Genomic DNA, 288,358 nt, shown 5'->3' with positions numbered 1-288,358 from the left:
TGGCCTCAAACTCAGAGATCTACTTGTCTCTGCCTCCCAAGTGCTAGGATTAAAGGCATGTGCCACCACTGTCCAGGGTTTGTTTTTTTTTTGTTTGTTTGTTTGTTTGTTTTTTGTAAGTTTGTAGTTTTGCTTTTCCCTTTGCTTTTTGTTTTTTCCTGTTTGTTTGTTTGTTTGTTTGTTTTTGAAAAAGAGAGAGAGAAAGAAAGAACACAAAGTTGGGTGAGGAGAAAGGTGGGAGAATTTGGGCAGAGGGGAGAGAAAAATATTAGAATATATTGCATGAAAAAAATGTAAATAAAAATGTCTTGGGGATGGGGAGATGGATCAGCAGTTAAGACCTGGAGGGGACAGGAGCTCCACAAGGAGAGCAACAGAACGAAGAAATCTGAGCACAGGGGTCTTTTCTGAGACTGATACTCCAAATAAGGACGATGCATGGAGATAACCTAGAACCCCTGCACAGATGTAGCGCATGGCAGCTCAGTCTCCAAGTGGGTTCCATAGTAATGGAAACAGGGACTGTCTCTGACATGAGCTGGCTCTTTGATCACCTCCCCCTGAGAGGGACCTCCCTATCACTGGACTGGGGGAGGGGTATAGGAGAAGAAGAGGGAGGATGGGATTGAGAGAGCATGAGGGAGGGGGCTACAGCTGGGATACAAAGTGAATAAATTGTAATAAGTAAATAAATAAAATTTTAAAAAAAGAACATCTCTGCTCTTCCAGAGGACCTGGGTTCAATTCCCAGCACCCACATGGCAGCTCACACCCTGTCTGTAACTCCTGTTCCAGGGGCTCCACCACCCTTAAAGCACCCTTATAGAGACAAAAATGCAGGGGCAACACCAATATACATAAAAAAATAATAAATTATTTTTAAAATATCTTAAATGCAGCTTTAAATCTCCTTTGAGATATTTTAACAGCTATGTGATGGGGCTTACAGAGCAGGAAATGGGGAAATAGAAGATTGTACAGATACAGAAAGATAAATCTACCTCTAAAGAAATTATAACATCATGGGTAAAAGAAATGGGCTCGGAGACACAGTTCAGTGTCTCACGTACATGTGGAAGACCCTGAGCTCAACTCCTGGCACTGCAAGAAAGGACAAGAAAACAGAAAATGTTAAAAGTCGTCAGAGGGCAAAACTAAGCCAACAACAGAGCAACAGGAAAACTGACAGGAAGCTTTCTATCAGCCAGAGTGAGAGCCAGAGAAAATAAGAAGCATCTTTGAGAAGACTTCGGGGGAAACAGACCATTTAGAATTTGTACATGTGAGAATAGAAAAGGACTTTTATGCCAAAAGACCAAGAGGCTTTTTCACCTGAGACACTCATTAAAACACATCCTAATCAAAAGCAACTTGGGGATAAAAAGAGTTTATTTCATCTTATGGCTTATGTTTACAGTCCATCATGAAGGAAGTCAGTGAAAGAACCAGAAGGCAGGAACTGAAGCAGAGACCATGGAGAAATGCCGCTCACTAACCAGCTTGCTCAACTTGCTTTCTTACAGAACTCAGGACCACCTGCCTAGGGTGTGATCTGGACTCTCCCACGTCAATTATTAATCAAGAAAACGTCCCACAGAGTTGCCTTTAGGCCATCCTGATGGAAGCATTTGCTCAATTGAGGTTCCTTCTTCCTAGATGAGCCCCAGTTTGGGTCAAGTTGACAAAAACTAAGCATCACAGATAACTAACAGTTGTTTGAACCAAGTTTGGTAAGACAGATAGAGAAATGACTGTCACCAGAGGATGTCTGTTATCCTCTGACCCTTAGAAGTGGGAGGCAGGCCAGGCCAGTCTTTCTGACATTGGGAAGCACTATGAGTAGGGGCAGAGGGATGGGGTGAGCAGAGGCCTTTGTGGTTTCACAAGAAGGAACAAGGGGCTTAGGGTAGGTTCCTGTGAATGGTTGTGACAGGCATGGAAGAGTTACGGGGTATAGAGGTTGTTCTAGCCTTTCTGCTTGGCAGAGGGGGCTTAGATGACATGGCTGGGGTATATGACTGGTTTATAAGCAGAAAGCCAGGCCTCTAGCTGTATTTACTTAACTAAAGATTGGATAAACACATGGGAAGATGATGTGTCAGACTCCAAAACTTACAAATAACTCTTAAAACTCCATATGAAAAATAACAGAATTTCAAATAGAATTTGTTATACTTCGTATTCTTAAAATAAATGTAAACATGTGTACATATGGGCAACCGTCAGAAGTGGGTGCGTGTGTGATAGAAGAAAGGGCCATGAATTTCAGGGGAGGGTAGAGGGAAAGCTCCAGAGTTTTAAATGATGCAAATAGTGTGTATTCACATATGAAATGATCAAAAAATTTATATATCAAAAGACTAAAAATGGAAAAAAAAATAGCAGAGCATGGTGGCACATGCCCTTAATCTCAGCACTCAGGGAGGCAGAGACAGGCAGATCTTTGTGAGTTTGAGGCCAGCCTGGTCCACAAAGTGAGTCCAGGACAACCACAGCTACACAGAAAAACCTTGACTTGAAAAACAATAACAGCATTAAAAAAAAGAAGAAGAAGAAAAGAAATAAAGCAAGAAATCAAAGATTTGATTAAGTGGTCCATAGGATTACTGTGTCTGTTCCTGTTGCCTCCTTTCTGTATACTCAAAATGTTTTTTTCACCTAAAAGTCAGAATGAGTCATAAATGGTGTAGCAGATTCAAATGTATACCTAGTCAACTACTGTCTACCTTGACCATCAGCACAGACAGGAAGTGTTCACAGTCCCCTTCCCATCATGGGCTGCTTTCTGAGACCCACTAGGCATGGATGGTGAAAGAGAGATGCCCTGTGGAGCTGGCTTCACTCATCAAAGACCTTGGCCACCCACTGCAAGGGGTCCCTTTCTTACCAGAGTTCAGAGGCACTGAGGACTCCCCATGGTGGCAGATGTGGTCCTGAAGCTGGCTTCACTCTGGGGAATCCAGACACCCACATAGCGCATGGCAGCCCAGAATCATGGGCCGCTGCACGAGGCTCACAGAGTGTGGGGGAAGGTCCAGGCTATCATTTCTGCAGCAGAAACCCCATTACCATAACCTCTTCAGTACTGTTCTCTTCTCATCTCAGAACAACAACAACAACAAACAATTCTGTTCTACAGTTAGCTGGAAGCCCCCACCCTACACTCTTAAGGGAATTTAAAGACCAAAGATACAAAAATTTTAAGACAACTAGGAAGCAGACAGGTATTCTAGCTCATTTTATGTCCAACTTGATACAAGCTAGATTCATTTAAGAGGAAGAACTCTGGACAGAGAAAATGCCTCCGTAAGATTGGCTGGGAGTTGACTCCGTTAGTGCATTTTCTTAATTAATAATTAATGTGTGAGGGCCCAACCTACTGTGGAAGGTGTCACCTCTGGGCTGCTGGTCCTGGGTGTTGTAAGAAAGCAGGCTAATGAAGCCGCGAAGAGCAAACCTGTAAGCAGCACTCTTCACGGCCTCTGCCTCAGTTCCTGCCTCCAGGCTTCTGCCTTGAGTTCCTGCCCTGATGTCCATCAGCGAGGGACATTGACTTGAGAACTGTAAGATGAAATGATGCCCTCCAAGCTGCTTTACTACAGTAATAAAAACCCTAAGACTGCTTTAGTACAGTTAAGACAACCAGTAGCCCCAATGTAAAGCTGAAAACATTTCCATACAATCAGTGTTCAATGAAACCCTCAGCCTCACTGCATATAATGAACTCATCTCCTGGAAATGAAGGGCCTCTCAGAGGTAAGGGCATATTGCTGAATGGGGAGAGGCGTGTAATCTCCAAAGGCGGCATAGGGGATGATTCCATTGATAAAATGACAAGCCCACATGGCTGGAAGTGGATTAATGGTTGCTGGAGTCACGCATAGTAGGTAGTGAGTAAAGTCAATGGTGGTGCGTACAGGGAGATCTTTGGTGACGTATGGTTCTGACTTATCTGTGCAGTAGCAGTCACTCGAGTCAATATGTGAGTGGGGTGCTAAAAGTCATCTATTTTTTATTGTTATTAGTAGTAGTAATAGTAGTAGTGGCTGTTAGCTGTTAGCCACCATGTGCTGGGAATTCAAGCTGTGTCCTCTAGAAGAGCAGCTAGTGCTCTTAACTGCCGAGCTGTATCTCTAGACCTGGACTCTGGTTTTTAATCCTATCTGCCAGTTGATGTCTTTTGGTTGGAAAGCTGAGGTCATTAATTGTCCGTTATTACTGAAAGGTGTTTTTTTTTTTTTTTTCTCCCAACCTCAAACTTCTAGAATAATGACTCATGAGACTCAAGGTAGTTTTACAGATATTTGGGCCATATAGCTAGGCTGTTCTCTGACTTGCTCATAACTTAAAATAACCCATTTATACTAATCTACATTCTGCCACATGACTGGTTACCTCTACCCAGGTACCATGTCTCTGTCCTCCTTGTAACTTCCCAGAATTTCCTGCACCTGCTCTATCCCAGAATCCAAGCCTGCCAATGTCCCACCTTGTGTTTCCTGCCTCCGTCATAGGCCATTAGCTTTTTATTGACAGGTGATGCTTCCATAAAGACATGAGATTCCTTCTACAGAAAGGTGTGGTTGATTTCTGTCCTTTTGAGAATGTGATAGTTTTTTTAAAATTATTTTTAATTTATTTAGTTACTGTCCTAGCAGGTGAATGAAATCAGGATATGACCAATCCAAGGTACAAAGTATAAGGTTGAGGATTTTATGGTAGATATGAGGGAGATACAGCCAGAGGCATCTGGAAGAGAAAATAGTAGACTAAACATGACCAGTAGCAAACTGATTTGGACATGGGTGTGGGTCAGGGGGACTGTTAGGTAGCAGAGAGAGAGAGAGAGAGAGAGAGAGAGAGAGAGAGAGAGAGATCAAAGAAGACAGAGAAAGAGGAACACACACACACACACACACGATACAACAAGGGAGCAAAAGAGTGGAAGGCCAAGAGGAGCAGAGAACCAATGGAACAAAAGAGAGTGCATGGCTGAGATGGCAGAGTTATATAGGAACAAGAAGCTGGGGGAAGGGAAGGGAAAGGAAGGAAAGGAAAGAAGAAAAGAAGGGGGTATAGAACATACATGTATTCTGGCCTGCTTCCTGATTCCAATCTTGACTCTCTTGGTATTCCTTCTTCAGCTCTTAGATGCTGTCACACCCTTGTTGAATGGTCCTTTGCCAGGATGTTCACATATGCTCATCTCACCAGCGGGCCATCTTCTACAGGCCAGTTGCTGATGCTGGTCACACCTGCAGGTGGTCCTTCAGTGATAGACTTGCAAATACAGTTCCTGCCTCTGGATGTTCCTGCTCTAAACCTGGGTCACAGACCTGGTTCCATCAATGGGCATGCCTTCCTTGGTCATGTTGCAGACACTGGCCACACCTCAGGAATGTGGCTGTAAGGGCTGGCTCCAATCCTGAGAGTTTTTTTTTTGGGAGTGAGCGATGTCCTGAGACAGTATATGCTGTTGATGTGAAAGCACGTATGTTTAAATACACCTGCTTAAATGTCTCAGCCCTAAAAGAGAGGCAAAGCCTTCTCCCTGGAGTGAGACTCAGATAGCAATGACAAAGCCTTCCTTCCAATGGTCCAAGGGTGAATGTTGATTGTGTGTGTGGAAAATGTTCACCATAACTTCTGCCCCTGTGATATTTACATCCTCAAGACTGCTTTCCCATAGAGGCTGCTCCCATGGAGATTAGCTAAACCTGCCTCCTTGACTTGGCTGTATCCCCTGAACCGGGTGACTTTGATATACCTGTGAGAATTAAGCCCTCCTCTATATTCAACTGTATGTAATAAACATGCTGAGTCTCCAGGGTGCTGCAGCCTCTCCATCAGAGACCCAAGTCCACCTTATTCCAGCTTTTCTCTTTAGTCATCTGTGTATTTGTCATTTCTTCATTTTCTCACTGTCCCAGTGAAGTCAGTCCCTAGAGCCGTGCAAGGACGTGGCAGTGGTTCTTTGTGGAACTATAGCTGCTGGCCTTGTCACCAAAAGTCAAAATTTTTATCATGGATGCTGGATTTTGTCAAAGGCCCTTTCTGCATCTATTGAGATGTTTATGCCATTTCCTATCCTTGAGATCTGTATTAGTCAAGGTACTCTAGAGGAACAGAACTGACAGAATGAGCATGAAGGTATGAATGTGTGTATATGATGTATTAGATATTCATATATTACACACACACACACATATAAATCATATACATGCTTTATTAGAGTGGCTTATGGTCTGTGGTCTGGCTAGTATCTGGTAGTTCTTCAGCCCAAGAAGCTGGATGTCTGTGTTGAAATCCTGAAGAAGCAGGCGCTACCACCAGCAAAGGAATGTCTCAGCTGCAGGACAGATGAACTTGCAGCAAAAGTGGGGGCAAGCAGGCAAAAAGCAAAAAGCTTCTTCCATCTTTCATTTCCTTTTATGTGCGCTGCCCCCAGAAGGTGTGGCCCAGATTTAGGGTGAGCCTTCCCGCCTCAGATGATCCAATCAAGAAAGCTCCCCACAGGTGTGCCCGGATGCTTGGGTGTTAGTTGATTCCAGTGTAGTCAAGCTTTCAACCCATGACCATTTATGTGATAAATTACATTTACTGATTTAGTTATGTCGAACATCCCTGTATGTCTGGAATGAAACCATCATGATGAATGATCTTTTTGATGTGTTCTTCAATTAGGTTTGTAAATATTTTGTTGAGAATTTCTGCATCTATGTCCATATGAGGAGATCAGCCTATAATTTTCTTTATTTGCCTAGGTAGCAGGTAAATAAGGGCTTCATAAGAAGGATTTGGAAATGGTCCCTTTCTGTTTACAGAATAACCCAGGAAGTATTGTAGTCATACAAAGTGGTAGAATTTTGCACTCAGCTCTCAGATGACCTACGAAGGGGAGGAAGCTCTGGGCAATGTGTATGGTTGACAGGCATGGTCGTATCAAAAACCCCAATAACTCTGACCTGTGGGAATGGCAAGGCGTCTCCCAGGTGAGGCTCACAGGCATAGCAAAGCCTTCCTCTGCTCCAAGCGCAAAGTTGACAGTGTGTATAGAAACAGTCATCCACTGCTTCCTCCTCCAGGATGACGCCACCTGAAACTGCTCCTCTCCTGCTTGCCTAGCCCCACCTCCTCACTCAGCTGCTTCCCATAACCCCACCTCCTCACTCAGCTGCCTACCGTAATCCCACCTCCTTGATTCAGTTGTGTAAAATCAATGCTCTGTGATTCCGGATTGCTCCTCCAGTTGGTGCCCTCTATAAGAGCACAGCACACACCACCCATCCCAGCTTTTCTGTGGGTCTGTCCTGTCTTCATTACTTTCCCCCTCGTTAGGTCAATCACTGAATCCGTGCATCCTGTTGCTAGACACTTGAAGTATTTTTTTCCTTCTACCTTGTTGCTTGTTACACATCTATTTTAATGATGGGCTTCATCTTGCTTTGGTAGATCAGAATCATTTAGAAATTCAGGTTTCTTTTTGTTTTCTAGTTTACTTGGTGGAATATAAAACTTTAAGATATGTCCAAGTCTCTGGGTTTCCTTAACGCCTCCCTGTTCATCTATGATTGCATTAATCTGGGTCTTTCTTTTTGGCTAATTCACCAATCTTGTTCATCTCTCTAAGAACCAATTACTTACTTTGTTGATTCACTGTACCTTTTTTTTTCATTCCTATTTTATTAACTTATCCTCTGATCTTCATTTTATCCACCTCCATTTCTCTGGGAAAGTTCTTGCTTTTCCAGTGCCTTAAGATGCATCATGAGAGTTATTTGTCTTTGTTTTTTGAGATAGGATTCTTTCTTGTAGACCAAGTTGTCCTGGAACTCACTCTGTAGAGCAGGCTGGCCTCGAACTAGGAGATTGCTTGCCAATCTGTCTCTCAACTACTGGATCAAGTGCCACCAGTACCTGGTTTTTAGTTTTTGTTTTATGTAGGTTCTTATGAGTTATAAGCTTCCCCTGGCCTTCACTGTAGCCCATAAATTTTTTATACACTGTGTTCTTTTTCATTCAATTCTAGGGCTTTCATTTCTTTACTTGTTTTCAATGACATGTATCATTTAACAGTATGTTGTTTGTAATTCCATGAGTTTGTAATTCTCTATAGTTTCTCTTCCTGTTTTTTGTTTGTTTGTTTTTTAATGGCTTTGCCACACTATGGTCAGAAAGAATGCAGAATTTTCCTACACTTGTTGAGACTTGTTTTGTGTCCTAACACATGGTCTATTTTAGACAGTTCCATGTGCTGGTATCTTTGGTGGCTGGGTGGAATATTCTGTAGATGTCTGTTAAGTCCATTTGATCTATGATATAATTTGATTCTAATGTTTCTATATTCATTTTTGTTCAGTTACCTAATAAGCATTGTATTAGTGTTAGGATTAATTTGTGACATTAAATCTCACGGCACTTGTTTTATGAAACTGTATTAGCCTGTGTTTGATGAGTATGTATTAGAATTCTAATTTCCTCCTGATGGATTATTTCTTTGATCAGTATGAAGTGTCTCTATCTCTTCTGACAAGTCTATTTTGTCAGAAATTAGAAGAGCAATGCTACCTGTTCCTGGTTCGATTTGCATGGAATATCTTTCTCCATCATTTTTATACTGTGACAGTGTTTATCTCTGATAGTGAGATGTATTTCCTGGAAGCACAAATTTTAAAATCCTATTTTCTAATCCAATATACTATTTTCTCATCTTTTGATGAGGGAATCAAAGTAAGTTAATATTCAGTTGTTACTGAAAAGTGTATATTGACTCCTATGTTTGTCGATTTGCAGCATTCGGGTGTTTTTTTTGTTCTCTCCTGCTGCACATCACTTTTCTTATCCCTCTTGTAGCCTCTTGGGTATGTTTGCCTCTCTTTCAGTCTTAGGTATTCCCTCCAGCATATTCTGTGGGAAAGACTCGGTAGTCATGAATTCCTTTAGACTGCTTTTATCACGGAAACTTACAACAGTTTTGCTGAGTATATTAGGTTTTGTTACCAGCTGTGATCTTTCAGAATCTAAAATACATCATTCTAAATATCTAGGTCATTTTATCCATCATTCGAAATGCTTGGTCATTTTAAACAAGTCTGATAAATAGTATGTAACTATTTAATAGTACTATTATTCTCCATACCCTCTAAAGTAGCCACAGACCATCTTTAAAATATATATATATATATATATATATATTTCCCAGTCAACTTTTACTAGGGAGAGTGGGAACCCTTGCTTCGTGCAGTTTTCCCCCACTTAGTGGTCTCTGCATAGAAGGCACCTCCAGCTTGCTCGCACCCTTCTGTGTAGTCTTGTGGTAGAAGCAGAAGCGTGCCCAGCAAGCTAAATTTATGGCTCATGGCACTTTACCCTCCCCAGTGCAACCCCGGGCTTGTTTCTCAAGGATGTTCCCAATGGAATGACACAGTTTCCCTTGGGCCTATTCCAGGTGAGATCTTCTCTTATTCCTATAGGACTTCTCCTCCTTCAAACAGGGAGCGTTCCCCAACACCGGCAGCACCTCCACTCTCCTCCAACAGGACTCATAACGCAGAAAACTAAACCATTGCCATGGGCTGGAAATAGACTTCCGGGGCAAAATGAGTGCTCAGCACATATAAGGCTTGGATGTGCACTGGGAGGAAACCATATTAGCTTACAGGATTAAGAATGGAGTTAATACTGCTCAGGTTTGTGCTGTGAAGTTGTTAAAAATAATATAATGGGGTCCCAATTATTTGGGTGATATCCAGGTTAAGAAAGAAACTGAGAAACACAGTTTTATAAGAATAACCGTAACAAACAAAAAACAAGAAAGAAAGAAAAAACATATACACTCTCACTAGATTTAGGGCAGGCCTCAGTCCTCAACTGTATACCCTCCAAGTCCACAAGGCTCCAATGGACAGCTCCTGACCCAGTCAGAAGTAGCTCTAGTTAATCCTGATGAAGCACCAAACAAAACAAATATGTATGAACTTGAGGGAGGAATTTGTGAGGATGGAGAAAAGAGGAGGCACAGAGATGGCAGCTGAGCGCGGCCAGCGTGCCAGGCATGCATATGTGAAACTGCAAAAGCCATAATAAATACAAAACAAACATGGCTCCAGGTGTCACTCAGTGGTAGTCATGCCAGCAAGTGCCAGACCTTAGATTACGGAAGAGAGGGGACAGGAGATAACACAGGGAACCACATGTGTATCTCCCAAACAGGACCGCAAGTCTAAAGACCTGGCAGGAAGTTGCAACCTTGCAGTGGGAGGCCCTGGCATTGAATCCCTAGGAGGCACTCTGGAAAGAGGACATATGTGCCACAGCTGCCACAGCTGCCCGGCATCTCAGCAGGTGCAAATTCAGCAAGGGAGAATGTAGAAGTCAAAGAGAGGCAAGAAACCCGTGCCTGTGGCTCAAGGGAAAATCTGTTCTGGATACTGAGATAATCTTTCTCTCCCTCCTCATTCTCCTTCCCCCACCCCCCAAGCCATCCCTCCCCCCGGGTGCAGAGCATGAAAAGAGAACACATCTCTCTGAAGCGTATCTTTATTCCTCTTCTCTTTGGTTTCCTACTTTGGTTTACACGTTTGTGCTACATCTCACTGCATCTCGCAGAGCGAGTGAGCTGAAATCTCTGCTTCCAAGATCACGAAGGAGGGGATCACGGAGGAGGGGATCACAGAGGAGGGGATCACGGAGGAGGGCATCTCTGAATCTGCACATGAAGACAATGGGGTGAATAGCAACTGAGTCTGCCAGGATGGGAGCGCTGGTACACAGCTCCTGTGGCTGTTCTGGAACAAGACCAGAGCAGCTAAGAAAAGCACCACCCCCACCCCCACCCCCACCCCCCCAAAATTGAGAAAGGTCAGCAGGGCTGGTGCAACAGAATACAGCCGCATCCCCTGCCCCTAAGGGGTGCTAAGTCTTGGTCCTGACAAACTCTGAAATAACAGAGATCAAAACCAGCAGTGCTACTCTGTGGTCCTAACTGCTACACGAGTGTGGCTCATCTGGGGGCCCCAGAGTTTCCTGAAAGCCTCCCTCAGCAAGACCTGAGCATCCTTGGCCTCGGTCTAAAATGTCTTGCCCTCAAAGGCTTTCAGATTGAAGGCAGTATCCAGAAACTTCCTCAGTGACACCAAGTGAGCATTCTTGTTTCCAGTGGCTGGTGCGGCTGCCGGTTCCCGGCCAACATACCTAGAGGGGGAGAGTCAGATGAAGGAAGGGCTGGGTTTAGCTGCACAGTATTTCTACAATTGTAGGGTCACACACAGGAGGAAGACTGCCTGCCTGGGCAGTCCTCTCAATGCACCGTGGGCCTACAAGCTCAGCGACCCAGCAGCAAGACAGGGAGAAGCTGCAGGCTCCATGACCATGAAGACAGCAATTGTGCCACACCCTAGAGACTTTGGGAGCAAACACCCTTTTGGCTTTTCTACATTTTTTTTACCCCAGCCCCATCTTCTCAAAGACAAAGATGCTCACCCAGAGTACCAGTGGTTGCCACCTCAGGTACCTCAGGAGGCTGGCCTGCACACACAGCTAATACTATCATTTTCTGGCAGCATCAAGGCTAGGGACTAAGATTAAAGGTGGGAGATTTGAGTCACACAACAGGGTCTGAAATTTGATCCTGGCCACAGAACACTTAGGCTTACTATCCTTGAAGGTCACACTGGCAACATCTCCAACCCTGATATGCTAACCTGGAGACCGAGCTCAGAGCCTATAGGGACTTACACACTTGCCTGAGGAGGGCAGGGGCTAGTTCTGGGTGGCACCAATGAGGCAGGATCAGCCAGTATGGGACTGCCAGGTTTAAGAGCCAAGGAGAGGTGGGAGGTAGAGGTGAGCTGTCTAGCCCAGTACCATATGGGCCGGGAGCGGCCAAGGAGAGTCATGAAGCGCGGACTGATGTAGTCGTAGTAGCCCATGTTCTTATGTTCTTCCTGACACCACACCAGCTCAGCACCGGAGTACTTCTCTGCCTCCCGCATGATTAGGTCAAAAGGGAATGGAGAGATCTGAGGAGGTGGAGATACGAAGGCACGGTTAAGGAGGGACAGCGTGTGCAGGGCCTCAGCAGTCACGCCCCACACTGCCCAGCGCCAGGGCCTGGTGAATTGACCTGTCCAGCTCTACCAGCGCTCAGTGCCCAGCAAACCTGCTCCAGGCGTGTGATAGCCACTTGCTGCTCCAGGCCCTGGCTGTTGCGCTCCTTCACCAGGTCATAGTACACCTTTCCTGTGCAGAAGATGAGCCGCTGGACCTGCTCGGGAGCCCCTGCCGCAGGGCCGGCTTCAGGAATCATCCGCTGGAAGCTTGTTCCTACGGGATGGACCAGGTACCTCAGGGCTATGAGCACCCAGAAGGGCAATGGGACACTGAGCACCCCAACCCTCCCTGAGTTCTTCCGGGCTACTGAGCCGATTCAGGTCAGGCCATTTACATTAGACAGTGTTTGACCCCCAAGATGGACTAAAGGACAGATGATACCCTAAGCTGTCACAGGGAGAGAGCAGAGACAGGTCTGTGTACAAGAGCAGAGCCCTGGGAACACAAACATGCAAGGTGTGGGCTACAGGAATGGCGAGGACAGGAAGGACAAAGAAGATAACATGAGGAACCCATGACAGTGCCATTCTGCTCCAGAGATGATCCCACTCTGCCCACACCACGCATGGCACTCAGCCCCCATGTGCCGGGGTGAGAAGCTATTGAGAGGCCACAGTACAGTCGTCCTCCTCCAACCCTGCAGCAGAGCCTCCACCTCCCAGCCTTGGCCATTGCTCCCTCCTGAAGTCAGCACGCTGCGCAGCTCCCCAGGAAGCTGCTGCGATGCGCCTGTATCGCCATGTCCTGAGGACACTGGAGCGCAGAGGGCCACTGCTGCCAGGTGCAGGGACAGAGCTGCTGTCCCCCGGGCCCAGCCACACTGGGAGAGCTCTGACAGCCCACTCACTCTAGCCGCCTTCCCACAGTGGACACACACAGATGAAAACAAAACAAAAACAACAAAGCCCACAACTATCCACGCTGCTGAGGCCCTGACTGGCTAAACCCTGTCTCAACTACTCAGGACTCAGCCAACCCAGATCTGCTCTGTTGGCTATGGGGTTTCATTCTTGTGCCTTCATGGCTCCCTTCCAGGGCACATTTCAAGTCTTCATGTGCTTTACCTGGCCCTGATTTTCAGGTCAATGAAGCTGAGTGCTTTGGGAGAGGGCAACCAGGTTCCCAGTAATGTCTATTTGGCTCATGTGTGAAAATAAGATAGATGATGGATGGATGGATGGATGGATGGATGGATGGATGGATGGATGGGCAGGTGGATGGACAAATGGATGGATTAGATGATAGAGATGATGGATGGGTGGTTAGATGGATAGACAGACAGGCAAACAGGCAGGCAGACAGATATAGATCCAGAGACAGATATAGATAGATGATAGATGGAGATGATAGAGACAAATGATAGATAGATAGATAGATAGATAGATAGATAGATAGATAAATAGATAGATAGATAGATAGATAGATAGATAGATAGATAGACAGATAGACAGATAGATAGGCAGAGATAGTAACCCTTAGAACTCAGCAAGTCAGACACCGCTCTATGATTGTCTTGTCTCTTTGCAGCCCTCACTGTTAGTTAAGAGCCTGTCAATTCCTTGGACCCCTGGAACTTATTCCAAGTGATCTGACCTAGCCAAGGTACCAATCTCCCAACACTGTGGCAGGTAAAAACCAGGACAGGAGCTGCTAAAGGGCCAATGAAGACAGAGCTGGGAAGACAAAGAAGCTCCAGGGACAGAAACCACACATCATCCACTAGATCTCACAGGTCACCACCCCTATAAAAGAGGCCCAACAGACCCAGATCTGGCACATACCGGACACCATCTGGTCAAAGCTGGACTTGGCATCCGGGTGCCTCAGCAGGGACTTGGGTGTGAAGACAATGAGCTGGAAGGTAAAAAGCCGGCTGCCGGTAGCCCCCGCCTACCTATGGCTCCCCACCCCAACCCCTGCACTGCCGTGGTGCTAAGAGGCTGGGGGCAGCTCACTGGCTTGCGGAAGGGCAGCAGGATCTGTCGGCGCAGCACGTGGAAGTAGCTGGCTGGCGTGGAGCAGTTCACCACAATCCAGTTGCAGTCATAGAGCTGGCTCACCTCGAAGTCTTCAGTGAACACCTGCAGGGGACACTGGTGGCTAGGAGGGACACTCCACACCCAGGCTCCAGGCCCCGCCTGGGGACATCAGGAAGCACTCACTGGGTACGCATCTGAGTCGTCATTGCTCATCTGCAGGAATCTTTCTGGCCTTGCTGAGGAGTGCTCCGGACCCTGAAAACACGTAAGTGGCCCAGACTGAGCCTGCAGAGGCCTCAGGCTTGGGCTGCCTAGATGGCCTCAAGGGGCAGGTTAACCCTGTCTATGCATGTTCCCGGCTTGTCCGCAAGTCTGGCTCACAAGTCCCAGGGGTCTAAAGAGCTCTTCAAGGGGTCAAGGGGCGGCCCCACCCCTCTCAGGCTAGGCCTGCAAGGGCCTCCAGCCCTCACCATGCCCTCCATGCCATGGGGCAGCAGGAGGACGATGCCATTGTGCCGCACCCACTTGGCCTGGCCGGTGCTGATAAACTGGTCGATGATGCACTGGGCTGTGTTGTGGAAGTCACCAAACTGAGCTTCCCAGAGGACCAGGGCGTTGGGGCTGGCCATGGCGTAGCCCAGCTCAAAGCCTAGGCAAAGGACACCAAGACAGAGCTCAGTGCAAGGTCACCAAGGAGCAGTGGCTCCTGTTAAACCCAGCCTTTCCTCCCTATGCTACCAGTCCCAACCATGTCTTCCTGGACGTGGAAACATGCTTCTCGTACACTGTACGTTGCCATGTTCAGCCTGATGTGGTCCAGGAATCTATCCCAAAGACAACCTGTGGACACTACATAGACCATCAACCGGAAAGACCCCTGAAAATTCGTGCAAAGCTCCTGAGAAAGGGCGGGCACAAGCCCAGAGGCAACTCCCCGTATGTGGGCCTGAACCAGGAAGAGGAAGTGAAGGAGGTAAGCATGTCCCTGTGGAGTCACAGCCGAACCTCAACACAGGGTTCCTGGGGTACAGCCAGGCTTCGTGCCAGGTGGTCAGTGGCTACGTACTGCTATGGACTCCACTAGACTCTGTCCAGACTGTCTGAGGCTGGGCTCCAGAGGAAAGAGTTTAGGTGTCATATAAGACACAAAGCAAACAGCCCTTCCCTGAGATGCCTGTTGGACCACGAGGGACACGACCTCATCTTCCAAATGTCTCTAGAAAGAAATGGTCCCACCACAGTTCCTCAGGGCCATCCTGGTATCTCTGTCCTCTTTCCCGATCTCTGAGGTTCCCTGCCCTCCCAGACCCTGAGGCACCCCACCCACCTAGAACCCCATACTCCGAGAGGGAGCTATTGCACACGGTGTAGGGGGCCTGGTCAGGCCACAGGTGATTCATTGGGACACATGTCCTCCGGTCAACTTCCTGGTCGTGAAGAACATGGTGTCGGTGGCTGGGGAGAGAGAAATCAGGATAGGGACAAGAGCAGGTAGGTTGTCACCTACTCCAGACAGGGGCAGCAGCAGATAGGCAGGTCTTGTTACTGTCCCAGAAAAACCTGTAAGGACCTAAGGAATGGTCACACCAAGAAGGCTGCCATAGCAACATGCCCCTTCTCCACCGCTGTCTCACCAGCACTGCCTCCTGCCTGCCAGCCGCCCATCCAGAAAAATGAGGGTGCCGGACCTAGATCTGCCAGTTAGAGCACCTCCTGTCTCAGCTGCTCAACCACAGAGGGAACCAGCGAGACCCGCCCAGAAGCGAGGTGGTGCTTGAGACCCCAAGCTGGCTGCCTGGATCCCAAGCTGAAAAAAGGCTGGCAGAAACGAGCTTGGGGAATAGAAAAATGGCCTGTGGTCCTGGAAGCCAATGAGCATGATACTGAGTGAAGACTCTGAAGATTTAGGGCACCAACTTGAAAGAAATATGAGTCCTCACTCAAGAAGCGAAGCAGGAAGCGCGGGGTTAACAGTGGTCACCAAATTAGAAATAAAGGCTCCTGAGGGCCACAAATGACCACCAGCTTGGGCCAACCAGAAAGGGACCCAGTAGCCATCTAAAAACCTGGCCAGGGCTGTGGATGTAGCCAGACAACTCTCCTCCCAGGGGTTCCCCGAAGAGACCGAGCCAGGTCTACCTCGAATCTCTGGCACTAACCCTGGGATGCTGTGTTTTGCCGAGTGTCCAGGGGAGCAGGGCCCAGGCTGCCTCAGCCTCACCTGAATGTACCCCTCTCCACATCTTGGCCGCTGAGCCGCACATGGATGCCCTCCTTCAGCAGGGAACCAAAAGCCATGTACTCTGCCAATGCCCAGTCCACTGTGCGCTTCTTGGTCATGTCTGCACGGCCACGCAGGATTCGAGAGAGGCCTGTCAGAAGGGGACCCAGGGAGCATGGTTCAGCCATAGGCCTGGACCCTGGGGCGAGTGCTCAGAGAGAAAGCGGAGGCTGTAGGCGGTCCCTACTGAGTCTCCTCCCCTCCCCTGCTGCCAGATCATGGCTGATCTAGGCTTCCTCTCCAAAGGAGGAAGCAGTAACAACTCCTGGAGGACGGTCCCTGCTCTCCAGCAGAGGAGACTGAGGCTAATGAATGCCTCGGCAAGACCCCTGCAATACGCGCAGACTGCAGAAGTCTGGATGCCTGCAGTGGGGGCCTCACGCACACTGTGAGAGAACTGTGCCCACAGAAGCTCTCCAGAGGAGACACAAACTTGCCACTCTAGCCACGAGGCTCCAAGCTTCTCAAACAGAAACTCCAGTGGCCACAGCTAAGGGGCTACAGTCAGTGACCATCTACTAGCCGGGCTCAAAAGACATACCTCTGGCATACGCCTGAGCTAGTGGCACAGCCATGTTCTCGTTGCCAGCAGAATTCTAACTACATTCCAGGTTCTCCCCTACACCCTCACACAGGCCCCTGCTTCCCTGTTTTCCTACATGTCTCTGATCTCCTACATCGCCCAGGGCTACCCTAGGAACTGCAGATTCAAGGTACCAATCTAGGACCTCACCCTGGCACCCAGCTGGGATGTGGTGTCCACAAATGCCTAACTCTCCACATCCTGGCAGAGAAGCTGGTAAGATGGAAAGGGCCCACATGAAGCTTTGAGAACCGAATGAGGACACCAAGAGGCTACGTAGGAGCGTGCCACAAGCCCTGTCTCCCTTGGGATCCCAAACCTCCCCACAGGACAGTGTCAGCTCTGAGAGTGACCGTGTGGGAGCTTAAACAGCAGCCTTACCTGTGTGGATCTTAAAGTCCTCCAGGGGCACAGAACTGGCCACGTTGCCAATGTGGGTCAGCATGTCCTCGGGGATGCCCGTGGTTGGGCACGTCATGCTCTTGGGCTCGCCATCCACGTTGAAGAAGCCTGAGGGGACAGACTCCATTGTTCATACCCTCGTGGTGATGGGACTCCCAACAGCCCCAGGCAGTTTTGGGTCCAGGGATAGAACAGCTGAGATGGCTTACCCCCAGAGGCATCAACGCATGCCCTTGGGGCCCAACACAGATGAAGAGCCACAGCCATAGCTCCTACACCTGGCCCAGCACTCCCCTGGACGCTGAGGTCATAGCTGACGCAGCCTGGCAAGGCACAGGTGGCCACACCGCTCTAATGCCACCTCCTCCACACTTGCCTGTCTCTACCTGCAGGAGCAGCTCACACCTGCATGTCAGGGACAAGCCTCAGCTTCTAGGTCTGCGGTGGCTGCTCTCCAGAGCCACCGCAGCCCTGTTCCTCCACAAATGCTCACAAGGGATGGCTGAGGTGTGCATGCCTCACTCACCAGGCCAGGGGGAATCCAGCCAGTGTTTTATATGCAGGATCTTTTTATCCTTGGACCTGCCATATGCCTCTTCACAGATTCGGTCATATTTGGCAATTTCTTCCTAGAGTTGAGAGGAAGGTGTGGACAGACAGACAGATCAGGCATCCAAGTGCATCAGTCAGCCCAGACCTAAAGCCCCAGTCTCCATCCCGAAGTTCTAGAACTCTCTATTCCTTGGTTCATAGGTCAGATGCATGGTCAGAGGCCTCAACCTCAGAGTTCAGAGCGGCCCTGGGCAGATACTCCAAAGCCTGATGAGGCTGGCATGTGCCCCAGAAGGAGAGCCAGGGAGACAGAGGAGAGACTCAGACCTTGTTCTCAGAGGCTCTAACATGTCCACAGACAATTTCGGGCATGATCCCAATGTAAGCATAACCTCTTAGGGGACGCTTACAGGACATCCCTAAGAAAGACCCTTTTCCGGTCTGAAACTGGTCTTCTCCCACTTCACAGCGCACGCCTAGCTATAACCATGCCCTTAATCCTGTGCCCTGTTAAAACCTGGGACTTCTGGAGACAAGGAACATCAGCTACTACTTTAAATCTTCAATGTCTAGCACCAGGCTGATGTCACCTGCAGCCATCCCACGTTCCTACTCTAAGGACACAGAGGACATTTGTCCCAGTGCCCAGAAGTCCTGCCTGCTCACCTCAAACTCCTGTAGCGTGACCGTGCCCTCAGCGATGAGCTTGTCCGCATACTTCTTCAGCACGGGCACCTGCTTGTGGATCTGCTTGTACATGAGCGGCTGCGTGAACATGGGCTCATCCATCTCATTGTGGCCACGCCGGCGGTAACAGACCTGTCCGGGTGGCCAGGGGGTTCAGTCCCTACTACGGGCACATGCAGGCAGGCCCCAACCTGAAGCATCCCAAAGGACCCGTTCTCACCTGTCTCTGAATGAATGCTCTGTGCCCCAGCCTTTGCACAGGTGGCTGGTTCTTGGTTGACACTAGCTCTCAGTCTAAAAGCACTTCTAGCCCTTAGTGCTGAAGCTCTAACCAGCTTGGCACACCAGCATGGCTCTAGAACCAGCACCCTCAAACACACCTGACTTTCTTGGCAAGGCAGGAATTGACTACTCATCCCACCCTGGCTCCAGCACCCCCAAATACCATCATACCCAGCAGAGCAGGAATAAGCCACCTACCCCAGCCCTGCGTTGGCCTCAGTCAGGACCCCAGACCTACCAGGTCTACAACGACGTCTTTGTTGAAGGTGTTCCTCCACTCGGCTGCCACGCTGCACACATACATCACGGCCTCTGGGTCGTCTGCGTTCACGTGGAAGATGGGTGCATTGACCACCCGCGCCACGTCAGTGGGGTAAGGTGAGGAGCGGGCCATTCGGGGATCTGTGGTAAAGCCAATCTGCAAGAGCAGGAGAAGCCAGATGTGCCCCTATGTGCGTCCTTTTTTGAGAGAGGGTTTCACTAGGTCCGGGCTCCAGTAATCCTACTATCTTAGCCTCTAGAGTAGCTGGAACTACTGGCATAAACCACTGTGCCCAGATCCCTGCCTACTTTGGGCTAGACAGATGGTGACAGACAGGTCAAGGAGTTGGGGAGGGGCTGTGCCAGGGTGCCTAGGACACACAGGAGACATGAAGGGGTGCGTGACAGCAGCTGGCTTTGAGGCAGCTGTGGCAGCAGCAGGGAGGCTATGCTGAGCTTCTACCAGTCCCTTTGCTGTGCGGGTACCTAGGCCTGGGCATTCGATCCACCAAAGTGACGTGGAGCTCTGGGCAAGATGTTTCGGTTCCCAACCTCAGTGCATCTATAAGGAAGTCTTATTAAAGTCCTGCCTCGGAGCAAAACTCAAGAAAGATTAAATGCTGCCGCAAATGAGGCAGAGAACACGGGGTTTCTAACTGGTATTAACCTCAGCTGCCTGGAAGGAGAAGAACATGACTGCCAACCCAGACCAATGTGCTCAGGGGAGCTCAAGGTGACCTACAGGCCCCGTGCTGTGTCCCTTCCATCCTGGCCACATCCTCTATGCTGCTAAATACGGGTGTCTCCAAGTGCCTGTGAGAGTATTTCTCAGGAACACCCCCCCCCCCCGGCTCAGATACAGAATTCTACAGTATATGCATACAAGCTATATCTGTCACTATACCTTTAGTCACACACCTAGTATAATGTAAACAGTCACTATACTATAGAGAAAAAGGGGGGAAAAAGCCTATCCATGTTTTGTACAGAATTAGTGGCTTTTTTTCTGATTACTTTTGTGTGTATGATTTTGGGGTCCAAACCCAAGGCCTGCATGTGCTAGACAAGCCTTCTCCTTGGATTTTCTGAGACAGAGCTCACTATATAGTTCAAACTGTCCATGTATTCTCTATGAAGCCCAGTGCTGGAATGACAGGCAGGTAGCAACACACATGGTCTGAAATAGTCAACTGAGCCTATGGATGTACTGAACCTCAGGTACAGTGGTTATAAAACTGTTATAAGCTGGGTGCGGTGGGGCACAACTGAGGCAAGCGAAATTCTGAGTTCGAGGCCAGCCTGGTCTACAAAGTGAGTCCAAGAAACCCTGTCCCGAAAAAAAAAAAAAACTATCTATAAATGTATGTGTGTACAACACATATATGTACGTGTTATGCCTCTATCAATTTCTCAGACAGGACACGGGGCTGGGGCCTAGGGTTGGGTTCCCGGCCTGGGGTTCCATGCTGGGCTAGGGATTGGTTCTCTACCTGAAGTCGTGTGCGTTGGGAAGTTGCAGGACGGTGGGATAAACATCAGGGCTGCCTCACCTTTCCCACCGACCCACAGGCTGGACTTCAATGAATGCAACCTGGCATGGAGCCCACACTCTTACCTGGTTGTTGACCACAACATGCACTGTGCCGTTGGTGGTATAGGAAGGCAGGTCACTCAGATGGAAGGTTTCATAGACAACACCCTGGCCAGCGAAGGCGGCATCTCCATGGACCAGGATGGACATGACCTAAATGGCAGGGGATAAGCCAGCAGGATCCTGTATGAAGTCTACGAAGCCTGCCCTATTCCATTCAGGATCCATGCCCTCAGTGTCTAGTCCCTCAGAGCCCTACTCCCAAAGGCTAACCTTCAGGCGCCACCCTATGGACCAGACAAGCTCACCTTCCTGCCCTGAGCATCGCCGCGGTAGAACTGCTCTGCCTTCGTCTTCCCCTGTACCACAGGGTCCACAGCTTCCAGATGGGAAGGGTTGGCTACCAGCGACAGCGTGATGTTCCTGTTGGTGACACGGTTGATCCTCTCGTGGTACATGCCCAGATGGTATTTGACATCACCAGAGCCCTGAGGGTGAAGATGGGATATGATGAACCTGCCACCTCCCATGGGGGAAGACAGGCAGCCCATGATCATGCTGAGCCAACTTGCCAGGCTTCTTGGAGCGTACCAGAGCTCAATGGCCACCTTACTCCTCACACCAATGAGTTCAGAGGCACAGAAGTGCTGGAGGGTATTTTAGGATCTGGGAGCAGAGAAAGCTTAGGTCCTAAACAACATATAAAGTTCCAATGCAGAAAGACAGCTAAGCCGGGACCAATCTTCCATTGGCAAAGGGAAGAAAATCCAGACACAGTACCAAGGGGGAAAACAAGCTGATCCGTCAAATGCAGGGGAAGAGCTAATTGCTCTCAATACACAAAGTGGCTTTGGAAATTAGTAAAGTCCCAAGAAAAGTGAACAAATGTTCGGGAACGCACATGTGTAATCCCAGCACTCGGGGAAGCAGAGGCAGGGGCTACAAAGCGAGTCCAGGACAGCCGAGGCTACACAGAGAATGAACAAAAGCTATGAAGGGGACTTTACAGAACAAGAACCACTGAGCGTCAAAATACTCAGTTCATTCATATCAAAAAAAAAATATGTTAAAAACACAATTTTGCACCTATCCTACTGGCAAAGGACATGCAGAGATGGGAACAGCTGTGGGAGGCGCATGGGGGAGGGCCCAGGGGAGGCTCCGTGGTGTCCGCTCCAGCACTTCTCAGACACCTCCTAACAGCAACAGTCATGTGCTCGCACGTGCTCGTGACAGCAGGCAGGGCCCCGACACAGAACACGCAGCTGCGAGACGCCAACAAAGCGAGCCCATTCCGTGCTGGGACAGTGACAACTTGGCGAGTGAAACAGCCAGGTACCCACAGTGCCCCGAGCTGTTCTCATGGCTCCTGGACAAACACATGTGTCTGCAGAGAACACACCTCACCACAAATGCAGGCAAGCACACACGGACACGCCGCAGGAAGGAAGTATCACAGAGAAAATCACTTCATTGCATCAAATTTTCTTTAAATAATGTTCAATTTCTTTTCTAATTTCTATTTTTCCTTCTAACAATATTTACATTTTTTTTTTAAAAAAAGGTAGATTTTAAAAAGTGCCCATCAGCCAAAAAGTTCAGTTTTGTTCCCCCGAAAGCTCTCTTCTGTTCCTCACTCTGGGGCAGGTGTCTTTGTGACGATTCTATGGAGGAGCAAACAGTGTGAAGGCGGCCAAGTGACATGAACAAGATACAGGAAGAGCCTGCTAGAAGGCAGCCATGTGGGCCCAGGGCCATGTGTCAGCTCTGAACCAGCTACTCTAACCAGCCTGTGCTGGGTGGTAAGGCCTTGGAGACAAAGGTCCTCCCCTCGCTCTTGAAAGGAAAACAGATGCACACGTAGACACGGATGAATACATGGGGTTACAGTGCATGCGCACGCACACACACATACCACACACACAAAGATACACACACACACACAGAGATATACACAGACACACGCCACACACACATTCACACAAACACACACCAGGGGAAGGGGTGTGTATGAAAAAGGCCAGAAAAGAGACAAAGCGAAGAAACCAGATGAGGGAATGAAAGACAGATCAGGAAATTCAGATCCAGCCTTGAACAAGACAATGGAGAGAAGGAGGGCAGGAAGGCCGAGGGCTTGGCATGGCCAAGAGCCTCATTGGCATGCAAGCCACAGGGTGGGAGCAAGAAAGCATGTCCTTGGCTGCTGGACCAAGGACACGGGAAGCTATCGGTCCACCCATGCCTCTCTGGAGCCAACAAGCCATTTGAGGCTGATCAAAGGACTGTGTGCCCAGAGTCTCAGCAACAGAATCTCAAGGCAGGAGCTTCTGAGAGGCCCCTGCCCTTCTCTGGGAAGCAGTTTCTCTAGCTGGAAACAGTACGGTGGGCCTGGATTATCCAATGCGGCACCTACTCCCTAAAGCTTCAGGGACCTTCCGTAAGCATCCCAGCCTGGGACTCTTTCCATGTCTGCCAGCCTGGGGAGCTCAGGTCCCAAACTCTCCCAGCCTACCTCCCAAACCCCAGGCCCTCTCGGGACCCAGGACCAGCGTGTGGCACCCACCTCATCTGCTGCTTCCAGCTTGGGATCAAACTGACAGAAGATCTGCTCCAGGTCCTTGCGGATCACGTTGGCCAACACATTCAGCCTGCCCCTAAGATCAAAATGTCCTGGGCCGTCACCTGACGCCATGGTCACCCTCCTACATAGTTCCCTACCTGCCATGGGACCTATCAGAACCCTTCCTGCTGGCCTAACCATATAAGGCCCAACCCTCCCATCCTGACTCAATACACCAGGGGCATGAATAGTTCCAGTCGGCCAGCTTCCTTCAGGCAGACTCCCTGAACATTAATTCAGAAAGCCTTCTGGGGAAGGGGCAGGAAGCCACCTAGGATGTCCCCACTCATTCTCCCAGAAAAAAACAAAACAAAACAACAACAACAAAACTGACCCAAGCCATTACCCTGGCACACACACACACACACACACACACACACACACACCTCAACACACACATAGAACTTAGTAGACTCAGACTTTTCAGAGCTGCTCACACGTCCCTCCAGCCAGCCAGCAACAGCTTTGAGCAGGACAGGGCAGAGAGCACTCAGATCAGGGGAGAACACTGAAGAAACAATAGGCAGCCATGGAGGGGATTCTTCAGCCCAGCCTGAAGTTCCCATCCAAGGTAGTTACTTCAGGGTGGACACCAGCCTCACAAGAATACAAGAGACTCAAAAAACTGTCCTCGGAGCCCATTAGCTCAGGGCAACAGTGACCCTAAGCCTGACTCCCAGTTCCACACAAGAAGGGAGAGCCTCCTCCTGGTCAGTTTCCTGACCTCTGCCCGCCCCACCTCCAACTCCAATACACACACACACATACACACACACACACAGACACACACAGGTCCAAAGAACATTCCTCAAGTGCTCTGGGCAAAGCCCTCCACAGCCCCAGTTTAACATTCACAGCGTGGAGGCCTGAACTGGCCCAGGAGGGCCCCTCTGATCAGAGTGCCCTCCAGGCAAATGCCCACCCAGCAGGTGTCTTAGCCACCTCCATCTCCCTTGCCCCCTTCCCCTGATCTTTAATAGCCTGAGGCATGAGGCCATGTGACCCATGCCACTGTGACTACTGGGACAGCTCTGCCTAACCTCCCACCAGACACCGAGCATTTCCTGACCCCTCAAAGGACCATGACAGATGAACCTCAGACTCCTGGCTGGCCTGCAGAGACAGAAAATGTCCACACCATGTGTCTAGAGTCTCTTAGGCACTACAGTCCTATGCTAGGCCAACCACATGCAGATTTCTAGATCACAGCAGAGCTTTCTCCTATAGCTTTGCTGGTGAACGAAACTCTGAAGACTTCATCAAGGGGGACATAGAGTCACCTGACAGCTGGGACAGACCCTCCACCCATCTCTACAGACTATGTCCAAGGGATGACAACTCAGGGCCATCCACCCTCACAGCTCTAAGCACATGCCCTTGACAACGTTTATCCACAGGACTTTGAAGTAGGTGTCCCAACAGCCCGAGGTCCTGCCCATCCTGGAGAAAGCAGCAACATGACCAGAGCACCTGACTGGGCCCTGGCCACGTGAGGCTTTGGCCAAACATCTGGCTCTTGCTGTAAAGAACAGCCCAGACAAGGGCCCTAACACATTCTGCTTTTTGCCTCAAGCCTCACCAATGCCCCTCACCCGGACTTCCACCTCCTCTCCTTCCTCAAAGCAAGCATGGGTGGCAAGGGGGAAATCAGACACCCTACCTGTGTGGCATCCCCAGGATGACATTTTCAATCCCCATCTCACTGGATTTGTCGATAATGGTCTTGAGAGCAGGAATCATGACCTCACAGCCTTCCAGGCCAAACCGCTTCTCCGAAGACCACTTCCTGGCCAGGAAGTCTTCAAACCTGTGTGAGGAAAGGGAGAAGAGAAGGGAAGGGTTAGAAAGGGATGAATCTGGGGTTCCTGGGGGCTTTTCACAAGCCATGGAAGCTGAATGCCCAGGACACAGGAAGCACAAAGTCACTTCCCTCCTGTACAGTCCAGGACCCGTCCTGGACACCATGTCACACTCACCCAACAACAACAAAAAAAAAAAAAAAAGAAAGAAAGAAAGAAAACACACACACACACACACACACACACACACACACACACACAGCAAGACATCCTGGGAGTCCTCCCAAAGCCTTAGCTGGCACCCATTCCCTGATAACACTCTCTCTTCTTCACAGCAAACTTCACCAAGAGACAATCCTTCAGGAGGATGCCCCACCACCCTCCCACAAGCCTGAACACCTCTACTGTGAAAATGCCTAAGTTGAGCCCACACCCCGCTGCTCAGAAAATCACTTAGCAGCCAGCAGCTGAGCCAGGTGAGCCTCCAGCCCCCTGTAGCTCTAAGGGCCCCTTTTGCCAAAGCATCAGTAGGCAGCATTCCTCTGCCCCTGCCAGGGTACCATCACACTCACCCATGGCAGGGACAGTACAGGGACAGTATTCTGTCATTGGCATTCCCACAGCCACACTTACTTCTTCCCATGCTCCGTGTGACCCCCGCTGCAGTCCCACCCAAGTCCACCCAGGAGGCTCTGGCCGCTCACATTAACATACAGTCCCGATGTTTTGCCTAAGGGCTTCTGCAGGCCCCCTGTGGTGGGAGCAAGTCGGCCTGACCTTCCTTGCTAGGCCCTGCTGGTTTGCCAGCCAGGGGTACCAGGCATGGCCCTCCAGCCAGGCAGGCTATCCATCAGGTGGTGCTGACCTCATGGAGCGCACCAGCCTGGCCAGCAGGGTCCGCTTCTCCTCGCTGGAAAACTTCATCACACCAGGAGTCTCGAATTTCTGTCGGATCCACTGGCACTGCTCCACGTCATTAATAAACATGAACTCCAGGCCGATGTGCTGGCAGTAGGTGCTCTGAGAGGGACAGGTGGAAAGTCTGTGAGGAGCCGGCCAGAGGGGTGGCAGTCCCCGAGCCTGAGACTGAAAAGAAAGCACCCTCCTCCCCTCCCCAAATGGTCAAGAGCTGCAGAGCTAAGCCGGACACGCCTTCCCGGGCTCACCTCCAGGCGACGGATGATCTCTCGCAGGGAGAGCGTGCTCTCCGAGCCCCCAATGAAAGTAGTGGTGGGCAGCTGGAACTCCTTGTCCAGGTCAGCCTCCTGCAGGTCATAGAAGGCTGGAAGCAGAGGAAGAAGGAATGAGGTTGGGCTCGCAGATGGAGAGTAGTGTCCCAGCAGTCCCCACGGCACCCACCCCGCAGGCCTATCTGGAGCCCTAACCTTGGTCAGTGAGAAGAGGAAGGGAGGACCCACCGTGAGAGTGGATTTGGACAAGTGGTGAACCCTAGTGCAGGTGGGAACACATCCCTCTTGGGCTCACTGTAAGTAGTAGCTGGACCCACGCAGAAGGAGTCACACAGACCCAGAGGTACACTGGGCTCAAGCTAGGCTCCAGGCCCCAAAAGCTCCTCACTGGGCCACAGGCACCAGCTGGCATGGCATTGCCAGGGTGACAGGGAACACTCCCAACTCGTACCCAGTTTATCAATGGTTGTGATCAAGTCTGAGGGTACAAAGGAGTCCAGGTCTGCATCCAGGATGCCCAAGGGGTCCAGCTGGGCCACATGGTGGCCTCGGATCTAGAAAGAGGGAAAATTATGAGGCTGGACAGATCTTTATTCCAAGGCTCAGAGCTCACCCCACTTCCAGCTACGGACTTCCAAGCCATCACACACCCTACTGGGCTGTCGCCTGTAAATCCCCCGATGGCAGACGGATAGTTCAAAGATACAACACGAGGCTGGCAAAAATAAACAAAGACCTATACGTGAAGCTATATACTATACACTGTCAGTAAGTGTGAATTTCCAGAAACTTCCAAAGCGTCTGGCATAACCAGGAAAATGTACACAAGAGTGAGGAAAATTTCCATCTGCTACTGTGAAACTGATTCCACAATCTCCCATACAAGCCCTCGTGCATGCACATAAACAGCAGTAATTTAAAAAATTGTAATTAAAAGGTTGAGTAGAGGGTTTTAAAAATTAATACGTATAGGCATTAGAAGAAATCATAAACTAAAAAGAAACCAGAAAGTATGAAAAATGATGGTACTCGGATATGGGACAATATAGGAATTGTAAAAATTGGATTGAAAGAATAAGATTTCAAAGAATCAGGCTCTTAAGAATTTCTTATTTTGAGGATTTGACTTTGGAACTTTATAAATATTTTAATTATAAAACTAAATTAAGATTTAACACTAGTATAAGGTGTAACAAACAGTAATACATCCACAGCAGCACAGCTATGCAGAGAAGAATGATTGTGTTTGACCAATGGAATATTCCCTAAGGACAAACAGGGAGAAATTCATAAACTCTCCTATTGCCAATCAGTAGCAACAGAGGGGAATTGTTATTCAAAGCCTGTTGCATGCGGGCTATGGAAACATCACATAAGCCATGGCACTGGCATCTCTGAGAACATCTATTGTTGGCATCTTTGAAAGGAGATGGTGGCATAAGATGGATGAGGTCAGACCCTTAGTCCTGCATTTGAAGTATACAGCTGAATCAGAATAAATCCATAATGCATGTTATCTTTCTAAAAAGCAAATACTTCCCAGCTCTGATCACTGCAACTACGAGACTGATAAAAAACATTCTCAGAACTCCCGGGAAGCTAGATGGTTCTGGAAGGGGAGAATATACAAGACTGTTCAAGTTATTTTTCCATTGCTATAATAAAACACTGACCAAAAGCAACTTGGGGAGGAAAGAGCTATTTGGCTTACACATCCATCAAGAAACCAGGAATTCAGGGCAAGAACCTGGAGGCAGGAACTGAAAAGGACCAGGGGAGAAGGCTCAATGCTTGCTGGCTTGCTCAGCTATCTTTCTTGGATAACTGAGACCCACTGCCCACTGTGCACTGTAGGCTGGGCCCTCTTATATCACTCAGCAATCAAGAAAATCCTCCACAGACATGGCCACACGCCATCCTGATCAGGGCAATTGCTCAGCTGAGGTTCTCTCTTCCCAGACGTGTCAAGTAGACAAGGGAAGCTAACTCTGACAAAGACTGAGTTGGAAACTGGCATGGTGGCACATGCCTTTAATCCCAGCACTTGGGAGTTAGAGGCAGGTGGATCTCTGTGAGTTTGAGGCCAGCTTAGTTTACAAAGGGAGTCCAGGACAGCCAGGGCTACACAGAGAGAAACCCTGTATTGAAAAACAAACAACAACAACAAGATTGACTTGGAGCATATTAGACCAGAGAGCAGAGGGGTCTAACCATTGCCAGGGCTGAGAATGAGGACACACAGTAAGCAGTGTGTATATGTACACAATTTTCAACAGCCCGGAATTCTTCTGATACGCTTAAGAGTGTTCATTCATATGAAACTATGAAAAGAAGAAAGCTGGGTATGGTGACGCAGGCTCGTAATCTTAGTAATCAGAAGGTTGAGGCAGGAGGATCGAGAACTCAAAGCCAGCCTACTCGGCAGAGGGAGAGACAGGGGGGAGAGAGGGAGGGATAAGAGAGGGAGGGGGGAGAGAGATGGTGAAGAGAAAGGGGGGAAAGAGAGGAGGAGGAGGATGGTGACAGCCTTCACTGGTTACTTATGAAGGATGCACAGAACAACATCGTGTTTTTGAAAGTCAGTTAATAGGAGGAAAGATAAAGATAAAATGCACACAGAAGCACTATGCTGGGATAAGGCCAGATAAAGGCCATCAAGCAGCACACCGGATGTTAACCTCAGTACAATATAGTTCTAGTTTGGCTTTCCTTGTTTCCTTCTTCCTTGTTGAGGGCCATCATGAGATCACTCTGCCTCTTTCTCCCAGTCAAGAAAACACAATGAACTGGAAGGTCCCTTCTTGGAAACACTTGGGACCAGCAGCATTTGGCATTTCACACTCTTCTTGATTTGGGGACATTTACAGACATAATAAGATCTGTTGCAGACAGCACTCAAGTCTAAATGTGAAGTTCATTTGTTTCACCAGCACCTTCTATGCAGAGCTGAAATGTGCTTTTGTACCAATGTTCCTAGGACGCCTGTGTTCTGAATATGACCCATCCCATGAGATTAGGTGTGGAGTTTTCCCCTTAGGACACTGATCTTCAAAAAGTCTTAGATTTTGGAGTTGTTCGGGTGGGGTTTTTGTTTGTTTGTTTATTTGGGTGCTCAACTGGTACAACAGTTACTGTGCTGCCCGTAGCCCGCTGCCCATGGGTCCTCCGGCCAGGGAGAGGCCGCTATCATCCTTGAGCACCCGGTGCCCAGGGAGCTCACTCCACACTCCCACACAGAAGGTGCCTAGTGGAAGATAGCACGTTGTTTCCATTTGATCATGCCATGGTACTCCCAGGCCCATGTAGCAGCTTGCCGTTCCCTCGCACCAAGTCTCTTCAAGGGCCCGGGACCCCTGGGGTTACCCTCTGTGTGGAACCTTTCCCTTGTGAAATGCCTTCTGCTACCAGTTCCCACAGAGCTCCTCAAGGATTGTACCCGTATCAGCGCCGACACCAGCACAGCCCTCCAATTAGTGCTGTTCAGAGAACATGGACCATCACCAAGACACATTGCCAAAGACCGGGCCCAGCCTAGGGACTCAGTGTGAGCGAGCCCAAGCCTCCAGAATGAGCAGCTGGCGGGGGAGCTGCATCTGGTACATCATTAATTCACGCCATCTTCGGGAATGAAGCTCCTGCTGCAGACAGCCCCATTCTTGGAACACCCAGACTAGAGACTGGCTATAGAGGGTCAGAGCGCCCCATAGTCACTTAACGCTAAATGCGGCTGATCACCTACTAAGTGTTCCTGTAGGTCCATAGGGCGTCTCATGCAGGATGGACAAACAGCAGGAAGAAACAGACAGGCCAGCAAAACAACATACTCAAAAGCTCTCCACGGCATGTAACAAAGGCTGGTTCCCAGTTGAAGTGCCATTAGAGCTCGGACTCCCTGCCCCTCCCGCTTCCTCCTCGCTCTCACCTGGTAGGCACGGATCAGGGACTGCACTGCCAGGTGGTCCTCTACCAGCTTGCTGGTCTTGGTACAACTTGAGACGGATGGCCTGCTGTCTTGGATGACAGCTGGGGGCTGCAGCTGAGCGGGACCCAGAGAGGCCTCCTTCCTTGCTCTCTGGAAGAAGCTGTCCCAGGACTGAGCAGGGAAGAAAGAACCCAGTCAGGTCAGGACGTGAAGAGCTGGGATCCCCAGAGCATTCAGTGTCGGTGGGAACCACAGTGCTAAGGGACTTTTCCAGAGCCTCAATTCAGGGGGCCCTCTCTGCTAGCCCAGGCCCTTTATACTGCCCAGCTCTCCTCAGGATGTGGGTTCAGTTATGACAGGTGTTTGCCCTGGTGAAACACCTGTGACAGGCACAAATCACAAGATCTATGCATAATTTTTTTTGAGACGGTAATCCCACGACTGGTAATTTATCCACAAATGTCCTTATACAAGCGTGTCCAGATGCTCCCTTCAGGCTTATTCATAAAAACAGTGATGTCCAGACAACTGGCTATCTAAATGAATGAAGAACCTGAAAACTATGCAGTCTTCTGGGAAAGGGCATGTTATGTTAGGGTAGATATAGCACGCTACCCACAAGTGCTGCAAGGGGGGCAGGGCTGGAGAGAAAGTGTGGACCTGCTGCCTCACAGAGATGCAAGATCAGGCATGCACACACCCAGATACTCCTGTCCTAGGACAGCAGAGTGACAGCGCTGTCCTGGGTGAGGCTGCTGCCCGGGCTCCTGGGAGAAGCCTGTCTCCACTGTATGAGGGTTCAGGTCTCAATGGCCTGGCTCCCATTCTCAGCACCACAGCAGTGGGGTGGGGGTGGGGAGACTGCTTCCCTCTGCTCACTTCCATGTGATACTGGTGGGAAAACTAGTTAACAATCCTCGTGGAAAGCAATTTAAGAAAACATATCAAAACTGTACCCACACATATCTCAGACGTTGGAAAAGTCTTCCTACAGTCAGCTGCACACACACACACACACACACACACACACACGTGTGTACTCTGCTGCACTGTTCACAGCAATGGAGAGAGCTGGTGGATCAGAAGTCTATTCCTGGGGACAAGGTGACTTCCATGTGATAGAATACTACAGAGAAACAAACAGACAATGGGCCTCTTCATGTTCTGACACGAAAAGAGCTGAAAGAGGCAAGTGAAAGCCAAAATCAAAAACAAAACAACAACAAAACAGGACTGTTACCTGTCACTCTGATGGAAACAGAGGAGAAATTCTTTTACGTTTGCAAAAGTTTACAGAAAAGGAAATCTCAGAAAGAGAAGAAACTGAAAATAAATCCTGTGCTGAGCTGAGAGGAACCTCTTGATTTTTCATACTTCCTGCATCTGGATCATGTGACTGTTCACTTTTCTCCCATTTCACTTTTAGTTCTCAAGGGGCATTAGCTTATCAGATGATACATCTATTGGCATTTATTTTCTTAATTTTATCCTAGGAGCCATCTGGAGAGAACTCTGTACAGCCAAGCAGGGCAGGTCTCTGGCATGTTGGGCGGGGCATCTTCATGGTCCATCAGGTGGGACCACCTCCCACCAGAGTTTCATCAGCAAGAAAGCAAGAAGCTTCTCCCTTCCCCCCCAACCCCCGACACAAAAACACGGGGACTGAGATCTTGGCTGCTTCTCGGCAATCCCTCCCTCCTCCTCCCCGCCACCCACCCCAGAAGCTTCCCTCCCATAAAATGCAGAATGCAGATGCCAACCTTGTGAACACTCTGTGGGTTCTCCAACCAGGCAAAGTACATCTCCTCCACGTAACTGGAGCTGACTCTGCTTCTACTCCTTGGGATGGTAGTCGGTGGCCCAGAGGACCTGCTGCGCCCACTGAACGCTGGGATATCCTGTGTGCCTAGGAGCTTTGTGGCCTGTGGCCCCAACCTGAATGGCAGCAGCCTCAGCTGACTCATTCTGAACAGGGATGATGAGGAAGAAGCATAAATCACGGTCAAGAGGAAGCTCAGGTATGTGCTCGTCCCACTGAACGGTGGCCCCAGACTAAGCCACAGTGAGACTCAGATGACAAACTCCCGTTTCTTCCAGCCTCCTTTCCTACAGTAACCTTCTCCCAAAGACTCCGAAACTCTGCTCCTGGGCCCCTCCCTCCAGCCTAGGTTCCCTCTCCGCTGGCCCCAGGATCCCGCTACCCCCATACAAAACAACCCTGCTTCAGAGGGTACCTAGCTCAGGCCCTGGAGCCCACACAGAGATCACAGGACATGTGTGGGCAGTAACCCTCAAGAAGCAGAGGGGCACAGAGTCTACCACCTGGGAAATGGGGCAGGGAGCCTCCAGGCACTGGGTTGGCTGTACACGGTCAGAAAAGGCAGGAAGAGGGTACTGGGGAGCAAAGGCTCAGAAAGATGAGAGGGACAAGAGACACCATCTCTGGAGTCTCTCTCTAATCACTGGCCAGAAGGAACCCTGTGAGTGCAATACTAGGTCAGGGTAGCCTTCCTCCATGGCAAAGGCAAAAGGTCAGGAACACAGGCCTCAACAACAGCCCCACCTCACAGAAGTGAGGACTGAGGGTCCCCTGTGGTGGCAGCAGATGAAAGGCAGCCCAACAGCTGCAGCTGCCTTCTCTGGCTCCCCAACACTGCCTGCAACTCCCACTCTGGACAAACACCACCCGAGGCAGCTGTCAGCCCAGGGTACTTAGAGGCCGGAGGCCACCCAGGTCAAGGAAAGACAATACTGGGTTCCTTTCGCTTGTCAAATTACCTGCCCTTTCCTGAGGAAGAAGCCTGAATGATGGGCAGGCTTTCAGTGGAGAGACATCCTCAGCGACCTCTCCCTGTTCAGACCCACTGAGGCCCCCACTGCCCCAGGGTCCTGCCACCACATGTAAAGTGGGACCTCTGTTGTCCTGCCCCACCCCATGGCTTTGACCAAGAAGTCCTCTCCTGCCCTGCCCTGCCCTGCCCAGCCTCAGCCTGGCACTGATCAGACCTTCCTACTAACACTGACTAATGTTCTCCTGCCTGAGTAGCTCAAGCTTCAAAGCTGAGTACAACCCTGGAACCAGTCATGAGAGTCCAGAAGCCCATGGCCCCTCACATGGCTCATTAACCCAGAACACGCATGCTCTAGGGTATAACTGGCTTCCAGGTCCTGCTTAGGAACTGGCCCTGAGTCAATGCTCCTAGGTGTGTTTGGCCAACTGTCCACCAATTGCACCACTCCATCCTACCCTTACCACCAGCTAAACCAAGTCAGGACTCCGCTGGCTGGAGTTCCACCAAAGGAGAGGTCTGGCTCTCCTGGACTGCCTCCCCTCACCCAGGCAGACTCACTTGAGCCAGAGCGACAGGTGAGTTCCTCAGTCAAGGAAGGATGGTCTCCTGAGGTGACCTGCACCGAGTCTGAACAGAGGAAAATTAATAACTCGAAAATACATTCTACTGCAAGGATGCGGGGGGCGGGAGGCTGGCAGAACTCCGATCCCCGGGTGACCCAGGATGCCCTCCCACACACTTCAATCCCTGAGCTAGTGTAGCCAGGCCCACAGTGAGCCACCTGAACCTGTCCTGGACCTCCTGGGACAGCAGCTTTCTAAAACACTGAGCGTCAGCCCTAGGGTCAGAGAGCTGGGGTCACATCAAGAGAACCCAAATAACCATGGGGCTTCAGCATCCGCATTCTGCACAGCGAGGGAAATGGATTGTACTAAAAGTAAGGCCATGCAGTCACGTGGTGGAGTCAAGGTGCCCAACGTCCTGAGAGGGGCACAGAGGTGGGAGGCTGCCCTGGAGAGGGACCAGCTGTCTGTCCCAAGGTCTGACAGCTCACTATCTCCTTGGGGCAATGCCCCAGCTGCCAGCCTTACCCACACAGAGGGATGGGCCGGTTCAGGCCAGATAGGGACAATGCCTGGCTGTATCCAGCCTGGCCCACTGTAGGAACACTGTGTTTTACAAACACAGAACAGTCTGGGCAGCCAGACACTGCTATGGCCTTCACCCAACCCAGCAGGGGAGGCCAGCCATTCCTACCGCCATGCCAGCTGAGTGTGAGGACCCCAGAGCTTTGCTGGGCTCTAAATCTACAGCCAGGGCCCTAGTCAGCCCTGCTAAGTCCTGCCCATAGAGAGCACGATGGCAACAAGGACCCCCCAAATGTGCCCTGTGTAACTTTCTAGTGGGCAGATCTCGGGGGCACCTTTCTGGAACAATGTCATCCGGCAGTCCCAACCCAACCCCAGAACCAGGGCAGGCAACCAGCCACGAAGCCTCCCACAGTGGTGCTCAGGAGAGGGCTGCTCCATAATGGATCTCTCAGGAAAATCAATTAGCAGAGGTCAGTGTAGGAAAGGCCCCTCCCAAGACCTCAGGCAGCAGCAGAGCCTGACTGGAGAAGGCAGAGCTCCAAAGAGCTAGGCAGGAGGGTGGGATCGGGGTTGGGGTCCTGGCGAGGAAAGGCCAAACTAAAGCCCAGAACTGGGAAAAGTACAAAGGTGGGGGTGGGTGGGGCGTTTGAAGGCTACTGGTGGCTATGTGGAGAGGAGCAGCACAGACCGGTTTGGCCTTGGACCCTCTGGGGCTGTGGGTTTCAGAGCTGGGTCTTTGCAGAGCATAGCCCTTGGGGTCATTCAGGTAAGGCCTCTTAGGGCTTCAGGGCTGCTCATCCTGAGAAGCACCTTCCATGAGCAGACTGCTTGAGCAAGGAATCTGGCCAGCCTCAAGTTGGACCGGAGACAGCAGTTAAAAACGTGTGGGGCCTGACCTGGGACTTGGAAGCTGCTTGCCCGTCCCGCCAGATGCTACCGTGTATCTCCTCAACCTCAGTGCCGCCCTGGGCAAGGCCCCTCTCCCCGGAAGAGTACCAGGCAGGCTCCTCTCCAGGCCACTGTGGCGGGTGGGAGGGGGTCTGTAGCCTTCGGGCCAGGAGCCCCACTGTCAGCAAGTCACTCCTTCCCACGAAATCTGCACTGGCCTGCTGAAACGCGCAAAGGACTGGGGGTTCTAAGGAGCGCCGCACAAAGTCAAGGGTGAGACCAAGGTCGCGTCCCCCCTGCCCCACCCCCTCCCCAGGAGCCCGGCTGAAGGCAGCAGGCAGCGCTGCCCCCGGACCTCGGATCGAGGCGCAGAGGGGCCGGCTGGCAGGACCGGGGGTCGCGCCGCCGCGCTCACCGGCTGGCCGAGATTCCGGGCCACGCGGTCCGGGGGTGGGGGGGCTGGAGGTCCGAGGACTGCGCCGAGTGGGGCGAGCAGCGAGCTGTATCAATTACCTAGGTCACGTGACACGGCCGCTGTGAGCGCGCACCCCCGGGATTCCGCGCGTCGTGACGTCTCGGTGGACGCCCCGCCCTGTCTGCGGCCTGCGCTGTCCGAGGTGCTGAGCCCCCCCCCCCAGATCCCAGACTAGATGTGGGACCCCAAAGAGCCAGGCTCCTCCAGATAGCCAGCAAGAGCCCAGGCCTACCCTGGCTGAGTGACTGGAGACACGGCTGGGCCCAGGAACCCCAGTGTCCTCAACTGGAAAACTAAGGAGAATGTACCAGAATAAAGCAGACGTGTATATGTGTTTGCGGGGGAAGATGGTTCTTCTCAATAGCCTGTAAATAGGAACGCTATTAAAAGTTCTGCTGTCTTCAGGCTGTTTTGAAGAAAGAATGAAGGAGTTTGTAAAAACATTTATCACACTACCCATTCACTTTCTAAGGGACTGTGGCCTGGTACTCCCTCGACTCAGAGCACCATTGCCACAAACAATTACATTTCCCTGCAATTTATATGGTCCGGGTGGGGGACTCACGTGGCCAGTGGTGCAAGTGCGTGCTTTCTCAAGCCAACAAAACCGTGTCCCCTCTGCAGGATTTTTTTACTCCCGCTGACCGTACAAGAGGGTTCTTAAGTCCCTGTACCTCAGTGTTGCCAGAGTAGCAAATGTGATATTTTATTATTGCTTTAATCTTCACTTTTTTTTTTATTAGTGATTTGTTGTTTGTCAGTTGGCAGTTTTTCTGTTGTACGTCTGCCTGTTTGGGTTTTGTGGCTTTGCTTATGTTTTTGGGTTCTGGGTTCTGCTTCATTTGTAAGCAAGTAGCCCTAATACAGTATATACCCCATAGCCTTTAACACACTACACCCATGGCTGGAAATGCAGCAGCGGTCCTTCACAGGGTTCCTGTAACAGCCCTGGCTGGCTTCTGCACTTGCATCTCTGAATCCTAATCCAGCATAGCAGCCAGAGATTCCCTTGCAGGTACAACTTCACGTCACGACCCTATACAGTCACCTTCCCACAAAGCCGTTTGAGACTCGATGATCCTAAGCAAACTATGGCTACTTGACCCTGTGTTTTTGAGTGTCCAATCTGAAGGCTCCTACTTTACCTAAAACCATAATCAAATGAAATGTTTCTGTTTTTCTCTTACTCACCTGTCCTTGGTTATGGGGATTCTCTGCGTCCTTTGTGAGGAGAAGAAAGGAGATCACCCCTTTTTTCTTCCCTACAAGGTAATAAATACTTACAATTCCAGCACTGTGGAGACGTGGGCAGGATAAGGCCAGCCTGGAATACACATTGAGAACTTGTCTCAAAACAACAGATTCTGTCCAGGAGGCCCTGGGCAGCTCTGAGCCTCAAGTTTGCATCTTTGAAGTCTTTCTCTGGCGACTTGGAGAAGACAAGGGGTGAAATGTAAGAATGAGCATTGCCTGCATGGGAGGCAATTACGCACTGCTAGGATGAAGCAGGGACTCTGGGAGACGGGTGGGTGTGGCAGGGTAGCTGACAAGATGTGAGTAACGTAGACTTCTAGCTTTCTTGACTGGAGCTCCTTGAGCAGGGAAACGGGTTGAGAGGCACAGCAGAGAAGAGAGCCGATAATGAATGACGACCACAGCAGGCAGGAACAATGCCCTAGCAAGTCCAAAGGCTTCAGAACCTGTTCGTTCACAGCCCTCTGCAAAGTCAGTAAGTGGGACAAAGAGAGAATCACATCCCGGAGGGAAGGTGAGTCACTCATAGAACAGGACAGGGAAGAGGCTGCTGAGGACAGGACCCGCTGCCCAGGAAGCCTGCTGGTAGACCAGCCTCCCAGCCTAATTGTTGCTCTGCTAATTACAGCGATTGAAGCAATTCTTTGGGAGCAATCAAGGCTCCCATGAAGGTGGCGGCCATTCTTAGGAGCCTGAGAGGACTTGAGGCAGGGCCTAGAGCTCAGCAAAAATCTTGACAAAGCAGAGAAGGGGATCATGGCACCTGCCTGTAATTCCAGCACAGGCATGGAATTATATGGGGAGGCAGAAGCAGGTGGATCTCTGAGTTCAAGGCCAGCCTGGTGTACAAAGCAAGTCCAGGACAGCCTGGAACACAGAGAAACCCTGTCTCAAAAAACCAAAACAAACCAACCAACAAACAAAAGACAATCTTGGCAGCAGATACCTGTCTTTTCTTCCTTGGGTATAGGGGAACAGACATACACACTTACTTATTCTGGTGTATGGACTAGTTCATTCAGAGGTATGAAGCACAAGATATGAAAGAAAGCCTTCCTTTTTCTGGTGCTGACCTTGATTTCCCTTCCAGAGACACCGCTGGCTGGTTTGGGGAACATCTTCACTAAACATTTCATATATTTGCATACATGTACATATATACATATGCATATACATATACATAGCACAATTATCACACTAGAACATGGTTCAGCAATGTCTTAGTTCGGGTTTCTATTGCTGTGACAAAACAGCAGGATGGAAAAGCAAGTTGGGAAGGAAAGGGCTTATTTGGCTTACACCTCTACATTGCTGTTATCATGAAGGGAGTTAGGACAGGAACTCAAACAGGGCAGGATCCCGGAGCTGATGCAGAGGCCGTGGAGGGGCGCTGCTTACTGGCTTGTCCCCCATGGCTTGCTCAGCCTGCTCTCTTATAGAGCCCGAGACCAGCAGCCCAGAGATGGCACCACCCACAATGGGCTGGGCCCTCCCCCACTGATCACTAATTGAGAAAATGCCTTACAGCTAAAGCTCATGGAAGCTTTTTTTCAGCTGAGGCTCCTTCCTCTTTGATGACTTTAGCTTGTGTCAACTTGACACACAAAACCTGTCTCCCATGCCCTTTTTGAGGATCTTTATTTTAATCTTAATGTAGGTAGGCTGAGCCCTTATTTCTAGTGGATATTGGAGTCATTGCATATCGACTGCATTTTGCGTCTCTTGGACTGCACACTTTCTTTTGCTACCTTTACTGGTATGGTAGGGACACAGCTAGCAAGAGAAGACGTAACATGACGCAGAAGTCTCACGTCCTCACACCTTCACCCTCACTGCATATGAGCCACCTCTTTGTTTGTTTAGCTGGTTAGTCTGTCTGGAGACACGTTGTTCCTTTGTGGCCCAAGCTGACCTAGAGCTAACTATAGTGTCCAGGCTATCCTCAAACTTGCAGCAATCCTCCTGACTCAGCCTCCCAAATGCCACCACCACACCCACCTGCTTTTTTTTTTTTTAACCAATAGAGAGGTTAAGATAAAAAAAAAAAAAAGGACTCATTTTACTTTTGTTTACATAAAATGATGAAGTTGGGGGTAAGGAGATGGCTCAGAGGTTAAGAGCACTGGCTAGTCTTTCAAAGGTCCTGAGTTCAAATCCCAGGAGCCACATGGTGGTTCACAACCATCTATAATGAGTGCCCTATAATGGTGCCCTCTTCTGGCATACAAGCACACACGCAGGCAGAACACTATATAAATAATAAATCTTTTAAAAAATTTAAAAAATAAAATGATGAAGTTAAGAATCTTTGTGTGTGTGTTGTTTTGGATTATTTTCAAGGTTTCTTTGTGTAGCCCTATCCTGGAACTTGCTCTGTAGACCAGGCTACCCTAGAACTCACAGAGATCTGCCTGCCTCTGCCTCCTGAGTGCTGAGATTAAGTGTGTACCATGACTACCTGGCATTTTGAATTATTTTTTAATTGCAGATTGATCCTCTGCCATTTTTCTAAAGGATTTTTTATTACATTTTCCTTGTAGATCAGTATGAACTCCACATATTCTGGACAACTGTGCCTTGCGTGTGGCATGCATTATTCCCAGCTATCACTTGTCTTTAACTCGGTTTGTGGATGCTTTGGCCAAGTATGAATTTACATCCTACTTTGCTTTCCGTTGCTGTAATAAACTCTGCCCAAAAGCAACTTGGGGGAGGAAAGGTTTATTTGGGTCACACTTCTGAGTCACAGTTTACTGCTGAGTGGAGAAATGGAAGCAGTGGAGACAGTGAAACAGAGATGGTGGAGGAATGCTTCTTACTGGCTCGCTCTCCTGTCTTTCTCGGCTGCCTTTCTTACACAACCCAGGCCCACCTGCCCACTGCCACAATGGGCTAATCCCACACCAATTAGCATTCAAGAAAATGCCCACAGGCCTGTCTGATGAAGGCAATTTTTCCATTGAGGGTCCTACTTCCCAGTTGACTCGAGTCTGTATCAAGTTGGCAAGCACAAATCGTTAACTCCTCAAATTTAAACTGTCTGCAGTTGGCAAAGAGCTCCTCTCAGAGCCTGCAAGAGGCAAATCGTGTGCCGATATGGACTATCTGAATCGGTCCCACATCCCACATGTGGGACCAAAACAAAAACATGTTTATATCCACAACAGTCCCTTTGTCCAGTGCTTGACCTGCAATAGCCAGAATGTTAGATCTCCACTCAGGCCAGAGAGATATCTGTAAGGGCATTTATTGCTGCTCTTACATTCTTTCATCAGAAGAGTAACCTTTAAATCATTCAGGATCCAGATCAGGGATCAGAGCTCCAAACACTTCCGGCATCTCTGGCCTCTGACTCACTTTTGTTTTTTAAGTAGAGTTTACATAAAGAATAGAAGTGCTTTCCATAACAGAATAATGTAAACACTTTCCCATGCTATTAAATATTAAATAGCCAGGTATGTAATGACTGAACATGCATCATTCTATGAACAGTTCCTTTGGCAGAGGTTTCCACAACACATTCCAGTGTGAGCCACTGGCCTGCGGTGCCCGAAGTCACGTTGTGTTGGTTTTATCACCTGTGACTCCCACTCCTACCATGGTGCGATGGCACCCCCAGAGCACAGAGCGGGTTGCAGTATTTAAATCTTTGTTATATCTAAGAGACAGGAAACTGACACATGCAAGCACAGTAGCACTCTGGAAACAGCAGGGAAAGGTGGGCTGAGCTCTGGGCTCCCAGCGCTGGCCCAATACTCTCAAGGGGCTGCTGGATTCTGGTCAGCCCTTCACAGTGTCACCTGCTTGCATCCCACGTCACCTCCAACTGCTGTCATTCAAGAATAGCCTACACAAATAATCTTGTAGTGAGGTGGGGCATGGCGAGTGTATTTGAGGTCCACGACGCCTTTCTTCTCCTCAGGTGAAGGGCAAGTCAGTCCATTATGGAAAAATCATTCTGGAAGTTGCTTACAGACAAATAGGAGGCCTGATGGAGGCCAGCAAGGGGCTTTCCTAAAGGAAGAACTTCTTCACTTTCCTAAAGTGAAGAAAGGCTTTACCAGTGGAGGAGGGAGGGAGGAATGGAAAAAGGTGTTACACTGGTGAGGGTGGTGAAGCTTCGAGCATTTAGGTGGTGGGTGCTGAGAGCATAAGAGTCAACATACCTTCTTGGGGCCTAGAGGTGCCCCCAATCCTGCCATCCCTGTGGGGGTTCAGGGCTAAGTTCTAGCATGTATTTAAGATCAAAGAAACTATTCTCTCAGGACTCATGGAGTACAACTCAAGGACTTACCCAGGGTCCCTTGCTCTGGAGACAGGTTCTGGTTGTAGCTCACTTCTAGCTACTCCCACAAGAGCTGTAGGCCCTGGAGAGGCAGGGTGACAGGGCAGACACCCCGGAAGAGACCTTAAGGAATGCTAAAGTGGCCAGCAAAGCAGGCAGGAGCAGGAACTCTTCAATGAGCTGGTTCTAGTGTCAAGATTTTCTTTTTTATTGAAACATCAAGACTTGCTTGTTACAAAAGTTCAAAAGCACAGGAAAATATAAAAGAAAAAAATTATCCAAACTCAGCTGAGTTTATAATGTAATATTTTCTTTTGTCTTTGTTATGGTTTTCAAATGTTTGACAAAGCTGTAAATGTTATTTTTACAATTTCAGTCTCTCTTTATTTAAAATGACCAGAAGGCAAGCTTGACACGGTGGTGCATGCCTGTAAATTCAGCGCTTGGGAAGGCAGAGACAGGCAGATGTCTGTGAGTTCAAAGCCAGTTTGGTTGTTACAAAGCAAGTCTAGGATAGCCAAGGCTACACAGAGAAACCCTGTCTCAAAAAACCAAACCACCCCCACCTCCAAATTAAATAAATACATAAATTAAATAAAATGACCAGAAGGCATTCTCACCATGTAATGAATGCCCAGGTCAGCTAAACATCAGCACTGAACGGGTCACTTCCAGGTTTAAGGTATAGGTCCTGAGCCCCAAATTCCAGAGAATCTACAAATCATAAATGCAAGTACCCCCTGGTGCACTTGCTGGCTGCCTCACACTTAATAGCCCTATTCTCTCCTGCAAACTCTGTAGGCAATTGTAAGCAGAGTAACTTAGAAACCCCAGCAGCATAATTAACTTCCAGTGGAAGCAAGGAGGAAGTGTGGGCTGCTAGTTAATAAGACAGGGCTAGGCTCCCGTAGTATATGAAGTGTGTGGGCTAGAGAGGAGGGCCTTAGGGAATAATCAATGCCATTGTTGCTTTAGCTTGGATTGATTTCATAAACAAGAACTAAGCTACTGAAATATTAGATAGAGACAGTGCCTTGCTACTTAAACTGAGAAAGGACTGCGATGCATTCTCTGTGGTTGTTCCAGAAGAGGTAAGGACATATCTGTCATCATTCACATTGTGATGACAGCAAGAAAGAAGGTCTTTGAGGACCCCTCAGGAAACAGCTCCCATGCTTCTGCCCAGGAGATTGAGGAGTGGATTGTTCAGCATCTTCCACAAGTTCAGCTTCATCACTGCCTGAGCGCTGGCTACTGAGGGTATGGTCCAGAGGCCTGGTACCCTGGCATCACTTGGAAACCTGTTAGTATCACGGGATCTCAGTCTAGACTTACCAAAGCAGAGTCCACATTTCTCTAGTATTCCCATTAATTACACATTTTATTAGACTCCAGAGGCACTGCTCTCAATAATCCAAGAGCCCTGCAGCAGAAGAACTAAGCCTGGCAGCAAAGGGACTCTTCAGGGTAATCTGCTTGGTGGCATAACAGTCAATGGGGTTATCTTCACATTCAAGAATTCCAGATGAGGGGACTTCTTCCCTTCTGCTCCTTCCCAGCAGGCAATCATTTCTCTCCAAGTTACTACTGTGTAGCATTTTCTCTTATGGCTTTTATGGAAAACCACAAGACTATGAGCTGTGATGGTCTTGCCTATGTGTGATTCTCAGACAAGCCATTTCTTCATTCAAGTTTGTACTCAAACGGTTATAGATTTTAATTTAAAACGAAGCTTTATATATAGCTACCCACATGTGTACAAGCTATCCTGAGAGCCACAGAGGTGGCTTTAAGTTTAAGAGTCCTGAAGCCTTACAGATTACATGGCAATTCACCTAGAGATTAATATGAGCAACGGCATCTGCTCACTGGCTTCTGGCTGTACAGGGGAGAGTGTAAAGCCAGGAGCAAGAGTTTCTCGCTCTAAGAAGAATAGCAGTAAAACACAACGTTCCTGGATTAAAGAGATACAACTTAGAAAGAACAAAATAAGAAGAAAACCTCTATATTTTACCAACTCCATGATCTTCAGATAGGTACAACTGGCTGGTATCAATCTCAAGATCACCTGTCATTGTATCCACTTGGGCCTACTGTTTAACAGCCCTGTGGCTGAGCTAATGACTGTTTACAATGTCACGTGTGTTGGACTCTTGAGCATCTACTTCCTTCCCACTTGCAGCCTGGGGAATTCTGACCATTCAGTGATTCCCAGAAGCCTCCAGGTGGAGTTGTCCATGATGCGATTCTACTGGGTGCACTCCTCAGGGCTGGAAGACCACATTTCCTGAAGTGAGAAGCCTGCCCCTGTATCTGGGAATGCCTACTCTCAGTGTTGTGGCCACTGAGGACAAGCCCGTGGCGGTGGCCATTTTCCTCCACCAACTCCCTTTACCTTTAACAAATGTATTGTATGTGTTGTTTTCATGTTTGTGGTTGGCATATGTTCAGTGGACTAGTGATGGGTTCCATAAAGGCACTTGCATTCAAGATTGCTATGCATTCTGACGACATTCACCCTGTATCTCCCCTTTCTCCTCCTCCCCTCCCTCAGTCTCCCTTCTACTTTCATGTACATCATAGATTTGTGATCTCTACATTTAAAGGCACGGTTTTAAAGGTCTCTAGTTTAATCTATAGCTAGATATTCTTTCTCTTTGGCTTCTTGACATCTTTTCATGGTCATATTATGGAAAAGACCTTGACTCAGAGAAAAGGGCCAGGCTGGGCTCACAGGTGGGCAAGCCCCTGTTTGAGGGCACTGCCAAAGAACTAAACCCCTGGGGATAGGGTGACTGATGTGCTCTCATTTCCTAAAGGTAGCTTTGGCCATAGCTGCTGAAGGAAGTAGGATCTGGAAGAAAGAAAGGGGAAGAGAGGCTGGTGTGCTTGTTTAGAGCTGGGTGATGGACAACCAGAAGGCTTCTGGCCTCTCAGTCCTTGGCCAGCTAGGTGACCTGGAAGCGTCTTCCGCTACCTGCACAATTCCTGACTCTGGATTTATAGATCTACACCACCACATGCTGTTGCGAGCCGCGTGATGGTCTCGCCAGCAAGAACGCACACGGACAACAGGATCCTTCTGCAGCAAGTTTTATTACAGTCAAACGATGAAAGGAGGAAGACCCCAAGCCCCAAAATGGTGCTGCTTAAATACACCCTAGGGCAGCGTGTACTCCGCTGATTGGCTGCTTGCTCATTGCCCCATATGACGCCCCGGGCTGGGCAGTGACTTGGCGCGCTTTCACAACTTGCACATGCGCTCTATTACTTGTTTACTAGGGCTGAGGCCAGATGTCGGCGCCATCTTGTAATGGCGATTGCATTCTCTCGGCTCTCCACAACATGCTACCCCTTTGTGGCTTGAAAATGGTTTATTCCATCTGATTCACACAGGACACTGATCACCATTGTAAGGGTGCTGGGGGAGGGGCTTTAAAAAGGGATTAGTGGTTAAAGGGAATGGATGTCTTTCTTTCTGGAGTGGGTTTGTTCACACAAAAGCGGGTTCCTGTAAACAAGGCTGCCTCCTGTGATTTACCCTTTGACCTATGCAGACTTGCCCTTCTGCTTTCCACCAGAAGCAGCGTGGGCCCACCCTGGAAGCTGCTATCATGTTCCTAGACTTCCCAGGTTTCAGAATTATGATACAAAATTTTTTCTTCCATTTATAAGTTACTTAGTCTTAGGTATTCTGTTACAGCAAAAAAAAAAAAAAAAAAAAAAAAACCAGACCAATAGAGTGATATAAAATTCTCAAGATTCTCATAACTTCAAGATTTATTTTTAAAAAAACTTAACTGATCTGGGCAGTGGAGGTGCACACTTATAATCCCAGCACTCAGGGGGCAGAGGCAGGTGGATTTCTGTGAGTCTGAGGCCAGCCTGGTCTACAGAGCAAGTTCCAGGATGGCCAAACTACATAGAGAAACCCTATGTTAGGGGGGAAAAAGCGAACTGATGTGTAGCCAGTGATGAAGTTGCTAAACAGTCTAACAGTGACCTAACAGGCACCCCAAGGTACTAACAGGTACTCCTTAGGGCATTGCACTACAGGAACACTGGTCACAACTGGTTTTAAATAGAGAAAACTCAAAATGTTCATCATGGTACAGGATCCTCAGGAAATCTAACCCAATGAACCAAGCTTTGAGTGATGAGAGGGTTTAATTCCAGTCTGACTTCACGACAGGCTTTAGTTTTAACTTTACCTGACTAGGCTTGAGTTTCGGTTTCGGTTTCTAGGAACGTGTGTGTGTGTGTGTGTGTGTGTGTGTGTGTGTGTGTGTGTGTGTGATGGGCAGCCAATCAGCATTGGCCCTGACAGCTGGTTTGGGTCAGAGAGAGTTTCTTAATAATTGCTCCAGAAGGTCCCTAAGCTCCTGATCAATCCTGATTGGCCCCATATCCCTTGGCTAGTTGCTCACCAATCAAAGGTCACCTAATCATTCCTGGAATTCCCCTAACTGACTGTCTATAAATAGGGCCTGTGCACCTGCTTCTGGGTCACAGCCATTTTGTGAAGGTAGTGACCCCAGCATGCTGGAATTCTTTGCAGAATAAACACTCTTTGGCTTTGCATACCATCTGAATCTGGGGTCTTTCTTCCATGACTCACCGACCCTAACAAGAGACAGTTACTGCAGCTCTAACCTGGAAATAACCTCAAAGTCTAGTAGCCAAATATTAAAAGTGAATAACCCATGCCACCTTGTTTTCTTACCGCTGAGGAATCTGTTCATATTTCCAGGAGCACCAGAGCGCCACTCTTCAAAATCAGAATTGCTTGGAAATGTTAACTGATGTTAGAAAATGCTCCTGGCTGGGTGCACAGCTTTAGTCTCAGCACCTGGGGACCCAGAGGCAGTCAGGTCTCTGAGTTTGACACCAGCCTGGTCTACAGAGCAAATTCCAGCACTGCCAGGGCTATTATACAGAGAAACCCTGTCTGAACTCTCCATCTCTCCCAAAAAGAAAGTGCTTCTGACAGAGTGGCCTAGAGTCAGTGATCACTAAGAATGCACAGTGCCCCCGGGCACTCTATGAAGTATGACATAACTCATTTGATTCTCCTAGGAACCTGCAACGGTTTGGATGGGCAATGTTATTAAAGGCTTGGTCCAGCTCCTGGCATACCGTAGGTGGCCTCTTTAGGAAGTAGATTCTACTGGGAGGAAGTGAGGTCATCTGAGGGCATGCCCTTGAAGGGAGTAGCGAAGGCTTGATCTGCCTCCCCTCCCTCCAGTACGTGGCTCCCCTCAACTCTGTACACACCCTACTTATGCCTAGCCTTCTGCACACTTCAAGTCATCTCTAGACAACTTATGGTGATTCATGCAAATGTTATGCAAGTAGCTATTATACTGTGTCTAGGGAATAGTGACAAAAATCTTTTGTAGCAATGCAACACAGTATCTTCTCTCTAAAAAAGATTTATTTTTACTTTTGTGTATAAGTACATGCCTATATGCACATCATGTATATACGGTGCCCATGGAGGCCAGAACAGGGTGTTGGAGCCTCTGGAAATAGGAGTTAGAGATGGCTGTGAGCTGCCATGTGCATATCCCACTATGGCATGGGATAAAGTTGTCTAACTCTCCTACCGGCCACTGTTTTCAGTCACTAAGATCTGGTCACTTCTGCTATGAGTGGGTGGCAGATGGACCATATGGGTGCTGGAAACTGAGCTCAGGTCCTCTGCAAGAACAGCAAGAATTCATAAGCCTAAATCTATCTCTCCAGATTCCACAATCTCTCCTCCTCCTCCTCCTCCTCCTCCTCCTCCTCCTTCTTCTATTTCATCTCCTCCTCCTTTTTCTTCTCTTCTTCTTCTTGAGGTTTCTCTGTATAGGCTTGGCTGTCCTGGACTTGGCTTTGTAGACCAGGCTAGCCTCAAACTCACAAAGAGCTGCCTGCCTCTGCTTCCCCGGGTATACAATCACTTCTTTAATGATTATTTTCTAACCACATTTGGGTTGAAGCCACTAATGTTGAGCCCATGGGCATAGACAAGCTCTTGTGTTTGGCTCCCCCAAGGCCATGTCCTGTTTGTAATGTGAGTTGTTACTTGTTGGCAGCAGCTTCTTCTCACCGTGTGTCGTGATGACTTATAGAAGTGAACAACTTTGTTTTCACCCTTTCTACTCTAGTTGGAATTCTGGTTCTTTCATATTATAGCGTATATCTATTACACTGTAGTATGAGTCATGAGCTAGGTTTTATAGCATGATACATACTGCCAAAAAGCTTTCTGAGGGTGCTTGTGCTAATTTACAATTTGTATTCTGCTTCTTCGTTTGTATAAATTTCCTGTTCGCTTCTTTAAGTGTGTGTGTGTGTGTGTGTGTGTGTGTGTGAATGTGTAAACAAAGGAGTGAAAAGCAGAACCATATTTAACCCATTATCCAGAAAGCAGGTCCCTGGACTTCCTCATTTGTCTCACAAAAGAAGGATGGAGGAGGCCCTCAGCTACACGACGCTCCGCTACACAAAGCCATCCGTAGTGAGACTATCCTGAACTTGTACCTTTAAACTGTTGTATGCCCACAACCAACTAGTGCCACACTCTTTACTACAGAAAGGAACCAGGATACAAGAGACGGTTCAGGGGTGAACTCTAATCCTCCGATCTGTCACAGGGTCACTCTGGTGAGTAAATCATGGAATAAGCCCCATCAGAACTATGTGCTGTGACTAGGAGTGGGAGAGAGGTGTGTAACTGTCCCACAAGCCACTGTTTTCAGTCACTAGGATCTGATCACTTCTGCCATGAGTGGTTGGCGCATGCACAGTGGCTTTTGTTTTGATGAATTGTGCTTCTCCCTGCCATTTCTGAGACTAGTGTAGTGTCACGGAGTCTGAACGCCAGCAACAATTTACGAGACATATGACTCATCCTGGGAGAGACACAGAGGAAGAGCAGGGCCTAATAAAGTCACCTCTGGGTCACAAGTCCAACAGCACTCAAAGGGATGAGCTAAGCCTGCAATGACTGCCAAGCAGTCTGGATGCAAATGTGTATGCCACCCAGACATCAAAGGCTCTGCTTGTCCTGACAGGCTGATCCCGACTCTGCTGAGACTGTGTGACAACGCTCCGCCGAGGAGACGGTGCCTGCAGTTAAGAGTCTCGTGGTCAGCCAGGCGTGGTGGTGCACACCTGTAATCCCAGCGCTCAGGAAGGCAGAGGCAGGCGGGTCTCCGTATGTTCAAGGCCAGCCTGGTCTACAAAGTGAGTCCGAGACAACCAAGGCTACACAGAGAAACCTTGTTTCAAAAAAAAAAAAAAAAGTCTCAGGGTCTGTATAATAGAGACAGGTAAGTAAAGGAAAAGCAAGGCTCAAGTTGATGTCAGGTCTGATGGCAAGTGCAGGGCGCAGGGCCTGAGAAACAAGAATTCCACCACCTGTCATCAAAACCCAGAGTGTCAGCCAAGAGAAGGAAGAAGAGCACTTGGACTTCAGAGAAATTAGTAATGATGCACTTGGAACAATAAAATGACTCAACCACTTCAGGCTGGAGTTGTAAATCAGTGGTAGAATGATTAACTAGCATGCAAGGACCTGGGCTCCATCCCCAGCAGTGGAAAAAAAGAAACTTTCACAAGCCAAAGACATCAGAAATGTACTGGGAGGGGCTGGTTCTTAAATTCTAAGTTGAAAAGCCTTTCCACAAGCAAGGACCGGCTTCTGATCCCAGTTTAGTTGCTCTCTCTGCTTGTGCGGTCCCTGCAGGCTAGATGGTATTTTTGGGACCTGTGTCCGTACCTAAGATAGAGGTGGCGGGTGTGGAAGGCTGCCTCGTAGGTAACGAGTGCACGCTGTTCTTGCAGAGGTCTGGAGTTTGATTCCCAGCACTCACACCAGATTTGATGGCCAGTAACACTAGCTCCAGGGGATTTGGCGCCCTCTTCCAGCCCCCAAGAGCACTTGCACACACTCGTACATGTATGCACACACGCACACAACATTTTTTTAAAAATCCTTAAAAACAAAAAGAGCTAGGATCTCTGCAAGCTCACCTCAAAGTGAGCTTACCTCCTCAAAGCGGGTCTGAGCTTCCTCCTGTCAAATGCTCACGCAAGTCAGCTCCTCTGCACGAGGTTTATCACCTTCTAACATGCAGTCTGCTCTCTGTATCCTGGGTTCTGCATGTGCAGGCTTACCAACTTTTAATCGGAAGCATTGAGAAGAGCATTGTTGTTGGCTCTGTGGGCGGTGCTGGGCGTCAGAGACTGGAAGTCGGTCGCTGTTTCCATTGAAGGACACAGGTGAGAGGAGCAGCGGGCTTCATTTCACCACCCAAATACAGCAGTGGCAGAAGTTCCTTATGCGGGAGATTGGTAGCAATGAAGCCCAAGGCTTAAGGTGACAACCCGCCTTTTGTGTTCTAGAACATCACTCCATGTGGTGCAGGGCTGTGGAGAGCATGGGCTTGGCAGAAAGCCGTCCTTCTGCTGTCGGGGAAGGCGTCCCCAGGGAACGCCTGGATAGTCTCGTAAATTGCCTGGAAACTGCCTGGTTTTAGACAGGGAGAAAGGAAATCCTAAGCCGAGGAAGGAGCTGGATGAAATGGTAGAATACAGAAGAAGAGTTGGGTTTAGAAGCTGTCCATCTACAATGTTAAAGACTTTAACTTTTCTTTCCTTCTCTGAGCACAGGTCAGGCAGTGCATAACAGATGTGCCAGACACCTTGTTCAGAGTGAGATTATGTTTTCAAGAGGAAAAAAAAAATTCAGTAAAGGACAGTGTCCTTCAGGTTTGTTCTAGAGGATGGGAAGAGCCGTGACTTTGAAGGGAAATACATAAATACACAAAGTGCCACACGAGGCAAGGAAAATGACAAAGGTATAAATATTATGACAAAATGTGGAAGTGATTTCTCTTGGAGGTGAAGCAGCAGCTGCTCCATCCTCATCAAGGACTGTGAAAAGCAAAGCAGATGGAGAAGGCCTGCCTTGCATCAGCTGGGAATCAGGTCTGCTGTGGGATTCCGGGTATGCTGGGGCATGATGTGTCAGGCAGATGGCCTGCACCCTGGGTCCTGTCTGGGTGTGAACTGCCTCCCTGTGCCTGCCCAGGACACCCTTCATTCCCTAGCTGGACAAATCCTCTCACTGTTGAGCTGGAGGAAGCCAGGGGCTTTTGAAGAAGGCCATTGGACATCAGTAATGTTCTGCTGTTATAGATAGCGTTATTGATTTCCTAAGCAGTGGAATAACCCAGCCTTCCAGGCCAGCACAGGGAACCCAGAGACTCCTACCCTGAGAGATTAACGCCCAGCATCCGGATGGGTCTTGCCGCACACAGCCTTGTCCAACTGAGAAAAGCCTGCGTAAGCCCTCAAGATGTAACAGCTTCACCTGCTCTTGGCTACTTGTTTTTCGTTGGCATTGTAAGCCATCCGTTTATGGGGTAGATTAATACCTCTGAGCTGGGAGGATGGAAATGAAGACTGATTGCAAATGCAGAGAGCCCCGACTCCTTCCTATCTCCAGTCACCTTTCCCACCCCTCAGCCCATGAGGCGCCCCAAACTCCTTCCTTATGGGAGTGAATTCTCCTTGTAAAAAAAATTCTGTTCTTCAAAACTGGTCATGACAGTGATTTGGCATGCTATATAGCAGGCAAAATTCAGGTTTCTCAGGAACATGTCAGCCCTTGGGAGTGTTAACTAGGAGCAGCAGCGTGTATGGACTAAAAAGTGAAGCATTTGGCATTAGATGAAAGAACAGAGAGAACCTGTTAGACACTGGCCCCTCTGGGTCCTCTCCAAGGTCAGTGCCTGCTAGTCCCTGCCCCCTCCCCCAGGCTTTCATTAATGCCGGTACATGTCGATGCTGGCCCTTTAAGGCCCTTTTTGTCCAGGGTGCAGGGCTGGCTGGCATGGTGGCCTTTCTCGTTGATGTGAGGGCTGAGCAATGCTATGCCATTCTACGGAAGGGATGCATGGATCGGCAGGGATCTAGGAGGCCGTTTGGCTCTGTATGGCTGTGGACCAAACGGGAAGAACAAAGCTTCTTTAGCATACATTTAAAACAATTAACTACGAGGAATAGAGGCCAGAGTGACGGCTGCAACATCCGGAGTTCCAGGAAGGGAACGTTCTGCTGTAGATGAATTAGTGAAGCACCTGGGTCAGGAAACCTAAAGCATTCAAAACAGACCAGAAGGAAGCCAGCCAGACACTGCAGAGCCACAGGAGCCGGCTTCTTCAGAGCAGGAAAGACCAATGCTGCTATACCCAGGAGTTTGACTTCTTAAGCATTTACTCTTATGAAAACATACTTTTCTGGGCCTGGATGATACATTGTTTCCCGGTTCACTCTACTCCCTGCTCCGTTTTCCCTTCCATTATTAACTCCTTGTTTCAGTGTGGCACATTTGTAACTGATGAGCCAGTCTCGATACATTTTTATTTGACAAATGCTTATGTTATGAATCTATTATTATAAACCCACATAGAATTATAGTCTTATAAATCGAAAAGCCCCATGATCCAGTTATTTTAAACTTTACTCCTTGCTTCACTCCACCCTAAATCTGTAATGTCTATCTATCATCTATTATAAGTTACCTATCCATTTTTTAATCTCTATATTTCACCATTTCCAGAAGTCATATAATTTGAATCACGTAGTATGAGTCTTCTCAGACTTGCTTCTTTCACTTAGCAATAAGCACTTTAGATTCTTTCATGGCTTTTTTCTTCCTTCCTTCCTTCTCTCTCTCTCTCTCTCTCTCTCTCTCTCTCTCTCTCTCTCTCTTTTGTTTGTTTTTCGAGGCAGGGTTTCTTTGTGTAGCCTTGGCTGTCTCAGACTTGCTTTGTAGACCAGGCTGCCCTCAAACTCAGTGATCTGCCTGCCTCTGCCTCCCAAGTGCTGGGATTACAAGCATGTACCTCCACACCTGGCTTACTGAGCCATCTTCTCAGCCCATGAACATGTTATTTTTAAAATTTTAGATTAATGTGTATGACTGTTTTGCCTGTATGTGGGCCACCTGTGTGCCTGGTGCTGAAATCAGAATAGGGCACCTACTGTATTCTCTGAGAGCAGCGTGTGCTCTTAACTGCTGAGTCATCTCTCTAGACACCTAAACATGTCATTTTAAAGCAGTTTTATTTGTTTTCTTTTATTCTTATGCAGTTGCTAGACCTCCAGTACTGAAATAAAACATATTTGTCTTTTTGATCATAGCAAAAAGGCTTTTAGTCTCTCCCACTGAATATGATGTAACACCTTTTGTAAATGCCACCAAGGTAGGAAGTTCCCTGTCTAGTTCTAGTTTTCTAAAGAGTTTGCTTGTTTGTTTGTTTGTTTGGTTTTCGAGACAGAGTTTCTCTGTGTAGCCTTGGCTGTCCTGGAACTCACTCTGTAGACCAAGCTGTCCTCCAGCACAGAGACCCTCCTGCCACTGCTTCCCAAGTGCTGGGTTTAAAGGCATGTGCCACCACTGTAAGACCTGGGGTCTCACAGCTCAGGAGTTCAATTGTGCCCTTCCCAGAAACTCCCCCAGACCAAGTCTCGTTGCAAAAGCAAGAGGTTTATTAACCATTGTACAACGGGGTCACCCCTGCCAGTCAGCAAAGAGTGGCACCGGGAGACAAAGGCCTTTAGGTTTTTAAAAGAAAAATTGCGGGAAATTTGAAGTTGCAGTTTTGGCAATTTAGGATTGGATGAGGAAGTTATAAAGTAAGATAATTGGTTAGTCTTAGGTGCTCAAGCTTGGCCAGTCCTGCCAAGTGTGGATGCAGCTGCAATTGAAGGTGGGGTGGTTAGCTCATCCTTGAAGATTAGGGCTACAGACTTTTGGCTGGAGGTCAAAAGCTACTTAGAAGAAGTCTAGGTTCGTTGCTAAGAAACGCTATCTCAAGGACAAGGGTCTGGTCCTTCTTTTGCTGAGTGAAGGTCATTGCTTGCTTGCCCTTTTTTTATATCTGTCCTCACTGATAGGGTCACATTCCTTCACTCTCTGGAAAGGTACTAAGAGGCTTTAGCTTAACCTGGACCTAAAACTCAAAACTACAGGCTTTAGAAGACATATAGGTTACAAAGTTAGCCTACCCCTTTCACCACCACCTGGCCGCCAACAGTTTTAAATTGTAATAAAAACAGGATTTTACTGAATGACTTTTCTGTATCTATGTGATTATGTTACCTTTCATCTTCCTGGAAATGCTGTGGACCAGCCCAGGGCCTTGAATATAAAAGGCAAGCCTTTCCCATGAGGCTATGCCCCTAATCCCTATGTTATTTAGCCTGTTAATATGATAGATTGATTATATAAGTTATGGTGTTGGATTGAAATAGCTAATACCCTGCTCAAGACTCTTACATCCAAGTCGAGAGATACTGGTCCATAATTTTCTTTATTTCTTTTTTGTTTTTGTCTTTTGAGACAGGGTTTCTCTGTGTAGCCTTGGCTGTCCTGGATTTTGTAGACCAGGCTGGCCTCAAACTCACAGAGGTCTGTCTGCCTCTGCCTTCCCAAGTGCTGGGTTTACAGGCATGGGCCACGATGCCTGGCATGCAATTTTTTTTTTTTTTTGTAAAGGGTTTGCCTAGTTCTGTTGTCGATGGTCGTGTTTACCTTACAGCATGAGGTAGTAGGTGCATCCCCTTTTCTTCTACCCGCTGAAACAGGCTGTGGATAATTGCTTTAAGTCCTTCCTTCAGTTCACAAGATTCATTAGCAATCATATAGGGTGGACGCTTTCTGTTTGGAAGGTCATTAGCTACTGATTTCTTTATTAAATAGGCCTATTTAGAGTCTTTCTATAATTTGTGGCAGATGTTTTAAATATAATTGTTCTATTCCTTTTAGTATATAAAATTTGTGAGCACTAGGTTCATAATACTCAATTATTATCTGTTATGTCTTAGGATATGTAATGATTCCCTTTTCATTTCTGAGATTAGTAACATAAATTTGCCTTTTTTTCTTAGCTGGAATAAAGGCTTACTTGTTCTATTGATCATTTTGAACATTGACTTTTATTTGTTTCGTTTTCTGACATGCTTTTTTCTGCCTTCTTATAGGTTAATTCAGCATTTCTCATTACAGGTATATCTCTTCTAGTGGTTGCTGTATCTATGCCAACTATGCCACCCACAGCTTGTTACAGTGTACCAATATTGCATTTTACCAGTGTGTGTGATATGGAAGCTTTATATCTCTTTGTGCTTTCTATCTTCAAATATTTCTATCTGAGCCATTGCTTCATTTTCTCTACATACAATAGTCCCCCACGCCCACCTCTCCCTCCTTTTGTTTTTTGGTTTTTTCAAGACAGGGTTCCTCTGTGTAGTCCTGGCTGTCCTGGAACACACTCTGTAAACCAGGCTGACCTTAAACTTCTAGAGATCCACCTCCCTTTGCCTCCTAAATGCTGGGCTTAAAGGTGTGTGCCACCATTGATGGCCTCAATTAAAACCAGTTTTAACTTTAAGAAACATTTGGAAACCTTGAGTTTTGTCATACTAACCCATATTTCAACTTTCTATCCCAATATTTTTTTCAGAAATCAATTTCCTTTCTTTTGTGGGCTCCAACCAGGCTATTAGTCAGGTCTCCTGGCAACAAGTTCTCTTGGCTTTCCTACACCTGAGACTGTCCTGATGGCCTCTATCCCTGAACGATGTTTTTGTTGAATTCTTTCCCTTTGGCATCTGTGCAGTGTGGAGCACTCCCTACCAACCTTCATGAATTCTGATAATCCACCCATTTGAACCGTTTGTCTTAGAATGTGTCCTTGCTCATTACCTTCAATATTTTCCCTGGATTTTCAGAATTTTTATTTATGCATTTCAGGGCTTTTTCATAAGCTTATGTCATTGGCCAATTTGGGAAACTTGTAGAAATTATTTCTCTGAATAAATTTTTTTCCTTCAAGACAGAGTTTCCCTGGCTGTCCTGGAGTTCTTTTGGTAGACCAAGCTGGTCTCAAACTCAGAGATCTGCCTGCTTCTGCCTGAGTGCTGGGATTAAAGAGGTGTGCCACCACACCCAGCTCTCCGAATAGTTTTAAACTGCATCTTCTTTTTCATCTCCTTCTGCATTCAGCATTGCCAGTTGTTGGCGCTCCCAATGAGAGCATGGACTTTACGAAGCAACAGGAAAATCTACAGGACCCCCTGTGTTGTTGACTCCCAGAGTTCCGAGCTAGTCTCCCCCTCTCCTTCCATCTTGCAGTCTTTTTTGCGGGGAGGGGAGTTGAGACAGAGTTTCTTTGTGTAGTCTTGGCTGTCCTGGACTCACTTTGTAGACCAGGCTAGCTTCAAACTCACAGTGATTTGCCTGACTCCATCTTTCAGTCTTGCTGTACATAATGCAGCCCATGGGTTTTCTCTGTACTTAACAGAAACAATGAAAAGTATGTTTACTGCTCTTTTTGAATTAGAAGTCCTTCTGGAGACTAGAGAGACGGTCAGCAATGAAGGGTAATGACTGCTCTTCCAAAAGGTCTGAGTTCAATTCCAAGTACCCACATGGCAGCTCATGGCTGTCTGAAACTTCAGTTCCGGGGTATCTGACACCCTCACGCAGACATACATGCAGGTAAACCACCAATGCACACAAAATAAAAATAATCATTTTAGAAGTTCTTTTGTATTATTTTGATGCATGTATGTGATATTGTGGGCACATCTTTTTAAGATGCACTGATTAGATGAAATGACTTCAATGAACTTCATAATTAAGAGATAAGTAATGAGTAGGAATACAGTGAAGGTAAAATGAAGTCTATTGCTGAAAACGGGAGTGGACATACTGAAGTTCGTTTTTCTAGTTTTTGTGTATGTGTAAAATTCTTTAAAAAAAACAAACAAAAAATTCCTGATTACCAATTCTAAGTAACATGACAAGTCTTTATGAGACTAGTGAGCATCTATATTCTTTCTAGAGTATAACCTTGATGACAAGGGCTCCATTTGTTAATTACAACTATAGTACCAGAGATTAATAGTGACTGGCATATAGTTACCACTAAGATTACCACGGTTCTTCAAGTATAAGATTCCTTGGATTATAAAATGTACTTTAATCTTGTGTAACATTAAGAAAAAATATTCTAAAATTTTAGAACTTTTCTGATATTAGAGATACTAGAATGTGAATAAAAGTTCACTGGTTTCTGTGGAATGAATTCTGAAGGCTTACAAAGCCAAAGTTATGGTTGCTGTCTTCACATATGTTCAAGACCAGAGCTGGAGTATAGCTTTGAGGCTGCCAATTCTAGTACCAGGCCTTCATCAGCACACTGAACGTATACATTCCAAACCTTAATGGAAAACAAGAACTTGCTTCACAGGTCTATCTAGTCAAGGACACTCTAATATTTTTCATCCCTCAGGGACCCCACAATTTAAACACAATTTAAACACTAAATGAAATTCATCTGTTTTCACCTTTTATTGGTTAAACCGTACTGTTTGGACTGACTGAGGTGATATAAATCTAGCTAAAGTGAAAGAAACTTCCCTTTATCCGGGTCACATGGACTCACTCCAGGGAAGTAAGCATTTCCAACATGAAACTTTTAAAATGTAATTAGCATACAAAGTATTAGGTTTCATTATGGCATTTTTTAAAAACGAAACCTTTTGTTCCTTTTCCTCCCCTATTCTTGTATATTTCCCCGACACCCTTGGACCCTTCCACTCACAGTAGGGACCTTTCCACCTCATGCCACCTCATGTTGTCCTCGACACCTCTGTCTTAGCTGCTTCCTTGGAGTTCAGGGCCTACTGACACCAGGATGTGAGCACGGCAAGGCTTTTGGACATGATGTGTTAGGTCACTTGCTATACAGCTCCTCCAAGTAGAGTGTCTACAATGTTCATCTCTGGTGAATGGACAGAGTGCAGGCTCCTATTCAGTTTTCATCTGATAGCAAAGAGATCCAACGGGTTTCTCTGGGTTAAACTGGAACAAGGCAGGTCATCCAACCTCGTGATGTGTCTCAATTTAGAGATGAGTACAGAGGACAAGTCACTCATCTTTGCTTCTTGAGCAGAGTACAATGGCTGGCCCCAAGAAAGTTGTTAGAACTTATGAATTTGGGAATGACCCAGGTCACGGTCCTCAGAATGGTCACCGTATCTACTTTGCCCCTGACTCAAATTTTCTTATAGGTACGAAAATTAAAATGCCAGGCAATATGACTCCAAAAGCCAAGCATGGAAAACAAAACAAACAAATAAAAAACCAAATTCACCCAGAAGGCTGGTAATGCTTGACAGCTCCTTGTGCTGGTGGCTGTCTATGTTCCTAACACACATAGAATGACAAATCTACAAGCAAAATGTTCACCAAATTCCCAAGACATACTAATTGTCTTAAATGAAACATGCACACAAAATCTCAAACAGTAAATAATTGAGGGGAAAAGAAGGCCGTGATGAATGGGGTTGGAATTTCTTACTCTGTCCCTTTAAGACTCCTAAGACCTCTCCTTATCCTTAAACTTAGAATCTTCACAACACATTAACTGTACATGCAAATGTACATGTTAAACAGGCAGAAAAATGAAGTTATTAGATATAAAAATGCAATTATATTCTTCTGACCAATTAAAAAACCTGCCACTTGATGGCTTCGCAGATTCCTGTAGCATCTAGGGAACAGGGACTTCGGCACTCTTCTATTGGGCAGTGCAGAGTGGTGGGCAGTGGTCTAAGCAGTTTGGTCTGTTGAGGCTCACAGTGGAATGCCTTTCCAAAAGGCATGGGATTATTGTGATAATTATTATCCTGTTCCAGCAATGACTGTACTGGACTTGTCCTTTCCTCCTTGCAAGCAAAGGAGTGATGTTGTCTATAGGCTTCAGAGTTCAAGCCTTTTCGAGCTTTCTCTTTCAGAGAAAAGCCCCAAGAGTGAAGTTACAGGTACTGGAGAAGGGAGAAGGGAGCAGGTAAGCATCTACACAGATAAGGTTTCAAGAAACCCCCAGCTCTAACACAGGCCGCCTAAAAGCATATTCTAGAGGACGAGCCAACACTTGCTTTCCAGAACATTACCTATTAGAAAGAAATATCTGGTACTGTAAACACAGGTTTATTACATCTCCTTTCTAAGCTTACCTTTGAAGGCAGATGTCACTGCTGCCAGCAAGGACAGAGAAAATTCTCTGAATGTACCCCAGTGTAAATACTCACCATGGCAAAGTATAACTATTCAGCTTTAGTGTAAACTGGTCCCAAATCAAAAGTTTACGGACACAAACAGGATGCTAGAAGTGAAAAATCCCACATCTGAAGTGACTAAGCCCTAATCAAAATGGAGGCACACTGAAACCACGTCATAAAAAGAGCCTTGGGCATGTGGGCGGGGACAGAATGAAACACAAATACGCTTCGTTGTTAGACGTGGATTGCACCTGTAGAGCTCAGTGTTAGAGGCTTTTTGATCCTGATATTTCGAACTGTAAAAATCTGTTTCTAATTGTGGTAGGCTTTAATTGTAATGCTGTTTACTGTAGACAAGTACTTGCGGTGTGGCCCAGCCCTACCACACACCTTTAATCCAACAATTAAATAAAATTAACCCTCTGTCATGAGAAGCAAGCAGTTGATAGGAAATAAACATAGGAAAAAAAAAAAAACAAACATAGAGAGTAGAGGAAGTCCAGAGGACGGAGAGATGCACAAAAAGTATAAGGAGGGACATGGAGTTAAAAGGTATTTAAGACAGTATGGAGAAGGGGAAAGAGGCCTTTTCCTTCTGGGATGTGAGCTGAGTAGGAAGGGCTTTTTTCCTTCTGGGATGTCAGTTGAATAGACTGTCAGCTGAGTGCTTGCTCTGCCTAAGACAGCAGGTTTCAACCTACCATCGGGCTCCTCCATTGGTAAAAATCAAAGTACTGGGATTTTCTTTCATTATAACAACAGTACCAGGTACACAGTTCAGTGCTAGAGCAAACACAATGCCCTGAGTTCCAACCTCTGTAGCGGTGATTGAATAGGTCCTCTTTATAAGGAGTGGAGAAAAAGGAAATACTTAGTTCAACCTCCAAATGACAAGAGCAAACCTTTATTGGTTTGAGAGGCTGATGCTTCCAAATTCTGTGACTTGGTATTGAAGGGTGCGGAACATGGCATGCACAGTGTGAGAACAGTTTTTGTAGTGCTTAGGGAGGGGGAGGGCATGGCTTCGTTAGACCTGGAAACTGTTTTATGAAACTGCAGGGTGGGAGAAAAGTCAGACTGCCTGTTTTTGTGACTTCCGGGCTCCAGAGCATGAGCCGAGGTTGGTTGCTTTCTGGAATTCCATGGGCATCATATTTCTTGAAGCCACGGGCTTATTTTATGGCCCTGAATTTGGGGTGGGAATCCTTTAGCCTTTCATAATGAACTAGAGGTAGAAGTGGCATCACATATGCTGGCCACTGGGCATCCACTAGCTCACTAGAAGAATGGCTATACAGTGTAGGACAACTAGTGGACAGGAGAATACTCAACTGCTGGTTTTATGCTTATTTCCCAGTAGGTGCTTCTAGTTTTTTACTAGCTCAGTGAGGTAAGGGAGTCTGAGACACATTTAAAATATTAACTAGGATACGGCTACTATTTAAACTAAAATTTCCTGATTTAATGCCTTATCTGTTACTGTATATTACTTTTTTAAGTGGGTGAGTTAGACAGAAATGAAAATGATCTTTATTAAAAACTCAAGATTTCTAAATTCGGTAAATTAAAGGAGGAAGGAGTAAACAACATGAAATAAAACAACAAATGCCACCTGAAAGGATACAAATGTGCTGTTAAACAGAATGAATGTGAACGTTAATTACACCCCCTTCGTGCAGAGGCTCCTCAAAGACAAAGTAATAGTGTTCTCTGTGTGATCCTTCCTTAGTCTGCTCAGCTTCATTAACCTGTGCTCATCAGGGCGCACTGATAGACACTCATCAGGCTTCATTCTTGGCATCTACACAAGAGGCAGCTAGTAGATGGCCACATCACTAAGCCTGCACCGCACGAAGAACTGGGTCTAAGCTTTCGTGCTCTGGAATATCAGGCGAGGGAGTCTTTTAGCCTAGATCTATAGTTTTTGTTAGAATCATGCTTCATCATTTGACTGCCTAAGACAGAAAGGTGTGGGAATGGAAAAAGGAAATGAAATACATCCATAAATCCCCCAGCAAAGCACAGAACAGTTGGAAGGGAAAGAGATTTTAGTATCAGTGGGGATAAGGCCTGACGCCTCTAATTTTGGGATCTGATCAAAAAAGTCTAAGTGGCTGCAGTGAAGAAGCTTCATGAATGACAAGTGGTGGCCTTCACGTCAAAGCCCACTATTGTCCCGATGTCTATACAAAAGGGAAGAGCTTAGACTCTGATCCAGGCCCTGTCTTCCTCCCAATGATGGCCAAGGAGCTTAGACTGTCTAACAAACGCTCCTTCATAATAGGATGACTTTTACTGGGTTTTCCTGACAGCTAGACTGCAAACCAGACTACTTTGGAAATTTGAAGAAGTATTTTGTGATTAAATTCTAATCAGTTAATTTAAGATTGACTTTGGTTTTCAGGATTAACCTCAAAGACATCAATTACCATTTACCTTATTGGTAGCTTTAAAAATACAAATGTGAATAACAGATTTTAAACAGAGCTCTGATAAAGGCCAAACCTAATTATTCCCCACCTCAGTTGGATTTTCTGTGCTCCTGCAGAACAATTAAAAAGCATGTTTATATGTATAAATAAAATATAAGTGATATGGGAGTTTCTGACAAATGATTTATTAAAGAAAATTTATTAACTCTAAGATTTGTTGCCAGAGAAACTTCAATATGTACAAATCAGTGTGAAGTTTCCAGTCCCCAATCTTTGGTGACATGAATATGCCTTAAATATCACAGAACAAACATTGATCCTAACTGCAAAAGAAAAACAAGTCTCAAGAAACAAAGAAAAACCCCAACTCTCTTAAACCTGGTTTCTTTATACCATATAAAGAAAATCCTTTTATTCTACATTTTCTAAAATAATGCCAACAGAAATGGATCTGGAGAAAAGGATGAAAAAAACCGTTGCTTATAGAAATGATGTTTCAAAAGAGTAACTGAAAATCAGTTTGTCTTAAATAGAAAAAAGTTTTAGCCTAAGACACTGGCATTAAGTAACATAAGAAAAACTTCAACTCTTAATTTTCAAAATTCAAAGTGTAGAGAAGGCAAGCCTAACAAGGGCTGGGAGTGACAGGCTCACAGGACATCTGTAGCAAAACCCCACTTCAGAGTTCTGGATGTTGCCTTCCTCCAGGCTCATTGGCATCTGGTGGCCATCACAGCAGTCTGGATGATTCACTGACAGGAAGAAAGAGACCTAAAAGCTGAGTGTAACCTTTCATGGGGTCTCCCAAGAAATCTGACTGGCAAAATAAAGAAGAGAAAAAAAAATCAAAGAATAAAGACTGAAGGAGAAGAAAAGTGGAAGAAATCATGCCCATGTCAATCAGGATGAAAGGAGCTCAGATGTACAAACGACAGCTGCATATATAGAAGAGACTGCATCTTGATTACAAATGTGGATTATATACACATTTATATCTGATTAAGTGAGTTCATAGGTCAAGGAGGATGTCTCTCAGAGGTGAGAGGAAGTCCTAGTCACTTGGTTCCTCAGGTCCCTGTTTTTTGTCCTGGCTGGTCGTTGGTCTGTGCACTTGACTCCACAGCATGGTATATGAATGGATAAAGCTTGATGTCTGGGCCAGGGGTGGAACAGTTTCTGCATTCTTCATTGTAGTATCGTAGCAACAACTTAAATACTTTTCCTGGAGAGTAAAAGCCAGAACAATTTGTACATTAAGTTATGTTGATGAAAAAAAAACTTCAAAACAAAAACCAAACCTGCTATTTTAATTTAAATAGTGTTAAGCACAGATTGGGCTTCTGAAAGCACAGTATGAGTTTCTAATGGCTAGCCTTTCCTGACATAAACTTCAACACTTTTATGTAGGCTATGATTACAATCGGCCGTCCATGATCCACTGTCCATGTCTTCTCCATTGAGTTCGCTGCAACCAGGCTGCACACCCAGTTCCCAGGGGAGCAACACACTTGACGAGCACACTGCATTCTCATAAATTTAACAGACTGAATGCTTGAGGACTGTCACGTTTGAATTTATCGTCTTCTCCCCTCCGTCCCTCTCCCCTCCTTTCACATGTGTTTGAAATGTACACTCTGCATACCCTCACACTCTCTTTATATTTCCATATAAAGAAAAGTAAAAATGGTTATTAATTCCAGCTCCTTACTTTTCTTTTTTCTTTTTTTTTTTTGTAATTTTTGAGACAGGCTCACTACTATCCCAGGCTAGCCTTGGACTGATGACCCTCCCAACTGGCTGGGATTATTTGTACATACCACCATGCCTAGCCAGAGACCTCACTCTAAGATGACAAACTTAAGTCGATATCATGACTGAAACTCTGCCAGAAAACAAAAACCAGATCTGTAGAAACTGCCTGCTTAAGTGCTCTGTCACTCCCCTGGCCCAGCTAAGCCTTTCTTACTGTGATCCATTGGGACTTAGTGCTCCTCCTGGATGGTGCACATCCATCTAGATACCAAGTGTCAAGACGATCCCCTACTCACCAACATTCAGTTTCCTCTCAGTAAGGAAAGTGTGCATGCTGTAAATGTCTCTCATCAATTCTGAGTCCCCAAAGGTGAAATAAACCACATCGCGTTCAGCTGCAGCAGCTGCCAGTATCTGTATTAAGGCTGCAACAAAGAGAACAAGCAGTTATATCAGGGCAAGTCCTACCAATACACCGTTAGCTCTCCCAACCAGCTACAGCAGCTGGTATGCCACAGCTCTCTCCTACACCAAGGATTTACAAATCCAATGCATATGTGATTAGGTATGGTGAACACAGATGACATAAATTATCTAGTTTATGGCATGTCAGGGATGCTTTGGAGAATAACATTCAACTGCAGCAGTCTTTTCAGTTACCTTCTCTGGACCACACAAAAAAGAAAGTTCGCTTGAAGCAGCAAAACAAGGCATAAAGGTAGTACATATAATTACTTTTATTAATCTTCAATTATTCTTATGTTTGCTTGATTTATTAATTGTTGTCTTATTACATACTCACTGGGCTTGTGTACCACAGCCCTGTTTGGAACTTCTGATGTTATCTATCACTGACTTGGACAAGCATTCCCCACATAAGCAGTTAAGCATATCTGCACCCCTCTGGCTCACACCTATCTGTCCCTGCCACATGGAGTCAGCATTACTGAAGATGCCAAGTGAGTAACTCCCTGGTATACTAGAACAAAAAACAAAACAAAACAAAAAAACAACCAAGAACCACTGTCTCCAATCAAAGCTACTAATTTCTGAACCTGAAGTGCGTTTCTAGAAATTGTTTCTTTTTAACCCCTATCTCAACCAATAAATTTATTTTGGATATGAGCAAAGCTGAACTTGGAAACAACAAATGCCCTTATGCTAGTTATGTACGTTTTAGTTCGTAAAAGAGAAGGTGGAATATAATTGAAACATTATGAAGGATATCTTTCTATAGTTATGATTTTTTTAAGCATACATGAGTATTTTACATATTCAAGCAAATACAATTCCAAGCATTAATGTATGGGTACTACCTCTAGAGGAAGTTCTGTTTTGCAGTGTCTTCTCACGATCCATTAAAGGCTAACGAAGAGGGACAGACCTCGGTAAGTATACACTGGAGTCACTGGGCAATACCTTCACTGGGTGATCATAATGAAGACCATCAATGGTGTCCAATGCTCTCAAGCGCCTCCAGACAGTCCCACTGCTGCGGTCCCAGACTCAATAAACACTGTCTACTTCAAGCCTGTCAGTGTTGTAAAACACTTTGGAAATACTCCAGACTCAAATACGTTAAGACACATAACTAAATGGTACATCTGGTCCTGGATGCTAGCTGGAGAGAAAAGGCTAGATTTATTATCTATGAGGTTATCTGGCATAATGGGGACACAGAGGAAAGGAAAGAGAAACAACCAAGCAGGTTCAGGCTGGCCTTGAACTCACAATCTTCCTGCCTCAGTGACTTTCTTGAATACTGGGATTAGAAGAGTATACTACCATGCCTATCTATTATTATTTTTGATAATGCATGCAAGATTCTAAAATACTATCGAAGTCCCGTCTTGCTGTTTAAGCCATATTTACTGAGTATCTACAATTTGGGAGAAACCATGACTAGGTCTCATTAATCTTAGAAGGTTGAAAGTAATTACTTTCAAAACAAAGGTGAGTTTTAATTAAAATTGCTCAACCAACTTATGCATAAAGCTTCAGAACACCTAGTTTAAAAAGGTTCCTAATTAACCTTAAAGTGCATTTAAAAACAGAAACTAATGAATTGTCATTTTCCTCTACCAAAACATATCATATTCTACTTTTTAGAGAGAATGAAAAGTTGGCTCTAAATGCTAGGAAAGGCCCCGTCAGTTGCTCTTGTTTCACGCAAGGCTCCCTTCTGGTGACTGCACTCCACAGGCATATGCTGGACCAGTGAGTATACAGAGGCAGGGATCAAGTCAGTCCCCAGCCTCTGCTAGCTACATCCAGCCACTTGCTTAGCTCAACTGGTCTTATTTTCTCTCAATTACACAACAGAACTGAACCAGATGATCCTTAGAAACTCTGTTACGATTCCATAATCACTGTTAGAATTTTTCTACTTGTATCAGATGTTAAGACTGTAACTATTGTAAATGAAATTTGCAGGAAAATAAATTAATCTTGACTTTAAATCCATCATTAAATCATTGACAAAGTATTTTATTTTCAGTTTATGTGCTTTGGTGTTTTGCCTACATGTATATCTGTGTGAGGGTGTTGGATCCCCTGGAACAAAGGTTACAGACAGCGGTGAACTGCCATGTGGGTGCTGGGGATTAAACCCAGGTCCCTTGAAAGACTAGCTAGTGCTCTTAACCACTAAGCCATCTCTCCAGTAGTTTAAATGACAATATCTATAGCACCTACTATCTATGACATTTCCAAGGGTCTTTGCAAACCTATAGAATGAAGCTTCATGTTGTAAGTGAACTCTCGCAACATAAGTCAGATGAGAATAAATGTAATGGGCTATATGGAAAGATGCCAAGTCTGATATAAAAGCATACAATTCTAGCTCAGACATACACAGGTGCCAAAATAATCACTTAAATTAACCTGTAGGGAGCTTGGTTTTAATTTTCTTTTTGGCAACCATGTTACACCATAAAGAAAACAAACAAATATGAATAACCTGAAAACACAATTTACTGTGCCCTGTTACAGAAAATGGGCCAAGCAAATATGGGTAAGATGGCACTGGGTGTGGTGGCACATGCTGTTAACCTTAGCACTAGGGAGAACCTGATGTGTCTCTGTAGGTTCAAGACCAGCCTGGTCTACATATCGAGTTCTTAGAGAGCCAGTGCTACACAGAGACCCTGTCTCACCAAAATGGGTGTCAGATAATAAAATCTCATAACACAGGTGGTGCCTGAGGCCATTAACATGTAATATTAGTAGTACCTGCTAACACAGAGCTTGAACTCTAAGGATAAGCTAGTTTAATTTTATAACACAAGAACAAGATAATTAACATTATTGCCATTTTGAGAAGGGTTAATTAACAGTCCAAGGATTCCTAGTCAGAATGCAGTAGAGCTGAGATTTGAACCTTCTCTTCTGACTCAAAAGCCCCACGCTCTTACCCATTTCATTGCTTCTAAGCTGCAATGCAAAATAATGCTGCATAAGGCCAGGCAGACTTTATCACAGGACAGACACCAGATTTCCTTAAGTTGTTTATTCACATTATTTGAGTGTATTCTGGCAAGAAGGCTCAAACAGGATAGATGTGAAAGCACTGCCCATGCCTTCCTGGTGAACTCAGTCTTCTTAAGTGCTCATATACCCCTGGTTGCTCTGGCAGTCTCCAGCTCTGCTTGTAAATGCCAAGGTACACAGATAGATGGTGTCTGCACCAAAAAGTACTCTCCTAGGTCAACTCTTGTATTAGTGAGCATTCTGTCCCCTGGCTTCCATCTTGATAGTCTATTTATCTGTTTTAAATAGTCGTTCTTCAAGCCCACCACTCCACCTGCAATGTTGTATGACTTCCTCACTGCTGTAATAAAATACCCAACAAAGCCAAGGACACAAAGGTTTCTTTGGCTTACAGTTTGAGAGTACAGTAGCCCATCAGAGTAGGAAAGCTGTGGCAGCTAAAGCATGGAGCAGCTGCTCACATTGGTCTCTCAGTCAGGAAGCAGAAAGAGATGAATGCTGGTGCTCAGTTGCTTTCCTTTTTATTCAGCCCAGTACTCAGACCACTGGACAGTACTGTCCATATTTAGGGTGAGTCTTCCCATTTTAACCTAAACTAGAAACCCCATCACAGACATGCCCAGGTTTGTTTTCATGGTAAGCCTGGAGCCCATCAAATTGACAATATTGATTAACCATCACTAGTGTTGGCTTTCATATCTAGACTCAGATCCAATACAGTGCACTCACTGGCCTCAAACCTGGTTTGAATCTGGAACTGGCAAATTGATAGCTGTATGATCTCGGGCTGGGTACCCACTCTCTATGCCTCAGTATGTCACCTAGAAAAACAAAAAGGACTTCCTACTAGGTTACTCTGTGCCTATACAACAAGTAACTTTAACTTGATGCGACACCTGATGGCCCTTTAGGACCATCTCCTAGAACCAGAACACACTGAACATATTCTTAGCTCACAAGAGGAAACATAATGGTAATGAGCATCTGGTACTTTTGGAGGAAGACAGGCCAACTTCGGTTCTGACACTTACATGCTGTATTCCTTTGTGAGTCTGTAAACCTCGGCTTCCCAGTCTCACTAAACGAAGAGTAGCTACACAAATAAAAATAGAAAAAGCAATGACCCTGACACCTGACTGATTAGCATCAAGCTGCAGACTATGAAACAAGTGTGCACGCCATTTCCCACACCCAGAAATTCAGCAGCATCTTGTGGGTACTGACAACAAACACTCCTTACATCCTTGACTTTACAGCATCTTACAAAACACAGGGCCACAAAAAGAACAATGCAGAATTGTTCTGTGTATTCTTACTCAGGGGAAACAGAGAGAGAAAGGGAAGTGTGGTCTGCTCCCATTGAGGAAGCAAAGTATCAAAAACCTGAGGTGACTTGTCCATCTCTTTTCAGGGGTTCACCTCCCGATGCTTACAACCATAATTTAAAGGGTGACCAGGTCAAGTCAACCACAGCATGGGAGAAAATGACTCTCTGCACTACTCCATTACCATTGCTGATTAATGATTTTTCTGGAGTTTTTTTTTTCCCCCCTCCTTTTGTTTATGAGACAATGTCTCCTATGTAGCCTTGGTTTGCTGATTCACATGTCACAGCTGCTAGAATACTGGGATTAAGATGTATATATCCCTTCATGCCTGGCTTGAGATTGGCTATCTTGATTCTAAAATAGCAAAGAAATTAGTAAAGACATTATTTAGGTTTGATTTAAATAGACATAATGATGGCCAAATAAAAAATAAATGTAGATCAAGTTTCTGTATCTCATCAGCCCTTCACTTAGTATGTCAAGCAACCCATTGGAAACCTCAAGATATATACCTAACATTTAGTGGCTATATTCATTTGGTCTCATGTATGGAAGAGCATCCATATTGGTCTAACTAGAGTATTTCTATGAGATTTTTTTGTTTGTTTTGTTTTGTTTTCTAAGACATGGTTTCTCTGTGTAGTCCTGGCTATCCTAAAACTCACTCTATAGGTCAGGCTGGTGCTTAATCTATGGAGTCCTTTTAAAATCTTGGGCCAATGCCAAGTGGTATTGTCACTTGCCTTTGAATCCCAGCTTTCGGAAGGCAGAGGCAGGTGGATCTCTGTGAGTTCAAGGCCAGCCTTGTCTATAGAGTACTGTTCTAGGACAGCCAGGGCTACACAGAGAAACCTCGTCTCAACAAACAAACAAACAAACAAACAGAAAAACAAATAAAATCTTGGCCATTCAGCTGCACTGCTTGTTAGGCCTGTAACTGTGTGGTTCTGGTTCCCGCCACCTTGATGAAAGGAGATGCGGCTGCCACACTGAGTAGCCCCCAGAAGGAAACCAATGTATATATTGCAGAGATGGAGAAGCTGATTCCAGGGTCATCTATAAGGCCAGTTTCATGAGGCCCTCCTCAGACACATTAATAACCCCTTCTGGGTGAAAAGAGAGGTCACACACTCAAACAGAAAGATCTTTCCTTCCTTCCTGGTGGAAAGGATAACCACATTAGAGTCAAGCTTTTCTTCTTCTTTCTACTGCTTATCCCGTGCCCACAAAGACCCATCATATAGAGCTGGCGCAGGGGATAGGGATCCTCTGGAGCAGATAACATTCAAGTGGAGCCTGAGAAGGTGAAAGGGACTAGTCAGGTACAGATACAGTTAGAAAAGAGTGCACAGAGCCTCCAGGGCATGCAGAGGCCAGTGAATAACAAACAGCTGTGTGGAAATGCTGCACACATCTTGTTTGTGAATCCCTTGTGAGGAAAGGCTCAAGGATAGGAAAAAAAAAAAAAAAACAAAAAACTGCACCAGACTATGACATCAAGATACTCTGTCGTATACTAAGCTAGCAATGTAATATTCTCTTATAAGGCAAGTAAATACTTTATGGAGATAGTAAAAGATACATAAGGAAACATAAGGAGACACTGACAAAAAACCCAAAAACAGATTCTTCATGAAGCAAGCAGAAAAAAAAAATCAGAAAGATGAGGCTTCACTGACAGAATCTTTCAGACGTGGAGTAAGAGCTACACTCTTAGGAGACACCTTTTCACGTGCCAATATGTCTGCAGTAATTAAGCCACACAGAGAAATGAAGATAAACGCTTAAGGCAGAAACAGTATCTTTATTCTTTGATTCTAATGTAGTAAGCCTAAAAAGAAAGGAACTTATCTTTATTTAAAAACACCTCATGGAGCCCAGGATTGGTGAACACATCACACACTCCATTTCTCTCCCAGCCTTCCCTAAGTAAGAATACTCCAACGTTCCTGCAATGGTCTTTTTGTAGCCCTCATGCTTAGATGAAATTGTAAATGACAATGTATATTCAGGGATGTTTGGAGTATTTGTTATCAGAAGTCTCAAATTCTGTTCTGGTGGGATGTTTAAAAAAAAAAAAAAACAGCAACAACAGCAGGCACTGTGGCACACACCTGTAATACCAACACTGGGGGAGGCAAAGGCGGGCGGATCTTTGTGAGTTTGAGGCCCACCTGGTCTACAAAGTGAGTCCAGGGCAGCCAGGGCAACACAGAGAAACCTTGTCTCAAAAACAAACAAACAAAACAAAAAACCAACCCCCCCCAAAAAAACAGCAATAACAAAAAACACACCAAAAAAAAAAAAAAAAAAAAAAGCAAAAAGAGCACACCCAGCAGAGGCAAGCGGATCTCTGTGAGTTCCGGGCTAGTGAGAACTGATCTGCATATTGAGTTCCAGGTCAGCTAGGGCTTATATAATGAGACCTTACCTCAAAACAAAAACAATCATAAAAAAGTTTATAAAGCAAACAAAGCTGCTTCTACTCAAGAAGACTAAATAATCTACAAAATTATAAAGTGCGACCAGATATGCCAAAGAGACAAAACAGTTTTACCTTTGAAAAAGTTATGGCAAAAGTCAGGGTCACCATACAAGTGGGGACAAATAAATCACTTAAGACTTTAACAAAAGTTTAACAGCTAAGTGGGAACTCCAAGGTGAAGGGCACTTTAGGGTATTGACTGTTCCACACTTTGGACAGCCCACATCTCAATAAACTCATTTCTACTGGAAACATCCTAAAATGCACTTCATCATCTAGCCTACTCAACATCCTAGCCTAGAATCACATCACTGTGGAGGGCTAGCTGTGTGCCTCCCTGCTCATGACAGCAGGGTACCTGACAGCTGCGGCTTACTGCTGTTGTCTAGTATCATGAGAGTGATACAGATCACAAATCACCTGTTTGGGAAAAGATTAAGTTCAAGATTTGAAGCAAGTTTCCTATCAAATGTGTAAAGAAACACTGTGAGGAAGGTATCCCAGGAGGAAAATTCAGAATCAAAGGCACTTTCTCGTGTCTTCCAGGCAGGAGGCCAGAAGGCCTCACTGGGGTCCAGCACAAAGGCTCTTGTTCTCCTAGTTCTAAGGCCACTGGATGCCTGGGGCAGCAGTTGGAATAAATGACAGTGGATGAATTAAGAGATGAAAACATTCTTTTTAAAGCTGGGCATGGAGATGCACGCCTTTAATACCAGCACTCAGGGGGTAGAGGCAGGCAAATCGCTGTGAGGTCAAGGCCAGCCTGGTCGACAAAGTCCAGGACAGCCACGGCTACACAGAGAAACCCTGTCTCAAAAACAAACAAACAAAAACCAAACAAACAATAAAACATAAGGAAAAAACTGAAAATATTCTCTTTATATTTTTTTTCACAATAGATCAGATGTGGTGGCACATGTCTGTTAATAACAGCACTTGGGAAGCTGAGGCAAGATCATGAGTTCAAGACCTGCCTGGATCAAAGTCTGCTGCTAGGATATATAGGGAAACCCTACCAAAAAAAAAAAAAAAAAATCCCAATTGATTAAACAACAAAATGATTCTACTAATGTACAACTAGAGAAACTAACAGTGGATTGTTGTAAACTGTGAAACTTGTGTATTATGAGACAACACATACCTCAGAAACACTTTTGTCTACTTTTAATTAAGAAAATACAAGCTTAAGGAGTTGTAGATGCTTGTGTTCTCCATGAAATGCCTGGTAAGTTTTTGTTGTTGTTACAAAAATAATACATAAAACAACAACAACAACAACAACAGAAAAAAACCTCCACATATTAAAAAGAAAATGTTGTATCTCTATTACCCACCTAGAGAAAATTGTGGTTAATTTTTGCACACACACAGATAAACATAAAAACGCTCAAATATGTATATGTATTGTTTTACATTCATAATTTAATTTTTAAAAATGATGCACATGATATGTTAGTTCATTTTCTCTCTAAGCAGGAATAATACAAAGACATTTTTCCATTTCAACAGATTTCTGTAGTGGTTTAACGTGCAATCTTTTATTTCATAAATGCCCCACATATTTTTCTGTATTAGAAAATCAAAGCATAAGCAGTGGTATAGGACTTCCTAATATGCAAAAGTCCCTAGGTTTGACCCCCAGCACAGTAAGAAAACAACACTGAACAAAATCATGGTGTAGGTAACCATACCTCACTGAGGACACGGAGACTAGTAGTCGGCTGACTGTTCAAGCAAGTGCAGGGGAGGGAGCTGGAGCAACTCCTGAGTCTAAATCTCAATAATGAGAACATGATTCACACAATCCTGATGGTGCAAGCAAGGCTTCAGTGAGAAAGTATTTTTAAGCCACAAAGAAAAGGAAACAAATGAACACATTTATAAAACTTTCTCACTGTCCAGCACAAATGACCACAGTCTGTGGCAGACCAGCTTTCTGGATTGATGACATGAATCTAGTCATTTGTTTTACTTAAGAGAAAAACAGAAAAAGAAGTATCTGTCATAAGATCAATAAGTCTAGAGTGAAAAACAGGTTTCCTCAAACAAATTCAAGACGATAAAGAATTTCATAAAATAAATCTCACAAATTCTTTTGTTGACTTTTAAACATCAAAAAATATGTACTAAGCAATTTTTGTTTTGAACCTGAAGGAAATACAGTGATCTTTAAAATGGGGGGGAAGGGATGACAGGAAAGGTTATTTTAAAGACGTCACAAAAACATGGACACATAAAAATTAACTTAACATGGGATTTAACCAAAAAGCTGAAATAAGTGGAAAACACAAGCAAAAACCAAACCTGAGAAAAATGCCTGTTACACAGGCAGGCTATGCAAAAAACATGAAAACTGCTAATATCAGAATGACTGGAGACTGATATATTTCACCTTCCTAAGGCTCATCCTACAGAGCTTCAGGGGACAATCTACATCAAGTATCAAAAGACAAAGGACACATATTCAAGGAGCTAATCTTACTTGAGGAAATTTATCCTAAGAAGGTAATTATATACACCTTAAAGCAAAGTAGCAAACAAATCGGTTGAACGGAGTAGAGACTCTCTGAACTGGTGTGTATGTATGCAGAACAGAATAATACATAGCCATTGTAATTGCTGGCAATAAGCTTAGTTTATTATTATTATTATTATTTTTTTGGTGCTGAGTATTATCAGAGTGTAAGTTTTATAAAGGGGGCTATGAGATGGAATTATGGTATGAAAGCATCACGTCAAATGGCTACACAGAATTTTTTCACAAAGCTATTTAAATGGACGGCCACCAAGATGTTGACAGTGAATTTAGGTGATGCTTACATACTTGATGGTATTTTTCTGGGATTCAGAACAGCGAATGTGTCACTTTTCTGAGAATAACAAACTTTTTACTGTGGGGATACTGTGGCAGACCTACCTGTTTTATTCTAATAAGCTGGGTTCTACCTATGCCTAGCTTAACTGTCAAGGTTAGTTACTTGCTTTTTTGCTGTGACTGCTCTTACTGTGCCCTGGCAACTCAGTACCGAGTTCAGGAGGGAGCACTGAGACACTTGGAACTGCTTTAGCCTTAGTCTTTGTTGTACTAATGAGGTGATTCAGATAACCTCAACTGTCTTGATTATTTTGTTGGAAACTTGACACAAGCTAGAGTCAACAGAAGAGGGAACCCTTCTTTAAGAAAATACCCCCAACAACATGGGCAAGTCTGTGGGGTTTAAAAAAAAAAATAACCGATGTGGGAAGGCTCAGTGCACTGCGGACAGTGCCACTCCTTAAGAAATTAGGCTGAGCAAACTATTAGAAGCAAGTCAGGAAGCAGCGTTCCTTCATGGCCTCTGCATCAGTTTCTTCCTCCAGGTTCTTGCTGTGAGTTTCCACCCTGACTTTCTTCAACAATGGACTGTGATGTGGGAAGTAAGTATAAGCTGAAATCTTTTTCGCCCCAAGTTGCTTTTGGTCACAGTGTTTTAGCACAGCAACAGAAAGTTTAACTAAGACAATGACCTCTAGGGACACTGAGTTCAGTCATATGGGTAATGATTTAATCAGCTTGCCTATGTCATGAAAACCCAACCTGAGCATCAAAAATGAGCAGAATTTTCTGGTTGAACACACTGGCATATAAGAACAGAGAGGTGATTTGACACTATTGGGAGAAGTTGTCAAAGCTCCCATTTGTCTTACGGACCCTACCCTAAGTGTATCCTGTCTGCTCAAAGTATGGAAGTTAAGAATTCTGAGAGTGGGGTTACAGCTGAGATACAAAGTAAATTAACTGTAATTACTATTAAAAAAAGAATTCTGAGCGTTATTTTAGTGAATTTTTGAGCTTGAAGGGATCAGGAGGAAAAATGCAGGTGGCCTGGGGACCCCTCAGCCCTGTGGCTATAACCCAATGTACAGGCAGTCATGCTGAAAACCACCCCTTCACTTGTACTCATTTCAGGAGGTTAAGTATCAGAACTGTACCATGTCAGAGCAGCTGGGATGAAATGGAGCAGTGGTCATCCTTTGCTAAAGACAGTGCTACTTTCTACATTTAATGACTTCAAAGCAAGCAGATGCTGCAACGGTAAAGGACTAATAGCTTCGCCAATAGGCTTTGTAATGTCTCATTCTTCTTGGGTATCTAAATGCCTCCTGGTCTGTGCCACCTGTGAAGCTCCCCCAGGTCATGCTCCCCCAGCACTGTATTTATCAGAGCATCAGCCAACATGTGCTGCATTTGCCTATGCCTTTCTTTCATAACTTGGTTATGACTGTCAAGATAGGGACCACAACTCAGTTGCCATGTATTCTCAGTAGCCATAGCAGAGCAGATGGTCCATCTGTTTAACGAGTGGATAAAGTTCAGTGAATAGCACTGCCCATTAACGACACTCCAGTGAGCAAAGTGCTGGGTGGGCACTTTAGTTTGAAACATCAGAGTTGGTTTTACAGTTTTCTTCCCCGTGACCTTTCTCCATTTAGCTGAACACTGTGGGAACTAGTTAATCAAAGAGAAAAGCAACACCTGCATGTTAATAGTAACTGAAGCTAAGAATTCCTGCAAACAAAGCAAGAAAAAGGAGGACAGTGTCAAGTGTTTTTTCATCCTTAGATCTTTATTATCTCATATCAAAACACTAGAAATTATGATGTAAGACTAACTCCTCTGTCCAACTCTCCCATCCTCAGCCAGCAAGCTATTACCTTTCCCTCTGACTTACCTTTTAATCTAGCATCACCTCCAAAGGCACCACAGCCCCAGTTTCCTGTGGCCACTGCAGAAAGATTCTCAGAAGGAACTCCAGGACGGAGAAACCCACAGTAAGCCTGCAGGATGAAAGAGATACCACAGCACATGAGTGAGAGACACGAACAGCACCCACTGTCAAGGTTTTGTTCTCATTTTCATTTTTTAGAGCCAAAATAGAATGAAAAATGGAGAAAAGGAGTAAGATATGGGATAGAGTAAGAACTGAAAAATTCCAGATTTGTTCGGATGTTACTGCTTTGATGTTGGGCAAATCAAATCCCTCAGACCAATACACCTCTTAGTTTCTCTATTCAGATGAAACCAACAGAAATAATACTACTAGCTAGATTTCAGAGCCCTGTGGCAAAGTACCAGGAGTTACAACTATCGTGTGTAGACTTGTGATCAGTGTCTCCTACTTCCATGGTGTCAAGGTTTTTCTAGAGCGTCACTGGGCTTGAAGAGTCAGAGTCAGTTTTGTATGCAGTACCTTACTACTACCTAACCCCTGACCTTACTACATTCAGCCAAAGGAGACACAGGGGTTAGACTAAGAACTACAGCTTTAAAAAGGACTCTTATACTCTATAACAAAATCTTAGTGCAGACTACTGTCATTAAACCCCACCCCCCTCACCCCCAATCCTCCTGTGTCTGGCTCCTGAGGGCAGAGATCAAAATGACCTTTAAGACTTCTCAGTCCTAGTTTCCAATTTTACAGCTCTGTTCTAACCTAGAACATTTAAGCATTTGCTAGTAACCCCAGAAAAGAACCATATATCCTAAATATGCTGGCTAGATAGGCAGTAAATGAAAAGCTGATTTTGGATGCAAGAAAGCCCTAGTTTAAGGTCTTGAAGTTTCTGATTTTTATTTCTTTGCTATTAGCCAAGTCACTCTTCCTGCCTTTTAAGGATTCTTAGCTTTGTGAAACTATCAGACTACTTACAGAGGCTTAATGTCAAGCAAATCTCCTCTATGTTGTCTCAGGCATCAAACAAAGACAAAAATATAGTCTACAAGGCCAGGCATGGTGGTGCACGCCTGTAATCCTAGAACTTGGGGAGGCAGAGACAGGAGATCGCTGTGAGTCCGAGGCCAACCTGGTCTACAAAGTGAGTCCAGGCTACACAGAGGAACCCTGTCTCAAAAAAACAGAAAAAAAAAATTACACATTCTGTAATACTAAGCCAATCTAAAAGGATGAAAATCCCTAGAGAAAAAGCAAGGGCAAAGAAAGATACTTTTATGAAGCCCCACATGTAGAAATATAGTAAGTTGTTCTCTAAAGTCTCCATATAGAGACTTTAGACTCCATATAAAGACTCCATATAGAGATAGAAAATTATATTTTATATACTGTCTGGATGGATTAACAAGGCTATTTTTCTACCTCATTTTAAACTGTAAATCCTGATAGATATTAATTATATGTTGTTGCTGAACCATTGTTCAATATCAGGGTACAGAGCTTATATAAGAACTGACAAATTACCTGCATAGTCAGATGCACTGAGCTTCTGAAAATCCCTTTCAGGTCAACAACATTGGGGAGCTCCATTTGTTTTTTGGCAGGTTCTTGAAAGATGAAGAATCTGACATTCATTATATGAACACGAGGGAGAGCAACCCTCTGTCAGAATAAACACAACTCTGCCACTCCGTTTCCTGTCACTTTTTCCTAACATGCTTAAACAAAGAGTTCTTAGACTCCCAAGTTTATGGTTTTGCCTTATATTATCTGAATATTTTCCTCTCCACTACTGTAATCATTCTGGCAGGAGAGACAACACTGTAAAGACAGACACCTGTCTGTCATTAGAATACTGAAACAATGGACCCCAAAGACTTAAAACTTTCCCAGAAATCTCTTGCAAGACGAAGGGAAAGGCTGAAGCCCTGCTATCCCTAAAGGTGAACTTGCCTCCCAAAAGGAAACTCACACAATTCTGACAGGTCACTGGACAACTCTGCAGGACAGATGTGCTAGGACAATAATGGGCCAATGATGGGTGGGACCAGGAATGCTTGCTTATACTCAGTCCCCACCCTTTAACGCTACATCTCATATTAGGACCTTTATTTGTTTCTCTTCCCAGCAAGGTCACACTGAACACATCTCCTTTTTTCTGTTTCTCTCTATGACCTGTCTCTTTAGAGTACTGGAGATGGATGGCTGAACCTAGCGTGTCTGGACTAGCAGACCTTAGAAGCTCTAAAACAGTTTCTAAATAACTGGGAGTTAAGTCACTGCAATGACCATAGTGATCATAGTGATCATAGTTAATGATGGACAATTTGAAACATTCAAATTATTAAAACTAACAGCTAACATAAAGGATCACACGTTTTTTTGAAAAGCGATCTTGAAAAAATGGCCAAACAAAAACTCTTGAAATGGAAACTATACATTTAGTGGCTTTTATCAAATATTATCAGATAAAACTACAAATAAATAATTTAGAATAGAATTACACAGTAGTATATACAAAGGACTGGTTAGAATGACTAAATGTAAAATGCTTTCATTCTGGTAAAGTCAAGCAGATTCAGAAGTACAGTAGTTGCCCAGTATCCTTTAGGGGAGTATTTCAGGATACCACTATGGATACCAAGATCTACTGGTATTCTTATCACTTCCATAAGACAGCACACAAGCCTATACAACCCTGCTGTATACTTTAAAGAGCTTAACTCATGTCTAGCTTTGCAAATAGTTGCTACATGTATTAATCAGCAAGTAATAAGAAAAAAACCTATACATGTTCAGAATGAAGTAAAACATGTTTTCAATGTGCATTTCATTGAATCTATAGATGCAGAACCCAAAAGACATGACGGGCCAACCAAATTTAGCTGCCTGAACCCCTTAGGGGGTCTTCCCAGGGACAGCCATTCTTCAGGTCAGGAGAGTGTTTCTTCTTTCACAGCGGAAACCGAACTTACATTGGTGGCCGAGAGATAAGAAAAGGAAGCAATCTCAGAAGTTTTATCAAGTCTTCACTCCATAAAGTTGTTAGGAGTGCTCTAGAGTGCTTTACTGCTGAATACTTTACTTTTCCCCCACCACAGCTGCAGTGTTTGAGGAAACTGGCAGGAGAAAAAAAAACTTGAGCTCTGGCCATACAATGACTGTTTGTCTCCAGATATGCTATAACATAGTAATTTATTCACCCTAATAAATAAGTCAAAAAGAGGAAAGTATTCATACCCCCAAAAGAATAAGGAGATCTACTACAGCTGGGATACAAAGTGAATAAATTGTAATTTAAAAAAAGAATAAGGAGATTAATGAACACCTATATGCTAGAATGAGATCTGATGAAAAGGGAAGAGAGAGGGGAGAAGAGAAAGGTAACCTTGGATTACTGACAGTTGCAAAGGGGAGTACTGAAAACAAAAACAAAAGAAAAATACTGCCATCTAGAATTAAAAACTAGAGACCAACCAGGAAATAGTAAAGACAATGTAAAGACAAGAGTAAAGACAAATGTTTTACTATCATGTAAATATATACTTTCCCCCAGATTAGTAATTATTTTTCCTGGAGAATTGCTTATTCATATGAACTCAACCTATCATACTTGTTCAATCTAAACTAATACACAGTTAATACAAAAGTTTCTGATATTCTGTGATTTCTTAAAAAGACACTTAATTTTTTTTTTTTGGAAAAGAGAATAAAGTTTTATTACTAGAGAGTCTTAAAATTATCCTATGCTCAATCATAATACATTCTATAAACTCCCAACTTATCCTTGTATAGTGGGACACTTGACACATGTCTTATGCCTCACAGAAAAGACTGTGGAATCAGTAAACATTTACAACCAGGATAGTCATTAAGTAAGGACTTATCAATCCAATTATAAACACAAGAGAGCCCAATACCGTCTGATAAAATAGATGATAAAATATATAATTATAGGTTACCTTTAGGTACATTTATATGACTAAATTTTATGTGGAAAGACCTACAAAAACATGCTTTTGAAAGGGAGAATTACAATGGCTTTTTTTGTCCTTGAAATCGTTACATACTAGCACAGTTTTATCCTATTTCCTATTTATTTTGTCTGTAACATACATGCCAGTGAGCACCAAGTTATTCCTGTGGAGGTCGGAGGACAACTGGAGAGAGTTCAGTTCTCTTCTTCAATGTGGATTCTAGGGACCCAAGTCAGGCCATCAGAATTGGTGGCAATTGTCTTTAGCTTTTGAGCTACCTCACCAGTCTGATTTCTGCTATTTTTAAATGAGTGTAAAATGAAAGCAGTCAGCTGAGTTGAGTTTTCTTATTTGTAAAATAATTAAAAAAAAAATGGGTCAGATATCTTCATGGCTTCCTGGTTCTATGTATTGAGAAAGTTTATGAAAAACTTAGGAATGATACATTTTGCACTAATACTCCAAAATAAAAGAAGGTGACACATATTTTAAGATTATAAAAGGCCAGATATTGAACTTAAAAATATCAGAAGAAAACACCAATTGGTTTTGCCATTAAGCTTTGGTTTAGTAGTTGTAACCCTACTCCAAACTTGGATCTCCACAAAAAAACCAGAAAGAAAAGAAACAGCTCCAATACACTTTGTTCAATTTCTACCCGGAAGGCTCCAGGAAATGCAATCACAGTGTGGGCTCACTAGACAAGTCGAAGAGCACAGACAGTAGCTCACTGGCACCTCATGCTTCCTTTGCAGAGGTACCTGCCACTTGACAAGCTGGAATCACAAATCTTTCCAACACCAGTGTCCAAAATGTCACCCAGCTGATCTCTCCCAGAGTTAAAAATAGCTTTGCAGTGTCTGTTGGATCAAGTGAGACTGATTCCTGCTTTTTTCAGATCAGCTCTACTTGCGGGTCCTGATGCAGGTCTAACAGGATAGGTGGCGCCTACACAGAGTGACCTATGTAATCTAGAGGATTTCTACTTCAGTTCTCCTCTCCTCAGGAATGTCAGTGGCAAAGAGGATGCTGGAGCTGAGATACACACACTGTGTTATGGTTTCATTTAGAAAAAAAAAAAAAAACTATCACTTTCCTACCTACCTTCCATTTGGTATGTAAAAATTTTATGTACGTTATTACTAGTATGATCTAACATGTTTTGTTTTAAAACATTTACATAACATTTTTATGCATATAAAACATAATGAAATATAAGAATTATTTCCTTCAACTATTATTTCTCTTTTATGTGATTCTTCATCCTTGTCCCAAAATTTATATATCTGTTCAATAGATAAGTATAATTAATAAGGAACAAAATTTAATTTAGGAAGCCCAAAGTTATTTGAATTCATTTTTATTAAGTGTGTGTGTATGTGTGTGTGCGTGAGAAAGATGGGGGGAGGGAGAGAATGTATAGAGGCCTGAGGTGCTGCTAGGTGAACTCCTCTATTGCTCCACCTTATTTTTTGAGACAGGGTATTTCACTGACCACAGAGCTTGCTGTTTCAGCTACAACAGTGGGCCAGTAATCACCAGGGACCCATTTGTCTCTGCCTCCCCACTGCTAAAGTTATAGGCACATGTCAGTTTTTATTTAGGTTTTATGTAGGTACTAGGGATCTAAACTCAGGCCTCATGCTTACAAGCACTTTGCCCACAGAAACACCTCCCTGGTCCCTGAATTAGTTTTTAAGATTAAGATGATGGGCTGGTGAGGTGGCTCAGTGGATAAAGATGCTTGCTATCAAGCCTGACAATTGGAGCTCAATCCCTGGACTCTCTATGTTGGGAGGAGAGAACTGACTCTTGTAAGCTCTCCCATGACCTCTGTAAGTATATGTGGCACACACGTCCTACCACACAAATATAAATCTAACAATTTTTTAAATATTAAGACGACAAATGACATTTACCAAAATTATTTGCTGCTTTTTTCTTTTTTTTTTTCAGCAAGAGTTAGAAAACAATTCTTTGCTGGAATAATACGTTTTATGAATATAGCAGTGAGTGAAAGAACATGTATCTAACTCAGGTATGGTGGCACAAGCCTGTACTTTCAGCACTCAGAAGGCAAAGGCAGAAGAGTTATGAGTTCAAGGCCAGTCTGAACTATATAATAAAATCCTGTCAGGGTCACTGTACTTAAAAGGCACTATATCTGTTCCATTTGTTATCTTTTTTGCTCCAGTGCTGGACTTACAAAGCTTTATTTAATATTGAAAAGTATCTATGAAGTAATTAATTTGTAATGTTCTGAGATTATGAACTTTTATAATTTCTTAAATATTTTAATTTATGCTTAATCATTGACCAAGTCATCTGAAAAATTCTGAGATACTTCCATAAGCCAAGCAGTTCCCCAGCCATGACTGACCTGAATGAAATAAAATCCCCCCTCTTGCCAGGTTATTTCAAGATTCATTCTTTGTATATAAAGTGTATAAGTACTCTATATTCTATAGCAGTGGTTCTTAACCTGTGGGTTGCGACCCTTTGAAGGTCATGTGACGCTTCCACAGAGGTCACATACCAGATATTCTGCATATTGGATATTTACATTACAATTCATAGCAGTAGCAAAATTACAGTTATGAAGTAGCAACAAAATTATTTTATGGTTGGGGTCACCACAACATGAGAAACTGTATTAAAAGGTCGCAGCATTAGGAAGATTGAGAACAACTGTTGCACAAAAATGTTTTCAGTGTTGGAGATACATATCACCAGCCTATTCATCTATATATACTAATACCACACATGTTTACATATACGTATACATGTACACACATATAGCCCTCGTATCTATAACATTTCTAATGTCTTTGGGAACAATAAACTAAAGGTTAGTGAATAAGTACATGTAGAAAACATCAATTAACCGTAAGGATTTTAGAAACTTGTTTATGACCATAGATTGAATAAAAATGTAATTATGGATCAATTTCTTTTTAAAAACTGGCATTTATCTCCCTCCTGCCACGTGTGTATGTGTGTATCAGCGCATGAGTGCCATGCTGTATGTGTAGAGGGTGAAGGGTTGTTTTTCTTTTTCTACCACGTAGGTCCTAGGTCCTGGACATCACATTTACGTGATTGGGCTTGGTGTAAGTACCTTTACTCACTTGCTGGCCTTAATAATTTCTTTTAAAAGTGAATGTTCCAGTCCCCTGTAGGAAGGTGTATATAAGAATATAAGCTTCAGCCATAAAAATTTGAATCTTTTAATTTATGTTAATGTTATACAACTATGACTAAGCACATTTATTTTACCTTTCTTTTACATATTATTTCAAAATGCCTGCTTAAACTAGTATCTTTCAGTTTCAAAAACCATGTAACAAGGTCCCACAGAAATAATTATGCAAGGAACACCTGACCAAAGCTTGAAGATAATGTTGATTTGTCTTGATACGTTCTGTCATAAAACATCTTGGACTTGAAGGCATTGAAAATTTAGAACAGTGTAACCAAGTTATAAATCTGACCTTTTCTTTCTTTCCTTGTTTTGTTTTGTTTTGAGTACAGAGAATATAACCCAGGGCCTCACGTATGCTAGGTAAGTACTGTACCATCAAGTTACATCACCAGCCCAGAGCAGCCCAGAGCATCTAAAATGTCCACAACTACTTATAAAATAAATTTGTCAGTGGCAGCCTGGCCCCCAGTGTCAGGAATGAGCAGTGGAGAAGGCTAACACACAGAAGAACAGGCTTTGAGGACAGCTGAGGAACTACTTTAAACAAATCTCAAAAAGAAAAAAAAAATCTGTTATACAGGTCCAACTTTGGTGACAGCAGATTATTGAAGTACTTTATGAAATTCACTTAAGAACACTAAACATTAAAATAGCCTAATAAATTATATATTAGAAAACAAGTTTATCAATGGATTAGTTGCTCAAATGGTCTAGGAAATAATATTATCTTTAAATACCTACTAAACTCTAAGAGCTGAAAAAAACCTTTGCGGTTTGCTTGTCTCTACCCAGGCTACTGTCACTGCCAGAAGTTTCTTTGTAGGTATCTGCACGTGTAGCCAGGCAAAACCACAAAACTTGTTACCTTAATAAAAAAATATCCTAACCAACTCCTACGCCGGCAGGAATTAAAAATGGTTTGCAGAACCAAATTAATTTTCTTGGTTATGAGAGTGATCTGGAGAAGATCACTTCAGCTGCTTTGCTAAGGCTCCAAATTCACATTATAGAATCAGCACTTTATTTCATAAAGGAGTATATTCATTATAGCCCACAGTAGTGAGGATTTGAATAAACAAGAGGAATATCACTTTTTATTGTTGAGATAGCAAAAGAAAGAAAATGATTAGGCAGAACTATGCATCACAGACTATCAGAGTTTTCACCATATACATGTCAGATTACTAAATCAATAAATAACAGGTTTCTCGTTCAATAATGGAACATAATTAGTGTTTTTAAAAAATATTCAATACCAATATCTTCACACCTTATAGAGAAAATGTCATGTGCCAGATTCATACTCACTCCTCCAAAAGTGCCCATAGCTCATTACTTTTTATACAGTTTTACAAAATGATAATGTTCCAAAGCCATTAAAATACCTGAGGAGATAAATGCATGTGTGGGGTTAACATCAAGCAACAGTCTATCTGGCAGCAGTGGCCAGTAATCAAACAATTACAGAATGGAAAGCACATCTTGTACAAGCTGACAGAACCGTTAAATCAGGGGAGCTATGAGCAGATGACACTGTAAGAATTACCAGAAAGCATTAATTTCAGCATTAATAAAATGGCAGTAAATAGATGACAGCTGCCAGATGAACTCAGAAATAAGGTTACTGGCCTTGTTGAGCTCACGTCTCATCTTCTCAGGCACAAACTGGTCGAGGTAGCGTCGGAAGTGAAGTGCATCAATGGCAACAATCTCCGTACAGCGTCGCTGCCAATCATCCCTGTGATGGAACAGAAAGGGAAGAAAGATATGGAACAGGTGGAAGCCTTAGAGTAAGACCCTTGCTGGAGCCAGCCTGTCGACATTTGGCAGCATTCAGATATTAAAAACAAACAAACCATAACGACAGGGCCCAGCAAAAGGAGGGCAGGCAATCATTACAGTTTTAGATTCAGAGGTATGCATATTGTAGACCGCTGAGTAGTAAAATGAAAAAAAAATAAATCAAGAGACAACATGAGATGACATTGTGAACAAGTACATCACTTATAGTGCACCTCCGAGGTTAAAAGATTTGGGAGTAAACAAATTTGGTCTTGGTTTTCCTCTAATACCATGGCATTTACTGTATCTTTGTTTTCAGAGATCTGTTCTAAATCATTGGTTTATAACATTATCCCATATTGTACAGGAAACAATCCCAAGGATCAAGTGTTACAAAAAAACATATAACATTCAGTCCAACCTTCTACTTACTGTGTGACTGTCAGCTACAAAAACTATCTTCAAAATGATCTAGACAAGAAAGCAGACAAGATACACTACCTATAGAAATACGAAGGACTACCTGAGGTATGAGTTTGGAAACCCATAAAATTCCAAACATTTCATCTATTAATAAGCTTGCATGTATACTAAAGACAAAAAAAACTCCATGCTAGTCTGGATAATTATGGGGAATACGTATCCACATAGATAACTGTTTCATAACAGGCACATGTGTCATAGTTCAGTTGTCAACTTGACACAACTGAGAAGAGGGAACTTCCCCAATGGATTGGTTAGGGACATGTCTGTGGGACATTTTTTAAATTGCCCAGCTCACTGTAAGCAATGTCAACCCTGAGCAGTTGGTCCTGAGTTGTATAAGGAAGGTAGTTGAACAATCCAGTAAACAGAACTGCTCCATGCTCTTTTAGCTACTTTGGCTCTTGCCTCAAGTTCTGGCCTTTGGTTCTCATGATGATGGACTGTAAACTGTAAGACAAATAAATAAGCCCTTCCTTCCCCAAGTTTGTTTGGTCATGGTTTTTTAACATCAACAGAATCCAAACAGGAACAACATATTTTATAAAATAAAAAGAAATCATAATCTGAACTTGACATTACAAATAGTAAGACTGTAATATAGATAGAGCTGACTCCTTTTGCCAGAATGCCCTTTTCATTAAAAAATGAAACACAAAGTGATTTCCCTCCCCATCTAGCAAAGTAAGATTTTATATCATTTAGTGAGTAAGCAAAGATGTTATTTCAAGAAGAAAGTGGACAGCAGCGGCAATATTCACTTCAGGCTTTGCTGTCAACTAGTATGTGGCACCAGGCAAATTGTCCCAACATATATTCCCCCATGTATCTGATAACATGGAAAAGTTACGAATAGCTAAATAAGACAGTCAAAGGCTCTAAACTCTAATTAGAACTCATTCTAAGTTTGGGCTTAGAAGCTGACCTCTATAGCTTAGAGACAAAGAGCTGCAGAACTATGCCCTGATCATTTTTGCCTTAGACTTGGAATTTTCATTCTTCTCTTTGGTGTGAGACATAGCAATATTGTTCTGCCTCCCAAAAATCTGAGATACTGAATTTAAAAATAATTTCAATGGAGTTATCACATAATGGGGGAGACAATGCCCCAACTAGACATCTTATGCCAACAAGTAAAACCTCCAGTGCCGAGAATGGGTTAGAGCTTGTGGAGTCGCTGATCAAAGGGGTCCCATAGATTCCCCCCAAACACTACAGGCTATTGCTGAGGCTACAGATTACTCTCCACAAGCTGATGGTATGGCCCTATTGCTGAAGACAACACTTACTTATGTCATCGAACATGGAGAAATCGAGCTGGTGCCCAACTAGAAGCTTCACCCTTACTGACTAGCGATCATGGTGCTGGCAGGCACTCTGCACACTACCGGAGGAGAAAAGTAATCATCAATATCACCCAGCTACAAACCCTGTGACCTACAACAGCAACCTGCCTGCAAGAGCTATTGGTTTAACAGTGGCACAAATATTTTGGAAGCAATCAACCACTTTCTGATTGGCTTTAAGGCCCGCTCCATCAGACAGAATCTATACTTAACATTGCTAAGGTAGCCAAGAACCTGAGACTAGATCAGGTTAGATAGGTCACAGGCCCAGGGTAAAACCTAATATTACTATTCTGCTAAAGGAAGATAGCAATAAATGACTCTGATGACATATTTATTACTATACCCATTGATCAGTGCACTGTTCGACCCTTATCAGAGAAGCTGCTTCTTTCAGTGCTTGGCAATTAACACAGAAAACCAAAACTGGATAATGTGCAGTGAGTAAGAGACTTTGGAACACTCGGTCTCAAATGGGAAGTCTTCATTAAATCCCTGTCAAGTCTCATGGATCTATATGGAAGAGGACACAGAAAAATTCTAAGAGCCAGAGGTGATAAATAATTCCAAGGAAACAGTGTTTTTCCAAACACAAAAGGATTGATATACACATAAACTCAGACTGGGACAACATGCACCAGACATGCACAAGGTCAAACCAGACAAAATCCCAGCAGTGAGAAGGGAAGAGAGACACAAAGTTCTATCCCTACTCAAGAAGCTCTTTGCAAGTGATGTCTGTTGGGAAAGGGTAAATAATTTTTCTCCAATGGAGTGTTACCAGGTATATCAGCCACACTCCAAGACAAGCTCTATGGCTCTATGCCCATTAGGAGCTGACAAACAGAAAATGGACCTCATGAGTTTTTTCCTGTTTTTTTGTGGGCTTCATGTTGCCAGGGGCAGGGTGGATATGCTGAACATGAAGTTGGATGGGTAGGGAGGCATGGAGGATCTAGGATTTGGGAAAGGGGAAAGAACATGATCAAAATATACTGTACAAAGGAAAAAAAAATCATTTCTGGAAGGGGCAGAGTGTACCAGAGTCAAGCACATACTTCTTTAGTTTCAGCCACACAATACTAAAACCGGAAACACTCACTTTTCACTCCCATCTTCATGGCTCCGGGCCCAACGATAAGTTTCAGCATAGCCAGTGTATTCACTGTACTGTTCAGTTCCTGAAACAAAAAGCCCATTATTAACATCATTTACTTCAGACTCAATGGTGAAAGCATTGTACCTAAGGTGATCAATAAGGTGAGAGTATCATTCTATTCTTTTCTTTCTTTCCTTTCTTCTTCCTTTTTTTTTTTTTTTTTTTTTTCTTTCTTAAGACAGAATTGCTCTATCTAGCCCTGACTGTCCTGGAACTTACTATGTAGACCAGGCTGGAGACTATGGTTCTTATTACTTCTATTCAGCACAGTACATGAGGGATAAGGTAGGTTTACTTGCTGATCACCCCAATCCCTGCTGCCACCAGTGCAATAACCCAAGAAAGGAAATAAAAGGCATACAGAATGGAAGAAGATAACTAGGGCTGGAGAAGTAGTAGCTCCATGGCAGAGCATCAACATGGCCCTGAGCTTGACCCCAACACAAAATAAGATTAAAATAAAATAAAATGAAATAATATAAAATATAAAACTGTTTTGCAGATGCCATCATTATTTATATAGTAAGTCCCAAAGAACTGCTGAAAGTGGGGCAAGGATAAGAAAAAAATCATTAAAAAAAGTTAAATCAAAGATGTCTCTTTATAATAGCAGCAGACAAGAAAACAAAATACTAAATATCCATTAAACATAGTGATAAAAACATAAATTACCCCTAACAGACATAGAAGACTGAAAGACGAAAAGACCCAAACAAATAGAGAAATAGAGCATTCTTTTAAAGTAGAAAACTCAGCATTATTACAAGGTTAGTTCTTGAGCTATATATTCATCTCAATGCTAACATCAATCTCAATTCTGGACAGCCACACCAACCCCCGACTCCCACCCCCATTCCAGACCCAGACTGACTTAAACTCATGGGGTCAAGTGATCCTTACACATCAGCCTCTAAAGCAGCTGGGACTACAGGTATAGCAGCACATATTTTAAACATAGTAATTAAACTGGGTGTGTTTGTGCCATGACTGCCTGGCCAGCAAAAAAGGAAGGAGAACAACAAAACAAAACAAAATCTGAGGTGCTCAACTCTCTTAATTCAACAATTAGTGGATCTTGGCCTAAGAAAAGATGCTTTCAGGAAAGACCTATGAAACAAAATAGAGGCCACAGGCCAACTAACTGTTAATAAAGGGCACAATAATAAGATCTACAGGAAAAGATAGTTTTCCCCAAATATTGTTGAAACAAAAAGATAACTCATAGAAAATACAGACCTCGAAAGCTACCTCACGAATAAACGTTTTGAGATAGAGAATAGACATAAAACTACAAAACTTCCAATCAGGAGAGTCATTCCTAATCTCAGTACTTGGAAGGTGGAGGCTAGAAGATCAGGAGTTCAAACTGGGCAAAGAGAGACCCTATCTCAAAAACAAACTCAAAACAGCAACACAAAAACCTACATATAACAGCTTCTGACCACAAAACTTATAAATGAAACAAAAGCTACACTGGATCAAAATTCAAGTTACTGTTAATAAAAACATCTTTAGGAAAATCAGGCTAAAGAAAAGACACTCACATCACATGACAAGAATCTGACAAAGGACTTGTGTTCAGAACATTTGAAGTCTCAAACATTAATAATAAAAACAAGCAGGGGATAAGAATGTAGAGTTTAGAACAGAGCCCTTTCCGGCATGTGTAAAGCCCTGTGTTTAGAACCCAGATCAGCAAAACAAACATGAAATGAGTAGAAATACAACCCAATTTAGAAAAAAGACAGAAATCCTGAACACACACCTCATATAGAAAGCACACACTGTGCTAACAATCTCATGAAATAATGCTTAACATTATTATCAACCACATTAAAACCAAGTCACTAGCAATCACATTAAAATCGAAGTGAGTTAAGTTACTGTAATAAATCTCAATGTATAGCTAAAATAAAAATGGCCACAGGAAGGACCAGGTGTGGTGGCATATTTTTTTAATTTTATTTTTATTAATTAGTTTATTCACTTTGTATCCCAGCTGTAACCCCTCCCTTATCCCCTCCCAATCTCACCCTCCCTCACTCTTCATCTCTTGTGTCCCTCCCCTAGTCTAATGATAGGGGAGGTCCTCCTCCCCTTCCATCTAACACTGATCTATCAGGTCTCATCAGGATTGGCTGCATTGTCTTCCTCTGTGGACTGGTAAGGCTGCTCCCCCCTCAGGTGGAGATGATCAAAGAGCCAGCCCATGAGTTCATATCAGAGACAGTCCCTGTTCCTATTACTGGGTAACCCTGTTGCACACTGAGCTGTCATGGGCTACATCTGTGCAGGTGTTCTAGGTTATCACCATACATGGTCCTTGGTTGGACCTGTGCCCACAGCAGATCCCTGTGCCCATATTTTTTGGTTCTATTGCCCTCCTTGTGGAGCCCCTATCCCTTCCTGGTCTTTCTATCTTTCATAAGATTCTCTACACTCTGCCCAAAGTTTGGCTATGACTCTCAACATATGTTTTGATAGCCTGATGGGTAGAGTCTTTCAGAGGCCCTCTGTAATAAGCTCCTGTCCTGTTCCCTGTTTTCTCCCTCTTCCGATATCCATCCCGTTTGCCTTTCTGAATGAAGATTGAGCATCTTACCCAGGGTCCTCCTACTTGATTAGCTTCCTTAGGTGTACAGATTTTAGTATGATTATCCTATATTACATATCTAATATCTACTTATCAGTGAATATATACCATGTGTGTCTTTCTGCTTCTGGGGTACCTCACTCAGGATCTCTTTTCTAGTTCCCACCATTTACCTGCAAATTTCATGATTTCCTTGTTTTTAATTGCTGAGTAATATTCTATTGTGTAAATGTACCACAATTTCTGTATCCATTCCTCCATTGACGGACATCTGGATTGTTTCCAGCTACTGGCTATTACAAATAAAGCTGCTATGAACATGGTTGAGCAAATGTCCTCGTATACTTGAGCATCTTTTGGATATATGTCTAGGAGTGGTATAGCTGGATCTTGAGGAAGCACTATTTTAATTGTCTGAGAAAGCACCAGATTGATTTCCAAAGTGGTTGTACAAGTTTACATTTCTATTTTTTTTATGGACCTATTTGTATTTTTCTTTTTTTATTTTTTATTTTTCTTTATTAATTACACTTTATTCACTTTGTATCTCCCCCCCCCCCCGTGGTTCCCTCCCTCCTCCTGTCCCAATCCCTCCCTTCTTCCACCCTCTGCATGCATGCCCCTCCCCAAGTCCACCGATAGGGGAGGTCTTCTTTTCTTTCCTTCTGATCCTAGTCAATTAGGTCTCATCAGGAGTGGCTGAGTTGTCTTCTTCTGTGGCCTGGTAATGCTGCTTCCCCCTCAGGGGGAGGTAATTAAAGAGCAGGCCAATCAGTTCATGTCAGAGACAGTCCCTGTTCCTATTACAATAGAACCCACTTGGATACTGAACTGCCATGGGCTACATCTGTGCAGGGGTCTTAGGTTATTTCCATGAATAGTCCTTGGTTGGAATAGCAGTCTCAGGAAAGACCCCTGTGCTCAGATTTTTTGATTCTGTTGCTCTCCTTGTGGAGTTCCTGTCCTCTCCAGATCTTACTGTTTCCCATTTCTTTCCTAAGATTCCCTACACTCTGCCCAAAGGTTGCCCGTAAGTCTCAGCATCTACATTGATAGTCTGCAGGGCAGAGCTTTTTAGAGGTCCTCTGTGTCAGCCTACAGATTTGGAAAAGATCTTCACCAATTCTATATCTGACAGAGGGCTAATATCCAGTATATATAAAGAACTAAAGAAGTTAAACAGCAAAAAACCAAGTAATCCAATTAAAAAATGGGGTACAAAGCTAAACAGAGAATTCTCTGCAGAGGAATATCAACTGGCAGAGAAACACTTAAAGAAATGCTCAATCTCATTAACCATCAGGGAAATGCAAATCAAAACGACCCTAAGATTTCACCTTACACCCATCAGAATGGCTAAGATCAAAAACTCAAGAGACAACACATGCTGTAGAGGATGTGGAGAAAGGGGAGCCCTCCTCCACTGCTGGTGGGAATGTAAACTTGTACAACCACTCTAGAAAGCAATCTGGCGCTTTCTCAGACAACTAGGAATAGCGCTTCCTCAAGATCCAGCTATACCACTCCTAGGCAAATATCCAAAAGATTCTCAAGTACACAATAAGGACATTTGCTCAACAATGTTTGTAGCAGCCTTGTTTGTAATAGCCAGAAGCTGGAAACAGCCCAGATGCCCCTCAGTGGAGGAATGGATGCACAAATTGTGGTATACCTACACAATGGAATATTACTCAGCAATAAAAAACAAGAAAATCATGAAATTTGCAGGTAAATGGTGGGATCTGGAAAAGACCATCCTGAGTGAGCTATCCCAGAAGCAGAAAGATGTACACGGTATATACTCACTCATACAGACATATAATATAGGATAAACCTACTAAAATCTATACACCTAAAGAAACAAATTAAGAGGACTCTTGCTAAAATGCTCAATTCCTATCCAGAAAGGCAAAGAGGCTGGACATCAGAAGAAGGAGAAAAGAGGGAACAAGTCATAAGTTTACATTTCTACCAGCAATAGAGTAGGGTTCCTCTTTCTGCACATCCTCTCTAGCATGTGTTGTCACTTGAGATTTTGATCTTAGCCATTCTGATGGCTGGAAATCTCAGGGTTGTTTTAATTTGCATTTCCCTGATGACTAAGGATGCTGAGCATTTCTTTAAGTGTTTCTCTGCCATTCCATGCACTTGGAAGGCTGAGGGAGGTGGGACTTGGTGAGTTCCAGGCCAGCCAGGCTTATAGGGTAAGACTCTGTCTCAAACAACATAAAAACCCAGCCAAACACAACGAACTGAGCAAACAACAACAAGCCGTACAAAGGGCTGACAAGGAAACAGAAGTAGAGATCACATATATCGCTGGCGAAACAACATGGCACAGTAATTCTGAAATACAGTTGGACAATCTCTTTTTCTTTTTCAGTCACAAGAAAAGAATGAGTATTTTTATTTGTAACAAATGTATCTGAGGGGGAAGAGACAAGTTTTATATCAGCAAATAGCTATAAAAAGAACATGAGCTAGTTGAAAGTGACAGTTTCAACTGTATGAAGGAAATATAAAAAGAAATTATAAACTCAAGATTTCAGCGTAACGAAATTCTTCTGATGAGTATATGTGAGTACCTCAGACTGTATATACATGATAGTAATGGCTTTTAAATTCTTGTAATACATACTATATTTATTGTTCTGAATTAGCTATATGCATGGAGTAGTATAAATTTTGTAATGGCTCTATGGGTTTGAAACATGCTGAAAACCATTTAGGACTTTCTTTCCAGCTTAACTATAATTTATGCCATTTCATTTAAAATAGGGTTGAAACATCTGGAAAGAAGTCTGCAATATAGCATTGAAATATTTCAGCGTTATGTAATACTACGGTAGCACAATTACTATACTAGGGAAGATTTATTTATTTATTTTTATTCTTTTTTTAAAAAAATATTTTGAGAGGACCCTGACTAAAATGCTCAATCCCCATCCCGAAAGGCGAAGAGGAAGGACATCAGAAAAAGAAGGAAACAAGAAACAAGCTAGAAACCCGCCACGGAGGGCCTCTGAAAGGCTCTGCCTTGCAGACTATCAAAGCAGATGCTGAGACTTATGGCCAACTGTTGGGCTGTGTGCATGGAATCTTATGTAAGGAGTGGGAAATAGTAGGGTCTGGAGAGGACGGGAACCACACAAGGAGAGCAACAGAACCAGAAAATTTGAACACAGGGAACTTCCCAGAGACTCATACTCCAACCAAGTACCATGCATGGAGATAACCTAGAACCCCTGCACAGATGTAGCCCATGGCAGTTCAGTATCCAAGTGGGTTACATAGTAATGGGAAGAGGGACTGACTGACATAATTTGATTGGCCTGCTCTTTAATTACCTCCCCCTGATGGGGGAGCAGCCTTACCAGGCCACAGAAGATGACAGTGCAGCCAGTCCTGATGAGATCTGATAGACTCAGATCAGAAGGAAGGAGAGGAGGACCTCCCCTATCAGTGGACTTGGGAAGGGGCATTCGTGAAGAAGGGGGTGGGAGGGTAGGATCGGGAGGGGAGGAGGGAGGAGCTTATGGGGGATACAAAGTAAATAAAGTGTAATTATTCTTTTACCGATTTCCATTCTCTCCCAGTCCTCCTCCTTACCACCCCTGCTACCCTTCCCACACCTGAGCCCTACCTCCATTACCCTCCCCACACCCTCATCCACCCAGTTCCCTCCTAGTTTGACAACTTCTTATAAAATTAATCATCAACAGTTTGATCTGAAAATGACATTTGTAGGCATGTAGCAATAGAAAACAAAAAATGTGTACCAATAAAAAATTATACAGAAGGGATCAGAGAGACAGCTCTTCAGTGGTTCTTCCAGAGGAAGATTTAATTCCTAACACCTACATGGCATCTCAAAACCAGCTATAACTTCAGTTCTAGGGGATCCAGTGCCCTCTCCTGGCATCTTCAGGCATCAAGAATAAAGTGGTACACAGAGATGTGGGCAAAACACCCAAAGACATGAAATAAAAATAATCTAAAAGAAAAATTGTTCAGAAGAATGCTCATAGCAGGTTTACTCACAACAGCTACATATCAGTCATAGGCCAACCACAGAATCAGAAGAATGAGATTCATATAAAAGAATTTACTGGAAGGGCTTGGCTCACACAACTGTGGAAACTAAATAAGCAGGTTTAACAAGCAGGCTGGGGCTCTCAGACATGGGCAGCAGCGGCTGTCCACCAGTGGATTTCTTCTGGGTAGCCTGTCTTTTAACTGACTGAACTAGACACTCACAGATAAAGGCAAATAATCACCCTTCTTAAGTGTTAACTACTGTGGACTTTTAATCACATCTATAGATTATCTTTACAGCAACACATGAATTCAGTTTTTGAAATCACAGAGGGTGTGGCTGAGCTAACACAAACCTGTACTAAACTTAAAAATAAGCCTGGCAAAGAGTCTCATGTGGAGGTTACAGTACCACCACAGGTTTGAGTTACCTAGACTACAGAATGAGAGTCTTTTGGAAGACAAACAAACAAAGGGGGGAGGTCCCAAAGTATAAACAGTCCCAAAGGAAATTAACAGGAAGATACAAAGCCAGTGGGGCTTAACACAGAACATGGTACTCGTAGATGTAGATGTTAACACAGTAGATGGTACTCGTAAAAAGCACAGAGCCAGGGAGCTCGCCCAGAGGGATGGACGCTACTTAACATGAAGCAGAGCCGCTACACACCCCAAAACATGACAAACCCAAGCAGGCGGACTCACTAAGCTTCAGGAAATACAGATGAAGCGTTTTGGGAGTGAAAGGGTGCACGGTGGTTGGGTGTCTTCACCATCTTCTTAAATATGTGAGAAAAAGAAAATGGAGAAGAAAAGAGGTATGCTGGTAAACCTTGACAAAGAGTATGGAAAGCTGGGTGTGGTGGCATGAACCTGGAATCCCAACTCAGGAAGCTGAGGCATGAGGATCATGACTTCAAGGACAGCCTGAGTTACAAAGACACCTCCTCCCCCAATGAAAATTTAATACATTCTTTTGGTGCTTGCTGAATAAGTTTGAAGTTTCTTTTAAATACACTATATACATGTAAAAGAGACATTTATATTTATGCAACATTATGAAAACACTGTTTTTGGTGTATGATTTATAATTTCCTACAATAAAGGCTAAATGCTAATTTCTAATTTACTGTATAGTATATCACCTCTTAAAATAATTTATTAAAATAATTAAATAATACTTTAATTCCATAAATTTACTTAGAATTTTTTTTTTTTATGCTACAAACCAAGAAACCAATTCTAATGTCCTTGCTGTTTCTTGTGCAGAGCTTCCTGGATCTGCAGGTATAGCTGGGTGCTCTTGTGTGCATAGCATCCACAGCGCATAAATACCACAAGTGAGATGGGAAGCCCTGTATTAGCTGAAGTTACAGCAGTAGGTTGAGAAGTACTCTACAGGGATTACATAATGGACTCTTTAGAGGCTCACATTCTCAGCAAGGCAGTAGCTCAGGAGACAAGCAAAGACACCACTGGGTCTTTGACAGCAGCCTATATGACACTGTGAGACAATGTCTCAGAAAAGAAAACTAGTCTTCAAAGACAGAATAGTGTGGTGAAAAAGCACCACACTGACATTAGGAAACACGGGACCCCCAGGTGAAGCTTCACTGGTCATGTGACCTTGACTAACCAACATCACCTGAAACTCAAGGTTTTTAATAGCACTCATCTCTCTCACCTCACAGGATCACTTAGAAAACAAAGACAAATTAAAATTAAAACTTCTTCAAAACCATGTCAATGAACTTAACTCTGCAAAGCAGCAGAGGAAACAAAGCTCCATTATCCGACTCTTATCTTAAAATGTTCTAGTCCACTGGCCTAAATGTAACAAAGAGAGCCAGCCAGGGATTGATTATGTTTTCTGTCTTCTGCCCAGCAGTAGACAAGTCTCACTTTTCCTATTCATAACAACAGCAACAAATGATGTCTACTTTGATCTTGCAATTATACAAAAACCCATTTCATTTTTTAAAAGTGAGATAGTTGAAAACTATAAAATAGCAATTGTTATGTTTCTACCTCAAGGGATGACAGTGTCAGTCTTCTTTTCCAAGAGAACTAAGGGTAGATATACTTCGTTTGCATCAGGGAAATTAATGCAGCCTGTTTTCTGAGCAAATTAAACCTTGGGTTTTCTAAGTAGGCAAGTTTTATGCTTCTATCACTCTCATTTGAAAAAAAATGAATGCTTTTAATGTATTTCAATAAGCCATGATGGAAATATAAAAGCCAACAGTGGGAAGAGTCATGAAGACAGAGCTTCTGAATTAGTGGGATAGTCTGCCTCGTGATAGACTATCAGGCCAAACAGACTTTCACTTACGGGAAAATTTTATCTAAAGTTCATGGCAGCATTATGAACTGTACACTTAGCAAGAAATATTTCTAGTTTCTCTTACTGTTAATAAAAGTTTAAGCTGTGTGTTTGTTGCACACCTGTAATCCCAGCAGTCTGGGAGGCAGAGGTAGCTGGATCGCTGTGAGCTCAAGACCAGCCTGGTCTACAAAGAACTTTAGCATGAACTGGGGAAAATATTAGGAAATTAACAAATTCTCCTTGTCAGTGGGTTGTGCCCTGGGACAGGCAGTTTATATGAAACCCATCTACCCCAACCTGTTTAGCATCACTCATCTAGTGGTGATCATGGAGTAGATTGCAACACTCTTGTCTTCAGTCTTCACAGTTAGTAAATATTTTGTACAGATAAACAGCATAAAAACATCTGATCTCTGAATCCTCTGGAAAACTCCAATAAACCTGGATGTCTCCCAACAGTCTGGAGTCACTTAGCCATGGGATATTTCTGTAGCAATGCCACCCCTCACTTTCTGTCTCACAAAGATGGCATGGAGTCCTGAGCCATCATGGTCTACTTCTGGTCAGCCTATCACTGCCACTGACCAAAGACATCCACTCATGCAGACAGTCCCGATGACCTGACTCACTGCTAGGCAGCCTTTACATATCAACTATTCCTCTGCTCATGAAGTTTCATCTCTAGTTATATGTAAACAGCTGATTTATGTGCTCACCGAGCAGAAGACGATAACCCCGTGGAGCCCCTTAACAACTGACACCAGAGCTGTATTCCAGATGCTTAATTCTTTTACTCCATTCATACTTCAACTCATAGCTACTATAGGGGGAATCACAGCAAACAGAAATAACACTGTCTGAACAAAAATATTTGCCTGTTTGCATGACCTGTTTCATATTCATTTACAAGTCTGATAGCAACCAGATGTCCCACAATGATGACAAATTTAATTTATTTCCAATTTTTCAAAACTCTTCTACAGATTCAGGCAGCACAGTCACAGTCATTAGGTCACTGAGCTTAGCTGCATCATTGAAGGAATGGAATTGATCAGGCAGATAAATTGCAGTGCATGGGTAAGAGCCTCCTAAGAAGGAAGATGGCAGAAATCCAGATACCAAATAAATGATGAAATGGTCATTTCCATTAAGGGAACATCACATCATGGATATTAATTAGGAAGCACTGTAATAAAGTTAAGTGCATGTGGGAAAAAGTGCTGAGTTAAAAGTCACCCCAAATGTCCTTAGCTTGAGGTAATCACAAATCTGAAGGAAAGTCACAAATCTACAATTTTACATTCATTTTACAATAGCTGCAGATAAGTCAGAGATCCCTGATAATTGCAGAGTGACCCTTTTTTGGGTTGGGGACAAGTGATCTTAAGCAGGAGAGGGATGGATGCAAGAGACAGAGACAGAAAGACACACACTGATGTTTTCCTTCTAATATTCCCAGGGAAAGTGACATCCCTTACTTACTATAAGAGAATTAAAGTAAACGAAAGAAACTACCTTTGTATTTAAATGTTCAGTATTTTACCAAGGTTTATTAATCTATTTTTTTTAGAGGACGTAAATTCTTCTTGAAAATTGATGGGATATTTTGTTGTTAAGTTTTTAACTCAATTCCTCTAAAAATTAAAAATCTTTAAAAATGACCATCGACATGTCAGTGACGGGAGCAGTAAAAACCTCGACTCCCAGAGTTCATGAACAGAGCAAGGCAAATGTTCAGAACCTTGAGATTACAACAGGCACTCAGCAGTCCTTCCCTCACCTTTCCTTCTGTAATCTATATGCTTTCACCTACCCCAATAACTTCCCAATCTCATCCATTTTATGTACGTACCTACGTGGTAATCAACAATTATAGACAGACATGCAATACAAGAGCTGAAACAATGGTGAGAGTAAAGAGGTGTATCTTTCCAATTCAATACAATTTTGGAAACAACTTCAGAATTCTAGAAGAAATTATTCATTTTATTAACTTAAAGTAAGAAACTAAGACTCTAAGAAATTCCTTTGCTGAGGTTCTAATCATAAGTTCCCATGTACGCAAAATAAATTTTGTTGTTTGTCTTACCTCACTGAACCATCAGATCATGTGATGTGAAGCCATTCTAAAAAGCAGCAAAATAACTTTAAAACCATAACTACCATGGAAACCAGCAGCCCAGCAGCTGCCAGAGAATATGCAAGAGTATTGACTTTCCTTCAAAGTCATATTTTCTAAGAATGATCATTAGACCTTTCCTCTGGGCAGATCTTATGCAAAATGCTGTCTTGACTTTACAAACCTGGAGTTTGCCCAGTGTGAAAAGCTTAGTCTCCAAGAGTTGAATGAGGACAGCATGGAGACTGCCTTAAGTGGTTACCACATAGGGCAAGTAATAAACTAACCAAAACGTCCAAGGAAAGCTAATAACAAGATGTCAACAGAGAGCTTAGTGCTAGTGCATTTCCTGGGAATGCAGAATACTATGTGATACAAACACCCAGAAAAACCTGAGAAAGCCTTCAGCTTTCTTCACTGCCCAATCGTGAAGCTTCACAAAGACAGAAGTTCAGGCTAAGCAGCATCTTAGCTGTGACCTGATGGAAGGTTGATGGTGTCAGCATGTACACAGAGCACTTCAGCAAAGCAGGAAGCTTACTGATCCCAGTCATTTAAGAAATCCACACAATCACTAGCTAACTGCTAATAAACTGAACTGAATCCTTAGTGATGACACTGAACAAACAGTACAGACTCCACAGAATCTGTGTAGAGAAGAAATGAGATAAACAATAAAAGCTAGTAACAGTAACTCTGATAAGGAAGAATCTAATTTTTAGGGTTGCTGTATTATTTAAAATGTTCAGATCCCATCATCAACTACAACACAGAATCCTAGACATGTGTAAAGAATAAGATAGGAAAAAAAAAAAAAAAGATAGGATTGATGGCCCACAGCCAGGAATAGAGTAGTCAACCGTAAACCAGTACAAGTCAGTTCTTTTAAATATGTTGAAAGAACTGAAAAAAAAAAAACAAAAACAAAAACAAAAACAAAAAAAAAAAAAAAAAAAAACAAACAACTAGTGCACCCTCAAGTGCACCAACATATATACTAGTTGGAAAGGAAAGAAGGGGCCTGGGGCTGGCGAGAAGAGCTTGCTACAAAGAAATTCTGAGTAAAACCCAAGTGAAAAAGGAGGTATGGTGGCACATGCCTGCAATCCCAGTGCTGAGAAGGCACAGGCAAGTGGATCTCAGAGGGTTACTGCCAGGCAGCATAGCCTATGCTGGAAAAGAGGTGGACAGTGTTAGCATCTGAGGACAGCATCTGAGGACAGCATCTGAGGGTGTCCTCCAGCCTCCATGAACATACAAGCACATGTAAATATCATTTTATAGCTGTATGGGTACATAATCACACACACATACATTAAGGCCACAATTTAATAAATTTGACGACAAAACTAAATCTAAGCATTTCAGAAACTCAATAAATTCCAAGTAAAATAAAAAAGATTCATACCCAAAGAAATCATAATAAAATTGTTAATAGACAAAGACACCTGAGAGCAAATCAAAGAAGAAAATTAGATACTCTCCTAAAGGTTGCCTGCAAATTCTGAGGCCAAGAGTGTGGCATCAAGACTGGAGCTCAGTCCTGACTTTATCACGCACCTCTCTGCATGGAATTCAGTTTTATGTACATCTGATATAAGTCATGGTAGACTTTTTTTTATAACAATAATCCAAATTTTTCCATTCAAGGAACTACAGTTTCCTATACTAATCTCAAAACAACTAAAGAAAACAAAATTCAGTTCTATAGGCTTAAAAAAAAAAATCAGTGACTGATTAAATGTTTTGGCTTCCTGTAGATATGTTCTTTTAGTTACTCAAATGAAAAGTGTCACTTAGATATGACAAAAAAAATTTTTTTAATGGGAGATAAAATGTATTACTACTCAAGACATTTTTAAGAAAACAACTTTGAACAATAAATTTCAACTATTAGGTCTAGGGCCAGCAAGATGGCTCAATGAATAGAGAAGTTTGCCATTGAGACTGATGACCCCAATTCAATTCCTGGAACCCAAATTTTAGAAGAAGAGAACTAACATCCCCAAGTTGTCCTATGACCTTCACATGAGCTGTGGCATGAAGCCAACCCCCTCACACCAATAAATAAATAAACTGTAATAAAAATTAAATACTGAGTCTAATGGTCACAGAAAAGAAATGCCTTGTCTGGCAGCTTTTAATCTTCATTGCAGGGATTCAATATGACAACACTGTGCAGACAGACAGACAGACACACACATACACATACACACTAACCTGTGATAATAAGACACTCATTGTGATCCAGCACCTCTGTGAAGAGCCGTGAAACAATCAACTCAGGATTGATTAAAAAGCGGATTTCTTCCTGTACAAGTCCTGCACCAGTCACACCACCTCCAACAAAACGATTTGCAAAATCCACCTAGTGGAGAAAAATGTAGTATCTAAACAGTATTTAAGACACCTACAGACATGACAAAGACACACACACACTCTATTAATGAAAACCAGTGCCCACATCTTCTTAAGGCATGACTACAATAGCTTACTCCTTCCATCTCAGGACTGCTAACATCTCTGTAGATTTCTTTAGGTTCCCAAACTTACTAAGGGACCAGGAAAATGAAGTCTTTAGATAAAATATTAAATAAAAACCTTGTCTATCTCGAGGTCATTGTCTTAGCGTACTTTGAGGTTTCAAGGTCATTTCCCTACATCTATTATTCATCCTCCCTTTGTCTATTTTAAGTGACTTCAAGAAATCAAACCCTTTATTTTCAGCAGCTGTTTTTGTTCTGTGGAAGAAAAAGTGACAGTTTGTTTGGTGTTGTTTTTAAAATTATTATTAATTACACAATTTATTCACTTTGTATCCCAGCTGTAGCTCCTTTCCCCATCCCCTCCCAATCCTGCCTTCCCTCCCTCTTCTTCTCCTATGCCCCTCCCCAAGTCCAATGAGAAGGGAGGTTCTCCTCCCCTTCCATCTGACCCTAGTCCATCAGGACTGGCTTCTTTGTCTTCCTCTGTGGACTCGTAAGGCTGCTCCCCCATTTTGTTTTTGTTTTAGTTTTGTTTTTTTAAGGTTGTTCGAGACAGGGTTTCTTTGTGTTGACCTGGCTGTCCTGGAACTCACTGAGTAGACCCTGGCCTCAAACTCAGAGATCCATCTGCCTCTGCCTGCTGACTGCTGGGATTAGAGGTGTACACCACTGTGGCCCAGCAAGAGATAAAATTTTTCTTCCAAATTAAACCCCAAGCCAAGCTGCATGAATACTACCAACTACTTTAAAACTATATCTAATAAAGGCGAAAATAAAATCCAGTATAAGAAAAAATATAATTTTATTAATATATGTAATTCAGTCTTTATGTCTACATTGGCATGTCTGTTCCTGTTTCAGGATGTAGGCAAGCGTTCTACAGAATGAAAGCCCAATTAGCTCCTGAAGATTCATGATCCTCAAAGGAATGCAAAGTCAACCTGCTGTATTACTTCAGTTTTAGGCTGATTATTTAGATTACTTAGACTGTTTAGATTATTTTCAAGAGTTAGAATATATATAATATAAATATATATAATCATACACAGGTAAAACAACTTATCATGAACTGTAAGAAGTTTTTCAACTACTATAAAATATAAGATCTCTCAAAACTATTCATATTTTCTAAAACAGTGAAATGAAAACATGAAGCCAATTTTATAGAAGAGTAGAGCAAGAATACAAATCTTCAGCAAAAAATATGAAAAGTCAGGGATTAACAAAGAACAATATATTTTTATATATTATATATTTCACCTTATATACTTTCATATTATATATATTTGTTTTGTTTTTTATACATAAGATCTTAGAAAACCCTGACAAATCCTGACAAATTACTGAAATGAGTATATAGAAAACCACGTATTTGGGATTGTACTCCAGAATACTAAAACTGAAAATAAAAACCCAGAATACTTATTCATCTTACAAAGAAAAAAAAACAAAAAACCGATTTTGGTAAAACTAGTCTATTGACTAATTACCTACCTACATATGAGTTTTCTGGAAGTGAATGATGTGTCTTAAATATTTATTAAGCATTATACTGGGAACCAGTGGGATACACAAGTCATGTAGGTCCTAGGACTGGAAGTAGTACTGGACTGTGCAGCTAGCCGTGAAACAGTACTTGTCTGCATGTGCAAGGATCTGAGTTTTATCCCCATTGCCACAAAAAGAAATTCAAAAGTATGTGGCCTCTGGCCTCAAAGGATTTGCAATCTAGATGGAGTTCAAGTACACAAGCAGAGAGATTATATAATTACTAATGAAGCTCTGAGGATGTATACTATGCTTTCTCAATAATGGAATGAAGTATAATCTGAGCACAAAGAGAATAATGCAGCTTTATAAAAGGAAGCAGCATTCAATTCTGAGATGGCTGACAGGCTGAGGGGAAATAAAATACTGTGTGAACAACTGCTGGAGAAGACTGTAAACAGCTTCCCCATCATTCCTAAAATGTAGAGGGTATCACACACGGGGATAGAGATGATGATAAGGTGGTTTGGAGTATACAGAAGTTTTTAGTCAAATTTTGAGGTTCTGGGAAGGATTCATTTAGCAACTTAGACCAGTATTTTATTAAGATAACTTGGCACAGTCTTAGTTTCAAAAATATACTGGAAGGATGTAAAATTAATTATATAGCTACTGAATAACTGCGAGGGTCTCAAATAGGTCTGTGGTAGAATATAGGAAAGAGAAGAAACCTAGCAATTTCAAAAATAAAATGGATAGCATTTGAGAAATGCTAACTAACTACCAGCTACATGACCATCATTATGTTTCTACGAATATAAATGGGGTCTGATATCAATATAACTTGATTTTTACTGGAATCAGGCACATAATTGAAATAAGAAGATATGACCTATTAAATTTACACACTATGTGATAATTATGAAAACATACCACGTGATATTATTGTTTACTCTTTGACAAAAAAGACCAAAGACAGTCATTATATGAAAGGTGGACATATAACTACACTATTAAAGAAGAAACAGAAACCTAAGCTTCTAGTACTTACAATGTTTTTAATAAAGGGCTCTCTGTAACAGGTGAGAAACCTGCTCCAGTACATGAATAAAACCACATGAGTTTTTCTTAATGTTTAGCCAGTCATTTTCTAAGTCTTACTTTAAAGGTACTTGTTCAGATTACTCAGCTGCATTGTGACTTGATGAAAAGAGAGAAATGATAACACTCCTTACAGAGGTTTTGTTATTACCATTCAACATAATATAATTTATACACTGCATAACAAGCTTTTGGAGCACTGCAATACAATATTCCCTGTTCTCCTGGGGAGATGTAGCATGGGTAGAAAGAGCAATTAATAGTGCCAGAAGCCTTTATAGTAGTCTTTTAACCTACCAAGGCCCCACATTTCACCTACAATATATTGCAGGCAGGTGGGGAGAATCTCAACCCTGACTGTTGGCAAATGATTTCTTGTCGAATTGTTCTGTAACAAGAGGTCAACATTCCTGTGGTGCTAACTAGCATTAGCATTGCTTAGTTCTTAGGTACATTATACCTCCCTCATTTTATCCAGGACTTTAATGTAGGAAAGGACTGCAAAAAGAAGGAAATGCAGCAAAAAGTGATATTCACTGGAACAATTTTTAAGCATGCTGAAAATTTATTTTTCAAGAAGAAGAAAAATTATGATTGGTTTTTTTTTAACCATGAAGAATAGGTGTGTGTGTGTGTGTGTGTGTGTGTGTGTGTGTGTACATGCACATGTGGTGCTTGTTTGAGGCAGGGCCCTGCTATATAGCTCAAGCAGATCTTGAACATGCTTTGTTTTGAACTTGTAACAATCCTCCTAAATACAGGCATTACAGACATGTGTCACCACATCCACCTGAAACAAACTATAACTGGATAATATAAAAAATGCCTATAATCCTGGTACTCAGAAGACAACGGCAGGAGGGTCATAGGGTTAAGAATACCATGGATTATAGAGTGAGTCTAATATTAGTCTGAGCAACACAGTGAGAACCTGTCTTACAAAAACTAAAATAAACAGCAAAGAGAGCATGCTTCTTTTCAGATGTTATATATTAATATGCTACAGGAAAATTTGTTCTAGAAACTATACAAATTTTTAGTTACTTTGGAACATATGTCTTTGATCTCATTAGGCTTCTGTCTCAGACCATCAAATGTTAAAATTTGAGGCCTAGCTTTTTAATCATCATTTATTTTCGGGTTTTGGGGAAGAGATGATAGTAACAACTTCATAACAAAGGTTAAGGAATACTTAGGATTACCTGATTTTCCACAGGGAAAAGACAGTACAAATAGCTACATCTGTACTTTCAAAGTGTTCTATTTGGGAAAGAAGTCTGTTCTACCAGTCAGTCTTAGTTGTCTGCCTCCTACAACCAAACAAGGCTTTTGGTGGGATACAAATATCTCTAAGTAGTCATGATTTAGGGCAAAAACAAGCCTGTAAAGGAAAAGAACAAAACTGCCTACTGACAGCTTGTCAAGACCATACCCTGGGAATTTCATCTTCTGTCAACCCACAATCAATGTCTGAACCAAGAGGACTGATGTTGTCCAGATCTTGGGATTTTCTGTCAAAAGCTTTTATAAGAGGCACATGAGCATACATGGGCAAACAGCAGCTGTCAAAAGTGATCTGTTTTGTGGTTTTCTCCTTACCTTTTTGCATTAAATCAATTTAGGAGACAAACAGGAGGAGTCTTAAATGTATACATTCTTCTGCTATTTACCTACCTGTAGCATGCCTCGGCCATTGCCTTCTATGGTACCCTCGTAAGTGACATGTAATCGTGTCAGAGGTTTTTCACATCTACAATGTAGAAGGTATTTTCTTAAGGTAAGTAATTCACAACACATAAGTCTGAAAATACAAATGACTATGAACAAGCAAACAAACGAAACAACCCTGAACCTAAAGCCAGAAATAAATGTTAACATTCCCAGTATGGATCCTCCTATTTTTTTTTCTCACTAAAATATGCACATTTGCATTAAAATGGGACACAATGTTATTTTCCCCTACATAATATTAAGAGTTAAAAAACTGTCTCAAGTTACCAAAATGAAAATATATAAAATTTTATTATTATGCTTGAGTTTGCAATCTAATATGAAAAATTTGACAATTACCTGCATGGTTCTTAGATAGGCCCTATTTTCACTAGTTTAATAACTAGTGTATAGAAAGGGGGGCGAGTGGGATTCTGGTCTATAGAATTTCTACATTAAATTTTTATATTAAACCTTAGCATGTATAAGTAAGTAACTCAGAAAGCACAATTATTTTCTTTTTCTTTCATGAACTATAGTTACTGAGATATTGGCCTGTATTATATCAAGTTGTAATTTTATTGCAGTAACAACATTTGAAGATGTTATTTTTTTCGGGGTGGATTCCAATCACTCCTCCAATTGCTTACTGAATAAAAAACTTAAGCTATATTAGGATATAACAGAGATGAGACTCAAGCTAACTTAAATAGTATTCTTAGAATGTTTTTGGAATAGGTGGTGAATAAACACACAAACACACTCTCATTCATACACACCCACAGTAACACACACCCTCACACACAATTTAGAAGTACTAGTTATTGCTAAGACTTACTAACATTTTAATTTTGAGCCCATAAATATTTGTGGCCAAACTCTACTATAAAGGACAAATAAGTTTAACATATTTAACACAACTTCTGTTCTAAAACTTTTATTTGAATTAACTCAGTTAATTATCAGAATAACCTCCACTGTATAGATGGAAAAGAAAAATACAGAAAGCATTTAACTGATTTACTCAAGCTAATAAATAAAAAGCAGTAGAGAGTTGCCTCTCATTGATCAAAACTGTTACTAGTATATTACGGTTTTAGAAAAGATCATATAATCTTTTGAAGAAAGTCTGTAGGTTTGGATTTATAATAACTATTATATTTTTGTTTCTTTGTTTTGTTTTCATATGTATATGTGGATGGGTGCCTGAGTGCCACAATACTTACGTACAGGTCAGAGTACAACTTGTGGGAGTTGGTTCTCTACCTTACTCATGTGGGTTCTGGGAATGGGGGCATGATCCGGAAATCTGTGAGCTCTCAATGAGGAGTACTATGGTTGGCAGTATTTCTCCAAAACTGAAGCTGGCAACTATGTGTACCAGTTCCCACTGTAACTAGGGAATGGCTACATAAATGGCGTGGTTTGTTTGAAAATTCCTTTAACTTCCTAGTAGCTCTCCACTTTGGTCTCTACAAATACTCTACACTCTTGAGCCAAGAACCAAAGACACAGACTATGGCTTTCTGTGATTAACCAAGTCTAGGAAAAGTATATGCTAATAATCGAGTCAAATGTTCAGTTCTAGGCACCACATTTTAAGAGAAATCAATGAAATCAAGATATGTCAAAGGTAAGTTTATGTTTCAAAATAAGTTAATATAGACTTCTGTCAATATAAGAAGTAGAAGAAAGCACTTTTAAGATATTTTTTAAAAAAGTTCAAATGTTGAAGAACTTTACAAATCAGAATCACTAGTTGTAGTGCCAGAAAAAAAAAATAATAACCTAATGGGGTAAGGGACTTACTTAAGCCATGATTTTGGTGAAATACAATGTTAGGTACTAAGTAGCTAACAATGGATGGACTGAGTTAAAATAGTGAATTTCCCTTCAATGAGCCCATATGGGCTCCACCTACCGAAAGGACAACAGAGTCACTGGCATCTATTGGGCTCCCCAGGCCCCTTTCATCTCTAACTGCCAGGGTTCCACGTAGATTTCTTTCCTGGCTTATGATCTCTCCATGTTCATGTTGTTTACTTCTATCTACTTCTCTCTAGTAAGAATCATTCCAATCATGCACTTAAGTCTTTTGAAGTTCTTCTTTCATCTCATAAATAAACATGTCTGATGACCAAAGTATCACCTAAGCAGACTGGTCCTTTCAAATTAACTACCATAAGAGCCATTCTCCCCATCACTAATTCTGAACAAAATTACAAACTATGAAAAAACAAAAACAACAACAAAAATGAAAGACACTCTCTTCCCCTCGTTCTCCTTGTTTGTTTGTTTTTCAAGACAGTTTCTCTGTGTAGCCCTGGCTGCCCTGGAACTCACTCTGTAGATCAGGCGGGCCTTGAACTCAAGAGATCCACCTACCTCTGTTTTTCAAGTGCTAAGATTAAAGGCCAAAACATATTTCTTAACATGAAACATATACCTAAACTGCACACAGTGTAAGTTTTCTTATATATATATATTTTTTTGTATTTAAAAAGCTGGCCCATTTTCTTTAATCATTAGAGATTTGCTTTGGATTAGGAAATGTATTAACTATTTCAGAGTATTGAAGTTTTACAAATGTGGATTAACTGAGACTGGCTATCACTCTGTTCAGAATTTCCAGATAAAACATATGAAGAAAACTATAATTAGTGAGGAATCCACAAAATCTGTCAATTTTGCACATAGAAAATCAAACCTCAAAATTCCTGACATGCCAATTCTAAAACATAGTAAATGCAATGTTTCTCTGTATTGTCCTCCAGGAAGAAAATCTATTACAATATAAACACTGACTGCAAAAGGGTGTCAACATGGATGTTCCACTTAATAGCAGCATCTTCACATATAAAACCCCTCAATTCTAAACAAAACATGTTCCAGAAGGCTAACCAAGTCATGCATGAGCATTTTATTAAAGGGCACGTTAATAATAATAATAACCATAGAAGAATCATTGTTTGGGAAGAAATTCCTTGTATGTTGGGCAATCAAAAATTGAAAATGCATCTTCCCAGGCTAGAGAGATGGTTCAGAGGTTAAGAGCACTGGCTGTTCTTCCAAAGGTCCCGAGTTCAATTCCTAGCAACCACATAACCATCTAAAGTGAGATCTTGTGCCCTCTTCTGGCGTGCATGCATACATGCAGACAGAACATTGTATAAATAATAAATAAATAAATCTGAAAGAAAGTGAGAAGGAAGGGAGGGAGGAAGGGAGGAAGAAAGGAAGGAGGAAGGGAGAGAGGGAGGGAAGGGGGAGGGAGGGAGGGAGGGAGGGAGGGAGGAAGGAAGGAAGGAAGGAAGGAAGGAAGGAAGGAAGGAAGGACAAAAAACAAAAAACATCTTTCCAAGAGCTGTAAAAGAGAATCTCATGCTCAAACAGACCCTGCAATTCTAAAGTTGACGGTTCATTATTACCTTTCCCATTCTGGAAAATCCTCAAGACTCTGTCTTGTAAATGTCACCAATCCAGTAGGTTCTACAGAAGTAATAAAAGACACACACACACACACAAAGTATTAATTTCTAATTTAAATATACTTAACCAAAGAATATGACTACCAACACCTTTAAAAGCAGGCATAGTGGTGTGTGTCTACGATCACAGCACGGGGGGAGGGGTGGAAGCAGGAAGGTCAGAAGTCCATATTCATTTCCAGATGATGCTCATTCTATGATCCACTAAACCTGTAGATGGTGAGTCCTTGGATACAGAAGATCAGTTATACAGCAAAGTAACAATGAAAAATATCTAAGACTTAGAAGCTAACTTCTGGGTGTACCCTTTTAGACCATGTCACTGGGCTTAGATGTTAGGCAATAGCTCTGCTCAGATACATAGGCATTTTACCAGAAGGAGGAACTTTCGTGTTCTAAGAATTTAGGAAAAAAAGATAATCTGTTTTCAAAAAAACCAATATATTTAAAAGAATAAAAATTAAATATTACTAATGTAAATAATTTTGGAGAAAAAAAATGTTGGATTACTGGGTTTTGTTTGTTTGTTTGTGTTGTTTTGCCAGTCAAAAGCAAAAAATTAATCAGCTGGCCAGAAGTAATTTGTCTGCTTCAGATTAAAGAAGAACAAATTAAAAGGCTGATGCCACGTTTGCTTTCTTCTGGGGAAAAAGGGGCCCTTAAGCAAAAGAAGGAGATGTCAGAAACTATTAGTGGTTTTGGTTTTGAGTCCAGTGAAAGCTTAGCAATAATTTCATTCTTTCATTCCTGCGGACAATTCTGCATTTCTCTACTCCTAGTAAAATACAGAACAACTCAAATATTATAGAGGCCAGTGGTATTAGAACTAGGACTTTTTATTAATAAAGATCTTAAAATAAAATAATCCTTAGATTATTTAAGACAACTGCACAGCATACTTAAAGCTCACAAGAAATTAAGTAATCCAAACACCGGAGAAGCAATAATATATACATATATATTTATATATACACATACATATACATATGAAACTAAAGTCTATCTTATCATTCAATTCTTCAGCAGAGAAATGGGATCGTTAAATATGGTTTACACATAAGAGAGACTTAAAAAAATGCAGACAAAGCAAGTGAAGGAGAGAATGACATGGCTCTCCAGACAGAACTAGAAATATGTCTTCAGAGCATGTCTGAGTTTTCAAGTTTTAAATATTTAACCTGTAAGATTCTTTATTTCTAAACGATATAAAATAATTTAATTACAGCTTATACTCCTGAAGTCCTCATCATGAATATTAAATACATATGTTTAACCAAATTGAGAAGTAGGTCCTGTTAGAATTATGTCTTATCCATTCTAAAGCTAGGTTTTATTTTGTTTTCTTCCACCTTGATGAAACTAGCGCACTATTTTACAGTGGAGCTCCCAAGGCAGTGGTCTAGATTAAAACGAAACTTTCCCCCAAAAGGTTGGTGTGCAGCATTGACTTGAGATTGGATCAAATCCTGTTGCAGGTCTATGCAGAACACACTAGTAGGATTCCAGGCCTGGCACTTGTAGTTTATAGATAATTCTCAGAGATTCTCCTGTTACTCTACCAAGAGTCACAGCTGAGATGTGTAATTTTCCACTGTCTCCTTTCTGCACAGCCAGGTTGATTTCTCATTTATACTTGACCAAGAGCACAGATGTGCCAGTTTTCTATGTCAGCTCACCTATGACAGACTCCTATTTTTGAGTGTCTTCTCCTTAGAGACACACAATGTGATAAAAATTTCTACTATAGATGAATTTGGAGTTTAATGCACTATGGTACTTTAATCCAACTTCTGAAGTGTATGTACAGTAAACTCCAAACTCTACTACAAGCTTTTCATTCCCTTCAGCCATTGGAGTTACATCAACACCTAGAATAACACACACCGTTACCTCTGCAAAGAAGTTAATTACTATGCACAGAGGGAAAGGGGAAGAAAGGAAGCATTTACTTATCTAATTTTTGTTTTGTTTTGTTTCAAGACAAGGTTTCTCTACATAGCCTTGGCTGTCCTGGAACTACAGAGATCCACCTGCTTCTGCCTCCCAGAGTGCTCGGATTACAGGCATACAACACTACACCCGACTAAATTTACACATTTATATATGATTTATTTCTTCAATCCAAGTCCCAAGGCTTATAAGTGTTTATATATTTCTAGTTAAACAAACAAAAGCTTCTAGATTTTTTTCCTCAAATTAAATGACATCTTAAACTTAAAGAAGATAGCTAAGTAAGTTAGCTTTTAGAAAAGGAATAGATGATTTGATCCTCAGAATAGAAAAGACAGCTTTCAATTACGTATTTATATCTAAAGCATGTTAATAAAAATAACTAGCAGTTAAAAAAAATAATAACTAGCAGCTTGACACTACATTGAACCACATAATTGTAATTCTAAAAATTAAAGGTGGGGATAGAAGGACTCTGAGTTCAAGGCCAGCTACACAGTGAAAATTCTCTCTCTGTGTGCATATGCACACGTGTGTTTATTTAGCTTCATCTGTTTGTGTGTGTAAGCCAGAGAACATATGGTATTCCTTAGGCAATGCCAACTTCTATGCATTTGCTCGTTTGTTCATTTGCCCGTTCGTTCGTTCAAGACAGGGTCTCTCGCTGGCCTAGTAAGCTAGGTTGGTAGCTTGTCAGGTATGCTCGGTTGGCTGGCCAGAGAACACAGGGGATAGCCTGTCTCATTCCACTGCAGGGATTACATGTGTCTACCACCACTCTGGCTTTTTTTCACATGGACACTAGGGAATCAGCTAAGATCTTTACCAAAACTTTATAAACTCCCCAGACCATAGGTCACATTTTAAACAAACCATTACAAATTCTAATTTAGTTGTGTATTTTAATAAGCCTGAACAATCCTGCATTTTTCTTAATATTTCTTTCAGTACAGGGTGCAAAACTAAGTAAGCTATAAACACTATTTTGTTAAGAAAAAATACGGTTTTCCCTTTAAATACCAAAATCTTCTTCACCAGACTTCGTTCTACAAATCTGACCAACATTTAGCAACACTGTATTTAAAGGGGTAAATGACCTTAAAATGACTTCAAGATGTGATTCAAGACAATCCCACAAGCTGGAGGACTAGAAAGGAAGAAAGCTAATTTCATTTGTCCAGAAGAGACCTGACTCTTTCAGCAAATCTTCTGGTTTTCTTGTACCTTGTAAGAAAGTCTACCTACTGGTAATAGTTAACATAGTAAGCATGTATCTTCTTGCTTAATAGCTGTATCTACCTAAGTAGTTATAATTCTATCTCATAGATTATAATCTGCTTCAGGAAAAGTGAAACAGTAAGGCCCACAGAGGAAGACAGACATGTGTACCCTAAGTGCAACTCAGCGGCAGAAGCACTGTGAGCAGGGCTTAAGTGAATATGCTGACATAAACTAGAGACAAGCTGGAAGAAGGAATTTCAGTTGGGGAATTCTCCAGATCCAACTGGTCTGTGGCCATGTCTGTGGGCGACTACCTTGCTTGATGATTGACTGGTAGAGTCTGGCCTACTTTGGGCAGTACCTGGGCAGGTGAACCTAGGCTATAGAAGGAACTGAGCCAGTAAGCAGTGATCCACCATGGCTTCTATTTCAGTTTCTGCTTGAACTCCCTTAGTGATGAACTGTGACCCGAAGTGTAAGCTAAAGCAACCCTCTTCCCCAGGCTGCTATGTTTATCACAGTTACAGATATCAAACTAGGACAGTGGGATAGGAAAGAGAGGAATGAGAGGAAAAATGAATGACTTGACCTATGAAAATTAAGCTAGCTAATGCTTCTTTAAATAAAAAGCATCCTAAGTGTATTTTCCAGTCATTTTACTTTCCTTTGAAAGTCATTTTGAGTCACAACAACCGTTGGGTGTATATTTCAAAGTACACAGGTCTAATTTCAGATATCACAGTACACATTTATGTCTACATATAAACATCCTGTAAAATCTAGGATATCACATTAAATCATCACTGTCTAAATATCTTTGAGCAATTATACTGTAAAATACAAATTTCTTAGGTTATCTGATTTGACTTTTCACCATCAGCAAGAAAAATTATAGTAATGAATGAAAGGAATTTACTTTTCTCTGTGACTCTTCGAAAGTAGCAGAAGAGCGTTTTCAGCTTCTCTGGTTTTCGTGATGAGCGTCCTTCAAACAACCTGAAAGTATCCACGAGTAAAGGGTTAAGACGTTTTTGTGATTCATAAACACCAAATCTCTATTCTCAATCAAACACTAAAAACAAATTCTTCCAGAAGGCAGTCCTGGAACTTTGGAGAGCCAGAAAACTGATGTGGATTCAAAAGGCACCTAGGAAAAAATTAACCTGGCTGCAAACAGCTCCTTCAGAGCAGCTGAGTTCACAGTGGTGCTCTTCTTCCACCTTCTCCTCCAGGAATAAGGCACTGTCACATCCCCAGTGTCAATTAGGGCCAGGCAGTTAATGTCTTCATGGCACGTGCTTTTTATAATGCACAATATTACTAAGAAGTTATGCGACTAAAAAAAAAAAAAATGGCATCTCAGAAAAATCCTTATCCTGAGTATTTATAATAAAGTGAGGAAGTATGAAAGTCAAGACACAGATGGCTATGACAAGACACTGGGAACTGAATGAGCAGTCTTTGGTAATTAAACAGATTCTGTTCTAAATTGGGTGTTTCTGTCTTCCTAATATTCCGAATGTATTGAATACAAAATTCCCAACAAAGTTCTATTTGGAGATAAGGCCTGTGAGGCAGTGGAAAAGGCTAACTGAGATGAGATGAGAAGAGTCTAAATCCTGTAGGATTAGGGCCCTTATAAAAAGAAGAGGCAGCAGGTGAGACTGGGAGATGGCATGGTCTACAAGACACGAGGAAACCTCACCTCAAACTCAATCACCAGCATCTTGATCGGGGATGTCTAAGCCCCCTAAACTGTCAAAAAATAAATTCTGTTGTTTGAGCCAAACAGAGTTTGTTTTAGCATTCTGAGTTAATACAGATCCTTTGCTTGGTAGCAAAACCCAAGCCTTCTCTGTACTGCCCAGTATTCAGCAACCCGGATTTGCACTGTTTAATTCTGTTTTCTTTGTCATGGCATGGCACTGTTATTGTTAACATGTAATTCAATTTATCCGGAGGAAAGAAATGCAGGGCTTTGGAAGCATATGACCTGAGTAAGTAGTTTCATTATAAGCCTTCACACAAAAGCACATTTTGGGGCATAAGACCTAGCTTTCCAAAGGCATTTAAAAAGCATGTGAAGATTCAGTGGCTATAAATAATGAAGATTCTCTGCCCCTAGTCATATATTCTGCTTTTAAATCCAGAAAGCCTTCAAGTAAAAATCTTCTCTAGTAAGTGGTCAAATGGGTACCATTTTTCATGATTAGAAGAACAATCTTATGTAAGAATTAGAAAGGGGCAAGGCAATTCACAGAAAATGCAAGAAAATGGAAAGGAAATACAGAAAAGGAGTCTACACAGAAGGATCTGAATTCAGAGTCAACTTCTGGAGAAATAATTTGTATGATCATTACCTAAAAGGGATGCCAATACTGTACAGTATTTTACCTAACATACGGTCTGCTCTAAAAAATAATTTAACAGTACATATAAGATACCTTTCATTCATTTCAGATTTGTTGTTCTAAACTACTTACTATAAACACGCTTATATCTAACCGGCAGCTAAAAGGAGACTGTAAAAGTGAAGATTTCAGCCTGACCTCTTCTGCACTACTCCAACTGCACAGTCTGTTTAAATAAAAATGACAGTGGAGATGAAGAAGTCACAAACATCCTACATCCATAAACGTGTTTATAAATTAATACCTTGGTTTCGATACAAAATCCCTTTCTAAAATTACTACTTAATAGAAGAAAGGAGCATGTATATACAGCCGCTTTTTTTTTTTAAGGGACAAACAGATACACTATTCAATTCAACTAAGGGGAGAAGTTCTTTTATACGACTATTACAGAAAGAGGAGAAAATGACTACTGCCCTTAATGAACAATTTCCCCAAAAGGAAAAATGTCCCATATAGTGTCAGGTTCTTATAAAATCACATAAAAGCTCTCACATTTCATTAGCATAATTGTAAATTATTAACCTTAGTAGTTCCCTGGGATCACAGACTTATTATCCTGGCAATATGAACTTTTCTAGAACATTATATGGCTATTATTACCAGTACAAACAAATGTAACATTTTATTTTACAAACCTAAATCTTAAAGGTACAGAGTAGGGCATGGTTGTACATGGCAGATCATGCCAGCACTTGGGATTGCATGAAGATCTAGAGTTTTGTGAGTTCAAGGCTAGCCTGAGCTACATGACAATGTCTCAAAAGAACCAATTAGCCAGCCAACCACCCAACCAAAATAACCTCAAATTCTAAGTTTCAGTAGTATAAATCAAGCAGTATTTGAATGTATTACATTTACTCACTATTCCAAGCCCAATTCAAATTACTGTGTAACCAATAAGCTTTCTCATATTCTTTTTATGTAAATGCCAGTTTTCTTTCTAAAAACTTATTCTTATGTGTGTGTACACATGTGTACAACTGCACAAATGTCACAGTGTACAGAGGTTAGAAGACAACTTTGGAAGCCGGTTCTTCCCTTCTACTATGGGATTGGGGCAACTAACTCAGATATCAGGATTGTATGCCAAATACCTTTCTTACTGAGCCACCTCAGTCATCATGGTCCTCCTCCTCCTTCATATATAGCCCTGGCTGGCCTGGAACTTGCTACATAGACCAGGCTGGCCTCAAAAAATAAAAAAGATCCATTTGCCTTAATAAAAAAGATCCATTTGCCTTATTCATTAATATCTGCCTCAGAGTGCTGATATTAAAACGTGCACCATCATATCCTGCATTTCTCATTTTCTCACAGGGCTAAGAAGGTTCTCTCTCTCACACACTTTCTCTCTGTGTGTGTGTCTCTCTCTCTCTCTGTGCATAAGTATAGTCAATCAGGAGAAATAGGTTTAAAATCTTTGTTGACAATTCTCCAGTTTGCTTCCACTCTGCATAACCACTCAAATAAAATGAATTACTCTACTTTTGCATCGTGGAAAAATAGCAGAATTTATAGGAAATAGACATGAAAAATGTTATCATAAGAATGATATACAATGGCTGGAGAGATGGCTCAGAGGTTAAGAACACTCATTCTTTCAAAGGTCCTGTGTTCAATTCCCAGCAACTACATGCTGGCTCATAACCATCTATAGTAAGATCTGGTGTGCAGGCAGAATGTTGTATAAATAATAAATAAATCTAAAAAACAAACAAACAAAAAAAAAAAAAAACAAAGGAATGATATACAAGCCTGACAGACATGGGCCTGGGAATTGAGAGGATATGAGACAGATGCAAGGACAGAAAGATATTAAGGAGAAAGAGAAAGAGGGGGTCACTAACAGTTTTCAAGTTTAAACTTCCCAACCCCTTTTTGTCTAATGTAGATATTTCAAAGTTCTGAGGATATATATCTGAAGTGCATTTTTCAGTGAGAAATATATATGCAAGTTTGTACATAAGCCAGGCCATAATAATCCTTGGCCATGCAGGATACACATTTACACATCTCGTTACATGATAATTACAGATTAAGTTTTTAAAAGCCAACAGAAAAAAGCTAGTCAGGCAACCTAACTTTGTTCTAAACAAACAAAAAAGAAACATTTTGCATTGTCAAGGGAAGAAGTCAGCAAAGGGTCAGATAGTTATTAATGTGTGTCTTTCCTTCCATACTTATATAGAAACATGGTTAAATGAAACCTTCCCATGAGTGGAAATACTGAAAAACATTACGGGAATTAGATTTCACACACACACACACACACACACACACACACACACACACATCCTCTCTCTCTCTCTCTCTCTCTCTCTCTCTCTCTCTCTCCTTCTCTCACTCTCTCACAGACACACACCTTTAAATTAAGAATCAATGCCATTGGTATATAGTAAATCAAGTCGAAAGTACTATAACCTCCACTTTAAAGCACAAGCAAATGATACTATGGGATCTAGCCAGAAAGTTTCCTGGCTCCTTTATGAGGCACTCTGCCATATGGCCCCAGCAGCATTTCAATTCAGGGAAGTGGCAGATGTAAAAGCCTCCTGGGCTGCCCACTGCTGAGACTCACAATTTATCTCTGACCATCTAGTTTCCATGTGATTTCAGAAGCATCAATGCTAATCACATTGGAAGCCTTTATATAAACGTTCAGGCTGAAAAAGGCAAGCAGGGGAAAAGGTCAGAGGTATTTAACATAACTAAGCAGGCCTGGAAAAACACAACAATAAATAAAAGAAAGAAGGCTTATTCAATTTATTGACGTCAGCCACCCACTACATACTTTGACCATTTTTCTTATTCAATCAAGTGGCTAGCCATATCTCACTTAGGACAGAATATACACACACACACACACACACACACTTCTGAACTGCCATAAATTATAAAGTATATACAAACCAGCACTCAAGGGAGGAAGAAAGGAGCGATGGAGGGAGGAAAGAAAGAAGGCGGGGAGTGAAGGAGAAAGGAAGGGAAAGGAGAGTAATACATAATTGGTTTATCATACTTGATCTTCTAGAAGCATAGGGAAAAGGGACTTTGTTTTGTCTTTCATTTCTTGAGCATTCTCAGAGCACTCTGCTTTTGTAAGATGTGAGCAGAATACAGTATTCAAATCACTCAAAAATACTCGTTCTTTCCACCCTTCATGAGGTCCTCTCTGAAAACATACCGATTGAAGTTAATGTCTGGGTAAGTAGAATACTCTGATTTCATCTTGGCATTCCGTCGGGGGAACGTGCAAAAGAAAGCGTTAGCTAAAAGACTGGCAATTTGTTCCTGCGACATTGTAATAGAATGATTCATCTTCTGTTTCAGAAGTGGTAGTGGCTGATGAAGGAAAACAAAATACAGATGAGAAAAGCAATAATTAGTTTAGCAATTCTGAAGACAGAGGTACCAAATTGCATTTTCTAAATTAAGGCAGGAATAATTTCAAGGCACTCTTGAGTCCTTAAATCAGCAATACTGTTAAAGTCAAGGGCTGATTATCAGAGATGATTGGGAAAATGTACTCATTCAACAAGGTTCAGTTTTTTAATCAATAATGATGCTGAAGAGGACACAAAACATTACTTACCATTGAAAACTAAGACTGCCTCAGAAAATAAACATTAACAAATTACCCTTGTAATGAAAATTAAAACAAGATGGAAAAAAAATGGAACAGTGCATTTCACTATTAAAATGAGTTACATTCTTATATTAAAAATGGTGGGATGAAGTACGTTTTCTTAGTCCTAGATAAAACAACTAATGTGATCGAATAAATAAGTCGTTTCCCTATTATAAATCAAACTGCCTATTATTAATTTCTTTATGAGAACCAAATCTAATTTTACCAAAGCATTTAACAGAACATGTGAAATCTGCCACACAGAACTCTATGTAACTTGTAAAACCAAAGGCATTTTTAATGTAATAAAACACCCCAAGTCAAGGATGATGCAGGACATTTTCCTTCAGTCTTGACTCTAGTGTCTTCTTGTGCCAACCCATACATCATGCACGACCTGTAAGCATAGGACCTGAGCATTGTTGTCAATGTGTTGTGTTCTAATTTAAGTGCTAAAACTGTGGCTTTACCGACATGCTGGTAAAATGAAAGACTATCATCTACCAGCTTCCCAGAAGTTGTTAAGTTTAAAATAGTGCCCTTAATGTTGTAGAGATCTTTCCTTCTCCCAGTCAGCAGTACACAAATCTCAAGCCAGCTGCCTCAAGTGAACCATCCTGATCACACCCTAGGCACCACCGCCTAACTAGGACAGCAGAGCTACATTCTCCTAAGCAACAGGAAAAAACACACTGGCACAAGAACAAGTTTGGTGGCAAGAAGAAAAAGTTAGATTTACAATTCAATTCCAAAAAAATCCAAAGGTAAGCAAACAAAGGAAAAGTAAAGAAATTACTTTTACACACCAGGCTGTAGTTGTCATCTCTTACAAGGCAGAGGAATCACAAAGTTCACACTGACCTCTACTTTCTCTCCAAAACATTTATTTACAACCTAGGTTTGAGGTCAGGCAAGACAACAGAATATAAATGGCATAAAACATACTCATGATTGTTTCTAACTTTTAACTATAATTTACCAAGTTATCCATGAAAATAATGTTTTAGGCTTAACTGACTTGACACACAAATATTTTTCATCTCCTCTATCAAATAGATTTTTTTTAAAGAGTAAGTAATTTCTGTTCTCTTGGTGAGAAGAGATGCACCAAAGCTCACACTTAGTGAAATGAGAGCAGAAATTTTACCGCCAAGCCCTAGCTAGAAGACGTTAAGAGGCTAACTACTATAAACCAAGAAATTTCAAAAGCCCCAAACTTTGATCCCTTTGATTTTCTTTTTAGGAATCTAAGATTTATCTTTTAAATTTGGCATGTAGTGTGTTAATGTGGCAAATCACTAAATACAAGCATATGCAATTTAACTTCAAAAACATATTTCTCCCTTAAAGTGAAATGTTAATTTATCATAACAGAGAATGACTTTTCTCTAAAGAACAGAGCATGTAAATTAAAACTTTCTCCTTATCAGTATAATAATGGAAGAATGAAGGTATTTTAAGCCAGGATAAAAAGCTAGGATAAAAAAAAGGATAAAACCAGGATTAAACCAGGATAAAAAGATATTATTTGATGTAACTTTACTTAGCAACTTATTATAGCTTATTAATTTAAATTAAGGAATAAACAGTTCATAAAATAAGACATGGAAACCTCTCCTACAGCATATAAGAATGCAGCAAAGGAGTGCACCATCCATGTCTAAAAAGTAGGCACTGTCTTTATGAGCCAAACATTGGATTAAAAGAGCATTTAACTAAATAAGCTTCACATAAAACTCAGTGACACAAAGAGGATCTCCCTTCCAGGAGAACATAACCTATTGGAAGAAAACAGGAAAAGTCCTGAATCAAAGCAATGTGGGAAATGTGAGTTGAATACTACAAGATTAGTCAGTTTCACTGGGAAAAGCAAGGAAGGCATTCAGAAAAAATGGCAAAAGACAGCTGGAAAGTAGGTAGAGCGTCAACAGGCAAGAAGAATAAGGGAAAAGGATGCAGAAGGAATATCAGCAAGCAACTTCTAAGACAAAAAAAAGCGGTTTAAAAATAAATTTCTCTATCTAATAACCATAAACTTAATTTCAGACACAATGCATTGCTGAGGTGACACCAAAGTTAGGCAGCCTTGGAAACCGCACAGTAAAATGCTAATAAGCATGGCATAATGACAAACACTCACTGGCTCTTGACTGAAGAGAACACGGCCTAAACATTGGACATGTTTAGGCTATCTGAGCTATCCCCAAAGACTGTGCTTATAGTTTTAGGTGTGCAATGATTATCATCCCATACATCCAAAAATATCCACAAGGACCCCAGGGAGCAAGTGTTAGTAGACTCCTGGCTAGCATCAAAGTACAAGGGAGCCAGCCCTAGAAATAGAAGACAAAGATAAAAACCAGGCCACTGTGGTGAAGAAAACACATGGGGGGGAAAAAAACTATGAAGAGTAAAACTGCAGCCTTTTCTAAGTTTAAAAGTATGTTCACAAGTTCCTTAATACTGCTCCTTTAAGAAGTCTCCAATGGACACTCCACACCCATATATACATATGCAGCACTAATTAGACTTAGTGGATTATAAAAAAGAAAAAAATAATAATTATATGATGTTGGGAGGGCAACAGGGAGGTTATCAGAAAGGTAGCTGTTGGGAAAATGACAGTATGATTAAAATACATGTATAAAATTAAAAAAATAAAGATTACATTTTTTAAAAAACTGGAGGAGTCTATTTCCCTTCCCCTTGAGTATGGTCTAGACTAAATGAATAGCTCCAACAGGCAGAAAAATAGAAGTGACACAGGACGGGATTTGGCCCTAGAAGGCACTGCAGCTTCCCTCCACTCTCATGTGCACTGAGGAAGTCAGCTACCAAACATTGAAGCATATGGAAAGGCCCAAGGGAAGCCTCCTGCAAAGGGTTAACTGATCCCCAGCCAAGCCTGTAGATGGCCACAAGCCTCGCTGACACCCTGACTACAACCACAAGACAGACTATGAGCTACAACTTACTCAACAAGTTGCTCTTAATTTCGTGACCAACAGAAACTAAGATGGTGCATAACTATTATTTTAAGTCACTGAGTGTTGAGGTTATCAGTTAGGGAGCAATGTGTAATTAATGCATTCCAAACAAAATGATGTAATGTATTTTTTTCTCTTAGTTTTAAATGTTTAAAAAGTGCCATGAGTTCAACTGTTAAGAGTAATATTATCACTTTTGTAGGAATGTGAGGGAAATGTAGGTAGTATTAAACATCTTGAAAAAACATATACCAAACCAGTAGTTTGTTTTAAATAATGATTTTTAAAAGACATTGTTTAAACAAATGGAGGAAAAGGAGTCCAGGTAAACAAACGGCAACAGCAACAGAGGAAGCTCTAAATTGAATGCTGCATCTTTAATGGTTTTCTGCAGTGTCCTCTCTAGCCTCTAACCTTTCCATGACACATTCTTTAGCATAATCTTCTTTCCCACCTCAGCCATCTGAGTTCAAAGAAAGCACTGAGAAGTTACATTTACTAACCTGGGTGCAAATATTTGGCAGACAGAGTGCAATTTTCACCATGTCAGGTAAAATGGACTGATACAAATGTTGAGCCTCTGCTTCTTCAAGAACCTGAAAACCAATGAAATACATTGTATGAATTAATAGTAGTGAAGAGTAAGCAACGAACATACATTTACATTAATTCTGAATTCCCACTGTAAGGTACGGCGTCATGACCAACAAACACATGTAGAAATATACCAACAGGTCAGGTCCACCAATAAATTTACAAATTCATATCATTTACGTAAATGTCTTCCAAAACCAAAACATCCCCAAATCAAGTCTCTCTCATATCAACAACATTCAACAATAAATGTAGTATTTATAAAACCAGCAGGCTGGTTTAGAAGGGAAAGGCACGTGCCACTAAGCCTAATGACCTGTGTTTATTCCCTAGACTCTATATAGTAGGAGAGAACTGATTCCCACAAGATATCTTCTGACCTCCTTATGCACATACATGTGTGCACAGACACAAACAAACAAACAAAAAGGATATTTTAATGTAATACTTGTAAATAAAAAATAGCACACTCTACCTTGGCTGTGTCAGCTGAAAACTGAACACCAAGGCCTCTTTCAGAAACTCTAAAGGACCCACTTAATATTAACAGTCATTAACATAAAAAAAGTCATAATTATTCTGAAACATACTGTCTGTACCTGAACTAACCCACTGGTTTTAATAATGTTGCTCATTATGAAGAAATAATGAGGCTCCTTATGATCTTAAGAGTTTTCCCTTGCTAGGGACATTTGGGAAGGCAAAACCACATTTCATGTATCACACCTGAATACATGAAATACATAGATGACTCATATGGTCCAGGTGCATCTACTTTTCAACTCTACAGCAAGGAACACAGGATGGTAATTAATTGATTCTAAGGGAAACGACAAGTTGCAAAAAACAAAAGTGCTATTTATTAGCACTCACTGTAAAAACAGGACTGATGAAGCTAAAAGGAACCTGACAACTACGGCAGTACAATGGGGAAGCAGTAAGAAGGCTTCCGTTAGTGGTGGTGGGGGAATCTGAACAAAAGCCAAGTCCTAACTTCCCACAGAAAAGAAAGTCAGTACACTCAAATGGCCAGGACTGCCTGAAATCCCAGCACTCCAGAGGTTGAGGCAGGAGGACCATTACAAGTATTACGCCAGCCTGGGCTACAGAGTAAAATTCTGTCCAGTTTGGAACAGTTAAGTGGCTACATCCTTAGAATAAGCCTCTTTTATGCCTGCTAAAAATAAAAATTAATATTAAAAGGTATTCATCCTTTATTGCTTCATAGCCTTGTTTTTCTATATCTAAAAATGTTAAAAGCATATTAATGCATTTGTTTACAACATTCAGACACTTCTAGTTCATAATTCCTTTATGCTCTGTAAATCTTTTCATTTTGAAGAAATTAAATACTGACAGGATGTCATAAAAAATAGCATGCCAAAGTTCATTATACCTTTTATACATTTCCCCACAATAATCACATTTTATATGCCCTATACTACATTTTTAAAACCAGTATATTAATAATGTTAAAAGTGTATGTGTGTGTCAAGGACCAAATATACCAGGGCACAGGGGTCTTTTCTGAGACTGTTTCTCCAACCAAGGACCATGCATGGATATAACCTAGAACCCTGCTCAGATGTAGCCCAATGCAGCTCAGTATCCAAGTGGGTTCCCTAGTAAGGGGAACAGGACTGTCTCTGACATGAACTCATCGACTGGCTCTTTGACTTCCCCCCTTCCCCACCCCAAGGGAGAAACAGCCTTGCTAGACCACAGAGGAAGACATTGCAGCCAGTCCTGGTGAGACCTGATAAGCTAGGGTCAGATGGAAGGGGAGGAGGACCTCCCCTATCAGTGGACTTAGAGATAGGCAGGGAGGAGATGAAGAAGGGAGAATGGGAGGGTGGGACTGGGAGGGAATAAAGGAGGGGACTACAGCTGGGATACAAAGTAAATAAACTGTAACTAATATAAAAAATAAAAATTTAAATTAACAAAGTGTGTGTGTGTGTGCCATTTTACATCATTTAATCACACATATATACCTGTAACCAACATCAAACAAGACAGAAATGTTCATTACAAAAACTTTCACTATCCATTTATAGTCACCCCTTATCCTCACTGACTCTAACACTAGCAATTACTATTTCCCAATCCACAACTTTAAGTCATGTGGACAGACCCATACAGTCTGTGTTCTTTCAGGTTGACTTTTCATTAAAAATTTTAAAAAGTCTCAAAAGTCCCAGGAGGTTGTTGTAGGTCCACACTTTCTCATGACTGTTACTAAGTGCTATTATGTGACATAACATACCATCAAGGAACATTTTGCTTTTCCAGTTTTGGGTGCTATAAACTGCTGTGATTTGACTGCATCCTTCATCGGTTCGTGTGCTGGGAGACTGGTCCTCAGGGTGGCACAGACGGGAGGTTATTTACAACCACGAGGTGACTAATCCTATTAGAAGGTCACTGTGAATCCTGTTCTTAGAGACATTAATGTAGTTCTCCTGGGTCCTTAGCTGATACTCAGAAGAGGGTTGTTAAACAAAAACCCTTTCTATGTTTCTCTGGTCTCCTGTCTCACCATGTGGTATCTCTCTGACTCTCCATTCCATGATGCCATTTTCAGAAAGGCTAAGAGATCCTTGAAACCTCCAAAACTGTGGGCTAAACAAATGTCTTTTCTTCATAAAAAGTCCCATTCATTTCTAATTTTATCTGTTTCCTTTCCCCTTCTTATGGGTTATTTAAAAACAGTAGAGAATTTCATTTGTGTATCAAAACCAAAAAACTTCCGACTGCATCTTTTTAAATAGAAAAATTAAGATAACTATACACAGAACATTCAAATGCATACTGCTCAGTTTCTATATTAATCTTTTATTATTGGCCTCTGTCTCATATCTATCTATCTATCTATCTATCTATCTCTCTATCTATCTATCCAAAAATCCACTTTTAAATGGATTTTTAAGTTACACCATTACATTTCTGTCTGTTTAATCATAAGTGTAATTCTTGCAGAATTACAAGACATTCAGCAAATAACAGGCATGATTATAAACAGGCACAATAACAGGCACAAATAAACAGACACTCCCTGCCTTGTTTAACAGTTTACATCTACTGCCACTAGTTAAACTTTAAGAATTTGTTCTCATCTCTCTGTGATGTTTTCTCCTACTTGTTTAATGGGTCCTTCCTCCATGACTGTATAGCTCAACTCACATACAAGTAAGAGCAGTTATTACAGTTTATAATTATTTCATTAGTTTTTTCCCCCTTGCCTCAAATGTACAAAACATTGAACATATAAGGATTGTGTTGTAAACATCTCAAATCCCCACTACCAAGCACAGTACATAATACTCATCATTTGCTGAGGAAGAATGGGCTGACAATGAAAAAGCTGGGATGTAGCTCAGTGGTTGAGGCATTGCTTAGCATGTACGAGGCCACTGATTTGTTCTCCAATATCAGTACACACAGTAAAAATTAGTGGAGCTTGAGAATCACTATAGCCCCGTGGGTGAAGTACACACTGTACTCATGGGAACTGAGTTGGATTCGCAGCAATCATGCTGTAAAAAAAGGATATCAAAAGTAGTGCAGGAGAGGAAGAGTCAGGTGTCAGGTGGATCCTTGGGGTTTGCAAGCCAGCGAGACAAGCCTAGCTAGCAAGTCCCAGGTCCCTGTGAGAGACCCTGTCTCAACAAACCAAAACGAAACAACAAACAAAGCAACTAAGCTACTAATCTGTAGCTCTAAATAAGACTGTCCAAACATTTTATTTTATATCATCAAAAGAGGTATAAAATAAGTGCAAAAAGCAGATGATGCTCCTGAGGAATGGCACCTGAGTTTGACCTCTGGCCCTGTGTACACACATGCACATATGGGTGCACAGACACAGAGAGCCCAAACCAAACAGAAGCTCATACACAGCTGGTGGTAATGAAAGCAATTTGCCCCAAAGAGCCCTGAACGATACAAAGTACAAGAACACTCAGAGGAATTAAAGCTTAAAGGTAAAACAGTTGTCTTACACTCAAAAACTGAGTGGTGGACTAAGTTTGGATGCCAGGGATTTTCTCTTAGACTACAATGAAGGGCATTTTAGAGAATGGAGTGCTGGCCAAGAAACTGGAAAACTAGTTATAGAGCCAGATGCGCATATATTCTCTCAATATAGAAAAGCCCTTACCCATAACATGGACACTCCTATGACTCTGCTTAATTCTTGGTTCTGAAGGTTCTAATACAATGGTTTTGACACCGTAACTCCATACACAAATGCAAAGTATATTAAGTAATGGGCCAGTAATTCAGTGGTCTGAAGCCTTCCTCTTAAAAAACAAAACAAAAACAACATGTCAGTAAACCACCAAGTCCTACTGACTGATCCAGCAGGTCCACCAGAATTCATTACCCTCTCTTAACCACTAAGCTATGCTGACTCAGACCTTCATCCACTCTTACCATTCCTTGTCCTTTACTACGTGATCTAACTGTGTCCTGCTGCTCAATCCCCTTTCGTTTCTGCCAAAGTACATCCTTGTGTTTCCCTGCTCTGCTAGAAAGCTTCCAAAACCTTTTCAATATAGTACAAACTCCATGAATTAAGATATGTGTGTACCTACATAATATTAAATATTGATATTAGATAATTAAGCTGTAGATGTCTACCTAAATATTAAGATATTTAGCCTATCTTGACCCAGATACTTATCTGGTCTTATTTAGCATATAACAAAAACTGATATCCACACAGACACATACACACCCTCCTGTATATTTACATACTTGGCAGCTCAATTATTTAAGTCTTCTACAGCACTTACTTCTACTTCCTCAGATACAATTTGTTCCATGACTGTAATGTCTTTCCTTCACTCCTAAACTAATGTAATTTTCTTGCTACCTTGTTCAAATAATAATTGTTTCAAAGTCCATCCATTTTTTCCTTTCTAGTTCTCTCTTGCAAATTTTCTGTGTTTTAAAAGTAGGATCCTTAAACTTTTCTGCTTTATGCTGTTATTTATGGACATGCTTTCTAGCACTTACTAGAAGTTTCTTTAATACAAGATTAATGGCTGATTCACCATGTCTAAAACAGTGACATTCATGTGTAACAGTGTTAATAAAAATACCTTACCAGTCATCTATCTCACTTAGTTTATTTCACAAAGCTCATCCTCCTTTCCATTGCCTTCCAGAGTCTCTACTGCTTCAAAAAATTACTACGGTAGGTTCTTAAAATGTGACTGAACTGTAAAGGGGCTCAGTTTTCTATAATGTATCTTAGGCTTACTGGAAATTTCACTAGCATATCACAAGTCCCTTCAGGAGGCAAGTTCCTATTTCAAAAACTAAAACAAAGGCAAAATTATTAAGCTCTTTAACATCAACTTATTCTTTAGGCATGTTTCAGAGTACAGAAAAATTAAGCATTAGAGGAAAAAGAAAAATTATATCACTAAATTATGTAAGAGTAAAAAAAATTAGCTAGAGAAAGCGAATGTTTCTAACATTTATCTGTGTACAACTCAGGCTGACACTTTGAAGAGAGGAATGTGACAGCTTACAAGAAAACAAACTCACTCATTCTCCTTAATTTCTGAAAGCTCATGAAAGTCTGACAGGCCAGCCATAGGGTGATCTCTCATGTGTATCACCCATCACAATTATGGCTTCAATAACAACGTTCTCTAAATTTTAATACAGTACAACTGGTTTTCAGGAAATACCCAGCCTAATATTTTCATATTTAAGAAGGCATGCTTCACAAATTAGCAGCTAACTAATCTGTAGCTCTAAATAAGACTGTCCAGACATTTTATTTTATAGCATCAAAAGAGGTATAAAATAGTGCAAAAAGCAGACGATGTGAAGGCCAAATGACTTCAGGGGTCTGAAAGACAAAGACAAAGCAAATGCTATCTACAGAGCCACTCCAACTCTGTGATCCTTTTTTTTTTTTAAACTAGGTATACAGGGTTTCCCTATCATAACTCAAATCTGGGAAATACTGATAAAAATCGTAACTCATTAAAGCATGAGTATGCTCTAAGGATAAAAGAGAATCTTTAAGGTATTTGTCTTTTAACTCATATTGGACAGAATCTACACCTATCCTTAGATTGATTTGATAGTTATCTGCTCAGAGAGTGTTCTTTCTTCCTAGCTGGAGGGTGGAGAATGAGGGCATAGCAGGCAACGGAACCTTTATTTTTAATTGGCAAATTCTTTATTATTTTTCTTAGTACAATTACAATCATTACTATCATATGACTTACTTTGTGCCTTAGGACAGTTATTTACTAGATATTGTGTAAGTTAAACTCTGAAAACTAGATAAAGGCTGGCTAGTTTCAACTAGACACAAGTTGAAAGAAGGGAACCTTAACTGAGAAAATGCCTCCATAATATCTGGCTCCAAGATATTTTCTTAATTAGTGGTTGACGGGAGGGCCCAGTCCACTGGGGATGGTGCCATCCCTGGGCTGGTGTTTCTGGTTTCTATGAGAAAGCAAGCTGCAAAAGCTATAGAGAGCAAACCAGTTAAGTCGCACTCCTCTGTGGCTTCTGCGTCAGCGCCTGCCTCCAGGCTCCTTCACTGTCTGAGTTCTTACCTGGTCTCCTTCAGAGATGGACTGAGATATGGGAGCATAAGCCAATTAAACCCTTTCTACCCCAAGTTGCTTTGGTCACAGTTTTTCATCATAGCAAAAGACTCTAACTTGGACAGGATTACATGAAGAGAAGAGCAAGAAACTCTAGGGAGAGCATGAGATCTTGACAACCTCATCAGCAAGACAACAATAACTATAGAAAATCAGCAGCCCAATCAGATATAACTCACATACCAGCCTCTCCAAGAGGGTTTCAAAAATACACATTCAAACACAACTATGCACTGGATTTAAAAAAGAAAAAGAAGGGGGGGGGGGCGAGAAGCATGAGATAGCTCAGCAGTTAAGAGTACTCGCTGCTCTTCCAGAGGACCCAGGTTCAATTCCCAGCACCCACATGGCAGCTCACACCTGTCTCTAACTCCAGTTCCAGGGCTTCTGACATCTCACAGACACAGACATACATGCAGGCAAAACACCAATGAACATAAAATAAAAATAAATTATATTAAAAAAGCATGAAAGACCCAACTTAGCACACACAGTATAAAGACACAATGGGGTGGGGGTCAAAGAAAGCATCATTTGGACACGGCCATCCTTTAAGGACAAATTCATACTTAGATGGCTGTGTTGCTCTGGGACATAAAAACATAGGCAGTTCTTCCATAAATTTCATCAGAAGGTGGCTTCTTACTGCTGGGCTCAAGCAATCTCTTAACTGTATGAATACTACTCAATTTCATTCCATACTCCTAGAGGAAATGAAATGTAGACAGAATATTAAGGATTTTCTTTCCTAAAGCAGGATGGATGGTTTGTGGTTGAATTATGTCTGCAAGATTCAGCTGACTAACAAAGTTTTGTCCATGGTCCCTAAAATCTTTTTTAAATACACACACACAAAGAATCATAGGCTTCCGGCCAGTTTTTAAGAAAGAGCAAGTGATAAACAGCTCCAACAGATGCAGTGCCCTCTACACACAGGTCAACTGGGGTTCCTGCCTTCAGCTCTTGCCAAACAAGTGGTGATTTCTACTGTGTAGTGGAGATGCTTTGGGGTCTTTAAATATTAACTTTATCCTGTCGATTTCAACCATGTGCTTTCTGTAACAGCAGGTAGCTATCCGCCTACAAGTGTTGCACCTATTCTTCTGCTCCCGGAGTCTTCCTTAAACTATTCCACTGGCATCTCATACCCAGCTCATGAATTCCATGTGGCCTCTTCTGCATGGAAATTCAGATGGCTGAGCTTGGGCCTTATTGTTGTTTACACACACACACACACACACACACACACACACACACACACACACAAAATCCCAACCATTCTGTTTTACCAATAAAGACTGAGGAGCCAGATGCTGGGGTAAAAATCTCCTAGCTCAGAGAGGCAGAGAAAGCACTCAGCTGATATTCCTTCTCAGCTCAGGCCCAGATGAAAAAAAAACAAAAGACTCACTAGCTCAGCTGACAGCCCAGAAGGAAAAGGCCAAAAAACCCAAGGACTAAGCTAAAGCCAAAGACCTAAAGCCCCAAAGAGCCAGCTCAAAAAGCCCCTTCTTTTCCATGCTATCTTAGATACCCCTCAACTCAATGTCCCTACTACTTTTTAATCCCTGTTAGCTGGTTTCTTGCTCCCCCTCTTGACCTAGAATTAACTTTATGAAATCATGTGTACAGAGAGCTCTTGGATTAAAGCTGTGTCCTAGGGCTGGGTGAACCACACCACAATCACCTGTTTACAATAAACAGAAAATTCCTGGATCAAACCACACCAAACAAAAAACAGTATCTTCATGAATTTGCGGTTCACAATGGAATCAAGCATCCTGCAATACCTTATAACCACAATGGCACTTCTGACTTTTTAGAGTCTACTCTGAGAGCCCATTTTGCAGGGAAGCCCATTAAATTAAGAAAGTAAAGAACTGAATAACTTCAGTGAGTCCCTGCAACTCATAAGAATGAGTAGGCCCCTCTCTCCCTAAACTGATAGAAACAGAAGGAACTGCTGAGAGAATATTCTCTCAGAGAAGCCTGACTGCCTAGGGTTGACAGACTGTATGAATTGCCTAGAAGAGACACTTACCAACCTGCTCCACTGCCTCTAAGTTGGGAAGTGTGCTCCAGGTCCCCAACTTTAGTGAACTGTCTGTCACCCATGCCAAGGTAGACTTTTGGTGATGTACCTGTTTTTAAATCACTTCTGTTCCTATAAGTAACCCCAATAAAACCCACTGGTTCACTGAGTTAGACTTCGATGGTACTTTACTTTTGGGTCCCCCTCTGGGGTGAGTAGATATACAAGTCTCACCAAGTGTCATACAACACTTAAGTTGCTTCACAAGCACTCAACATGCAACAAGATTTAGACCAGCCTCCATTCACATCGACAAATTGTCATCAGCCAAGACAAAGAGGAAGGAGAAATAAGAGGAGAAAAATTTGCTTCCAGACCTCACTAAGGCCCTCTTTACAACTGCTCCTAAATACAGCTGCTTCTAATGAGTTTTCCATTCACATTAATTTCTCACTTTAGAAAATAAGCCATCAGGGGCCTACAGTTCTTAAAATTCAAGATTTCTGTGGATGGGATGAATTTAACCATTATGTATCCTAATTTAAAATAATTAACAACCAACTTAGGAACATTCTTAGTAAAAAAAAAAAAAAAAAACAACCCTCTACCCCAGTTCTTGAGACAAAATACGACTCTAATCAAAAAGTCTCACTATTTCTAAGACTCAATTCATTACACAGGAAGACCTTTGAAGTTTCATAAAACATGAAGGTCTTCCCCACACAGTATTTACTGTTAATAATAAACTGCATAGTTTGTGCTTAAAAAAAGTTTTTGCACTCTAAGAAATACTTTGAAAGTACATTTTAAACTTTTAATTTTCAAGAGAATTCAATGACAGCTTATCAAACTTATGATACAATAAATAATTCCATACAAACCAAGAACTGTACATACATACTGAGAGTGCTTCATTCTTGATAACCTAGTTTTAATTAAACTACAAAATAAAATTTACTTTAATTAAAGTTAAACAAACCTAATTCTCAAAAGGTTTGAGGGCACCCCCTGGTGGCAGATTCTTTGGAAGAAGAAAAAAACAAAAATTCATTAGCAATTAAGACAAGCACTACTACAATGAAAATTCTTTTTTGTTTTTTTCAAGACACAGTTTCTCTGTGTAGCTCTAGCTGTCTTGGACTCACTTTTTAGACCAGGCTATCCTCAAACTCACAAAGATCTGCCTGCCTCTGTCTCCCTGAATGCTGGGATTATTGGTGTGCACCATCATGGCAGGCTATAAAAATATTTTTAATTCATAAAATTCTACTTAGAAACTCAATTATTTCAAGTAATATACAGTATAGAAAAAACTTCAAGCTGTGATAAAAAGTGCTGAGAAGTTTCAGTGTGGGAGGGTATGACCGGTCAGCAGCTTCTCCCTAAGCAGCACCCTCATATCAGGAAGTGGGTCCTAACCAGATCTAATGCAAACAGCCCATTCCAAAAGGTTACTAAATGATGTCCTATAACAGCTATTCAAATGCCAAGGAAACTTAGAGATACCCTAGTACAGTGTTCTCAAATGAAACTGCAGTAATAAAGCGATCCGTATCAGCTCTCAACCCAGCATCTGAAATTTGGATTTGAATGTAAATGAGAACTTTTAAATTTTACCTCATTTTATGTAGTTACAAGTGGCAACTGGCTACTGTTTGGGCAACAGGAATGTGTTCCACTTGCCAAACAACTGTGAAGAAATAGTTGTCAAAGTATACAGGAATGAATTGAGAGGTTCTCAGCCAAACGTGTAGTTATATATAAACCATATAAATTAAATCATAGCTTTGTGCTTAAGTTTTTAGAATTTAGTTGCATCAGGTTTAAATCATTGTTGAGTTTGAAAATGGTCAAATATTTCTCCTAAAAATAGTTATGGCTTTATAGCCCACATAAGATTGAAGATGAGAAGACTGGGGTAATACTTCTCTGTTCAAGTAAACCTGATAAAGAGTGCTTAGGTCCAACCTCTCATCTCGGGCATTTATTCTTTTTCTGCATGTTGGGAATTCAAGAAGTAAATATGCCCTAAGTGGGTTTGCTGAGCTCAGGCACCTAAGAGAGCAAAAGGCTCCTTCCACTTAAGTCTAGTCACAAGTTGCTATGTCTAAACCATCAATTTGAGCTTTCTGAAGAATAAATTCTGCAAAGTCCTTTCCTCTTTTAGCATAAAACATGTATTCAACAATCATAAGAGTCACATCTACTGACTCTCCCTCTTCTCTCTTCTCGCTGTCGATCTGAGCTTAACTGTTGTCTGACACAATTATTCTGCAGTGTCTCAAAGATTGTGGCTCAAAGCTCATACTTTCATTGCTGGAGCCATGAATTAGAGGTCAGTGTGAGAGAAGTGTTGTTTCAGGGAAAACATAGGTATTTTATATGGAACATGAGAAACAAAGCAAGTGCAGAGATGAGAAGACAGTACTGTAAGGACAAAGAACTTTCAGAAGAGGCTGAAATGACAGAAGAGACCAAACCTAAGCTAAGCTTTAAGGATGGAAAGAAGGAAGCAAACAGTATGCCAGAGAACCACAATGAGGGTTTTAGACTGTGAAGTTAGAAATAGGAAATGATGCTACAGAGGTGCTCAAAGGTAACATAAAAAATTTCATAAATATCAACCAAGAGAACTGAAAATAGATGAGTGCCATGGAATGTTTCAGAATATTGCTTCAGATAGCTTACTCTGTAACCATGGAAGATGGGCTTGAAGAGAACAGCACACAGCACAGTACAGAGCACAGAGGAGACAGTGCAGTAAAAACAAAGGTGAGCCCCATGAAGCTCAAGAAGAAACATTATAGCGTCTGATGAGGGGATGTACAGTTGTCAGCAAGTAGTGGCTGATGGCAGCGAAAATGATTAACAAATTCTAAGTCTGTATAGCTTCAATTCTCTAAGCCAGGCATGGTGGTACATGCCTTTAATTCCAATATTTGGGACGCAGAAGTAGACAGATCTCTATGAGTTTAAGGCCAGTCTGGTCTAGTGAGTTCTAGGCTAGCCAGGGTTACACACTGTGACCCTGCCTTTAAAAACAAAATGAAACCACCACTACCAATGCCCTGGTTTCCAGTCCTTCACTTGTAAACCAGAAATGCTTTAACAACACCTAGCTATGGGGTGGTTGTGAGAATTAGAAGAAGAAAAGGGCACTGCTTACACTGTACAAAGTAAAGCTCTCAAAAACACGGGCACCACTTGTCTCCATCAGATAGTAGCAGCGGAGGCTCCAGCAAAGAAAGAAAATATAAGGAATATCTATCTTGCATAGAAGCAAATCTTGGAAGAGACTGAGCTAAGACTAAAGCTGGAATGTTCTGTAATTTCTATGCAAGAGGCATGAAAGACAGAAAAGCTCTCTTAGAGGAAGACAGGGTTCTATGTGACAAGAGACTGAGCAGCTTCAGTGCTCCACTGCCAGAGGAAGGTGCCTTCTGCTTATCTTTAAACTGTTATTCCCTCAGCTCTGAAAATATTCCATATTTTACTATGCTGGAAATGGTTCATATTTAAGAAAATGTCTTTTTATAATAAAATTCTTATAATCAAAGAACATCGCGGGCAACCTGGTACCATGACATTCCACTTACAGAAAAAGAATATGCAAGATTTATTAATGGGTTGTAACATATAATATTAAATGCAAATTTTTTTTCCTGCCCCCTTTTTTGGTTTTTCAAGACATGGTTTCATTGTGTAGCCTTGGCTATTCTGGACTCACTTTGTAAACCAGGCTGACTTTGAACTTACAAACACCCACCTGCCTCTGCTTCCCCAAGTGCTAAGATTAAAAGCATGCACCACCATGCCAGGCACAAATTAATTTAATAGGAATTAAGGCATCATATCAAACTGAATGGCAAAAAAAAAAATTTAAAGTAACATAGTTCATAAACAGAGATAAAAGTCAAGAGGGAGATTAAAGCACGGAATCATCACCCTTCTAACAGAGTAGGAATATGAACAATGAAGTCAATACCAAAGCCCTATTTAAAATGAATAACTACTTACTATTTAATTCAAATAAATAAATGAAAGGTTAGCTGCTAGAATAAATTAATACACTAGATTAATTTCATTGTTAGAATACAGAACAAAGTCTACTGAATCGATTTCCACTTTTGAGTATTCCTAACATCTGACATCCTTGCATGCCAAGTGATAAATACAATCTGGAATTTCATAATCACAAGTTAACTCTAACTTTATCAATGACATAGCACATGTAGGCTCCACTAGGAAGAAGCTTCTGAAATAACTTTCAAAGCCTCATTCCAACTGTAGCAATGTGTCCTGTGAGATATAAACTACATTTAGAAAAAACATGAATATAAATCTTAAACATATGCACCAATACAATAATTTAGCACATAAACCCAATGTGCAAGTGATGATGGAACATGACATGTTTCATATAAACCTAAGAGTACAATTTATCTGTTTTAATATTTTAGTGACTCTGATTAGATGCCTTTTGGCTTCTATAGTTCTCTGAATTAAATTAGCTTGTGCTGTAAAGTAATGCAGACCTTATTGATTCCAGAGACTCTGAGTCACCAAGGGAAGAAGTCCAAAAAGGTTAAACTTCCACTGAACTCCAAGTCAGAGGCCTGAAAGCTACAGAGATAGAGGCATTAGCTGTAGTCTTATGAAACATCCAAGGCTGCTTTCATTTGATTAGGGATTTGCTACAGGCTCATGACAAATACAAAGACATTTACAATTTCTAAGTGTTCAAGACAGACCCAGAAAATAGATTACCTATTAATAATTATAAATCAGAAGCTACAAAGTACACATTCATTAGCAAAAACATACTTATACAGTACCAAAAAGGAGAAGGAAGAAAAGGAAAAAAGAGAAAGGAGAGGAGAGGAAGGAGAGGAGGGATGAAAAGAAAAACCCATAATACCAAAGGGCTACACTGGAGGAAGGAAGCCAACATCCTTATTGATTATTGGATACAAAAGCCTGCTTAGGTTTGAAACAATGGTCACCACAACTACTTGCCTTAGATTAGTTTTTCTCAAACTACTCCAAAGAACAATTAACATTCAGTAAAATGTTTCTAGAAAATCAACCACACTGGGTGGTGTTGGCGCATGCCTTTAATCTCAGCCCTTGGGAGGCAGAGGCAGGTGGATCTCTGTGAGTTCAAGGCCAGCCTGGTCGACAAAAATGAGTTCCAGGAGAGCCAAGGCTACACAGAGAAACCCTGTCTCAAAAAGCAAAACAAACACAAACAAGAAAAAAATCAACTCAGAGGAAGGGCAAATATCTTCAATACAGAAAACTTACGACGCATTTTTGATATGGTTACAATTACGACATAACCCACAAACAATAGTACTTCTATTCTGGAAGGCTAGGCGGTCTACAGTATACCCCTGTGATGCATAAGTCTACTGAGGCTTAAGTGATACACATGCTCACACTTCTGTCTTTCATGCTATTTAACGATGACTGATTTATGCTGTTTTGCCAAATCATATCACATAACACAGATATTAATCAAAATTAAGGCTGGTAGAAGATGCCCAGATGCCCAGAGGCCCATCTGTCACATGGCCCACCCATAGCCAGTGGGAGTCACTACTATATGCAAATATGTGGTGGAGAGACAGGAGAGAAAAGGAAGCTGAATGATTTGAGGACTATGAAGAGAGGCCAACTGAGATGTGAGGGTGGAGGAACAGCCTGATGAGTTGCCTGCCCTGCCCACCTGAAGCTATGATGAAGTCCTTGCCCATGCTGTCACTGAGGGCCATGCCCGGGACTGTGGCCATGCAGCAACAGGGCAGATGTTTGTGGCCCATGTAACCACCAAAGGCCATGTGAGTGTCTCTGGTCTGGGTTGCTGCTGGGCACCATATTGCTGTCCAAGGATTGTGTAGCGCTAGGCCTGCCCCTCAATGGCTGTGGCACTTGGGAACGCAGGCACCCCAGTAGAGCTAACCCTGGCATAGGGGGTGTGCCTGAGGATGTGAGAGCTGGCCCCGCCCTGCCCCTTGCCAGCTGTGGCATGGGGTGAGCCATCTGGGGCAATGCTTTTGCACCCTAATGGTGTGGGTGCAGAAGAACTGGAGGGCTGACCAAGTCAGCTACCACCCAGGCCTAGATCCAGGGCTTTGAATTGGCCCACCCCAGTATCAATTCCATCTATGATATGCTGGAGCTCGTGAAGGGACCAGTCCTGCAGATCCAAAACTGCAGGATCTCCATGATAGGGCAACAACAGGATAATCAAGAGGCAGCAATGTGAGGATCTAGTATTGATTGTGTAGCAGAAACCAAAGGTCTTGAAACAAACTAATGACTCATTGCAATAAACATTTACAAGGAAAGATGTGTGTGGACAAAAGGGTCTATGTGGTAACACTCTGACACATTGCACCTTCCACAATGATTTTTTTTTATTTTTATTTTTTATTTTCTTTTGGGGGAGAGGCTGCAAGGGTGAAGGGCAGATTTGAACGGGCAGGGAAACGAATGGGATTGGAGTGCATGTTGTGAAATTCACAAAGAATCAATAAAAAGTTTTTTAAAACCCTTAATTTGCCCATGTGAGAATTTTGTTAAACTATTTTAATACAAGTTATGTTGATTTTCTGGGTTTATACTCATGCTCTGCTAGTACATCATAATTTTAAGCTTCTCAACAATCACAAAACTTAAGAATCTTATTTTATTTAAGTATAGGTATAAACAATACATATTTCATCCCATGAAACAATAAATTATGCTGGACCTGTTTTGGAATTTTAAAATAACACATCAAGAACTCTGAAGAAATGGATACACTAAGCATAAAATTTATTCCATTAATTTGCATAAGTATAAGTGTTCTCTACCTTTTAAAATAACCGGCATATAAATACAAATGCTAGCTTATTATTGATAGGTCTCCAGTCTTTCTTACAGGGAAGGATGCTCTAAGTGACCCTTCACCAACAAACACAGGACAACAGCCAACTGTATAACATATGCTTGGTATTTTTAGAACTATAGGAAAAACAAAGAAACAAAAAAAGATACACAACTTCTTTTTTTTTTTTTTTTAAGATTTAACGTGTGTTTGCATGTGTCTGTGTGTGTGCATGCACATGCATGCAGGTGCTCAGCGGCCAGAGGAGGATATCAGAGTTCCTTAGTTCTATAGTGATAGGTAGCTGTGACCTGCTGGCAACAGATAAGAGCAGCAAATGCTCTTATTTGCTGAGCCAGCTATCCAGTCCTCCAAATACACATAATTTCTAAGTTGCAATAAAGACAATTTTACACGTTTACTCTGAAGCACAGATTTTGCTATGTTAACTAAAGAAAAAATACAGTTTCCAAAAGAGAATATATCACAAGTCTACCCAAAACCTGTCTGCTTTAAGGTTTTACTTTCTTTTCTTAAATGTTCCCTTATTGCTCTACACCTAACTATTAACCACCACAGATGCAAAACCCAAACTAAAAAACAACATCTGTTGCTTATTACAGCCTTTATGGGCAAATCAATAAAAGAAAAAATGAGAAAAATGCAAATACATCTTTTTTATCTCAAGCATAAAATAAAAGATGAAGTGGAAAATAAACCACTTACTAAAATCTTTAGGTTTACTTTGAACAACTAACCCCAGTTGCTAAAAAAAGTTTGAAAAATAAATCAATTTTAGGCTCTTTATTAAATATTTTGTACATGTCATGAAATATATACACTCATAAAATTTATGTGTAACAAAACAAACCCCATGGGGTTTTTTTTTTTAATTTTGTTTTCATTCTGCATTTTTTGTTGTTAGCTTTGCTTGTTTGTTTTGAATTTTGTGTTTGTTTTGGAGAAAAAAGAGAAAACACATCAAGTTGGTGAAGTAGTGGTGAGGCAGATGTTGGAGGAGTTGGAGGAGAGGAAAACATGATCAAAATATATTGTATGAAATATTTAAACTGAAAAATACACATGTGTTGGCTGTGATGACACATGCCTTTAATCCTAGCACTCCGAAGTCTCTGTGAGTTCAAGGCCAGGCCTGGTCTACAAAGCAAGTCCAGGATAGCTAGGGCTCTGTTACACAGAGAAACCTTGTCTTAACAATAAAAATATGTGCATAGGTTAGTGAATAACTGTAAAGCAAATAGTTTACACCTTTACATCTAGCATCCACTCTTCTCAAACATACAGCCCACGCTCCTCCTCAGTCTCTGGCTTTAATGTGTAACATAAGCCTCAGGTTCACTCATTAAGAATTAAATGAAACAATGCCACAGGTACTAAATGATGGAAATATTTAATCTCTTTCATAAGGCATTAAAATAAGAGACCCTTCACTAATATAGGACATTTCATTAAGATTTCCAGTGAAATTGCCAAGAGTAAGAATATCGATCCATTTGGAATATAAATTATTGAAGTGCTTGGATTTAATTTTGTGGAATGCCACACAGGAGGACCATAAAAAAACATGATTTGTTCCTAACGCTTGTAACAGCTGGCAGTAAGGAAGGCCAACACTAGCACTCAAGATGCAAAACCATCAAATAACTGCAATTTCAACATGGTGTACCTAATACAAGTAACTATAAATTACAAATTAATAGATTGATCTGTGATTTTTTGCTGGCTCTTGACAAAATAATGATGGCTTCAGCAACACTTCTACTTCTATTCCAAAACAGGATGCTTGAGTCATGACTGGAACTATGAGTCCCATGATTCTTACAGAGACAGAAGTCTGCAGGAAAATAACAGTAATGTGGAATCCTGCTTTATTAGTAGTGTTAATATGATGTTAAATTTCACTGGATATTTTCTCTTTAATAAAGCATGACACTCAGCATTCAAGGTGATATTTACGTGAAGCAAGTTTTATGCAGTAAACTTTGTGTAGCAAGATGACCAAAATATAACAATAATGTAGTGTATACTTTTAAAGTTGTAAGTAAGGATCTTTAATGTTTTCTCTATGAAGAAATGATAACTGTTTTAGGAAATCACTGTGTTTAACTTAATGTAAATGTTATATAGAATAAACAATGTATTGAAATATCACACTGGTGTCTACAGTCTTCCAGTTTTATTTCTTATAAATTTAAAAATTAAGAAACAAACTAATTCTAAATCCTTTACATAAGCAATATTTACGAACTCTTTAGCTTGAAAAGCATCTCTACTCTAGAATGTACATACAGTTTAACACAAAACCACAGAACAACCATAATTCATTTATTACTTCAAACCCAGCCAAACAATTATTCCCCTTGCAGTAAAGCACTCCTTTTCTATTACCACTGCCATTTGTAATCTCTGACACTCAGCATTGTCCCTGGGGACTATGACTTGATAAAGTTCTACATTAATCTTCTAAGATGTGACAGACAAGAAAACACACAAATGCATTAAATATCTAAAATTTTTTGTTTAACTACAATAACAACGATAGAATAGCCATTCTATCAGAGCTGAGAAAATTCCCTAAATCTCTGGATATGCTTTACACTGATATTCTCAAATCTCTAATATTGTAATGGCTGAGAAAATTATGTCAATTTGAAGAACTATTATGCAATCATTAAGACTAAGAACTATAAAGCTGTGACAGAAAATTTTGTAACACAATAAAACATTCTAAGCATATATTTAGATGGAGATATAATAAGCTAAGACAAATATAAATATTTAAGACATTATACACACACACAAAGACTTAAATGCAGTAAGAAAGTAAGCATTTGATCTGGTTTTAAGTTCCTTTAACCCTCTGCATGTTGACAAAGTAAATAAAAACGGAAATGAATTCTTTCCCTAAAGAACTATAAAACTATCATCAGCACCTTGGTAATCACCTTATATTTACGATCTACACTAAACCTATACAAACTTGCTATATTTATGCATCACCCTGACCCTTTTGTGAACACTAGGGGCAAGATCTCCAGATAAAGAAGGAAGTCCTAGCTGAGCATTCTGATTAAGAGAGGAAGGGGGAAAAAAAAAGAAGACTGAAAGGATGAAATAATTACTACCCAGCAAGGCCAAAGAGGTACCAATGGGAATTTTTTTTTTTTTTTTTTTTTTTTTTTTTTACTGACATGTCAAGGTATCAAATTTAGTATTACTTTAAGGAAGTTAAACACTATATCTACTTAGAGCCAAAAAAAATTACAAAACACAAATGTTACTTTCAATAACTTAAGTGACAAAGACAAATACTGTATCAGTATGATTAACTTCAATGCTTCAGAAATTAAATCTCTCTAAGAACCAGTCTGGTTAATTAAGATTCAAGGATACTGAGATATCCAATTTCCTGTCAGAGGAATAGATAAGGAATCTATTACTTTATGGCTGTCATAGGTCAAAAGCTCAATAAAGTAACCCTGAAACTACTGGCATTTACCAAAAGGCACAATTAATTTGGATTCTAACATGATTATAAAAACTGGCCCCTGAAGCTTGCTTTTTGCATAAATTAACAACCTAATCCTCAAATTCATATCCAAATGTAAAGATTCAACAAAGCTAAATAAACAGCAGAAAGAACCAAGTTAGAAGATGCATGCTTTCTGACTGTGAAACTTACTACAAAGGTACAGTAATCAAGACTGAAGCCTAGGATAAACTTCCACACATATTGGAACTTGGGATTTTGAGAAGAGAACCAAAACAACATGCTTCTAACAAATGATGTTTGGCCAACTGACTAATAATGAAAATAATGAAACAGGACTTCTACTTCTTATAATACATGAGAATTAACTTGAAATTGATGTTCACATAGAAAATAATAAACTGAAGGCTAGAAAAACAGCTTAGCAAATAAAGAAACTTCAAAAGCCTGATAACCTGGGCTCCATTCTCAGAACCTACAAGATGGAAGAAGAGAACTGACTCGGAAAAGCTTTTCTCTGGCCTCCACATTCTATGTGTTTGTAGATGTGTTGCTGCACACTCACACAGCACAGTAAATATTTTTTATTTAGAGAATAATAAAACTGAGGCCATAATTCATACTATATGCAAAATTTAATGTAAAATGGATAATATAAAGCCTAGTATGGTAGTGCATGCCATTAATCCCAGTACTCAGGTAGAAGCAAGCAGAACTGTGAGTTGGAGGCCATCCTGGACTACATAGTGAGTTCCAAGACATCTAGCACTACACTGTGAGACACTGTTTCAAGCAAACACATTAAAAAATGAGTAACGTACATAAGTATATGTACAAATAAACAAAATTCTAAGAAAAGGACTGAAGAGACAACGCGGTAGTTAAGAGCTCTTGCTGCTCTCACAGAGAACCTGTACTTGGTTCCTAGCACCCACAATCCTTTCTAACACTAGTTCCAAAGGAATCGGATACCCTCCTCTGGCTTGCAAGACTTCTACCTTGCCACTCGCTGCCTGGCCTCAGGAGCTCTTTAAAACTGTGGCACAGAATAACTCTATGAACCTCAGCCTCCACGCCCCCAATCTTATATATTTCATGCTTAGAAAACTAGTCCTGGGCTGGAGAGATGGCTCAGAGGTTAAGAGCACTCGCTGTTCTTCCAAAGGTCCTAAGTTCAATTCCCAGTAATCACATGGTGGCTCATAACCATCTATAGTAAGATCTGTGGGTAGGCAGAATGTTGTATAAATAATAAATAAATCTCTAAAAAAAAAAAAAAGCCCTGAGAAGACAATGCTACCAAGTTCCGTTGCTATCTTGGAAGGAAGCCTGGCCCACTGAAGCACTGTTGCAGTAGCTCTTGCGTGTTGACTCTGGGGAAATACTTCCCTATGTAGTTTTTTCCTTTATTTTAATTTCTTTCTTTTCTTTTCTTTAAATCCAGTAACTTTAGCAACAATGCATTTCTATTGTTCCTGGGACATTTCCCATAGTCCCAGGGTCTTTTTTTTTTTTTTATAAGATAGTTTTTCTGTGTAGCCTTGATTGTCCTGGACTCGCTTTGTAGACCAGACTGGCCTCAAACTCACAGTGATCCACTTGCTTCTACCTCCCTGAGTGCTAGGATTATAAGAGTGTGCCACTATGCCCAACTTTTCTTATCTTTCTGAACCACTTTTTACTTTCTCACAGATTTGAACAAGAATAACCTGAAGGCTATCCTGTCTTCAAATTTTCTTTGCAAACAAACTAGCCCACTGCCTTTAAATTGAGCCTCACTCGACCTCTTGGGATTCAGGAAGCTCACAGTCCAATTCCTTATTAGAACACCCACTGCTCCCTAACCCAGTTCGTATAGTCTTTGCTCCATGCTGAAGCTTCATGAGAAAACCCTCCAGCTCTCCACCCAGCACCAGAGGTCATATGACATGAGCGTGCCCCTTTAGCTCTGATGCCCTGTGGCTTCTCTGGTAGGTGGTTCCACTTGTAATGTCTTCCAGGGCACTGAGAATAAACGTATTCTACAAAGATAGGTATCCAACTCTTTGGATATTAAACTACTGACAATATGACTCACAAGGAATTGAAAATTTGCAAGGAATATCATGGTAGGGGAAAGAAAGAAGAAGAAGAAAAAAGCCTGGTGTTGTCTGGAAGGAACTTGTCACCCAGATTTCAGCTCTGACTTATGGAACTACCTTGTAAGAGCTTCTGGAGCCTACGGAGTGATGGGTCAGTGGTGGATGGCACCACACCTCGAACCAGACTGCTTAATTATGCATACCTCTGTACATCTGCTTAAACCTAAACTTCATAGCAGGACTCTGAAGATGTTCTTAAGGGGCAAAAGGTCACTGAATTTCAATTAGTTTCTCTTCCTGATGTGGTTATACTGAATATACCTCCTTTTTTTTTGCTGTTTATTATTTCTATTCTCTGTAAGATTGGTGTGGTTTGTCAATACTACCAGGGCCCAGGCTTTGAATCTAACAACTCTGGAATCACACTCAATGCCATAGCTTTCCTAAATGGATGTCCCACATTCCTGACATCAACAACATACCTCCACTTGGGCTTTACTTTACAGCTTTACATGAAGACTGTTCAGGGCCTCCATACAGAAAATCTGAAGCTTCTTGCTGCTGGCTCAATAGGCTTTCTGGAACCTTCATATATCTCACCACGACCCTCTACCTTTTGCATCCTGCATGCTTTGCAAAAGCAGCTCCATGTAGAAAACACTAAGTTATGCTACTAGCTAAAAATGTAGCCTGGCCCCTTCTACCACAAGCTGCAGAGGCATCTGAATGTTTCCCTGAGTGAACCTGGGGAAATAAGGCGCTGAGGAGTCCTGCTCAAGTAGGAAGCCCAGAAACTTCTCTTTGTTTGAAAATTCTCCTTAGAAATGACTTTGTACTTTTATAAGATGAAGCATCAACAGTTGGCCTTTAAGGCATCTTTCCTATTGTCCCAGTACGAACTCTCCTTAATTATACCAATGCTTTAATAACACAGACTCTACCATTATTCCATTTTCTACAACTTTAACCCAATTCACTTTTTCCCTATATATTTTAAAACATCTTTCTGCTGCATGTTTTGCTTTGAATTTTCATCAGGAATCTCACTAAACACATTGAACAATATAGTCATACCACAACCTGAAATGGCTATGCTGTCTCAAAACTTCTTTAGTCCACTACTTTTGAATTTCTTCACTCGGTTTTCAGGAAACAACAGAATCTGGTCAAATGCTTTGCCTCAATCTAACAAAAATGCCTTCAGCCCAGTTCCCACATGCGTCCTGTTTACCCCTATAACCTCATTAACAGTTTTTCCTGTCTGCACTTCTACCAGAATTCTGGTCTTTCACACTACCACTAGAATGTCCCATTAGAGCAGTTTTATAGCACACTAGGGCTTCTCTAATGCACAACTTCAAATTCTTTTTCATTTCTCCTAGAAATGATTCCAAAGGCCTATGAACCCCACAGTCTGGTTTATAGCAGCAATGATACTTTTTCAACACTGCATTCAAACACTAACAAGCTAAAACTTAAGAGATTTAATTTGGCTTGTGGTTTCAGAGGGTATTGTCTATCATGGCAGGGAATAAATGGCTAAGATAGGCTCACAGTTCTAGCACTAGAGACATAAAACATGACATTATCCTCTCCATGCCTGTAAGCCCCACCTCAATGACCCTATATCTGCCAGGCAGGCTCCACACCCAAAAGGTTCCACAACCTCTCAAAGTCACCAGCTAGAAACCAAGTGTTCAAAATGAGTCTGTGCAGCCATTTTACATTTAATTATAATATACTTTGATTCAGAAATTATATTGCTTGGAAATCTATTCTGTGAAAAAAGCCAGTGATGCAAAGTTTAGAAACCAACATACTCATTTGTTCATTTTTAAGTATGAACATTAAAAATCCTTATTAAGGACTGGAGAGATGGCTCAGCAGTTAAGAGCACTGTCTTCTCTTCCAGAGGTCCTGAGTTCAATTCCCAGCAACCACACGGTAGCCCCCAACCATCTATACTGGAATCTGATGCCCTCTTCAGGTATACATGCAGATAGAGCACTCACATACATAAAAAAATAAATAAATATTTTTTTTTGAAAAAAAAAAATCCTCAATGTGCCTAGAACATAATCATTTTTCAGAAAGAACACTAAATTGGCATTCTACAACCTGAAGAGTGACTTCAGATAGAATGCTTGGTTTAGATCCTTAAAACATTCCTATACAGTAATAAAAGTGGCTATTTGACCTCTTGCACACAAAAGAGCCTGTGGTACAAGCATGCAGTTTAAGTCCTCAGCTAACTCTCTACAGTGGAACGATGGGGAGAGCAGTGGGCTGCAGCTCTAACAAGGCTCCCATGATCCAGATACACAATAAATCTGAAAGCACTATTGTGTAACATGCAATCTTACAAATAATGTTTGTGACCATTAAACACTTCTGGGAAAAAAAAAAAAAGAGATAGCAGCGCAATGTCTATCCTGTCTATTGCATTTTCATATTTTAGTCCTCTATCCAATCAATAAACAATATTAACAAGAAGTAAATGAACTGACAGAAGGTAAGAAATGTCACTAGCTCAGAGGTATTTGAGGGTGCTCTGTGTTTTGGAGAGAGACTGATGACAGAAATCACCAACATCTCACTCTTTGCTAACTTAAACATCTTTCATCTAGTATTTGCCTATACTGATAAATCTGAAAACCAACCTGACTACTTGGTCATAGCTGAGGTCAAGACCATAAATATTTAGAGTGCCTGACAGATCTATATGGCATTACACCAAGAGCTGCTGGAGACACAAAGCTCAAGATGTTCAAGTCTCTATCAGGAATGATTTAAATTGCTAGATGATGCCAAAATAAAGTTAAGAGAGTTCCAAAAGACAAATTAAGTACCTGTCATAAAAAATACAAAGAAGTGTGTGTGGGGGGGGTGACATCTCAGCTTGGAGAGGTATGCAGGAAAATCTAAGTCTAAAGACAGAATTTTAAAAGAAAGGTGGAAGGGACCTTATCAGTTGCTTAGAAAATGAGGCAGGAGCAAGCTATATACAGAGGAAAATTACATGTGACTGAGCTAGCCTATTCCCAGCTCGGACAAACTATGTCACCTTGGACCAAGAAGCCCATCTCAAAATCACAGCTACTAACTTGTGAAATGAAACAATAAAAATGATCTTAATTACCTCAAAATTATTTACCTAGCCAGGTGGTGGTGGTGCATGCCTTAATACCAGCATTCGGGAGGCAGAGGCAAGCAGATCTCTGTGAGTTTGAGACCTGCCTGCTTTACAGAGTAATTCCAGGACATTCAGGGCTACACACAGAAAAACTAGAAAGAAAAAAAAACAAATTACCTGAAAGACAGCTAGTGAGGAAAAGGCTCTAATATGAAGAAACAACACAGCTCATGGTCAACAGTTCAACAACTATTCTCTTACATAATCAAAACTATGGAATGTTAAAGATACTTTATAATGTTTTAAGAACAATTTTCTTTCTACTATTAGCAAACGAAGCATAATCGAGAGATTCAAAATAACATGAGAAATGCAAACAACTCAAATTATGTATAATTTTTAAAAGATTATATACAAAAGTATCTAGTCTTGAGCAGAAATTTAATTACCTAGCAAAAGTATATTGCCATTTGTGGGGGTAGCCTTTCTGGTTAGTAGTTTATACTTAAAAACATCTTAGCAAATGAACTTCAGAATATTTACCTCAAAGTAACAAAAACTCACGTTCATGCAGAAGTGAGTACAAAGTTCAAAGCAACTTTAATTAAAATTAAATGAAGAAAACCATGCAAACATCTTAAACAAATTCTGGTGCACTATTGCATAGCTCAGGTTCAACTAGACTCTTTAAATACAGGCTGGTCCTAACTGTGCAATCCCCTGGCCTCAGCCTCTACAGTGTTAGGGTGGTAAACATGCCCCACCGTACCCCACTCTAAAATACAATGTTAAAAGAAAGCTCCTGCCATTTTTTACAAAGGGAGATGCTGCTGTTCTCAAGTGGTGCTCTTACCTCACTGAGTAGAAGGAGGCTACAGCTGTGGAAAATTACTTTACAGCACATATACACAGTAGCAAGAGCTACATGGTTCATGGCTTTTCATCTAAACATCTAATTTCTGGAGTTACCTAAAGAAACAACCTGAACTATGGGAATATATACATAGACATGTACACACAATATGTTACTACTATGTAACTACACATACACACATTATATAGTATAGATAAAAAAGATAAAATTTAGCAAGCTACATATTTTCATAATAATGATTTTATATATCAAGTCATGGTGCCTGTTGGCAGCTCATATTTTTAATCCCAGCATTCAGGAAACTAGGCAGAGCTGTTGGTAGTTTGAGGAAAGCCTAGGCTAAAACGTGAGACTGTCTGAAAATCCAAAAGGGGAGGGAAAAAAAACAAATCTAGTCATGGAAAAGACATATCCATTCACAATGATGATAACAGTATGAAGAATATAAGAAAAAATTAGTATAACAAGGGAATTAAACAAAATTCAATTTTAGTCCCAAATTACCTACCTAAAACAAGCATTTGAAAAATTGTTAAAATAAAACATTATTGGTAATGAAAACGTCTATGCACTTTTCTCAAACCCTTTTAAAAAGTAGTATATCATTTTACAACCGAAGAAGCACACTTTTACCTTATCCCAGAAATCAACCAAAGCTGTAAAGTCCCATTTCTTAGAATATGCCACATTGTATTTCAGAATAGCATCCTATAGAAAAAAACAGAAACAAATCTCATGACATACACATGTAAGTTATCTTTTGCAAACTACTTCCAATAAATTTCTTAATACAAAGCAAGCTTCGTCCTGACATTAGCTATTCCACATTAGTAGCTTTGGACAAACAGAATAAACACTAATTATTATTCACATAAGAAAAACTAGATTAGAGATGTTAAGCAACAGGAGAAAAACATAATTACCCTAAAGCATGCATTCTAAATGGGGACAATGTACTCCAACTGGACAAAAATCAGACCTTAGGGGATAAAAAAAATAAAGAAATTACAATGGTTTGTGGTTGACATCATATGTTGTATGTATATATATTGTATTGTCTGTCTCTCTGTGTGTGCACACACATACATTTATAAGATCACTACACTTACACAGTTATATATACTTTATACATTTAAGTATTCTCACACACAAGAGACATAGCTACTTGTAGCACTAAAATGTCATTAGGGAGTGAATAAGGGAAGAAAATGTTTAAAAGAAAAAAAATTGAAGAATACTGACTTAGAGTAAAAATAGTATTTCCCCCTCACTTTTAGCTATGTGTGCGTAAGTGTGTACAAACTTGTACACATTTGTATGTTCTTGTGGGTGAGTGTATAAGTATATGCATATCAGCGTAGAGGCCAGGTCCACATTTAGCGTCTTTTTCAATTGTTCTTCACCTTATTTTTTGATACAGGGCCTTTCATTGATGCACAACTCTCTGACTGACTAGACTAGCTGGCCAAAGAGCTCTAGGGATCCTCCTGTCTCCATCTCTCTAAGCTCTGGAGTTAAAGATACACTCGGCTTTTTTACATGGGTCCTCACGTTTGCAAGGCAAATAGTTTACTGACTGATCCATCTCTCTAGGCCCTACTATCAACTATTTATAAACTATAAAATATTACCTTGTTAGTACAGAAAATCTATGTATACTTTTCTCAAAACTTCCTACACAGCGGAAATATTTTACAGCCAAAGAAGTCAGCATACTATTACTTTATCCCATAAATCAACTACAACTGAAAAAGAAAATCTTTGTATGGTGGCACAAAGTCTAGTAGTTCACACAGGTGACACCAATTATATATTCATATAGAATGGCAAGTCAAACTATGCCATCTACTGGTGTAAGTTTTAACAATCCAAGTAAATAACACTCTACACTGGGTTTCCAGTTAATTATGCATAAAGCAATCCATTAGTTGTGCAGAAGAAACTATTATTTATAATTAGCTCTTATATAATTTTTAAAATATCTACCCTGTTCATATCTTATATCACTAATAAATTAATAAGTAAAATTTATAAACAACTATATTGATAATTTATTTTTTTTCTAAAGGAATATAGTAAGCCTGAAAACCACTGTTAGTTATTACTATAAAGGTTCCAAACTGCTTTATCACAAAAAAACTTATAAAAAGCTTCCTAAAAATACTTTGTCACACAATGAATAAGTATCTCCATTAAAGCCTGAGCCTACAAAAATTGTATTTATTTAGAATCTAGGTATAGAAGTAAAAGCTTTTATTTTTCTCTCACAAGCCATTTTTTGTTAAGAATTAAAATGTTAAAGAATTATTTCTAATCCTTAGTAGCCTGTTTCAAAATGATACAATAAATAGCAATGACTACAAATAAATAAACGGCCAAATGATGTATGCATATATTTAATCACAAAGGTAACTCTCAAAAATCTTCATTTAAATCAAATACTACAGCACACATATTATGAGACTCCTCTCAAGTAAATTATAAGCTGATCTATAATGGAAAAAGGAGCAGTTTTTTTTTCCCCCCTTGAGGCCAGAGAAGAACATAAAAGCAATTATAAAGGGGCAAGGATAATCTTTGGGCATGTAAGAAATGGCAAGTGTCTTGACTGTGGGAGACTTCAACAGTAGATACAAATATCAAAACCCATCAAACTAAACACAAAAGAGTACTTTTATATGATTCCTCAAAGCAGAAAAACATTTTAAGCACTACTTATTTCCTAATTCCTTCATCACATTTTATAATTAGATTAACCCAACAAAGTAATTGCATGATATCTGTGCAAGAGGGCTCAAGCCCTCTTCAGGGTACCAAAATCTGAGTATGCGCAACTCTTATATAAGTGGCCTAGTATATGCCCATAATTAGGCACACCCTCCTTTATACTTAGGTTACTTACAATTCCTAAATCAATGTAAACAATATGTAGTTACACTTTATTGTTTAAAGAATAACTGCAAGAAAAAAGGCTGAACATGTTTAATTATTGTCACAATTTTTTTTCTTTCTTTTTCTAGAGGCAGTCTCCTACTATAGTTGAGGATATCCTGAAAGTCATTATGCAGCCCACACTAGTCTCAAACTCACAGCAAATGGCATATCATACTTGATTGCTGGGATAAAGCCACACAGCAAGGCTGCCATGCCTGACTCAGGGAAGTTATTTTAAACTGGTCAGATTCAAATATGAGGAACTTAGATACATGGGTATCTTTCCATTTGGAATGCTAATAAGTGGGCTAACTAGATTTACTTGTCCTCTAGTATTCAAATCTCAAGAGCAGTTTACCACGAGTTCTTTAGTAGGAAAGCTGGGTGTTGGTTTGTACTTAGCTATCAACTACTCAAGTTCTTTGTAGCTCACAATAATAAATATAAGGACCTTTCTGTACAAATTCTCCAGCATACTATTAACAGAAATAGTACTGAAGATACTGTTTCTCTTTTAAACTCTGAATATCTGATCTCCCCAAATTTATCTCTGAATGAACAAGTAGCAGAAAGATTATAGCAATCGTAAGGCTTAATATTTATTTATTTATTTCACATATCATTCATTGAACAAAGAAATTACTATAAGCTGAAATAAGGAATTCTGACAGATTACCCTGTTCTGATGATAAAAACAAAACAAAACAAACAAAGAAACCAAAAGACAAACCAAAACAAAAATCTTATTTGAAAGAAATAAAATGTTCAAAATACATACTTGTACACAAATCAATGTTTTTCATGTAAAGAAAATAGGAAAAAAATACCACAGAAACTTTAACAAGCTTAAAATTAGATTGGTAAAAAAACATGAAACCCAAGAAAGTGGCCATAAGTAGTCAAGCCCCTGAAAGGAAATTAACTCCATTTCCATAAAGCATAAATGGCTATGCCACTTTACATAAGCATTGTGCTTTTTGGCTATTTAATTCTCTAAAAAAATATGCATGTTCATGCATATTGTAGACATTAGGGGGAAAAAAATCTAATGATTACCCTATACTCTTAAGTAAAAACTTAAATTACTGTTCATATGTAATATTAATAAATAATTAAACTCCTAAAGTAATAAGAGCAATAAAAATAGAATATTTAATATGTATTCTAATCATTGGCAGGCTTAGTTTCCCTTAGGCAAAAAGCGTTGCGATCATAATTCTTTCTTGATGTTAAACATATTGCAAAAGCACGATCGTTTTAAAATAAAAAAAGAGGCCTAAACTGAAGGAAACTGGACAAAGAACCAAGAAACTGAAGTCCTATTGCTGTTTCATCAAATTATTCTATGTGGCTCTGGGCAAGTCATTTACAATTCTCAATTTTTCTACTCTATTACTAGTGACACTATGGAAACCAAGAATTTTCCTAAAGAGCCTTCATAAGTGACTGGAAACAAACACTGCATATGAAGATTGTTTTCACCCAGCTCTAACCTATTATGATCAAAAATGCCTTTGAGGGAGAAAAAAAAAGACCTACCTCTAAGAGATATATATAGATAGGATTGAAAAAAACATACCTTCAGGTTCTGGGGTCGTGTGAATTTGTTGAGAAGTGCAGTCTGAATGAGCTCCCACCTACTCCCTGCAGTTCGCTCACCATTCTTACAGGGGGAGAAAAAAAGGCCAGATCAAAGCATTTTAAGTTGTTTTGCATCATAGACTCAAAAAGCCAAATGTGCTAAACCAACCCAGGAACTAAAATGCTTCCAGTTTAATATTTACCTCATCTTCCACAGGGTACAAGTTTTGTTCAGAACAAGGCATTTTAACATGCTTGTTATCCCACAAATCTTTATAATGTGTTGGAAAAGGTTTTGGAACATCTCCTCCTCGCAGAAGGTCTACCTAAAATACAATGTAAATAGAAAAACAGTAAGCCATAAAAATGAAGCATTCCTTCCACAAAACAATACAAATAAAGCAGCCCAAGAAAATGCTATAAAGATGGAGCCCAGCTCCCAAGCAAGAAGCCTCCCCAATCCCTCTGCAACTGCTGCCACCTCACCTCTAGCAATCACACATCTTGTGAATTTTTACCTGCATTCTGAGACCTTGACACCTCCTCACTGTTTGTCTAAACTTCCACCGACAGCTTCCTATCTCCCTCTTCCTAACTCCTTCAACCCCAGATCCTGACACCCTGTAAAACTCCTCTCCATATTTTGGAATAACATCATCTCTAAAAATAGCCCCAGTTTTAGAATATTTGGCTAAGCTCTTAACAAAATGCCATTCATTTTTATACAAGTCAGAAAACTCACAAGTCCAGAAAGAGCAAATTCCTTCATATCATAGCTATATGCTTGTATATAAACTGTCTCTCTCTTGTCATAGTTAACAGCAGTTATCATCTCCTTACTTTATCGATTTAAATCTGAATTCATCTTCACAGCTAGGCTTTGTTTTCTTCATCACTGTGATGACTTTAGGAACTTTTAAACAAGCAGTTAATATAGTTGTTTCATAGACTACTACAATACTCAACAACTCTTGTTTTTCTTTTTGGTGTGTGTGTGTCTGTATTTGTTCACGTGTACAGATTGCATGTGGAGGTACGTACACATGCATGTAAAAGCCAGAGGCCATAGACCAATATTAAGTGCCTTCCTCTATTGCTATCTACCTTACTTTAAAACGTTACTAATTATTTGTGTGTGTGTTATATGATATGGGCACATATGTGCCAAAGTGAGTGTAGAAATGTTGATTCTGAGGTTCAAAGTCACATTGTCAGGCTTGCAGGGCAAGCACCTTCACCTGCTAAGCCAATTCACAGGCCATCCACCACATTTATTTATGTGCATATGTCTGTGTCTACATGCCACATACATAAGAGTGTCAGATGCTCCAGACCTGGAGTTGTAAGTAGTTGTAAGCTGCCCCGTGTGGTTTCTAGGAACCAAATTGAGGTCATCTAAAGGGCAGCAAATGTTTTTACTTGCTGAGCTATCTCTCTAGCTCTCACCTGGTTTTTATGTGAGTGTTGGAGATCCTCATGCTTAGGTGAAGCACTTTACACACTGTGCCATCTCCCTAGCCCCAATACAGGTTTTACCTTTCTTCACTAAAATTAAATTTCCTGAGAAATAATTATTTAAATTTTTTCACCAGAAAATTTAAGATAGAACCTGACATACACATACATGTGTATATATGTGCCCATGTAAACATACACAAAGCTATTACAATAAGCATTAAGCAAATCTTTGATGAAAGCATAAGGTTTTCATTTTATCTATTCTAGGTATTTCAAGTAAATGGAAGCATACAACATGTAGGTTTTTGCGTCTATTGCCTTCACTCATCAGAATGTTTTCAAGGTTCTCCCAAATGGTGTCACGTATCATAGTTCAGTGCAGAAAACTGATGATATGATTTTTAAGTATAATATGCTATAAATAAGAGGTATGTGGTATTAGACAGACCTGTTCTGGAAAGATTCAATCAAGTGAGCTGAGAAAGACTTCCAGAAGCATAACTGAACTCAAGGAAGAAAGAGAAGTTAACTGGGATGGAAGGACAAAAGTCACATAGTATTTCTGTTCATTGTAATCTGGAGCAGCACCCAAAAAGACATGTATTAGAGGCTTAGCACCCAGGGCCTGGTACTATGGAAGGTGGAGGAACCTTTCAGACCAGTCCTAGTTAGCGGAAGGAAGTGTATGACCTCTTCCTTTCTCCTCCTTGCTTTCTGGCTGCCAAGAAATGAAGAAATCTCTTCCATCATGCTCTCTTGCTGTAATGTACTATATAGCCATAGGCCAAGAGTGAAAGACAAAAACAATCATTGTCTCCAAACCCTGAGCCAAAATAAGTCTTGCTTCCCATGAGTTTATTATCTCAAGTATTTTGTCACAGTCACAGAAATCTGACCATTACAAAAAAAAAAAAAAAATGGTATCAAGAAGTAGACTACGCGGTACCTCATGATATGGTTGAGAAACTTTTGGGACTGGTTTATGGGCAGTTTGGAGAAGCAAACTAGAGAAAATTTAGAATGCTATAAACAGGGCTTAGTGGGTGATGCTGCTAGTTCAGAACACCAGAATGCTGACAGGAATGTGGACAATACAGGCTGTGTTGATGAGGTTTCGGATTATCTGAAAGTAAGGATTCTACTGTGAACCAGACTAGAAGCCATCTGGGTTTCATTCTGGCAAATGACTTGTCTATATTTTATCCATGTTAAGTCTTTCTCTGAATTTGAGTTTTAAAATGACAAGACTAATTTATCAAATGATAAAAGAAGTTTTAAGGCAACAGAAAAATAAGGCTACAGCATGAGTACTGCTGGTTTCTTTTAACCAGATTTATAGTAAGAATAAAGAACAAAAAGACCTGAAAAGCTAATAGTTTAGGGGGGAAAGGCACATATAAGGTTGGGGAAAGTATTGCTAAAATGAGTATCAGCACTAAAAAAAGGCCAAGTACTTTGTACATGGACAATAAGAAAGATACTTTTGAGGGCTTATCAAAAACTGTTAGGCCTTACCCAGCTAAGATCTCACCTACCACAGGCTCAAAGATTAATGAAAATAAAATATAGAAGGTTTAGTTGAAAGATTTTCCAAGACAGTCAGTGGAGAAGAGAGCTGAAGTTGTTGCCTGCACAAGGTTACCAGGAAACTGTTTTCCCATATTGTCAGAGGATTCAAAGCCACTTTAATTCAGGACTCCCATACAGCTCTCACCTGCAACAGACTTCAACACTGTCCATGATTTTGACTTTACATGCCATGTACCATGAAAGTTTTAGTATCATGGTGGAGGTTTCTCCTGAGATTTCAAAGCAGAAGGTAGAAGGCCAAGCAGTATGCGACAAGATCAGAACCCCTGCAAGCTTCCTCTGACAGGTGGTGCATAAAGACAATGAAGCCGAAGCTGCAGAGAAGACCCGAGGAAACCAAAGGTGCAGGTATGGGGGGGGGGGGTGTGTCATGAGATGGAGTGTTTAGAGCTACGGAAAGCAGAGAATGAAGAGATATTGCTTTAGAGACATAGAATTTCCAGTTGGGAAGATGAAAAAGTCTGGAAATGGATATGGTTGATGGTTGTTCAATATTGTCAATACACTTACTGTCACTAAATCACATACAGAAAAAATGGTTGTAGTGGTAAACTTTGTTTTTTTTTTCAATTTTTTTTTTTTTTTTACTTTTTATTATTTATTATAATTTATTCACTTTGTATCCTGGCTGTATTACCCTCCCTCCCCTACTCCACTGATAGCGGAGGTCCTTCTCCCCGTAATCCAACCCTAGCCTATCAGGTCTCATCAGGAATGGCTGCATTGTCTTCCTATGTGGCCTGGTAAGGCTGCACACCTGTCCCAAAGGGGAGGTGATCAAAGAGCCAGCCACTGAGTTTATATCAGAAACAGGCCCTGTTTCTCTTACTAGGAAACCCACTTGGACATTGAGCTGCCATGGGCTACATCTGAGCAGGGGTTCTATGTCATCTCCATGCATGATCCTTGGTTGGAATATTGGTCTCTGCAAAGTCTCCTGGGCCCAGAATTTTTGGTTCTGCTGCTCTCCTTGTGGAGCTCCTGTCCCGTCCAGGTCTTTTGTCTCCCCCTTCTTTCATAAGATTCGCTTCAATCTGCCCAAAGTTTGGCTATGAGTCTCAGCATCTGCTTTGATAGCCTGATCAGTAGAATCTTTCAGAGGCCCTCTGTGGTAGGCTCCTGTCCCGTTCCCTGTCTTCTCCTGTTTCCAATGTCTATCCCATTTGCCCTTCTGAATGAGGATTGAACATCATCCCTAGGGTCCTCCTTGTTTTTTTAACTTAGTATATTTATTCTATTGTATATGTCTAATGTCCACTTATAAGTGAGTATATACCATGTGTGTCTTTCTGCTTCTGAGTTACCTTACTCAGAATGATCTTTTCTAGTTCCATCCATTTGCCTGCAAATTTCATGATTTCCTTGCTTTTAATTGCTGAGTAGTATTCTATTGTGTAAATGTACTACAACTTCTGTATCCATTCCTTAGTTGAGGAACATCTGGATTTTTTCCACAGTCTGGCTTTGAATATTTTACCACAACTTAACAAAAAATGAGCTTGTAGCTGGGCATTTCGACACAAGCCTTTAATCTCTGCACTCAGGAGGCATAGGCAGGCAAAGCTTTTTGAGTTTAAGGGCCTGGTCTACAGATCAAGTTCCAGGACAGCCAGGGCTACAGAGAGAAATCCTGTCTTGAAAAAGCAAAACAAAACAAAAGGAACACTGGTTTTAGATGTGCTGAGTCTGAATACCTGTGAGGTGGTAATGAAAAATAACCAGAAGGATCTAAGAAAAAAAGCAAAGCTAGAGAATGTACTCACTCTTAAAACAACTTTGAACTCTTTATCTTACAAAATAACAATACCTAACATGTAGTAGGTAGTTAAAAAATACAATTAACTGGAAAGAAAAAAAATAAAAAGAAAAACTTTTGTTCCTGGGTAAGAGGTAATAGTTACCCGAATAGTTACTGTGTGATTTGCAGATGGTCTTAAGAGAGGCAAATGGGTCCCACACCAAGGCATTTTCCTCATTTCCTCAATAGGTGTTCCCAGCCACTTCTTATCTGGAGGAAGGTTAGGCGGAACGTATTTAGGAATCTTCCTTTCTGTTCTTTGATGTCTGACTTCACACTGTTCTTTTCTAAGGTCAAGACAAATATATTCAGTCACAAACTATTTACTGTTTTTCTTAGATACATATATACAAAACTTCTGAAGAATGTTACTGTCTAAAGTGCACCAAGCTTGCATGCTTTATAGGGAAGATTTAAAAAGCTTATATTAAAATGCCAGAGCTGGTTTCTAATAGCTTAGAGAAGAAACTTCTAAACATATAAATAACCTTTGAAAACAGAAACAAGTCACAGACCGCTGAGTCAGTAAACTTAGGATCATAAGCTACAAAACATATTTTAGAACGCTGAGCAGGGTTTAAAATTACTTACAGAATAACAGCAAAAGCACAAGGCTTATATTTTAAATACACAGGAAAAGATCCTCGTAGTAGCACCCACAGTTATAGGGTTTCAGTGACATTTCTAACCCAGATCTCAGTTTTCTCATTTATGAAATATAGTATTAACTGTTTGCCCATTGGAAATAGTGTTGTATAAAAAAGCCTACATAGATGGTAAATAACAGCTACAGTTGACCAAATATTTTCATTTTCTAAAAATGTTGATAAACTCCGTAAGAAAGTCCATGAAACTAAAACTGACAGCCAATACACATCACCCCTTGTTTTCTGCTTTCAGCCTTTTAGAATTTATACTTTGAAATCTAGACTTAATTTTAGGTTGGCATAAATAGTTAATAAAAATATAACTAATTTACTATAAATAATTACCTTCTTAATTCCCCCTACAAAATTAAAAAAACAATTTTTATGCTAGGGAGGGATACTCCTAATTAGGAGGTGAGAGGGTTACCTTCTGTCCTCTGACCTGGGAATTCTCATGAAATGATCTGTGATTTTAGAATCCTTTTTTCCATGCTGCTTGGAACTTCTACATTCTACATTAAAGCTAGCAGTGTTTCCAGGTGGCTTGGTGTTTAAATCACTGGTCCCAGCATTGCTCGCTCCTTCAAATTGGAAATGCAATCTAATTTCACTTCCCTTTGTCAAATACCGTTTTCTAAGATCGCTGTCAGCTTCTCTTGCTTGGCAACTTGGAAGTTTATTTGCTGTTTGGGAGGAAGTATCTTCTTGTTCATCAAAGCCTGGACTTGTTTCTTCATCTGCTTCTGAATCTTGACAACTGTTTTTGGAATTGTCTACATCCATTGGTGACTCCGGTTCACTTTCTTTCTCAAATGGAGGCGAATCACCTAGGCTACTTTCTTGTCTAGTCAATTTGTTGTCACTTTTTGGTCCAATTCCAATGTCCTCAGCACCAACATCTGATAAAGGACTCTCTGGTACCACATCCGCCTCCTCCTGTGGACAACCTGTACAGTCTTTCATGGCATGGCAAGACCCGCTACACTTACAGTAGCTTCTGGACTGCTCATCTCTCACTGTTTGCTTTGTGTTTGCAACCTTTGTAGGTGTAAGAAAATGTTGATTGTCTCTATCTTCTTCATTATCTGTGTCACTGTGGTCATCAGTTTCAGTTGATTGATCAATGTTAGCATTACTAAGCAGCTTTGGTACCTGAGTCATCGTTGGAGGCTCACTTGCCAAAAGCTGTTCTACATGCTTCCCTTCATTTTGACACTTGCGTGTACTTGCAGTCTGCTGTTGGTTCAAATACTGTGTGTTCCTTTCAATGGGTGATTTATCAAGATTTAGCTGAGAAACATTTTCTAATTTTTCCACCTTATGTTGGAAAAAGTTATCTTTGTGCACAGAACTCATTGTGGCGTCTATCCTTATGTTGTTGTTTTCTTTACTGCAAAAGAACAGAAAGAACTAAAACCAATTTATTATAAAAAATTATAGTGATTAAACTATTGAACAAGAGTCTCCTCTTGTGATACCCTGAACACACAGTGGACTGTTCCACTGCCCTGCACTTGTGCACTTGCACCCAAAATGCATTTCCTATTGTGTGCCTGGTAAACACCTACCTTTCCTTCAAATCTTAAGGTTGTCGGGTGGCAGCGGCACACATCTTTAATCCTAGCACTCGGAAGGCAAAGGCAGGTGTATCTCTTTGAGAGTTCAAAGCCAGACTAGTCTACAGCATGAGCTCCAGGTCAGCCAGGGCTACACAGAGAGACCCTGTCTCAAAAAAACAAAAAAGCAAAACAAAACACAACAACAACAAAAACCCTTAAGGTTACCTGTCTCATACTTTCGTCCTTCAAGACTCAGGCAAAGCCGGTGACTTGTTCCCTCCGTATGCTAGTCAGCAGTCATACCTGTACTTGCTCATGGCTTCACTGATAGATTTATCTCACAAAGTAGTAATAAGTTTTGTGTTTGTAACCACTACTGTACATGAGTAGCTTAAAGTCAGAAAGTACTTCTTTCTCATCTCTTTATCTCACAAATAAATGAAGGTCTCTCTATATAAAAAAACTAAAAAAATTATTAACTTAAAAGAGTTAAATGTTAAAAAGTTAATTAAGGTAGATAGAAAAAAAAGACAGAAAGAAATTTAAAACAAAAAAGAAGCAAGATAAAACAACCCCACCAATGTGTTATTCATTTCTCCATATAGAAATGTCTTTATACCTTTCTGATTCAGCTTTCTTGGTTCCTTTAGCGTCCATCCAGGTGGTAATAGACTTTTGTTTGAAAACTGTAAAAAAAATTTTAAATTAAAAAGTAAATATATATACATATAAATTCTTTCAAATAGAAAACATACATAGCCCATAAACATATAAGGTCTTTGTTAAAAAAAGAATAGCTACTCTTTCCAACTTCAAGTATTAAAAGATAAGACAGGTACAATGAGTATATACAGTATAGGGTTGAAAGTGGCTCCCTAAAGAGTTGTAAGAGCACAGGCTCCAGACTCAGAACATCTGTACTGAAATCCTGTCCACTTCAGTGGCTTTCTTTGTGACGGTGTAAAAGAACACTTTTCTCTGACTCATACTCCTCACCTACAAAGTATGTACATTACCAGCACCTTTCATGGGGTTAATGGGAAGTTTACATGATCAATAACTGAGATAAGGGACTGGGACACTCTATAGTAGATGCTCAGAAAAGACTAGTCCTCAATTATTATTAAAATGGGTTTTGATCAGGAACTAGGGTATTTCCTGGGAAAAAAAATTACTTTAAGAAAAGAAAGCCTAGTAATAATCAGCTAAGATTTCTTGAAAGAGGTAGTGCTAGAACTTTGTCTTGAAAACTCAAATAGTCAGTGACCTAAAAGGACAATCGTAAGCAAGGTACCAAAGGCAAAGAAATACTTAGAATAAGAGTAAAAAATATATAATTCAAAGGTCATCTAAGTACATATTATACAGAGTATCTTGAATGACCCATAGAAGTATAAAAAGGTCAGAAGTCACACCTAGAGCCATGATTTCAGAATTCAAAGCTCAGAAGACCATAGTCATTATGATGGATAACCTGGAGGCAAGCTAAGTGCTTACCAACAGAAACCAGTAAAAACCTACTGGTCTAGGTCAGTTCTCAACCACCTGGATCACAAGAAGGCTAGCAATAAATGAATCCCAGGACCATGCCCACACCTACTAATTCACGATCTTTTTTTTTTTTTTAATGTATACAATGTTGTGTCTGCCTGTACACCTGCACTCCAGAAGAGAGCCCGAGATCTCATTATAGATGGTTGTGAGCCACCGTGTGGTTGCTAGGAATTGAACTCAGGACTTCTGGAAGAGCAGACAGTGCTCTTAACCTCTGAGCCATCTCTCCAGCCCATAATTTAGAATCTTCAAATATATATAAATTATATTATACATATATATATATATAATTTCAGCTCCTGCCATTTTTCAATATATTATACATATTATATATAACATATTAGATTTAAGAATTACTGACTGAGGCACAAAATAACTCCTTATGAGATGAGTAAAATTGAGTACAGTCATTACAGATTTCAAGCTTGAAGCTTGAAAGACCTGAATGATCATAATAACACTTAGCAGAAATATGGGAAATAGGAGATTTAGGTATGGGGGAAAATATGATTAGGTTGATTCTGCATATACTAAATTTGAGATGTAAGGAATTGACTGAATGCATATGACCAGCAACAAACATAAAAATGATTAGCTCAGTAGTGGATGATGCAATGCAAATAAATGCAAGTCACATTTTATAACCATTAAAATATATACACTTGCAATTCTTGATATACTGGACATGAATTAAATGTATCCATTGTAGTATTAAATCTTAAACATTGCCAACTATTCTCTAAGTAGCAATATTAAGAATATTAAGGCCACAGTGGACTAGGGAAACTAGATGCAAGGTTAGCATCCAAAACCCCTGAGGCCATGCAGACCACAAAAAAACCAGGGAGATACCTTACAGTACCTGAAGACTTGCTAGTCACCAGAACCCCAGGCCACTCAGGCTAGAAGACAGACAGAAAACAGAAACCTAGCAGAAAAAACATCCATTCAACAAATATAAACTCAGAGATCAGCACCTAAACCCATAATAACCACAAAACCCAGCTGTCTAAAAGCCAGTTTAAGAACACCATCAAGAAAATGCAGGGCAGTATGGCACCAGCAGAGCCTATCTAGTCTACTACAACAAGCTCTGGATATCCTAACACAGCTGAAGCACATAAAAATAACCTTAAATCCAATCTTAGGAAGATGATAGAGGCCTTGAAAGAGGAAATTAATAAAACCCTTAAAAAATACAGGAAAATTTAATCAAATAGGTGAAGGCAATGAATAAAACTGTTCAAGACCTGAAAATGAAAATAGAATCAATAAAGAAAACACAACTGAGGAAATTCTGGAGATGGAAAACCTAAGGAAGAGAACAGAAAATATAGACCCAAGCATCACCAACAGAATACAAGAAATAGAAGAAAGAACTTCAGGCACAGAAGATACAAGAAACTGATACATCCGTCAAAGAAATGTTAAATCTAAAAAGTTTCTGACACAAACATTCAAAAAATTTCTGACACTATGAAAAGACCAAACTTAAGAATAATAAGAACAGAAGAACAAGAGCTCAAAGGCCCAGAAAATATTTTCAACAAAATCATAGAAGGAAATTTCCCTAACCTAAAGAAAGAGATGACTATACACATACAAAAAGCTTTCAGAACATCAAATAAATTGAACCAAAAAAGAAAATCCTCCTACTACATAATAATCGAAACATTAAGGGTACAAAGAAGGAATATTAAAAGCTGTAAGGGAAAAAGGCCAAATAACACATAAGGGCACACCTATTAGAATTATACCTGACTTAACAGAAACTCTAAAAGCCAGAAGGGCCTGGGAAGATGTCTTGCAGTCTCCAAGAGACCACAGATGCCAGCCCAGACTACTATAACCAGCAAAACTTAAAATCACTGTACATGAAGTAAACAAGATATTCCATGACAAATCTAAATTTAAACAATATATATCCACAAATCCAGCCCTACAGAAGATACTAGAAGAAAAACTCCAACCCAAGGAGGTTAACTACACACAAGAAAACACAGAAAATTAAAAAAAAAAAAACTCACAACAGCAAAACCAAAAGAAGTGTGCACATGCACGCACACACAAATACACACACTACCACAACCATAAAAATAAAAGGAATTAACAATAACTGGTCTTTAATATCTCTCAACATCAAAGGACTCAATTCCCCAATAAAAAGACAGAAACTATCTGAAAGGACACGAAAACAGGGTCTGCTACATACAAGAAACACACCTCAGCAACAAAGATAGACATTACCTCAAAGTAAAGACCTGAAAAAAAGATTTTCCAAGCAAACAGATCCAAGAAGGAAGTTGGAGTAGCCATTCTAATACCTAAAAAATAGACTTATAAAACAAAATTAATAAAGAGATGAAGGACACTTCATACTCATCAAAGGAAAAGGCCATCAAGATGAGCTCTCAATTCTGAGCATCTATGCTCCACATTCATAAAGAAGCATTACTAAAGATTAAATCACATATCAAACCCCACACATTTAATAGCATGTCCACGCACACAAATGGACAGGTCATTCAAACAGAAACTAAACAAAGAAATAGAATTAACAGATGTTATGGCTCAAATGGACTTAACAGTTATCTACAGAACATTTCACCCAAACACAAAAGAATACACCTTCTTCTCAGCATCTCATGGAACTTTCTCCAAAACTGACTATATACTCAGTCACAAAGCAAGCTTCAACAGATACAAGAAAACTGAAATAACCCCCTGTACCTTATCAGACCACCACAGATTAAAGATGGACTTCAACAAAAACAGAGGGGAAAAAAAAAAACCAAAACCGGAAAGCCTACAAACATTCATGGAAACTGAACAATTCTCTACTCAATGACTACTGGGTCAAAAAAGAAATAAAGAAAAAAATTAAAGACCTTCTAGAATTCAACGAAAATGAATGCACAACATACCCAAACTTATGAGACACAACAAAAGCAGTGCTAAGAGGAAAGTTCACAGGACTATGTACCTTTATAAAGAAATTAGTGAGATCTCATACTTAACAACACATTTGCAAGCTCCAGAACAAAAAGAACCAAACACACCCAAGAGGAGTAGATGGCAAGAAATAATCAAACTCAGAGCTGAAATCAGTAAAATAGAAACAAAGAGAACGCAGGAATCAATGAAACAAAGAGTTGGTTCCTTGAGAAAAATCAACAAGATAGACAAACCCTTAGCCAAACTAACTAAAGGCAGAGAGAGAATATCCAATTTAACAAAATCAAAATTGTAATGGGAGACATAACAAGAGACACTGAAGAAACCCCAAAAGTTATTAGGTCTTACTTCAAAAATGTGTATTCCACAAAACTGGAAAATCTAAATAGAATGGATGATTTTCTTGATATACACAACTTACCAAAGACAAATCAAGATCAATAGTCTAAATAGAACTATAATCCCTAAGGAACTAGAAGTAGTCTCCCAACCGAAAAATACACCAAGGGCTAGATAGTTTTAGTGCATAATTCTACAAGACCTTCAAGGAAGAGTTAATACCAATAATCCTCAAATTATTACACAAAATACAGAAGGAACACTGCCAAAATCATTTTCAGTCTGCTTACCCTGATGATACCTAAAACACTACAAAGATTCAATAAAGAAAGAGAATTTCCGACCCATCTTCCTTATGAATATTGATGCAAAAATAATAAAATACTTGGAAACTGATGTTGCAGAATATTTGATCCCATTGTGAATCCCGAAATTGTGAACTGTAAATCCCTGTTTTATGTTTGGTGTGGTTGAGTCCTAGCACACACCTTTAATCCAAGAACTTTTTATTATAAACAGGTGATTATGGTGTGGTTCACCCAGCCCTAGCAAACACCTTTAATCTAAGAGTTTTCTGTAAACAGGATTTGATAAAAGTTAAACCTCGGTCAAGGGGGAGAGCAAAAAGCAGCTGACAGGGATTAAAAATGGACTTTAAGTTGAGGGGTATTTAAGAAACATGGAGAAGAAAGGGCTTTTAGCTTAAGCTCTGGCTTTAGCTTTGGCCTCAGCTCCTCAGCTCCCTGACTTTTGGGGCTTTGAGCTAGCAAGCCTTTGGCCTTGGGTTTTTTGGCCTTTTCCTCCTGGACTGTCAGTTGAGCAAGTGAGCCTTTTGGGTTTTTTCCATCCAGACCTGAGCTGAGAAGAAAGGTCAGCTGGGTGCTTTCTTTGCCTCTCTGAGATAGCAGGTTTTCACCCCAACAGTTAGTTAGGATTTTCATTTAAAAACAAACAAACAAGCAAAAAAAAAAAAAAAAAAACCAAATCCAAGTACACATCAAAAACATCATCCACCATCTTAATCACAGAGATGAAGGGATGGCCCAACATACAAAAATCTGTCAATATAACCCAACATATAAACAAAAACAAACTTTAAGAAAAAAAAACAAAAACACATGATCATCTCATTAGATTCTGAAAAAAGGATTTGACAAAATCCAACATTTCTTTATGACAAAAGTCTTGGAGGGATCAGGGACACAGAAACATACCTAAACACAATAAAGGCAATATACAGCAAGCTGATAGCCAACATCAAATTACATGGAGAGAAACTCAAAGCAATTCCATTAAAATCAGGGACAAGACAAGGCTACCCACTCTCTCTGCATCTATTCAATATAGTACTTGAATTTCAACTGCAGCAATAAGACAACTAAAGGAGATCAAGGAGATTCACATTGGAAAGGAAGAAGTACCACTATTCTCAAATTATATGATAATATAAATAAGCGACCCCCAAAAATTCTACCACAAAACTCCTACAGGTGACAAATACCTTCAGCAAAATGGTTGGATGCAAGTTAACTCATGAAAATCAGTAGCCTTCCTATATACAAATGATAAATGGCTGAGAAAGAAATCAGGGAGACAACACCCTTCACAATAGCCACAAATAGTCTAAAATATCTTGGTGTAACTCTAACCAAGCAAATGAAAGACCTGTATGACAAGAACTTTAAGACTCTAAATAAAGAAATTGAAGAAAATGTCAGAAGATGGAAAGATCTCCCATGCTCATAGATTGGTAGGATTAACAGTAAAAATGGCCACCTTACCAAAAGCAATCTACAGATTCAATGCAATTCCCATCAAAATTCCGACATGATTCTATATAAATCTTGAAAGAACAATACTCAACTTCATATGGAAAAACAAAAACCCAGGATAGCTAAAACAATCCTGCACAAAATAAAAGAACTTCCAGAGGTATCACCATCCCTGGTTCCAAGCTTTATTACAGAGCAATAGTAATAAAAACAGCATGGTATTGACATAAAAACAGACAGGTTGGTCAATGGAATTGAATCAATGACCCAGAAGTAAATCCACGCACCTATGGACACCTCATTTTTGACAAAGGAGAAAAAATTATACAATGGAAAAAAGAAAGCAACTTCAACAAACATGCTGGTCTAACTGGATATTGGCATGTACAGGAATGCAAATAGATTCATACCTATTATCTTACACAAAACTCAAGTCCCAAGTGGATCAAAGACTTCAACATAAAACCAGGTACACTAAATCTAATAGAACAGAAAGTAGGGAATAGCCTTGAATGCATTGGCACAGGAGACAACTGCCTGAATAGAAACAGCTAAGGCAATAAGATCAAAAAATTAACAAATGGAACTTCATGAAACTGCAGAGCTTCTGTAAGGCAAAGGACACTGTCAATAGGACAAAATGGCAACCTACAGAATCCAACTCCACATCTGACAGAGAGCTGATATCCAAAATAAAGAACTCAAGAAGCTAGATAGACATCAACAAATAACCCAATTTAAAAATGGAGTGCAGATCTAAACAGGGAATAATGGACAGAGGAATCTCTAATGGCTGAGAAGCACTTAAAGAAATGTACAACATCCTTAGCCATCAGGGAAGTGGAAATCAAAATGACTCTGAGATTCCATCTTCTACCTATCAGAATAGCTAAGATCAAAAACTCAAGCAACAGCACATGTTGGTGAGGTCGTGGAGCAAGGGGAACAGTTCTCCATTGCTGGTGAGACTGCAAACTTATACAACCACTTTGGAAATCAATTTGGTGGTTTCTTAGAAAATTGGGAAGAGATCTACCTCAAGACCCAGCTATACCACTCCTAGGCATATATCCAAAGGATGCTCTACCATACCACAATAACACTTGCTCAAAATAACAGTTTTATTCATACTAGCCCAAAACTGGAAACAACCTAGATGTCCCTCAACTGAAAAATGGATAAAGAAAATATGGAATAACTGCACATTAGAATACTACTGAGCTATTAAAAATGAGGATGTCAGGTGTGTTACCACAGCACTCCAGGAGGCAGGGGCAGGCGGACCTCTGTGAGTTCGAGGCTAGCCTTGTTTACAAAGCAAGTCCAAGACAGCCATGGCTACACAAAGAAACCCTGTCTCAAAAAAAAAAAAAGCCAAAAAAAAAAACAACGACATCATGAAATTTGCAGGCAAGTGGATAAAACTAGAAAAGATTATCCTGAGTGTATTAAGCCAGACCCAGAAAGAAAACTGTAGTATGTACTTAGTTATAAGTCATAATGTTCCTTTCCATGTCCCACCATTTACCTGCAAAATTCATGATTTCCTTGTTTTTCACTGCTGAGTAATACTCCTTGTTTTTAATTGCTGAGTGTAGATGTACCACAATTTCTGTATCCATTCTTCAGTTGAGGGGCATCTGGGTTGTTTCCAGCTTCTGGCTATTACAAACAAGGCTGCTACAAACATGGTTGAGCAAATGTCCTTATTGTGTACTTGAGCCTCTTTTGGATATTTGCCTAGGAGTGGTATGGCTGGATCTTGAGGAAGTGCTATTCCTAGTTGTCTGAGAAAGTGCCAGATTGATTTCCAGAGTGTTTGTACAAGTTTACATTCCCACCAGCAGTGGAGGAGGGTTCCCTTTCTCCACATCCTCTCCAGCATGTGTTGTCACTTGAGTTTTTGATCTTGGCCATTCTGATGGGTGTAAGGTGAAATCTCAAGAGTCGTTTTGATTTTCATTTCCCTGATGGCTAATAATGTTGAGCATTTAAGTGTTTCTCTGCCATTCGATATAGGATCGCTCATCCTGAGTGAGCTATCCCAGAAGCAGAAAGATGCACACGGTATATACTATATACACACTCATATAGACATGTAATATAGGATAAACCTATTAAAATCTGTACACCTAAAGAAATTAGAGGGAGGACTCTGGCTAAAATGCTCAATCCCCATCCCAAAAGGCAAAGAGGATGGACATCAGAAGAAGAAAACAGGAAACAAGTTAGGAGCCTGCCACAGAGGGCCTCTGAAAGGCTCTGCCCTGCAGACTATCAAAGCAGATGTTGAGACTTATGGCCAAACTTTGGGCAGAATGCAGGGAATCTTATGAAAGAAGTAGGAAATAGTAAGATCTAGAGAGGACAGAAGGTCCACAAGGAGAGCAACAGAACTAAAAACTTTGAACACAGTCTCTTTCCTGAGACTCATACTCCAACCAAGTACCATGCATGGAGATAACTTAGAACCCCTGCACAGATACAGTCCATGGCAGTTCAGTGTCCAAGTGGGTTCCATAGTAATGGGAATAGAGACTGCTTCTGACATGAACTGATTGGCCTGCTCTTTGATCACCTCCCTGAGGGGGGAGCACCATTACCAGGCCACAGAGGAAGACAATGCAGCCACTCCTGATGAGACCTAACAGACTAGGATCAAAACGAAGAAAAAGAAACGCTCCCCTACCAGGACATGGGGAGAGGCATGCGTGGAAAAAGGGGGGGAAGGGACAGGTTGGGAAGGAAGGAGGGAGGAAACTAGAGGAGGGATACAAAGTAAATAAAGTGTAATTAAAAATAAAATTAAAATTAAAACAAGTAAGTCATAACGTACAGAATAACCATGTACAAAACACAGAAGCTATGTAAAAAGGAGGGCCCCACTGGGTGGGGTAGGGAACACACTTGAATTTCACTAAGAAGGGAAAATAGATCAGACACGAGGGAGTGGTTAGAGGGAGGGCATTGTGTTGGGGGTTGGTCTGATGCTTGTATATTAATGGTTTATACCGATAATAGTTACTGATCCTTAAGATCTGGTTACTGCCCAGATACACCTACCCTTGTTGTATAAACCTGCCTAAGACATTATGCCTGATGGTTGATTAAACGGCCTGTACCTGAGCAGGGCAGAATGGGGTAGGCAGGCTTAAGGTTCCCCAGCTTCAGGTTCAAGAAAATCTTGGGAAATAGACGGATGGGAACAGAGGAAGGAAGAGGATGCCATGATGGGTTAACACAGAGAAGAAATCACATGGGCCAGGAGGAAGGACTCTGAGGATGGCGTGGATGGAGAAAACGCCAAGACGAAAATATAAGCAAGTGTTTATAAAATTATGGATGGTAGGTAGCTCTGATAAGGATGGTTAAGACAGATGGCACTGGATGGGGGCTGGGAGGTGAATGGTGAGGTTACTGAGACAGCACAGCCCAAGATGATAAGGCAATTATAAAATCTAGCAGGTGTCTGTGTCTTATTAATTGTGATAGTGGATTAAATAATACCACCAAAATAATTACAGGGATAAAAATAAATAATAACATATAGCCAACCATACCCTCATTTTTAATTACTACAACAGGACTGTGTGGCAGAGGAGTTGGGGATGGGAATAATGGAGGGAGAGAGTACTGGGAGAGGCAACCAGATTGGGAGAGAGCATCTCTGGTAAGAGTTAGAAACCTAGGACAATGGAAACTCCCAGGAGCTACGAGGGTGACCCTAGCTAAGACTCCTAACAATGGGGGATATGGGGCCTGAACTGGGCATCTTCTGTAGCCAGGCAAGACTTGAAATGGAGGGATTGGGACACCAACCCAGCCACAAAACCTTACACCCACAATATGTCCCACCTATTGGTTGATATCCATAGGAGGCCTCCCCTTTTCTGAAGAGAGGGGATGAGGGGTAGGCGGCAGGGGAGGTAAGAGGGAGGGACCAGGAGGAGGGAGGGAAAGTTGTGACTGAGATACAAAGTAAATAAATAACTTAAAAAGAAAAAATAGACACTGAACATTCTGCTCACTGGTGCTCTGTGGCAGGTAAACAAAAAACACCAGCAATGTGAATATTTCATGATTTCTCTTTTGCAGAAAACTTAGGATCCAACTAATGAGAAAAGGTTAGTATTCCCAACTGTTCCCAGCAATTATGCAAATAAAGTTAGTAGGACCACAGGTTATCTAGTAACAGAATTCAGAGACATTATCTGTAGTTCAGTTCCTACTCCTTTATAGCAAGTTCTCTGAAATCCACATCCTAAATTTAACATCCATCCCTTCCTTATATCCTTAAGTGCTTTACTTATTGGGTAGCTGTTCTGTATTTCCTGAAAGTGGTTTCTCTGGACTTTATTTGATCCAACGTTTTATAAACTAAAAACAATAAGCAGTTTTTTAAAAACAAAAGACTAGATAATATAAGAATGTATTAACATATTATACATAGTAAGAATGTTATTCCATGAAATTTTTCAGTCATAAATATGGCATATGTAAAAAATTACAGATATTACTATAAACTTACAGAAAAATATGTACACAGTGGCCTAAAGTTTAAAAAGTCTTAACCCATTTTTCCAAAACATTAAAGTATTCTTTTGCTTTGCTTAAAAGCTTCTAGGAGGCCCATTAACTACAGAATACAGTTTGAATTCCTTTACATGGCACTTAAGTTTGTCCACAGTAACACTCGCCTAAGTCTTCTGTAACCCCATGTCCCAGACATGCTGCTCCTTCCACCTACATTAATATACCCACCCCCTTTATTTACACTGCACATCCTATTATTTCAAGACCTGGGACAAGCCAGAGGCAGGATTGTACCTGATTAAGTACCTTTGATTTTTGTATTTATGAGGCAGAGGCAGGCAGAGCTCCAGACTAGCCAGAACTTTTTTTTCCTTGTCTCAAAAGGAAACAGAAAAAAGAAAAAGAAAAAGCAGAAGCAGAAGCAGAAAAAGAACTTGCTTCAAGTCTGTTCCCAGAGGTCCCAAGACAGACTAGCATACACCATTTGCCCTAATCTGCCCAGCCTCTTACACTGTGGAGCAATTAATTCTCTTGGCAATGATCTTGGCCCTGGGTGAAAAAACACATGCTAGGCTTTCCTCATACTCACTGAGCATTTTTCTCAGACCTCCTTTAAAATGCTGGTGTTCCTAAAGGCTCTGTCCTTGATCATTTTACTTTCTCTAAATACTTGCACACTCTAAACCACACTTACTGCTTCCATAATAATAACGGGGGGGGGGGGGTGTTTAAAGACAGGGTTTCTCTGTGCAACAAAAGTCCTGGCTATCCTGGGCTCAGTTTGTAGACAGGGATGGCCTCAAACTCATAGAGATCTGCCTGCCTCTGCCTCCAAGTGCTGGGATCAAAGGTATGTACCACCATTGCCTGGCTTGCATTATTATTTTTATGCCAAGATCTTCTCAAATAATTTCTCTAGCATAGATGTACTTCTTCTGAGGTACAAAAGGACAGCATTCTCTCTAGAATCCATCCACTTCTGTTTCCTACTGCCTGCATCAGAATCTAAGTGCAAATCATCTCCCATCGAGACCTTTAGTCCTGGGGTTTCAATCAGTTTTTCTTTTCCATTTTCTACACACCAACCAACCACACAGATGGTTCAAAAAACAAGTTTAAGTCATGTCATCCTTCCTCCACCACACACACACACACACACACACACACACACACACTAAACATCCTTTTTATTTTTTTAAGCATGCACCACTCTCTTTTTAAAAGATTTAGTTATGTAGACATATGTGAGTGTTCTATCTGCATATACACCTGCAGGCCAGAAGAGGGCATCACATTCCTAGTGTAGATGGTTGTTAACAACCATGTGGTTGCTGGGAATTGAACTCGGGACCTCTGGAAGAGCAGACAGTGCTCTTAACCTCTGAGCCATCTCTCCAGCCCCACACTGAACATCCTTTAATGGCCTCTCACAGCCCTGAAAACATAAAGTTCAAAATCTTTAGTAACGTCCACAGCACTGTCTATACTTCAGTGCAGTAGGTTGACTTTTTCCCATTTCTCTGCAACCCATCTCTCACTATTCCACCATTTATTCTATGCACCAGCTGCACTTCTGAAACTCCTCTTTCTCGTTCTTCTCCAGTACCATAGTAAGTACCAAATCTTCTGGAGTACTATCTTTGATCTCATAACTAGGTTAAGTACACTTAACCCCTACCAAAACAAGGTCTCCTTCACGAACAAGAAAATCCATTACTCTTGGTGACACAGGTTTGTTTGACTTGGGCTGTTGTTTATCTCCCCGTAGAAATTCCAAAGTATGAAGGCAGAGACCAAGTGTTCAACATTGTATGCCAGGACAAGTACAATGCCAGCAAGATAAGACTAACAGCTCTGCACTCTAGGAAGCCAGCACCTGGCTGGGTAAAGTCCAACACCTTTGTTTACATCTTCTGGAAAGTGAAACGCCCTTCTGCTTCATATACACAACTAGACTTCCTAAATAAGACAATTTCTATCCAAGCTGAGGACACTGAACAGGTGAGATCCACCCAGTTAGCAACTGTCCATCAGCTTTCCACACCACACATGCCACTAGAAAAACTGCAGCCTCTCTCTCCGACGAATGACATCTAGTGACTAAACAAGGGGGCATCAGAGTGGTGGAGACGAGATCAGACAGAAGTGACTGAAGTCCGAAGGTCCTCAGACTGTAACAAGGACAAAAATTTTTATTTTCCCACGTACCAAACGAGGTGGCGCTGCCTCTGTGCGGTCCCGCCCGCCCCGGGACGCAGGCTGGCGAGGACGATGGGACCCTGAACTGTACGGGAGCGTCCTTGGGGTCGAGAACGCGCCTCTGCCTGCCGGGGAAGCTCCGAGAGTCCGAGGCAGCCGGCGCAGAAGTTCCAGCGGCACCCCAGCGGGGCCGCTTGGTGCAGGGCTCACAGCCGGGGCCCGCACTCATGCTGGGACCCGCAGGGCGCAGTCCCCGGGCCGGCCCGGGCGGAGAGCCTCATTCACTAACCCTGACAGGGACGGACTGCGCCTCCTTCTCGGCGACCCCCGCACCATTCCCTTTCTGCGGCGGCCCGCTCTTGAGGCTGCTGCTCCGCGGGACTCCGAGCCAGACCCTCCCTGCGCAGCCGCTTGCCTCCGCTCGGCCGCAGGGAGCCCACCTGCCCCAGACGCGCCACTTCCACTCACGCTCCGGCTCCGACTCCGGCTCACTTTCCCACCACCGGAAAGCAGCCGTCCCGCGCTTCCGACTTCCGGGCCGTACACGGCCGCAAAGCGGAAGTGTGGTGCTTAACGGGAGCCGGCGCCCGGAAGGTCAGCGTGTGAAGGTGGCAGTAGCAACGCGGGTCTTCCCGCTGTTGCTGTGGGGGCCACGGCCGAGCGCACGACCTCGGCCTGAGGTGGTGGTGGGGAGCCCACCGCGGTTTGCTGCGACGGCATGGAGGGTGGCGGAGGAGGCGGCAACAAAACCACCGGCGGGTTAGCTGGCTTCTTCGGAGCGGGAGGAGCGGGTTACTCGCACGCTGATTTGGCCGGCGTCCCGCGTGAGTATCGGGCCTAGCTTGCTCCCCATTCTTACTGCTTCCCGGGACAGCTAGAAATGTGAGCGTCCTCTGTCTCTTTTCCTGCTCGCCTTCACAATGTTCGACGCCAGTTTCAAGACTGAACGAACTTTGGGGGCCGTAGATCGCCGGGAAGCCAGTTAATGACCCAATTTCGGAAGGAAACACAAAATGTCTTCCTTGAGTACCCCATCCCTTCTTTTCTCTCACACACTTTCCTCTGCGCTTGACCCTGGATTAGGAGGCCCTAGTTCTGGAAATAAACATTCCAAATAACAAGCCCGTTGATTTTTTTTTTCCCCCCCACGGGGTCTTTAAATTTTTCTAAATTCTAATTGTCGGTTAGGCGAAACCATTTTTTTGAGACAAGAAACCAGAAGGAGCTGGAAAATGAGCTAAAACTTTAAGAGATTTCTAAACAAAAAAGTCAAACAAATTTTGAAAGGGAAATAAACATACCCGAGGTTACGGAGGCATGAATATGCTGTCTTTTGGCACTCAATCAGGCTTTTAAGGTTTGGTAATTATGGATATTCATCTGGATAAGTAGAACTTGGGCTTAAAGATAATAAGGAATTGATAGTGAGTAGCCCTTGCTAAAGTCAGTGTTTCTTCTTGATAACCCTTGTGGTATTTCTCGAAACTCTTTATACTTAAGAACATAAAGAAAGCTCTTCGATGACCCTAATGTCTGTTGTCAAAACTGAATCCAGAACACAGTTTGTGTGCATCTTAGGAGTTCTCAGTTGCATGAAATGAAGGGCACTACTTACTGTGACAAAGTTTAGTGCCTTTATGGTGTATACATACTAGTGAGTGAGCCAAATAACATTAACAACATTGCAGTTAGTGATAGATGTCATGAAGGAAATAACAATGACCCTGAGATGATGGAGGTAGAAACTACTTGAGAACAGATCAGGGAAAACAACTTGAGAGTTGACATTTGACCAGAATTTAGCAACAAATGTTTGAGAGACAGAACGAACTTGACATGTTTTTTGAATAGCTATTGGGTCTGTGTGTCTTTAGAGTTGCAAGAGAGTGGACTGATAAAAGATTATAATAGCAGAGAGGTAGGAAACAGCAGCAAGTACAAGCTTTTATAAGCAAGGGTAAGGGGTTTGGCTTTGATCTAAGAGTAGATGGAAGCCATTAGGGCTGATTTCCTAGTTTCTACAGAGAAAGCAAATTAGTGAGAGACCATGATATGGGATGTCTGCACTAGGTTGCTGGGTTTAACAATTGAAAAACTGAAATAACAGGACTTAGAATTGATGAACTTGAGTCATGCTTAGTTCATACATTTGTGAACAATCAACTGAGATACAGAAGGACCCAAGTCTTTGACAATTTTTCTTGCTAGATTATTTTGTTTTCAAAGTTGGTAGATTTAAAGTTTAACCTGAAAGGTTGTATGTTCTTTTCCATTAAGTTTCATCCCTGTGGTTAAAAACGAGGATTCTCCTTGTGATAATAAAGAGATTCTGTTAGCAAAATTGTCAGCATTGTGATTTGAAGGAACTACTTTGATTTACTTTTCCACAGTCAAAGGCCCAGCCCAAACCATTGTTCTCCTTGAAAGACTGTCTATTCTTACAGTTTGCTTGCTTGTCATGCTAGTTAAAGAAACTGCTTCTATATATGGTCTGGTAGAGTTGGTGGGTATGAGCACTTTCTGCCAAGCCTGCTGACATGTTGGATCCCTAGAACCAGACTGTTAAATGGAATGGGCTCCAGTGGGATCTCCACATGCACATGAGCGTGCACAGACACACAAACTCATGAGTAAATAAATAAATGTTTAAAAAAATTGAAGCTGGGCTTGGTGGTGCATGTCTGTTATTCCTGCACTGGGGAGGCAAAGGCAGGCAGATTGAGGCCAGCCTGGTCTACAAAGCAAGTCCAGGGCAGGCTACACAGAAAAACCCTGTCTTGAAAAAAGCCAAAAAATAATAAAAATAAACCAAAACAGAAATAACTAGCCTGAGCTAATTTTCTGGGGGTTTCATGATTTAGTCTGTTAGTGCCAGTCTCTTATGCAAATGTAGGGCATCAGTACAAGACCTAGTTCCTAAAGAAAATTTACCTTTGAATTTCATGCTTAGTCTTGAAGTAGCTCAAGAAATTTTGTTGCAATGTGACTTTTTTTTTTTTTTAATCTAGTAACTGGTATGAACCCCCTGTCTCCATATTTAAATGTGGATCCACGCTATCTCATTCAGGTAAGTAAGATAAGTGTAAAGAAAAGAATCACAGTAAAGGTAATCTTTGTTTTAAAACTAATAATTGTCAAAACTTGAAAAACCGCTGTTTGGATATTTAAAGGAAATGAAGTTGATTTAACATCTAAAACTAAATATTTTATAGCATTTCTATGTATAATAAAGCAGGAAAGGAAAAATACAGGATAGAAGCCATATGATTACCTCAGTAGATAGAGAAAAAAAGTATTTGGTTAAGTCGCAACAGAATTGAACTTTGCTTTTTATTAACTGACATCTACAGAATATCCATGGCTAATAAAAGACTAAATAGACTCCTCGAGATCAGGAGCAGTAAAGGTATTTCCACTCTCTTTACTTCTCAGACAGTTTAGCCAGCGTAACAAAAGAATAAAGACTTAGTGTTGTGTGCCTTTAAGTTCAGTACTTATGAGGCAGGTAGAACTCTTGAGTTTGAGGCCACATAATAAGACACTCTTTTAAAAAGAGAGGGAGCTACACATTGGTGACACACACCTTTGATCCCGGCACAAGGGAGGTAGAAACAGGCCACTTTTGAGTTGAGGCCAGCCTGGTCTGCAGAGCAAGTTTCAGGACAGCCAGGACTGTACAGAGAAACCCTGTCTGGAAAAGGGTAAAGGGGGGGGGGGGAGAAATGGTATCTAGATTGAAAAAGAATTTAAAATGTTTGCCAATGATGCAATAATCTTAACTACAGTAATTTGAAGAAAAGCAAACCTGTTAAAATTAATAAATGAATTTAGCAGAGTTGTAGAATGTAAGACCTACAGACATAAATTAGTCTTGTTTCTTTACAGTAGCAATTAGGGAAATAGTTTGGGGGGGTTGTTTTTGGTGTTTTGTGGGGTTTTTTTGTTTGTTTACAGTTAGCATAAAAAGTTCCAGGACAGCCAGAACTATTAAAGACCCTGTCTTAAAAAAAATTAATAAATAATAGACATTCCATCATTTTGGAGAGTTTAGCATTGGTAAAATGGCTATACTTTCCAAACTGACCTACGTTTGATAGTGCAGTTCCTATCAAAATCCGAAGGGTATTGGGAGGAGTTGAAATTGTTCGTTCCCAGAATTCATGTAGTAGTTCAAAACAGATAGAACTGATAGTTTTGAAAAGAAATGAATCCGATGATTTCTCAGCTGAGAACTTACTACTACCTCTACTTTCTAAGAAATGTGTGAATCAGTGCAATAAAATTGAGACCAGAAATCAGCTGTCACTTTAGTTACAGTTAGTTTTTCAACAGGGAAGCCAAGGCAGTTAAGACAGGAAAATAGTTCTTTTTCCAGATTATATTGGACAACTAGAGTGAATATGCAAAAGAGTTAAGTTGTACCCAATTTCACACCATATGCAGTGTTAACTCAGATCAAACAGATGACGTTGTAAGCCTCTTGAATAAATCATAGGTATCAACAGTTGTGATTAAGTTAGAAACTGGGTCTTAGATGGCCTGCTAAAAGTACAAGTAATAAAAAGAAAAAATGACAGTTGAATTTAGTAAAATTTTTTTTTTTTTTGGTATGTACTTAGGACAGTATCATCAAGAAAGGGACAAGAGGCAGGTATAGTGTTGCATGCCTTTAATCCAAGCACGGAATAGGCAAAAGTAGGTGGATCTCTGTGAGTGCGAGGCCAGCCTGGACTACAAAATTTAGTCCAGGACAGCTGGAGCTATACAGAGAAACCCTGTTGGTGGGGAAAGAATCGGTTAGAAAATTGCATTGAATCTGAATAGACATGTCTTCATGAAATCATACAAATGTCCAATAATCATATTAATTAAATGTAAGCACAAATGAGGTGCCACTTCACATACACCAAAATATAGATACTATATTGGGAGACTAGCCAGTTGCTAGTAAGAATGTCAAATGATACATGTGCTAAGCCAGGTATGTGGTGCACACCTGTAATCCTAGTACTCAGAAAGTGGGGATCCAGGGGACCCTTAGCCGCATAGTCATCTTGAGAGTGATGAGCTTGAGATTTCTTTTTTGGACGTGGAGTGAGGTCTCACTGTGTAGATCAGGCTGGCATTGAATTCACAGAGATATTCCTGCTTGTGTCTTCCAAGTGCTGGGATTAAAAATGTTTGCCACCATTCCTGGCTGAGCTTTAGATTCTTGAGAATTGTCCTGTCTCAGAAAAGGAAAAAGAGAGAGAACTGCTTCAAAAGGTCTGGCATTTTCTAACACTATGAGAAACAGTTATGACCTGGTAGTTTTAAATACAAATTCAACTTGAAGATTATAGGCATCTTAAACCTATCTTTATATGAGGCATCATTTGTAGTTTCTCTTACTAGTCACTTTTCATTCTAGGTTTCATTTCTCTTCTGTCAGCAACACAAGATTAAGACCATCTCAGAATATCTCCCCTGTATGCAGTTTGTTAATCTTGTTTGTATGTGAATTACTGTACACTGTCCTCAACCCATGTGGTGTTTACTGTGGTTGATACTGCTGAAGAGTGAGTGAGTTGGTGCTCTTGCTTGTCTTTTTTATTTCCAATTTTTAATTAGTGGTCTATTTCTGAATTCCAGAGTAATTATTTACCTTTTCTGGCCAAATCGGACATTTCTAAAAACAAGAGGTTAGAAGTAATTTAAAAATTAGGTCATGAGTTGAAAAGTCAGGAAGCATCACTGATATACAAAACTATCAAATAGAATTTTTTATTGTCTATCAGACTTTTTTTTTTTTTTTTTGTAGTGAGACTATGTGGTAGTTTGATCGAAAATGGCCCCATAAGCTCATAAGGAGTGACACTGATAGGTGATACGGCCTTGTTGGAGGAAGTGTGTCACTAGAGGTGGGTTTTGAGGTCTCAGATGCACAAACCAGACCTCATGTACTTTCCTCCTGCTGTGTACCAATCCAGATGTAGAACTCTTAGCTATTTCACTAGCACCATGTGGGCGGTGCTTCCTGTCATGACAATGATGGACTAAACCTCTGAACTGTAAGCTAGCCCCAGTTGAATGTTTTCCTTTATAAGAGTTGCCATGTTCATGGTGTCTCTTCACAGCAGGGAAATCCTAACTAACATATTAGTTGGTACTAGGGACTGGGGTATTGCTCTGATAGGCCTGACTGTGCTTTTGTTTGGAGGAATGTAGATCTTGGGACTTTGGGTTAGGAAAGCAATGCAGTACTGAAAGCATGGCTTAATATGCTATACTAGTGAGAGAATGAGAGACAGTAGTGCTGAGAGTGAATTGAATTGTGGAGGTCCAGCTCAAACGGTTTCACAGACAGCATTAGAATGTGGCCTAGAGGCTGTTACTGTGATATTTTGGCAAAGAATATGGTTACTTTATGCCCTTTCCCAAAATACCTGCCTGAAGCTAAGTTGAAAATTTATGGATTAACAGCTTTGGCAGAGGAAATTTCCAGACAGATTAGTATTGACTGTGTTGCTTGATTATTAGTGACCATGCTTACACAGATTTACAGTGAAAAGGAGCAAGGAAACTTTTCAAAATGTACCATTTGAGGAGAAAAGGGTACCAGAAAGTGGAGCTAAGTCCTGTGTTCATGGAGATAAAGAGATTAAAGACTATCCTGATGTTAAATGGAATAAAGGAAATGGTTACCTCAGGATAAGATCCCACACAGCTAAGCTTGTACCTTGTGAAAGGAGTTTAAAAGTTTAAAGCCAATGTAGTGATACATGCCTTTAATCCCAGCACTCTGGAGACAGAGGCAAGTGAATCACTGAGTCCAAGGCTGTCCTGGTCTAAGGGAGTTCAGAAACAGCAAAGACAATAAAAGGAACCATCAAAAACAGAAAGTCGGTGAGGATGTAGTTAAACAAGGTGCTATGTTCCAGCCCCAGCAAGCAGCCAAACTTGACAGCTTTGGCCATGTGATTTGGGCTTAGAGTCAAGGATAGAAGAAAGGGGTTATGGAACCTCCCTTGACTGAGGAAAGCCACTGAGGCCAGGTATGTGTCAGGAGTGTCCCTTCATAGAAGCACAGAGAAGACATATCATAAAGATGAAGCCTGGATTGCCTTGGATACTACAAAATGTTGGAGTTGCCAGAACTGTGGGATACCTGCTGAGGAAAGCTGCTAACAGGGAGTGAAATCAGCCCGAGAAAGAAGTGTGTTGCAGTCAACAAAGCTGAAAGGAGTTAGAGATCTGAAGAGCATTTTGACATCAGACATTGAAATGCAGAGTTTGGAGTTTGCCTACCTGGTTTTTGGCCTTGCTTTGGTTCAGTATTTCTCTGTGCTGCCTTTTAGAATTTTAATGTATATCCTGTTTCATTGTATGTTAGAAGTATGTGATCTGCTTTTTCATTTTGATTTTACAGGGAATTACAGTTAAGAGATTGCTTGAATCTCAGAACTTTGGACTTTTAAGCAATGTTGAGGCTGTTAATGACTATAGGGACTTTCCAAGTGGGACTAAATGCATTTTGTATCACATTATACCTATGTGGGGCCCAGGGAGTATAATAGTTTGAATGAAAATGGCTCCATAGGCTCATAGGTAGTAGCACTGCTAGGAGGTGTGGCCTTGTTGGAGGAAGTGTGTCACTAGAGGCAGGCTTTGAGGTCTAAAATGCTCAAACTGGGCCTATTGTAACTTTTTTTCCCTCTGTCTGCCAATCCAGATGTAGAACTCTCAGCTACTTCTCTGGCACCATGTCTGCCTATGTTCCACCTTGCTTATAAAAGAAAGCATTTAATTGGGAACTTTCCTACGGTTTCAGGGGTTTTTAGTCTGTTATCATGGCAGGAAGCATACAGACATAGCATTGGAGCTGTAGCTGAGAGTTGTACATCTTGATCCATAGACAGCAGGCACAGAAAAAGATATTGGGCCTGGTGTGGACTTTCTGAACTATCAAAGCCCACTCCAGCTACTCCAACAAGGTTATGCATCATAATCCTTCCAAACAGTTCCACTGGGAGCTAAGCACGCAAATATATGAGCTTATGGGGATCATTTTCGTTGAAATCTCATTTGGCAGAAATAAAAAGTGTTCTTCATAAACGTATATTGGTTTCATCATTTGCTTCCTAGAAACTGTTGGGGTTTCTAAAAATAATTTCTTTAGGGACTGGAGAGGTGGCTCAGCAAAAAAAGAGTGCTGACATTCTGTTATTGCAGAGGACTTGGGTACCATTCCCAGAACCCACATGGTGTCTCACAGCTGTCTGTAACTCCAGTTTCAGGGAATCGAAATCCGTCTTCTGGTATCCTTGAACACAGGCATCCGTGTGCTTCACATACATACATACATACATTCAGACAAAACACTCATACACATAAAATAAATCTAAGGGAGAAAGTATATTAGCTCTTTAAAAGTGAACATTTTAAAGTGGTTGAGGTACATTCGGAATTTGTGTATGCATGCATTTGCTAGAAGTTCTACAGCTGTCTGAAGTTAATCAAAGAAGTTACATACCTCTGTGCAGTTTGGAGTTATTGGTTGGAAGGACTAGAGTACTTACAAAGCCTTGAGTTTTGAAGAACTGAGAACAAACAAGAAGATCCTACAAGTTGTAATCTGTGCACTTGGCACATGGATACACAACAATCAGGAGTTCAAGATCCAGCTACATAGCAAGTTCAGGACTACTTGAGGTCCTGTCTGTAAAAGAGAGGGAAGTTACTGAGGGGGTAATTTGTACTTGTATAATCTAAGCTGTTCTTTATTTGCTTCCAGACAAATAGTCAACTAGTTCACATTAGTTTTCAGTATTTCTTTCTTTGGGGTCAATGTTTCTAAATACTGGTACTGTTGCTTAAAGTTTATCATTAAAGCAGATTATATACAACCCTGTCATATTTACACTATGAAAAAAGTAAAGTTCTGAATGAGAATTCAGTATGTTATATTCATGTCACTCTCTCTGGCTTCCTAGAGAAACAGAATTTATAGGGTAGGGTGAATCTACATGTGTATATATATATATATATATAAAGGTAATTTATTAGAATGGCATACAGGCTGTGGTCTAGCTCATCCAACAATGGCTCTCTACCAATAAAAGGTACAAGAAGAATCCAGTAGTTGTTCAGTCCACAAGGCTGGATGTCTCAGCTGGTCTTAAATATGTGCCAAAATATCGAAGAAGGATATAATGCCAGTGAAGGAATGGGCTTGTTAGGAAAAGCAAGTTTCCTTCCATACCCTTTATATAGGCTGCCAGAAGGTGTGACAGATTAAAGGTGAATCTTCTCACTTCTAAAAATCCAAATTAAAAATTACTCTTCCCACTTCAAATGATTTAATTTGAAAGAAAAAATTCCTCACAAGGGTGGCCAGCATCTTGGGTTAGTTCCACATATAGTCAAGCTGACACCAAGAATAGTCATCATGTCACTTTTGATTTATGAGCTAGCTATTAATGCAGATAATTTAATTTTTGTTTGAATAAGATAGCTGAGTTTGCATTAATTTGATTGTTTGCTTATTTCAAAACTACTTTGAAAAGTTGAAGGAACCTGTAATCCAAGCACTTGAGAGGCTAAGGCAGGATAATTTTGAGTTCCAGGCCAGCCTAGGCTACATAATGGGGCCCTGTCTCATAAACTAAAAGAGGAAGAAAGTGATAGCTGTCCAAGTACTGTGTCTTCAGGTAACACTCATCTTGGTTTTCCTTTTTGCTCTTTAGGATACTGATGAGTTTATTTTGCCAACTGGAGCTAATAAAACCCGAGGCAGATTTGAACTAGCTTTCTTTACCATTGGAGGATGTTGCATGACAGGTGGGCAGTTTTTTGTTTTTGTTTTTTAAATCAAAGTAGTTTATGGTGTTTAAAGTGAAAAAATATCTGGAATATTGTTTTCAATTTTTAAAACATATCACATTTTTATTATATAAAAAAGAAAAAAGCAAACAAGAAGTATTTTTAACGTAATTCTGTTGTTGTTGTTGTTGTTGTTGTTGTTGTTGTTGTTGTTGAATTGTTATTCACCACCACCAGGAGCTGCATTTGGGGCAATGAATGGTCTTCGTCTAGGACTGAAGGAAACCCAGAGCATGGCCTGGTCCAAACCAAGAAATGTACAGTAAGTATGCTGTGATGTTTGCACATTAACTGTTTTTGGTGATTACCACCTTATGGTAATAACATGTTTAAATAATTAACATTACCTCCCCCCAATCTTTTTTTCTCCTTCTTTAATATTTGGTTTGAACTGTCTTTCTAAAACATGAGGAACTAGGTTAGTGTGTCTTTGCAGATGGAGTAGCGTTACCGAGGAGTAAATTTTGGGTTGGTGTCCTCATTCAGCTGATACTACCCCAACCTGATTTCTTGGCTTAAGTGTTCTGTTCTCCACACTTACATGACATGCTTTTTAAACTGCTGAGATGCTAATGGGGAATTTCAGTTGTTTGGAGACCTGTAGCATTAGCGTGCTTGGTGATGAGTTAGGTTTATCAGCTTCTTGCTGGCATGCTTCAATTAAGTGGGGAGGGACAGAAACTCTTAAATAAGACTTCTAGAACTCAAAGATCATTATTGTGTATGTGTGTACATGTGTGCAGGTGTCCACATGTGTGGGGATGGGTACATATGAAGGCCAAAAGTCAGCCCTACAGTGTCTTTCTCAGGAGCTGGTGGCCTTACCAATTGAGCCTTCTGCTCAGTCCCTGGTGGTGAGCACACTGAGCTCTGAACTGCGAGTGTATTGTTCCGCCAGAAGGTGGCAGCAGACATGCTGGATAGACTTAGAAAACCTTCGAGCCTGGCCAGTGCTTTCCTGTTACTACATGCATTCTTGTACTAACAATTCAATATCTATAGTATGAGAAGCTAAAATAGTGTAAAAAATACCTGTGAACCCTAACTCTTCTACAACAACCATCAGCCATGGCCAGTCATACTCAGTTTCTCCTCTTGCATTATTTTGAAACAAATCCCCAAACAATATTAAATATGAATTTACAAGTAGAAAATCTCTTAGAAAAGATACTATACTTCATTTTTGAAAACAATAGCAATATAATCTTTCCAGTTTTTTCATATTGGAAAGCAGCATTTAGTAATAGAAAAAGGTGGAATCTATTTATGGTTGTGAGCCTAGCCTTTAACGGCTGAGCCATCTCTCCAGCCCAAAAGGTGGAATCTATAACTAAACACATTCTGTATAGCTTCATAATCCCAGTTTAATTATTTAATATTTTGTGATCTTGAGTAAGCTTTCTCTACTTTCTGCCTTGCAGAGTTGTGAAAGGTGATAAAAAGTGAGAAGTAGGGTCTGGAGAGATGGCTCATAGGTTAAGGACACTGGCTGCTCTTGCAGAGGTCCTGAGTATTCCCAGCAACCACAAGGTGGCTCACAATCATATGTAAAAGATCTGGTGCCCTCTTCTTATATGCAGGTGTACATGCAGAGAGAACATTGTATACATGATAAATAAATAAACCTTTAACAAAAACATTTTTTAAAAAGTGAGAAGTAAATAAAGGTTCACAAAATGGAAGTATGCAGCCAGATTGTATTCCAAAGAGTTTTACCATTTTTTAGTTGTATCACCAATGTAATAATGAAAATTATAACAAGTTTGGAAGCTTGTAATAAGATTTTAAAATCATGTGCTAAGTTGATGTGTTAGTAAATATATAACATAACTAATCAGAAAATATTTTTCCATAGCCATTACTAGCTTTTTAAACAACATTTGAAAAGCAAACACTTTTTTGTTGCTATGGATCTTTAAGTTGTTATTGTTTGCGATTGTATTTTGTATTTCCAGTAGTAGTCAGCCATCCCAGACACATTCCTGTGATGGTGTTACACTGCTGGGAGAGTAACGTGTGGTCTTCACCTGGTTGCCTTGTCACTGTTTTGGTGGCTGTGACTCTGGTGGAAGATGGAACTTTGCTTCCTTGAGAGTGTGCTAAGCATTCACTTTGACTGCTTAGTTCTAGTGTGGGAGCAGACAGTGCTTTCTCCATGGGCTCCAGTCATGAAGGTGCTCCTTTCTCTTCGGTTCTGCCCTGCATTCTGTACCCCCAAGGCCTTTCATAGATTCTACTTAAGGTTCTGAAAGTAATCAAAGCAATTTGTCACAGTTACAGTGACATTGTTTTATACAGGTCAATTTGTAAAATACATTTCAGGCTGCTCTTCAAGGTCTTTGTGTGTTTAATCTGTCTTGAATGATTTTATGTTTATTAAAGACTTTTCTGCAGTAGTTGCCCACGGTGTTGGAAATTTTTATCGTAACCCTCATTTATATAAAGTAACAACCATATTTTTTTAAATATGGGGTAAAGCTACAAAAAACATTGAGGCTTGGATCTAGGTGTTTTATATAGCTACTATTATGGCTTATAAGACTACTAGAGAAATGGTGGATCCTAAATACATTTTTTTTCTCATTTTTCCCTGGTAGGATTTTGAATATGGTGACTAGGCAAGGGGCACTTTGGGCTAATACTCTAGGTTCTCTGGGTAAGTATAAATCTTGTTCCATGAATCTTCTCTATTTTTGAGACAAGGTGTCATCTAGCTCAGTCTGGTCTCAAACTTGTTATGTAGTTGAGGAGAAACTTGGAATTCTGATCCTCCTGGTCCCACCTTCCAAGTTATGAAATTACAGTGTGCACTGGGGAACAAACTTCAGGGCTTCAGGCATGCTGGGTGAACATTTCTCCATTGGGCCACATTCCTACTGGTAAGTCATTCATGCAAAAAAAGAATGTATCATGAACAATTTGGTCAACCAAGATTCTGGTTTTAGGCTAAACAATTAACATTTAAATCTACTCTGCTAAGTATTGTAAGCCGTCATCTGTGAAAAGACTTGTAAATGCTACCTTACTTGTCCAAATAGTATGCCAAGTAAAATCCTGTTTTAAACTAAATGATGTCCAAGGCATTGGGCTGTAAATGCTAAGGAAGGTTCAAAGTCCTATAGTGAGACGTGACAGCTCAGGGCAGACCTTTTACTTTGTGTTCCCAATAGCCTGTTGAGTAGTCAGTCCATCAGTAGGTGTCCAGGACCTGAATGGCGGGGCTACAGTAGGTCTTTGTAGATAAAGAAAGCATTTACAGTTACAGACCACGGCTAACTTAATGGTGCTTAGTCAGAACCCGGTGCTTTCATGACATACTGTCATGAGTAGTTTGTTCTTTTAATTGTTATTGATTTTTAACTACTTGTACATATACCTTACCTTCTGAGGTTTGCATAATTTGGAGACAAGCTGAACTTCTACTTCTTTTTTTCTGTTTGTAACAGATTGAGTAAGGAAAAATAGAGACAAACTTAAAAAGACAAAAGGCCTTTATTGTAACTTAGTAAAAGTCCTACCTTGCTGTGAAATTTGTAAGCAGTACACAGTACATTTTCAAACCAGAAAGCCAAATTCACAATTTGTATTCTGACAAATGGCGGCTTTGATGTTCTATGTCTTCAATGTGGAAGCAGCCCCTACAGAAGTTATGTTTTTCTGTTAATTGCTTATTATACCCAGGAAACTCCACAATCTCTGCCTACCTTTTAATTTACTTAATTGTTAGCCCTGAAAAACCACTCTGGTGGGTACCATGTTTTTTCATTGTATTGTTATTTGACTGGTCAAAATGTTATATATATATGATCATTTTCAGTTAAATATGTCTAACAAAAAGACTAGCTTTCATAAAAGTATAGAAGTTCCATAACAGACAAAAGGTTAGCCTGAGCTCTTAGAATGTTGAAAAGGCAAATGCAGCTATGTTTGGTTTTGGGGTTTTTTTGTTTTGTTTTGTTTTGTTTTGTTTTTTTTTTTTGAGCCAGGGTCTTCCTTTAGTTTTAGCTGGCCTGCAACTTACTATCTGGCCACAGGCATGGAACACAGAGACATCTACTTGCCTCTGCGTCTGCCTCTGCTCCTAGAGTACTGGGATTAAAAATGTGTAATACCCATGTAGCTATGATTTTGAAAAATGGTACAAAAGCAATATAATGCATATTGTGCCTGATAGACATAGGTAAAGTACATGTACGGGTTTGTCTGAAGGTTGTATAAAACTAAAGGGTTTTGTAATATGTGAGAGTCAGACCTCAAATTCTTTTATTAATACTGTGTGGAGGGTTTTTGTTGTTTTGGAGAGAAGGTGACAGGACCTTTCTCTTTGTACCCCTGGATGGACTGGATCTTGCTATGTAGACTAGCCGTCCTGTAACTCAAAGAGATCTGTCTTTTTCTGCTTCATGAGTGCTAGGATTAAAGGTGTGTGTCACTGTTGGCTATATTATTTTACTATAGTAGAAATATATAGGTGTTTTTAAAAAAACAGTATCATCGCTTCTCGGCCTTTTGGCTAAGATCAAGTGTAAAAAACAGTATCAATGACATAAGCAAAAAAAAATGAATTTTTTTTCATGGACTCTGCAGTAATACTTTCTAGTAATAACATTTATTCTGCATCTTCCCAACCTCTTCTTTGCATAACCAGTCAGTTTTATGCTATTGCACACATATACCTGGTGTATGTAGCGGTGAATGTAGGTCTTCTTGGCTTTCTGTTGTGTGTATGTTTTGAGACAGGGTTTCTCTGTGTAGCCCTGGTTGTCCTGAAGCTGAAGACCAGGCTGGCCTTGAACTCAGAAATCCTCCTGCCTCTGCCTCCCTATTCCCGGGATTAAAGGCGTGCACCACCATTGCCTAGTATCTTCTTTCCTTTTATGTGACTGTGGTATTCTGTATTCTGGATCAGTGCAGTGTCTCGGTGGACATTTTGTTTGTTAGATTTGTCTTTAGTAGGAAATAGCAGTATTCCTGTGATGGTTCTGTCTGTCTTTGGGTGTAGCTACCTAATACCATTACTGTACTAAATTTGATCACTGATGTCTGTTTCTGCCTTAGCTTTGCTCTATAGTGCATTTGGTGTTATCATCGAGAAAACACGGGGTGCAGAAGATGACCTCAACACAGTAGCAGCCGGAACGATGACGGGAATGTTGTATAAATGTACAGGTAGGCGGTACTGAATGGAGAAGTGAAATAAGGTTTTTATCTGTAATTAATGTGTGATAGTCAGAGGAAATTACACACACACACACACACACACACACACACGGGGAAGGAGGGAGGGACAGACAGACCTTATGGTTATTGAGGTTTTTTTATTTCTTGATAGCAGGGTTTCATGTTGGAGGCCTTGACCTCACCATCCTGCCTTACTCTCCCGAGTACTGGGATTACTGGCATATGCTCCACTATGTCCAGCTGTTTTTGTCCCTCCCCCAGCTCCTGGCAATCTCATACTCTCTGCCTTTGCTAACTCATATATGTGGAACAAGACAGTTTTTAAGCTATAACCACATTGCCTCTAGGATGGAGAAATAAGGGAATTTTTAGAAAAGGGAGGGCTAATAGTTGAGCTGGGGCCTGAACAATGGACTGAATTTCGAGTGTATCTGTTAATCATATGATACCATGAGAATGGCGTAGGACACAAGTCTGGAAGTGTTTTAGTTTTGGAATATAGGAAGCTGGAGTGAGAAGTTTAAATTTAGGTAAAAAGTCATCAAAGATTTAAACAAAGAAGTACTAGACGTAGGCTGGAGAGATGACTCCGCAGTTAAGAGCACTTGGCTTCTCTTCCAAAGGACCTGGGTTTGAGTCTCAGCACACACAAGGTGACTCACAGCCATCTCCAGCTCCAGTCCGAGGGGATCCAATGCCCTCTTCTGGCCTCTGCACCCCTTTTATAAAGTGTTTTGTTTTATGTCTCCCAGTGATTTTTGGTCATTGGGGCAATTTTTCTGTAGATGCTGCTTTTATGTATGTGAGAGATGTGGGAGAACTCTGTTTAGACCTTGTGAAAGTTTTTGAAAGGAAAGTATCAGCTCAGACCCTCGTGGCCAAGTTCTTAGCAAAAAGGACATTTAATTGCCCCAGAGGGAAGAAAATAAGAGACAAAGATAGGAAATAAAGGATGAGGGCAAAGAAGAAGGGAATGTGGGAAAGGGAAGATAGGTGATTGTTCTGGAGCACGAAAGACTGCCTCTGGATAGAGAGGAGACAGACAGTGCCCGTAGACAAATAGTGGTTTATAAAGGTAAAGGGGAAACCTGTGTTAGGATAAGATATTTAATTTTAATTGGCCTTGTTAATTTGGTGAGCCAAAGGGGGCTTCTGATTGCTGCACTTGAATACTTTGATACCTGGACCTTTTTCATCAGCCAGGGAGGAGGAAGCAGCCATATAAGAGAATAGACCTTGTTGTCAACTCATTTAAGGATCTTTCTTTTTTTTTTTTTTTTCTTTTTTTTCTTTTTCTTTTTTTGACGTTTACGTTCCTTAGAATGCTCTTTCCAAATGTTTTTTACAAATTGTCATATGTCAGTCTTTGTTTATATATGGCTTTCTTGAGATACATAAAGTTCTGTGCTGCAGAATAAATTACTGACAGCCAGATTACTTAAGCACAAAATGCTCCTATTAAACATGGTAGTAACTATTGCCAAAGTGACCTTTGAAGCCTGTATATCATTACCAATTTAAAGTATCATCTACCGTATTTTTTAAGCTGTATTTCTATTGTTTTTAATTATGTGTGGGTTGGTGCCTGCATGTGAGGGTGTGCACGTGGAGGACAGAGATGTTGGAATCCCCAAAGCTGAAGCTACAGGATGTTGTGGGTTGCCCAGTGTAGGTGCTAGGACTCTAACCCATTCTTTGGAAAAGAACCACGGGAGTGTTCTTAATTACTGAGCCTTGTCTCCAGCCCTACATTGTTTTGAAAAGAATGCCAATTAGTGAAAGTTAGTTTTTGTTGTTACTGGTTTGATTTAGTTTTTGAAAGAATGTCTCACTCACTCTACCTGGCTTCAAATGTGTCAGGAATCACCACAGCCTCTTCCTGACTGCTGGGATAATATAAGCCAAAAATAGTGTCTTGTGTCTCGCTTTGTTTTTCTCCCTGGTTGGTGGTGAGATTGAGCACCCTGTGATACTGCCGTTGTACTTTCTCTGAAGCCCTTTCTCCTTCCCTGCTGGGTGTGCCTTCAATTACTTGATGAAACCTTTTCAACATTATGGCAATTTGGTTTTTACATCTTCTTTGTAAAATTTTGCATAATTTTAAGCTGGGCTTGTGACACTAACTGTAATCCATTTTTATACAACTACTGTCTAAGGATACTGAAATAGGATTACAAATTCAAGACCAGTCTGGACAATTTCTTTATTGAGACCCTCCTTTAAAAAGTAATAATAAAAGCCAGGCAGTGGTGGTGCACACCTTTAATCTCAGCGCTCTGGAGGCAGAGGCAAGCAGATCTCTGTGAGAGTTCAAGGCCAGCCTGGTCTAGGGCAGCCAAGACTACACAGAGAAACCCTGTCTCAAAAAAACAAACAAACAAAAAGTAATGCTAGGATCAAGGTATTGCTCTTGGGTAGAATGCTTGCCCATCATTAGTGAAACTCTAGGTTCAAGTTCCAATGCCTTGGGGAAAAGAAAAAAATCTTGTTGATACTTAAAATGGCAGTAATAGAAAAAGTCACCAGGAGATCCTTTGGAATGTGCATTTGAATTCTTCTGTAGATCTGACATTCACTTTTGAGAACCCTGATGGTACTTGCTAAATTTGAATATCCTTTTACTAACTTTAATTTTATAAACTGACATTGTTGTGGAAAGCTCAGACTAATGCATTAACAGAGAAAGAAGGATCAAAACATTGGCTTCTTCAACCTTATTTCCCAATTACATGTTATTATCCCACTCTAAGATGCTTGTTGATACCAAAACAGCAGCTGTTCTTACGATAGAATGTAATCCTGATTGAATGCATTCATGTGGACTCTTAACTCAAATCCTTTGGAAAAATTACATAAACATTAGGCTAAATTAATATCACGAAATGCCTCCTCCTCCTTTCTTCTTCTTCTTCTTCTTCACTCTAAAAGTGTCTAAACTCTCTTCCAAATCCTTGAGTCTTGAAAATTACAATTATGTTTTGTTCTGCCATCCAAAGTTTGTCTCTGTAGTCTATCCTCTTGAGTTTTCCTTTAAACCAGAAATTAAGAAAAGGAACTGGTTTGCTTTTGTTGGAATGGCCTCAGTTGTTGCGATTGTGGGTTGTTGTACTATTACCGGGTTCCACAATTGCAGTTGCTCAATTTCAAGATTGGCGATTCTTGCCACTTGACATAGAATTTTATTGTCTTACAAAATCAGATTTAGTACATTTTTAGCTTCAGGGTTACCAGCAAACAGGAACTGGCATGGTGCTGGTGCCCTCACCTTGTTTGAGATGAGGACTGTATGGGAGATCCCACACTCCTCTTCTAGAAACAACTCCTACTTCAAGCTATTTGCATCATGTGTAGTTGATTTTGCGTTTTATATAAAGGCTCCTATTTTAAAATTTAAAGCCTAGTGTGGTGGTTCATGCATGTGATTCCACCAGTAGCTACCCCAGGCATTGGTGTAATACTCGGGTTATAGACTTGGAGTAGAGGCTTCTGCTACTATGCCTAGTTTATACAGTGCTAGGGGTTGAACTCAAGGATTCAACATTCTATGCAACTACTCTACCTGAGCTTCATCCCCAGGTCCCTGGAGCTCTGTTTCTGTATCTTTGCCTGTATAAATAAAATTCCAGCTGCAGTCCATTTTCAATATAGAAAACTGCTCTTATTCTCAGATGTCTCAGGAAAATGTGGATTTTATGATTCTGTGGAAGCTTTATCTTAGGTCTGTGCATTGTGGTACGACTGCTATTTGGAATGGATGAACTACTAGAACCCAGAATAATAATAATGCACGGTAAAGCAGTAAAAGAAAAGCATATTTCAGAGGCATATAGAACATATGTGGTTAGTTAAGCTGTTTAAAACAAAAGTGTGGGGACTGGAGAGATGGCTCAGTGGTTAAGAGCACTGTCTGTTCTTCCTAAAGACCCAGGTTCAATTCCCAGCACCCACATAGCAGCTTAACAACTGTCTGTAACTCCAATTCCAAGGGATTTGACACCTTCATGCTAATGCACATAAAATAAAAATAAATAAGTAAATAAATATGTAAATAAATAAAACAAAAGTACACTAATAGTGAATTCATCTATTGAATCTGGATGTGATAGTTAACCACTTTAAAGATTATGATGCATGGCTCTCAGTGGGTAAAAGCACTTGCTGCTGAACCAAGTGACCTAAAATGGAATCTTTGGGATGTACCTGGTGAAGGAAAGAACCAACCTACAAGTGGCCCTCTGACCTCTGCATAAGCCATGGCACATGTACATTGCACACACAGATATGCACAATAAATAATATTTTGGGGTTGTTTGTTTGTGGAGGTTTGGTTTTTGTTTGTTTTTTTGTTGTTTTGTTTTTCTTTTGGGGGGTTTTGGTTGGTTGGTTGGGTTTTTTTGGGGGGGGTGTTTTGTTTTGTTTTTTGTTTTTGTTTGTTTATTTGGTTGGTTTGGTTTGGTTTGGTTTTTCAAGACAGGGTTTCTTGGGTGTAACAGCTCTGGCTATCCTAAATTTGCTTTGTAGACAGGGCCAGCCTCAAACTCACAGTGATCCACCTGCCTCTGCCTCCCCGAGTGCTGTGATTAAAGGCATATGCTACCAAGCTCGCCTGTAAATTAAGGAACATGATACATCTTAATAAAAGGAATTACAATAGAATTTGTTAGGGGGACCCAACCCTTGTGGCATTGATTTGTGTATTTATTTTCTCTGTGTGTATCTGCACATCTTATGCTCATGTCGGAGCACTTGAAGGTCAGAAAATGATTTCAGTAAGTTGGTTTTCTCTTTCTACCATTTGAGTCCTAAGAATTGATCTCTAGTTGTCAGGCTTGGAGGCAAGCACCTCTACCAACTGAGACAATCTTGCTGACCTGATTTGTGTTTGAATGTTGTTTAGTATACCCATGTTCGTAACATTTATTCACAATTCCCGAAGATAAAAGTAACCCACGTATGGGTGAATGAATCTGCAATAAACTTTTATTAAGCATTTACAGTTTATAAGGCAAGGGAATGCTGACATACACAATAGTGTGGTTGAACTGAGAACATTGTGCTGAGTAAGCTAAGACAATCATAAAAGGACAAATACTGGGAGAATACTTACGTGAGGTATGTAGAATAGTCAAAATCATTAAGATAAAACAGTAAAGGGACAGGAAATGAGTTACTGTTTAATAGTTTCAGTTTTGCAAGATGAAAAATTTTCCAAATGTATATATTGTTAAAAAAATAACACCATATGGGGCTAACTAGAGAAATGGCTCAGTGGTGAAGAACACTTGCAAAGGATCTGGGTTTGATTCCTAACACGTACATCGGTTATCTTAACAGCTGCCTGTAAGTAGCTCCAGGGGGACCTGACACCTCTGGCCTTTTGACTGTACCTGTATGGGGTAGGATACTATACCGAGGGTACACGTGTGGGCGCACACAATTGAAAGTAATAGAAATACTTGCTATTTAAAAAAAATCCATGCAAATATATTATCACCAGGCTGTATGTTACATGCGTGTTCCACAATTTTATTTACCTTTTAATTGCTGGTAGGTATACATGCTAAGCATGGACTCTACCACTGAGCAACACCCTTAGCCACTGTATCACTTTTGGTGGGAAGGAAGTGAGGATGAAATCTCTTGTACAGGCCGGCCCCAAACTTCCTATGTGGCCAAGGATGACTTTAAACTGCTGATCATCCTCAACTACTAGAATGCTGGAGTTCCAGTATGCACTACCATACTAGCTGTATGTTGTTGCATGACTTCGTTTAACGCTGCTGCTAGTTCACACTGCCAGCTGAAGTATACCCCAGCCTCTTTACCCCAGTTTTTTATATAGTTTTAAACAAAACTTCCCAAAGCCTGAAAATCAATGTAAATTAATTTGTTCCTCTAAAGCAGGAGCCATAGTACTGCTGACAACTAAAACATGTATCTTTTATAAACTAATTACATTTTAAGTGGTTGTAAAAGTGCCTATATAATGGTCTTTTACCTTCAGAGCCGAAAATATTTAGTATCTGGCTCTTTTGAAGAAAGATTGGCTATTCTCTGTTCTAAACTGACATTTTAAGGAATTAGTTCTGCTACTAGCCAGTTTCTGTATCCAGAAACAAGGCACTTAAGTGTTCTGACTCTTGTTTCCTATGTTTGGAAAATGTAATACTTAGCCTGTCTGCTTAGAAGAACTGTAAGCAACCAGAAGATCAGAAGTAAAACAGAAACACAAATCTTGTGTTTGTTTTCCTTCATGGAGATTGAACGTTGGCTTTCTTTACTTTGTTGTTAGCAAGTGTATGTGCTGCCAATGTCCTGTTCGTAGCCTGACAATTGCTCAGTTTTAACAAAATCTAAAGCAGGGCCCTGAGTAGGGGTTTTTGTTGTTTGTTTTTTTGTTGTTGTTGTTGTTGTTTTGTTTTGTTTCCAAGACAGGGTATCTCTGTGTAGCCTTAGCTGTCCTGGACTCACTTTGTAGACCTGGCTGCCCTCAAACTCATAGAGATCCATCTGCCTTTGACTCCCTGAAGTGCTGGGATTACAGGCGTGCTCCACCATGTCTGACTGGTCTTTAATTTTTTTATTATTGTTGTTTGGGGTTTTTGTTGTTGTTTAGCAACCACTTAATAAAACCTAAAATTAAAGAGTTCAAAATTAGAATGTGGTAGTATATGGCTTTAACCCCAGCATTTGGGAGGCATAGGCTGGCAGTTTGAGGCCAACCTGGTTTACATAGTGAGTTCCTAGTGTCTCAAAAAAGGAAAAAGAAGAAATTGAGAACTTGACTGCTGTGTGTGTGATAAATGACTGTTCTTAAGCTAGGATCAAGTGTGTGGTTCATACATGCTGCCTTCTTACAGATAGTTTCTTTCCCCTACCTTTAAAGAATGAATGTTACTGGTTTGAAAATGAGTGCTCTCTGGGGACTCAGTTATTTTAAGACACACTTGATATGTACTGGTATCCAGAAGAACTTAAAGTCTTATAGGCCTGGGTGAAGTTTGTAACCCCTAATACATATGGTAAAGAACACCCCCAAAGTATACTGTTACTTGAAATCTGAGAAATATTATGGAATTTCTGTTGTGCAAAGGCCAAACAGAAACCATATTTTTAGAGCACATGGTCAGTTGGCAGAAATGATTTGCAGCAGTTCTTTCCAAACCAGTGCCTGGACATCCATGTGGCTACACCTCAGTGAATAGACAGCATTTTGGATCTCCGAGGCCTTGGGGTAGTGGTTAAGAGGCAGTTTGTACAAATTAAATGTTTGGTCATTGATATAGTTACTGGCCATTACCTGCCCTCTGTCATTTCTCTACTAACTGGCAAGAGCACCTTGACCTTTCCTTTGTTTTATCTTGATTCCAAGTAGGATTGTATTTTGGTTTCGTGCTTAAAAGAATCATTACATCCAGTTTAAGTCTAATAACTGAGGTTTATCTTGTAGGCACCTTTATTCTTCCTTGTGTGTTTATTTCAATTTTATGATTTTGTTCTAATTAAAGTTCATGCGTTTTCTTGACTTACAAGTCAGAGGCACAAGATTGATCCTAATTAAACTAATCGGATTAAATTGACAAAATAAGTATATTTCCCAAATTTTATAGTTCCTAACCCACACTGAATGGTTGTAACTTCAAGTTCAGTGTTACATTCCTAGTACAGTAAAGATGGCAGAAATAGGAACTTAGAGATGCCTCACATTTATTTAAACATTTTATTATTTATGTGTACGTATGTTGTGCCTGCGTGTGGGTATATGTACCATGTGTGCGCCTGTGAGCCACCACCATGTAGGTGTCGGGAATTGAACCCAGGTCCCCTAAAAGCAGCCAGGGCTCATAACTGATACAAGCCATATTTCCAACCTCCCATTTATCCTTTTTGTGGGGTTTTGTCTTGTGTTTTTGATCCCTATTTCACACATGTCAAAGCTGCTTGAGATGCCTGCAGTTTCTGAAAGAGATAATTATGACATTTCAGAGTGGAGGCCTAAGAACCTAAATAGGTCAGCTATCAGAAGCCTTCAGGCAGAGACTCTGGAGGGGAGTGGCCCATTATCAGCTGAAGCCACCCACTAAGACACTTACTGCAGAAAAGGCTTAGTTGTGGTGTTCTTACAGAACATTGTTACTGAAATGACAAGGCCATTGTTACTGGCCTCAAGCTCAGGAGCCTCTGATAGATCAGCCTCTTCACTGTAGGATCAGTGCACGTGTCCTTTTCTTTTTTTCCTTTATTTTTCTCTACCAAGGCACATGTAGAGATTAGAGAACAGTAGTGTTTCAGAGTCCACTGTGTGGGATGTGAAAACCAAACTCAAGGCAGGTACCTTTACCCACTGAGCCATCTCCCTGGGCCCCTTACCTTTGTTTTGGTTTCTCAGGACAGGGTTTCTTTGTGTGGCCTTGGCTGTCCTGGACTTGCTTTTGTGGACCAGGCTGATCTCGAACTCACAGAGATCCGCCTGCCTATGTCTCCTTTGAATGCTGGGATTACCTTTGTCTTTTAAAAACATGACTCAGACACTTGTCAGTTCCCTGAAATTTGTGGTGCCGATTTATTTGTGGAGCTGCAAGGCAGTACCTCAGCCCTTCAAGTTTCTTTGGGAAATTATATTCTGGTAGAGTTTCTTTCCTTTCTCTGCTATATAAAAATTAGTAAGCAATTATAATCATATGTTATTGGGCCATTTCCTATTTTAAACTTCTAGGCCACTTCCTCTTAATTGACTTGGGGCTATTTTCAAACATTTCAGATTAATCGGTAATCTTTTCCCACGTGAAAACTTGTTTTAGTTGACAAGTACAGATAGCCCAAAGTCTAATCCTGAATTCTTTCTCAACCAGTCTGTTAATGCTGTCAGTGTTGTGTCAGACATACCAGTGCAAAATGTGTGTGTATGTTGAGGGGTACTGTCCTATCAGTATTATCAGTACTGACTCAAGGCTTGCCTACTTCTTTTACCTCTGCTTCTTGAGTCCTCAGATATTTGAAGGACCTGCCCAGGGTCTGAATGGTGACAATACTATTTACACATAGTATGTTCACTTTGTTTTCAGTCTTAAATCCATTGACAGTGCTAATGATTTTAACTCTTCCGACCAGCATAGAATGACTGATCTGTTTGAATGTCAATGTTTTAACCAGAGTTGCTGTGATTACAGGTTGGATTGGAGGAAGCCACATCCTTAGTCTTGAGGGTCTTGGGAACAAGTCATGACAAATACAAAGAAGTTGCCAGTTTTAAAATAAATGTGTATTATGCTGAGAAATTAGCTCCTAAATGTAACATTGGTTTGAAACTTCCCTCCTGCTTGGATTAGAGTATTTAACAGAGGAGTTTCTCTATGATATCTTTATTTTATAGCACTTTTATCCCATTTTTAGTACATTTTTCTACCCTCTACTGCTAGGTCATGAGATGTATAAGGTTCGTTGTTTTCCTTCTCTCCTCAGGTGGTCTTCGAGGAATAGCACGCGGTGGCCTGGCCGGACTGACACTCACCAGTGTCTATGCACTGTATAACAACTGGGAGCACATGAAAGGTTCCCTGCTCCAACAGTCACTCTGAAGATTTTTGCCACCTTAGGAATGGGGAACACTTCACGGTCATCCTGATCAATTAATAAGTCAGTCTGGAGTTGCTTCCTCTCTTGTACCTACAATTACTTTGAACAATTGGAGACTCTGATTTGCTGTGACAAAGATCATGGATGATTAGCCTGGACTACACTACTGGCCCTTAAGTGAGTGGAAGCCAACCCCTTTGGTGGCTCACCGAGTATGTTTTCTTCTCCTTTGGAGATGAGCTTGCACCTGTTTTCTTTCCTGCCCCCAAACTGGAAAAACCACTTGCTCTCCAAATTCAGGCCCTAGTTATTTTCAACACTTATCACCATGTTTATTCATTTAAAAATCTAAAACTTATGTTGCCCTGTATTCCAAATAAAGGGTGAAAATAGAACCAAAGTCATAATTCCAGCATAAAACTCATTATCTCCATGTAATAACATCTAGGTGGGTAGAGAGATGGCTTATCAGGTAAATGACTTGCTGCACAAGTGTGGACACTGAGTTTGAATCCCCAGCACCCACATATATGCCCAACAAGTGTGACAGACAATGCTCATAGTGCTCAGCAAGCAGAGAAAGGATCCTAGACACAAGCTGAGTAGCCTAGCACTAAGTTCAAGTGAGAAAACATGCCATTATCAACTTCTGGCAGAGGCACAAACATAAAGATGCCTTCCTGAGGTATAAAGTGGAAGCTTTATTCCCCTTCCAGAATTAGGTCAAAACAGCGTGTTTTCATGTTTTTGGTGAAATGAAGGGCTATTGGTAGCATAGACAGCTAAACTAAGATTTTCCTCCCACACAGATGACATAAAACCTCAAGATATTTCAAGTTAATCATTAGAATAGTATGCTAGAACAGAACACTCTGTACAGAACAGTTGACCTTCATCCTGTGTAGTAACTCTGGAAATAATTAAGGGCTGGGAGTTTTCTAAGAAGCCTGAGAAAGCTAAAGGAAAAAAAAATCACGTAACTGCAATGCAGGTACAATAACAAATACTAAGCAACCTCTGCTGTCTGGCTGGGGAAAATACACTAGGGCCTTTTTTAATATATCTAGTAAAAAGGAAGCTGGCAGAAAAGTACTAAATAAGTGGCAAGATCATGGGGGGGGGGCTGTTTTTAAAAAATGTATGTAGTTTTTTTTTTTTTTTTTTTAGGGAAAAGCAAAAAGATGATAAAATTCATATTATACTCTTTGTATATTTGCATTATTTACCGTACCCTAACTAAGCATTAACATTTTGAGCTTTACAGAATAACACAAACAACTATGATGTGGCCATTATGCTTTTAATGAAGATACAAAACTTATCAATGCAAAAGAATGTTGTTATATATCATTAGCATGTGATTAACTTAAATTACGTTTTAGTAATGTGAAATACAGTGTGTTAGACCTCAAAAAACTACAAAATTTCCTGCAACCTAAAATGTTGGGGAGGTTCCTTAAGTTGTTTTTACCCACCAACTTTATAATACTCAGTGGCATCTGGGGGACATAAGAAAATATGAGGCTCTTTTTCAGCTGTGATTCGGCGCTTTAGTAAAGCTGTATGGTAACGTCACCATGGGGCCATAAAGTTTTCCCAAAAGTACTTCCAATAGCATAGGCAGTTCAGAGGCATAGAAAGCAGCCAAATTATCCTGGATAATTGTAAAACCTAAATCCTGCTACTCCTATGGAGAAACTTTCTAGAATGTGAGCCTATCTCGAGGATGTCAGTTCAATAAACACTCCCAAGGCACAGGTGTTGAGCACAGCCTGTTAATCAAGATGTCCCTGCACCATACTTTAGAGGTTCAGGATGCTGCGCTTGAAGTGACAGGACATTGACCATATCCCTAGTTGAGAGCACCAGGTGTCAAGCTCAGCTTCCATTTATACTGGATGCACCGATCAATCCTTAGGATGGTGAGTGGTTCACATACTGTATTCCTAATACATTTTGCCTTTCTGCTTTAGTTGGCTGAGGATTCTTTAAGACAAGGTCTATAGGACTTCAGGGACTCTGACTGCCCGCAGAGTGGTTTTGCAGCAAGAGTTCTTTTCAAAGAGCTCACTAGGTACTTAGAAAGGCAAGATTATAGTAGCTTAATTTCTTTCAAATGAAAAATGTTACAAATGACATGTAGGCTAATTATCTGGTGATTAATATCAAAAATTGCAACATAATATAACTAATAGACATTTAGTGGGGGAACATATACTGTATTGGCAAGGTTAATTTTTTGTGTGAAATAGTCTATATCAACTGAACAGAAAATTCATTAGCATTCATCTAGAAGCCCATAGCAAGAAAAACAGCTAAAAAAAAAAGAAAAAATCAAAACTTACTGTTTACTAGCTTTAGAACACATTAACACACTTGATACAGAAATATTTCACTTTTAAAACTAGTGTTTGCCATGGAAGCTGGTAAAGGCCTGTGCACCAGGATGCTGTTTCTAGGTTGGGAGTCAATCAAGTTAGTGCTTCTGTAAGAAGGAATGAATCACATTAGCATCAAGCCTCTTTCACAGACTAACTCATAATTTATGATTTCTGTTCACTAGTTCAAAACTAAGCAGGAGAGGAACTAAGCTGACTATTCAGGCCTGGAATACGCAGTGGTTGGCAAGTTGGCAGTCACTCAGCTCAGTGATGTGCCATCAGCTTCAGGAAAGCTGCTCAGTTCTAATAGTCCATCCCTTCACATCTGAAAAGAAAAGCCACAAAATGTCAGTTCATTCAACAGAAAATTCCTCCCACCTTGAAGCAGACTCAGGTCTTAAACTACTACAACCCATAAGGGAATAAGAAAATTATGAGCAGTTAAGTATGATAAAGTTCAAGTGTTAACACTTTATTTATTTTAAGCTTACTGTGTATGTGTGTGGCGTATGCTATGGTATGGTTCTGTCTGGGAGTCAAAGGACAATTTTGTGGAGTCCTTGTTTTACATGGGTTATGGGGATTGAACTATCAGGCATCTTCATTTTGCTAACACACGGCACCTTAAATTTAAGATTCTTGTATTCGTGTACAAATTAACAGGAATATGGTTCAGTGAGGGAAAGTTGGTAAGAAGAAAACACTGATGAGTCACTATAGTGACAACGGTGGTGCAGGTACTCACCTGTAGAGGAGTTCTGTACAGCCATTTGTCTTTATCAACTTTAAGCTGCATACAGGCAAAGAGATCACAAACAGCTGGGAGGCCATAACAGTCTGGGCGAAAGTTACGTTCTTCTTGTAGGGGTGAATTAAGAAATACTTCCTGCAAGAAGATAAAAGCAATGACTATGGGAGGCATGGAACTAAACTCCCAAGCAAATGTAAAGAACAAAGTAAATACTGTTTTTTGTTTGTTTGTTTGTTTGTTTTTTAAGAACAAAGGTAACAAACTGTTTCTACAAAAAATTCTTTACTGCAACATGAAGTTTTAGGACCTGAGATAATACAGTGTGACATTACTGCCTAGGCCAAATTTAGCAGGAATTAAAGCAGATTTCAATTGGGGCAAATTTTGGTGTCTACTCACCTGTGCCTTCTTTCGAAGTAGCCACTTATCTTCTCCAGAGGAGAAATGGTTGAGGTTTCCCACTTTCTTTCCTGGTAAGACCCAGTCAGCAGTGTTAAAAGGACACCAGAAAGTGGCCACAGAGCTTTTAGGTGCTTCTTTGCCAGCTCTCTCCTCAGTACTAGGCACTTCCTTAGAACTTCCTTCTTTGCCTGTGGGCCCAATAAGCCACTCTGACAGGGAACTATTCTTTATGACTTGAAAAGAATCAGCAGTTCTAGGTGCCTTAGCTTGTTCTGTTAGCTCATTTCTGGAAGGGCAAAGCCACAGGTTCAGGAACTCTTTGTGTTTCTCAGGCTCAGATTTAGGTTCCATAGGCATTCCATTCTTGTCCTTTCCTTCTTTCTTCAGAAGCCATTTTTGCACAGCTTCCTTCTCACAGTTGTCATCACATACACACTCTGCAAAGCTTGTGCAGGGCTCATTGGCTTTGCATACTTCCTCTACTCTACATGAGTCCTGACGGTTCTGGACAAGCCAACCCTCAGTGATTAAGCTGGGTACCAACAGAGGTTTTTTGGCTTCCAAGTGGTCATTTAGGCATTTCAGATTGCCCAGGTTCTCAATCTCCACACCTCTGGGCTGGTTACCCTGACAGTTGGTACACGAGTCAGGCTTGACAAGCCAATCATTCACATTGTAGGGCTCTTTGAACACCTGGAATAAGATTTTAAACTTCTCACTGGTTTCACAGCTACCATTCTCAGGCTTCTCCAGATCACAGGGTTCCTGGGGAGTCACTAGCCAATCAGACAGATCCAGCTCATCTTGATTGAGGAGCTCTGCATCTTCCACCTTTTCAACTTCAGTAGAGAAAGAACCAGTGCTACAATGGCTGTTACACTTTGAGGAACTTGGTTTTTCAGGAATTTCTTGTTGATGACTATTGAGGAGCCAGTTTTCTAAGCCCTTTAGATTGCCCCAGGCGTTGCTCAAGAAACTGCAGGCTCTGGCAGAATTCTATACAAGAAGTATCCAAAATTGATGTTTAATTTGACAGAAAAATATAACATTTACATGAAAATTCCATTTTATGTAATCTTTGAATTATGAAATGGAAACTAAAAGTATTTGTAGCATTATATTACTTTAGAAAAGGAAACTAGTATTTCTAATATAATGCCTGTATGATAGACAAATTCAAAGACTTAAGCATAAAATACTCAACTGCAACAAAAGCACAAAGTCAAAGAAACAAACTTGTAAAGAACTACCACTATTGGAGAACAACTGCCACTATTGGTAGTTGTGGCAGTTGGACAATGGCCACATAGGCTCATATATTTGCGTGTCTGTTTTCCAGGTGGTGGGCTTTTAGGTAGAATTAGGATGTGTGGTGGTGGTGGACAAGATGTATCACTGAGTGTGGGCTCTGAGGTTTCAAAAGCCCGTGCCAGGTCCAGTGTCCATCTGTTTCTGTTTCTGACCCTCAAACTTGCAGATAAGATGTACTCTCAGCTACTGCTCCAGCACCCTGCCTGCCTGCCTGCCTGCCTGCCACCATACTCCCTGCCATGATAGGTCACTATCTCACCCTCTGACATAAGTGAGCATCCAATTAAATGTTTTTTTATAAATTGCCTTGGACCTGGTGTATCTTCACAGCATATAGAGAGAGTAACTAAGACAGCAGTGAATAAGAATATCAACCATTAACTTCCTAGAAAGCCATACTGGCACAGTATATCAAAAGTCTTTAAAAGAGTAGGTAGGCAGAATAGTAACCTAGGAATTTCATTTATAAGAATTTACTAATAATAGCTCCAAAATGTTCAATGAACAGAATTTTAAGTTTTAGCTAAATGAATCATGTGATCAAGTATTAACTGAAACAAAAATTACAGAATGATTTTTTTATAGATTTATTTAGATGTGCATTTTATGTGTGTGGGTGTTTTGTCTGCATGTACGCACACCAGAAGAAAGCATTAGATCCCGTGTGACTACAGTCAGAGATGGTTGCCAGCCATGTGGGTGCTAGGAATTGAACTCAGGAACTCTTAATTGCTGAGCCATCTCTCCAGCCCTATAGAATGATTTTTTTTCTGTTTCTGTTTTGAGACAGGGTCTTTCTGTGAACCTTGGCTGTCCTGGAACTTGCTCTGTAAACTAGAATGGCCTCAAACTCACAGAGATCCACCTGCCTCAGCCTCACAAGTGCTGGAATTAAAAGGCATGTGCCACCAGCACAGAATGATCTTTTAATTACATATATGTACAGAAAATGCTGTATATGTCTTGATGTTATTTTACTTGGGATTATTGACATGTATTTTGAAAGATTTTATTTTCCTAAACTTTCTACCCATGGTGAAGTAATTTCATTATTGTAACTAAAGGTTAAAAACACACACTTCTAGATAATGCTAAAACAGAAACTACTGTTAACCCAATCTACCTCAAACAATAAAGGCAGCCACTCACCTGACTATTCTCCAAGGTCTGTTTTGGGGTAAGCCAGTCCTGTGGGTTGATACTGGGTACATAAGGAGCCTGATGACCAATGGCAGGTTTGCTTACAAGAAGCCATTCGCTGAGAGAAACAGCTGTGCCACTGGATGCTGACTTCTACAAGCCAAAAAAGAAAAAGAAACACTTAGCTGCTTAACAAGGCAGTATCAAATGCAAGAGAAAACTTACCAGAAACAGGAGGTGCAACCACTCTTAAGTGAGGATTACTACTGAACATAAAAGTTACATGCTTTCTACAGCCTCTATTTTTTTTTATTTATTTTCTTACTAGGCTGGTGAGGTGGACCAATGGGTAAGAGTACCTGCCACCAAACCTTAGTTTAATCCCCTGGATGCATACAGTCCTCTGACCTCCACATTGGCACTATGGTGTGTGCATTCCTGCCATACATACACAAAGATAATTTTTAAATGTATTGTGTATGAGAGGGCACACATGCTATGGCATGTATATGGAGGTCAAAGGACAACTTTGTGGAGTTGGGGCTCTCCTTCCACTTTTACACAGGCTCCATTGGTTAAGTCAGGTAACTTGCAGGGTAAGCCTGCACCATCTCCACAGTCACAATTTTCACAATTATAAAACAAGACTAGGGTGGTGGTACACACCTACAATCCCAGCACTCCGGGAGGCCAAGGCAGGAGGGTTCTAAATTGAAGACAGCTTGGGCTAGATAACAACTGTAAGAATGTGGTAGAGCCTGTCTGAAAACAATACAGCTGACTGCTAGAGTTTTTCTCAACTCAGATGTTTTCAATCTTTATATTCATTTGCTTTTACAAATACATCTCTGAAATGACAGATTCCCCAAGGAAGAGCCCATATCAGTAGCAATGTTAATAATCTCCAACAAATTGATTATCCTTCTCATTAAATCTATAAAATAACTAAATTTCTATTTGACATTCAGTGCTTCAAAAGAGACACTCAGTGAATGCTTTCCACAAGTAGTGGCAAATAAAAGACACAAAAGAATTCATAAAGTAATGACTCAATCACCAGAAACAGAACTGCACTTTACCTGCTCTGGCACCTGGATGTAACCTCTTTTCTCTAGGAAAGGTCCAATATTCGAAGAGCTACCATGAGCCATCAGGTGCTCAGGAATTTGCTATAAAGAGAGAATTGTGTTATTTATGTTATTGCTTTCCTACCCAAAAAGTGATAGAATAATCATAAATTTCAAAACCCTTGAGCAATGGGTCAGTAACAATTCCCAAACCACCAACCTATTATTCTAATTTAATCAATACACTTCTAACAGTCACTGCATCTAACAAGCCACCCACTCATGAACTACAGACTTGAAAAGTCCCCTATGAAATAGCTAAAATTAACATTACTTACAATGGTCTTGAGAGATCCAAATGTGGTGATGGTCTGACGCAGAGCAGATGTGTCTGCTTCAAAGAGTAGGACAGTTGAATCTTCCGGCTTAAGGGCCAAACTGCCCAGTCTGAAAATTATAAAATTTAGATATTTTTCCAAGGAACAGTATCAGCGAGTATAACATTAAATACAAAAAGGAGGATGGTTTTACCAAGTAAATTAAATCCAACACATGCAATAAGTTTCAAATCTGACTTGCTTGTTTTTTTTAATTTTTTTGTTTTTATTTTATGTGCGTTATTTAGCTTACATGTATGTCTGTGTGAGGGTGTCAGCTCTTGGAGTTAGAGACTGTTGTGAACTGCCATGTGGGTGCTGGAAATTGAGCCCGGGTCCTCTGGAAGAGCAGTCAGTGTTCTTAACCACTGAGCCATCTTTCTAGCCCCCTGACTTGCTTTTTATGCCTACTAGTGTAGACCAAAATCAAAACAAGTAAAAAGTCTTTACCTCTCCAAGCACAGAGAGACTTGATTTGCAAGATCTTTGTTCTGGGTATACTCCAGTTGATGAATAAGACAATTAAATTGGCCCATTAGCTACAAGAAAAATGAAACCATCTATTCACAAAGATATTAAAAGTACCAGCTATATCCAAATTAATAACATTTTCAATAGAACTTTTATCTAACATATTAATTTAAGGCTGAGAAAACATCTCTGAAATCTAGAAAGCATACTCAAACCAATTCTAGCCATGTAGTCAACCTTACCCAATAAAGCTGCTGAGCCTGTTGCTGCAGTGTCTCCTCTTTAAGCTGATAGATAAGATCTACCTGTTCGTTGAGCCACACCTCACGGCTCCGAAGGCATTCCAGGTGGCGACTTATGCAACTGTGAATCTGAGCTTTTACCTGGGAAATATACAGTAGCATAAACTGACGTTAAAAGCAAAAAAATGACAATTCACAAAAATGCTCATGTTCTTAAATTTTTGTGGGACAGAAATCCTTTACTATTCACTGACAATTGTGAAAGATCTGTTTCAGCATATATTCAAAAATTTACCAGCAATTTCAGTGATCCTATGAATCCTAGTTAAGAATCTGAGCCAAAAAGGTTTATCTAACTTCTAAACTCCTTCACTCCTCCTCCTGAGAGGATCAAGCTTATTTTGGATATCAGCAATCAAAAGAAAAAGATATGTCAGGAATACTAATCCCGTCAGCTTTCCAAACAACTTTAAAATACAGGCTTCCAAGTTTATCACTGATAAGCTTGGTGGTGCACACCTTTAGTCCCATCACTACGGAGGCAGAGGCAATGGGATCTCTTTATGTTCGAGGCCAACATGGTCTACAGATCAAGTTCCAGGATAGCCAGGGATACACAAGAGAAACCTGGTCTCCAAAAAATGAACAAAAGACAGACACTATAGCTGGTCTGTGTCCTTTTTCCCATATACATGGAATAAGCAGTCTTTCATAGTAAGCCAGAAAGCAAGGAGACCATTAGGATGGATAATTTAGATAAATCATAAAGTAATATTCCTAAGAGTGTATACAGTGATTCACATCTTATCTATATACAAGCATTTTAAGGGAAAATTTCAAACTATCTATAAATCACATGGGATTCTACATATAATAAAAGTTACCCTTTGGAAAAACTTGTTTTCCAAGTCTCCTATTACCAGGAGAATGCTATTAAAACTAACAAATTTCATTCTGAGATGCAGAATGACAAAGGCATTTAAAGACTGTACCACTTAAATCATGTTACCAAGTTAAATTAACAGGAGACATAATGAAGTGCATTTTTTATTTTTCAAAAAGGTGCAGTTATGCCAGGCATTGTGGCACATGCCTTTAATCCCAGCATCGGGGAGGCAGGCAGATCTCTGGGAATTGGAGGGCAGCCTGGCCTGCACAGAGTTCCAGGATAGTCAGAGCTATGTAGAAAGACCCTGTAGGGTAGGTAGGTAGAATACTGCTCACTCTGTCTTTGTTACTCTGCACAGCTGGGTACAAGAACCACACAAAGGAGCAATCAAAAATTATGCTGAATTGGCATTTTCCAGGTAGATTCTCAGATTCTGCCAGCATGACTTATTTCCCTGTGGGATCAAATGCTCCAACACATCAGGCAGAGTATTTGGGTTAAGACCATGCAAGGTATGGGATCAAATTCTCGGGTAGCAGTGACAAGTTAAGTCCTTTGCTGTGCTCTAACCAGCCTTGCACTACAGCCAGACTGGGGAAGAGAAAAGCACACAACACACCTCTCTTAAGTTATCTTTAATTTGCTGTTCAGCCCGGAGTACTCCACCAATAGCAAGTTCCAGCTCCCTCCGTGCATCACTGCATCTCAAAAGTGTTTCTCTGTTACTGTAGCAGCCACTCTGTTCCAGGGATGTATTCATTCTGCTCACTGTTCCTTTAAAAGAAAGAAAGAAATCCAAATAGCAACATAATTACAACCCCAAACCAATCATGGCTCAAAAAGTTACTAAAAAAAAGTTCCTCCAACCAGTTGTCATTATGAACAACTTCGGTAATTTCCTACACATGCACTCTTAATACACACTGCCTCCCGCCCCTTTCCGGCCTCTTTCCAGTAGAAAATTCTAGCCTGGTGGTGCGCACGCCTTTAATCCCAGCACTCAGGAAGCAGAAGCAGGTGGATCTCCGTGAGTTCAAGACCAGCCTGGTCTACAGAGAGTTCTACTACAGCCAAGGGCTACACAGAAAAACTGTCTCCCAAAACGGAAGGGGGAGGTGAAGGAAGGAAAGAAGGAAAACTCTATAACTATTTTGGGGACACTCTACATGTAAACATATGTATCTGAGAAAATACAACAATGGTTCTGAATTAAAAGAGCACATGCTAGTGAAAATGTGAATGAACATTAAGCCATGTTTGATCCTGTGTGGCTCTAATCCCAGCACTGGGTGAGAGGGAGGGAATCAGTGCAAGCAGGGCTCCACAGCACTGGTTTTGAGACCCTGTCTCAAAAACCAGTAAAACTAAAACAAAACCAGCAATATTAATAAGTTTCTAGACCACGATGTGGCTCACTGTAGAAGTAACTCTACCACACGATTCCTGGGTTGCATCCCGACCACTGCAAAATAATGGTGACAATAAAAATGGACTTGAGATATAAAAAAAGAGAATTGCTCACTTTTCTTCTGGTTCTAATTCTGCCATGAATTTTTGCTTGTTCAGTGATAAAGTGCACAGAAATATATTTGATAGTTAAAGTATAAAATCCATTGTGAAGCTCCATTGCTTCAGAACTGCTATTCAAAGTATTCACTGAAAATAATATAGACTTTGGGTCTGGTTAATTTTGGTGTGGAATTTTGAATATTTGCAAGTATTTTATAGTAAAGTGTATAAAGTTTTGGGGTTTTTTTTGTTTTGTTTTTTTTTCTCCCAGAACTGAGGACTGAACCTAGGGCCTTGCTAGGCAAGCACTCTACACTGAGCTGAATCCGAAATATTTTTCTTTTCAAAGAATGAAAATTGCTATTCATAACATACATAAGTCATGAGGCACTTATTACTCTAAGGTTTAGACCGAGATGTACGGGAGGACCCAGGATTACTGTGAACTCAGCTACTGACCAATACTTTGATAGAAGTTGAGTTGAAACCCTGCTCAGAGCTGGATGTGCCTGAGTCTGTTAAGGAGATTCTGAGGCAGGAAGGCTAAAAAGGCTATCATAGGAGCTGCAGACTGCTCTGTAGGACGAGTGCTTGGTCCTCTGAGGAGGAGAGTTCAGTTCCCCGCACCCACCTAGGTGGCTGACAACCATGTGACTACAGCTCCGGGTCGCCTTGGGTACCCATATAACTTGCAGAAAGACACACAGAAATAACTTTTTGAACAAATAGGATTATATTATTTCCTGTATTAATCTGACAAAATAATTTCATGTAATTTAAGAACCAAAGAGATTTCTAAAAAGAATTTAGTAAATACTGAGGAGTCTCTGAAAGGATTAGGAGAAAAGCACAAGTGGAAAGAAAAGCAAGTGATATAATGAGATGAACAGAAAGAAGGGTGTCATTAAAGCGATGAGGTAAAGTTGACAACGTTCACTGGAAGAACAGTCTGGTGTTTATCTTGGACAGATTTAGAAGTAAGGTAAGGTTTATACACACAGAAAAAGCAAGCACAGAGTATCTGTCTAGCATGCATGAAGCCCTTGATCTGATCCTCAGTACTATATAAAACAGATGTGGAAATGTAGCACTCCTGAGGTAGAGGCAGGAAGACTAGCAACCCAAGGTCATCTGATTATCCCATCCTCAGCTACACGGTAAGAAAGCCAATGATAGTCAGAGCCCAAAAGGGGTCACCAGGCCTGTATATAGTGGGGGTTTTGTTGTTGTTGCTTTTCATGAATAACTGTTTTCTCTAATTACTGAGATTGAAAAAATAAAAGGCAGATGTTAGAAACATAGATCTGTGACAGAAACAAACTCCAAAACTATTTCTATATAATTTTAAACCTAATAAAGCAAATAAAAGTTGTTTTCACTTGAAGAGTAAGGTCAGCTAGAAGAGAATTTTAAAAGAGAGAGAGACCTTGCTGAAAGCAAATTTTGAGTCAGTACTCTACTTGGTACTCAGTAAATTTAATTCATGTTATTTGAATGCACCTGTCACAAGTATACTCAGTCCTGTGATTATTAGGCTGAAAATTATTTCTGACTAACATGCTCTGGAGACATTTAGAAAAGGGAAGGAGGCCTCAAAACCACAAGGGAAAAAAAAAATCTCCAAACAGGAAGGCTGTTTGGCCTAGATAAGCAACTCTGGGAGGACGCGATTACTGCTCTCAGACATTTGGAGACATGTCTAGTGGAATTTAGACTTCAGAAGAGCCCCAAAAGTCCTGAGAGTCCTTAAGGCAATGACTTCAAAGCAGCTGCTCATCCAGCTCAGTGGAGTCACTATGGCTGTCTGTCCATTTGCGGCATTAGGGGCATTTTGGATTGGCCTTGACAGCATCCCAAAGACTAGGTTTCACATCAGGCTGAACGCTGGCAGGAATGATACTGAGTTCACACCCTCAGAGCTAAAGGAATGGAGTTAGAGAGGTAGCTCGGCAGGTGAGCAACTTGCTGCATCCACATGGTAGCTCATAACTGGCAGTAACTACTATCTGAGGGGGTCCTCAGACACCAGCCATGCAGGTGGTACAGAGACATAAATGCAGAAAAAAAACAAACACCCATACACATAAAATAATATTTTTCAGAAAAGAAAGAAGAAACTTGTAGGAAGATAAAGCTCAAGAGTCTTTCTTACCCCACTTCAGCAAGGACTCAGATGGAGAAGTTCCTACCGAAAAACTCAAAGTTCAGTAGATTTTCTAACTTCCCACTTGCTAATTCTGTTACCTCTGTGTGTTTACCCACAATGACCTACACAAGGAAGGGCTTCCTCAATTGCATTTGTCAGAAGCCCTTGTGGAATTTTTCCTAACCCTGGAACATCAGCTGTATTAATTTATGTTTCCATCTCATAAGTGGGCTCCAAGTGTGTTGGGCACACATTGTAGTGTCTCTGGAAAAACCCTGCCAACAGTAATACTGGAAGGTTTGGAATGCCAAGTGTCACTCACTGCCATGAGTTGTTCCACAATGCACTAAAGTTAGCCACGCGTGACTGCATAGCTATTTCCCAACTGTCTTCACCTGGGCCAAGCTTCTCAAGTCCTCACTTGTGTGGAATGCTGCAATACACTATGAAAATTTTAAAATACTGCTTCACAGCATGAAAACCCCACAACAACTCTAGGCAAGCCACAAACACTCAAACACAAATAGAGCAGACTGTACTACTTAGTTCCTTAACAGGAAGGAATCTTTGCAATCCAATCACAAGCATCTTCAACTGCCCAGGAGTGAACATGGACAAAAACACACAGTCGCTCACAACCGATCTCAGTACGCAGGGGCTAAGACTGCAGACAGTTCAAGACCAGTCTGAGTTACATGGTGAATCCTAAGAGATCTTGGGCTACAATGTGAACCTAGCTCAACGTGATTAGATTTAAAACAAACAAACAAACAAACAAAATTCCTAGTTGGTTTTCTCCTATCAGCAATAGAAGATTGATTTTACCACAAGTGTTTTTTTTTTTTTTTCAATTTAAAAAGGGTACTATCTTTAAAAAATAAAAATAAAAGTGTGCACAACTGCTGGCTGCCCACCCCTGATTTTATAAGGCCATCACAATCAACTACACATAGAGGACCGCGCTGAGGTAAAAGTGAGAGGGTGTGTGTTTGAGAACTTACTTCTGCCCCACACACTAGGTTACTGGTTGTGGTTTTGAGACAGGCTCTCTACCTAGGCCTGACCAGCCTGGAACTCTAGATGTAGACCAAGCTGGCCTATCACCACAGAGGTTTGCCACCTGCTTTTCCAGTGCTGGCATTAGAGCGCCTCCGCAGACAATGCTACCTTTGACACTGCAGTTAGGTTCCGCTGAGTAACTGCAACCTAAAAAACCTCCACCTCTTGAGTACAGAAAGCAGTACCAAACCTGAGAAACTGACCTTGACTAAGAATCCTTTAGCCACCTTAGTGCTAAGACCTTGAGCCAGCATTTCCACTTCCTCCACAAGATGTCCATGTTAAGGGGAGACAGTGCTCTCTATACAGGCGCGGCTGGTGCTTGTCTAGTCAACAGCTCCCCGCTTAGTCTTTAACTACACAGTCTAAGCCTTCTAATCAGAGTTTGCACATTTTTGCTGTTTTCTTATTTTTAATTTGGATGTGTCTGGTGTATTCACAGGTGCAGTGTGTGTGTGTGTTCATGGCTGTGTGTACATAAGCCATCTCCTCTCAACTGTTACCTAACAGAGTGGGTCAAACTGGCTCTAATCCTAAAACTCAATTAAAAATACTGAATGTCTTTTTATCTTCACCTTAATAACAAAAACTACTGCCCTAGTACTTTCAAACAAAAATTGAATTATATTAACTGTTTCCAGGAGTTTTGTTTGTTTGTTTGAACTTCCTTTTTTCTAGCATCTCAGTTTTATAGTACTGGAAAAAATGTGAAAGAAACACACCCAATCCTCAACCACCAACCCCCCCCCAAAAAAAAAAAAAAAAACAACCCGGGAGTTGGGGAGGGGCAGTATCTATATGCAGCACACACATCTAGTAAAGTCCAAGATCTTTGAACCAGTATTGAGCAACAAACCACAAACATAAGATAACTTGATATCCTATGCTTTAACCACAAGATTTCAAAAATCTGTAATTCTTGTGGCCTAAACTGACCACAAACTGAAAGACAGAAAAACTTACTGGGGGCATAGCTCAGTGGTAAAGTGTTCAGCATGCTCAAGGTCACCACCAATAATGCAGTTAAACGAAACCTTTGCTATTTTAGTACAGGACCTACATTGCATGTATGAAGCCAAATGCTTACATAGTATTAATGACACACACATACATACCTAATAGTGTGTGTTTGTGTGTGAGTATGTGTGTAGGACAATGAGCCTGGTGTTCAACACAGGTATCCTACTGACGAGATTTATTTTTATTGTGGGCATTAGTGTTTTGTTTGCATTGAACATGTGTACTACATGTGTGCCTGGTATTGGAGGACAAAAGGCACCAGCTCCCTGGAACTGGGGTTACAGGTGATTACACCAGTGCTGAGAACCATGGTCCTCTGCAAGACAAGCAAGCGTTCTCATATGCTGAACCATCGACCTTTAAAGGGTCACAACGATGGGGGTAGGGAGGGACTTAGATTTAGAACGAGTGTTCTCAAGGTCTAGCCCTGTGTTACTCCTCTACCTTTAGAGTATTATAACCCATGAATTATGCTTATTAAAATTAGAGTTTAAGATTAACGTTTCTAAGGGTTGACTATTAATTTCCATAGAAAATCAATACATTTAATAGTTCTTGATAACTTACAAGCAGAGTTCCAGAACCGTCTACCTTGGATGACAACTGCAAAAATACATAAGACTGTCATGATAGCCTCAGAATAATATACCAGTGCCAGGCAGGAAGATGGAAGTTCCAGTCTTTGTATGAAATCATAACCACTCCATGTTTATTTGCTGACTGAATCAAGGTTTAAAATAGACTTTTTTTTTTTTTAATTAAACACAGGGACTCAGTAAACAGACCCACCTGCCTCTGCTTCCAGAGTGCTGGGATTAAAGGCCAGCACCACCTCGCCTGGCCAGAAGAGATAATCTCCTAATGCTATCCTCAGGTTCTCATTCTGCGTCAGCCTGCTCTCTGCCTCCAAGAAAGCCCTCCACTTTTTACTGATCCACAGGACACACACGCATATATATGTTGCAAATTTGAAATACTGTCAACTGAGTTATTGTTTAAGAGACAACCTACATGAAACTTTCTATAAACTTGTATTTCGTGAAAAGGTTATCAATTTAGTAAGTGGTATTTTGCAATTTTACCTTGAGCCATTTCTTGACTTCACTTGTTCTTCTGTCAGTGAAAAAAGGTTTTTTAATCACAACATATTATCTCAAAGACGATAAAGATCTTAAACTGAGTCTACCTCAAATTATTTACCTTCGGCACCACTCTGACTTGCTTTCACAAGTATCTACTAGACCCCAGCACATAAACTCTAAGCAGCAACCGAAAAACGGCCGAAAAATTCTGCCACCTAATGGCAAAACTAAGGTTTTCTTGGTTCAAAAACTAACGGCAAAATTAAGCTAGAGTAACAGTGACTCAAACAGCTTTCTAGGCTTCCGGTTGCCGTTTCTAGGAGCGGCTGTGAAACCCGGCTCCCAGGGCTCCCGGGGTCCCCGCACGCGTGCGCACTCTCCCAGCCCGGGCCGCGCGACCACCTACCTGTCAGCCCAGCCGCGCGCCGCCAACTACCGCGGGATAGAGCGCGGCCCTTATAGCCTCCCGGCCGGTCAGGCGCCGGGCCCCGCCCCGCCCCGCCCGCCGCGTCCCGCCTCCCTGCCCCTCCGCAAACACACCGGCCGTCCGCCCGCCTCGCAGCCTCCCAGCCTGCGCAGGCCCTGGGCTCCAGCCCGCACCGCCTCCGCCTCTCCAGCCGGCTCAGCCGCCGGAAAGAGGGCTCAGCTGCAAATCGCCAGTCACAGAGGAAAAGGGGGGGGCCGCAGCCCTTGCCGGCTGAGAATTCACCCCGGCGCTATTTTGGTTTGGTTGGTTTGCCGGCTGAGGCCAGGCTGGTCTAGAGCGCGAGTTCAGCAATGAAATCCCGTCTCGAAAAGAAAAAAAGAAACAGAAAGGCTCTTACTGTGTAGTTAAGGCTGCCTCCCCCGCCCCCCGAAAGCGCCTGTGTAGTTAAGGCTGCCCAACCCCTCCCCGCAAGCCGAGGTTCCAGAGTGCTGTGACTGGCAGGGTACAAAGGAAAAAGTGAGTCAGGACAGAGAAAGGAAAACGCCCCCCACCCTGGGATCTACTTTACATTTCCTGTCTGAGAGTAAAGAAACCTCAACATAACTGAATAAAACCAAAATATGTCTTCAGAGCTAGAGCTTGTTCTCCTAAAGGCATTTAAAGAAAAGGGTTATCAGAAACAACCAATTCCATTAGGAGTGGCTCAAGCCTGTAATCTCAACACTTCGGAGGAAACAGGATCAAGAATTAAAGGGAAGCTTGGCCACAGAGGAATTCAAGGTCAGCGCAGGACACCTGAGACGGTTTCAAGGAATACAAATTAACAAAAACCCTCTGCTTAAGGCCAGAACGTCCTGACCTTGAGTTGAACTATATTAACTCTTCTCATCCCTAACCCAGACAATAAGCCTCATGGAACCAACACAGTTTCATTTACAAACATTAATTATTTAAACCAGCTTATACTCTTTTTTTCTTAATGTTTAAACTTTACTCAACTTTTAAACCTTGCTTACTCTTTAGACTTTGTTGTAAATTTCTTCTGAACAATGCAACATAAATAATAATGGTAAACACCCGAGTGCAAAACTCTAACGTCTCTAATGATGTCCTAGATGTCTAGTGCTTGAACAGAAGGCTACATCTCTTACCTCTACTCCATAAACTCATTAACTTCGCTTCCCTCAGCCTAGTTGAGACATTCTTTCCTGAGGCGTGGTCAGAGTGGAGGAAAGGGCGATGTGGGCAGACTCGGACAGTGGAGGCAGTGGGGACTAGCGGCCACATCAGACACCTGTTTTCTCTTTTCTAAGCATGTAAAGTGGCTTTTGTGAACACTAAGAGTAAAGCAAACTCCTGCGGGAAGACTCAAGCATCCTTAGACACCAAGTCCCAGGCAGAGTCGGCAGTGTTACCTCCTGTCCTGAAGCACAGTGTGAGACCCCAGTTCAAACATTCTTTACAAAAGAAAGAAAACAGCTAGTTCAAATAGCCTCTTTGAATAACACAGTTGGTGAAGATACGAAGACCTAAATGAATGAAAAATGTGTGGTTCTCTGTACTTCATGTCTGGGGCTAGTTCTCAGGTTATTAAAGTAAATCTGATATTAAGCAAGGTAATCCCAGCACTCAGGACATTACAGGAGGAGACTCATCCTTGCCATCCTGGGCTACGCTGAGTTCAAAGCGGTACATCTATAGATGATACAGATGTAGATGTACAGATGGCAAGGCCCTGTCCTCTAGGGAGCAGAGAGCACAGCTAACCAGTGTGCGGGACTGCTGGGACTCTTGACATTTCCATTTTGGTAAACTAAGAATTCCCTCTTTCCACCCATTCTCTCTGTCTTGTTCAGCTTGGCTCTCCACTTCTTTCTGCCAGCAATGTTATAGCTGTCTGCTTTGCACTAGAAAGACTTTCCTGAACAAATATGCCATTCTTCAATATTACCAGCCAATAGAACTGTCATGCTGCTTTCTGGTGCCTACTGACATCTATTAGGTTTCCAGTATGAACCCATGAACGCAGAGGTTCTCAACCTTCCTAACATTAATACGGCACCTCATGTTGTGGTGACCCCCAACTATAAAATTATATTTGTTGCTATTTCATAACTGTAAATTTGCTACTGTTATGAATTGTGATTGAATAGCTGTTTTCTGATAGTCTTAAGTGACCCCTTCCGAAAGGTCATTTGACTCCCCTCCCACAAGGTCAAGACCCACAAGAACCACTGCTTTGACACATGGTGTCCTTGTTAGGCCTACTTTCTTAGCCACTTTGGGACCCCCACCCCCACCCAGCACTGTACACACAGCTTGGTGTCGTCTGTGGCTTGGCATTAAGAATCCTTTCCACATTCTGTATGTGTGACAGAGTTAGCCTAATGAGAAAGGTACCCCCAGCATTGTACCAATGCTTGGTCTTGAACTCACCAGTGGTTAAAGACATCTTTTATCAATGGATGAATAAATAATGTATTAATGATCAAATTCAGAGCAGCCACAATAATAAGTACTTCTGTTATAAACATGATCAACTTGATGTTGTCCCATTAAAGACATTAGGTAGCAGTATTTTAGGAAAGTAATTTAGAAGAGGGTAATGTTTCCAACACAATTATTCTGTTTTTCACCCCAGTACTGGAGGCACAATGCCCAGCCTTGGAAATGCTAGACAACACGTTTAACTACACCCTAGCCTTTGGTTTCTGACAGTTTAATGTAATTCAAGCTGATCTTGAACTCAGTATTGTACCTCTGGTCTGGACTCCCAGAACCCTGGTAACAACACCCAGATTAACTTAATTCCTTGTTTTCAAACAAAGCAGAACTGGTAAGGCCACTGCAGAAACCATAATCCCAGGATGAGTGCTGAGAAAGGCTGTAAAACTGGCTGACTCAAAAATCTTAGTTCCACAAATTCAAAACAACAATGGGTTTGTGAGTTAAAATGTGCACTGTATTTACAGCCAACTCAACATTTTCCCCTCAGGCTTCCCCTCTGTAAGTACCAAGAAACTCCAAGTGACATCAACAAAAGCCAGGTAGGCTTAATTCTGGGGCTACCTCTATCTTCAACCTGAACTTCATGGCCCAAGAGAGTCAAGAATATAGGAAACAGGTTACTTATGTACTGTACACAAGAATGCCATTTATCTCTGGTTTTGTGTAACTATCTAGTGGGGTTTTCCTACAGAAGCAAACAAAAGATAAAATATAATTCCTCTCTAAAGCCTGAGGGACTAGTAATAAAGCCAAAGTGAAACTCAAAACATAGCCTGGCAAATTACTTTGAACACTGTAATTACCCATGTATTAAAAGACTGTGCTACTTACTGACAAACAAGCAAACCTCATTAAACCTATTTGGTCACTGAACACTGAACCAAACTGCTAGGTCTGTAGGGCAATAAAGGCAACCCCAAATGGAAGGAGCTATCAGCTCAAAAACCCAGGTAGAATCCTAGTCCCCCTCAAAAACCCAAGTAGAATCCTACTCCCCCTGAAAAACATCTTGACCCTACTGTATAATCAAGGCAAGCAAAACCAACCTAGAGGAAGATGGTCACAAGCACTTGAGAATCGCTCATGTTAGACAGAAAATAAGTAACCAGAGTACCTACACAGGAATTATTTGGCTCATCTGCCTGTGAATCTAATTCAGGGAGTATGTATAACCTGCTAGGATGTGGCGTATATAGACTATAAGCTTACAAATGATGACCGAAATGTCAGATTTGACAAGCACAGAAGGGCTGAAAAGGATGATGGCTCCTCTGAAAGCATAGGAAGAGAGCACTACTACTGGCAATACTCCCCAGAACAAAAGTGCTCAGTTCGACAGCTATTACAGACTTGACAGGGTTAAATACAATACATAGTCACAAGCTCCCAAGACCAAAAGTCTGAGTCTGCTTGCTTCTTAGCATTTGGCTAATATCCAACGTGAGTCTAAACCCCTCAGCTTCACCAGGTATTCTGAAGGTGCCATTTAAGGCTTCTGTAGTCATTCAAGTATGGTCTTGAACTGAAAGGCAGTGTTGTTGCCCCTGAGGGTACGATGTTGAGTCTGCCATCTAGTGGGAACTTTGTGCCAATGGCTCATAGACAACAATACATTTCTGAAATAAGAGGCACAGTTAAAAGGACAGGAGTCTACTGAAGGCATCTGAAAGACTCTAACTAGCAGTGTTTTCAAAACAGAGACAAAGACTCATAACCAAATCTTCAGCAGAGCACAGGGAATCATATGAAAGAAGGGGAGTTAGTATGATGGGGAAAGGATAGGAGCTCCACAAGGACCAAATATATCTGGACACAGGGTCTTTTCTGAGACTGACATTCAACCAAGGACCATGTATGGATATAACCTAGAACCTCTGCTCAGATGTAGCCTGTGGTAGCTCAGTAACCAATTGGTTTCCCATAGTAAGGGGAACAAGGACTATTTCTAACAGGAACTCAATGGCTGGCTCTTTGACCTCCCTACCCCCCAAGGGAGGAGCAGTCCTGTTAGGCCACAGAGGAGGACTTTGCAGCCAGTCCTGAAGATACCTGATAAAACAGGATCAGATGAATGGGGGGGAAGTCCCCCCCTATCAGTGGACTTGGAAAGGGGCAGGGAGGAGATGAGGGAGGGAGGGTGGATTGGGAGGGAATAAGGGAGCGGGATACAGCTGGGATACAGACTTAATAATATGTAACTGATAAGAAAAAAATAAAATTAAAAAAAAAAGGTGACTAAGAGGCTCCGTGCTGACTACAAGTGCCTCAGTATGTTAACAGTGTATGAGCAAAGCACCAGAAAACCTAGCCAAAAGACTCTAAAGTGGGGATGGGATATGTGTCAGAATACGCAGCGTTTTATAAGACCCATATACAGATCCCTGAGATTCTTAGCAATCTACACTGATTTAAAAAACTGGAGATGGGAGCAAGTCCTGCATACTTCTAAAATCAGATACAACGTCGTCCCCTTTAAGAAGCACATTCTCAGCTGGGCCCAGTGGTGCACACCTGTAATCCCAGCACTCAGGGAGGAAGAGGCGGGCGGTTTTCTGTGAGTTTGAGGCCAGCCTGGTCTACAAAGTGAGTCCAGGACAGGCAAAGCTACACAGAGAAACCCTGTCTCAAAACCCTGTCTCAAAAATCCAAAACACAACAAAAAAAGTAGCACATTCTCCTTTCTGTAGCTCAATGATTTTCCACTTTTGAAAATATTTCTTCAAAGGAATAATGTAACTCCAGAGACTTAGACATGAGTCATCATCAGACTTTAATCATCAAATTTAAAATGTGTAGGCTATTTTCCTGGAGGCTCAAAGACAAAGACCCAGGGGCGGAGGTAAAAAGAGAGGTACGTGCAAGGACCACTCACTGTGCCAGAGGCTACCATTATCTCACTCCATTCTGCAGGCTGGCAGATCATGAGGGTGTGGTGGCATTCGCCTATGTAATCCCAGCAGATTTCTGCAGCCTGTCTTCACACAAGAGAACAAACGGAACTGCAGAGAAGGCTCAGTGGTTAAGAGCACCTGCGGCTCTACCAAAGGGCCAGAGTTCAGTTCTCGGGGCCCGCAGCAGGTGACTCACAATGACTTGTGGGGGGATCTGACTCACTCTTTTTAAACAAACAAAAAATCCACAGAGCAAACCAAGTAACTTGCTGAGCAGTACAAATTACATAAAACCCCTTCTGTTGCCACAGCAGGGTGAACCTACTTTCCAAGGTTCGGAAATGTTCAGAAATGTCACCGTGGGACCCTAACATAGAACCATAAGACTCACCTGTCCCAGACACGCTCGGGGAAGTAACTCAAACGCCCTATAACCGTATACCAAATTACCAAGTGGGTGGTATCCCACCAGAAGGACTTAAGTTACATCAGAGCCAGGAGCATGTCTATTTCTTATTTCAATACCCTGGGCATACAACATTTTATAAATGGGCGCCCTGCAAGCTCTCTTCTCATCAGTAAAAAGGGGGAAAAAAATCAGGCTACTTTGGGGGACTGTTGGGAGAATTAAATGCGATGTTAAGTTAATACTGTGTTCAAGACGCAGTCAGCCTCCAGAAAACATTCCACCTTGCCAACCCAGGAGGAACCAGGAGCAAAGATGCCCTGGATCAGTTATGGAAAACAGGCCCAGCAGGGACCAGAGACCCAGACAAGAGCCAGAGAAACGGGGCTGTCACCAAGGAAAACACAGAGAAAGACAGTCAGGGTAACGTAGGAAAAGAGTAGCATTCAGGCTGCAATCGTGGCCCAGGGACAGATCATGTCGACAGGAGGGAGGAGAGAGGGCAGGCCCAGCGCTGGGGCAAGAAGGAAGAGGTGGTGAGCCCGGGGCGAGGGGAGGGAGAGGAGTTAGGGCTCGGCGTGACACGGGGACTGGAGGATAGTTCAGGCCTGACGTGACGTGGGGAAGGGAGAGGCGACGGGGCCGGCGCGCGGGCAGGTGGGGTGACGGCCCCGGACACCGCGTGTCGGGGAGAAGGGAGCGCAGGACAGGCCGCAGGCCCGGGGCGAGGAGGGGCGGAGGGCCGCAAAGCGAAGCGCGACCGCCGGCCACTCGCGTCCTTACCCGCCGGCAGCGCTTCTTCCGGCGATCCGAGTGGACCTTGGACCGACCCAGACACCTAGCCAGGGAAATCGGGACTCTCAAGGCAGAGTTCTCGCGATAGGATTGCCTTCCTGCCACGCCTCTCGGTAGTGTTCTGACAGTTTCGCGAGATTTCCTTCCGCGACTGCGCAAAAATGTCTATAGGGCCTCAGCGTGGAGGCGCGCACAAACTTTTGCTGTCCTTCATCTGGGTCCTTTCCATGCCTCTCAGTGAGTCAATTAAGTATTCTGAAGATGTGCTAGGCTGAATGACGAACTATGCCAGGTAGGCCTCTCGGACAAAATGTTCTCACAGGTAGATTTTATTTAACTGTAACGTTCATATGCAAGAATACAGGTCAGAAGACACAAAAGGCCTTATATCGCATGACTCCGTTATTACACAAATCAAGGCAAGCCCTTTAAAAAGAAACATTTTGAATTGATACAAACTAGTTGTACATATCTGTGAGATACACTGTTAACTTTCAATGCATGGAAACAATGTGGGTGAGGGCTGGGTGTGGGTAACTGCTTTATTTATTATTTCTTTGTATTAATAATATAGAAAATCCTCAACTAATTATCTTTGAAATAGTTAATCTGGGTGTGGTAGCACCCGGCTGCAATCCTAGCACGTCGGAGGAGGGAAGGAGCAGGATGGGTGTTCAAGGCCAGCCTCCACTACTGAGACTTTGAGAAAAGTGGGAGACAGAGATATCAGATGATTATAATCAGTATAGTTGTCCTGCTCTATCTTCGAATATAAACTATTTCTCCTACCCAACTCTACCCTGGTTGAGAGGGCAGTCAAATTCTCAAGTACAGAAAAGAAAATGATGCATAGCAGGCTGGAGAGAGGGCTGAGTGGAGAGTTAGTGTCATTTAATAAGTTTCCTTATAGGGGCCCCAGAGAGGTGCTCAGGGGTTAAAAGCACCTTCTGCTCTTGCAGGTTCCCCACACCTGGCTCACAACCATCCATAACTCCTGTCCCAAAGCCTTCTGACCACCGAGGGCACCACTCATGCACATTTATATACATAGGCAAAACAGTCATGCAAATGAGCAAATGAACTATTTTTTCCTTTGGGGCTTGTGGTGGTTTGAATATAAAGATTAGGAGGTCAGTGTCCTTGTTGGAGTAGGTATGGCTTTGTTGGAGGGAGTATGTCACTAGGGGTGGGCTTTGAGGCCTCAGAAGCCCAAGCCAGGCCCAGTGGCCTAGTCTTTCTTCCTACTGCCTGTGGATCTGCTTGTAGAACTCAGCTACTTCTGCCTGCATGCCACCGTGCTTCCTGCCATAATATTGGACTCAAAGAATCGCTGTGTTCATGGTGTCCCTTCACAGCAATAGAACAGTGACTAAGAAGAGGCTGATGGAAAGCTCTGAAGCTGGAGAGAGGTGACAGGCGCAGAACAGCCTGATATTTTTATCTCCACTGAGTGAACACTTAAAAATGGTGGGTGATACGTTATAACTTAGGGAAAACATGCTACATTTAATATATATATATATATATATATATATATATATATATATAGTAAGTAACTGTCCAAATTGATAGCACCGTTTCTAGTCCGTCTACTTTAGGTGGTCTGCCTAACACAGGTAACTGAGCCTAGAGCTAGCCCCTGCCACCCACACAAGTCTGGCCTCTGAGTTCCCTGTAGGCCTGTATGAGGTCTGGAGCACACCTTCTCGCGCTGTCTCTAACCTCTTCTGACCTCATGCAAGCACAGGGAGATACGGGGACATGATGGAGAGGATGTACCTAAAGAGCTAGAAGGAAGGATAAATGTGAGTGCCCGGGGCAGAGAAGTTCAGTGTCATTGTGAACACACATGCTCTTTTCCATTGTAAACCAGAAACAACACAGGCAAATGTTTGTTTGCTTTATAACATCCATTAAATTAATACAAACATAATTGTCAAGACAAGGTTTCTCTGTGTAGCCCTGGCTGTTCTGGAACTCCCGTGGCAGACCTGGCTGGCCTTGAGATCTACCTGCCTCTGCCTTCCAAGCGTTAGGATTATAGGCTACCTCTACCCAACCTATAACTGGTAAATTTAAATCATACAAATATTCAAATGTTGCTCAACCTTGGGGCCCACTGGAAGCCCATTTATATTATCCAGCCTTCGACAGGACAGGCCTTTACTGGGTTATCCCGTTCCACCACATTATAGGTGCAGCTCTCTTTGTGGAATTCTTCACGACACTTCTGTTTGTCATAGGACACCGGTATACGAATTCTGTCAATGAGACAAGACAAAGCTGTTAGAATGAGGGAAGAAACGTTGATTCGCCCAGCCCTGCTGATCAGACATGCTCTGTCCAAGAAGTAGACTACATACTTCCACTTGTCTGGGGCCTCCCTTCCCCAGCGTAAGGGTGTCACTTGGCTGGAAGGCCCGAAGCACAGACTGCCGGCCGGCATCTATACCTGCCTACTGTGGAGTCACAGAGACCATCCCTAACCTGAGTTCCTCATTCTACCCTGCATGCACTGAAGGATGCTGGGAAGTTCTGACAGGCTCAGGGACCAACTGGGTTAATCTGGGACAGGGTACTCACCTTGTCCTTCCCACCCTCCCTGTTCAGGAGTGATCAGTAATACTGGTGCTAGACTGTGGGAAGAGAAGGTTATCCCAGCCCTGTGTGGTGTCTGGTTAGAAGAGCAGCTTAGCTAACCAACAGGAGCCGAGGGCCATCTCAGGCCAGGGTCATGGATCTAATGGAAACAGTCCTTTCTGGGAAAACCCACCTGCACATGTAAGGGGCACACACAACCTTAGGAGTCACTGCCTTAAAAGCACATCTACAGGCTTGAACTGTAAACTGCCCTGCCAGCATGATGGCATGGAGCTCTATTTGCAGCACTTGGGGGTTAGAGGCAGGAAGATCGGAAGTTTGAGACCAGCCTGAGCTACATAGTAACTCTGAGGCCAGGCCAGGCTGCAGGAGACCATGTCCCAGAAAACAAAGAGAAGGGCTAGAGAAATGTGGCTGGTGGTTAAAAGCAACCTCCACTCTCTGAGAGGATGGACTTTAGCCCTCAGCACCCATGTCCACTGACTCACAAGTGTCTACAACTCCAGCTCTAGGGAGCCAATATCTTCTTTTGGCTTTCATGGGTAATTGCATGTGTGTGCATATACATCCACATAGACATACATATACGTATAAATAAATAATAAATATTTTTTAAACCAAATAAATAAACAAACCACTCTGTCCAGAGTATATAAAAGCAGCCAACCCATTTCAGTGCTCTCTGTAACAATGTCGCCTTATTAAAGAAAACCCGGAATTTTATCCTAGAGAAAAAGACATTTCAGTCCTCTTCCCAAGTTATTTGAAACCATTCATTGATCTCAATTTTCTGGTTCCTAGGACATCTGAATTTGCAGCCCTCCAGAGGTGATGGTAGGAAGGTCTCTCATAGCTGACTAGAACACTGAGCACTCAACCCAAGCCCACATGGCCCAAGCCCATGGGAACATTGTCCTGTGAGTGAAAGCCACCAATGACATCATGCCTTCGGCTCTAAGATTCTAGTTTGATTCCTCTGAAGACTAACAGCTGGTTACTTGTAGTATATAATATTTTTGAAGACATTTGATGATATAGATGGTATTAATGTAAAAATATTAATTAAGTAAAAAAATAGAGCACCAAATTGTAATATAACCAGTAACGGTGGTATACACCTTTAATCCCAACACTTGAGAGGAGGAAGCGGGAGGTTTGCAAGATCAAGAGCAGCCTGAGTATAGTGTATAGAGTGTGTTGCATCTCAAAAAAAAATAAGTCTAATATAATTTGCAAATTAAGTTTTGAAATTTAGTTGTAAAAGAAAAATGTAGAAAAAGAAATAGAAAGCTAGGCAGGGTGGCTCACACCCTCTAATCCCAGTACTGGGAGGCAGAGACAGGCGGATCTCTGTGAGTTCAAGGCCAGCCTGGTCTACAAAGTGAGTCCAAGACAGCCAAGACTATACTGAGAAACCCTGACTTGAAAAACCAAAAAAGAAAAAGAGGAGGAGGAGAGGAAGGAGGAGGAAAAAGAGGAGAAGGAGGAGAAGAAATAGTAGTAGTAGTCGTGGTGGTTTGGAATAACATTGAGAAATGAGCACTTTCCCCCCGGTGGAACAGTGCCAATGGGTTTGAGGTTCACCAAGTGCCAGGCACTGCCAGATTCAAGAGGACAGACCAAGCATAGAGAATATCGTAAATCTTATTGGGTATATGCATTTATGTACAGAATCTCATTTAGTTCTTGTAGCAACGTGGAACTGAGCCACAAAGAGACTCAAAGCTTTACTGCGGAACACACAGCTAATAAGAGGGAATGAGAGTCACACTGGAGCTGCTCTGGCTCCAGCATCAGGGTCCTCCCACCTCCACCAGCATCAACCTCACTCTTCTCCCCTGGCTCCATTGGCAACCACAGGTCCTTGGTACAGTTCAGATACACAGGCAAGTTTGGGAAATGCTACTTTACACAATGCCTCTGTGGAGTTGGCGTATAGCTCAGTGGTGCAGTGGTGGCTTACCATGTGTGAGACCCTGGGTTTAACCCTAGCACTGCTAAAACAAATATTCCTGTCCGTGCATGACTCAGGTGGCTGAAGGGGACAAACAGGAATGTGTTCCGATGCACTTGGGAGGCTGGGAGCAGAGAGGTTGGTGTGGCCAGAGCGGCAGGTTCTCTGTGGTTCATTTGCTCAAAGATTACACCGTTAGCACAACAACCCAGCAGAGACAACCTGCACAACCCCTGCTCTGCCCTGGGCTCGACCCCACGGAGGAGCGCCACAGGGTTAGCACACAGGAACCACATGTGTCTTCCCTCAGCCTCTCAGCCCACACCTGCTCTTGCTAACACATAAGGGCAGGCCTACAGTGACCACCAGACCAGTTTCTAGAGTAGAACACTGGGTGAACTTGCTTGTTATAGGAACCTGTGTGGATATGAGGTTTAAGAATAAAGATGAAAAAATATTTAAAACTTAAAAAAAAAAAAAAAGAATAAAGATGATAGCCAAGTGTAATCCTTGCACTTGGGGGAGGCAGAGACAGGCTGACCTCTGTAAGTTCAAGGCCAGCCTGGTCTAACAGTGAATCCAGGACAGTCCAGGCTACACAGAGAGAAACCCTGTCTCAAAAAACGAAATAAATAAATAAATAAATAAATAAATAAATAAATAAATAAATAGACTAAAATTATACTGAGCTGAGAAACCCTGACTCAAAAAACCAAATAAATAAATAGACTGAAATTAAACTGAGCTCTGAGGTAGAAGCGAACAGCTGCCCATTAGTGAGGGGGTGAGTGTAAGATCCTATATGCATACCCGAGTATGCATAAACTCGGAGCATCACGAGCCCGGAAGGAAAGGAAACACTAACACACATGACAGCGTGTGTGAACTTTGGGAAACTGCCCTCTGTGAAGGAAAGTGACCTTCAGAGGACAAATACTGTACGACTGGTTCTACTTGCACAAGGTTTGACAGCAGTCACCTTCCTAAGAAACAGCAGGTGAACGCTGTCTCGGGCCCAAGAGACACTGAGGGGTGAGGGATGGATGATTACAAAGCTTTAGGTTTGGGTTTGTCTTCCTTCCTTCCTGCCTTCCTTCCTGCCTTCCTTCCTTCCTTCCTTCCTTCCTTGCGTGTGTGTGAGAGAGAGAAAGAGAGAGAATGTAGCCCTGACTAGGTAGGCCACATGCTTTTAGCTCTTCCTCTCTTTTTTTTTAAGATGGAGGTCTCACTATGTTGCCAAATCTGACTTAAAATTCCTGAGCTCAAAGCTGAGTGTGCACCACTTTTGTCCTCAAACTTGGGAGGCAGAAGCAAGCATATCTCTGAGTTCAAGGCCACCCAGATCTGCACAGCATGTTCCAGGCCAGCTAGTGCGACAGATGAGATGCTGTCAAAACAAAATATCAAATTCCTGTCTAGTGACACTCCTGTCTTAGCATTCTAGGTAACTAGGGCTACAATTATGGACCTACTCAAGATGAAAATTCACTCAAGATGGTAAAGATTATACAACACTGTAAATACAGTGAATGCAATTTACATGCCTAAAGTGACAAATTCTATCTTATGTATATTTTACAATGAGAAACAGGACTGAAAACTAACCCTACCCCTCACCAAGATCTAAAATAGAACTCACTGGAGACCCTGGAGCAGGTGATGTCTCAGCGCTGGCACAGTCACTATAGTAAGAGCATCCTCTTTGGAGATGTTGGTAATGGACAGGGCTGAGCATGTGGGGCCAGAGGGCATTTGGGAAACCTCTGAGCCTATGTTCAATTTTCCTGTGAATCTAAAATTGCTCTTTGGGTTTGAGATACAACTCAGTGGTAGAGTGCTTGCTTAGCAACTGTGAAGTCCTACATTCAATCTTGAGCACACACGTGCAACATACACACACTAAAGAAAAAGAAAAAGTGAAATGGGCAACGGTGCTCTAAAAGCAAACAAACAGCAATAAAAAGGGACCCCTGAGCTAGCTGAGCAGGTACAAGGGTTTAACATACAAACTGCTGGAACAAACAAAGGTGGAAGAGAGAATGACTACTGAAATTGCCCTCTGACCTCCACACACACTCATCATAAATATGCACTCCCTTCCCCACAACACACTAAAATTTAAAAATACACAGGGCTGTAACCCAGTTGGTAGAGTGCTTGCCTAGCATGCATGAAGTTCTGAGTTCAAGCCCCAGCACAGCATAAAACCAAGTATGGTGATCCATGCCTGAAACCCCAATGTTTGGGAGATGGAAGATCAGGAGTTTAAGGTCCCATCAATTACAAAATAATTTTGAGGTTAGCCAGGGCTGGTCAAGACCCTTTCTCAAAAAAACAACAAAACCATTGGCACAGTGGTGCTGCCTATTACTCCAGTGTGGAGGTCCAGCAGTGCCCTGCCCCAAGTTACTCCATCTTATGCAACACCGTGGTTTTCAGGCCAGGCCTTACTACAGAAGAACCATTTTATAAGGGGCATGTCCTTCCGTTTGTGTTCAGAGCGGATGCCTTTTTACTTGCCAAGCCTGCAAACAGCACCATCCACCTAGCACCACCCTCAAGACCCGCACTGCTGAGCAACTTAAAAATGAAAAGGATTCTACCCCAGGGGCTCACGCAAGTGTGGAAAGAGAGAGCTGACTCCAGAGAGCTGTTCTCCAGCTCCGCATTCGCCACTCTTTCCTTATCTCTCACACACATGCGCATGCATACACTACTCGTGTTTTAAGGGGAAGGACCGAAAGGGAACTCCTGACTGTCCCAGGGTGTCAGTCCCTGGTGCTGAAGCAGCTGACCACCCCTTCACAGGCTGGTCCGTCCAGACCAGTTCTGTATTCAGCCTGTAAGGCTTCAGTCGTCCAACACCTCAACTGGGCAGCTCAGCTTGACCCTGAGCTTCCGCTGAGATGCGTCTCCAACAGCTTCTTTTTGCATCTCTACCATATTCCTGCCTGCCTCCAGCTCTGTTTCAACACGTCCGATTCTGCTGCACTGTCAGTCTTTTATAGCCGTTTATTGTAATCTACATAGAATATAGGTTTACTATGTGATGTGTAGAATATGATGTGAGAGTTAATGGTAGTAATTAAAGTTGGAATTAAAAACCCTGTGCCAGTGGTTAGCTATCATGTGACTGCTTGGCAAATTGTAGCCCCCAAACCAAACCAGACACACACGTAAATAAATGTAAGTTTTTGTTAAAAATAAATCAATGTAGCTTATAAATTTGCTATTATTCAGTAAAATTGTATGGATGAGATACAAACCTGTCTGTCTATGCTTCTCACGCAGTTCTCACAAAAAGAGACTGCTCATCCAGCTCACAAGACTGAGGCAGCAGGAGCAGCCTTGGAATGTGAAGGCAAGGCCGCCTAAGGAGACTTTGTCTCAAAACCAAACATAAACCTAACCAAAGCAAGCAGAAGCCCTGAAGAGTGGCTGTCCCAGTGGTTGAGACTTACTGACTGCAGCAGTGAACTGATTTTTCTTCACAGAAACACTCGTTACAGTTCTTCACCCAGGAAGAGTCCACGGGGTGTTTTTCACCATCAGCGTCCACACACTCTAAAACGATGCAAATCCCCGAGTCACACAGTGGGAACCAAGTCTGTCACTTACAGCTGCTGGCCTATGGCGGCAGCGGCCATAAATGTGTCAGAAGCAACGATTTCGCGTTCAAAGTGGCTAAAGTCCAGCGCACCACAGTCCTGTAGTCCATGCCTCTGATAATATTTTTGTTTGTTTGGCTGGTTTTGGCTTTGGTTTTCTTTAGACAAAACATTCCTATGTAGCCCTAGTTAGGTTGATCTCTGACTCATAGATTCAACTGCTTCTGCTGGGATTAAGGGCCTGAGCTACCATGGCAGCATGCCTAAACAAGCTGAAACCCTTCTGGATTTCATGTCAGAACAGACACTGGGGAATAATAAGACCTTCCTTTTTATCCTAGTAGCTATCAGGAGCTGCTGGCAGCAGGGGCTCAGCTTGTTTCCTCTGGCTGTCCTAAATAAGCCCCTCACTTCTCTATTGGCGTTGCTCTGTGTCAGTGATTCTCAATGCTGGGTGCACACGTGAAGCATTGTGGGTACTTAAAAATCACCCAGGCTGGGGTGTAGTTCAGTGGCAGAACATGTATTTGGAATGTATAAAGCCCTGGGTTCAATCCCGAAGCAGCAAAACAAATAAACAAACCCTGTGTGCCTGACCTTCGAAGAAGACAGTGAAATCAGTCTGTGGAGCCCCGACTGCCTTGTTTACCTTGGATGTTTGTTTGTTTGTTTGTTTGTTTGTTTGTTTGTTTTTAGGGGGCAGGGGGTCATGCAGCAGGTATTCCAGATGGGTATTGAACTTCCTAGGCGCTTTTTATAAAAATTCTTTTTTTTTTTTTTTAATGTATGTGAATGTTTCTCTTGCATGTATTCAAGGCTAGTGTATCTTCTCTACAGAGACCAGAAGAGGGTGCCAGATGCCCAGGAACTGGAATTCCCAACAGTTGTAAAGCTACCATGTGCATGCTGGGAATGGAACTTGGGTCTTCTATAAGAGCAGCCAGTGCTTTTCACTACTAAGAATCTCTCCAGGCCCCACATTAGACTCTTAACCCTCCTGTCTCTGCCTCTCCAGCGCAGGGATTACAAGGATGTGCCGCCACGTTTGCTTTCTGCAGTGCTGGGATTAAACACATTACCTCCTACTTTCTAGGCACGCACCCTACCAAGAGAGCTGCATCCCAGCCCTCTGAGTTACTTTTTTGAAATGCTCATCCAAGGTGAGAATTGCTGCCTTAGAGTCACGTGATCCAAGTGTGCTCGAAGGACAACAGCATGAACGACCTTCTGGAGCTGTTGAATACCAGACTTTCATACCTGCTTTCAGAATTGGTGAATTAGACTGTCCTGGGCTAAGGCATGTGGCTTAGGGGTGTCATGCTTAGTTTAAGTTGTCAGCTTGTACAACCTGACGCCACTGGAGGAGCTCCATCTAGTTCGTGCTTGAGTTTCCCCTGACTTCTCTCAACAATGGACTGTGGCCTACAAGTGAAAAGCAAATAAATCCGTTCCTTCCCTAAATCTATTTTATTTTCGTGTTTCATCACAGCAACAGAAGGAAACTAGTACAGTATTACAGTGCTTGTTTGGTATGTCTGAGCGTCTCCAGCACCACTCCCACCAAACACACACACATGCACACACATACACACGAATTACAGGGATGATTATGTCCATTAAATTTTGAATGCTGGGAGTGGAGAGATGGCTCAGCAGTTAAGAGCACTGGCTGCTCTTCCAGAGGTCCTGAGTGCAATTCCCAGCCCCACATGGTGGCTCCCAGCCGCCTAGAATGGGAACTGATGCCCTCTTCTGGCACACAGGCATACATGCAAACAGAGCATTCATACATGGAATACGTAAATAAATCTTTTTTAAAATTTTTAAATGCTGCTTCTTAACTCTGACCGTATGTGAAAGTGAGAGAGCATTTAATGTTCTAATGCAACCCCCAGAGAGTTTTATTCAGCTGTTCTTAAATGGGGCCTGGCAATTTTTGAAGCTCTCTAGGCAATCTCATCTAGTTGGAAAACAACCTTCTTAACTGCTTCTGGACCTGCCCGAGTCCTTCCCGTGTATACTCCAAGACTTCCCCATCTGCCATATATGCTAGGTCCTATGTACAGGTATCTACCAAGCTGGAATGGCACCAAAAGTGCTGGGAAATGCAGGACTTACCACTAGGCGGTCCCTGACGGTGCTCAAAAAAGCAGCCTGCATTGCATGCCGTCACCAAGGTGGCAAAGAGTAGAAGGCTGCCCAGCCGAGCTTTCTGCAATGCAGGGAGTGGAGAATGAGTGATTCTTGAAGGGCATTCTTGACTGACTGGCCTGTGAGAGTGCAGCTGAGTTCTGGCAGGAAGAGATGTGAAACAACTGCAGGTACCCCATCTCAGCAGTCAGGCGCTAAGACATAAATTAGTCGCGTAAAAAGAAAAACCCTAGGAAGGTTTGTCATGAGGCAAAATAAAAATAAAAAAATAAAAAAAAAACACAATAGCGTGAAGCCGGTGCCCCAGAGAGAGTTCCAGGACAGCCAGGGCTACACAGAGAAACCCTGTCTCAAGAACACAAACAAACAAACAAAAAACACTAACACGAACCCAGAGGCAAGCAAAATACAGCAGGAGGCCTGCTGGAGACGGGTTTGCAGGAGATATGGTTAGCATCGGAGTGAAACCAAGACCCTGTGACCAGGAACTTGAGGTGTAGCCACTGTGATACAGAACTTCCAGGACCAGCCACCCCTCTGGTCTGCAGAGGGTTTGGAATCCACAGTCCCAAAGCAGGAAATTGTGCATGTCATCTCTTTTGAGAGGAGTTGAATAAATGAACAGAGTTTAGCATGGTATTCTTAGTGTCCTTTTAAAAAAGAAGATAAGGTGAGGATTGATGATAGCAAATGGCTAGAGGTTGGGAAAATAGCTCAGTTGGTAGAGTACAGGCCTAGCAAACACGAAGCCATTAATTCAATGCCTAGCTACACAGAAACCCAACATCATTGTGGCACTGGGAAACTAAAACATAGCCACATTGTTATACATCGTCATTAAGCCTCTGTACCTTGTAAGTTTCTGTTTCCTGAGCTTAATGGTATCCTGCAAACCATTTCAGCCTAAGTGAACTTGTGACCCCATGCTGTAAGGCCCCCCTCGCTAAACTCCTGAACTTGCAATATATGATCGCCCTTTTGTCTTAGGAAAAGTGTGTCTTCTCAGATAACCTGATGCCTCCCCTTCCACATGATGTAATCTTGCACTTATCTACCCCACAGGCAACCTTGAGCCTTGAGTCCCCCACTCTCCTGTCCAGGTGCTAACAGCCAATTATCTCTACAGCTATTTCCTATCAACCTTCCCCAGGAGAGGGACCTCAAAAGCCAGTGAGGGGCTGCTCTCCAAAATCCAGACTTTGGGAGAGGCAGCCAGCTGGCCAGTTTTAGATTTACAGCTTACTTTAATCAGACAGTCGTGGAGTTGGTCTTCCCCTGCCTCAGGCCCTAACAGCACATGCTTCTAACCCGAAAACCCCAGAGATGGAAGCAAGAACATCAGTAGTTCAAGATCATCCTGGCAACGTAGCCTGGGCTACATGGTCCTGTCTCAGAAAGGCACTAACATTCATCAGGAAGAGGTGGAGCCTGAAGTGGTTCCTTTCTGATGGAAGAATAAAAGACAAAACAGGAAACTGAGGCGGTGCTGATGACAAGATGCATATGTGTTACTCAGATCAGCATTGTCTTTGAGCTGCGTGGAGATCTGTGGAGAGGGACTTTTAAGCAGATGGTAATGCATGCTGCTGTAAGTAGCCAGCTACAGAGGAGGAAGCTTGCTACTGCCACAGCCCCTGTGCCTCTCAGCACCCTAAATGTCTGCCTACCCAATGCAGCTTGGCATGCTCGTGTCCTGACCTCACGTGTCCTTAGACACAGCTTCTAACCTGGCCCCATTTCAAGGATATCAGCACAGCAGCCAGCAGAGCCCACTGGGCTGGAGATGCCGGTGGGGGTGGCTGGCTGTGGGGCTGGGTGTAGGAAGGTTGTACTCGGAGCCTCATCACCGGCTGCAGCAGGGCCTTTCTGAGCTGCGACTCCTCTGCACTGCCCGGCCTTGTTCTGGGAGGCCCAGGAGCTCTTGTGCCGGGCGCTGGTCCTCCTTGCCCCGTTTGACATGAAAAGGTCATCTCCACCTCCCATATAGTTTCTCCTTTGTCCCCTCTGCCCTAGTTCTTCCTCTTTCTATACTTCTCAGGGGTTGCTTCAGGTTTGATGGGGAAGCTATATTCTGTATTAAGATAATTTAAATGTTTTCTTAAAGGACTCACAGTGTAAATTTTACAATAAGATCATAAAGTAATTATGTACAAATTGAGTCATTTTAAGGATAAAGACATTTGGATGTTTAAATACATAAATAAAGCTGAGAAGATATCAAATTTGAAAAATAACATGAACTGATGTCAGTGTAACAATGAAAAAGTAAGGTCATGGTAAAAAGTAGAAAAGGCAATAACAACATGCACATGAAGACAGGAAAAGGATCAGTAAACACCTGGAAATTCAACTTAACCAAAAGCAAAAGAAATGTGAATGTAGATAGAAGGAAGATGAGAACCACCGTGTCATTTAGAATGACACAGAGGGAAACAGGCCCATAGCACAAAGGGCAATTTGGAACAATTTGAAAGTGTAACTTAAGACCACTCACACTTTGAAATTCACATTTTTCACTTCTAACATGATCTTAAGAACAGCACAGAGGTGAAGACAGACTCCTGACAAGGCAGCCCAGCTCACTGAAGATGGGAAACCATGCAACACCCATGAATATAGCTGACTGAGAACACAGTGACTCACAATATGACCCAAACAGAACAGGAACCCATGAACTGAGAGAGAGAAGGGAGAGGCAGGAGCGTCGACACTGCGACCCGAAAGTCTGCAGGCTGCACTACAGCCCCGGTGCTGTGATGCCTGTGACAGAAAGAGATGCCCTTTGTCACTGTGGTTGTGACCCCTTTCTTCACTAGGCCCTTCCTCTTGCCTTCTACCGTGAAAACTCTAAAGAAATACATGCGTTTTTTCCAAAAGAAGGGAGTGAACAATGGAAAGAAAAGAAAAAGAGCCTTGTATGGCGGCTGGCTTATTTCATTCCAGCACTGGAAGACAGTGACAGAAGGATCTCTTGAGTTTGAAGCCTGTCTGGTCTACATAGTGACGACAGGACTACATAAAGAGGTGACCCCCCGCCCCACAAAAAAAAAGCAGGAGAGAGGGAAAACCTACATAAAATTTTCAATATATTTCATACACACTGATATTTAATAAGCATTTGTTCTTTGTGTTTTAGTCTTTTCTTCCATGATCTTTAGCTCAAAAGCTCTGTATTTATTTGACTCCCAAACCACCTTGATGACAGAATTTCTGCTCCCTTAGATGGAAAGAAAACTATTTCATGCTAATCACAGAACTCTAGACTTGTGTTTTACTGAGTCATGGAACAAGACTGAGACACTATGGTATGGAGCCCAAATATGATAACAGGGTGTTGCAGGATATTTGATGACACCGTGACCCCCAAGATTGTGTTATTTACTGGAAATACCTGTTTCTAGTTGTGGTGTGGCTCAGCCCTAGCACATACCTTTAATCCAAGAGCTTTCTGCTTGAGCATTGTAATGGGATTAAATAAAGTTAACCCTAGGTCAAGAGCAAGCAACTGTTTGACAGGAAGTGAACATAGGAAAAAAAACATAGTGAGTAGGAGGAATAGATAGTGAGTAAGGATGGATAGAGGGACACATAGGAAGTAGGAGGATACATTCAATTTGAGGTGGCATGGGGAAGGAGAGCTTCACCTTTTGGAATATCAGCTGAGGAGGAAGGTCAGCTGGTACTTTCTCTGCCTCTCTGAGCTAGTATGTTTCACCCCAGCATCTGGCTCCCGAGTCTTTATAGGTAAAATCGAATATTTGAGATTTTGTTAAAAATAACAACAGGGTAAAGCAAATGATGCATTTTTGAATCATCCCTTCCTCCCTCCCTCGGTGCTTCCCTCCCTCCTTCTGTCACTCCGTCTCTCTCCCTCTACCCTCTCTCTTCTCCCCATTCCCCACTTCCAGTCCTATCCCTTACCCCGTTCACCCTTCCTTTCCCTCCCTTTTCATCCCTTCCTCTTTAGCCTCCTTCTCCTTGCCTTTGTAAAAAAAAAAAAAAAAAAAAAAAAAAAAAAAAATGTGAGACTTTCTCTCTTAGAAAGTCTCACATTCCCTGACCCCAGACAGGACTGATGTGTCTCCTGCTCTCCCGCGGGAGCTCCACAGGTAAAGTGATCCACACTGGCTGCTCACTGCAGCTTTCATGAGCTCAGGGATACCCTGATGAAATGTGTGAAGATTCTGCTTCAGTGTGTCTTCAGGTTGTGATCAAAGTTCCCAGGTGATGCTGAGACCCTCGTCTGAGGACCAGGCCTGAGGAGGAGGCTCCAAAGTCTCCTCTCTTCCCCGCATTCTACTCTGCCCTGCCTCCCTTGCTGCGGACACTACCATGTGCCTGATACATGCAGGCCCAGGAGAGTAAAGGAAACTAGCTTTGCCGGGGCTTTCCAGCTAGTGTGGCTTCCTGACCAGGTTGGGTGAAGCAGAGTGGCACTGACTCCTGAACTGCGTCTGCTTTGTTACACAGCTGTCCCTGGAAAGGAGGGTCTGCTCTCCATAACCGAGGGTCGGGGTCTTCAGAATCTTAGCCAGGGAAGGGCTACTGCAGCTGCCTGAGTTCAATCCCAGGCCTCACGGAAGGGGAGTGGGAGGACGGGTCTGAGGAAGATAGGGAGCACACCGCCTACCAGTGCTCTACCTCTCCTAGCCCTGTTTGAGGAGGGTTTCACAGAGTACATTTGTCCTGAGCTGAGGCCAGGGTCCCTTCCTGAGGCCCTCTCCATCCTCACATGGTCCTCCTCACTAGCTCCTGCTTCCCTCCTCGTGTCCTCCTGTGGGAAGCCCCATTCCTTCCCTGATTCTGGCTTGTAGAAAATATACTTTAAGAAGAGATCAGTCTTCAACTAAAGACAGAAAGGAGCCCTATGTTTGAAATTAGTCACGTACCATTGTGGCAAGCAGGACTCCTTACAGGCAGGTCTCTCCAGCAAAGTGTCAGCAAGTGCTAGCTTCCTATTTATACAGGTGAGAATGACCGAACCTGCATATTCTTGGGATGATTCCCAGAACATATTGGTTATTTACTAAGGGCTGAACAGGAAGCTATGATTTCTCCTGATTTATGAATCTCTCAGATAACAAGCTTCTACCTTACTGATGGATGTGTTTACCATTTTCTTCACCCTTGACAAGCTGCTGCACTTGCTGTGAGAGAGCAGAGAGAGAAAGACCTTTCCCTGGAGCCTTTATCCTGCACTGGCAGACTGCTACCCCCCCCCAACCCATGTGCTTTCCTGATCCATGGACAAAGAAATGGCCCTCACATCCACCATGTGCCGTGTGGGAAGGCATAAGCTTTGTCCAATAGCCTGGCTGCCCAAGGGGCACAGGCCCAGGAGGTACTGGCCTTCGGGTCCAGAACGGGAAAGCACAAGCACACGAAGCCATCTTACATGGTAGGGATGAGCTGCACCCAGCTAGGTGTGTTTTGACCAGCCACAGGCTCCCATCTCTCTGACTTACTCACATTCTCCTGAACGCTCAGTCTTTGCTCTGCCTCCTCAAGCAAGCCTTCCTTCTCTGTTCAGCAGTGATCCCCTGTCTGGGAAACAGCATGGAGTGACCCTGAACACGTGAACTCCTCGGGGTGCCTCATAATGCAGCAGTCCCGCTCTGAGGACCCGCCTCACTCCTGAAGGCTTACTGCAGCACTGCCCACTGTTGCCATGGGATGGAGTGCCCCTGTGGACACAGCTAATGAATACGGAAGGAGACATGCAGCCAGAAAAGGGCAAGCTTTGGGGATAGGATGTAGTTCAGCTTGCAGAGTGTTTGTCTAGCGTGTGTGTCCTGGGTTTGATCTCCAGCACGGCATAAAACCAGACCCAGTGCAGGCTGAGAAGACACTCTGTCAGTCAAGTGCTCGGCTGCAACCACGAGGACCTAACATCAAAAAGCTGCTCACAATGGGCAGGACTGTAATCCCAGAGCGGTGAGAAGCAGGTGGATCCCAGGGCTTATGGGCCGGCAAGCCTAGTCAGGTCTTGGCGAGCCCCAGACTAACGACAGGCTCTGTCTCCAAAAGCAGTGTGGATGGCATCTGAGGAACAAGTGAGATTGCTATCTGCCCTATTTCATATCGCAGTTTCTTTTTCTTCCCCAAATTGAAATGTTCCCTTAAGGGAAAAGATGGTGATAGGCTCATGAGACTCAGGACATATTTGAACTTGGCCTACACAGGAGGCTGAAACTGCGGCAAGACGCAGCAGGGCCCTCCGGGAGGCTCTAGAACCAGCAGACAGACAGCTGCTGGTGGAGACGCTGACCTGTGACCTGCCACAAGTCATGCAGAGTCCCAGGCTGCCGCGGGAGTTGCACCTCCCGCTTGGCCAGGCTTTCCTGGTAATGCACCTGCCTCCCAGCCACCCCTGCTTCTCTATGCACCCCCCTCACCAGTTCGCAAAAACTAGCCCACGAAACTCTTGGCTTCACCGTGGTTGCCACTGGGGATAGTGTTAATTTGACTCCAATGTGGGGTGGATAGATGTGTGTTCATGTCATCTTGGGAACAGTGACATACAACACCTCCACATGTATGCATATGCCCCCACGCCCAGTAGACGCCTGCACTTTCTCTCTCTCTCTCTCGCACACGCACACACACTCACCCCACACACAATGGCCACGGTGACACACACTTGTAATCCCAGCACTGAAGTGAATGCAAGAAGATGAATCATTTTAACAACATAAACACGTTAAAGCTTCACATGGGACTGGTGAGGCAGCTTAGGGGTTAAGAGCAGTGGCTGATCTTCCAGAGGTCATGAGTTCAAGTCCAGAAACCACATGGTGGCTCCCAACCATCTATAAAGGGAAATGATGCGCTCTTCTGGCTTCTGGCGTGCATGTGTACATGCGGACAGAGCATTCATACACTTCATACACCAGGAAAAAAAAAACAAAACAAAACATGGTTCTCAGTTAGTAGGCATAATTTTGTGATTTTACGTATTTGCTTATAAGGTAATAATCCAATTTCAATGTTGTAAAGTGGAGGTCAAATGAAGAAATTTTCAGGAGAAAAATAATCCTCAGTCCAAAGGCAACCAGCCTCACTTCTCCCATGTTGCATCAGTTAGGGCTGGCACAGCAGGGGCCATTGCCTGGAGCTGCACAAGCAATGGCTGAAATGATTCGTTCACAGACTGGGAGGCTCTGAGTCCAAGCCCAGGGTGCCGTCAGGCTCAGGTTCTAGCACGCACCCTCTCCTAGGGGCATGGGCTGGGGCTTCCTGGTTTCCCGGCATGGCAGAGTGCAATGGCTCCCATGATGCTCAGGTTCTAGCGCGCACCCTCTCCTAGGCGGCATGGGCTGGGGCTTTGTGGCATCTCCGCAGCAGAGTGCAATGGCTCCATGCCGTGACCACACTTCCTGCTGTAACTTCCTCTCCTAATAGCCTAGCACGGGGAGTTAAGATGTCTATCTGTGATTTGGGGGTAACATCCCATAAGCATGCTGCAAGGTGTTCAACAGCCTCTTCCCTTAGCAGGCTCGACCTTCACAGATGCTTGAAGGTCAAGTCCACGGCGAGGCTGAGGCAGGCAAGGGTCTCATCCACATCCTTCCTTGAACAGCTGTGTGAACTTGGGTAAATTACTTAAGACCTCTGTTGTAGTCGGTTATTAATATTTACCATTGGTTTATCTTCTAGTAAAGCTTGCTGTTAATCTTAAACAGCTGTATAACCAAATTACCACTCAAGAGACTGGGTTTTTAGTTAACCTAGAGCACAATGCTGGGCAATATTCACTCCCTCCTAAACCTCCAAGCCCTCAGTTTCCTAACATTTAGATTTCCCACGTTATATTATATTCCACTTTTTGTGGAATCTTAGGTCTGGTTCATGCTCCATGTCCTCCAAGATCTCTCCTCCAGCTCCGTCTCCTTGCTCTCCTTTCGACCCTTCTCCTCCCACTCATTGCCTGCTCTCTAGCTCCTCCCCTCTTTCCTGTCTTCTGGCTCTTCCCAGCTCAACATTGTGTCTAGTTCCTTTATTTTGGTTTGTTTACACAAGAGTTGAGACAGGATGCTTAGAATGAGTATCACAATGCAATATCCGGATTGAAACCAGAAAGCCAGAGAGTTGGGGGTTGGGAAATTAGCATTTAAATTAACAAGGGTAAGGCGTATACATTTTAAAAGAACATTATACCAACACACCTCCGACTATTTATTTATGAAACAGAGACAGATGATTACTCACCTCTGAAGATTGACATGCAAAATAAGGGGTTTGTAGATAAAAGGTTGTAGAGAAAACAAATTTTTACTATTGTCAGCTGAGAGTTTTTATCAGTAATTAAATAGACACAAGATAAACAGTAGAAGTAAATTACACACATATTCACCAAAATATGTTTACATGGCCAGATTCACAGGTCAGAGAAGCAAGCTTTACATACACACTCACTTAGATAAAGAGCAGAGTCTTAAGAAAATGTGACAATGCTGAGGAGAACTGGTGGCTAGTTCTGTGGAGAAGAGATGAGGATCACAGGGGTTGGCTTAACAAGGGTACTTACATACCCTCTCTCTGCTTCAAATTCCCATCCTTGCTGGCAAGGTTGTTAATATTTTCCAGTGTATAGGACATATTGTGCATATTGATATACATATGTATATACATGTATGTGTGTGTATAGAAGATATATATTGTATATAGCACTGTCTTAGTTACTTTTCTCTTGGTTACACCATGACCAAGGCAATTTAAAGAAGAAAGAATTTATTAGAAGCTTACAGCTCCAGAGGATAAGTCCACATGACTAGCATGGCAAGGAGCATGGCAACAGGGAGGCAGGCATGGTGCTGGGGCAGTAACTAAGAGAGGATACTTTCTTACACAGGCACTGAAAGGGTTAGACTAACTTTGTAACCTGTATATATTCTAAAGCATATAGTTTTGAGTTTTAGGTCCAGGTTAAGCTAAAGCCTCTTAGTACCTTTCCAGAAAATGGAAAAATGTGACCCTATCTACGAGGACAGATAGAAAAAAAGGCAAGCAAGCAATGACCTTCACTCAGCAAAAAGAAAAACTCCTGTCTTTGAGATAGCATTTCTTAGCAATGAACACAGACTTCTTCTGAGTAGCTTTTGACCTGCAGCCAAAAGTCCGCAGGCCCTAATCTTCAAGGATGAACTAACCACCCCCACCTTCAATTGCAGCTGCATCCACACTTGGCAGAACTGGCCAAGCTTGAGCACCTAAGACTAACCAATTATCTTACTTTATAACTTCCTCATCCAATCCTAAGTTGCCAAAACTGCAACTTCAAATTTCCCACAATTTTTCTTTTAAAAGCCTAAAGGCCTTTGTCTCCCGGTGCCACTCTTTGCTGACCGGCAGGGGTGACCCTTGTGCAATGGTTAATAAACCTCTTGCTTTTGCAACGAGTCTTGGTCTGGGGGAGTTTCTGGGAAGGGCGCAATCTTGGACTCCTGAGCTGTAAGACCCCAGGTCTTTCAGCACAAGGGAGAGAGGGGAACAACTAGGAATGATACGGACCTTAGAAACCTCTGACGAAAAGGCCACACCTCCTGGTGCTTCCTAAAAAGTTCCGCCAACTTCAGTCCAGCTATACAAATATAGGAGCCTATGAAGGACAGCCTCATTCAAACTACCACTGTCATGGTCATAGCAGTAGAAGAGTAATTTAAGATAAGAGGATTTTAAGGATGGAGTCCAAGTGCCCTCCTTATTTTGATTGCTGTTGGGGAACAAAGATAGGGCCTCCTTTGTGCATGCTAGACAGGTCCTATACCACTTGCTCCAGATCTAACTTCCTATTTTGAAATTTAATTCTTTCAAAACAATTCTGCTAACACGGTATATTGCTATAGTCTGGATTTTAAATGTCCCACAAAGCCCATGTGTTGAAAATCTGCTCCTCAGCCCATGATACTAAGGGGAGAAGAACCTAGTGGAGGGAATTCAGGTCATTAAGCATGCCTCTGAAGGTTATACTGGGACCCTCTTCTGTCTTCTCTCCCCGTCTCTTCTCCACTCATTCTTCCCAGTCTGCATGAGGACAAGCAGTTTGCTGCACAGTACATTCCCTCCCACCATAATGTTCAGCTTCACAGCAAGTTTAGAAACAACAAAGCCAAGAGATCATGAACTGAAGTCTCTGAAACCATGACTCAAAGCAAGGTTCTCTTTCTAGTATGTTACCTTAGGCACTGTGACACATTGGTGGAAAGCTACCTCTTATACTTGTCCTGGAACCAGAGTTATGGATGGATGGAACAAAGCCTGTCCCAAACTTCATCATCATCATATTTTATAATGACTGATACCATCAAGCCACAGGAACTGGCTGCATTTGTCCGCCCAGGAGTTGGATGCCTACAGCCTCTTCTAGAAGACTGTGGGTGAAAGGGTTAGGCTAACTTTGTAACCTATATGTCTTCTAAAGCCTATAGTTTTGAGTTTTAGGTCCAGGTTAAGCTAAAGCCTCTTAGTACCTTTCCAGAGAGTGAAGGAATGTGGCCCTATCTGTGAGGACAGATATAAAAAAAAGGACAAGCAAGCAATGACCTTCACTCAACAAAAGAAGGACCAGACCCTTGTCCTTGAGATAGTGTTTCTTAGCAACGAACCTAGACTTCTTCTGAGTAGCTTTTGACCTGCAGCCAAAAGTCTGTAGCCCTAATCTTCAAGGATGAGCTAACCACCCCACCTTCAATTGCAGCTGCATCCACACTTGGCAGGACTGGCCAAGCTTGAGCACCTAAGCCTAACCAATTATCTTACTTTATAGCTTCCTCATCCAATCCTAAATTGCCAAAACTGCAACTTCAAATTTCCCACAATTTTTCTTTTAAAAACCTAAAGGCCTTTGTCTCCCGGTGCCACTCTTTGCTGACCGGCAGGGGTGACCCCATTGTGCAATGGTTAATAAACCTCTTGCTTTTGCAACGAGTCTTGGTCTGGGGGAGTTTCTGGGAAGGGCGCAATCTTGAACTCCTGAGCTGTGAGACCCCAGGTCTTACATTTTTGGTGCGTTGGCCGGGAAAGGGCGTGCCCCTTCCCCAACCCTCATCAGACTGAACTCGGAGGTCGAGCTCGGAACAGGTTAGTCTGTTTCTGTCTTACCAATCTGTTTCTTGTCAAAGATGGCTGCCATGAGGTAGATTTCTGTGGTACCAATCTGTTTCAGTTTAGGCACCTATCTGGACCTTTTTGGTCATTTGATCAGTCATTGCGATTGACAGACGGTGTCAGAATATCGCTTGACTGGGAACTGGGGGAATCAAGTTTCCGTTTGGGAGGTTGGATCTGAGATGGTCCTCCTCCCGTCTGATTTTCGTAGAGAACGACCGCCACCAGGCAGCTGTTCTATCAGAGCACTGTGGTACCACTCACAAGGGTGTCCTTGTTTGATTACTTGCCTGATTCTTTGTGTTTCTGTTGTTGTTGCCTCTCTGACTCTTTTGACAGGGAGATGGTCTAGCTGGAGAGCATCTGTAGAAGGGGTTCGAGTCCCCTGAGTGGTTTGAGGCCACTTGCCTGGAATGGTTTCATTAAGGCAGACAGACATGTTATTAATGCCAAGTCCATGGGACATCCTGTAGGACACTCAGCTTGCCCCTTTCTGTGAACAGGGAGGAGCAGAGAGATTCTGCTCCCCCAGCAATTTAAATCCTGTGTTTCTCATGTATGTATGTATTTTTCTGTGTCTGTTTCTTTGTAGACTTGGACTGATGAAAATTCGGACAGAGGATAGTTAAAATTAGAACTTGGCCCGGGAGTGCACATGGCTGCATGGCAGGACACCAAGCAGTGTGCTCTCCCTCCCGAGGGAGCCAAGGAGGGAATGCTTTCAGGTGGCTGGGGAGACATGTGGAGCTGGGGCTGGAGCTTGGGCAGGCGGTGCTCAGGCACTTGAGCGTCTGTGAAATAACAATGCACACGCAGCAGGGCACGGGCTTGATGTGGCCCCTTGTTGCGATGGACAGCCAAAGAGCACGGGGAAGGGGAGAGGCCCAGCCAGGAAGCAGGTTCAGGACCTGCGGGGGAGGTAAGCTAGAGTAAATCTCACAAGGGAGCCAAGGGAGCAGGCAAGGCTCATGGGCTTGCTAGGTGGAAGTCCTTAGACATGGCTAGGCGGGGATTGGCACCGTAGCTGCTCCATGACAGGAGCTGCTCTGGCTGCCTAGAGTGAGGAAAAACTCCTCCCCCTTGCCTTCATGCCAGCTCAGCAGGGAAGTGAGCAGCAGGAGCTCACCACGCCCTCTTGCTCCTCTCTTCCCTCCTTCCACCTAGGGGGCTTACAACTTACAGATCAAACAGTAATTTAGGAAAAAAACTGCACTTGCTATAATGTTTAGAATTACAGCTGAGTATAAATTTTAAAAAAAAGTTTTATCTGTCTGTTTAAATATATGGCCATTATACGATTGTTTTCAACTGGTCTTAAATGGTTGATATGATAAAAAATAATTGGGTATGTTTTAAGGTTAAATTCAAATTCTTGTTTTAAACACGTATATGTGCCTATGTGTTTGTCGGGTCTATAAATGCATATGTTTAAATAACAACAATGTAAATTGCCACATGGTATGGCTCAGGAAAAGAACAAAGGTTGCAAAATCTCTGAGTCAAAATGATTTTATTTCCTTTTAGGATAAGAAGAAAGTCTTATTCTAAGTTGATATTGGTTCTGAAGATTGGGTTGTTTTCACTGATAAATTTTGGTCTTAAAATCTGGTTTCGACTTTTAAAATTATGGTTATGCTTTGTAAATTCACTCCTAAAGAAGATACTTTGCTTTGATATTGCAGGGACGAGTTTTAAAAATTGTTTAGATGTTTAAGAGGATAAAACATTTACAGTTTATCAGATTTTTTAAGCAATAACTCTTGGGCAGTCTAACAACGAACTTAAAACAGTTTCCCAACCCTTGGGAAAATTAAAAAAAAAAAAACAACTGTATTTAAATATGTTATAATTCATTTAAAAGGCTGGTAATTCTTCATTACAAAGTGTTTATTTTATGCTCTTTTAAGAAAAAAATTCTGGCTGATAGGTTTGGTATGGCTAAAATAACTCATACAGTTTAAAAATGTTCTGTACTGTTCTGTTATGCAGTTGGTTCTAAAACTTATTTGATCACTATGTTAAAACTTTTGGTTGTGGGGGATTATGGATGCTCCACAGTGTTTGCTGTGTCATCAACAGCACCTAATGGCTATGTTTGGTATTGTCAGTCACAGCCTGATGGTTCAGGGATAGAGAGAACGTGAAGCTGTAGTTTTGCTGCCATATTTGTTTAGGGCTTTCAGCTGAGTTCAGTTACACGTGGCCAGCCACAATGCTGGTCTGGAGATAAAGAGGGTGGAGCCATGAGTTTACCACCATTTTGTTTAGGTCTCTCAGTTATGTTCAGTCCTCTAATTAGTGTTAAGTGCAAAGCTTTTTACTGTTCAATTTTAATACAAAGTGGTAGGATCAGCAAGATTTGCTAGCCCCTCTATAAACTGTATCTGATTAAAATGTTTGCTTTGATTTTAGTTCAGAAAGAACAGACTTAAAGCTACGCTAACGACTGCAGTTGGTTAAGGTGTTGGGCTTTACCTAGTGTCTTCGTATAGATTTTTTTTAAGGTTAAGCCTAAGATGAATAACTATAAAGTTTGCCTATTTGTCTTAAAATATATAGTTCTAAAACATGCATCTCAGAAATATGCTAGAACTAGATTAAGTAACATTCTGTTTTATAGGACATAGTTTAAAACAGATGATAAAAACAAAGAGTAACTCAGATATGCTGGCCCTCAAGCTTATCAGAGATCTGATGAATGGCATTTTAACATATGTAAGTTTATTGTGACAGAAAGTCCCCAAATCCTGGCAGTAGCTCCCCAAGGTCTCCGAGAAGATTTGGACAACGACAGATGACTGCAACTCTGGATTGTGGTATGCTAACCACTGGGCAATACTGCCCCAGCTGGCCCACTGCTAGGGCCCAGCCTAAACTGCTAACAAAGTCGGGGACACCTGAAGAGCCATTGTCTCACATTGTGAGAGGCAAGGTGAGGTCAATCTCTCCTGTTCCTCTTTCCACAGCAGCAGTTTCTCATCCTCTATTCCTGATGGCTGGACTGCCTCTGCTCAGAAAGCCAGGAGACCACAGGAGCCAGGGACACTGCCTAGGTGATGGACTAACTAGTCATCTCTGTCATTTTGATTGGTACATTTACTTAGCTCATAATTTATCCTTCTCAGGTCTCTGATCACATTGACAGCTAGGCTGACAGGCTAGGCTTAGTTAACAGTAACTTGGCAGCTAAAGAGCAGACAGTTAGGTTCACTATCAGCTCATTGGACAGTTCATTAGTTAGTTAAACTACTAGGTACTATATCTTTTGTATAAAAGAAAAAAAAACAGGTTTGCCCTGCTCACAGGCTTTACATCAGTTGCCAATGTCTTATAATAATAGTTAAATAAAAAAAATATAAAGTTTATATAGGGTCTGAGGATATAGGAGTTCAGGTTATAAAAATCTAAAAAATGTTGGTCTACATACTGATCAAAGTGTCAATTTAATGGACATCAGGTTAACACTTAAGTAAAAAAAAGAAAAAAAAGTATAAGCAGTTTCTCACGCAGGCAATTTTACTTAGCCAAAATATAGGAGGGTTTACTCAAGGTTGCACAGAGCCTGCTGTCTGGTTACTATGGTTGCACGGAGTTTCTCAGGGTCAGAGCAGTCTGCTGTAAGACCACCAAGGTCAGTCTGTGAGAGACTGGACTTTGGAAAATAGCCAAGAGGCTGAGTTCTGCTGCTCAGATGCCATTAACTCCAAAAAGGCTGCCTCATGGACACACTTAAGTTGTTTATAAAAGATATAAAACAAACAGCTGATTGGTACCAATTCTGTTGGATATAGTTTTTACCTGTTACTCTCAAAATGTTGCTGTATTAGATTTGCTGATATGTTACTTTTCTGAGTTTTTAATATATATATATATTTCCTTTTGTGTACCAAAAATTCATATGAGTTTATAAAAATCAAAAGGTCATGAGACCTAGATCTGGCATAGCTCAAATGGATCCCAGAAGAGTTTTTCCCTGCTGTTGGGATTCCCCACTTTTTCCATTTAACAGACAAATCTTAACTTCTGTCTCTAGTCTGAATTTGTCTCAGCAGATTTTCACCTGGTTGACTCTGGGCTGCAAACTAAAATCTGGATTTGTTGGAAGCTGACATGACTGCTCCCTGTCTCTTCAATTGGATCAACTAACCAGAGACTGTTAAGGACTGCCTCATTGACCAGCCTTTGACTGGCTCCTGGTAATCTTTACCCATGTACTCTCCCCAACTTTTGACCAGCATTTCAGCCTCTTTCAAATTGAGATATCAACGATCCAATCATCAGCATGAAGAAATTCCAGAAGACGGATCATCGGCCCATTGTCCCATTCTACAGGCTGAAATATTGAGTCAAAAGAAAAAAAAATTTTCTTAAGATAAAATTCTCACTCTGCAGCTGCTTCATGATTGAAGCAGTCACAAGGAGAAGGGGGAAATGAAAGGGTTAGGCTAACTTTGTAACCTATATGTCTTCTAAAGCCTATAGTTTTGAGTTTTAGGTCCAGGTTAAGCTAAAGCCTCTTAGTACCTTTCCAGAGAGTGAAGGAATGTGGCCCTATCTGTGAGTACAGATATAAAAAAAAGGACAAGCAAGCAATGACCTTCACTCAGCAAAAGAAGGACCAGACCCTTGTCCTTGAGATAGCGTTTCTTAGCAATGAACCCAGACTTCTTCTGAGTAGCTTTTGACCTGCAGCCAAAAGTCCGCAGGCCCTAATCTTCAAGGATGAACTAACCACCCCCACCTTCAATTGCAGCTGCATCCACACTTGGCAGGACTGGCCAAGCTTGAGCACCTAAGCCTAACCAATTATCTTACTTTATAGCTTCCTCATCCAATCCTAAATTGCCAAAACTGCAACTTCAAATTTCCCACAATTTTTCTTTTAAAAACCTAAAGGCCTTTGTCTCCCGGTGCCACTCTTTGCTGACCGGCAGGGGTGACCCCATTGTGCAATGGTTAATAAACCTCTTGCTTTTGCAACGAGTCTTGATCTGGGGGAGTTTCTGGGAAGGGCGCAATCTTGAACTCCTGAGCTGTGAGACCCCAGGTCTTACATGGGGAAGGCTAGCAATGGCCTGCTCAGTTCTGTCTCTGTGACTTGTTATCTGTCTTCAACAGATATGAGGCCACCTTCACTGGCATCACACTCCCCATCACCTGGACTGTAATTGGGTTTTGAGAGTAAAAGCAGTGGCTTCTCACAGGTGGTTGATGTCATTACAAGGAGCAGAGTTGTCTCTTGGTATTCTTGGGAAATTGACTCTATGTTCCCTGTGGAAACCAAAATCCATGGATTTTCAAGTCATTTACATACAATGACATAGCATATGCAGATAACTTATGTAAATGTTTAGTTCTAGTTTGTCTTCTTTTCTGGGATAAACACCATAACCAAAAGCAAATGGTAGAAGGAACTGACCATGGGGAACACTGAGTACTGGCTTGTTCCCTAGTTTTTACTCAGCTAACTAGTTTCTTTTCTTCTTTCATACCTCCCAACCTCCCTTTATCCTCCTACTTCTTCTCCCCACTTCTTCCTTTTTCTTTCTTTCTCTTTTGGAGACAGGGTCTCACTATGTAGCCCTGGATGTTAGGTTATTTACTCTGCAGGTCAGGCTGGGTTCAGTTCCCAGCACACACATGGTGGCTTGTGGGACCCCGATAGAAGTTGAGGCTCCATTTGAAAACCCCACTGGAGCCTGAAAGAAGGTCTGGACTTATTTACAGGCCTCAGTTCATTGTCAAAAGGAGCAGGCCTGAGTTTCCATTTCCCTGCCGTGAGCTAACATGTGCTAGAAAACCCACAGAAAACGGGCGGCCAATCACAGGCTTCCTGACCCTCTGCCGGACCCTCTGCCGGACCCTCTGCCGGACCCTCTGCCGGACCCTCTGCTGGACATCTGGCAGGAAAGATAAGGTTGCTTAACTCATGACCAACCCAAAAGTTTGCTGACCACCTCAAAGTTGCCCTCAGTTTTTTGCAGGAGCTTATAAGTTTGAATGTTCAATCATACTAAAGATTACCTAACTCACTCTGAGATTCCCCTGAGTACCTATAAAAGAAACCTGTGAGCTCAATTCGGGGTTCTTCACCATTTTGCCTTGCACAGGCGGGAACCTCAGGGCACTGGATTTATGCAGAATAAACCGCTCTGTGCTGTTTTCCTACTGTTTGAGTCTGGGGTGCTTTCTTCAGGGAGCTCCAGACCTAACAGGCTCACAAGCAACCATGAGTCCAGTTCCAGGGGATCTGATGCTCCCTTCTGACCTCCACAGACACCAGGCAAGCACGATGTGCACATACACACGTGCAGGCAAACACACACATGAACATAAGTAAAGAAATAAATCTAGGAAATGTTTTTTAAAGATCCTCTTTCTGTTTCTGTATTTTGGCATCTCTGCTGAAAAGCAAATTGAGCTTCAGAATTCCAGTCCCTGGTGACTACACCAGGACAGTGTGGGAGCCTCTATTGAGTCACTGCTTTATCAAGGAGTCCTGCTCCCTGCCCAGACTGGACTGAGGGGAGTAGGGTTCTGGACTGGGAAACTCTACAAGCAGGCAGTGAAATCCTGGATGATCTCTCCTGTTCCAGCTCCCAGCACTGCCTAAGAATTGAACAGGTTTTGTTCTCAGGTTACAGGGAGTTTGCTCTCTGGCTTAAACACACTTAGTATTCTGCTCAGGGTTCTGTTTGTTTGTTTTGCCTCCCACTTCCTGGTTCATGGCCCCTTGGCCTGTGGTTTAAAGGTACCTTTCTGTTTGATTCTGTTTGGTCTACGTCAGAACCCTATCTGTAAAAGTCATGGTTTAGCTCCATTCCTGGCAACAGGCCTTTGGGACGTGTCCTAACAAATTGGTCTGACTATGTTTATGACCCTATGAAAAAGAAAAGAAAGAGGTGCGTTCTTGCAATAGTTTGGCTACTCTATGTACTGGCTTGTGGGGGAGTGGACACTAATGAATCTGTGTCCGCTAGAAAAGTTCTGCAAAGCACTGAGAAAACAGGGAAAAGTGTGAATGATGTTTATGTCATGAGCTTCATACTTTGACCTCATGCTTTCAGTAAACAAACTCCAAGAAATGGAGATTTTCCTCCTTGCTTCTGCACGCTGAAGACATTTAAACACAGAGCAGAAGGTGAAAGAATCAGACTAACTTTGTAACCTATGTTTCTTTAATTGCCTTATAACTTACATTTTCAAGTTTTAGGGTCAAGTTTTATAAGCCTCTTAAGTGCTTCTCCAGAGAGCCGAGGAATGAGGAATGTAAAAGTTCCTGACATCAGCCATCTGTGAGGGCAGAGATAAGGAAGAGAACAAGCAGAGATCTCTACTAAATGGAGAGAAAATCACCGGCTGGCGCCTGTGAGATGAGCTTTGTTTGGAAACTGGGCCAAATGGCCCCAATCCATCTCCTGACCTTTGATCCAAAGCCTGTAACCCCCACTCCTCAGAACAGACACGGGATGAGTTAATCACTCTCCCACTTTTAACTGTGGCCATATCTCACATGGCAGGAAATTCCAAACTGACTTGAAGATCAGATATTTACGACAGGGCTGACCAGACCTAAGGGTGCCCAGAACCAACCAATTATTTTAAAAGTTAAATACCTCATCCAATCATGAATTGCCAAGAAGGCAATCCCTAGAATTCCCCGTGCCTTGTCTTTTAAAAACCTGAGGTCTTTGTCTCCTGGTGCCGCTCCTTGCTGACCAGCAGGGGTGACCCCATTGCACAATGGTCAAAATGAACCTCTTGCGATTTTGCATCGGTGGATGATTCGTTTCCTGGGTTCTCTTCATACCTTCTTATATGTAGGCTCTTGCTGGGACTAACAAAGGCACCAGAGGACTGGCCACATGGAACGATTCCTTCATGATTTCCAGTCTTGGCTTATGAAATGTACATGTATATTGTCACTGTTGAGCTGGGCTATTTCAGGTTTCAGAAAGATGAAGTTATTGCTTAACCTGGCAATACACCCTTTTAAAACGTTGAGATTAGATTTTTAATATCTGATTTGGTATGCATGCATACATATTATAAAATTACCAAGATAAAATCAGTATTGTTCACAATGTGAAGAGGCAAGGCAGTACCAAGTTTTCTTCATCTCGTATTCTTGCTGAGGCTGAAAGGGTTAGGCTAACTTTGTAACCTATATGTCTTCTAAAGCCTATAGTTTTGAGTTTTAGGTCCAGGTTAAGCTAAAGCCTCTTAGTACCTTTCCAGAGAGTGAAGAAATGTGACCCTATCCGTGAGGACAGATATAAAAAAAAGGGCAAGCAAACAATGACCTTCACTCACCAAAAGAAGGACCAGACCCTTGTCCTTGAGATAGCATTTCTTAGCAATGAACCCAGACTTCTTCTGAGTAGCTTTTGACCTGCAGCCAAGAGCCCGCAGCCCTAATTTTCAAGGATGAGCTAACCACCCCCACCTTCAATTGCAGCTGCATCCACACTTGGCAGGACTGGCCAAGCTTGAACACCTAAGACTAACCAATTATCTTACTTTATAGCTTCCTCATCCAATCCTAAATTGCCAAAACTAGAACTTCAAATCTCCCGCAATTTTTCTTTTAAAAACCTAAAGGCCTTTGTCTCCCGGTGCCACTCTTTGCTGACCAGCGGGGGTGACCCCATTGTACAATGGTAAATAAACCTCTTGCTTTTGCAACGAGTCTTGGTCTGGGGGAGTTTCTGGGAAGGGCGCGATTGAACTCCTGAGCTGTGAGACCCCAGGTCTTACAAGGCCATCTCAGGTTTAACTAGAATTTGAACTCCTTGATGGAGAACCCCATGGAAAACTACACAGCTGTTCTCGGAACCCAAGATCAGGTGTCCTAGCTGACGTACCTTAGCCTTTATTGAGAATGCTTGCTTGTGTGGCACCTCCTCCAGCTCACTGTCCATCTGAGCTGCCTGTGTGTTCAGAACTACACTCCAGCTAGCTAACTCCTTGTCTTAGCTAAGCTTTCTAATGCTGTGATGAAAACCACAACCAAAAAGCAAGTTGGGAGGAAAAGGATTTATTCAGCTTGCACTTCTACAGCACTGTTCATCGTTGAAGGAAGTCAGGACGGGAACTAAAACAGGGTGGGAATCTGGAGTCAGAAGCTGATGCAGAACCCATGGAGGGATGCTGCTTACCGGCTTGCTCCCCCTGGCTTGCTCAGCTTGCTTTCTTATAGAACCCAGGACCACCAGCCCAGGGATGGCACCACCCACAATTATCTGAACTCTCCTACCTTAATCATTAATGGAGAAACTGCCTTACAATTTGAATCTCATGGAGGCATTTCCTCAACCGAAGTGTCCTTTCTCTAACTAGTGTCAAGTTGAGACACAAATCCAGCCGAAATACTGCTTATTTTAGTTAGTTTCTGGTGAAACTGCTCACTTCCAACTGCTTATTCTTTGAAGTCCCCTCTGCGTCTGCCCAGCCAGATGCCTTGACAAGGTCTCTGCTTAAGAATGCCATTATTTGGACACTCAGGGCCACCCCCAGACACCCAAACACTGGGATGTAGTCACAATGGGCTGAAATAAAGACTGTCAATTGTCTATAGACTGGGCGAGGGCTCATCTCTGTTGAGCTCTTCCTAACAACAAGAAAGTATGCACAATTCCTGTGATGACTCAAATTATTCAAACTGACTAGAAAAGCTAAGTAGGCCTAAATAAGGAAAGGATCTCTCACTAACTGGAGCTCACTGATTGGCTACCCTGGCTGGTATTGTAAGACCTGGGGTCTCACAGCTCAGGAGTTCAATCACGCCCTTCCCAGAAACTCCCCCAGACCAAGACTCGTTGCAAAAGCAAGAGGTTTATTAACCATTGTACAATGGGGTCACCCCCGCTGGTCAGCAAAGGGTGGCACTGGGAGACAAAGGCCTTTAGGTTTTTAAAAGAAAAATTGTGGGAAATTTGAAGTTGGAGTTTTGGCAATTTAGGATTGGATGAGGAAGTTATAAAGTAAGATAATTGGTTAGTCTTAGGAGCTCAAGCTTGGCCAGTCCTGCCAAGTGTGGATGCAGCTGCAATTGAAGGTGGGGTGGTTAGCTCATCCTTGAAGATTAGGGGCTACAGACTTTTGGCTGGAGGTCAAAAGCTACTCAGAAGAAGTCTAGGTTTGTTGCTAAGAAACTCTATCTCAAGGACAAGAGTCTGGTCCTTCTTTTGCTGAGTGAAGGTCATTGCTTGCTTGCCCCTTTTTTATATCTGTCCTCACAGATAGGGTCATATTTCTTCACTCTCTGGAAAGGTACTAAGAGGCTTTAGCTTAACCTGGACCTAAAACTCAAAACTATAGGCTTTAGAAGACATATAGGTTACAAAGTAAGTCTAACCCTTTCAGTATCTACTCTCCGGAATCTTCCTGGGTCCATCTTCCCAGTGGATAACAGTGCCTCCAATGCTGGGCTAACAGATGCACACGTGAGCTACCTATGTGGGTGTTGGAGATCCAGGCACAGGCTCTCTTGCTTGCTCAGGAAACATTTTACCCACTGAGCCACTACCATTCAGCTGTCTTTCTAAATACTAGCAACGAACAATCTGAAAATGTTAACCTGTTCACTGTTACACCCAAAGTGCGTGAGCCCCCAAAAGACCTACAGGAATCAACTCCATTGTAAAACACACGAGGGTCTTTTTATTACAAGCTCGAGCAGGGTGGCTGCTCTTTACAAAGACATAGGGGCAAGTGACCCCCGGCTCCGGGAGATCAAGGTTTTTAAAGGAACAAAAACGCCAGTGGGGTAGTACAAGCCTTGGCATTACAGGATTGGGTAGAGGAACAAAATGCAAGTGGGGTAGTCTTTAGGGAAGCTGGCCTTTAAAATGATTCATCTGTTTTTAGGTGCCAAGACTGCTAATGGTCAGGCCTGGCTACCTGGGGGACATCTGATCTCTGGTTCTTAGGGGCTGTGTGACTCCAGTCACACCCTGAGGTTTATCTGGGTGGGGGATTGCTGCTGGCCCTCTATTCTGAAAGGAATGTGGTATGGTGATTCTGCCCCAGCTCCAGGAATTAACTCTTAAGTTTTTTAACCTTTCATTCACCACAGTATCAAAAGGAAATGAAAATACTGAAGAATGTATTTAACAAAAGAAGTGTAAGAACTTTTATATGAAAGCTACAATTAAAATGATTTAAATTAAGGGTAACATGTTACCATCCATAGACCTAAACTGATGCACATAATCAAATCTAACCACTCCCTTTTCACCTCTTCCCATCTCGTCTTTCCCGTTTCCAGTATTCACTTTTCTATTGTCTACGAGACACTTTTTAGTTTCTATACATGAGAACAAAAAATGTAGCTATTATCTCTCTGTGTGTTTCTCTCAGTTGACTTAACATTATATCATCAGTTTTATTTATTTGGTGGCAAATAACAGGATTCCGTTCTCCCTTAAAGCTGAACATTGTACTTGTGCTTTTACAAAGCTGGGTGCTCAGTTGGACACACTGTTGTGGCCCAGCTCAACACACTCCTCAAAGACAAAAGCATGGGCTGTCTGCCCCTCTGCAGAATGTCTGTCTCCTCCTGATCTAATTAATCCCATTGCAGGAATTAACAGGAGACAGAGCCTTGGCTGGGAAGTTTGATCACTGTGTTTGCTAACTTATAGCTATCACTATCAGTTATAGTTCTGAGCCTTACACAGACAGGACATAGTGGCCTTCTTTTGTTATGTCCAAGTCTCATGGACCCCAAAGAACACCAAGAAGCAGATTCTGATGCAAATGCAATAGGGTCTCTTTATTATGAGCTTGAGCTCAGGCCCGCACCCTCACTGCCACAGAGGTTGGGAATGTAGCCCTGAGCTCAAGGTGGGGAGGGTGATTCATAGGTCCCATTCCTTCTCAGTGTGCCCAAAGCAGAGGAATTACAGCCTGGTAAGCTTTTACTGGTTAAAAAACAAAAGGGGATGTTGCATTTTAAAATGATTGGCCGTGGTGTTCTGCCTGAATCGCAATACCCCAAAAGACCACCACCAGGAACCCCATCAGGAGCCGAGTCCACTGCAAATCACATGAGGATCTTTTTATTACAAATTACAAGCTGCAGCTCAGGCTCACACCCCCCACTGCCGAAGAGGTGAGAGCTGAGAGTCCTGTGCTTAGGCTAGTTGGGTCATTTAAAGATTCTGGTCCCTCCCAGCATGCCCAAGGCAGGGGCGATTCCTGCCTGGCAAGCATCTATTGGTCAAAATGCTGCATTTTGAATTGATTGGCTATAGGAAGGTCCCCAGACCATTAATGATCTGGTGTCCCTCCCTAGGGGGATGAGCCAATTTCGTAGCAACTGTACCTCTAGTGGTGGGGAAAGAATGCAGTACAGCAGGTTCTTCCCCTCAGGGCATTGCTGGACCTCACCCAGCTATTTAAGGCCTTAAATACCAATAATAACTGCTGATTTTTAATCTTTTGGTCTCTCAGTGGGAAGGTGCCAAACCCATATATGGTTCTGGCTTTTTGGTTCTCTTTCTTTTGTGTGTGTGGTCTTGGGTTTCAATTGGAATGTCCTGTCCTGTGCTGATTGGCTGTTGCCAGGGCGATCTGAGCTGATTTCTTAGCAAGAGTATTTCTAGTCCCACCTGGGCAGACATGTCTCGACACGCTTGGCCTTGTTCAGGCTTTAAACTTTAATCCAATAACCCAAAAACCTACTTTTTAATTTTTTGGTCTCTCACATTCTGGTGGTTACAGTTCAAAGGGAAGAAAGGCAACCCTGAGTTGGAGATTTATTGGGTATTTGCAACTTCAAAATTTCTGAATAAATACTCTAAGACAAAGAGCTCAAGGGCCTACAGTCAGGTTTTGCCTGGAACAAACAGTGGTTCTCTCGGTGACAGCCAGTGGCCTTACAGATTCTCATGTCCGAGAACAAAGAATTGGACCAGGGAGTCAGAGCTATAGATAGAAATGGAGACGCTTATTGAGAAGGAGGGAAGCACTCCTGAGTGTGGCAGTGGTGAGAGCTGCGAGGGACCATCGATACGGTTGCTTGATGGTCTTTGCTACTAAGCCCGCCTGTTGTCACAGAGAGTGCCCACCAGGAGACTTGGTGACAAGGGCAAAATGTAGCTGGTCATCTTTAGGAAGAAGAAACTCACAAATGCAGATGCTCACATCACTTTTCTCCTTTTTATATAGGCCAGGATCTCAGCCCACAGCCTGGTGCCAGCCACATCTGGGGTGTGTCTTCTCAACTCAGCTAACCAAATCTAGAAACTCCATCATAGATCTGCCCACAAGTCTGTTTCTACTGGTGATTCTAAATCCCACCTAGATTGACCACCACATGGGCCCGAATCCTAGGCCTGCTTGCCCTGACTCTGCAATGCCCTATCAGTCCTCGCAGCTGTCACAGACACGTATCTCTAGCTCAAACACACAGCTCTCTCTCTCTCTCGCTCTCTCTCTCTCTCTCTCTCTCTCTCTCTCTCCCTTTCCCTACTTCTGGCAAGTGCTCAAATTCACAGCTTGCCTGCTCTGTTGTTTTCCTCCAAGAATCTAATGGTGCTCAAGTTTTCTTTTGATTCTGTTTTAAAAGTCTTTGATCTTAAAGACTGAGTACCTGCAAAAGAAAACCCAACATTACTAGAAATCAAGCATGCTATTAAGTACTGGGACAACTATATGACCCAAATTTAATAATTTTTAGCTTTGTGAGGAATTTATTTATTTATTTATTTATTGCTTGTTTTTGAGACTAGGTCTCACTATGTAGCTCTGGTTTTCCTGGAATTCTCTGTAGATTCGGCTGGTATGAAATCATTGAGATCCAACTGCCTCTGCCATCGGAGCTTGAAGGTGTGTGCCACCATGCCTTGCCCAAGGAACACATTTCACATTAAAGAATCATAGCAGAGTACCAAAAAGCCTTTAGTTTTCCCACTCACAGCGTTTGGGGGTATAGATAGGTGGTGCAGGCATTCAAGTTCTGAAAGAAACTGAGGCAGCAATTACAAGTTCAGATCTATTTTGGATTACACTGTGAGCCTCTCCCACATACTTACATAAACACATCATGCATACATATATGCATGGATATACACGTACAGGGAAGAAATTGGATGAGTCTTCTGAAATGTTAGAGAAGAGAAGAACCAACTGGAGACACACTTAAAGAATATTCCTAAAACCCATCCCCAGAGTGTAATTGCACACAAAGAGGTCCCCAAACCAATTTAGCCAGGCCTAACATTTGATTCCAATGCAGCAGACCCTATGTCGATAAAGGATTGCTTAATATATCTTGTGTGATTTCTAATTTTCTGCGATGGTAGGGTTCTTCACAACTTAAGCCAGAGACAATAGATATAAGCAAAATTAAAATACATGTATTTACCTTTTACATATATTGGCAAATATATGACAAAATGTATGTGCTAGAATAATTTCAACATGATTTCTATTAGGGAAAAGAGATTTCAATTTAAAGAGAGAGTGGGACAAAGAAAGAGAATGTTATTTAAATACCTATCTGCAGAGAACTAGTTAGAATAATTATTAGTTATCAGTACTACTGATACTTCTTAAAACAACACTTTCTCTATGTTGTGATTTTAAAAATCCTCCACATAAATGTTTTAATCAAAAGCAAGCAAAACTATTTGTGGCCAAGTCTATTTTGCGGTAATGGCCAAAGCCATGTCTGTTCTTCTGTAGTATGACCTTGTTTCTCCTCCTTCTCTCAGAGTCTGAGATGGTTTCCTAACACTTAGACAATGGAAGGTGATAGAGGGCATATTTTGGTGTTACAGACAAACATGAGAATCTGATGGTAGCTGCCAGGAATTCTAGGTTCTTGTGAGATGAACTAAGAAGCTGGACAGAGACATGCGGACAGCTGTAGAAACAGAGACCATTTATCAAGAAGGAGAAACTTCCAAAGAAAGAAGTGAGTGGAGAGCTTAGATGATTGATGGCAGCCCTGAGCTCCAAGGTAGGACCTTTGTAGATCATTTGTGTAATCTGTGCTTTTGTGCATGTCAGCCTTGGTGGAGAGGGGTTTCAGCCTTGTTTCTTTTTATTTTTATTTTTTTAATTTCATTCCCCACTCCAAACACTGACAAATCTTCTTTCAAGGAAGCTAAAGGATGACTTCATTCTTCTACTCTTCCTTGCTGACGCAAGGTTAGTTCGTGTCCGACTGGGACCACCAGGCTCTGCAGCTCTAGCTGTCAGGTGGAGAGGGACATTTGCCAGTTGGTATTCATGGTATTCCGAGAATATGTTGAAGGGCTCTGCTGGGCCAGGTTGCAGTCCTCCCAGTCCGGATAGCCTTCTGAGCTCAGTATTAAGGTGCAGGACCCCCTCTCCCCAGCAGGGCCTCCTACTCTCTGCCTGACTCCATCTGGAGAGCGTGTCTAGACATAGATGGCCCTAACAACATTTGCTATATGGCCTTTGACACAGCTCCCTCCTAGCTCTCCCCTTCCCGTGCCTGTAGGATAATTAGGTACTGTGTTCCCGGTCGTACAATAGGAGAATGCTGTCTAATGCTAATCAAGCATCTTTAAAGTGCCTAGTTCCAACCAATTATGTACACCTATACTTGCTCCCCCCCACTCCCCAAGAGGTATATAATATAGCTTTTGTTCTCTGGAATTAAAGTTGAACAAGCTCCCTGAAGTGGTTTCCGGAGTGCTTGATCTTCATACAGTGCTCAATGGCCTTTCCAGCCCTGCGCCTCATCTAGTGCTCCTCCCTGACTTCGTGGGCCAGTGGGAGACAGCGCCCCAGGCAGGAGAACCATAAGCATGCAGCCTTATCTGCATGTCTCCTAGCTTCCAGCACCTCTGTTTCTCCCTAGGGTTACAGCAGGTAGCCCGGGATATGTGCAGGTGTACTTAAAACCACAAGCTAAAGTTTAGGGGTTAAAGTTACCTGGAAGCGAGGACGGGTCCTTGTGTTAGTTGGCTTTGGCTCTCAGCTTCCTACAGTCTACACGCTCTCCTGAGAAGAGGGTCTCAACTGAGGGGTTGTCTGTATCAGACCAGCCTATGGTCTCGTTTCTCTTCTCCGGGGCTGTCTTGACTGGTCACTGATGTAGGAGAGCCTGGCACAGTGTAGTCAGTGCCATTCCCCTGGCAAGCCGTCCTAGGATGTGTAGGAAAGCTGTTCAAGCATCAGCCTGCCTAAGGGAGCCAGTAGCTAGGCCATGGTCTTGCTTCAAGCTCCAGCTTGAGTTCTGTCTAGTTCCACCCTGTGCCCCCCCCAAGCTCATTTTCGTCACAGTTTTAGCTCAACATCAGAGATAAAACTTGAGCAGGAATTGGCACCGAGAGTGGGGTATTGCTGTTAACAACATGACCATATGGCTATGTCTTGGACCATTTTGAGTGGAATGCAGAAGCATGTGAAACTCTGGATTAGAAAAGCAATTGACTGATGTTCTTGGGGTTCAATGGGCCATTTTGGTGTAAGCATGGAAGATATGAGTGCTGAGAGAAATGTAGACAGCTGAGGCCTGGTTTGGGGGAGGTTTCAGAGGGGTTCAAGGACTCCTATCAAACTGTGAGAAGGACCATTCCTGTCAGATTTTGGCTAAGATCCGTGTGCTGTTGTGGGGCTGAAGGACAAGCTGTGGTTATAAGAGATCAGCACTGATGTGCTGAAGTCATCTGTGCCTCACTGGATGGCTGGGAAGAGCTTTCTCCGGGCCAGCACACAGACCCTGTGGTCCAACAGGACTGAGGCTGCCTCGGACCGGCCCCCTCGGGTGCCCCGAGTCCGCAGGAAAATCAGAGAATTCGGATATCAGGAAGGCACAGAAAGGCGAATGACAGAGACCGCACCACGTAATGTTGGTTTGGACCTTCTGCGCTTTACTCAAGTCAAGCCAACACTGTTATAGTGATCTTACTAAGAAGCACCTTAAAGTTGACATATCCCCCGGAACATTTACAAAGTTCATATTTTACCTGAAAGAGTAACCTGGTAAAAGCAGTTTATACAAAAATCTTGGCCTAACAGCCTCTTAAGCAGAGCAAACATAGAACTAGTGACTTGTTTGCCAATTTAGCGAGTAGAGGGCCAGGGGCTTGTTAAACTTGTGGTCTGTTTACGTAGTTTATTGTTAGTTAATTAGGGGTTGTTGATAATCCTCCAAACTAGGTCTGTTAATGATTTACAACCCCCCTGGAGGTAAGTACTGTTTGACTTGCTAAGGGTTTACAATCTTTCCTTAGAGATAAGATGCTTGAGTTAGCTGTCCATAAAACTTATAGTATAATACAAAACTTTTTTACCTCCTATGTTTGCCTATCTTCTTTCTGCCTCATCATAAATACCTGTGTTAGGCAATGGTTTTGTAGTAGCTTTACTGCAGTGGGAATATCCAGAGCATTTATTCTAACAGATCCTGATTAAACATTTTCTTTAGAAAGCCCTAAAACTCTTGTCCTTTTACTACCTACAATGTTTGGTTTTTCCACAAGCAATTCCTGATGCTGAATCTGATTTTTTACCTCTCCTAAAATTTTATTTTCCTTCTACTCTTATTTGCTAAAGCTTTTAGAGATCTATTAGAAATGTTTCCTTGAATAGTTAATTGTACTGTTTCAAGAATCATAGAGAAACAGCAAAAAGGAGCTCATCAATTCCAGTCTTGTAACCAAATAAGCGTGGGACTTAAAATATGTCTTTTGGCTTAGATGGCCATGTTAGGGTTCTTGCTAGGGACTTCCAGGAAGCTGATTCCCGTAGGAAACGTGTCTTCTCGTCTGTTTGCATAATTTTATGCTTGCATAACATGTTTTTATGCTATACAGATGGTTCTGGAGTTAGTGTAGCACAAGGCTGTACTTGAAGTTCAGGGCAAGCTGCCGTGACTTCTGGAGTAAAATTTCTGTCATGTTCAAAAGTTTTTCTCCATTTAGCATGATGTTGTCAGTAGGTTTTTGTGTGTAGCTGTTGGTGTGTTGACACAGGTTCTCTTCATTCCTAGTCTCAAGCTTTTACAATGTGGGTGTGTTGAATAATGTCAAAGGCCTTTTCTGCCTCCGTTTCTATAAAACCACGTGGTTTCCATTCCTGAGTCTTCTCATGTGATGTACTAATGTTAAGCATTTTGGAAATGGTAGGTGGTTAAAGCGCAGAGGGAACTGCGCTCTAAGGCCACACACCTGACAACTAAGATGAGGTCTGTGAAAGTGTCTACCAGGTAAAATGCCACTGGACAGAAGACTTTTCCTGGCCAGAGACCAGCCCTGCCCATCATGTAGAGGCACAGGAAATACTGCACAGTGAGATGAATTGTTGGTATAATGTGTTTTTTTTTAATGTATACACCTTACCCTTGTTCATTCAAATGCTGATTTCTCCCCCCCCCCCCCAACTCTCTGGTTTCAATCCGGATATTGCATTGTGATACTCATTCTAAGCATCCTGTCTCAACTCTTGTGTAAACAGGACAAAATAAAGCAACTAGACACAATGTTGAGCAGGGAGGAGCCAGAGGACAGGAAAGAGGGGAGGAGCCAGAAGGCAGGAAATGAGTGGAGGGAAAAGGGGCGAGGGGAGAGCTAGGAGAGAGCTGGAGGAGAGATCTTGGAGGACATGGAGCATGAACCAGACCTAAGATTCCACAAAAAGTGGAATATAATATAACGTGGGAAATCTAAATGTTAGGAAACTGAGGGCTTGGAGGTTTAGGAGGGAGTGAATATTGCCCAGCATTGTGTTCTAGTTTAACTAAAAACCCAGTCTCTGAGTGGTGATTTTGTTATACAGGCTTAACAGCAAGCATTACTAAAAGATAAACCAGTAGTGAATATTAATTTTCATACAACAATGAATGTTGAAGACCTGGCTCCCTTTTCTCCATGCCGTCTAGCCAGCACAGGTGCCATGACCCTCCCATTACCCAAGCTCCCTTCTTTCTCCTCTGGGCCCAGGCACATGGTTCTTCGCCAGGTCCACCCAAAAGCACTTAGCCAGCTCTTTCTTTTCCCAGCCTCTTTCCATTGTCTTCATTTCCTTTACTTGTATCCTTGCTGCACTCAGAGAAAACAATAGAAGTCCATAAAGATATTTCCTAATCTGATTTGTCTGAAAACTCAGAAGGAATTATTTAGCAACTATTTGTCCTGAATTCAAAGCAGAAGTGATTATGATCACTAATGTTAATATTTGAAGAAGAAAACATTTTAGGTTGTTTAAATAATAATATTTAAGGTAGGTAAACACTCTCTGTTTATTTCCTCCAGGGTAGCTAGCCAACCTCCATGGCATTTATAAGCATTACACACTGAGTTCTGTCCCTTTCTTTATTCCCCAGTTTCTGGGCTCAGGAAGATTGTTTCCTACAATAATTAAAAAAAGAAGAGACCAAAGCTCAACTGTTTTGTTACAAAATTACCTCTCCCAGTTTGTAGCAAACTGCTTTAGCACAGAAAGGCTTTAGGGGCATCAGACAATCTACTTCTTGGCACCAACGGACACACCAAACCTTCTAAAGCTTACCCAGCCTAGATGATGATGCAAGAGGTCAAGGGGCAGGGAGCTAGATATGGGATACTGGTTTGGTTTTTATTTGTTTGTTTTAACAGAGTTTCTATGTACTCCTAGCTGGCCTGGAAGTCACTATGTAGACCAGGATGGCTTCAAATTCAGAGATTTGCCTCCCAAGGGCTGGAATTAAAAGCCCATGGCACCACACCCAGCCTGATAGGAGAGAGATTATTGATGTGAATTAACTATGTTGGTTTCTGGCAGGGAGCACATTGCCCTGGGGTGGGTATTAGAGGACTGTGCAGGCAAATAGGGGTAGGAAAAATATCTTTACCTCCTGTGGGGTCTTGAAGCCAAGAAATTTTGACACATCCCCACATCAACACCAGGCAGAGCCAAGCAGCCACTACCCATTGTGCCAATTCAGGCCTGGAGCAGACACAGCACAGCACGGACCCCTGAGCTCCCAGGCAAGACATCTGCTATTGCCCTTGTTCCGGGAAGGGCTGTGAGGCTGTAGGGTCTGGACTGGAGGGTGTGGACGTCGGAAACGTGTGTAGATGCGTTTTCACACATTGATGACATATGACCTTCTACCTGTCCACCAATGTGGGGTGGAGGCATGGCTATCTTCACTAAGTTGTCAGTGCTCCACACTGGCTACCGCTGATGCCTTCTGTTTTGAGTTCCTTCCCAGATGATAATCTTCAATATGATGTGGTTCAGAAAAAGCAAAGATACAGAACTCCTTATGATTAGGGTGGAGTATGTCTAGGTGATGTCTGTTGCCCACAATATTACTTAAAAGTTCCACGTTTTGAAACTTTGCTTGCATGGTGGGGCATGCCTGAAATCCCAGTACTTAGGAAGTAGAAATATGAGATCAGGAGTTCAGGGTCAGCCTGGGGTATGTGAGAGTGTCTCAAGATAACAACAAAACCAGGGTCTGGAGGGATGTCAGGAGCACTGGCTTCCTTTCCACAGTACCTTTGATTCCCAATATCCACACGGTGGCTCACAACCATCTCTAACTCCAGGTCTAGGGCATCCAGTGCTGTCTGGCCTCTGTAGGTATCAGGGACACATGTGGTGCACAGATGCACATGTAGGCAAAACACCCATACAGACACAACAAATAAATAAGATTCTTTAAAATAGCTGAAACATATAAACAAAAAAGCTAACCCATTTCCACTCTTTTGGGGAAGAGATAGATACATTAATTGACATTTATATCACTTTACATAGCTGTCAAAATACTTGACAGTTCAAAGGCTGCATTTCATTGTATGTATGTTACATCTTTTCTTTCTTTTTTGTATTTTTGAGACAGGGTGTCACTATGTAGCTCTGGCTGTCCTGGAACTCACGGAGATCCACCTGCCTCTGCCTCCCAAGTGCTCCAATAAAAGGTGTGCTTCACCACACACAGCATGCAATACATCTTAAAACTTATTAAGTTGAGCACAGCCACTGCAATTAGTTTTTGGAAGTTTGGTTAGGAACCAAAGATTATCATGTCCATCAACTTGTTTGTTCATTGCTCAATGGAAGGTATACAATTTCCATGGTTACTAGGAGCACCTTACCAATGGATGGGACTTATGGATACACCTAACCAAGCAAGGGAGCACAGCAACTTTCTTTATCTCAGCATTTCAAACAGCCCTGCCAGGACACCTTTTAAAAAAGATGCCTGATGATGAAGGAGCTCACTGGTCTTAGAGGAAAATGGGAACTCAGGGCAAGCCTCAGGCAACTGCCCTCTCAGAGCTGGTCTGCGGAATCCCTATAGTTAGACAGCGAATGAATCTCCACTCACTATGGGGCAGACATTTAGCTGAGGCATAGAATACGGTGGGACTCACTTCCTGTGGGGCACCAAGCAGTGAAGCTGCTGCCATGACTTTTTTTTCCCATGAGGAGGGAAAAGCAGTGACACATAAATACACAGAGGAGCCACTGGGCCCTGCCACAAGTCCAGTATCCATCACGCCATCTAAAGCCCAAGAGCAGTCCCCTCCATAACCGAGACATACAACCACCAGGCAGAGCCAAGCAGCCACTACCCAGCCAGCAAGCCACACCCTCTGCCTGGGGCGACAGCGGCACAGAGGTGAGCACTGCAGGGGAGATTTCACAAAGGCTCTGCTCTCATCAGAAGACACCAACCTAGATCCTCATCGAAGGAAAAGCAAGATGGGACGTGGCAAGTTGGCACCCTCCCTAAGCTGGCGGCCACCTGGAGAATGAGAATCCTGTCATTTATATGTATTTATTTATTTTTTAATTACTGCTCTCTTTGCGTTTATTGTTTGTCTGCTCTGTTCTGACATTTCCAATGTACACATTATCTGGTGTTATAAAGATATTTTCATCCTAGGGCTACTCCCTTCTGTTTTTCCCATCTCAGGTGCCAGGGAGTAACCCAGAACACTGTCCTTGTGTTTGCTAAGCAAGTGTCCTCCACAGAGCTGACTTCCTTTACACAAGTTCAAGATGAATTTAGGCATAGTCTGCTTCATTCTTCCTCCTCTCCCTTCTGTTACTTTCCTTTGTTATGCTACAAAATTTTGCATCTATTTTCATTACACATACACACACAAATATATAAATATATATTTATATAAATATATATTCATATATATAATCTACAATCTATAGATAGAAGAAATACTAATATTTTTATTTCAGAGATTGAATTATCACATAATATGGATATCTCCATTTGCATCCATCTTTCGGCAGAGGACATATTCTACTTTATGACTGAATTCCCTGTGTGTATGCCACATTTTCTGTACCATTCCTCAGTTGGTTGATTCCATGTGAATAGTGCTACAGTCAACATGGGGGTGAAATTCTAGGGGAGGTTGACAGAGCCCTTTGAGTAAATGTCTAGGAGTGGTACCCCTGTGTCACATGCTCTGTTATGTTGAGGAGCCCCCTTCCTGTTTCCGTGGTAACTGCATTATTTCACATTCCCATCAGCAGTATATGAGGGTTCTTTACCCCATTTCCTCACTAGAATCTCTTTCCCTTTTAAAACATTAACTCTTAGAGAACTTCAGTGTATTTTGACCATAATCATGCCCCTCTATTCTCTCACACTCCTCAGTTCTACTTCTTATTTCCCCACACCCTCCTGACTTCAAATCCTCTAATTTTATTTTTTAATCTGGATGTGATGGTGCAAGATTTTAATCCTAGCATTCATGGGGCAGAGCAGATCTCTGTGAGTTCCAGGCCAGCCAGGGTTATATAGTGAGACCTTGGCTTTAAAAAATATTTTAAAAACCCTAATAGCCACCTGAGTCCAAGTTCTGCTTCCCACTCATGAGTGTGGGGCCATCTACTGGAGAGTGGCTGGCCTAACAGGGGCCAGACCCTTAAAGAAAACTGACTTTCCTGTCCGAAGCCCTCTGCCAAGAGCTCCCCAGTTAGAGATGGGAATATGTGAGCCCTTCCCACCTCTGGCTAGAATGTTGACTGGCTGGATTTTGTCAGGACTTGTGCCCCTGTGGACGGGCCTTAATTGTCATCAGGAAGCAGTTGGTTATCCCTAAGTATTGAGGCCACTACTGCACCTAGGGGCTCATCTCGCCAATTGCTATGAACAAAGTCCAAGAACCGAGTCGTTGCTCAGTCCACAAAGCTGGATGTCTCAGTACATGTTGGAATCCTGCAGAAGTAGGCTCTAATGCCAGTGGAGGAATGGACTTGCTAGCAAGGCGAGGGCCAGCAGGCAAAGAGCCAAAGCGTCCTTCTTCCAAGTCCCTTTGTAGACTTCCAGCAGAAGGCATGGCCCAAATTAGATCTGGATTAAAGGCATGTTCCCCCATCCCCCCAGCTCAAATAATCTGGATTAATAGTGTGTCGTCCTACTTCAAATTAAGCAAAAAATTCCTCATGGGTGTGTCCTCCATTTTAGTGTTTTAATTCCAGATGCAGGCAGGTTGATAACAAAGAATAGCCATCACAGTGGTCATTACTGCAGTTCAGAGTTCACAGCTGGATGAGACCATTGGTGAGCTCTCCCTCCAGCAGCCTGTCCAGCACCTTTCAGTGCTGCGGAAGACAGCCAGCAGGAAGGGAGCACCCTGGGCAGAACCAGCTTTATTTCTCCATGGCCTGTGACCAAAGTACGTGCTCTATTCCAAAACAGGGCCTCGAACTCAGAGATCTGCCTGCCTCTGCCTCCCAAGTACTGGGATTAAAGGTGTGCACCTCCACTGCTCAGCTAAGGTAATTTTTAAAACAGGTGTTTAACAAAATACTTAGAATGAAATGGACAGAAATGAGGATGGGAAACAAAGGTTAATGAAGAAGACAAAACATTCCCAAGAACATAGACAAGCTCTCTCCCAATGCAGGCCTGCGCTGGCTGAATTAGCTGGAGATGGGCCTGGGAATATAGGTAAGCAGCAGAGGGAAGACAAGACAGGGGTGGCCAAGATCTTCAGGTGCAGGCACTGGGGCACAGCACTGCCAGGGCCTCGCCTCTCATTGGTTGGCAAGGATCTGGACCACCATGGTGCCAATCACAAAAGCCTTGATAAAGGCCACGTAAATAACAAGTGAAGCTAGGAAGGCGTCACACCTGGAAAACAACCTATGAAGAATTTCTCTATAACCATGGGAAACAGAAGGTCTTAGAAAAATAGCAAGAGCAATTAAGGGGCATGGTGAAGTAAAAGTTTGATCCTCAGAACCCACAATGTGGACTGAGACAACTGACTACTTCAAGTAGCACACACACATCCTAAATGTACCAAAAACAAAACAAAAACAACCTGTTGGATGAAGATGTGATGCTCAGAGGGCCTTCCTTGGGTACTGACCTTTCACCTCAGAACTCTTGGAATAAAGTGAAATTACAGGTTCAATGCTGGTTTCTGCTCTTTGGCATTTGTGTTGACAGGGAACATGACTCCAGTATTAGTTACATATCTTGGTGATGGCTGGGATAGATTCTGGGACTTTCTGTCAGTCACTTAGTTACTGAGAAAACTCCCCAAAGGAACTAAGTTCTTTCACCTGAACACTTTTCCTTCCCCAGCTCCCAATACTTCCTATCACTTTCCCTTAAATGAACTCATTGCACTGTTTGGATTTGTTCCCAAGAACAGATAGCTTGATTTCTGGCTTAAGAGCAGTTCTGCTCTATTCCTGTCTTGTTTTCCTCCTCTTTCTGGCTGTTGGCCTGTGGCTTAAGAGTTCTGTTTGTTGATTTCAGATCTCTGCTGAATGCATAGCTTTGCTCCACTCCTGCAAAAGTCCTTTCAAGTCTGTGTTGTTGTAAAATGTTATTTGTTCCATGATTATCATGGTGGTATTATTAAACCCACTATCACAATCAAATGAAGACCAGACACCTGTTAGATTTTATAATTGCCTATTTACCTTGAGTTGGGCAGGTATTTCGACCTATGCTATCTCAATAACCTCATCACCCCTCTCCCAGCCCCCATCCAATGCCATCCACCTTATCCATTCCTGGCTGGGCTACCTTCCATCCATAATTTTATTAATATTTGCTTGCATTCATTATCTGAGCCTTTCCATGCCATTATTGGAGTCCTTCCTCCTGGCCCACATGGTTTCTTCTCTACGCTAACCCATCGTGGCATCCTCCTTCCTCTCTTCCTGCCCATTGTTGGTGTACTTAAAAAAAAAAACAACTCTTATTTACCATTTCTTGTGTCTTTTTCACTATATGCTACCCCAATCCCTTCCAACACCACAACACCAGGTAGGAGACGGGTAGGAGACAACAAGTGGGAGACGGGTTGCAGTTCTTTCTTAGCTGCTTCCTGCTGGTCAGGTCATTGGGTTCCTTGGAGCTAGCCCAGTCCTTGTTTCAGGAGATCTCTAACTTCTTGTCTCACAACAGCAACCCAGAGCAGCAAGGAGGAAGCAGAGCACCATTGTTCTTTCTCTTCTCCCTTCTGGGCTCTGGCATTTATTCTTTCTCCAGAGTCCTCAGATTTATCTATCTGCAGCTGGCAAAGAGCTCCTCTGAACTATCTGAATCAGTTCCATATCCCACACCTCGGACCAAAACAAACACATCTATATCCACAACAGTCTATCTGTCACCAGTGATTCTCCAGTTCCCAAAGCCTGGGAACCTTAGCCACACCTACCCCATTCTGCCCTGCCCAAGTTTTAGGCCTTTAAGAAACCAATCAGGTATAATGTCTTAGGTGGGTTTACACAACAAGGATAAAAGTTTACTGAGGCGGTAACTTAAGGGCCAGTAATTAGCATCTAAATACACAAGCAGCAAACCAACCCCCTACAAGTCTGGACAAACTGGTCTATTGTTATGACCCTATAAAAAGGAATAGAAAAAGGTGCATTCTTGCAATAGTTTGGCTACTCTATGTACTGGATTGTGGGGGAGTGGATACTAACGAATCTGTTATCTTCTGACCTCATGCTTTCATTAGACAAGCTCCAAGAGATGGAGATTTTCCTCCTCACTTCTATTGAGTCTGCACATTTAAATACAAAGACATTTAAATACAAAGCAGAAGGCACCAGAGGACTGGCCACATGGAGAGATTCCTTCATTTGAAATGTCAGCTTTAAGTTGGGCTATTTTTGCATTAAGATGAAGCTATCACTCAAATTAATTTGTTTATAATGGGCAATGCATTCTGTTTTAAGGCTTAGATTAGCCCTTCTAATATCAAACTTCCTGTGCCTGTATATTGTAAATTATGAAGATTAAAAGTCTTGTTCGCAAGATAATATACTAGGGGCTTTATGTCCATGAAATCATTACACTCAATATTTGTTTATAATAGAAAATATTTTTATGACATATAATAATGCTACACAAATAAATTTGATAGGTACAACATGACAAAATATTTGAAGCCTTGTTCATGTTCTATGGTTTTTATATATTTTGTTTTTAAAATGAATATAGGAATGCTTGTGTTTAGACTGCTGTTCTTGGCCCTGGCACCAAGTCTGCTATCCAGCCTGAACTACTACTCTCTCTCTTCCTTCCTGTTTGAAAAGCAACTACTGCAATCTCTCCTTGTACGATGGGGTAGACCCCTTTTCTATACAAACCTGGAACTACAGGATTTACATGTGAAGGTTTTCAACTCTCTATATTTTCCCTCCTGCTTTTTCTTGCTAACTGCATTATCCAAGGTCATTAGAAGCTTCGTTATTTTGGACAGGTCTTTCTGGATTCTAGTATTCCATCTCTCAGGCTCTTGTGAATCCAAGGGGAAAAATGCGTAAATGAACCTTTTTAAAAAGTGCAGGTGGCAATAAAGTCTGTGTAGACTCAATTCTCTTACAAAGTTGGTGAATGTGTTGGGCTGCTTTGTCTTTGGTATGTATAAAACAAGTAGAGTAATAAGAAATCTGTAAATAGGAATGAGAATGAGATGTGAAGGATGATATGGATATGAAAATTCACATAGAAGGGCTAAAAAGAAAAGAGACATTTGTGGGGATGGGAAGCAAAGTCTTTTTGAATGGCAAATTAAATTTTTGTCCTAAGATAAAACATATGAGAACAACAGGTAGCTTATGTTACAGAGTATCTGAGTAAGTTGTACAAGGTTGGTGGAGGATGAAACTTTAAGATGGCACATACATGATGATTAAAGAATACTTTAGGTTGTAATGCAGTACACGGATATCCACCAGAATCTTACTACCTGTTTAAATATGAGAGCTTCCCCTAAGATACTGATTTTCCCTTGATAACATTTACAACTGTTATGCCCAGTTGTGACACCCCCCAAAGACCACTAGGAATCAGCTGAAATGCTAGGTCAAAGGGGGATCCCTGACATCAGCTATTATCTTGGAGACCTGCTTAGCTGGAGTAGGAACTGGCATTGCAGCACTGGATGTACAAAGCCAGAATTATAACATTTTTTAAAAAAATTTATTTATTTATTCATTCATTCATTTATTTATTATGTATACCATGTTCTGCCTGCATGCCAGAAGAGGGGGCATCAGATTTCATTATAGATGGTTGTGAGCCACCATGTGGTTGCTGGGAATTGAACTCAGGACCTTTAGGAAGAAAAGCCAGTGTTCTTAACCTCTGAGCCATCTCTCCAGCCCAAATTATAACATCTTAAACGCAGATATTGATAAAGATATTCAGTGCCTTTAGAACTCAAATTACCCATTTAGGAAAGAATGTTAATTCCCTGGTAGAAAGTATTGCAAAACACAAGGGGATTAGATCCGTTGTTTTTACAGTAGGATGGGCTATGTGCAGCCCTTAGAGAGAAATGTTGTTTTTATGTAAACCAGTCAGGAATGATTAGAAAATCCTTAGCAAGAATAACAAAAAAGCCTAGAGAGATCCTAGAGAGAAAACATTCCAGAGGATGGTTTAAATCCTCTTTTAATAGCTCTCCTTGGCTTACTACCCTTATATACACCCTGATGGGACCCCTACTCATTTTGAATTTTATCTTTGGGCCTTATAAATGTGGAGGACTCCAGGTGTCATATCTGGAAGACCCAAGATTGGGCCTTCAAACGATCATTGGAAGGAGGGAATGAGAGACCAAATAATTGAAAATTGTTATTTTGGGTATTAGTTTGGGGTTTGGAGCACAAGCCAGAGTGAAGGCCAGCCAAATGGAGCTATGTCCAGCTACCTGGGGAAAGGAACTAGCTTTACTGAATTCTTTCCCTGATCACTAGAGATACAGTTGCTAGGAAACTGACCCAGATGGCCAGGCCAGAAGTGCTTATGGTCTTGGCGCCTAAAGGAAACCAATCATTTCAAAAATCAATTTCCTTTACCCAATCATGTAATGCCATGGCATGTAACTCCCTGCTTATGTTTTTTCTTTTTAAAAACCTTGTTCCCCTAGACAAAGGGGCCACATTCCTCTCCTGCTTCCACAGAAAGTTTGTGACCCCTGTTAGAGCTTGTATACAATAAACCCTCATGTATTTGCAGCTGAGTCAGTTCCTGGTGGTCTTTGGGAGTCTCACCAACTGGGCATAGCACAACAAGAACTGGCTTAAAATTTTTTATCTAATCAAGACAGATACTTATGTCTTATCCTGATTGTCAAACTTTTCATAACTTAGGAAACTGAGTTGCAACAAGGTCAATGCTTCATTTGAACATTCATGGTAAAGACTTTTAGGTGAGTACTTTAATAACTGTTCATCTAAGGTGATTTTGGCATATTAGGTATCCACAGATAGAAAAATGGAGATGTGTACAATCTCGTTAATACAAAAAAAATTTCAGATTTTTAATGTAAGCAAAGGTTGGAAAACTATTTAACACGCTGATGTCAATGAAACTAGAATGATTTGTAATACTAATAGTTTCAAGAAGAAGTTTATCCATTCCTAATTGGTTTCCTAAAGATTTTTCATTTCCTGACAAGGCTCCAGGCCATCCATAGTAAAAGAAAACCAAAACATTACACATGAAGACTTTTCAAAATAAAATTAAGAATGTAATTAAAATTATAAATTCACCAAACATAAGTTTTATGACTTTCTGTCCAATAATTTAAAGAAGTATATAGTTCACACAAACCCCACATTTTCCTTTAATTAATGTAAGTAAACTACTTTTGCCCCCAAGGGCAAAAAAATCTGTATCAATCAGTTGATGGTGTAAAGGCCAACCAGAGAAACTCCATTTTGTGCCAGACTTCCATCTCAGTACCTAAGAGTACAATTTGCCCTAGACTCACTAAAATTCCAGAATGGTTGTTTCCCAGAAAACAACTGTGACTCAGTGACCCCCACCCAGAAATATACAGCCGTGACCATTTACTTGCTATAACCGTTTTTGTTTTTGCTTCTGTAACTTGCTTTCACAGATATGCAAAGATTGTTTTGAGTTCCTTTAACTATTTAAACTTGGCAGAACAGACCAGTTTTTGCTTGCTTACATAGATAATGAAGTCCTTCCTGTGGTTTTTTTTGCTTTTAAAAAGCCTTTCCCCATACCCTTCTCTATGGCAAACTCAAATCTGGCTCTGGAACTGTCTTCCAGCTAGTGGGTAACGAATACATCTTTTATATAACTGACCCTATCTTAGGGGTCAGAAACTCTTTATAACAATGGGCTATCACGACATAAATTAAACGGGCATTAGTGAAAGAAAAATCAATGTAGTCTAGAATAGCCCTGTGAAGTGTGTGGGAGCTTATGGTAGAAATCTGTTGTTGGTTTTTTCTTTTTTCTTTTTTCAGTCTTGTGCTGGACACTTAAGAGTGTCACTCTTCTGAGTGGCTCTCAGGCCTTCTGTGCCTGTTTCCTACCACCACTTCTCAAAGCAAATGTGTTCCTTGGGAACGTGGCTGTTTTCCAGTTGCTTAGAAAAAAAGTCCGTCATTGGAGGCGGGCCGCAGATATAGAACAGAGTCTCTGCGGAAACGTGATCTCTTATTTCTTCCTTCGAAATTCTTCCTTCTATCAAAAAACAGAAAAACAGCACATCAGGCCAGGCATGTTTGTATCATGACCAATAACAGCTGGGTGGAGTGTGCACCTGCAGCACTGTGAGTGGGTCCCCCCAGGCTCCCAGGCCTGTAACAGGCAAAGCAGAAGGCTTATCACCACTTGCTCTTTAGACAGGGACCATAAGCTTATTCACTTATCTAAATAAACAAGTAAGTAAGTAAATAAATAGAGTAAGAAAGAAAGAAAAAAGAAAATTTGAAAGACAGACAGAAAGTCCTTTCAGGATGGTAAGTTTAGCGGGTAAAGGAGCTTGCTATCAAGTCCAATGGCCTGAACTTAATCCCTGAGACTCACAGATGGAAAGAGAGAACCAACTCCAAACATTGTCCTCTGCTCTTCATATATACCTGTACACACACACACCTGAGAGAGAGAGACAGTGACAGAGACACACATACAGGTTATTATTTAAGAATAGCTTTAGCTAGGTGTGGTGGTGCAAACCTTTAACCTCAGTACTTGGAGGGTAGAGTCAGGTAGATCTTTATGAGTTCTAGGCCAGCCAAGGCTACACAGTAAGACCTTGTCTCAAAAAACTAAAACAAACAAACAAACAAACAAACAAACAAACAGATAACTTTAAAGATTCTTTCCAAATAGGGAAACTAATGGCATATGGAACCGATTCAACCAAAGATGTATACTTTTTTTTATTGTATTCTATGATGATCCCAAGCCTTGTAAAAATTGTAAAAAATACACTTCTAATATAAGCAGTAGGAATCTACCTATAATACAAAATCCAACAAAGAATTTCTATATGAACTGTCTCAGTTCCCCTGGGAATGACACTCCCAGCAGGTGACTCTAACAGTAAAATATCTCTGCTTAACCAACTGGCCCGTCTCTCCAGTAAAGCACAACTGGCCAAAATCACTTTAGAGGACTCACCTGTGATGTAAGGCTTAAGTTCTGCACTGATTTGTGTCGTCTGTTTTGTAACATGCAAACTGCAAGTAATCTTCCCAGGAAATTCATGCACTAAGTCGAGGATATCTTTCTGGAATGTCAAACATATTGGGTCAAACTACAATTTAAAAAAAAAAAAAAAAATCAAAGCACAGCTGGGTACGCCACACAGAGACAGGTGGACGGATCTCTATGAGTTCAAGACCAGTCAAGGCTGATGTCTCAAAACCACCATCTGATACCACTACACTTCCTCCTCCTATTTTTTGGGACAGAGTCTCAAGCTAGCCCTGCATTTGCTATGTAGCTGAGGTTAGCCACAAACGCCAGATCTTCCTGCTTTAGCTTGCCAAGTGCTGGGACTACAGGTGTGACACCATGCCTGGCTCTAGTAACCTTTCTGTTCCATTAGCTTCTAAATTCTATCCCACTGTGGTGATGAGATGGGCCCACAGACCCAAAGTTTGAATACTTGGCTCCAGTTGGTGGAATTGTTTGGGAAGGATTAGGAGGTATGGCCTTGTTACAGGTGTGTCACTGGGGTGGACTTTGAGTTTCAAAAGACTCCTCCTATTCCTAGTTAGCCCTTTCTGCCTCTTGCTTGTGTCTCAAGATGTGAGCTTTCCAGCTACTGCTTCAGCACCATGCCTGCCTGCTGCCATGACAGTCATAGACTTTAACCGTCTAAAGCCAGAATTCCCACATTAAAGGCTTCCTTTGTAGGTTTTCTTGGTCACAGTGTTATATCATAGCAATAGAAAAATATCCAAGACAGCCACCAAATCTCATCTTCCCTGCTGCTTAACTGAAAACATTTTTAACTGTCCTGGGTGAAATGTGTCTGTTAATTCTCATTTGAAGTGACAAGCCTTTTATGTGAACTTTTGCAGAAAAATCTGAACCTACAGAAAAAAACATTTCCTATTTATTTACATGTTTATTTATTTTTATTGTCATATATTGTTTGGTGATGGGCTTTTCATTGGAGTACATCTCATGCTTTGGCCATGCTCACCCACCCTTCTCCCTTTACTCCTCTTCAGCCCCCTAGGTAGTCCCACTTCCTTCTTGTTCTACACACCTGTATGGCTTTCACTCTTTAATTAGCACACGGAGCACTGGGTGTCGTTATGGAACTTTGATACGCACTGTCTTCTGGTTGCTCGCCCCACCACACACACAGGAGCTCGGGAGCTCCTGTCCCGAGCTCTCATCTGTATCCTTCAGACTCACTAGCCCCCTTTGCACCTATCATGTAGTATCACCTGTTGTCTGATTACACAATTATGTACACTTGTTTGGAGAACTCTGTAAACATCTCCTACCTTACCTGAAACAGGAGCTCACTGGTGTTCTTCGCACTGTAGAACAGTTTTATTGTTCCTGTCTCACGGCTCCTTCCTCTGTCTGCTTGGTCTCGGTGGAGATCTGCTGAGTGGCGCAGGATGGAAAGCAGGGGGTTAATCCCAACCCCTCCAGCAATCAACACGAGGTTTCGAGGGGCATCTGTGGGCTGAGGGTCAAAGAAGAACTCTCCGCCCACTCTGACAGCCACTTCAGAATCAAGTGTGCACTGAAGCAAGAAAGAGAAGATCCTTTGGTCCTGTGCAGAGCAAGTCTCAGACCAAATGTTCTATGAAGTGAGACCACATGCTGACCTGCCTGCTTATCAGTGTTTGGAAGATCTACACAGCTTGTTTTCAATTCTCTCAGGGTCCTGGGACTTGATTTTACTTGTCTAGCAGCTTGCTATTGTTACAACTTAGTCATTCAGAAAAGGGGACTTGCCTTAGATATTTGCCGTTAACGTCACAGAGGAGGAGCTGAGTTGACAAAAGTGGCAATAGACTCAGGGAGGGCAACCTCTGGGGTATGCATCTCTTCATTAGAGTCATGTTCCCGTGTTCTGACACCATAAAGATATGATGAGACTGCTGTCCTCAAGCTGGAAGGCCCCGGGGTCCCTCCTGACCTGGGCAGACTGAGTCAGATTAGCACTGTAGGCTTGCTTTTAAAAGCTCAGCACTGTGGTACCAGTTGTGTGTGTTCACACATCTCTCTCTAGCAGACAGAAAGGCAGGAGGAGGCTGTGCATGCAGGCTGTCTCACACCGGCCCGCCTGGGTAATGTTCCAGTACTTGGTGAGATCACTCACACAACTGCCTCTACAGAGGCCTACATTGCTCCTGATGGGGTGTTCTGGAAACCTGTGGCAACATTTCTTTTTCACTGTCACAGTGATTTGAGGAACTTAAGTGACATTTAGAGGATAGGGCTAGATGTCCCATGTAACAACTGCAGGCTTCCTGGATCTGGCTCCTAGTAAACTGACGGGTAAATCGGCAGGAATTTTGTGAGCTATTCTTCATTAGTTGTTTGGAATCAGCTACAGTGGGAATATTCAGAACACAGAACTTTTCACATACTACAAATTATGGGCTTTTTAAAATTCGGAGCACTGGAGCTGGATTACCTGCATGCCACTATTACAATGCACAGGACTGTCAGGATGACTTCTGAGTGACCCATAGGCTATTCATGTAGGCAAATGCCAGTTTGTAATGATCTGAGGCCACATTCTCAATCTGTTAGTCAAATGTTTTTGTTGCTATTAACAATATCTGAGGAAACAACTTAAAAGGAACAGGTACCCAGTTTTGGCAGAGGTCTTAGTGCACGGTCAGCTGGCTGGATTCACTGTTTCTGGGCTGTCGTGAGGTGGAGCAGGATGATGGAAGGGCACACAGAAGCCGATCAGCTCTGTATACCCCAGCCAGGAAACAGAAAGAGACTGCCTGCATGGGGGTTTCCTCCTGCCCTCCTTTATGTCCCCACTCAGCCCATGCTGCCCACCCACATTTAGGGAGCATATTCTACTCTTGGTTAACCCTCTTGGAAATGACCTCAGAGGTGAGCCTTTCCAATTAATGTTGTACTCTCTTCTCCATTAAGCCCACAATCAAGATTAACATCAGCAATGACTCATCTTACATAAAAGCTCAGATCTAAGTTCACCTGGATTTCCCAGGATGTAAGTAGTGTGTAGACTATACTGGCTGTGTCCACTGTTCTGAAAGACCACAACCCAGGTGGCGACATGAGAGTCCTTTTGTCACCCACACAGCAGGCCTACACCAGATACATTTATAGACCACATATTGTGCTGTTTTTAGTAAAAGTCCTCTGATTGCTTCACTCTATCTGATGGTTTTTACTTGCCAAAACGTGAGTATTCAGAAATAAACATTCTTTGATTATGCCTCTCTTTCCTTCCCTTACTTCTCCTTTGTAATTCAGTTAGAGAATTGTGAATTTTGGGCGTGTTTTTTTTTTTTTTTAAGTTTTATGTGTTTTTCCTATAATTATATATTTTGTTTCAGGATGGTTCTACAATGGATCTGACAAGTTTAACTTAAGCATAATCATTAACCCTCTGGGGCAAGTGTAGAAATAGGTCAGCAGATCGGATCCCACCGGCCACCATGACACACCATAGGGTTCTGTATGAAAAGCAGTCTCTGTCACCATGGTTCTCAGAGAAGAAACACTGTCGGGTATGTCTACGTCCTTCCCGCCTCCTTCTAAAACCAGAATCCAGGAATACATTTACATGGAAACCACAGTTTTGTGTCATTGCAAGCTCCTGGCATAAGTCAACAGAGTTTAGAAGTAGTAACAGATCACATGCTTTTGGTGGGTCAAAGCCTTGGCATTCAGTCTTTGGGCCTCGTGTACCAGGTGAGTATGAGACATTTCCGGACAGGGACTTAATTTGAGGTTCAACAACTTACGATGACCAAACTTACAGAAAATAAATAAATAAATAAAAAAAATCTAAGAAATCCCTTAAATTCATAAAACAGGTCCTCTTTTGGTAAAGAACTGTTAAATGAATGGAAAGCTGTTCCTTAGGGGAAAAACACCTAAACAGATCTATTTTAAATATGTTGGAGAGTGTTAGATGATGTAAGTGGGCTGTTGACAGGAAAAGCAGCATGGGAGCTGCTGGTTCAGAAGAACGTAACTCCAGGCATGGCTGCACTGGCTACTGCACTGCTTTAAAAAAGCTCCTTCCTTTCACACCCTGAAAGGAGAAGCTAAAGCATCCCAGGCTCTACCCCTTGCTGCAGCCCTGCTCACCACATAACAAGTTTCTCTTCAGTCCTATGAGAGGAAGAGAGACTCTGACAATGAGAAAGGATCATTTTCTTTGATGCCTCTTCCAGGTGTGTGCAGCAATAATGACAAAGAGAGCCATTTGCCCATTGTTTTTAGAAACGTGAGAATAAAAAGCTACCTTTGTCTTCTGTTTACTTTTTTTTTTTTTTTTTTTTTGTCTTCTGTTTACTAACAGAAACTGCTGGTGGAGTATGAACACGTCAGATCACTGCCCTAACATGCAAGCAGGTAAAAGGACCTGTCTTCCATACAGACCACTGTATTAAATTTGAATACAGATGTTCTACGTTTCCACAGCAACTGGAGCAGACCGGTGCAGCCGTCTGGAATTCCTTGCTCTGTCAAAGCCCATGGAAGACGACTTTAAGCACTTTTATCCCATGTCAACTGAGCAGCCTGCTGCCATTAGATACATTTCCACTGTGTTGGCTGTTCTTGCTGACATGAGAAACAGGGACTCCCTTTGTAAACTTTGTAAATCCTCAAAGCAGCAAAGTGACCTGGAAGCCCTGCCTGAGGAGCTCCAGGAGCCCCAGATCTCCCTGTCATAAAGGTGTCTCCAGCCTCTGTAACTGTCACAAAGGTCATCTTCAGCTCCTCCATAGGCCTCTTCCCACATTATGCTAATTTTAGGTGAAAAGTCTGAACAAAAGCCCACCAATCCCTGAGCTCCCCCAAGTTTAGAACTTGAAATCCCACCAATCTTCGCCCTGGAAAGCTCTACATCCTCCGCCCCCAATCCTAAATAAAGGCAGTGTCTGTTGGGTTTCCTGCTGTATTCTCCCCAGAGCCGAGGCAGGGCCAACCCTGTATTCATCCTTCTACACCCTGGAAACTCTCAATAAATCTCTTTTATATTTGTTGCCTGGTGTGACTCATCACAAGAAGCCAAGAAGCAATGTACAGAAGGGAAGAAGTGAAGAAATAGAGCAGGACTCTAATAGGCTCTTGAGTGCCTCAGCTCAGCTGGGGATACCCTCCCCTAGGAGCTGCAATGTCTCTGGCTGAGGAGGCTTCCTCTCAGAGCTGTGTGGTTCCAGGGCTCCCATGCCTCAGGATGCCTTCCACCTCAGAGCTGTGTGGTTCCTGGGCTCCTGAGTCCCAAGACAACCTTCCATCTGAGCAGGTAGGACAACACACAGCCCTAACAGCTCAGGAGGGATGGAGCCTCCTGAAAATGGCTCCAGGACAACTCTGAATTCATAATGGCTGGTGGCAACTCCCACTGGGCAGAGCAGAGTAGGCAGTGGGGCACTGTATGTATCCCACTGTGTATGGCTACAGTCTGCATTTCCCTGCTGGTTAACGACAGTCAACATCTTATTTCCTGTCTGCCCAGCTGTAGGCTATCCGTAATTCTGTTAATGGTCTTTTGCAGAAAAGCTTTTCTCTTAATGAACTCTTAATCTATTTTATTTTCCTTTTATAGTTCTCCCTCTTAGTGCCACGTATATCTCTTTCTCTACTTCCAAGTTCCAAATGTTTCCAGTGTTTTCAACTAGAACTTTTAGTTTCATGCTTCACATCTCTATCTACAAGCCATTTTAACTCTGAAGTAAACTATGAGATTTAGGTCCAATGTTTACATGTGCCTTATGTAAATGTACAGTTGTTTCTACGCTATTTGCTGAAAAAGCTATTCTTTCTCCACCCATTTCTTTGGCACCTTTGTTCAATTTGAAATGGTCATACACGGCAGTCTCTTTCTGAACTCTTTATGTGTCTCCTGTTATCAATACTGTACCGTTCTGATTATTATCATTTTGCTTTACACCTAAACTTTTAAGGGAATTTTCTTTTTGTTGTCCTTGCTGGCTTAAGACAGGGCTCACTGAGTAGACTGGGCTAGCTCTGAACTACAAACCTCCAGCTGAGATTATAGGCGTGTGCCACCCAGACCTTCCTATTCTGTGCTTTTTCAAAACTGTTCTAGTTATTGAGTTCTTCTCTCCCTACATATACTGGAAGGCTGGGTATTGGCACGAGACACCCCAAGACCATGTTCTCAGCACAAACGAGATTGATTTGTTCCAGAGGGACAAAGGGCAGGGAATATGAGACAAGACAGAAGATAGAGGACTACGGAGAAAGAAAAGGGAACAAGGGAGAAGGGGGAGGATTATTTGTGCTAAAAAAAAATGGCAGTTTATAAAGGTGAAAAGGGGAAACCCTTCGTTAGGCTGAGGTGTTTAATTTTAATTGGGCATGTTAATTAGGTGAGCCAAAGGGGGCTTTTGATTGCTGACTTCAATAGTTTGATAGCTGAACCTTGGTAGTTAGCCTTAGAAAGAAAAAGGAAATGGCCAAATAAGGGACTAGCCCTTGGTGGCTAGCTTTAGGAAAGTAATCTAACCAAGAAAGAGGGAACGAGGGAAGGGCAAATCCTGCCTGAGCTCTGTCTGCCATGCCCAGGCTAATTAGAGCCCTTCATCACCCTAAAGTCACTTGTCTGTATCCGTAAAAAGTTATGATTTTGTTGTATGTTACAACAAATCCATCAATCAATTTAAGGGGAACCGCTTTCCTTGTGCTGAGTCTCCCAATCCAGGAAAACTGTATACCTTGATTCCTTTCATGAGACTGTGATGGACAATTTTTGTTTGTTTTTCTTGAAGATCCACATGAAAGTTAGTCTTATAGTAGGTGATGGACCAAGAAAGTGACTGAATTTCCAAGTTTTCACTGCACAAAAGGTCTCTTCAGCCACAGGGCATGTTACTCTCTACAAATATGGCACGTCTGTGATTCTTTGTTTAGCTCGTCTCCTAACCAAGCCAACCTGTAGCCTCTAAATTCAACCTTTTCCTAGCTGTTTTGTAGAACAATGCTACATGCATACCCTATCAAGCATTTTTGCTTGCACTCTGGCTCTGCTACTATTAGCTTCACTCCTCTCCTTTCATGTGGTTCCTATTCAAACAAGAATTCTCTGCCACCTTTAAAAACACAGTGAAGAGACTAAAATTAATTTTTGTTTTCTGTTCTTTTTTTTTTGTTGACTGTCAACGATTCTCAGGAAAAGAATGAAACAATGCTTGGTTTCTGGGTACACTTTAGTAAAGGAGATAAGAAAACCTGTAGGTAAATACAAAAGACACAGTATGGTAAGGAAGAAGAGGGCAACAAAAGAAGGGTAAAAACTGAAGTTCATTTTTTTTCCCTGGCTTTCCAGCAGGTAATGGTGGCTGTCGTATGCAGGAATGGAGCTGAGCCTGTGATACAGCACCAGTTACAAGCAATAATTAGATCTGGGTCCTCTCAGAACTTCATGTGAAGAGCCCTCCCCCCCCCATGACAGACTGGAACGCCATAGATTCAGCTTTACTGACCTCTGAACACTATCAGTATATGCAGATGGTTTCCCTCCAAATACTAGACACAAGTTCCTTCCTTTAGGATAGTCACAGTAAGATTATTTACATAACAAAGATAATTTTCAAACACTCATATAGAATGCTTGGTAAAACAAAAATATTTCCAATCCTTTTAAAACCTAACTCATCAACAAGGTTCTGTTTCTCCACCTTTTTGGGGAGCTCAGGGTAAGTTTGCACCCCACATAGTCAACACCAAGTGTGTATGGGTCAGACTGATCCAAGACTGTCTCAGAGACCCTGATAGGACAAAGAACTGAGGTCTGTGTCCTTGTCCAGGAATGGACTTGGCAAGGCAAGTCTGAGGCTGGAGTCAGTGCCTCAAAGAAGTCAAGGTGGTAGTTTTGGGGAGTCTGACTCTTCCTCCTTGGCTATGGTTATCAATCTGTAGGCAGCTATGTCTGAGGCATCCTGTGTTCTTTTTGCCAGCATTGTCTGAGCTCTCTGCTGACCTTGGACATTTTCCTCTTGCAATTAGTATATACAATGCTGTACTTCCAAGTAAACTTGCTTGCCGTAGTTTATTTCTCATCCCTGATCCTCCCATTTGACACCCTGCCATTCAGGACCCTCATTTCTGGCAGGTTCAGGTTACAAGTGAACCAAATGAGTGGACTACAGATTTAATCAGAGGCAGAGCTACTCAGATCTCCAAATATAAAAGGTAGTTGAGGGTCTGGAGAGATGGCTCAGCAGTTCAGAGCACTTGTCATTCTCACAGAGGACTCAGGTTTGGTTCTCAGCGCCCACATGGTGACTCACAACCATGGGTGACTCCAGTTGTAGGGAATCTGATACCTCTTCCAACCGTTTTTTAAAAAAAGATTTATTTATTTATTATATATACAATGTTCTGTCTGCAGGTACACCTACACATCAGAAGCGACACTAGATCTCATTATAGATGGTTATGAGCCACCATGTGGTTGCTGGGAATTGAACTCAGGACCTTGGGAAGAGCAGTCATAACTCTTAACCTCTGAGCCATCTCTCCAGCCCCTTCTTTTCCAACCTTTGAGGAAAATAGACATACACATGGTGTACAAACCAACATGCAGGTAAAACACCCATACACATACAAATAAACACATCTAAAGTTACTTTTTTAAGGTAATTGCTTACCTTATTGTGAACCCAGAGAGCAGGAGGGTGGTTTGTGTATTTCACTGCCAATTCTATTATTCTCTCTCGCTCTAACAGTTGGGGACTGGAGCAAATTGAAAACCCACCAACCACTGAGACTCCTGGGATAAAGAAATCAACCCTAAAAGGACAAACAAACCATCATTGTTGCAATAACTTAAACAACTGTCAGCAGCAGGCAACAAATAAAACTGAACCATTTTAGTTAGACTAAGAAATAGATACACTGCTAAACTAATAAAAGAGAAACAATCATAACCAATCTTAAAAAAAGAAAAGGAAATTTTCAGGAATTTTATGAAAAATTGGTATGCTAAAATTTAATTTAAATGAACTACACATATTACTAAAAAATCACCCATCAGAAATGTCACAAGAAGAAACAGAAACACCTGGGGCTGGAGAAATAGTTCGGCAGTTAAGAGCACTGGCTGTTCTTCCAGCTGGACCTGGGTTCAATTCCTAGCACCCACATGGCAACTCAAAACTATCTGTAATTCCAGTTCCAGGGGATCTGACACCCTCACAGACATACATGCAGATAGAATACCAATGTACAGTTAATAAAAAATAACTAAATTATTAAAAAAAAAAAGAAATAGAAACACCTGATTAGATCTACATAAACTCAAAGAACTGAATTAATAAACCTCACAATAAGAATTCTGGTTCAGGCAGCATCATTGGTGAGCTGTATCACACACCTGAAGTAGAATTAATACCAACCCTTCAAAAACTACCCCAAACAGAAGAAACAAATACTTTGGAACTTACTCCAATGAAGCTGATTTTGCCCTGATAATCAAAGACCCTGAATGAAAACTATAGATCAAAATCCATTTAAATGAAGACAGAAAAATCCTAAGAATATAAAGCTGGCTTAAGAGCTGACCTCATTAGTTTTTTTGTTTGTTTGTTTGTTTTTGTTTTTTTAAATCAACTTGAGCATGAGGTTCAATGAGAAACTTTTCTCAAAAATATAAGGTACCAAGTGTGGTGGTGCATGCAGATCTGAGTTTGAGGCCAAGGCCCTTCTCAGCCACTCTGTGTACTGCAGTAAAACAGAGACTGATTTTTAGAAACACGTGAGTGCCCAGCACCACAACCAGAGCAGATCAGGTGACTGCAATGTGTTCTATTACTGAGTCTGTCTGCAGACATAACTGTTCAGCTGTGGTTCCACAGACCAGCACTTTGCTTTGTTTGAGGCTGGCCTATGAAAATCGGTTTCAGACAGGACAGAGGGGACCATGGGTTCCAACCAAGAAAGGAATCACGTTGTCCATGCCATAACAGAAATTACACGGAATTCCTCTTCCTGGGTGGGGAATACCCAGTCACAGAAGTCCTTTACAGAAGAAAATGTAACACCTGACGGCACCTTCACACACACACACACACACACACACACACACACACACACACACACACGTACGTAAACGCATACATACACTTGGACATGGGAAACACCACTCACCACTGGCCAGCCTTAAAGGAAAAGTCTTTATCAGCAACAAGCAAGCGGAGGCTCTTCACTGATGGAGACTGGTAGGTGATTTCACACACCTTAGCAGCTGCCATGACCTGAAGCAGAGAGGTCTATGATCCATAAACGTGGTTTTGAAAAATTGTCCAAGGCAAAGCACACACTGCTTTGCTCTGCCCTCCACTGGGTGAGAAACTGAGACTTACTGCAATGCTACTTTATTCTGAATACAAAAATCATCCCTTACAGGGGCTATGTAACCAGTTCCACCTGGGCACTAGGCTCCCTGAAGAGTTCTGTGGGTGGGATGCCCTCAGCCACCCTGCCTGGCATCTGAAGTCTCCTTCAGTAGTGGGCCAGGTAAGGTCCCAGTTGCTTCTGAATAAGAAGTCCATGTCAAGCCTAACAGCAGTGGTCACAGAAAGCATCCAGCACCTTTTTAAGAGCAAAGAAACAGAAAACTGGGTTTGTACGCACAAGCTTCCTTCTTGCCTTTTGTTTTTTGAGTCCCGGTCTCACTATGTAGCCCTGGCTGGCCTGGTACTAAGGAGAATAGGCTGGCCTTGAACTCACTCAACCCCGCCTCCTGAGTGCTGATTAAGGTGTGTTGAGATCATGTGTGTTAAGATCATGGTTGACTCATGTACTTACTTTATAATTTATTAAATTTTCCCAAAATATTAAATAGTACATGACCTTAAAACAAGAACAAAGCCCTTTCCTACTGGGAGTTTGGGGAAGCACTACTCTCGATGATGCATTTGCTTTCTGAAAACTTTCAAACCCAGTGACTTGGGAACTATTCAGTGAAGGGCAATCCATGCTTCAGTACCAATCAAATGTAAACACTTTCTTTATTGTCCCCACTTTCTTCATTCCATCTATGTTCTGAACGTCTCTTTCTCCATTATTCTGAAAGTAGAAGACAGACATGACTCCTCTCAACTTCCTTCTGTTCCTGGGCAGGAGCTGAGCAAACCCTCAATGGAGGGTGCCCAACCAGGGCCCCAGGAGATACCCTGGAACTTCCCATCCTGATGCTAGTTTAGTCTGGCCTTTTCTTCAATAGGACTCCCCAGGTCTAACCAACTCTCAAAGGGAGATCACCTTACAAGATCCACTAGAAAAGTCTCACTACCTCAAAATAGCTCCTGAAATTTTCATCCTTTATCCTCTGCTGTAAAATCCCTTGCCTCTCTTCCTCTGCTGCCACACTAACTCTAGAGTCTATGTGAGCATAAAAACGTGCTATATAAGCATAAAATTATGCTGCTAAGACGAGGAGACACGTTTCCTACGGGAATCAGCTCCCTGGAAGTCCCTGGATGTTCCCCCTGGCCATCTACACCAAAAAGATGTACTCCGAAAATCCTGCTTTCTCAGATGAAGGATTGAATTAATGAGCCTTTTGATTTTTCTCTGATTCCTGGTACAGCACAACTAACTATTCAAGGAAATATATTTTTGGTAGATTATTAAAAGCTTTAATAAAAATAAAATGGAAGAAAAATAATTTTAAAAGAAGTAATGAATCAGATTTAGTATTAAAAAGCATTACAAGAATAGTAAAGAAATAATGGGCTCCTTCTTAGGAAAAAATAGAATAACAAGTACAGCAGGCTGGAGCATGCCTCCCTTTAGCGTCTTGTTTCTAAGGAAGATTATAAATCTTTGGCAAGATATATGGGAGGATGGTTAACCAAGGTATATTTAGACTTTAATGTAGAAAAAGACTTTGGCAGGTATTTGATTTGGCTCGGAGGACTATTACAACTCCTGACTTTCCCCTTCACTAGTCAGTGATAATGAAACCACAATTTGAGGTTTTTGTTTCTTGTTTGCATTGATCAGAAAGTTTCTAGGCAGAGATTTCTTGTGGGCACTGCTTTACCCTTGGCTACACTTTCGAGTTAAAACATAAACTTTGTATCCTTGGTAAAAGTTTGAATGTTCTGGAAAGCATGCCAACTTTAAGGTGCTTCCTCATGAAATCACTATAAAAATATTAGCCTGACTTCAGTAAAATTACAGCAGAGTCAAAGCGATCTCGGTGTTGTCTCTGTCTGTCAACTCGCCTGAAACTGTGCCTTCCTGATATCCAAACCTCTGATTCTCCCGAGGACGCAGGGAACCCGACTGGGCTGGTCTGTGGCACTCTGCACTGTTGCTAACCCCTTCTTCCTCCTGTCTTGGAGAACAAGTGAGTGATTTTCCATGGCAGCCCCTATGCCTGAACCTTAAAAAAACAAGGTCTTTCTACATAGCCCAGGTTGGTCTTGAACTTGCTATCTTCTGCCTTAGTGCTAAGATTACAGGTTTGTGCCACCAGGCAAATGTCCTTTCTACCTACTCTTTTCCCCCAAAACATGGTTTCTCTGTGTAACTGAGCCCTGGCTGTCCTGGCCTCATTTTGTAGACCAGGCTGGCCTTAAACTCACAGAGATCCGCCTACCTCTGCCTTCCAAGTGCTGGGATTAAAGGAGTATGAGCCACACCTGGCTTCTCCCTATATTTCTTGATCCTAATCCCTATCTGTGACATATTTTGCTCATCAACCACAAAGCAGCCGTCTGTTCGTATTTCTCTAGTACTTCCTGTTTCATCAGACACAGTATATGGTGCCACTGGCTTTACCTTGAGTAGCTCACAAACAAAACCAGAACCTAGCCGCTAACAGAATGGACTCAACAGTGAGACAGCCAAGACTTTACTCCTGGCACCACCACTTACTTCTGTGTAGCTCAAGGCAAATGTCCCAGCTACCTTCAACTATGAACTGAGATCAGTAACATCTTTGCCTCATAGGATTGTTGGGGTCACTAAAGTAGATAATATAAACAAGAGCACTTCCAATGTTGCTGGCCCATAGTAAGGGTTTACTATTTTGTTACCACGTATGTTACTGTATTATTTTACATCATATATTCCATTTTATCTATTTATTATTATATGTGCCACACCCGTGCTGCTGCACTGTACATCCCAGGGAAACGTAGACCCGGGTGACAAGGACCTGTGCAGCGTGGTGGACTTGCACCATATGTCCACGTTAGCCTAGCAATTATTTTATGGATACAAACTACAAAGTAGTGAGAAATCTTGCCTTCCATCCCTCCATTTCGACAATGAGCTCCCTCAGCCTACAGTTTTCCTGTCCTTGTTGCTCTTAACTACAGGAACCTGGCTTCTGCTCTCCTCAAACTACTTCTTCCCAGGCTGGTAGAAGTCCTAAAACTCACACTCAGTGTCCAGCATCAGCAAACCTCCCCAGTGTATACTTCACCATCCCAGCCTCTGAATTTGCTGAGCTTCACCCCCAGGAATTCTCCTTGGCTGGGAGAGCTGACACGGTCCTCTTTAGGGCGTCTCCTAAGCTCTGACCTGGTGCTTTCTTCCTTCTCCCACTTCCTCAATGCAAGCATTCCTTGTCTGAGGCCCTCACCCTCTGTCCACTCCTTTTCTGCTCCTTAAGGCTTACAGTTACACTCCCTGTGAGTAAGGATAGCCAGTCCCTAAGGTACTTTTCTTCTAGATACATACAAGGAACTGGGTTCAATGTTTTAAATATATTAATTTATTTCAGTGATATTGATAATATTTCAAGCCAATGTTATCATTCTTCCACTTGATGGCAAAAAAAAAAATTAAGTTTCCATATTTGCTTAAGAAAACTGTCTTAGCACTGCTGAGCCAGGTTCAAATCAAGGTCATGCTAGCACTTAATCCTCTGACAGCACTGTCCCCAGTAGTAAAGTCTCTTGCATGCAGTACAGATCCTACCACAAACTTGGTCAATTCCAAGTATCTGGGCAGGGGAGTAGGAACTGGGATGCACAGGAGAAACCTACTCCAGCCTCATAGCCCCGCAACACCAGTTTCTTCCACTACTGAAGAGTCAATCCTTGACTCTACTGGGCTCAACAAGGTCAAGGCCATTTTCAGGTGATATAAAAATACAAACTTTCTTTGGCTCTTTCTAGTATTTTGTCTCTAACACATCCAAGTTCCTTGGACTCAGCTCATATACATATATGAATTTTTTTTTTCCTTCTCTGGCCTTCAACTGTCCTAAGAATTTTTTTCTCTTCGCTTTCATCACTACTTTAGCTTCCTTTTGGGTCTTTCAAAGCAGCCACCTGGGAAACACTGCTAATGCTTCAATTTACTTTATCCTCTAGTTCAAAGACCTCCTAAGCCTTCTATCACTCAGCTAGGAGACAAAAAGAAGCAGATATCCTCAGGAACCCTTCCAGCGTGAGGTCCTCCTGGACCCCAGCATTAGCGTTTCCACTCAACATGGCCAACCCTCGTTCTGTAGTCTCCAAGAGGAGCTGTTCTATCAAGTAAAGAGCAGAAGGTGAGGTCATAAAGAACTGGTCCAGTTCTGCTACAACTCAGCATGAGGATCTGTGTAGTCCAAGCTCAAGCCTCTGCTCTGCGGCTGGGAAGACCCTCTGGAAGGGACTTAGGTGATCCTGATACCACATAATGTTTGGGTGCTGGCCCCAGAAGTCATCTAGTTTCTTCAGTTCCTTCCATCTCCTCTCACTTCTCGTTATGTTTGGGAGAATAAAAATTATAAATAAAGGGGAAAAGGGAGTTAGAATTTTCCCCTGAAGATAGCAATACTATCAGAACCAGGTACTCTGCTCTCAATTGTAATAGCAGCAGCCTTTCTTGTCCTAAACTGGGATCATAATAGCCTCCCAATAGTCCCACTACTTCTGCCTGATAAGATCCTGAATTGGCGACTCTAATTCAAACACTGGTTACTGTTACCCACAGGGCAAATCTCAGCACTTTGGTGAGTCATGTTTGACTGGACACAGCAAGCCCAATTTGCTTACACCCTTCCATGGCTGTCTCCCACCTCAGAGATGCTGTTTAATGATGAAATGACTTACTATATGGATCTTTGGACAAAGTTTATCTATCCTCCTCCACATACCACAAAAAGAGTACACGTAAGCATATGATATAAACCATTGTTTCTTTACAACTGACAGGACTTTACTTTCATAAAAAAAGCATTAACAAGCTTCACATTTACACTATCAGCACTTTTTGTGTGTTGAAAAAGTGTGTTTTCAGATTCAGTGGGAAAAGTCTACTTTCCTATATGCCTATAAATTTAACTCTGCTGAATTAGCTTTACATACTTCTCAAACAGAAAAAAACTTAAAATAGAATCAACAATCACCTTTAGTACCAAAGCAATTCTCTACAGTAGAATTAAGTTTTAAAAGTAGGACCTAAATAATATATATGTTAAAGTATCTCCTTGTATTAAAACATAAAATGAAACTATGCTGACAATACAATTTCTAATCACGTTTGTAGAAGTGCATACAAACAGGTTTTTTCCTTGGCTTATACAGAGACTTAAAATACTAAGCTAAATACACCTGAAACAACTCAAAAAGTAAAAGCGAATATGCACTGTGTGTTTTAAGGGGAAACAAGGCTACTCACTGAGATAAATGGTGAGGCTCCTCTATTGCCCAGTCCTCAGCACCTTTCAGGTGGCAGGTTAGCTTTCTATAGCCTGAGTGTGACTGACAGTCTGCAGGGGCAGGGCAATGGGCTTGTCCACCTTCCTGTCTCAGATGTTAGTGCTGCTTTGATGAGCTAGCAGGTGCTTCTAAAGTGGGACGAACAAGGACTTTGAGACATGATGGCAAAAACAAAAAGAAAAAAGGTAAGCCATTCATAACATGTAGGCTCTACAAGTTTGCTTTCCTACAGCATGCTTCAGTGTACCTGTGAGGAGGGGGCCTGGTCTCAGCTGTGTTCCCTCACTGAAACAGGCTGCTCACGGCAAACTTGGTGGAAAACCTTAGTACTGCTTAGCCACTGCTTTCTAATTCATTACCATATACCCTGTTCAGGAAGTTCCAGAACAGGAAAATAAAATTTCCCTGACTGTCCCTCATGGGGACCAGTCTCACCTAATGCCTCTCTTATAAGCCAGTCACGAGTATGCAAGCTGCTCAACCAGGAAAACCCACCATGCCCCAAAGATACCAACCTCCCGTCGGAGGACACTTGCAGTTCTCTCCAAATGATCAGTTTTCCTTTTGGATTTCATCATGCTTTTTAAAAGAAGGTAAAATTAGGTAATTAAGCATTATCCTTATAATAATAAAACTAGCTTCCCCTGTACCCCAACCAAAAAAAAAAAAAAAAAAAATTCAAAGCTATGGAATTACAATTAATTGTGGATTCTACAAAAAACTGCAACTAAGCTGCACACTCAATGGGGTTTCCAGTCTGACGGCATGCTCACTGAAGCCAGCATGCTGACTCTCTTCAGCCTGAAGGCCCTGAGAAGCAACCCACATGACACCAAAGGCTGACAACCCACCTGGTTAGGGTAAAGTGACGTAAAGTGCTGGCTGTCAATCTCCACAAAGCAGTCTGAGCGCAGATGGCTCCCACAGGACCACGAGACAGCCAAGGAATCAGGACAACATGGGCCATGGTGCTTCCTGGGCAAAGGTAACTGAAATTTAAAACCATTTTCAGAGAAGGTAGAAAAACGCCAGACTATGTTAGGGGCAGATGAAAAAGAGCTTGTGGGCTGGAGATGATGATTTGGTGGTTAAGAGCACTGGCTGCTTTTTAGAGGACCAGGGCTCAATTCTTAGTACCCACATGGCGGCTCACAACTATCTGCAACTCCAGTTCTGGGGGATCTGATACCCTCTTCTGATCGTTGCAGGTACCAATACATGGTGCACAGACACAGACACAGGCAAAAACTCCCATACACATAAATGCAAAGCACCCACCCACAAGGACAGCTTGAAGATTTTCCAAAGTAAACAGCACTGTTAACAGCCACTTTTCAAGACGGACCGATTTCTAACATTATAGGTTATTTTGTTTATCTTGCCACCCTATGTAGCTGGTATCAAAGAATATATGCTCGGTGGAGTCTAGCTGCTTTCATGTGATTTGGTACCTGCAGCCTATGACTGGATATTGCTGCATGTAAGTGAAATGCGCTGTCATCGCTTGTTATTTATGAATGCTGTCCCTGCAGGTGCTGGACACTTCCTATGTTACACTTCAATAAAAATGAGATAAAACAGAAAGAGTCTCAACACTTTAGTTTTGTTTTCTGTTTGGTCTTATGAGATAAGCTTACTAAGCGGCCAGGCCTTGAATTCACTGTGTACCCTATGCTGGCCCCACACTTGGGCTCCTCCTGCCTTGTCCTGGGATTATAAGCATGTGCCAGCACGCCCAGCATCACTTGATATCTTTAAATTGCAAGATGATCAGGTGGGAGGATCTGTGAACATGTCTTTCCAAAACATTTTAGAAGGCACTATATAAACTGACTATGGTAAGTTAAGTGTTAGGAGAATATTTTCCTTCAGTGGAAACCACTAAGGGATCAATATGAAGCAGGCGCTCGTCTAACCTTTGGCAGTGCAGGTTTGAAGAAAGCTTCCAAAGCCACAGCTCCCTAGTCTTCATTCAGATAGACAGAGTTCTTATCACAGTACAGTTTGACAATGCTGAAATCAACATGCTACGGCTATACATCCCCAGTAAGTGAAAGAGGTAGAAGGTCTCTGCTACCTCACGCAAGACTGATAAGGTAGCTTTTCCCCTTTAAGTGTGCCAACCAAAAACAAAGTGTTAGGCACTGAAAGCACGCAGAACTTACTTTAGAAACCCATGGAATTCTGGGAGTGCTCAGCTGGCTGATACAGTATTTTGGTTCCAGCACTACACTAAGACCTCTGGATTCACACCAGCTGGAACACAGTTTTCCATATACTGAAATTCCCACAAAGATCCTACAATAGCAGAGACAATAAATTGATAAGTACAAAGACAGGAAACAGA

At 41.9% G+C, this 288,358-nt stretch overlaps 5 protein-coding genes and 1 non-coding gene across 24 annotated transcripts in view; 2 read left to right on the top strand and 4 right to left on the bottom strand.

Moving 5' to 3' along the window:
- Positions 1-10,523: 10,523 nt before the first annotated feature.
- On the bottom strand, positions 10,524-35,620 carry Ogdhl (oxoglutarate dehydrogenase L). Of its 5 annotated transcripts, none has more exons than XM_021658122.2 (24): positions 35,545-35,620; positions 33,611-33,679; positions 32,021-32,225; positions 30,261-30,431; positions 26,790-26,892; positions 26,315-26,430; positions 26,014-26,168; positions 25,010-25,156; positions 23,293-23,383; positions 21,038-21,217; positions 20,754-20,882; positions 19,116-19,295; positions 18,575-18,727; positions 17,883-17,985; positions 17,336-17,464; positions 16,312-16,462; positions 15,418-15,545; positions 14,561-14,739; positions 14,274-14,345; positions 14,067-14,192; positions 13,893-13,965; positions 12,161-12,324; positions 11,866-12,020; positions 10,524-11,193 (listed from the first exon to the last, which is right to left on the bottom strand). In XM_021658122.2, exons 3-24 carry the CDS (start codon positions 32,222-32,224, stop codon positions 11,070-11,072), a joined length of 3,033 nt encoding a protein of 1,010 aa, XP_021513797.1. In that variant the 5' UTR covers position 32,225; positions 33,611-33,679; positions 35,545-35,620; the 3' UTR covers positions 10,524-11,069. The 5 variants fall into 5 exon arrangements, with proteins under 5 accessions (XP_021513797.1, XP_021513796.1, XP_060246860.1 ...); XM_021658121.2 differs by having other exon boundaries at positions 35,447-35,563; XM_060390877.1 differs by lacking the exon at positions 35,545-35,620 and adding an exon at positions 35,387-35,502.
- Positions 35,621-60,776: 25,156 nt separating this feature from the next.
- On the bottom strand, positions 60,777-171,031 carry Parg (poly(ADP-ribose) glycohydrolase). Of its 5 annotated transcripts, none has more exons than XM_021641728.2 (18): positions 170,962-171,031; positions 157,789-157,855; positions 156,038-157,000; positions 155,067-155,250; positions 150,321-150,443; positions 150,116-150,199; positions 146,236-146,310; positions 120,372-120,464; positions 116,438-116,595; positions 111,756-111,835; positions 107,609-107,669; positions 104,145-104,220; positions 99,616-99,763; positions 86,266-86,344; positions 83,182-83,290; positions 74,374-74,479; positions 62,656-62,784; positions 60,777-61,829 (listed from the first exon to the last, which is right to left on the bottom strand). In XM_021641728.2, exons 2-18 carry the CDS (start codon positions 157,824-157,826, stop codon positions 61,675-61,677), a joined length of 2,661 nt encoding a protein of 886 aa, XP_021497403.1. In that variant the 5' UTR covers positions 157,827-157,855; positions 170,962-171,031; the 3' UTR covers positions 60,777-61,674. The 5 variants fall into 5 exon arrangements, with proteins under 5 accessions (XP_021497403.1, XP_021497400.1, XP_021497401.1 ...); XM_021641725.2 differs by having other exon boundaries at positions 170,531-171,014; XM_021641726.2 differs by having other exon boundaries at positions 156,053-157,000; positions 170,531-171,007.
- A 54-nt stretch (positions 171,032-171,085) lies between these two features.
- On the top strand, positions 171,086-195,546 carry LOC110551272 (mitochondrial import inner membrane translocase subunit Tim23). Its single transcript, XM_021641754.2, has 7 exons — positions 171,086-171,345; positions 173,530-173,588; positions 180,247-180,340; positions 180,560-180,644; positions 182,980-183,038; positions 185,441-185,551; positions 195,026-195,546. The coding sequence occupies exons 1-7, from the start codon at positions 171,240-171,242 to the stop codon at positions 195,139-195,141; spliced, it is 630 nt and encodes a 209-aa protein (XP_021497429.1). The 5' UTR covers positions 171,086-171,239; the 3' UTR covers positions 195,142-195,546.
- Positions 182,333-182,528, top strand: LOC132656671 (small nucleolar RNA SNORA74). Its single transcript, XR_009594387.1, has one exon. It is a non-coding gene; the product is annotated as a small nucleolar RNA SNORA74 (small nucleolar RNA).
- Positions 195,547-196,423: 877 nt separating the features above from the next.
- Positions 196,424-218,137, bottom strand: Ncoa4 (nuclear receptor coactivator 4). 4 transcript variants are annotated; one of them, XM_021641718.2, is made up of 10 exons: positions 218,002-218,137; positions 204,790-204,944; positions 203,282-203,422; positions 203,019-203,107; positions 202,530-202,638; positions 202,204-202,293; positions 201,134-201,277; positions 198,671-199,669; positions 198,266-198,406; positions 196,424-197,845 (listed from the first exon to the last, which is right to left on the bottom strand). In XM_021641718.2, exons 2-10 carry the CDS (start codon positions 204,928-204,930, stop codon positions 197,840-197,842), a joined length of 1,860 nt encoding a protein of 619 aa, XP_021497393.1. In that variant the 5' UTR covers positions 204,931-204,944; positions 218,002-218,137; the 3' UTR covers positions 196,424-197,839. The 4 variants fall into 4 exon arrangements, with proteins under 4 accessions (XP_021497393.1, XP_060246858.1, XP_060246857.1 ...); XM_060390875.1 differs by lacking the exon at positions 218,002-218,137 and adding an exon at positions 216,794-216,812; XM_060390874.1 differs by lacking the exon at positions 218,002-218,137 and adding an exon at positions 211,527-211,546.
- Positions 218,138-268,363: 50,226 nt separating this feature from the next.
- The window catches only part of Oxnad1 (oxidoreductase NAD binding domain containing 1), a 21,589-nt gene continuing 1,594 nt past the window's right edge, over positions 268,364-288,358 (bottom strand). For 3 of the 8 annotated variants that reach the window (XM_021641737.2, XM_021641734.2, XM_021641736.2), the window contains exons 2-9: positions 288,177-288,309; positions 286,863-287,000; positions 286,527-286,590; positions 280,490-280,596; positions 278,992-279,133; positions 271,647-271,889; positions 270,299-270,407; positions 268,364-269,356 (exon numbers count right to left, since the gene is read on the bottom strand). In XM_021641737.2, coding sequence (XP_021497412.1) covers positions 269,202-269,356; positions 270,299-270,407; positions 271,647-271,889; positions 278,992-279,133; positions 280,490-280,596; positions 286,527-286,590; positions 286,863-286,978 — 936 coding nt within the window. In that variant the 5' untranslated portion in view covers positions 286,979-287,000; positions 288,177-288,309 and the 3' untranslated portion in view covers positions 268,364-269,201. The remainder of the gene's footprint in view (positions 269,357-270,298; positions 270,408-271,646; positions 271,890-278,991; positions 279,134-280,489; positions 280,597-286,526; positions 286,591-286,862; positions 287,001-288,176; positions 288,310-288,358) is intronic. The other 5 variants (XM_021641740.2, XM_021641735.2, XM_060390876.1 and 2 more) reach the window with 3 other exon arrangements.

The sequence above is a fragment of the Meriones unguiculatus genome, chromosome 9 (assembly GCF_030254825.1).
Source record: "Meriones unguiculatus strain TT.TT164.6M chromosome 9, Bangor_MerUng_6.1, whole genome shotgun sequence".
Taxonomy (NCBI): Eukaryota; Metazoa; Chordata; class Mammalia; order Rodentia; family Muridae; genus Meriones; species Meriones unguiculatus.
The sequence above is the reverse complement of the archived record's forward strand: the minus strand, read 5'-3'. Positions and strand labels throughout refer to the sequence as shown.

What these genes read in the sequence shown, in the direction of transcription:
- Ogdhl (XM_021658122.2), bottom strand. Translation starts at nt 32,224, where the DNA reads ATGAGTCAGCTGAGGCTGCTGCCATTCAGGTTGGGGCCACAGGCCACA. An exon ending in ATGTTGTGGTCAACAACCAG is followed by an intron (nt 19,296 to 20,753) that starts GTAAGAGTGTGG and finishes CTGCTCTTGCAG; the next exon opens with ATTGGCTTTACCACAGATCC. An exon ending in GCTGGATTCCCCCTGGCCTG is followed by an intron (nt 17,465 to 17,882) that starts GTGAGTGAGGCA and finishes CTGTCCCCTCAG; the next exon opens with GCTTCTTCAACGTGGATGGC.
- Parg (XM_021641725.2), bottom strand. Translation starts at nt 170,750, where the DNA reads ATGAGTGCGGGCCCCGGCTGTGAGCCCTGCACCAAGCGGCCCCGCTGG. An exon ending in AAGAAAGCTGAATCAGAAAG is followed by an intron (nt 157,001 to 157,788) that starts GTATAAAGACAT and finishes GTTCTTTTGCAG; the next exon opens with TAAAGAAAACAACAACATAA. An exon ending in AGGTGATGCTAGATTAAAAG is followed by an intron (nt 62,785 to 74,373) that starts GTAAGTCAGAGG and finishes TCTTTGTTGCAG; the next exon opens with CCTTAATACAGATACTGGCA.
- LOC110551272 (XM_021641754.2), top strand. Translation starts at nt 171,240, where the DNA reads ATGGAGGGTGGCGGAGGAGGCGGCAACAAAACCACCGGCGGGTTAGCT. An exon ending in TGGAGGATGTTGCATGACAG is followed by an intron (nt 180,341 to 180,559) that starts GTGGGCAGTTTT and finishes CACCACCACCAG; the next exon opens with GAGCTGCATTTGGGGCAATG. An exon ending in AATGTTGTATAAATGTACAG is followed by an intron (nt 185,552 to 195,025) that starts GTAGGCGGTACT and finishes TTCTCTCCTCAG; the next exon opens with GTGGTCTTCGAGGAATAGCA.
- Ncoa4 (XM_021641718.2), bottom strand. Translation starts at nt 204,930, where the DNA reads ATGAATACATCCCTGGAACAGAGTGGCTGCTACAGTAACAGAGAAACA. An exon ending in TTAAAGATAACTTAAGAGAG is followed by an intron (nt 203,423 to 204,789) that starts GTGTGTTGTGTG and finishes TATATTTCCCAG; the next exon opens with GTAAAAGCTCAGATTCACAG. An exon ending in TACTTCGAAAGAAGGCACAG is followed by an intron (nt 198,407 to 198,670) that starts GTGAGTAGACAC and finishes ATCTTCTTGCAG; the next exon opens with GAAGTATTTCTTAATTCACC.